Source organism: Emydura macquarii, unplaced genomic scaffold (assembly GCF_026122565.2).
Source record: "Emydura macquarii macquarii isolate MOO-44397 ecotype Brisbane River unplaced genomic scaffold, CSIRO-AGI_Emac_v2 contig_1253, whole genome shotgun sequence".
In the NCBI taxonomy this organism is placed as follows: Eukaryota; Metazoa; Chordata; order Testudines; family Chelidae; genus Emydura; species Emydura macquarii.
The window spans coordinates 94,724,296-94,995,000 of record NW_027131390.1 but is presented as its reverse complement, the minus strand read 5'-3'; the positions used below and the strand labels follow the sequence as shown (position 1 = coordinate 94,995,000).

The window sequence follows — 270,705 nt, the reverse complement described above, 5'->3', positions numbered from 1 at the left end:
TAAATACAGTCCCATTTCCCATACTTCCCAGTTTTGCTTGTAAATATTAATTATGAAAAATCCCCATGGATTTGATGACAAAACAATCATGATTTTTCAAATATAAACAAAGCATTTTTAATGTTAATTTGTGACTGGCTTAAGAATTTTGAAAAGTAGCGTCATTTAATTTCACTGACTTTTTTTTCCACAGTAGTTTCTAACTGACCAGTAATACATAGTCGGAGAACTCCAAAAAAGCAAGTTTTATAAATTAGATACCTCTTTAAAGTGTGTGTGTGGGGGGGACCTAGTCTTCTTTTGACATGGACCAAGTGGGAACTTTGATGCCTTTTTTCATATCAGAATGTGTATTAATATTAATGTAAATAGTGTATAGAGTTTAATTAAGGCCTTGTGGGAAGTGTCTTAAATGCACTGTAGCTATTTTATCCTTAATTTGAAATACACTAATTCATGTTTTCTAAATCATGCTACCTCCAACAAAGCAGTATTATAAGCCCGAGGGCATTCCAAGCAGTTCTGTAGGGAGAAGTGATGACTCTCCTGCTGTCATTCCCTTGTTCCCTCTCAAGTCTCCTATGAATACTGAAGCTGACTAGATCAATCAGCTGTAACTGGTTCTCCGACACTTTAAATGTGTAACAAATACAAGACACACTTAGACTACTTACCTTTCCCCATATCCCTACAATTGTAGCTGGTCAGTTGTCCTTGCTCACAAAAGTGCCTTCCTGCAGATGTCCTATGGAGTCACTGGTTATCGGCAGGTCTGCTCAGAACCCTTCCTTATTGGGGGCAGTTCATATTTGATCATTTTGTTTCCCATTTCCCTTTGATCTTCATCTGGATTACTTCCCCTCACATTCTTAAAGAATTGTCTGACCACTAAGTCATTTTAATTGCTTTTTATATGGGTGTGGCATCCCAGTATAATGCTCCAATGGCAGCTTTATAAAATTAGAATAATTACACTAAATCCTTCTGGGCCTTGCACAATTTAGTGTTGCTTTTGAAATATCAGAACAAGCTCAAAGGATTCTGGATGCATGTGAGAAGCACAGTGGAAAATGGTTGATAATCTTGTTCTAAGATAATCATGAAAATTCTGGGTCTGAATATGCAACTGTATTTATTATTAAATCTTTAACCTGCAATTTGAAAAGTAATGCAAAATAGTTGAGCTGGCATTTTTAAGAAATGGTCAGTGACTAATGAGATTAGAATGAACATGCATAATGTTGCTTTTACTCAAGGTAGCTCAAAGTTTAAAAAGCCGTAGCCTAAATGAAAAATTAACCATCCTTAAATAATGGAGGGACTGGTGAGTTTTGAATTAAAATTAAATCCTAGAAACTTGATTTAAAAGCTGCAATTTTTTTAATGAATCATGTAGCTATATTACTACTACTTTAAGGATATCTGTTGCATTATATCAAGCCAATCCAGGTGCCCTTGGGTAACTTGTATGCTTCTTCCACTTCCCCCCTGACCTTTTGGCATTGTCTATACGCAGCTTTTGTACCAGTATAACTGTCAAGTAAGGGTAGGTTTTTCAGCAGTATGTTATACTGGTACAACCCCTAGTGTGGATGCAGTTATACTGGTGTAAAGTTGCCTTATACTAGTATATCTTATTCCCTTTTCCATAAGCTATAGGTGTAGTTAAAGCACTACAACTTGTGTGTGTAAACAAGGCCTCTGAATTTCCAGTGCTTTCCTTTGTAAGACTGTGCTGTATATTTAATTCCATGAATGAAATTTGACTTTAAAAATCTTATCTACTCAATAGGAAGTAGAACAAATAAACTAACATATGAACACTTACACAACAAAAATGCTAAAACTCTAAATTTTTCTTTGAATAACAGAAGGCTTAAACAGATGCTAAAACATATTTCAGATGTCACCAAAGCATCAGGGATTTTAACAGGTTTATATCAGCATGTTAATACTCTCCTTGGTTGAGGCTATTCTTAGTCCTTAGTTGTATAAATATTAAAACACTTGGGGTTACTAGAATATTCTAATCCACTAATTAAAAATAAATTATCCAGTGCAGTAGCTTTTATTGCAAGACTTCCAGTGGGAAGGGTGTTTTTGTTGAAAAATGTAAAATTTCTACTGTTATACATACTGCTTGCTCCTGGGCACCCCTGTCATTATTTAGTATGAGTGGTATCTAGCTATCATTTCATGCTAAATTTAAGCTCATTCTTACTTTCCAGCCTTTTTGGAGACTTGACCTAATGCGAAGAGGCAATTAATATATATCAGGGAACTATGTGCATCCCACTTCAAGTCATAGGACAGAGAGGGCTCCTGCAGTTGTTCTGCAAGATAATGTAATGAGAAGATGCTCTAGTTCCCATGGACTTTAGCTTAACGACCAAGCAATGTTCTGTAAAAAGGGACTGAAATATTTGGACTTTAGAAATGACTGTGAAGTTAGGATTATTACACTGGCATAATATTCTCCCCCTGATATGATACCTAATGGAAAATACTAATTAAAAAATGTGGTAGGAGGAACCAGCTTTATGTTGTTGGCTTTTTGCTGTTTTCTTTATACTGCCCCTAAATTTTTATTGTGCTGCAGACTTTTATATTAACCAGGGCGTTTACGGTTCTGATCACCAGGAAGCAGATCAGTTTTCTTAAATGCATCCCTTCCCCAATATATTTCCCTATCAAATTGTGCTAGCAGCTAGTTGTGCCACTACAAAACCCACTATCCACTACACTATCAACAATGCAAATAAGTATTTTACTGCCTAAGTACTCCACAGTGAAATAGCTCACAGTGCTGCTATCTAAAGAACTGCCGTCATATATCCGTGTTAACACCTCACAGAGTTTTCTACAAACTGGCAAATCCCACTCCATCTAGTTAACATTTTCAATTTTCAACATACAATAAGGACTAAGATGTTTAAAAAATTAAAACTTACATTATGGAACACAATTCTGCAACAAATCCAGAAAGGGGAAGGTGGTTATGGTGCAATTTGGGGTAATTTAACTATTAGACAAGGGCCTAGCCTGTCTTCCAGTTAGAAAAGACAAGCAATGTGGTGTATAGCCGCATTCACTTTGTGCTTAGATACATTGTAACACATATCACAGGATTCTCACTGTGCAGCAGAATGGTTCTAGCGTTTTCTGTGCTTACACAACTGGGAATCTTTAATCAAATGTCTGGGCTGGTGAGAGGAGGAAGGGAGACAGCGAAACAGCTAGTCACTGAGAGCTCTAATTCCTGCCTTCACCAGATTGTATTTATATGGAATACCTAGAGAGATGTAGGTAGGATTCTGCAAGACCTTCCCAAGATTGGTTCATGTGAAAACTTTGCTAGCAATACGTAGCTAATGCATGCCACCAAAAACAACTTTAATTTAATTGGCAGTAATTTTGTGACACTTTCAAAGGAGAAAAAAATCTTTACATTTTCTAATATTTCAGATTATTAAAACTGAAAACTTGCATAACTTCTGCAACTATGGTACAGTAGCAGGGAACTGCTAGATTGATAAGTAACAAGTAATGTCATGATCCCTCAAAGGTTTGCCATAGCCTTCTAAATCCTGTTTTGCTTTTTGCCTTCCCTGCCATGTTCTGAAGCAAGCTCCTGCTCTTCGAGTAAAAAGTTGAACAAAGTCTGCTTTCTAAATCAAAATTACTCTTCCTTTTACAGATATTTACAGTTTGCATTTTACGTCAGGTGGATGGCGTAACTAAATCTAGAGTCAAATTACTTATGAAATTGTTCTGCATTGACTCAGCAGTGCCAGCTCTTGAGATACTTGGTGTTTAAGTTCTAAGAGTTAAGTAATTACATGAGAATTTTGGCTTCCACTTTAAGGAAGACAAAATGCTTAGAAACCAGATGGCAAAATATTAACTTAATGATTAAGTAAGTCATGGTTTGTGGGGGCCTACCTCATGCTTTTTAAATACTGGTTATTGACAATAGTGCATGTTCCTGGAGGAGATGGGGACAGAAATACTTGGGTCATAAGACTAGTTTACTAAAGGCAAAATTTTCAAAAGTGCCTAAATGACTTAAGAGCATAAGTCCTATTTTCAAAAGAGACGTATGCATTTAGGAGCTCAAGTCTCCTAGGGCTTATTGAAAGTCAGTGGGACTTTTGCTCTTATGTGTTTGTTGCTTCTGAAACTGAGACTTTGGCTCCTAAGTCACTTAAGGTAAAATTTTCAAAAGTGCTCAAGTGACTTAACACTGAAAATGTAATGTTTAGAAATAGATACTCACCAGAGAATAAATATAAACCTGTATTAAAGAAGTGAGACAATTGCAATGATTGGATTTCTGTAAACTTCAGTTGGTACAAGAGACAAATTTTACCTCTCATAGCTCAGAATAGCTTGACTCAGGCACCATCTCTAATGCAGTTTTGTTCCTGTGTATATCTGATCATGCTTTACTTTTCTGCTTTATGCTCACAATATCACATCTTATACAATCAGAAATTCTGTAATCTTGCTTTTCAAATGACCCATACATGCAAACCAGGATATTGAAAACAGTAGACCAATTGTAATATTCAAATAGCATTTTATAGCTCTTGTAATCAGCAGTCAAGCATTTGTTAGCCATGTGGCCTATGTTTTTTACTGCTATGTATCAGTGAAGTATACAATGTATCTGTCCAAAGAGCATGATGCATCAACCTTGGAAAAAAGAAAAGTCTTCCTTTACAGCATGAAGGGATTTCTCTTTAATATTGTACTTTTAGTCACAGTTTAAATGGCCCCCTTCCAAATTTTAACCATCAAACACACAGATACAGTGGGCTATAGACAAGTGACCACTTCACTATGGCAAAGTCAATTTAAAACCAGTCCCAGGAGAAAGGAAGAAACTTCTCAAATTATCATAGTATTCATATTCTCAGAGCGAATAGGAAACTATAATTACAGAAGTTTACAGACCAGAATGTATATACAGTAGCTGTCTCCTGCCAACCTAACTTTTGATAAACCAGCAGCAGCAAAAGAAGGATCCCAGAGGATGTCTGTGTGCTGGAACTTGCTGTTCTGTATCCAAGTAAAATTAAAGGGATCCCTCTTCGGAAAATTTACTTGGTACTTGTAACCACGTTCTGTGCTGACTGGCATATAAAGTAAGTTCTGATTCTCCAAATTATTTTCACAATCATATTTAATTAATCAACTGGCAAATTATGTTTGGGAAACACTGCCCCAGGCCACCTGAGTAGCATTCTCAAGACTGTCCTGGATGCTTTCTGATGATAGTAGATAACAGTTTGGTATTTACAGAAAAAAGTGGGATTCCCAAAGTCTGTCAACTTTTTTTTTTTTTTTTCTTCAAGTACTATAAAATAACTTTAAAAGCCTTTTCAAGTTGAAAACAAAACCACATGGCTTTTGCTTTTCTTCAAAATGCAAACTCCTAAACACAATCTTTGCAGGAAAAAAAATTACTTACTGGATAAATAGGAATTAAATCCCCTTACCCTGCTAAGTATTTCACATTACAAGTCAAACTCTAGTTTAATGATATTGTAGTCTCACGGCAGATTTCCAATGTTTGGCTGATTGCTGACTTCTGGTAAGTTACTAAACTCCCATTTTCAAATCAAATGCAAATTAAACTTTTGTACAGGTACAAACAGATGAGTGGAAAATATACATTAGTTTGGCAGAAGTTTTGAAACGTTCATGGTCTTCCCTTCATGAAGGGATGTTGCAGCAATTGTGGAGCAGATGGACGCTCATGTTGATCTCTGCATTGTGGGGGGAGGGAAATTAGTACATAAAATAAATAGTTGTTACAAAACATGCATGTTGCTTAACTATTAAATTATAAAATCTAGATACAATCTTAACTCATCACGTCTCCAATCATTCCTTTTTTGGATTTTCTTGGAGGGACAGGGCTTGGTGAAAAGTAGAGGTTAGCATTAATTTGATAGTATTCCGAACTCATAAATCATTTCCTCCAGCCCTCTGATCTCATTGTCACTCTCTCTGAATTCCTTCCAATTAGTCACTAGCTTTCTCATGATGTGGCCATTCCAGGAGCAGTTGCACCAAAGCTATTTAAAGAATGATTTATTTCCCTGCCTGTTGACTGTAAGTATATGCAGTGACCAAATCTTCATTGGCTACTTTTTTTTTCTCCTCCCTCTTTCTGGTTTTTGAGCTATTGGGATAGACTCTGGTCATATTTTCATCTCATCTCCATAACCATGTAGGCTAGAAACTTACTTCTTTTTTCTTATTAAATGAAAGCTGAGATTCTCAAGTAATTACTTGACTTCCGGAGCTGAGGCTTTAAAAAAAACATTCCAAGTGGTAAGAGTCATGATAAAGTCACAAGAATTGGCAACATGTTTTTTTCTTCCCTCTGTGTCTGGGCTTCTGTATGGGTGTTTTTTTGTTTGTTTGTTTATTTATGAATTTGTATCTTTTCAAAGTGAATATAATGTTTTCTGATCATCTATATTTAATTTTTCTAGATCTTTTGTGTTTTGTTTGAAGCTTCTCCTAACTTAGTATTTTATGCAAATTTTAAAATTCTGGTTAATTCCTCTTTCCTATTAATGAAGACTAAGTAAACCCAGATTTAATAACAAGACATGTGGTACCAAATTTCCTGTCCATGATTTTTCAAAGATAGTAGTACAGTAAGGCACTTCCCCTCCCCTCCAATTCTCAATGTCATTGGATGTATATCAAGGGGGAAAGGCTGGCCTTGAGGTTGAGGCCTGGGACAGAGTGTCATAAGTCTTGGATTTGGATTTGGTTTCTTCTTTGTGACATTGGACAAGTTAATTAATCTTGTGTGCTGCTTCCTTCATTTTTGTAAAACTCGTGCAATACCTGCTTCACATTAATTTAGCATTAATATTCCTGTAAGTGCTTTAAAAGTCTTTGATGGAAGTATCATCATAAATACAAAATCACCCAGTCTGAATTAATACTCAAATTTTCCTTTACATTCTCCCTATCAATAGCTATTTTATAGGATTTTCATCCCTTGCTAATTGTACAAACTTGTTTTTATACTTTTCTTGTAAAATGTATTTACTTATTTTAGTGTTTCATCCTCACTTATTAATGGACCTATTTTCTCTCCAATACTTTAAAAATCCCATTTTATTTTTCTTATAGGTTTAAAGTTATGTGCTACAATTTTTTTCACTGTTACTTTTGTTGTTTATATTGGAACTATGCCATGTTGTGTTATCACTATACAAACGTACAGTAAGAAAGTCCTTGCCCCCAAAGAAGTTAGAGCCCCACTGAAATTTCAGGATTAGACTGAGGCCGGTGCAGCAGTCTGTATTGTATATTGCAGAGTTGTGGCCTAGGTGGACAAGACTCTATTGTGCCAGGGGAAGCAGGCATAAAGAAGCCGTGACTCACCCTAAGTCACACAGCGGGTCCGTAACAAAGGTGGGAGTAGAACCCAGCTCTCCTGACTCTCTAGCCACTGCCTTATCCACTAAATGATGTGCCTCTCTATGGTGCACAAATGTCGTCCTGAGATGCCCATAAAAGGCTCCCATTAATTTCCACTGGAATGCCTGCAGATAGCAGGAAACTATCTGTTGTGCTATTCCTACCCTTCCAAATGCAACTTTTCTGTTGTGTTGGGAGTAAACGGTTACTTTAAAAAAAAGTTTGCACGTTTTGAAATTTTGAAGTAAACATTGCAAAACTTAACATCCGGGGCTGATGAATGACTGAAATGGAGTGTACTTTCTGCTTCAGAAAGAGAACATATTTTCTAGAGTGACAATTGTTAAAGATTTTTCTAATAGAAAAGTAAATAGTTATGTGAGAGCTCCCTTATTTATGACCCAGTGGTATAAGTTGTTTCCCTTTGCTAGCCCTAAGTCAGATCCTGGCATTGAGGGTATTTTAAGGTGTTTCCACTGAACTCAATCAGGAAATTTGCTAAAAATCCATGGCATGCTATAGGTCCCTGTAAATAGTGACGCCAGTATTTGATAGGGAACAAAGTCCAAAAAACCAAGAAATTCACAACTTTTGTTAAATGGCACTGTGGAGTATGAAACCTTCATATTTAGTACTACTTCAAGCCTTCTTGAATGCTAAGTAAATGAAATATTACATCTTTCCTTATAGGGATAACCCCTTCCACTGATCAACATACAACAATTTGAGAAACTGCATCAAAGATAAAAAATGGTAATTTCAAGCTAGTCTATATTAAACTAAAAAACTACTTACCGGGTTAAACATACATGGACAAAGTCTGCTGCTTTTCCTGAGAAGTGGTCAGGTAAAGAAGGCATCAGTCCTCGATGAGCTACAATGTAAAACATAGCTGCTAGCCGATCCATGGAAGCCAGAGGTGGTTTACCTGTTGCCATCTCAAATACAGTGCAGCCAATGCTCCAGATATCTGATTTTCTTCCATATCCAGATTCATTTATTACTTCTGGTGCCATCCAATATGGAGTCCCATGCACAGACTTGAGCATTTCACTGTGTGTACCACTCAGGCTTACCCATGCTAAACGCTTTGCACATCCAAAGTCAATCAGCTTTATTACACCATTTGGTATAAGCATAACATTATTGCCTTTGATGTCTCTGTGTACCACACAGTTTTTATGTAAATATGCAACCCCTTGTAGAATTTGTTTTGTATATTTACAAAAGACCACTTCTGGCAATGGCCCAAAACGATTAATAATACTGGAAATTGAGCCACCCAGAACAAACTCCATGAAAATGCTTACAATGTTATCTTCTAAACATGTTCCTAAATAGGTTACAATGTTGATATGCTGTAGTGTTTTCAACAGGTCAACTTCTTCTTGCAACTTCTGGTACTCCTTTTCTGTAGTGACTTGATCTGAGGTATCCAAAGCAACTTGTTTCACTGCTATTAATTGTCCCTGGCTTGTCAGACCACAGTACACCTGCAATCCAAACCAGCATTTGAAAAAATTAAATCTGAACTAAAGACATAGGCTTTTTAAAAAAATTGTGTATTGTATCACTTTATATGTCTCATGGAGTTGATCTAGAACTCATCTGTCATCCAACATATTTTGACACATACAGTAAATGGGATAATAGGGGAAATAGTTATCAAGAAATTGTTACTTGAGGCAAATAATGCATATTTTTTAAAGTATTCAGACTTTAACTTACAGTGCCATAGGCTCCCTTGCCAAGGATTTCACCTCTAGTCCATGTGATAGGATCCTTATTAGCTAGACTGCTTTCTGGAAACACAGTGGATTCCTTGAAGTTTAACAGGTCGCTTTCCCTCTTTGGTACCAGGAAGGCTTTACTGTAACTCTGCTAGAGAGGTGGTAGTCAAGGAGTGGGTGGGGTAGAGGAGAAAGGAAGATAAAGACTTAATTTTAATGTTGTTCACATGTTTAAAAAATTGATACTCTAAAATGATTCTTCTTTATAACATCTTTTTAGAATAGTCAAATTACAAGGCTCCTGATCAGTCCATAGGCCCAATGACTAGACTACGTATAAAGTACTTTTAAGTATTGTGTAAATATGGTACCTAGGCACCATAGCTTGCTTGCTTTCCGGCATTCAAGGGAATCTATCTGGGAAGAAAGCTTGATAGCAGGGTATCTCCCTGTCCATCACCCTGGTTCTCAAGTACCTATATTTTACTAATCTGAAGAGTCAACCTAACTCTAGCCTTGGACTAGATAATATATTTAAATACATCCCAACCCTGGAAATGTTTTCCTTCAGAACAGATGCTCTAAAATAAGTTGGAGCTAATTTGGGGAGGGAGGGTGACTTCAGAATGAAGGTAAATAGTTTCTTCATCTATCCATGGATGCTTATGAGGAGGGAGAGTGAAATGTGTAAATATTACTATTTTGTGTTACAGGAGCACCAACAAATTGGTTCCACATTGTGCTTGGCAGTGCATCGACCGACACTGAAAAATAGTCACTGCCCTGAAGTTACAAAGGTGGGAGGGTTGAGAAATAGGGAGGTGAAATGACTTGCCCAAGGTCAAACATCAGGTTAATGGCTAAGCTAGGAATTGAAGCTAGGTCTCTTGAGTCCCAGTCCAGTGTTTTATCAGCCAAGCTCTGCTGCCTCCCCAATGGAGCTCGCATTTTATTTTTCCCATTTAAACTAACTTCAATCTTTATGAAATCATTTATGTTCATTTATGTCCATTTCTAGGGCAGTAATCGGGTGGCTAATGTAGATCCAAAGAGAGGAGGTTTTTCCTCTGTGGAAGACAGGCACCACTTATAGTGATTAGAGTTAGGATTAAGGGTCCAGTGCTTTTTGCCTTGGCCCGAAAAAATCTCTAGGTCTCTTCCTGTGGCAGAAATATCTCTTGTCCCTTTCCTTGACCCCGTTTCCCCAGTTTCACTGCTCATTATTTTAGCCTTGTCTATCTTAGTTTCCCCTGGAGTATGGTCACTGCCAGTCAGGTTTATTTGTCCCTTCTGGTGGCCTCCAAGATGGATACTCTACCTGAATCCAATTGCTTATTGAGGTTCTGAGACGTGACTAGGTAGTCAAAGGAGTATAGGCTAACCATACATTTTTCTAGTTTTGGAAAATCTCAAATGGGCAAGCCTGTCTGCACACCAGGATGAGGATGAATTGGGCACACAAATTCGGCATGTAAACAGGCTACCATATACTTGACTGATATGAGGACTCCCCCGTTTTTCCATACTGGTGTTGCTACGTCATGGAAAACAACTAGCAAGATATGGGAAATTTGTTTTTACCTGCTCCTCTGCACTTGCTACTATGCCATCTTCATTCACAATGCCTCTTTCTTCTTTAGCAAATATGTTTTGCATTTTAGAACCTGTATTTTTTATAGATATTCTGGAAGAGGTGGTATCTTTTTCGTCGAGTGCTAGCAATTCTGCTGCCAGGCAACAAAGCAATTCATCAGTCAATTCATTATCTGCACAGTCCAGAATGTTTAGATATGTCTGGAAAACTGGGTTTGCAGAACTTAAAGTCTGATTAGTTGGATGCTGAGTTGATGCATTTTCTGAATTACTATTTTCAGACATGTGTGTCCAACTCTGATCTAGTTTTCTTTGAGACAATACACGGTCTGGTCTGTCAGGAAAAGATAATGCAATCAGTGCTTCATATTTATCTATAGGCTTGCAGAAGGTCTGGTTTGCTTCCATATTCATGGAGCCATCCATATCTACTCTTCCTTGGACTACACACTTGTTCTTCTGATCTGTCTTTAGTAAACTGGTCACTACAGAAACACATTCTGCATGATCTCTATCAACTTGACTAAAATCGTTGTCAATGTTTGCAAATATCTGATTGTTAGACACATCTCTATTATCTGAAGACTGCTCCAAAGGGACTTCTTTAATAGTTGACAAGTTTGAATTTGGAATGATTTCATTTTGTTTAGTGAATTGTGAAAACTCCAACTGCTGACCTTCATCTTCATTAAATAATGGCATGCTCCTTGAAGTCTTTATGTGCCAATCTGGACCAGAAATGATTACATCATCCAGCTCTGTGGTGCTATCTCCTAACTCAGACTGTCTGTCTTTTGGTATTAAGACTTTGTGCTTTTGTTTAATCCCAATCAATTTCTTCTTGGGTTTAGAATGTGTTCTTTTCTGGGTGCTTTTTCTGCTGCTGTCTCTCATATTAGTGCAGGCAGATTTACATGTATTAGCAGAGTATCTCCCAGATGGAACAGAACAAACTTCCCTGTAAAGTCTGCTCTCACATTGACCAAGTCCACGCATTTGGGCATACACAGGAGTTCCAAACATTTCATAAATCCCCGGGCCTTTGTCATTTGAATTTATTTCTTTGAACATGTCACTATATTTCAGATTCAAGACATCTGAGGCAGACTGTGTTCGTGGAACAGAAAGTGGAGTGACATGTTTCTTTAAGCTGCTTGAACTTTTGCAGGTATAAGGAAATACTTGCCTTTTAGAATTCTGAGTACTCTGAAGAACATGGTATTTCTTCATCGGAGACCTTTCTTTCTGAAGCTTTGAGGAAGCCTCAGATTTCACATGAGAGTCTCCGACAGAAGGGAAAATCTGGTTCTTGATATTGCTGTTGTGTGTGTTACGTTTTGTGGAACTCTCCTCAGAAACAGCTAAATCTTGAGTTACTTTGCTACTCACTTTAGTCTTTGAAGCAGATTTCTCTCTATTAGTTTTTATTTTATTGTCATTGTCTTTCTGTGCAAGTAGGTTGAAGCTGTGATTCACATTAGGAGGCATGCTACAGAGGGCACCCTTTTTTCTGGAGGAACATTTGGCAATCTGTGGTGCCCTAGATGACTCATGTTCAGACAGTGTAATATGGACGAGAGGCACCAGTTGGTTGATTTTTGCTTCAGTTGCTTCTGAAATGGCTATTTTTTCAGTTGTTCCAAAGACTACTGGACAAACACTGTTTTCTGATTTTCCAACAGAAAGACGAGGAATTATTTTAGCTGCAGATTCATCTTCTAGCGTATGATATGATTCTACTACTCCATTTTTACAGCTTGAGTCTAAATCATGATTTTCAAGCACAGAGTTCACAGTGTCAATATCTGTACGCAAAGTATAACCTGGTATCATCCCTGAGACATCTATGTCCTCTAGATAAGTTCTAATGGCATTCCTTGCTGCTAAATCTCTCTCTGCATTGCTCGATGCAGGACGCTGAACTGCAAATATTTCACAGTTCTCCTTGGTTTTTGTCACTTCACTTGAACCGAAGAAAGCCGGACTGTCCTCAAAAACACTAGCTGTGTTCACAATGTCTGAACTTCTGTAAGTTATTGAAAGCTGATATTTTTCAAAGTCGACCTGTTCAGCTTTAATACCGACATCAACTTCACTGCATTTTAATTGTATTTCACTTTCTTGTTCTTTCAGGTCTCTAGAGCATTTGTAATAGTTATCCATTCTGAATGAATACAGGTTTCCTGCTGAAGTGGAGCTATCAAAATCACTAGTAGAAGCCTGGTCTGATGACATCATAGCCCGCCTTTGCTGAGGGTTGTCTGATTGAGACTGGCAAAGTTTGGTACGTGGTTTTATGGGAATAGGTACAGAATTCATAATACTCAAAATATTGTTGCTATCAGTGTTTGTGTTGACTTCATTGTCCTCTAGAGGCATATGCTCAACTGTACTTACAGGTTGAAATGTCACTGGTGCCAGGCAACACTGCAAGTTTCAGAACAAACTATTAGTAACTTGCTTTGTATTTGAGAGATCAAATACACAATTTTGAGACAATAACCAATAAGCAGGAAAATATGCCCAACTGTATTCTTTGGCAGACTTCCAGTATTTAAATCATCTTCAGGTCAATAACACAGAAAATGCAAAGGTGTTTGATAGCTATAATGACCTATTTGATCTATGTATCTCACCTTCAGTTATTTCTATGCATTTAACAATAGGGAAGAAGGAATTATTTGATATGAGGCACATGTCACTGCATAGCATGGAAAAAATAGTAAGCCTTTGTACACATGCATATAAAAATAATCAAACGGTGTTACCTGTTAACTGTCTTTGATCTATGATTTCTGCATATTTGCAGTTCAAAGGGTAATCAGTATTCTGATAGCCCAGAACTTGTCACTTGCTGTCTACTTTCTCAATGAGAGAACAAGCCTTACACTTAAATTTGTATCTTCATTCTAGCTTCAAGAATGTATTGAAACTGGTGAATTTTCAAGTAATGCTAATAGTCATGATGCCCCAGAATATAAAGCTAAATTAAGCAGTAAAAAAGCTTTAAACCACACAACTATAAAAGTCTTATCTTCATGTTAGCTGTTTTGTCCATGCAGAAAGTACTTTAATCCTTTCCAGATCTTGAACAGATGTTACTATAACCTTAAACAGCTGAAACAATGCAGCTCATGCAGGTGTTCAGTCTAGCTTCCCCAATTTCCATAAACCATACTATATTGACAGATGGTTTCACAGACACAGTGGTAAATATGCTGGAAGTTGCCAGAACTTTGTCTACGCTAACACTTACACCAGTGCAGCAGAATGGTAGTAGCACCAGAGGGACTTTTTTTTTTTTTAAATGTCCCTGTGTAGACCTGGCCTGCTTAGACTAAAGCAATTTTTATTTCCACCTATCACACTATAGTTTGGCCTCACTTACAATGAGTGGTCAAACTGTTGTTACCCAGTTTGCCCTCACTGTGTGTAAATAAATAAATCAATGAATAAATAAATTGTTTAATGTTTTTTCCCCATAGCTGGAACTACCCATTATCTTTTATTCTAAACAGCTTGGAGAACTATGGGAGTGTATTCTATTTGGACTATTCACATGAATACAGTGAAGAGGATTTGGCCCAAAGTATATTTCAAAATGTAAGTAGGGTAAGATATGGGGAGGAAAAATTAGCTCAAAGAACCTGCTGTGTTGATATGCAAATTAATGCACGGACTATCCCAATTCCACAGAAATAATTAGTAGTTGTTTGCATGCTCTATATGCTCATTTGTATGGCCATATGCAACCAAGTCTAGAAATTTACAGTAATTTCAAAGTAGTACTGGTGTCTGTCTGCTGGGAGCAAACAAAGGTTTGAGAATGCTGGTGTGGGAAATGAGTTCTATAAGTTAATATTCAGAATTTTGGCAGGCTGTCTTCTTTCAGCCTGCACACCTTTTATCAGGATTGTTTGATTTATCCCAAATGTTCTGCCTCTAGAGGTCAGTATAACCTAAGGGATGAAATGGTTAAACCACATTGAGACTGAACAAATTATCTCCTTAAATATCTTCCCTAATTTGAATTGCTCCTTTTCAAAGGACTTTTTACTTCAGTTCTTTCATACCTTGTGAAATGATTCAGTATACAACTTGTTTCTAGATTCCTTACTGTTTCCCAACATTAATCTATAAACACCCCTGATATGATTAGTGCTATGAAAAGCCTGGAACTGCTTGGTTTACAGAGCAGACTAATAGAGATAGTATACATATATAAAAGAATGAGTGGTATGAAAGGTAAGTCATGCTCCTCCTTACCCTTTCTCATAAACCAGAACAAGCAGAGAGTGAAGGAAATTGAAAGATAAGTTTAAAACTGATAAACAGAAATACTTTTTACACAATGTGTAGTTAATCTGTGAAACTCATTGTCACTAAATTTAATTAAGGCAAAGAGCTTTGCAGGTTTAAAAAAGGATTGGATATTTATAAGAAAAATGGAGAATAGCCATAATAACATTCAATAGGTCTGAAACAATATTTAGAAGGGATATAAACCCTCAAGTGTCAAGGCATAAAACAGCCACTAATTGATAAGGGTTAGGAAGAAACTTTTCCCCTATGGACAGCTTATTCCATAATTCTCCATTACAGGATCTCTTGCACCTTCCTCTGAAGGATCTGGTACTGAATTAGATGAAGCACAGGTCTGAATCAGTCTGACAATTCCTATGTGGTGATTGCTATTAATGCATACACATAAACAGCAGATTCTCCTTTTCTTGGATATAGTGTATTTTACCCGTCAACCATTTGAAAGCTGCATGGAACTTAAATGGTATGATTCCTGTCTAATAAGTAAAGTGCGGCTATGATTAGAAAAGCAAGTAAAACAAATATATATAGTATTCCCTGCTCACAATTTATCATGGATTTCCACAGCAAATCTGCTTAGTAGTTTGCAAGACTTTTCTAGTTGCTAGCACTGCAGTTCAATCAGTTATCTGAAAATCAAGATGGGTTCTCCCTGGTTTGCTTGCTTGCTTTCAATTTTAATTCGCTGTACAGAATAGAAAAATAAGTGCTGATTCTAGAAAAAGCACCAGGAAAATTGGATGTTTAATATGCAGTGTGTATATTTTTAAATGCTTACATACAGAACTTAACAGCTCTACACCTTTGTATGTCTCAAAAAAAATTTGAAATAACTTAGCTGGCAGTTTTGTTGCTATATAAACCATTGTGTCATATAGTTGGCAATTCTCATTGTACTGGGAAAGCTGAGCAGAGAGCGGATAACTATAGTTTTTCTGACAGTAGTTGCACTTTACAGTTTTGTTACTGCACACTGTACTGCAGTTAGGTATGAGCTATTTCTAAATGTCACATTATTTCTAAATTTGGAGACAGTATTCAATTTAATATTAAATATTACATATTACCTCAGCTCTCTTGTTGCTGTGCTTTAGATTAGATCTATCTAACCCTTAAAAATCAAAACAAATGAAATGTTAGTTTAGTATTCCTTTGGGCTGAATACAGTTTACATACTTTTTAAAAATTAAATTAAGGGTCAAAGAGCACAATTCTGTAACCCTTATTGATACAAGTAATCCTCCTAAAGTCAAATTACCTACATAGGTAATGATTGCAGGACTGGGCAATAAATTTGCTATGCAGATGGAAAGCTACAATAATAGGTGATAGATAATTTTATAACTGTTTACTAGAAATGGTAGGAGAAAAATGGTGGACACCTTGAAAGCATTTTTGTTCCTTTTGTTTCTGGATTGTTTTTTTAACTCAGATGTTTCCTAAACCAAAATTTTTAGTTTGGAAAAAAACGTTCTGCAAGGCAGTTCTCCAGGTGGAGGAGGAATGACTATGTGACACTTGGGGTGAGTGTGTTGTTTGTGTACTTGCTGCTTAACTGAAGTATATAGTGTGGTCTGTTTGTTTGGGGGGCCAAGTGCTCAGCCTCGCCACCTGCTAGGCAAGGTTGAGAGCTTCTTAACGAGGATTTAATCCCTAATTCCTTTAGCAGCCATCAACCTTAACCAGGGGGCTAATCAGGGAGAACAGGTTTAAAAAGCCAGCTTCTAAGCAACCAGAGGAGCTAGCGACAAGGAGCAGCTAGCTAATGGGAGTTTTACAAGGGAGTTGAGAGAGGGAGTGTGGTAGGAGGCATCTATGAGCATTTAGTGCAAGGAGCTCATGGCCCTCCGCAATTAAGTATGGACTCTGGAGACCAGGGTAGCTGAACTAAGGAAGACAGAGAGGTACATAGATGACTTTCCAGGACACAGTAGAGCAGTCCCACCCCCAGTCTGACAGCTTCTGTGCTGTTGAGGAAGATACAAATATCAGGGAAGAAGAACATCAAAGTGGAGAGGAGGGAAACGATCCAGTAGTTGGGACCCTACTTCCAGATGATGTCATAGTATCTTCTCGCACTGAGGATATCTCTCTGGGGGAGGGAATCTCTGTTATTAGGAAGAGACAGGAAATAGTAATGGAGAATTTTATCATTAGAACTATAGATAGTTGGGTTTCTGATGAGGAGGAGAACCACATAGTGAATTACCTGTTGGGTGTGAAGGTTGTTAGACATTTAGACAGACTTATGTGCAGTGCTGGTGAGGACGGTGATCATGTTACATGAAAGTGTCAATGACATAAGGAAAGGTAGGAGAGAGGTCCTGGACGCCAAATTTAGGCTGCTAGTTAAGAGACTGAAGTCCAGGACCTCCACGGTAGCGTTCTCTGAAATGCTTCCAGTTCCATGCACAGGGCTATTTAGACAGGCTGAACTGTAGGGTCTCAATGTGTGAATGAGACAATGGTGTAAGGAGAAGGGGTTTAGATTTATTAGGAATTGGGGAAGCTTTTGGAAAAGGAAGAGTCTATAAAGGAAGGATAGGCTCCACCTAAACCAAAACAGAACCAGATTGTTGGCATGTAAAATTATTAAGATTGTAGAGGAGTTTTTAAACTAAGGACTGGGGGAAAGCTGACAGGTGCAGAGGAGCACATGGCTTGGACAGAGACATCCCTTAGAGGAGGACCTATTAATGGGGATTCTCTTTACCCTAGTAGGGAAGAGAGGATGGAAGTTGATAAAGTACAGACAGGGACAGAAGAAAAAGAGAACAGAAGAGAAACAATCAAATGAAAAGGAGTCCCATTCAATTGCATCACATAATGGCACACAGCGAAAAAGTGACAAATTTTATAAGTATTTGTACACAAATGCTAGAAGTCTAAATACTAAGATGGATGAATTTGAGTGCCTGTCATCAATCAAGAATATTGATATAATAAGCATTACAGAAAATCAATGGAACGATGATAATCAATGGGACACAGTAATACCAGAGCACAAAATATATAGGAATGACAGAGTAGGTTGTGCTGGTGGGGAGGTGGCACTATATACAAAAGAAAGCAGAGAGTCAAATAGAGTAAACATCTTAAATGTATCAAACTGTACTACAGAATCTCTATGTATGGAAAATTCATGCTTGAATAATAAGTATATAGAAGCAGGAATATACTACTGACCACCTGTCCAGGATGGTGATGGTGATTGTGAAATGATCAGGGAAATGGGAGAGGCAATAAATATAGAAAAATCAATAATAATGGGGGATTTCAACTATCCTCAGATTGACTGGGTACATGTCACCTCAGCACGGGATGCAGAGATAAAGTTTCTAGACACTATAAATGACTGCTTCTTGGAGAAGCTAGTCCTGGAACCCACAAGTGGAGACGCAATTCTCGATTTAGTCCTAAACGGAGCACAGATCTGGTACAAGAGGTGGGTACAGCTGAACCAATCAGTAATAGCGACCACAATATAATTAAATTTAACATCCTTGTGGGGGGAAAATATCAAAGAAGCCCACTATAGTAGCATTTAACTTCAGAAAGGGGAATGACACAAAAATGAGGAACTTCCTTAAATAGAAATTAAAAGGTACATTACAAAAGAAATGCCTGCAAGCTGTATGGAAACTTTTTTAAAGCACCACAATAGAGACACAAATTAAATGTATACCCCAAATTTAAAAAAAAACATAGTAAGAGGACCAAAAAAGTGCCACTATGGCTAAACATACTAAAAGAAGAGGTTGGAGGCAAAAAGGCATGCTTTAAAAATTAGAAGTTAACTCCTACTGAGGAAAAGAGGGGAAAGAAGCATAAACTCTGACAAGTCAAACATAAAAGTATAATTAGGCAGGCCAAAAAAGAATTTAAAGAGTAATTAGCCAAAGACTCGAAAACTAACAGCAATTTTTTTTTAAATACATCAGAAGTAAGAAGCCTTCAAAACAATCGGTGGGGCCACTGGATGATCAAGGTGCTAAAGGAACACTCAAAGATAAGGCCATTGCAATGACACTAAAGCAGGGGTTCTCAACTGGTGGTACGCGGAGGACGGTTTGGTGGTATGCGAGGCGTTCCCTGCCGCGCGCTGCCGAATTCCCCCCCGCTGCCGCCGACACCACACACACACACACACACACACCCCCCGTTGAAGACGCGTATCATACCCATGGCTGCACCCCTGCTGCCGCCGAATTCCCCCCCTGCCGCCGAATATTCGTTTTCTACTGCCGCGGATCCGCCCCACCCCCCCCCCTGCTGCTGCCGAAATTCCTTCCCTCTGCAGGGTTTAGGCGGCGGGTGCCGGTTCGCACAGGCAACCCGGCCGGCTCCACGTGTCCCTGTGGTATAAATCCTGCCGCCGAAATTTGTGCAATGGCGAGCAAGATTCGGCGGAGAGTACAGCTCTCTCCTTTTTTTTTGAGTACCACTCGGATTATGACTAGTGGTACTTGACCTAACCCGACTGGTACTGGGGAAAAAAAGGTTGAGAGCCGCTGCACTAAAGGAATTATTTGCTTTGGTCTTCACTGTAGAGAATGTGAGAGAGATTCCCACACCTGAGCCATTTGTTTTAGGTGACAAATCTGAGGAACTGTCCCAGATTGAGGTGTCAATAGAAGAGGTTTTGGAAAAAATTGATGAATTAAGCAGTAATTAATCACCAGAACCAGTTGGTATTCACCCAAGAGTTCTGAAGGAACTCAAATATGAAACTGCAGAAATACAAACTTTGATATGTAAACTATCACTTAAATCAGCCTCTGTACGATATGACTAGAAGGATAGCTAATATGACCCCAATTTTTAAAAAAGGCTTCTGAGGCGATTCTGGAAATTACACTCTGGGAAACCTAATTTCAGTACCAGGCAAACTGGCTAAAATTAAAGAACAAAATGATAAGACACACAGATAAACATAATTTGCTGAGGAAGAATCAACAAGGCTTTTGTAAAGGGAAATCATGCCTCACCAATCTATTGGAATTCTTTGAGTGGATCAACGGACATGGAGAAAAGTGATCCAATTGATATAGTGTAATTGGACTTACAGAAAGCCTTTGACAAGGTCCCTCACCCAAAGGCTCTTAAGCAAAGTAAGCAGTCATGGCATAACAGGGAACGTCCTCTCATGGATCAATAACTGTTTAAAAGACAGGAAACAAAGAATAGGAATACATGGTCAGTTTTCAGAATGCAGAGAGGTAAATAGTGGTGTCCCCCATAGATCTGTACTGGGACCAATGCTATTCAACATATTCTTAAAAGATCTGGGAAAAGAAGTAAGCAGTGAGGTGACAAAATCTGCAGATGGTACAAAATTACTCAAGATAGTTAAATCCAAAGCCGACGGAAGATTTATAAAGAGATCTCACAAAACTGGATGACTGGGTAACAAAATGGCAGATGAAATTCAATGTTGACAAACACAAATTAATGCACACTAGAAAACATCATCCCAACTTTACATACAAAATGATGGGATCTAAATTAGCTGTTACCATTCAAGAAAGAGATAGTGGAGTCATTAAGCGGATGTTTTTAGAGAGCTATCCACAATGTGCAGTGGCAATCAAATATGCTAACAGAATGTTGGAACCCATTAGCAGAAGGATAAATACTAAGACAGAAAATGTCATAATGCCACTATTATATATCCATACCACACCTTGAATACTGCATGCAGTTCTGGTTGCCCTATTCAAAAATGTGTTAGAATTGGAACAAGAACAGAGAAAGGAAACAAAAATGATTAGGGTTACTCTTTCACATAACAAGAACCAGGGGTCACTCCATGAAATTAATAGGCAGGAGATTGAAAACAAACATAAGGAAGTACTTCTTCACACAGTGCAAGGTCAGCCTGTGGCCTTCATTGCCAGCGGATGTTATGAAGGCCAAAAGTATAACTGAGTTTAAAAAAGAATTAGGTAAGTTCATGGAGGATAGGTCCATCAATGGCTATTAGCCAAGATGGTCAGTGATGCAACCCCATGCTCTGGATGTCCCTAACCTCTGACTGCCAAAGGCTGGGAGTGGACAACGGGGTGGATCACTCGATGATTGTTTCATTCATTCCTTTTAAAGTGCTTGGCCGCTGTCGGAAGACAGGATCCTTGGCTAGATGGACCTTTGGTCTGACCCAGTATGGTCATTGTTATGTTCTGATGTTATGTTGTTGTTTGTACTATGTGACTAAACTAGCCAATTAGAATTGACAATGAAAGGGGAAATAAAACAAATGGTTGAAATCCTAACCCCACTGAAGTCTTATAGGAGTTTTATTCTTGACTTCAGTGGGGCCAAGATTTCACCCAGTGATTGACCACACTGACTAAACATGAAAGGCAAGATTGTCAGTGTCTAATGGGGGCATTTCAGACAACGCCTACAGAGCTAAGAATTCCTGCAGGGAGCATTGGTGCTGGAATGAGGAGTGCAGGGGTGCTGCACCTTCCACTATAAAAATTTGTTCCAGCATCACTGGCAGTGAGAGACAAAAAGGAGGTTCCACACAGTGCTCTGATTCCTTTGGAGAGAACTAGATTCCATGGCAACTGAAGCTTGTTTGCCCCGTACAAAATGAGGATTCCATTGTAAATTATGGCCCAGGCTTTAGGAAAGGATAAGGTTGTAAGATTAAGAACCTTCAGAAACTTTATGTAGGGCAGTGGCCGCAGGCAAGGACTTTTGCAGCAGTTCGGTCATAGACACTGTTGATATCAAAGGTACCCACCATTGCATTCCCATTATTCAGGAAATAGAAAAAGTCAAGGAATTGACATACGGCTGCATTTCTGTAGGGCTATAATGGGATATCCAGGTTGCATATCATCTGGGCCAGAGAGGGTAAGCAGATGTTCTGACACACCTCTGCCATGAGCTTCAGGATATACTATACATGAAGCAGTTGCTCAGAGAGATGACTGCACCTTGAGCTGAAAGTCCTAGGAAGAGGAGTTTTACTTACTTCGTTTATTTTTTGTATTGCAATAGTGTCTTGAGACCCCAGCCCCATTGTGCTAAGCACTGGACATATACATAACAAAAAGACAGTTCCTACCTTGAAGAGCATCACTCTCTTATCATAACAGGGAAGTTTTACAGGGTAAAGATAGGTGGTAAGATCCTGTTCTGGCCAAACAATCAAGTGGTTTGTGGCTAGCGTGAACAAGCAGTTTGCAAAATTCAAGAAAGCAAAAAAAAAAAGTGTCATCTTTGTATTACATGGATCTGATAAATATTAGGCCATCTATGCCCTATGGTAATGGTTGGCAGTGGTGCCAGTGGGTTGGCTATTAGTAGAAGTTCATGAGGCTATGGACAAGCAACACTGGGAGTGAGAGACCATATTGCCCAGGATGCACAACTGATGCATTGCTCCTTTGAATTCAGCCAGTTGTCTGTGTTCCCCATCTCAGCTTCCATTTGCTGTCTCTAACACATTTTTTCCATGAATCATTGTGTAAAAGCATGGAAAGGTCTGAAAAAAGCCAAATGTAAATCTGTGCCTTACAGAGTGCACCACGGTCTAAAGAATTGCCAGAGAGAATAACTACTGTATGCACCAGAAAGATGCTGCTGTCATCTCACCCCTGAAGAGTGAGAAATACAAAATTATAAAAAGATGATGAAAGCAACTGAATCTGAGTCTAGAAAAATATAGTCTACATTAATCCCAAAGTCATATGCTGATCAATGGCACAATAGTTGTCTGTTTTCAATTGTACAGGATGCTGGAATAAAAAGTTAACACAGATTTTGTCATATAAGATCAAATCATTTGTCCACTTAATGCAGTATCCTGCCTCCAGCAATGACCAGTATATGATGATTCAGAAGGAGGCAGAAACCCCACACAACACACACACTTGCACAACAATGCATCTGTTAGTGAATGAAAAGAATCCTTTTCTTCCTCACTATTAGCAAGTTCTTGCTTTACTCTCATTTTTGGTTACTTGACTATAACTTAAATATTAATACTGCAAAGAAGATTACTTACTTGTTTGTTTCTAAAATTTTGTATGACTGATTAATTTTTTCAGCTGCATTTTGAAAAACTACAAGAACTCCACAACTAGCAACAATACATATGTATTTTAATAATACAAAGCAGAGAATGCAAAACTCACATATTTATTTCTCTTTAAATGTGACATACAGTTGTACACACATTATGACTTTATCTTTAATAAATCACTATGAATTTATCTTTAATAGCATTATTTTCTTTTGTGTACATATCTTCTAAAGATTTAAAGTGGGGAAAAAAATTCAAATATATTCTGAAAATAATATTCCTAATTACAAATTCTAACAGTGAGACAAAACAAAATTAAAACCACTTTTCTGCTTGAATTGCCTAAATAAAACTTTCATAACTTAACTATATTAAATTCAGAATTTTAATGAGCTATCACAAAAGAAAGACTTACAAAACTCAATATATTTCTCTCCTTTTAGCCAACAAATCTTAATATTTTGTACAGCAGTTAAATATAATAAAATCTATACTTCATAAAATATCAAATATGTAGGCAGCCTGAAAAAAACTATGGCAGACTACAATGATCAGCAATTACAGTACTGACATAAAGCAATACATAAAATAATTTGGTGCACAATCGTAGATTTTAGATATAGAAGTCAATATTTTATATTTTGTCATTTCAGGATCAGAAACTAGACAACTGCATATCTGTTAACCGTATTTTAACAAAACATAAGATCTAATTCTAGATCACTTAATATCTCATGGCCTGACTTTGCAAAATATGTTGGAATTCTGCAGAAGGTCCTGGGAACAGAACATCCCCTCCCAAGCCCCAGAACCAATCTTCCTTGTACTGTGGAAGCCGCAATGTATGACTTGTTAAAAAGGCAGTATTGTTTTGTTGGTATACTTCTTACCGCTGGTCCAGAAATCATAGATTTAAATCTGTTTTAAAAATGTAGTTCATAACTCTTGCTGACAATTCAGTACAGATCTAGGAGAAATGCTGTTATCCTTCTGATGAAACATTCAAGTCTCTGTCTAACACTGTCTTTCCAGGTGCATGGGATAATCCATGTGCCTGGGCCAATGCTGTCTCTCAGTAAAATAAGTTGTAAGCCCAAAACTTTGTGTGAGCTGTTGCTGAACATCCAATAGCTAATACACTTACTATATCGTTTACAGCCTGATCCAAAGCCTATTGAAGTCAATGGGTGTCTTTCCTTTGGATCAGGCCTTTAATTCATTGATTTTTTGTAAAGCACATTGGGTACCTGGAGTGGGAAGGGATCTACAACAAGACCAATTAATTTTTAAACATAGGTTCAAAGCTTTGTTGAGCACATTTCACAACAGATATTAAATTAATAAACACTCCAGATGAAATCCTGGCTTCACAGAAAACAATGGTAAAACTCCCATTGACTTCAATAGATACAGGATTTCACTCTGTCTCCTTTAGCATACATTCATGATTTAATTACATTTTCATAGGCAGTGCTAGCTTGCAAGCTTCCATAATTAATGGATGTAGTCTGTTTATTGTGCTATTTCTTTACAAAATTGTAACTGTTCAAAAAGTAACTAGTTGTTATATCACTTGCTATGGGAGCTCTGACTTTAGTGTTCTGTGCCAGCCATCTGTCTGAACACAATATGCCTGATAATTATTAACCAAGACACAGATGCTGCACTCTGCCAGTCTGTTCACATACTAACAGTAAACTTTTGTTTTCCAATGAAGGTTTGGATGGTTCAATCTATTAATTCACATATTACATATTTATAAGAGTGCTCATTTTCTGCCTGCAACTTTTTCATTTAGCAGCTCTTGTAATCCCGTGCTTGGGAGCTTGATCTTGAAATTTTGCAGGGGTATGCTTTGTGTCAGGGCTGTGCCTTTTGCTATCCCTATGAAAATCCATCCATATTTGGTTAAATTATAACATGTTGGAAAATCTCAATTTGCACATGCTCAGGAGAGACTTGCTAGAGATTAACAGACAAAATTTTCAAAAATTCTCTGTACTATTAATTTGCTGCACGTGTCATCTCTACAGATTAAACTGAGCATGCTACTTCCAGACCAGGGCTACAGGGGCAAAGCTGGACGTTTCCTGGATGGATGCTCCACGTGGAGCAGCTGAGCAGTGGAACCAAAAGCAGGGAGCTTCTTTCCCTTGTGCTCTTAATGATGCCCCTTCTGGCATCCAGGCAACATGAAGAAAGAAGTTGTTTGATTCAAATGCAGAGAAGGACAAAAGCTGGACCAGAGGAGGGAAGAAGTAGATTGGGACAAGGAGTCTGGTGAGACTAGGACTGGAGAGGGGTGGAAAGAAACTTGGACTTGTTGGGCAAAGAGACTGGGTCTGGGAAGGAGGAAAGACTAGGAGTAGGAGGGGAGATTAGACTCAGACAGAGAACGTTGAAGGGGATTCTAGGACAGGCTGAGTAAGGAGACTGGGACTGGGGTCAGAAGCCAGAGGAGTGGAGACTGGGAATGGATAGATGAGGAAAATGGGATTTGCACAAGGAACCATGGATGGAAGAGAGACAATGCTGGTACAAGACAGATTGGAAGTGATGAAGCAGAAGGAGTCAAGCAAGTGGGGAATAGACAGAAGAGTCTGTTTCAACGTTTCTGTGCCTCAGTTCCCCATTTGTAAAATGGGATAATACCACCTGCTCACTTCACAGGGGTGTTGTGAAGACAAATTGTTTGTGAAGCACTTTGATTTTACAGTGATGAACAGAGAAAACCCCGTGAGGAAATTAATAATTCTGTCTTCACAGCAGAGTTAGAATAGTGCACATTAAAGAAGACCTGGAGCCACATGTTGTCAAGTGAAGGAGGAAAAAAAAATGGTGTGTACTGAATGAGGAAGATGTCTTATGGCAAAAATAATATTTAATTGCATAATTAAACTATCATACTGCATACACACAAAGGGGCAAGGGGCAGAAGTAAGGTTGCACAGGCTGAAGTTGAATTATATCACATAGGTCATAATATAACCTAGTTATTGCTGAGATAACTGTACAGCGTTTTACATGCTGTAACTTCAGCACAATGCAGCAGAGCACCTGACTAAAAAACAAAACAAAAAAAATACACTTTTCATGGCGAGGCAGTAGGATCTATAGGAATGAGCACAGGACTGGAAGTCAGGTTGTTCTAAATTCTTAACCTAGCTTTTCTACTGATTCACTGTGTTGCCTTGTCTAAGTCACTTCACCTTTCTTAGTTTCCCTGTTTGTGCAATGGGGCTAATAATACTTACTCACCAACCTTATTGCTACATTGTAAGGATTAATTAGTTAATGGCTGCGTCATGCTTTTCACTTATAAAGTGCTATAAAACTAAGCATTATTGTCCAAGGAAACAACTGCAATATCAGCAATGGAAAGTGTGAGAAGAATACAGAGATCTTTGGTGAAAGGATAATAGTTCTGTTTTTGCAGCTTGTGGAAGCTTGTTAACAGCATCAGTCAGACCTGAAGAAAAATGAGACATAGCAGTAGTTTAAGGAACTGAAAAATTGACCTATGTGCCAGCTATAGTCTGACTCTGTAGACCCTGGACATGGATACTGCTACTAGCAGTAGCACAACCTGGGAGGGCACTAAAGAGATTCCCCTCAGGAATCCCAAATAATAGTTTTGGGTATAATTTGATATTTTATAGAGATCAGTGTCAACCATGAGTCTTTCCATCATAAAGAGATTAAGCTACACCTTAGCAGCTGTTTACATATTTTAATTTATGCTGTTACAGTATTTCCAAATGTCATTATTATGAAAATATTTCTTAGATTATATTTGTGAGTACTCATGCATGATTCTTTAACAGTTTTTACTTCTACTGGTCTATAGTTTGTTCACATGTCAAGATTTTCAAATACATACACGTTTCTCATATTACAAAAGTTAGTCCATGTTGATTTGAAAAATGTATGTCCAGACTTTTCAGATGCCTTCAAAACAAAAAATATTGTTTCCTCGTGCTTTGTAAATTCATTTTCTGTACCTTATTTTAACATTATATAAAATTAGGAACAAAGGGCTACAAGCTTGTGTAACTGTTAGCAAAGCTTTAAGATACAGGGAACCAATGTAATGTAACTATCTTACAATGGAACTTACTACTGTAGATTCTGCTTTGTCATAGTGTATAACAATTGCGTATTTACAAATTTCTACTCCTGGAATTACCATATAACTACTCTTTGGGCTTGTCTATACGGTGGGGTGATGCACTCTACTGCGGTGTGATTTCTAAAGCATGCAGGCGAGTTGCACATGAATTGGTACATGCAGATCTGCAGGTGCACACTAAAGATTCCTTTGTGTTTCAACCTAGTACTGTTTCAAACAGCATTACCTTAAATCTCACCATCTGTGTCTCTTTGCATCAAACATATTTGTGTGCTTTAGAAATCACACCCTCGTAGAGCATTACCACACCATGTAGACAAGCCTTAGTAGATCCAAAAGAAATTACCGCAAGTGCAGTTTTAGGAGACAAACAAAATTCTAGATTCACAGTTCACAGCCTAAGATTCATAGTTCACAGCCTAAATTCTGTCTTCATACCTGTGTATGTCATTCCCAATGTAGTCAATGCAAGCTGCATGTATGTGCATCTATCTGTGTTCTTATATCATAGCTGTGAATATGAGCACAATGGGCTCAATCCTCCAAAGTGCTAATCACACTGGCCACAATTTGGCAAAGCATATATGTGCAGGGTTGACTTTAAGCACATGAGTAGTCTCACTAATTTGTTGAAGTCAGAAGAACAACTGCCGTACACGTGCTTAAATATTTTGCTGGATCAGGGCCAGCATGTTCAGCATCTTGTAGGAGTGAACTTTAAGATAAGAATTTGGCTTTAGCTACTCCCTAACAGTAACAGAGGCAATATGGACTGAAATCCTGACCTCAGTTAAGTCAATGGGAGTTTTACCTTGGATAAACTCATAAATTTTTTAGTGAATTATTCTGCACATTTTAAACACCACATCCGTTGTCCCTATATTGGGATTTTCTTTCTGCAGAATATTTTGACTTTTCAGTCAAAAATCAAAAGCTGAAAAATTTAATCCAAACACTGAAATTTCAGCCAAAAACTTTTGGTTTAAAATTGAAAATTTTGATTGGGAAATGCTGCTACTATACCTCAGAGGAGTTGCAGCTCCTGCCTCTGTTATTTATGGGTGGGCTAGTCTCCTCTCCCATGATCCATTGACAGCATACTTTCCAGGGGCACAAAACAGTTTTAACAAGTGGAGAATCAGAGCCTGTATTTCCCCGAATAGATATTTTGACTAGGCACATGCACAGGTAGAAAAATACAATAAAACCTCTACTTAACTAACCAGCAAGTGCTGAAGGAGCTGTAGGTCATCTTTCCATGCTGATTACAATAATGGCATATGGGAAATATGGACTGTTTATAGCTGGCAGATGTTTCTCGTGCACATGTTTCAGCATAGGGCCAGCTGTCTCATTACTATATTACAAAGAATATCTGCTCCCTTTTGCAGGGGAAATCCAAGACCTTACAATGCCATAATAGGGATATGATTACACAAAGAGTACAAAAGAAGTTGATTTACAAACTGTTAGAGGTGGTAGAAGGATTAATTAAAGCATAATGAAGATGTAAAACCTTATACAAGTAACTGATTATTAAATAAAAATAATCTTAACCATAACAGCACTAGATGGATTTGAGTGCAGTAGGTTTGATGGATTCTCCCCCTTTCATTCTCTGAATAATAAATAATGAATGGTATTTCTGTTTACTTTTCCCCAAACCTGAAGACTATGGAATTAAATTAAAAGGTTACAAGTTAAAATGAATAAAAGGAGATATTACTGGTAGTATTAGTAAATATTGTAGGAATGCATCTAAAGGCCCCAATTTAAGCATTATATAATTAGACTGTGGAACTCACTGCAGCAAGATACTGAGTCAAATGTACTAAGAAGTTTCAAATAAGTATTAGTCATAATAAAAATAGAATCTCAATTTTTTTTTAAAGCACCAACTGTGAGCTAGGTAAAGTATAGAATGAAAAGTATTTCTTACTGGAAGAATTTGTAATCTACCTAGACGATGTACAAAGGAAGGGAGATAAGATGCAATAAAGAACAGAGTGGTTGAACAATTAATTTGAACACACAGTTTGTTCAATTTTTTTGTAAGATTTCTTTGTTTAAAAAAAATGCTACACTTTATAGCTAAGAAATTCAGTTGAGTGGTTACATAATACTTGCTGAAGTGAAGACTAGAATCTACAGGCCTGTAGGAAGAGTTGAGTTTTGAGTATGCTATTGAAGGAGTTAGAGGAGGCAGGTCATGGTGAGGTACGCTTAAATGGTTGTAGTAAATCTATATGGTCCATGACAGTCAGCAAGGAATTTTCCCCCTAAGATAGCAATGCACCTGTAGATACATTAACAAGTGTTATAACTTCCTTTGAAGCATCTAGAATTAGTCAGTATGGAAGACAAAATACTGAACCAGATTAAACCATTAATCTGTTCCAGTAGAGTAACTCCTGTGTTCCCTACCTAATTGCATAACTTTCCTCATATAGTGTGATGGAGAACATATCCCCAGACTGTCTCTACCATAGAAATAAAGATAAAGACATTCCCATTTTAATTACTCAGCAGGATGAGCCCTGAACATAGAGGGGCATAGGTTCATTTATTTTATTAATTGTTATGAGCGCTGACCACATGCTCCATGCTGTATAAAACATAAAGCCCCTGCCATGAGGAGCTTACAGTCTAAAAGACAGACAGAGATAATACAAGACACCCTGAGAGACCAACATAGAGATGACAACTTTGATATGTTTGTTTTTTACTCATTTATTTTGATCTCTCTTCTCTTATATAACACTGGGGAGTAAAAGGCATTGTAACAAACCAGAGGAAAAAGGGATCTGAATATGTGCCTTGATGCACTCAATATATATTTGCAGTACTAGGAAATAAATACTTTACTTTGAGATTCTCTTCAGCTGCAGTGTTCAGAGCTATACTTCCAGTTTGAGGGTGCTGAAAATCTAGGTCTCTGAGAAATGAGTAAACCTTAGAAATATTGCTGATGATGATTTCCACATCAGTCTCTGAAGTTACCTCCAGGAAACCCTGGAATAATTTATTCTCAGCTATTTTTCTTGTTCCATAAAATTTGTTTAAAGATTAAATGATTCCACTATATGGGATTTCAAAACTGCTGCACAATATCAACACTAAAATATTATTTATTATTGCACTTGCACTGGTTTTGTGGAGCCCTATGTAAAGTAACATATAGAATCCCATTAAGATTCCTCCCCACCTATAACTGGGTCCACCCATCTCCCTGCCCTACCAAAAACATCCAGAAACCAATGAAAATTAAAATCTTTGTTCAGATTTATTTTGTGATCCTGTCATTTTCAGAAAGTTATTCTGTATCTCTTACATTTACACAAAAGTTTTGTAAAAGAAGAGAAGAATTTCCATTTTATTGCAAGAATTGTATTATGATGAGTTCATCTCTCTAGCATCCAGTGAATCAATTAATTTAATCACTTTAATCTCCCAGGGCACACTGTCACTGACCTGAAAGTCGCCGTACTTCTCCAAAAAAACCCTCCAAAAACAGACTTCAAAGAGAAACTGCTGAGTTAGAAATTATCTGCAAACTTGACACATTCAAACTGGGTTTAAACAGAGATTTGGAATGGCTCTCTCATTACAAGAGGTAAATTGCTTTGCTCACCCCTTCTCACCTCCTACTCAATGACTGTCATTAGCCCTCAAGTACCCGGCTTCCATCCACCTCCCCCATTGTTCTCTATGCACTTGTATATCTATGTTCCCTATTTACTGTATCATTCTACCTCTGCATCTAATGAAGTGAGCTGAGTCTCATGAAAGCTTATGCCTACAAAAATTAAATTTGTTAGTCTTTAAACTGCCACAGAACTCTCATTTTTATTAAAGTTTATATTACTTACACATTTATCCTAGCTAGTATTACTGTACTTGCAGATGGTATAAATGTCTAATCCTTTTTTGGATTCTACTGAGTTATCTGCCTCAATAGTATCAGGTGGCAGTGAATGTCACAGGTTAATTGTGTATGAAGTATTTTTAAATCAGTTTAAAAAGTATTGCTTTTTACAGTGGCTATTCCCTTTTCTTGTATTCATTTCCTCAAATTAGCTTTCCATAATAAAGTCTTCATTCACCCACAAACACACTACATAACTACTTATACATGCAAACATAAATTAAACAATTTTAAAACTATTTCTCCTAAAAGCTTTCCTACCAGAAATATATAATCTTTAGGAACCATATAAATACTTAGGGTAAATTGGAGAATCCAACACATCCTTTTTTGGGTTTGATTCAAGCCATTGAAGTCAATGGAAACACACCCTTTGACTTCAGTGGGCTTTGGATCAGGCCATGTGCCATCAATTACTATACATATACCAGTTGTGTCACTTTATTCATCTCTTTAAACTGAGCAATTCTAATGTTTTTTCTCTCTCTTCTTTTAATAGAACCATAGGCTGAAAGGGACCTTGAGAAATCATCAAGTCCCACCCCCTGCACTGAGGCAGGACTAAATAAATACAGACCATTCTACCCATTTTGGGAGTAATTTCATATAATTTCAAGCTTCTAATCCAACAGTTCCGAAACTTTTTTAGGCTGGAGACCTCCTTGCAATGACTTGTTGGATGGCCATTCTGTCCCATCCCATTAGTATATATGTCCTCTGAAGCATGCTCTAGACCTGTTGTTGGGATTCATTTTCTTTATTTATTTATTCTGTTTCTTGTCCTTTTTCCCCTCTGTTCTCTCTTCTCTTTTTTTCTTTCACATACTTTTTTTTTTAGTGGGTCATACTTCCTGTTTCTCACTCAGCAAAAGACTGCATGCTGTTTCTGGCAGAGGCATTCTTTGGTGGGTGCATTGAACCACATAACTCTGTGCCTTTTACAGCACCAAGCACTGTTGATGTTAATAAATTATAATAATAATATTTGTAGTGTTCCTTATAAAGATTTTACCATACTAATGAGCCCTAATAATAATCTTAAATAAAATACATTGCTATAGTTTGTTTTAACGTTTGAGCCTAGCAATGAGTGCAAGGGGGGGACAGGGATTAACCACTAATGAATTGTAACATTGTTTGATTTTGTTTTGTTTTACATTATAGATTCCATCATACAAAGTAACATGCTTTTAGGTTAATAAATGTCTAAGTAGCAAAGTAAGAGTTCATTTTCTGGTTCTTGCATCTAAGATCTTGTATACCTCTCATTATTTTATCTCCTTTTGTTTTCTTTTCAACCGAGCTCAGAGCACAACTGATTGGAATGGAAAAATGTAGGGCTCAATCCAACTCCTATTGAATTCAATAAGAATTTTCCTACTGTGTACTGTTAAACGTGTGCAGGATCAGGTCCTTATTTCTTCTTACATTAACTAATAGGAAATCCTACTTCCTTGAACAAGTGCCACAGTTCCCTCTACAGACTTGTTGATAGTTATCCCCAGAGATTTATCCTAGATTAAATTCAAGTTATTTTCAAAATTGTACTTTTATATGGCACTTTTCATCCTTGATCTCATATTGTTTAACACAGAATAATATTAAGCATCATAACTATGGGCTAGGGATGTATTATCCCCATTTACACATGGCTAAATAGTTACAGAGTGGCTGAGTGACTTGCCCAAGGTCCCACAGTGAATCAGTGGCAAAGATTGGGATATAAGTCAGTACTCTTGACTCCCAGTCCTCTAATCTCTGGACAACACTTTCTCCTGCTGTATATTAGAACATGCATTCCATTAAACTGAGTTGTAAGATTGTAATTAGATGGTAATCTCTTTAAGATTTTGTCTCTTTTACTTTATTATAAATTACCATGCATACCTATGGAGCTTCATAAATAATAACTGAAAATAACAGGTTCTGTAAAATATGCTGAAACACTGAGGTTACTTCTTACCTAGAGCTTGTTTCAAAGCGCACGTTTTGAAAGAGAGACACCAATCCGAAGAGCAGCTAAATATCATTTTCAGGTCATAGCTGTCCCTCTTCACTGGATAGCAGCTAATTCACAGAGTGATTCTGTGTATTTTGATTTTATTTTCTGAGTGCTCTGGAGATTGCATAGCCCACTGTGTTCCTGTTATTAAAGCAAATTCTTCTGGCATAAAATCCTTCCAGTCACTGCTACAACCAGACTGTTTAGTTTACAGTCTGTTGCTAAGGCAACTGTCCACTGAGCATTTTGTTTGGAGAATTTTAAATTGGCATCTCAGCCATCTATGAAGACAAACCGAGTTAAACTATATGGTAGGATTTTAGGTCCCAAATTACAAAAGAGTTGTGCTAGCACACAAGGCAGCCTACTTTTCTCTCCCTTGTCTGCCTGGCTACACTTTTGCTGCATGACCTATTTTTATGGCACTTTTCTCTCTGTGTGTCAATTCCCCATACTTTCCTGAAAATTTATTACTTCACTCCCAGTAAAGTTCCATGAACTCCTTGCTCTTTTTAAAAACAACCTCAGACTAATACATAAAGTATATCCTTCAAAATACATTGTTTTTATTCTTATATTTCTATTTAGAACAATACCCTGTTTAATTTAAAATCTTTTCAAACTGTTTTAGAATAGATCAGGGGTGGCCAAACTTACTGACCCCTGAAACACCGTCCCGGCTACGCAGAATCCTCTAGCCCCACCACCCTGCCACAGGGCAGAAACTCCAAGTTCCCCACTCCAGTCTGGAAGGCAGAGAATGAAGGATGGGCATAGGGGGAGCTCCATAAGTCACACTTTAACTGTAAAAGAGCCGCATGTGGCTCACGAGCCATAGTTTGGCCACCCCTGGAACAGCTTGTTCATCCGGTGAGGTGTTCTAATTAATCAGATTCTACTATATTTGATTTCCTTTCCCCTTCTTAGAGAACTCAATAAATAGAAATGTTATCTTAATGGACATATTGTAACAAAGCCTATCTACCTACAACTTCGTAGCTGTCACTAAACTGTGTACTGTAATGCACCTGCAGGCTCATTCCTGGTGTTTGGCTCTTTTAATCTCCAGTAGGACATCCAGCCAAGAGAGGACTCCATGGTCTCTCCAGCACTGGAAAAGTAAGTAATATACCAAGGTCAGAGGGGAAGGCTGTAGCTCAGAAGTCCCAGAGAACCTGTGTGCGTGAGCAGAAGCAGGAGAATGGAAGCAGCAGTTCGGGAACTGGGTTCAGGAAGAAGGCTGGGCAGCTTTGGGAGAAGGAACTAGAAGTTGAGACGGGCCGGAAAGCAGCCTGGCAAAGGGGCTAGAGGTGGCTGCAGCAAGTGAATAATTAGCCAAGGCCTGTCAACAAGAGGGCCATGTGGACAAGTCTGAATGAGATGGACAGAACAACTGAATTCTGGCTGGGGAAATCTGCAAACCATTGTGTGTGTGACTGCCTGCTTCCTGTAGGGTATAGTCCTGGCACTAGGCCTGAGGCGCCCCTGTACTGGACTAGGAGCTGAGTGAGGAACTGTTTGTCACAGAAAATAATTGTGCCTATGGTACTTGCAAAAGTTTATTTCTGGCAGCCTTACTAAAGAAATCCTCTTTCTTATTTGAAGTGTAAATGTACTTGGGAACCCACAGAGGGCTAGAGCCAGAAGAGCCTAGTGTGTGGAGAACTCTGTTTGCCTCCAAGACAGGGGCCACATCCAGCATGGTGCCAGGCTCTTTCTTCGTTGCTCAAAAGATGTGTTTTGTTTTTTTACAGTGAGATAACTAACATGCACTATCTTGCTGTAAGATAGCTAAGGGAAGTCAACTCTGTGTCCCCTTCTGTGGCTGACCTCACCTAGTTTACCTTGTGGTCAAACTACAGTGCCTTGTCTTCAGTAGGACTTACAGTGGAACAGTTGATACACGTTAGTGATCCAAAAGTCAAAGCACACCTTTTTTAGAAGTGAAGACAAAGCCTGGGCAGACTCCTAGGAACTGGTTTACCACAAAGGAACATAAGAATGGCCAGACTGGGTCAGACCTCTGGTCCAGCTCACCCAGTCTCCTGTCTTCCCACAGTGGCCAGAGGCAGAAGCTTCAGAGGAAATGAACAGATCAGGGCAATGATCATGTGATCCGTTCCCTACTGCCCAGGACCAGCATATGGGCAGTGGAAGGTTTAGGGACACCCAGAGCCGGGGTTACATCCCTGACCGTCTCGTTTCATAGTCATTGCTGGATCTATCCGCCGCGAACTCATCTAATTCCTTTGTGAACCCCATTATAGTTCTGGCCTTCACAACATCCCCTGGCAGCGAGCTCCACAGGTGGCCCGGGCCTTGCGTGACAAACGACGTCTCGGGTCTATGGAACCCGTCGTGGGGTGAACACGGGCTCTTGTGTGGTGGGACGAAGCAAACAGCACCTCCTGGTTCATCTGCTCCACACCCCGCTCATCGTTTTCTAGACCCCCAGCACATCCCCCCGGATCATTGCCTTGCTGCACCGAGCAGCCCCGTCCTTTTCATCGCTGCTGGGAGGGAAGCTGTGCCGGGCCCCGCACCGCCGGGTCCCGTCTCTGGGCCGTGCCCAACGCTCATCCGGCTCGGCGGGCTGCACCGCAGGCGGCGTTCAAAGCACGGACCTAGCGTGGGCTTTCCCGGGGGTTAGGATATGCTCTGTCTCCTCTCTCCCGAGCAGACCGTTGCTGAGGGAGAGCAGGGGGCGGGGCAGGGCAGGGCTCTGCGCGCGAGCCCCCCCCCCGAGGCTGGCCTGCGGGCCTCGCCACTCACGGCTCGTCTTCCCCGCCTCCCCTGCGCCCGCCCGCCCGCCGCGAATCTCCCGTCATCCTATGCGCGCTGCTGCTACCGCTGCGGCCTACTGGCTGCGCAAGATGGCGGCGGACAGCGAGGTGAGCCCCCCCTGGCCCCGGCCCCATGCCGGTTCCTCCTAGCCCGCCCGCACTCACCGTCTCTCCCGTTCTTTCTCCCCGCAGCCCGAGTCCGACGTGTTTGAGATCACGGACTTCACCACCGCCTCCGAGTGGGAAAGGTACGAGACCACCCCCGCCCCCCTCCCCGGCCCTGCTGCATCGCCTCCGTCCCCAGTTCAGTCCCTTCCTTGGGTTATTAGCTCCCCTCACCCCCCCGGCCCCCAACCCCTGGGGCCGGGGCAGGGCAGCGTTGCAAGTGACGGGGAAGGGGCCATCAGAGAGGCGCCCAGTGTCATGGGTGACTGCACAGCGCGCGGCTTCCTAGACAAGCTCCTGCTTGCGCTCAGGGCAGGAGCCGACCCGCTATGGTCACCAGCTCCTTCCCCCAGCCCCAGGCTCCAGCGTCGTCTGGTCCCTCGGCCCCACACACGCCTTGGCGATTTTGTGACGCTTTCCCCACTCCTGGTAACCCCGGAGGAGGTAGCTGCTTGTGGGTGTGCTGGCGTAGGGAGCTGGCAGCATTTTTACTGTCCTGCTCTAATTCGGTCTAGATGATCCTGTGGCAAAATAGCCAGTGACTTCCTGGAGCCTTGTCCATCTGTGTTTCTCTTTCCAATTCTCTTTGTCATCACTGAAGGAGAACTAATGTTAACAGCAGTAGGGTGTCTTTCAGAAAAACTAGCGCAGCCACAGTTCTTCAGAGTGGGAACTGCATGTCATGTTATCACACCACTCTAAACACAATGTCAGTGCTTAAATACACAATACAATATTTCCTGTTGCATTCAGTTCAGTGCAGAGAGGTGCTTGTGTGGCTAAATGCAGTTATCCGTTTTGCCTGGCCATATCTTTGACGGAAAAAATTATCTTGTTTTGTAGTGTCAGAAAGTTAGTCATTTTTTTTCTTGTTTGCTTATTTAAAGTAGTAATGTGGACAGTGCACAGAATGTATTTCTGTGTGTGACACACATTCAGAAATAGTTGCTTGAAGTACTAGTTTGTCTGTATGCAGATAGAATGAGCACAGAAGAAAATTGACCCCTTCTAATTCGGTAGGCAGGAGGTGCTATCCCCATCATGAGAAATATTCCAATTTGGAGTATTGAAATGCCAATAAAACGTAGATGAGGCCCAGTCCAACTCCCAGTGAAATCAAAAGAAGTAGGATCAGACCCATCATCAGTTTGAGTATGTGTGAGAGTGAACTCCCTTAAAGTGAACATATTGTTAATGTAAAGTACCAGAAAACAGATGGTAAAGAATAATCCTGCATTATCTACCTTTTATAGGCCTTTCCATCTCTAGTTTATACGATTGAAAGGGGACTAAGCGACTATATAAAGTTTTATAGTCTGTTTGTGTTAAAATCTAAATTTTGTTTGCTATTTACGTAGTCCATGGTTCAGAATTTTGTTGCTTGTTTGTTTAAAATGAATATTTCTGATTGAATCCCAAGATTCTGAGGGTTTCTGGTGGTTACACTGAAGTTTCAAAGAATGAAGTCTCTCAGGGAGAAAAGTACATACCAAAATCTGTCTTCTCATTATTTGTAATAACTAGTTTAAGTACGCATTTTCAGCTGTTGGAAATTCAGAACAACACTCTTTGGCTAGTGCTGATTTATTGACTTTTACAAATGTTGGCTTGGTCATTTGGATTTCTGGTATTTTTGAACATAATAAAATCAACCAAGGAAAGTGTTCAAAACCATGTATTGTGAAAAATGTTGCCTTGCTCTGAATTACAAAGCATGAATTTGGATTCTGCTAAAACTCATCCAGAAAGTTCAGGCAACTTTCTAAACTAAGAGCAAATTTTGAGGGGTTTATCACTGTAACCAGAACCATAAACTAAATTTACAGCTTTATATCTGTAGGGTGCACTGTTTATTTTGTTAGTTATAATAAAATACTTGAGAGAGAGAGAGAGAGAGTTGCAGCTCAGCCTCTGGTCATCCTTCTCTGTTCCATATTACCCTTTATTTGTTCAGATACTGGATGACTTAAGCAGCACTGTATTATACAGTACATATTTTATTTTAAAATTAACTTTCCATGTGTATAATTTCTGAGTTGTTCAGTGAGGCAGATAAAATCATACCGTTTATAAATTACTTAATTTCTGCAGTTCTGTTTGGGTATACGTAGGTGTCCCCTCCCTCCCGCTGGATGGAATGCTTCTGCTTGCATCCTATGGATCAGATTGTGAGCACTTTATTTACACTGGTGATCAGTGAAATGAAAACCTGAATGAAGTGTAGCATCCCTTGAAATGGAACTACTGAGTGGAACTACTTATGTGAGTAAATGCTCACCAGTGTAAATAAGAGGCTCACAATCTGGCACAATCTGTAAGTAAGGTTTAGTATGAATGAAATAGAGAGAAAAAAATTGTATAAAATCCTAAAATAAGTTAACCGTTTTTTTCTCTAGGGTTGTTTGTAATGAGGTGTACTGTGCTCATTTTTCAGGAATTTCAATATATTGTACTGTCATTTTTAGGGAGATGAGTTCTAATGTAGATACCGTTCAGGAAATACTAATAATTTTTCTGCCCACTAGATTTATTTCAAAAGTTGAAGAAGTTTTGAATGACTGGAAACTTATTGGGATTTCTTCAGGCAAACCTCTAGAAAAGGTCAGTTTAATTACTTCTGAAATTCTCTGTATAGTGTATATTAATATTTACACTTCAAATTATGTTGTATTTGGCAGGCTAAAGTTTAAGGTTGCTTACAGTGAGAACAGTTTTCAGTGGGAATTTTACTTGCCAAAATGAATCTGTGGTTAAAATTACCTGTAAAGAGATGACTGGGAGATATTTTTTTCCAAAGGAAATGTTATATTGGTAATGAGTAGATCTTTGTGTGCTCCAGAGTTTTTTCCTGGATTCAGAGTGGGAAAGGCATTGTCTATGTTCCCATATGAGTTCTCAAGGATCTCTGTTTTATCTTCACTTCATGTCACTCAACCTTCATGATGCATGTGATACAGGTCTCCCAGGACTCCTTCAGAGCTACTCAGTGCTTGTCAGTATTTCATTATAGGCGATGCAGTTGTGGCTGAGGCACTCCCTTCCCTCAAACTCTAAAACAAAACAAAACAAAAAAACCCTTCATCCTTCTCTGAGCCCAGAACAGCAGATAGGAAACTATCCAGATATCCTGCATAGCAATGCAGAGAAATTCTGTACTGGGTGGGCTGGCCGGTACATTTTCAAAGGAGTATTATGAAACTAAATTTGGTGGTGAGAGGACAGTTTTTACGGTTAAAACTTGGTTATGTAATCAAATACTTTCAACCTTAATTATTAATATATTCCTACACCTTAAGGCTGAAACTTGTCTCTTGAGTTGTCTAGTCCAATAGTCTATTGACAGGAGCCATGTAACAAATATGAGGATGATGCAAATTAAGGAATTACTGTAGAAAAGTAGAATTGTTGTTAATCATACATATACAGTGATACTTAGTGTTATGCGGATACATTATATTTTAAACAATGGTCTGACCACTGTTTCTTCATCTGAAGCTTGATTGATATTTGTCTTTCATACATAGAACTATTTACTGTTCTCTGAAGGATAGAATTGTGTAATTACTTAGAAACAAGGTGAAATTCAAGATGAGTATTAGAAACAGAAAAGTATTTCATACCAAATACTGGAGGCAAGCAGTATACAATAGATGTAATCTCCTAAAGGAGCTGTTTGGTCTTTCAGTAAAGCACTGGTGAATACTCTTAAATCAGTGATTTTGTAGGAGAGATGAACAAATGCCTTTGGATTGCCAGATAATTCCAAAGGTGATTTATTTAGAATAATCAGACCTTTGAAATGAACAGACTTGATCATAGCAAGATTTGTTTTAGTATTTTGTTAACTTTGTAAAATGTTTTGGGACACCTTTTTTTGTTAATCTATATAAAATATGATACTAATAATAAATATATATTTATTATCTGTACCAGAAAGATTAATTCTGTAGGTAATTCTTGCAATATACTTTATATAATATAAAGGCTGATAAACCTTGATAAAAGTTAACCTAAAACTCCATGACCAACTAATATCTTGCCTCTTTTTCAATATGCAGGGTATATTTACCACTGGAACATGGGAGGAGAAGTCAGATAAAATTTCATTTGCTGACTTCAGGTTTTCCATTACTCATCATTATCTTGTGCAAGAAGCCAGTGACAAAGATGGAAAAGAGGAGTTGGTAGAAGGTGAATGATTGTTCTTTTACATATGGTAAATATGTGTAGAGTAGATGACATTCAGAAATTACTCTTCATTGTATCATGATAGTAGTGTAAAATTTCCAGCACATTAATTTGACTTGCCTAGAAACTTCAAAGATCTGCAGATTATGCGCTCAAACCATACACTGCGTGTCTGTTTAAAATATTTTGAAAACAGTAGCTTCCATGTAGTACTGTTAGTTGGTTCTCCCCACTTAATACCCTGTTTTAAAATTGATATTTAAGAATTTGAGACATTATGCTAGGTTACAAATCTAAAGGTCCTAAAATTCAACTGTCTGGCTGTTATCATGGTATAAATGGCAAAAATAGCAAGTGTTTAATCTGTATGAACTTCTTTGTTTGATATTGTGTACAGAAATGATAATTTTTAAGATCTTTAATTAATATCCAGTAATCTGTAGATACTCATTCTTGTGTATCTGGTTATATTACAGCTAAACACAACAGATCAATTTTAAACGCACATTGTCAGGCATGGCAAGGTTCTTTTTTATTGTACCCGAATTAATATGTCTCTTTAAATGTCCTCCTAATTCTGGGGAGAAAACCTACCCCCTCTAAATTATGCACAGTTTAAAAAGTGAGATGCAAAAAATCAAATAGCTTTTCTGAATAGCTCACATCCAGTAAATTGATGGCTCTTTATTTGTTACATTTGCTTCTTGGGAGGTAAATGCTGCATCTTTTCACAACTAACAGGAGTCTTATTAACCTAATATCTTGAATGTTTAAAAAAAAAAAAAAAGTCAGAAAAAAACATACATCTCAACATGTATGCATATGTGCATGAACTAAAAGAAATCTGGGAAAGCATTAACTTTAACTGGCTACTGACCATGACACTATATAAATAGTCTTATTCAAAATGAAACATCTCTGTATAACAATACTTTGCACTTACATTCCTTTTATCAGAGGATCTCAAAATACTTTACAAACTTTAAATATTCCATAATGAAGGTTTTACCCTCATATTACAAAAGGATAAACTTTGGCACAGGGAAGTTAATGGCCTGAACTCCCATTGATTTCTGCTGAAGTTGGGGTTGCTTATACCTGGGAAAATCAATTCCTAAACTACTTTCTGAGAGTGTACAGTGGGAGAGTTGAGGGTTAGAGTTTGGAAAACCTAACTTCCCAATCTTCTATTCAAACCTCTAGTTAACATAAGTAAAAAATCATATTTTGTGGTCTTCAGTATATCCCATATATTGAAAACTTCTTTCAAGAACAGTTTTACTAAAACTTATTGGTGTTTGGAACAATGTCGATCACTCTCTCTTGCTAATATGTCTGGGAGGAAACCCGAATCTTATGTCTGGTTGGCTCTTTTTAAATCTAATGTAAATATTGCTGTTAGCATTTCACATTAGTCAAACATTATATCAGCGATGAAAGAACATTGTAGCTTAGCAAACATACAAGAGCTTTATAATGGTATGTTTTGTTCACTATAACATTTACTTTCTTTGGGACATTAACAAATACTGCAGCAGAATCTAAAGTTGAAAAATCTGCATTATTTAATTATTTTATCATGAAAAGGATGTGAATGTATGTAATTGCAGTGTTTCCAACTGCACTGTCATCTAAAGGTTTCTTGTGTCTATGCAAAGCTTAATCAGAAAACAGTAAACCTAACTCCTCCCCATTCACCCACCAGCTCTAAAACATGCATCAGAATTTGAAACTATCAAGAATAAGTAAACTTCCAGTCTCATTATATTAAGCAACGTCTCAAAGCCCCTGAGGAGTTTTCATCTTTTTCAGAAATGCAGATGATAGCCAGTACATGCTTGCATTATTTGATTGGTAAAGTCCTTACAATGACAGTCCCTGTCCCAGCACTCTTTCTGGTATCTTTTGATAAATCTTGAATGATGTTTAGGAATTACCATAGCAGGAGCATCTTCTACTATTGTGATTTCCTTAACGATGTGCTTCAACACTTTTACAGATTAAGGCAACAAATACATTTTCCAAACTATTTGATAGCTATCCCTTCCCAGTGGAAGAAAGAATGGATTTGTTTTTTAAGGAAATCACTTTAAATTAAAAGTTATATCAGTGCTAGTGAAATGTGCTAGACTGACAACTGTGAAGGTTGACATGAGGTATGATGTGGAGTTGTCAAGTGTTGCAGTTACCACAGAAATAGGGATAAACAGTGACAGCACAATCACAGTAAAATGATCACTTTGAAATATTTGGATTAGTTTCTGCTAGTTTAATGACCCTCTTTCTATTTCAAGACATAAAATTGGATTTCTCTGTGACCTCAGAGCATCACAATGACAATCTAAAGGGTAATAATCCAATAATAATTTTGTACAGATATCGAAATGTGACAGCAGTGGTGACATTTCTAGTTATTATCACCATCTTGTTCATCATCATCATTCATCTTCTTTGTTGAGGGTGCGTGGGTTACCAGAGTCTTCATTGTCTTGGTATGTATGCAGTTCTGTGCAAGGAAGATTGTTCTGACTACAAAAACGATTGTGCAGTGACCACTACCGGTACAGGCACAAATAAGGTTAGATGCTGTTGAGTCCTTGAAGAATACAGGAAGTAGTTCATCATCTCCATTTTTCTATCCATGTTGCAATAGTAATTCAATATCTGTTTTACCTCTCCGTGAAGACATCTAAATCCTTGTTTGCCAAGATATTCTTTTGACATGCTCCTCAAAACTGTCTTCACATGGTAGGAGTTTGGTCAGTGACTTGTGATGACTAGATTGAGGTGCAAGCAATTCAGGTCTCTGTGGATCTCCTTTTCTGTCTCGCTGTGGTCATGCAGCACTGATACTATCTTCCTTGCTTCAGAAATTGTGGCTTGTCCATCACACTCTGCAAATTTGTCAAGGTCTTGGAAGTGTTAAGCTCCCTTTGTTTTGACAACTCTAAATACAGATCCTCCCTCACCCCCCTCTCGCAAATACCATGTTGGGGTGACAGTGTCATATCCTGTTAATGTGTGTCCTGCAAAAGTCAGGAGTGAGTGTGTCACAAAATTGCATGCAACACTTGTCAGTTGTGCTGGTAATGGGGCCTATTTTCAGCTCTCATGTTATCTATGTTACATTTTTAGAAAGTAGTAAACAGCAAGGACCAAAACATCTATTGGGTGACCTTTTAACACCAAGAAACCCAAAAACCATGTTTGCACATACAGCATGCAGAAGCATCCTTGTACCTGCTTCGTCTTGAGTACTCTACAAGTCCTTGGGCTTCCTCAGCCCTTTGATTGGTGATGGCTTTGCACTCCACCACTGGAAAAACCACCAGCAAGGAGTGTTTGTGTTGGCTGTGCCTCTACACTCTCAGGTTCATTTTGGACCATATATTTGGAGGAATTGTACGAGTGACTGCTTGCTGGATGCTGCATTTAGAAACTGTTCCATTGAGGCACAGGACATCCACTGGTCATTTGGTATTTCTTGCATCCAACTTTAGATGCTGTCCAGTGCTGTCTTTCTGCAGTTTTCACAAAGTTACTGTTGTCATATCTGTCAAATACTTTGATTACAGAATTAGGTTTGTCAGATCCTTTTAGGACTTCCCTCGAGTACTCAGCAGCCAATTCATCAAATGTGTGGATTTTGTCTCCAGCCATCATTTGTATGACAGCCATTGTATATCTGATTATTTATATATAATATGGAGGTTTCTTTATTGCATGCTCTTAGCTCATGAATTCTTTCAGATAGAACTTCCAGTTGATGTCCTAATTCAGCTTTGTCTGTTCTACTCCTTATTCCATCTGCATGGAAGAGAGACATAGGCACAGGTCCTGTTGGGTCACTAAGAACAGATGCCACTGAAACCTCATCTCTGGATCTTATTAAGGACAGGGCTCTGCAGAAGACAGTTTCTGGACTGATAGCTGCTGCGATTGTCCCTTCCTTGCCAGATATTTGCGAACATGGCCAAAACAACCAAATGTTTTGATGCCAGATTTCTTGATGCTGTTGAAGAAGCTACATGTCCCATCAGAATCAAGTGCACCTCTCACAAATCTCTCCATTTGTTGTTCTTCACCAACACCTGCTATTTTCAGTGGAGACTCTTGTATATCTGATGTTACATGCAGTCAAGTGGATATGTTGATAAGCACCTGTAGATGTGATTCAGGGTCAGATGGGACTGTCTTATTGCTGATGACCTGGTTGGTAAGAGCAGTAACTGCACTGAAGAGGGATGAAGAGCATGAGGCAAGGACTTGTTTATGGACTTTGTCTTCACCATTTCTTGTTAGGCCACTTCTTTCTCTTACAGCTTTTTAATATTCATAATATGAAGCTATGTATTGTCACCTCTAACACTAATACTAACCTATGTATAACTGCAGAATTGAAAAACAAGTTTCTAGAATATTTCAAAGGCTGGTACTGCATGAATCAATAACTATAAATGCAAGCCCGCCTACCAGAGAGGTAAGGTGGGTAAAGTAATATATTTCTTGGTCCAACTTCTGTTGGTGAATGAGACAAGATTTTTGATATCACCAAGCCATTCTTCTGGTCTGGGAAAGATAATCAGAATGTCATAGCTAAATGCAAGGTGGAACAGATTGTTAAGCATCAGGAGTTAACACATGCTGCAAGAAACTTTTCAAAATGAAGTGGGCAGTCATAGGACAAAGAAGAGTTAGTAGCGTTACAGATAGTTGTAATGAGACCAAAAAACAGTGTCTCTTTTGAGTCTCTGATCTTTAGTGTCTAGCAGAGTCATGAATTTAAGCTCCCAGGCTTGTCTTTTGAAGGTGTTGTGCATGTTTCCTTTGAGGACTGAAAGATCATATATGGAGTGATCATTTTGTGAAAAGTTTTCGCCCACAGATAAGGTGTTTTGTTTTGTTTTTTGTCTTCTTATTTTTCTGTGCGGGTTCATTAAAGAGCATAATGATTGTCTAGTTTAACCCACATAGTTTTTGGGGCATTTGATGCACTGGATGAGAGACACCACATATTGTGATAGGACTGTGTAGGGCCCATGGATCATGAAAGGTATGCTGTGGGGTGGGGGTATTGATTATTTTAGCAATGGAGATATGGCTGCAAGTTTTGCATCTGTTGTTCTGGCAGGGTCTGGTGCTGCTCTGAGTTGGTGTGTCCTGGTCTGCAGAGAGCTTGCTTCTGATGATGAGCTTGGTGAAGTAGGGTGGGTGGTTGAAGGTCAGAAGAGGGGATTTGGGAAAGATTTATTTTGTCGTATTTTTATGGAAGTTCTTCCTCAAGGTGGTGCATGAAGAGGTTGGCATACAGGGGAGCCATCCTAGCTCCCATGGCTGTTCCGACGGTTTGGAAAAATGTTTGTTATTGAATGTAAAGTTTTTATGGGTGAGGATAAAATGGATGAGTTTAATGATGTGTTTAGGATGGATATCTGAGTGTTGTTCATTGTCTTGTACATATTTGAGGCAGGCAGAGTTGCCTTCATGGTGAAGGATGATGGTATGTAAGGAGGTGGTATCCATGGGGCCAAGGTTCTGAAGAAGATGGTTGATGACGTGGAAGTTGGTTATGTCTTGGAGGAAACTTGCCCTTTGTGTGGTGAATGGATTGAAGATGTTTCTGAGAGTCCTGATATTCCTTTGGTGAGAATTCCATGGCCAGGTGTGATGAGTCTGCTTGGGGTCTCTTGTTTGTGTATTTTGGGAAACATGTAGAAGGTCCCTTGGGTGATTTGTGGGCTATGAGGTTTGGAGTTGTTTGGGGAAGGCTTTGAGGATTCCTCTGGAATTTGGTTCGGGGTTGTCTTTGAGTTCTTTATAGTAGGTAGTGTCACAGAGTTGTTGGTTGGCCTTGTTAATGTAGTTATCATGGTTGAGGACGGATGGCAACCACTGTCTGCTGGTTTGATCACTATTGGATGATTGGATTTCAGAGACTGTACAGCTGACCTTTTGGCAGTGGAGGGATTGTGGATGCAAAAGAATTTCAGAGTCTACCTCCTCTTCCCTCCACCCGCCCACAGCAATCAGTGTAATGATCAAGAATGTGGTTTCATCCACTGGTGGGTAACTAGTCAGATGATTTTTTTCTTATGATTGTTGGTGGGACATGGAAGCTGTGGTTGGTGTCATCTTTGTTGTAAAATAATGCACTGAGGGGCAGAATCGGAAGAATTCTTCTAGTTCTTCACATGTTAGTATGATATCAGGTTCTGTGGTGAGGCAGAAGTGCAGTCCATTGTAGAGTATTCTTGATAGGTTGATGATATTGGGGTGTCATGTATTTTCAGGTCCTAGTGTCATGGTTTCTACCAGAGATGGTGTATTGTGGAGTAGTTGTAGTTGATTCCACTTGTTTTTGGATTAGGCTTTGTCTGTACTAGTTCTTATGTTGGCAAAACTTTTGTCGTGAAACTTTTTGTATGAAAAAGTACCTCCTGAGCAACGTAAGTGCTAATGTAGACAAGGACTTAGTTGTTTTGGGTTTCTTGCGTAATTGCTAAGTAGGTTTCCTGATTTCCTCCCTCCGCCTTCCAGAGTGGGAGCATGTGGTGATTTCTTGTTTGAGTTGGTCCCTTCTGGAGCGTATGAATTGCAGGAGATAGTTCCTCATTTTTTCCTGAAGTCCTTCTGCAGCATGTTGTCTCATTACAACAATCTGTAACGTACTAACTCTTCTTTGTCCTATGACTGCAGAGATATTAATTGCCCACTTTGTTTTTAAGTTCAACATGTGGTAACTTCTCATGCTTAACAATTTGTTCCACCTTGTATTTAGCGATGACAGTCTGATTACCTTTCTCAGACCTGAAGATGAGCCATATGGATTTCAAAAGCTTATTTCTTTTGCCAATAGGAATTGGTCCAATAAAAGATATCTCACTCTTCTTGTCTTTCTCGTATCCTGGGACCAACACATCTACAACATTGCATACAGTCTTCTACCAGGCAGACTAGATGCTACATTGTATGTACAAGAGCTTACAAATGGAGAAGCCTTACTTTTAGGAATTCACCTACATTGATATCTAGTCATTATGCAGCACAAACTATGGGCATGCCATCTGCTGCTGCTGGTGCACAAACTTCAGTGTGAAACCGATCTGGTCAGAAAATTTCAATTGAAAATATAGAAAACTATAATCATTTGTGAGATACTTTGGCAATTAAAAATATATGATGTGAAACTATTTCATATCAGTATATTGTAAAATGTTGATATTTGCCATATGCCAAATAGCTTCACCATTTCTGGAAAAAAAATACTTGCCCATGCAAATCTAATATAGAATGATCTTTTAATACATTGTTTATTTGGTAGTTTTGACCAATAAACACCATATTAAAGTGTTGAAATTAACATAAATAGTAAATCCCGTCATCATAGTAATGTTAGTGTTTTTGGAACTGCAAAAAATTACACTTTCACACTTTGGGTACCATTGTTTCACCTTGCATACAGGGTTTATGGCACCACTTGACAGTTGTACGTCATACCTCATCTAAATGTCAAATGATAAATCAAATGATTATATGATGTGGGTGTTTTCAGGGTGGGTATATAAAATCCAAAAATATCGCTCCTTTTGGAGAACTGCCTCACACCTACAAGGAATGCATACCATTGAGTAGTAATGGTGTAGAGTTGAATGCAATGAGTTGAATATTTTTTTTAGTTGAAAATTATTTGATTGATCATTTTCAAGGGCAATAGCACCTAAATTCTGTGGTGATTAGTGCTGTTTTATTTAAAATAGATTGATTAATGGCGCCCAAATTATTGCCTACCTTCAGAAACTTAAGGTTCTGCTGTTCTGATTCCTTTTATGTCTTTCCTTTGGTTTTTAAAGGAACAAATTGTATTAAATAAACCTTAAAAACCTAACATTCCTCAGGCCTTGGACACCCAAAAGGCAATAAATAGACTTTGTGCAAGTATCTCTCTTTTTACCTGAAGGTAGCATTGTAGCATGGACAACTGTCCTCAGGAGGTCCTGTGGCTGTGAATGATGGATCCCAGAAAGATGGTGGTTATAATATAGTGCCTTGAGGAGGGAGGAAAAATATGAAAGCAGTAAAAACAGGAAGGCAAGCTCCAGGGCCTTAATAGGGTCATGAAGTTTTTGGGGTGGATGGTGAACATTGAGTTCTGTTTATTACTGTACTAGGAACAAAATCTACAGTGTGAATAAACCTGGATGTAAAATTGAGTTTAATAGGAAAGTTTTCTGTTCCAAAGATTCTGTTCTAATATAATGAACCTCACCAAAGACTTATTAAAAGAAGCCAGTTAGAGGACATTTTCTCTTTACCTTTCATACTTAACAGTTTTCTGTTTGACACAGTGAAAATATGCTGACACTTATCTTGATCAAATTGTTTCACAGATGCTCTTCCATTATCTATGCAAGACCTGCTGTGCATGAACAATGATTTTCCTCCTAGAGCCCATTGTCTAGTGAGATGGTATGTATACATTCTTCATTCTATTTTCTTCTGTATTACAAGTAATATTTGAATATATATTATAATTTGATTTTCAGTGGTCAAAATGGGTATTTGTTTGGCATTCTTTGTGTCAAGATTTGAGCCTTACAAAAATAAGCATCACTAAGTATTTGGAACATTTAGCTAATTTTAAACTAACTTATTATTTCAATTAAAACTAAAGTAAAAAGTTTTCAGAGTTTAGAATCTTCAAATAACACTTAGTGGAATGTGTCCTAAAATTTGAGAGAGTTAAATACATTTCAGACTGAATATTAGTATAAAAGAAACTAATATTTGATATCAGAACAAGACTTTTTTATGTTCAATAAAATTTTTAAGATGTATTTGTCGTTCATAATTTTGATATGTTTTTATTAAAGTTAAATAAACACTGTGTTCCTTTCAGTTTCTTCATTCCTTTCTGCAGTGAAGCAGAATTAGTGCTGTCACCGGTCTTTCTGATCAGAGTATGATGTTACAAACTCAGGATTATGTTTTGGCTGCAGACTTGGGTAGAAGGAGAATGCCATTATTTAATTCGAGATTACTTAAAGAATAGAAATGGAAATACAGAAAGTTATTGTCAAATTAAATTGCTCTTTGCATAAATGTTGGGCTTATTTACCTTTTCTTCTTGTATTTCTTCTCCATAACAATTATAGTTAAGAAACGAAGAAGAAAATAATATATTTTGTCCTATGCAAGCTTTTATGCTTCAGCCGAGAAATAAATGATCTCAATGATTTCTGCCTGAGTGAATAATACATGCTGTCTTCCTCCCCCCCTGCTGGCTGTATTTCAGATTGAGTACATCACTGTACACGTTGCAGGGACTGTACCTATCAGTTGTCTCTATTGTACCTTTTATTTATAATGTAATAACAATATATAATATCCTAGGGTACACTAATGGTAAAAGTGGTTATAAAAAGAATAGTAAGTTTTAGTATGGGTCTTTTTAAAATATTTGAAAAATGAATTGAAAATCCAAAATGCAATTTAGTTTGGCTTTTTTTTTTTCAGGCTTCTTAAATACTGCGAATAGTCCATCCAAAACTTTTTATTTTAATTGCAAGCACAAAAGAGGAAAAGAGAACATTTCTAAAGACACAGGGTCAGATTGAAATTGCATAGTCCATCGGGCTTGGTTGATTATTGATTAAGCATATCTTATGGCCTCTATTTTGTAATCTTTGATAATACGTAGGACACTTATACATGCCATTTTATTTACGTGCTAAAGTATACAAGCCATCTTCAGGACTTGTAGTTGCACCAAATGGTTTTAATTAAGGTATAGCCCCACAGAGTGCATTGTACTTGTCAAATCTTGGTCTGACAAAGGTATAGATGAAAATTGTAGTAAAATCTGCATCTAGAATAAAGGACACAACTTCCCAATCACTTGGAAGTAAAAACAATAGTCCTGACCACAGTTGCTACCTGTTCATCTAAAAGCAGTAGAGTATTTTAAGATTCCATATTGCAAAGGCTTCATATCCTTGCTAAGCCTTCTAATTGCTTTCCCTCAATCTGGCATGAACCTCAGACAACTAGTTGTCATCCATGCCCCAGTCCCAACCAGGCACTGATTAACACCCTAGCTATGTCATCTGAACGGATGATATGAAGACAAACATAGGTATCATTGGCATACTGAGGACACTGTATCACATGGCTCCTCATTCACTGATGCATCACGGGTTTTGGGACCTCAGCAGAGTAATGGCAAAAGCTGCCTACAGTCTCTGTTGTGTTGGAGTCTGGAGGTAGCCAGTACAAAATCAGATGATTGTGGCTAGTCCTGGAGTGGGTGTACATTCTGCCTGAGAGAGGCATTGATTTAGTGCCTCTTTCTGGAAATCTCAACTGGCATGGCTGCAGGCAAAACATGGTTACTTTTAATTTTTTTTTCCCCCCCAAAAACTGCCCTAATAGGAAGAAATTATCATTTGTTTGCATGTATTTCTACGTTTAAATATGAGAAGAACAAAAATTTGTAGGGGTTTTTAATCAAATACTACTACTTGTATTCTGGCTGCTACAGTAGGTCTCTTGTTCACTTATGTCTGTTAAATAAATAGTTATTCTTATTGCAGGATCTTAAATTCAGCATTTCTTTTGAGTCTGTGTGTTCTGCCAGTGTATACTGGGTTCCTCAGCTGTGTCCAGTGTTTGGAACCCTCTGCTTGAAAATGCAGTAGGGTTACTTGCTCCAGCTGCTTCAAAAAACCTAATTATTCTGACAACTCAAACCTTGATTTAAGTCTCTGGAATCTCCAGGGTTTTTTTGTATATTATTGTTTATGTGGAGCTTATTAGTACAGTACTCTCAAGTAACTTCTTTAGGAACATTTTCTCATTTTGCCACTCCATTACCAAAACAGCTTTCCCAAATTTGTCAGTCTTGAGACTATTTTCAAATTTGGATCTGTAATTGCAGTGTGGACTCTGTTGAAATTTATGTTGACTTGTAGACAGACAGTAGACTGTGCCCTGGCATTCCCACTGCAGTGCTTGTTTGATGTTGGGGCTCTTGCTAGGCATCAGAGGGTATGTCTACATTGCAGTTAAACACCCACAGCTGGCCAGGGTCGGCTGACTAGGCTCGTAGGGCGTGGGCTATGGGGCTGTTTAATTGTGATGTAGATGTTTGGACTCGGGCTGGAGCTATGAGCTTTTTGTGTATAAATACCAATCTCTCTTTCTCTCAAAGGTAGTGTGGTATTCATATGTGAATCCTCACATTACCCCACATGCCTGAACCCAATCGACTATTTCTGTTTGGTAATTAGAAGGTTGACAAATTTCATTTTTTTTACCTTTAGGAAACTGTCAGTGGGGTGGGGTGGATACCGATTGTTGTGGTGGCTTCCCTTTCCACTAGAAATTGGACCGAGATCACAAACCCATTTCCTGTTTGATGTTTAATGGTTGTAAAATGGTTACAACCAGAATTGAAGCACTGACACATAGATGAAAGGCCCATTATTCCACTACCAGGTTCCCTGAGACCTCAGTACCTAGGCTATTGTATTTGTAAAATTTTTTATATTCTTTCTTATACTTATAAGCTTACTATGAACAATAGTTTTTACAGAAACCTTATGCAAAGGTCCAACATTGTATCAAACTTCTGTGCTGTATGATAAACTGCACTGTCAGGAAACTTTCCGTATTTATGACAATTAACTATAAAAAAGATAAGTTTGCCTCATGCTTTTATAGAAAACTCTTTAGCGTGAATACTAATTACTTTGACTACATTTGTACAGGGGCTTCCTGCCACAGCTATGATTTTGCATCATCTTATAAATTGTCATGAGAATTGTTTTCATCTTATATTAAATATGGTTAGACACATCATATGAAGTCTTATATACACTGATTGTCACAATTTTATATTAAGTCTTTGCAGTGACAGCATATCAGCTTTTCAGTGTTTCTACTCCAAATATGTCTCTGCAATATTCAGTGTGGTTAAAAAAAAATCTTGTGTTTTAGCCTTGTGGTCTCTCCTAATAAACCATGTGGCAAGTGGAAAAAATTCTTCTGAGATAGATGATAAATCATTGTAGAAGTTCTGATGTAACTTTAGATTGTAAATTTTGAAATAGTCTTTGCCTGGGAATTCTTGTGTTTTGACAATAAAAGAGACAATTGCCTCTACTCTCTATGAACTAACCTAGAAAGTGATCAACCCAAATGGAAATGTTTAAAGAAGGAAACTCTCTATTAATTTTAAATTGCTTGTCAGTACTAGTCCATGCTAAATAATTGCCATTATATTACCGCCACAATGAGCACTAGTTAAGTAAATTGGTGACAGCTGTACTCCAGCCTACTTAGGACTGACTTAAGAATATGCAGTTATTTGTCACATGTCATTTACTACAAATGTTACCTTTTTTAAGGTATGGTTTACGGGAATTTGTGATTATTGCTCCAGCAGCAAATCATGATGCAGTTCTTAGTGAATCCAAATGTAACCTTCTTCTGAGTTCAATTTCAATTGCATTGGGGAACACTGGCTGGTAAGTGAAGTGCTAAAAAGATTACATGTCCAGATACTACTTTTATTATAACTTGGAAGATGATTTTTGGTAAGGAAAAATATGAAATTGATAGCAACAGCATATACTGTAGACTTAGTTTGATACTGCCATAGAAAGAAATATAAAAAATTATCTCTCCCAATGGAAACTTGGTCTAACCTTAATAGCACAGGACTCTTTCAAAGATAATTAACATTTTAATGCACTGAATCCATATGTATGACTTATGTTCAGTAGGCTTTTTCAAACTGGGAAAAACTTCTTGTTTTAAAATATCAAAAACCATAAGAGTTACTAATTGATCTGCAAGACATGATTTTCATAGAATCCTAGAAATGTAGGCTTGAAGAAAATTTGAAAGGTCATCTAGTCCAGTCCACCTGTGCTGATGGATAACCGAGTATACCTACACCATCCGTGACAGGCATTTGTCCAACCTCTTCTTAAAAACTTTCAATGATAGGGATTCCAGAACCTCTCTGGATAATCTATTCCAGTTCCTTATAGTTAAAAAAAACTTTTTCCTAACATCTCCCTTGCTGCGGATTAAGTGCTTGTCCTTTATTCAGTACACACAGAGAACAATTGATCACTGTCCTCTTTATAACAGCCCTTAACATATTTGAAGACTGTTATCAAGTCCTCCTTTTGTTGTCTGTCTTCAAGACTAAACATACCACATTTTTTATAACCTTTTCTCATAGGTCAGGTTTTCTAAACCTCTTATTTTTCTGGCTGTCCTCTGCACTCTCTCCAGTTTATCCACATCTTTCTTAATATGTGGCACCCAAAACTGGACACTGTATTTCAGCTGTGAGCTTACCAGTACTGAGTTCAATGGGACAGTTACGTCCCATGTCCTCAGTACGGCACTCCTGTTAATACACCCCAGATTGATATTGGCCATTTTTGTAACTACATCACATTGTTCATATTCAATTTATGATTTACTATTGCCCTCAGATCCTCTTCAGTAGTACTACTGTCTAGCCAATTATTTCCCTTTTTATATTTGTGCATTTTATTTTTCCTTCCGAAGTGTAATACTTTATTGAATTTTATCTTGTTTATTTTCAGACCAATTCTCCAATTTGTCAAGGTCATTTTGAATTCTAATCCTGTCCTCCAAATTACTTGCAACCCATAGCAGCTTCATGTCATCTGCAGATTTTATAAGTATACTCTCCACTCTATTATCCAAGTCATTAATGAAATTGTTGAGGAAAATTTATAAAATTTTCTCAGTATTTAATATAAACTTCATAAAAATTTAGTTTATAAAATTATAAATTAGTTTGTTCATAAATCTAATGGCATAAAGCTATAAAGTTCCTGAAAATATTCTTACTCTTTATTAAATCTCTCAAAACCAGAACTTAAGACAAAATGTTCGGTAAAATATTACTTATGACATTGCAGATCTGATGACATTACTACAATTTGATGTACATTCCACTTAACTCTGTTAGTGAAAGTTATATTTTAAGACTTCTATTATTTAACTTAACTATTTTTCATTAAAACCCAAGTACCAGTGTATGGTGGTGGTTTTCTTTATATCTCTGTGTAGAAGTGTCTGAAATTGCTTTGAAATACATACTATTAAATAGTTCTGAGGATGTTAGAACAATGAACTTTTTGTAATCTACTGCTTCAATATTTTGCAGTCAGGTACCATTGTTTGTGCAAATACATCATAAATGGCGAAGAATGTATGTTGGAGAATGTCAGGGCCCTGGAGTTCGAACTGACTTTGAAATGGTTCATCTTCGTAAAGTGCCAAATCAGTATACTCATTTATCAGGTCTATTGGACATTTTCAAATCCAAGATAGTAAGTATGTGTATACACTAGAAATCATGCTTTTTAACCAAGTGAAACGTAGGCTATTTCCTTTCAAATCAGCAATTTAAAAAAATCTCTAGGTAATGTAATCATTAAAGGGGAGGAAAAAGGGTCTCTGCTTTACATCAACATTGTCTGCCTGTTTTTTCTTTTAGTTTAATTACTAACCTTTTTAAAAATAAACAACAGTGATACTAAATTGCTGATGCGAGTACTGTTTTGAATAATTTTTCATACTTTACTTTCTAATACTGTGTCAATTCTGTAACCCCCTGAGTAACACACAACAACTCTATGTGGTGTTTAAATGAAGTATGTGGGGGGGAGGAGGGCAAAGAAAAAAGAAGTTTGACTCTTTATTGTGATAGTCTAATCTTTCTGCTCTCATGTATCTTGCAATGGAGAGTAGAATAATTACAATTGAAATTCAGCCAGTCCTGAGAAGATTTTGCTCTTGCAGAATGATACAGCTGCTGAAGTTGACAATGCTGGTTGTAATGAAAATCAGGAATCTTATCAAAATGTTTAAAGCTTTTTTCCATAATGGAAACTGTCAGTTTTTGGAAAAAAGTCACTTGGGCTCCAGTTCAGGGAAGTGCTTAAGTATATGCCTAACTTTCAGCATGTGAATAATCTTGTTAACGTCAATTGGACAGTTTAGATATGTACTTAAACATCTTGCTGAATGGGACCTTAATGTTTATTATATGATAGTTATTGTAAAAATGCTGTAGTTATTACTGTGAAGGCTTTCATTATAACGAGTTATTTTAAGGCACTTGCAACATTATGAACAAAGAACTATGGACTGATATTTCCTATGCTTATTCTCAGCTCAGAGAAATTTATTTGTAATTTTTTTTACATTGCTCAAAATTTACTAAGCATCTCTCAGATATGTGGTCCCTGCCTTTAAGAAATTACACTCTACATTCGACACTTATTAATGGGAATGAAGGGCACCATGACCAGAATAAGGTCACATGATTACCATAGTAACTGAGATACACATCTTGATGGGATATTTTTGTACCTTTCCTTCCCCCATTACTCCTCACAGTGAGATACTGACAGCAAGTTTCTATTAGAAATGTTCCTTGAATTTATTTGGAAAGTTTTTGATAGAAATCACTTTGATTTTTTTGACTTTGGTAGAAATGGGGGCATATCTATTCTTTTTAACTTTTTAACAAACTTCAGACTTTCTTTGCACTTGGATACACCAGTTCACCAGGAACTGGACTGAGACCAGTTCATTTCACATAGGCCATCAAGCACCAGTAAGACACTAATGATTTTCATCATTATCTTTCTGTGTTGGATTTGATCTCATGCCAAAAGATGAAGGGTAATGTATCCCATTACCATCCTTCTTCTAGTTTAGTCTCCAGTGTTGTGTGGATTTGAAATAATTTTCTACTTATTTGTGCACCCACATCATTGATGTCAGCTGTCCTAGAACCAAATTCTTCTGGCATTATTCAGGCAGTGAATCTCACTGAAGTCAATACGATTGCTGATCTGAGTATGACAAACATGATTTGGCCCATGTTCTAAAAGTAATCTAACTTGATTCATTTTAATTTGTGAATTTATACCATCTGCCCTATTTTTATATTGTATAGTATTTTTTATATATTGTAGGGGAAACTTGTGTTAAAATTAGGCCAGTTATTTTTTTTAAAGCCAGGTGACTGAAGTAGACAGTGATAAATAACCTGCTTAGGGTTGAAACTTTACAAGAGATTGTACTGAAACAACAAAATCTCTCATAACAATTAAGGCCCATTCTTCACTCTTTTTTTTTTTTTTTTTAAACTCAGTATTTTAGTTTCAAATAAATGAAGGATTAAGAGTATTATTGCAACTCTAGTTCATTTACTTTAATTCATTTGTAGTGTTTCTTTGCATTTATTTTTTTTAGGGATGTCCTTTAACTCCATTGCCTCCAGTAAGCATAGCTATTCGACTGACATATGTTCTTCAAGACTGGCAACAATATTTCTGGCCTCAACAACCACCAGGTAGGAGATTAATGTGAATAGTGTCTGCAGGGCAATTTTAAATTATTTTATGGAAAACAACTAATGTAAAGAAAATTTGTTTTATGTGTATGTTGCTAGAGGAATTAATACTTGTATGTGGCTTAGTAGAATTTGCAAAACCATAGTAGTTGTTTACTTAGAAATATATGAATATCTGTGGGTTTAAGAACAATTTTCTGACAATGTTTAAATAATCTAGTCAGTTCAGCTGTTGTCCTCCCACCCCAACTCAGCGGAGACCTGTACACCAGTGGGGGGGGGGGGGGGCGCTCCCCAACATCAGCCCCTGCCTCCCTCCCTTGCTCTGCACAGCACATCAGGAGTCTCTCCTGCCTCCCCCCAGCAGTAGCCCACCTTGCCTCCCTGTTGTTGCGATCCTAGTGTCGGGGAGAGCAGGATTTTCCCTCCGAGTTCTCCCACAGCTTCTTCTCCCCACAGACCCAGGAGAATGATCCACCCACTCCCCTGTATTCCCCTGTAATCCCCACGCAAGTTTGCTGCCAGGAGCCCGCATGCTCAGCTGGGCAGTAGCTGTGTGAGCTCTCAACGCTGAGCAATTTCAAAACTTTCTGGGGCTTTGAAAGGGGAGGGGCTCATGCCTGTGTAGCTGGAATGCAGGGCAGTGCAGTGCAGCAGATTTCAAACCAGTGAGCAGAGCTGTCAGGGTGGGCATTGTGGAATAGTTCCTGGAGCCCAGTTACTGCATATAGTGTCTACACTGATGCTTTGTTGCTCTTACTTTGCTGCAAAAAGTTCTATGCCTCTCATTGAGGTGGTTTTATCTTATTATCAAAGCAGGGGAGTTTCGTTAGCGGGGGGAGCTTGCAGTGTGTATACCACCGCTGTTTTGTTAACAAAATTCTGTAGTGTAGACCAGCCCTAAGGGATCACTTTTGTCCCACTTGCTCTCCTGATGGCTTTATTTGCCTGGTATGCATGTGTTCTTGTCATTGTCTCTGGTTACACTTCAGTTTACACCAGAGACACATTCAAGCAGGCGGAACTGCATTCCTTTGTCTGGAAAAAATCGTTTTTATCAATTCACCCTGACATGCCTGTTTTAAACATATTTTAGACATAATTCCAGCACAGCTTTATAATCCTTTGTAGGTTCACCGTACATACATCATGCAAGAATATTAATATATTAGTTTAGTTTTCCAAAGACATATTACACAACACTTTTTAGTTACAGATTATAACAATAATGAGTTGGCGTACACCGAGCTGGTCAGGTCAGCTGAAACTCACTGCTAGATGCCAGGGAAGCCCCTTGCCTTCTGGCATAAGGATGCTCTTAGAGTCCCACTTGCCTATTTGACCTTGCTCAAACATTGTCAGATAATCCAGCAAGAATGCCCAGATGTAGGCAACGGCCTACCTTTTTGATTAAATCATGGTGCCATTCTATTTTTCAGAACTTCATTTCATTGTTCTGCATTTTTGAGTTAAAATACTCCAGTCAAGTAACTTGTTTTTTGTAATTAGGCGTAAATATCTATCTAAGGCTAAGACTATTGGAGACTATAAAGTCTTACTCTTTCTTTGAAACTGTTGTTACTGTTCTAATAAATTAGTGCTTTAAAATATTTTACCTTTCTTGATAATATTTGACCAGTCAGTTATTTTTGGACTGGTCAAAATGCCCAACACTTTTTCCTGGCTACTTCAGGAGACCTTTCTAGTTCAGTAGGGGTCATAGGGATCATATATTTGACATGTTTTGCATTTATAGTGTGTATGGCAGGGAGTGGTCTGAGTGACCTAAGATGTCAGTCAGTAAATAAAAACTCTTTGCTGATAATATTTATCTTTTAATTTGGTTTGCATCTGTATTTAGATTTGTTATTCTAATGAAGAAAAAATCACTTAAAATGTAAATAATGAAAGTAACTTTTCCTCCTCTTTAATGACCTTAAAACAGTGGCTCTCAACCTTTCCAGACTACAGTACCTCTATCAGGAGTCTGATTTGTCTTGTGTACCCCCAAGTTTCACCTCACTTAAAAACTTGCTTACAAAATCAGACCTAAAAATACAAAAGTGTCAGAACACACTATTACTGAGAAATTGCTTACTTTCTCATTTTTACCATATAATTATAAAATAAATCAATTGGAATATAAATATTATACTTAATAGTATATAGAGTAGTATAAACAAGTCATTGTATTAAATTTTAGTTTGTACTGACTTCACTAGTGACTTTTATGTAAAACTAGGCAAATATCTAGATGAGTTGATGTACCCCCGGAAGATTTCTGCATACCTCCACAGGTACGTGTACCCCTGGTTCAGAACCACTGCCTTAAAATAACTTCAAGCACTTGGAGTATATTGTTTGCCAAGACAAGGTGTTGGTTGTTAGTAATGTATATCTTATGATATTGTCTAAATTGTAACCACTTGTTCCAACAGAAAGATCATATCCTTGTGAGCTTAGTTTAGTTGGCAGTGTGCTATTTATTGCTCTAGCAAACTCTCATCGTATTTATATTATGGAAAATGTTTTGTTCTGTCTTCAGATATAGATGCACTAGTTGGAGGAGAAGTTGGAGGCCTGGAATTTGGGAAGTTACCATTTGGTGCTTGTGAAGATCCTATTAGGTGAGATGAGGAGTGCAGAAAATTACGTATATTATAAAATATAGTGTAAGTGGTTTTGAAAAAAAATCAAAACTACTATAAATCTTAATTTAATGTAGAATTTTGTTTTCCACTGATATATCTGTGTACCACTGTATACTGCTAACAGAAAGCTTCACAGTTTTAAGTATTGCATAGGAGCTTAAGAGCAGTGTGTATTGAGAGACTGTTTTATGAAGATTGAAAAACATTAGAATAGTTATAGTAGTGCAAAAAACCTATATTTTTGTTTCCAAATTCATGACAGATACTTTTTGATACATAGGTAATTGATGTACTTGATGCAACTATATAATAGATTATAATTTTTTTCAGCTTTGTATTTATCACTCAAACCATAATGCTAAAACATACCATAGATAAAGATGTTGTGCCCATATGCAAAGTGTCAGACTTAGAACGCTTAATTTAAAAAAAAAAAAAAAAAATTTGAGCAAACTGTCTTCAAAAGTAACCTGACTTTATGTCAAAGAACAAAGGCATTTGTAGAAAGAGTTTCCTTGATCCATAAATAAATTATATAAATGGCTTGGTATATATGGTTACATTAAATGCCTGTAGGATATTTTTGAGATCCAAGTTATTGGGTTTTTTTTAAATTCACCCAGTCTAAATAGAATTTGTCTTGTAGCATGTTTAATGTTCTAGGTATGCCAAAGCAGTTTGCAAACCAGTTATACCAAAGGGTGTAGCAATTTTGCAGACTATTAGGGTAGCCATTGTGTGTTCTGTAATTACCAGGATTAGTTTAAACAGTGCTGTCAAACTTGTTCCCATAGTGGCCCTGTATCATGAGTGCCCTCACTTTGCCAGGGTCTAGTTGAAATTATGCTTGTTTTCCAGTGCCAGGAGATGTGGAGTATGAGCCTGTTGACTAGGAGTTCTGTGGTGGTAATTTGTGTTCTCCTGTGGAATCTCCACGTTTCTTCCTTAACTGCAGCCCTGCTTAGGGCATGTTGTAGGTTCTCCCCTCCTTCTGTTGAAGAGGAAATATCCATCCACTGTTCTAATTTTCTCCACCAACCTGTACCTGTTCTGAACCTGTTCCCTGTTGCCCTTCCTTGTGAAGTTGGACATTTAACATACATACATAAAACTAGAAAACAAAACAACTTCCCCCCTTCCCTGTAAGGAGAGGAAGTGGAGAAAGAACCATGTATAATGGATGTTAGCTACATTGTTTAGTGAACTGTTAGAAGCCATTCAGATACTATGGGGATGGGCACAGTACACAAATTAATAAAATAAAAATAGAAAAGGTACAGTCAGTGGAAGCATATCAACTTGTCTGAGTTAAAAATATATTTTAATATGTTTTGCTTCTTTGAGATATCAACTAATTATAAATTTTATATGATCATATCCCTCATGTGTCCCCCCCAAGTTAAAAAATTAAGCCCAAAAAGACTATAAATCAAATTTTAAAAAAATGCAGTAATAAAGGCCTGAAATCAGATTACCTAGATACAGTATGTATCACAAAATTGTAATCTCATGGATCTGATTCAATGGCTTATTGTGCTAAGGCACAAAGGGGGAGATTTTTGAACGGCATAAATGGCAGTTAGATTCCTAACTTCCATTGAATTTCTTGGGGAGATGGGGGATTAGCTGGTTTTTGTTTTTTTTTTTGGTCTTTTTAAAATCTCTTCCAAAGCTTTTTAGAATTCAGTCTTGCATCATTTCTACCAAATTTTTGCTGTTTCAGTGAGCTCCATTTAGCAACTACGTGGCCTCATCTAACAGAAGGTATCCTTGTGGACAATGATGTTTATTCGTAAGTATGTGTATTTGTAAGTACATGAATTAATAAATGTTTAGATCTTTTTTCTTCATCCATTAGCAGCTTGTATCATTCTAGTGTCACCTAGCGTTTAAAGGTCTAACATTTTTATTTTTAATCCCTCGATGAATGTGTAACTCAGCTGTTAAGAATGTATTTCAGAACTAATAGTTTTCTTAGCAGTTTTTCTCTGTGTGTGGGGAAAGGGCCATTACATACTGATCTCAATATACATAGTACATGTGCTCCTATCTATCAATTAATTCTCTTTCTAGTTTCAATTTGGCTGTCTTTTATAAAGTGATTTGAGTATGGTGCTAGTCTAGTCTTGAGATGAAAGAAGATGCCTAAAAAAGTGAACCTGGGAAGCAAAAGGAGTTACTTTAGCCTACAGCTTTCTTTGCTGAAGAATGTAATATTATCTCTGTTTTCTACTCCACCTAGCATGCATGGTCAGCAATGTGCATTGATCTGTTTTAGAAAAGAATACTAAACTTTTAAGTAATTATATTAACACATTTGTGGCGATTGGTTCTAAGTTACAGAAACTTGAGGAGGAAAATATACATAGAAAATTGAATTTTCTTTGAAGACATATGTTAAACACTGAAATACATTGTTTAGCTTTAAATAGTACTTATTTTTTTGTATTTCTCTTCACTGACTTTTTTTAGACATAATCATGAAAACAGTATCCTCGTTTTTCAAATTTCCATCTGTTATTAATTTTTCCCCACTTAACTCATATTGTTCTGTTTGATGTTTTGTCCTTCCCTGTAGCAACAGTTATGATGTGCAAAATGGAACCTATATTATGACTTCCATAACCTTGCTTGGCTGACTTCTTTGTTTATAGACTTATATCTTACTTTGTAATCACTAAGAACATTTAATTACTTGTGGTGCAAGAAATTGCCCACCTAATATCGGTGTTGACAAAATGAAGCACTTTTTCTTTTCTTTTTTTTTTTTTTAAAGAGACTTGGATCCCATTCAAGCACCACAGTGGTCTGTGAGAGTCAGAAAAGCAGATAACCCTCAATGTTTATTAGGTAAGACATCTTAACTTTTCCATTTTAGCCATGAAGAAGATGAAGTTTGGGCTAAATAGATGACCAGTCTCCTAATCCCCTGTGATTTTGCATTTTCTTTATGATTTTCCTTAGTTCTGAGCAAAATTGCTTCTGATTTCTCTCAAGGTCTGAATGGACTTTAAGTTAGGTTGTTTTTCAAGCCTTTAATCCTTGAAAAAAGACAGATTTTCTTATGCGGAGTTTTATTAGACCTGTGCTCCAAAGACTTCACTGGTTTCTGGCTAATGTTCATGTGCAACTTTTGTTCTGTAAAGCACATTGCTTAGAATCTTTATCTAAGAGATGGTTTCTTCCTGTGTCCATCACTAAATATGAGATCAGGTGAGGCCCACTAGGTGACAGTCCCTAGATTTGTAAATCATGGAGGCATGATATTCTCAGTATGGGGCACTTAACTTTGGAACTCACTTTCCCTGTTGGGCCACAACCTCCGAGTTTATTGAACTTCAGAGTATGCTACAAAGCTTGAGGTGGTGGATTAACTGGATATGGAATTTCTTCTTGGAGTGGTGATTGTTAGCTGTCTAGCTGGCCTTGATTCACTCTTGTTAAGCTTTAGTTTGTAGTTTTGATCCACAAATGTGTAAAAGATATGCCTAGAGATAGTAGTAGATATATTTCTCAAATTTAAAGTAAAAATAATTACCACTTCTTTCCTTTTCTCCCAAGGACTCCTGCTATGGTGGGAAAGGACTCATGCTATGGCTTATTTATTGTTAGAAGATCTTCACTGAGTAAATATTCAGAAAATTATTTTCTTTGTAGGTGACTTTCTTACTGAATTCTTCAAGCTTTGTCGTCGAAAGGAATCAACTGATGAGATTCTTGGAAGATCTACATTTGAAGAAGATGGAAAAGGTAGAAATCTTTGTTTTTAATTTTTCAGTATCATAATTTGTAAGTGTTGTTTTTTTAATTGAATCACTTTCCCATCTCTGCTCTCTTGTGTGTTCATGACATCAGCTAGATTTATTATTTTACAGCATTAGGTGAAACCTATGACTTCTCTTGCGGGGAGTATTACAGGCAAATGCTAACGTTTCTTCCCACATCCCAGACCTAGCTTGTGTATTAGGATATGTCTACACTGCAGTATAAACCCAGGGTTAGTAAAATACTGGGTTTGTTAACCTAGGGCTTGAGTGTCTACACTTATTTGTAACCCCAGGTTAGGAATTGCATCTACACTGCATTATGCAGACCCGAGTCCAACCACCCATATCCCAGGCTTCCGAGTGCTCTCCCAAAATGTGGCCACTCTAGCCCTTTGTTTGTGATGCAGTGTGGGAAAAGTTGATTGTTTACCGGACTTGACTATCCAGAGGACAAAGAAAGACTGCTTGTGGGATACTTTTGGTGGACTCTCAGAGCACAAGTCCACTGGGGACTACAATGCAAAGCAATAGGGTTTGAATTGTGAGTTGTGGCTTGACCCAATGGGGTCCTGGGACTCTGGGTCCAATCCCTGGGTTAGCATAACTTGTGTGCAGACGAAAGGGGGGTTGGCTTGAGCCTGAGTTTGAACCCTGGGCTTACATAGCAGTGTAGACATATGCTTACAGGGTTGTCTTCTGGCAACCTGTGCTTTGGGAACCAAAGTTCGTTCTTGTATTTTGGTTTCCATCAGAAAGTGGTGTTTTTATTACTCTCTCTTTACCTTTCCTTTGTCTATCAACCAAATGTTGTACCCACTTGATTTTGCATAATAATCAGTGGGTTTTCACTTAATAATTTTCCTGGGTTTTTTTAATTTATTTTTCACTTCCTTTGTTCTCACTTCTGTTTTAACATCTTATCTGAGAGTAGGACAGTCTAATTTCTTTGTTGACTTGGGCATTGTAATCATTGGTCTGAATTAGGCAATAGGTGACAGCCATCAGCAATATGGTCAACCCATTCTCATCTTCAGTCTCTAAAAGAATCAAGGGAGTCTGGTGGCTGCTGTCTTGGAAAAGAATCACACTGCTACATTTTAGAGTTGGATCGGGTGCAGCTTTAATTGTGACACACACACAATCACATAACCATAGCTATGGGGAATACTATAGCCATAGGGAAAACCCAGGTGGCTATAGGGAAGTCAAGCAGCATGTCTGCATGCTTGGCAAATGTACTTCCCCTGGCTACCAGATACAAAAGACTTATATAGGGGTTGCTTAGGTTCATTTACATGTTGATCGTTATAGTGGAATTTGATTAACAGTTTATACTTAACAGAAAAGACAATCACAATGCACAGTGGGGCACAGCAGACGCCCTCACAGGAACGCCCAATGAGTCACTTGAGTATACAATGTAGTTTTCAGGGACCCTGGCGAACACCCGAAGATGGGTGGTTACACAATACCTGTTCAAATGCTAATTTGTATGGAGTAAGTTTCTATGGGGCCAGTAAAACAAAGGGGGGCAGGTACCGGTACTTATTGAAACAGGTGAAGTCTGTTCACAGACTTCAAAAAGGCTTAAGGCTCATAACAGAGAACTTGCATCTGGGGTGTGGTTCAGAGACCTCTTGTGCGGTTTTAGCATCTCTGTCATAATTTCAGTTGAGGCATTCTGTTAGTGGTTTAGCCTGGGGCTTCTATTTCAGATTCAGGCTACAACCTCAGGCCAGGCCTTCTATGACCAGTTTCAGACCAGGAATTCTATTAATCAATTCTATGATTAATTCTTTGATTCCACACTGCTTTGTAATCTGACTCTGCCATGCAGCTGCATGGCAAAGAACAGTTAATTTCCGATATGGGACATGGCAGCAGAATTATAAAGCATAGGTTAACTGGTTGGTTAGAAATTTAAGTCCTAAATAAATTGAGATGATGGATTAGAACTCTGAACTTATTTTGTAACAATTTCTTATTTTATAGAGGCTGCTGATATAACCCATGCCTTGTCAAAGCTCACAGAGCCAGCACCAGTCCCAATCCATAAATTGTCTGTCACAAATATGGTTCACAGTGCAAAGAAAAAAATTCGCAAACACAGAGGTGTAGAAGAATCACCATTAAATAATGAAGTCCTCAGTACTATTCTGTTGGTAAGCACACCATCCATCTTATTGCATGCATGTGCATGTTGTATGTAGGTCTTTTTGTTTCATGTTTGTCTTATAACATTTTAAAAATGTATTGGCTTACTGTGAGAGAGATTAGTTATGACATAGTGCCATTAGGTTGGAAGCATCTGTCATATCCATAACTAGAGTAATCAAACAGTGTTCCCATTATCAAATATAGTTGCTTTTTCTGGAGGCTACCTTTTCTATTGACCGACAGCTATAACTATTTCTCTGAGACTTGACAAGCCATTGTAACTCTAGGGGAACATTCTCATCCATTTCAAGATAATATCCATTACATATATATCAAGGCTGAATAAACTAGCCTCCACTGTTTGAAATAACACTGTTCCAACTCAAAAAGTTGTTCACCGCATATCAGCATAACTATACCAAGAAAAAATAGGTGTGGGGAGAAAAAGTGGGGAAGGCACTAAAAACCAACGTGGTATTAAATTTTTGCCCCCTTTCCTCTGCCCTTCCCCCCTAGTTCTTATTCCCTGATGCTGCTGACAAACTAACAGATGGATCTGAAGCCAGGCCTACTACTTCAAGAAATAATCCTCCTCCAGAGAATGAAGAATATGTAAGTTCAATTGAAATTAAATTCATAAGCGAAATATATCAAATCTGAGTGATTTCTTAATACCCGATAAAAGTCTGTCACAGGATACTTGCAGAATATTAGTTCATCTTTATGCAGAGGTAAATCCATGGAGCTTGACTATATAGTCTTTCTTTCTGTTGCATATTTCTTTAAAAAAAAAAAATGTTTTCCAGATGGAACACCTTTTGTCCACATTAGTTCGTTTAAAATATGTTGTTTAAAATAAACAACGTTAAAAATAAACTACATTCTTGTTTGACCAGCAGGGTTGCTATTCATTCTTTACTCTGTCTGCTGCAACTCTGTCTCTCCTATTACCACTGGAGAATGATTGGAAGAATAATTTTTAGTGGAGGTTCTACAGAAACTGTCTTCATTACCCTAAGTACCTTATCATTGATGGTTAATACTTTTGCAGATTTGAGTTTTAACCTCATGTTGACACACACACAGATGTTGATTGTGTTTTAGTGAAATCAAAAGTCTGAAAAATATAGTTATTTTCTGGATCTTTTTTTTTTTCCTCATGTAGAATCTTTACAGTCAGTTCAAATCAGCTCCTTCAGATAGTCTGACCTACAAACTGGCTTTATGTCTTTGTATGATCAACTTCTACCACGGAGGGGTGAAAGGAGTGGCACACCTCTGGCAAGAATTTGTAGTGGAAATGCGCTGCAGATGGGAGAAAAATCACCTAATTCCAGGGTAAGAGTTCCATTGGGGTTTGACTGAAAATGTCCATAGTTTGTGACAGGATAACTAGTTATGACTTTAAAATCTACTTTGATTTTCAGACTTGCAAAAATGATTTTAGATGTATACTATTTGAGTTAGTACTTCCTGATTCTCTTCCTCCCATGAGGGAAGAAACCAGAAGGGGTCAGAAGGAGCATCTGCTGCTTTCCCTAGCTCCACAGACCTGGAGAACTTAGAGAGAGGAGGTGAAAGACACACCTTTATCTGAATGAGGAGAGATAATCTGGAAAGAAATATTTATGCTGACACTTCCGTCCCTCCTGAATCTCCACATTAAAATCGAGGCAGCTGGGAAAGTAAGGGTGAAACACCCCTTACTTCTCTCTCATCAGAAAAATGGCAGAATGCGGGGCAGCTGCTCCAGGTTCCTTGGTTGTTGGCACAGGTGTTCATGCCCGTTTCCCTTTTTGGGCACTTAGTTGCTTTTTCAAGCAGCTGCTGCAGCCCTTGCCCTGTAATGAGTCTACCTTGGCAGGACTTTGGCCTGCAAACAGAAAGAGAGATAATGAGTCTGGAGGGTCCTTACACATTAACAAACAGCAAAAATAAAATAAATTTTCAAAAGGCCTGGTCTAGTCGTTTATTCACCCTAGTCATCCTTTTGTGTGAAAGGTGGCATCAATGGGACTTTAAAAGTTTTTATTTATCATTCCATTATAATTTTGCCTTTTAAAAATTATTATTGAAGTCCAGCTACCACTTGTAAAAGGTGCTGGATTGGTAGCCATGAAATAGATATCCTTTTAATCCCAGAATGGATACAGCATGGGCATAGACAGTCCAAGCATTCTGGGACCATCTCCCAATTTGTCTCATCCCTGATCCGGAGGAACAACATGCAGAAGTGAAAGGAGTAGTTCATTTTCCATGCCCTTTTCAGTCCTTGGCCTGTATGCTGAAACCATAGCAAACAGGGTAGTTGTGGTGGTGGTTTTTATGGTGTAGATGTTTGTTTTTTAGGAACTGTACCCAGAGTACCAACTCATAATATGTACTAGTGTCAGAAACATAAATATTTTGTGGTAAAAGTAAATTTAACCTTTTGCAGGTTAGCTAGTGGGTCTCCAGATCTGAGATGCTGTCTACTGCATCAGAAACTTCAGGTAAATATCACAAATTAAGAATGATTTGTTTCATAATTTTTCTTTCCTCATAGGAATAATCAAGAACAATAAAACATTTAGTCAATATTTTCTGGAGTCACTATTTGGATAGTGTTAACTCTGATGATGATTACCATGTGGTTTCCCAAATACTGTTAATTTTCCAGTTTCAGTATATCTTGTGATAGTTGTCACCTCTCCTAACAGCTAATAAAATCTCAGTCTTGGTGCAAATTCTTCCGTATTAATTATACTGCCATCTTTTAGAACTGAGTGCCTTTCGATGTTTTTAATAAGTTTCACTGTATGATATAATGGCATTGCTGCCATTACATAACTATATTAGTGAACAGTTGTTAGTGCATTAGAAATGAGTTGTTAATGTTTTTAACTTTCTAGATGTTAAACTGTTGCATTGAAAGAAAGAAAGCAAGAGATGAGGGGAAAAAAGCATATACATCTGATCGTTCCCCAAGTGGTTCTTCTGGTGATACTGGGAAAGCAGTAGACCGTTCAGGTGGAAATTATCTAAAGGAGACTGAAAAGGAAAGAGGAGAGGTTGGGAAGTCTTGGGAATCATGGAGTGACAGTGAAGAAGAATTTTTTGAATGCCTTAGTGACACAGAAGAACTGAAAGGAAATGGACAAGAAAATGGAAAGAAAGGAGGAACAAAAGAAGGAAGTAAAGAATCTGCAAATTTAAAACCAGAAGGTCGTCTACATCCACATGGAAAATTGACTTTGCTGCATCCTGGGGAGCCTCTCTACATTCCAATAACACAGGTTTGAAAGTAGTAGCTTGGTATTTATAGTATTTTTAGCAACTTGTTTTTATAACCGCTTATGTGGATCTGGTAGCACTTCCCATATAAGACCCTGTTTTCAGTTGGTTTAAACTTTTGCAAATTTTAACCATTAGAGCTAAAATTTTACATGCTGGGTGTCTACTCCATGCTGAATTTATTGGAAAACTTCTGCCAAGATGGTTCAGCTGTTTCCAAGAATGAGGCTAGGAAAAATACATTGTTTTGGCCATGTTAAAAAATTCTGGCAAAATTTCTCTTTGAACAGCTCGAGTACTGCCATGCTTTGGAGCAGAAATTGGGCAGGAGGTAGACTTTGTTTCAGGAACGTGCCTCGTGCTGTCCCAATGACAATCTGACCAAATTTGGCCAATATACAAGCCTTATAAAGAATCAAAATTTTCAGAGGCTCAGTGGAGACATAATTAGATTTCAGCAGCTAAATTCCCTAAAGATTCTGTCCAGACTGGGCATCCTCTAGCCTGGGACTGACCAGGATTTTCCTTGCGAATTGCAGCTGTGAGCTCCTGTGGGATGTGCTAGACCCAGGTCCAAGAATCTGAACTGAGGGGAGCAGGAGCCTGTCTTCCCTGTGCTCCCAATGTTGTTCTGCCCCAACCCCTGTTGGACTCAGGCAGTGTGGAGGAGGAAACTGACTGGTTTCAATGCAGAAGGTACAAGAAGCAGACCTGTAGGGGAAGTAGATTGGAACAAGGTGAGAGCGGGAGTGACTGAGACTGGAATCTGGCAGTGATGAGGAGAGGGAAATTGGGACTGTGAAATGGGATAGAGGCGAGATTAGCATTGGATGGCCAAGGAGACTAGGAGCCAGTAGGAGGGTGGGGAGACTAAGATCAGATGGTGAGCTGGGATGGTGGTGGGAGATTGGAATTGAGAACCATTGGGGAGAAAGGAGAAGAAAAAGATCTAGCAAGGATGTTGGGGAAGATCTGGACAAAGAGAGGAGTGGCTGTTGGGAGTAATGGGGACATAGAGATTGGATGAGAAATCCATGGATTGGGAGGAACTTGTGATGATGGGGAATATGGATGGGTGGGGGCAACTGGAGGCCAAGGGTGAGGCAAGGAGGCAGGGGATTGGGACTCTGGAGGATTGAGACTAAGACTGTTGGACAAGGAGACTGGGATGAGAAGCCTGAGGAGTGGAGACGGGACTGGGAAGACATAGGACAGGGCAAAAGGGGTCATCATTGGTTGCGGGAGGGGTAATGAACAGAATAGTTTGTGATCACTAGACACACTCCGCTCAAAGCCTGGAATGTAACCCAAGATTCCTACATTTCACCATTCCTCTGCCATCAGCAAAAATCCATGAAACCCGCTAGCAAAGTGTGCATCTCGTTTCCCTCTAATGTTGGTCCACATAGAGGATGAAATTGTACTACAGCTATCTATAACCTCATTAAAATAGTCCCTATACGGATTTCTTCAATGTAACTGGTAATCTTTTCCTGTTTAAATTGTCCCATTTTTCCACAATATAATGAGTTTTCATTATAATGGCATTTTCCACAATTCCCTGAATTCCAGGACTTGCTAGACCTTGTGTACTTATTTTGATATGGATTTTTTGATATATGTGCCATACATATTTAAACAGGTAGTGTTTATGTTCTTCCGCCCTTAGTCAATAATTCCAGTTAACTTTGAAGTACTGTCTGTGCTGAAGTTACCCCTCTTGAGTTAGCCTCGTTCAGTTGCGTTAGCCTGATTCCCAAACATTTTTCCTGCATGATCCCATTTTCAGCTGTGTTGTTTCCCGCTACCCCAGACAGCATGGAAGTTGCAGTTTAAAAATGGTGTCCTCCCTGCAGTGTGACCTCACGCGCTGTACATGCAAGGTCACTCTGCAAGAAGGATGCCATTTTGTTTTACAAAATGGCGTCCTCTGGACTGCATAATCTCACACACACACGGTGTGTGCGAGGTCATGCTGCATGGAGGGCGCCATTTTGTAGAGCAAAGTAGCTTCCCCTGTGCAATGTCACCTTGTGCATATGGTGCGTGTGAAGTCACGTTGTGCGGAGGAGGCCATTTTGTAAAATGGCATCCTCTGCATGCTCAGGATTGATGATGCAACCCCACAATTTGGGAACTGCTGGCCTAGTTTGTGTGAGGGTGGCCACACTGCAAAATAACACTTGAGGTGCTGTGTACACAATAATTGCTGCACTCACCTGTGAATGGTATTAATACAGCTGGGGGCATATCCGATGGTATCTTGTGCTGCAGTAAGCTGAAATGCTCTATAAATTATTTCCTGGTGAATTGTGGGTGAACTTGTCTGTCCTTCCTGGGCACAAGGGGAGAACTGTGGAAAGGCATTTGAGGACTAGCAGCACTCAAATGGAGCTAACCTACATCCATGTGATACAGTGGTTACGCTAATAGCTGATGAGTGATGAGTTATATTAACTCATGTTTTAGCCTGTATCCCAGTACGAGCCAGTGAACTTGAGTTAAATGCACTACTATGATTGAGTCAAGGGTTTCTCTTTGTGTGGGTGGGACTTGAGTTGGGGCAAAAGCTCATCATAATTCGTGTTAACTTTGAAGAGAAGACAAGCTTTCAAATCCTAAACCTTCACCCCCCCACTTCTGCAATTCAGTCATATTACCTCTTCTCAATATCACAATGTGAGCAGACTTTAAGAGGTTAAGTATAAAACAACTAATATATTTTTTGTGTAAGCTTGCCTATAGGAGCTCAATCTGGCAGGCAAGGTCTAAGCACCCTTATCAGATTGGGCCCCATGGGTGAGTTAGGCAGAAGAAGAATGCCTGTATTTCCCTGGTTTGTGAATCGCTCTGTGGCATTGGTGGCTGGATGCCTGGTGTGGAGCTGCAGTGCGCATGCATCAGAGGCAGAAACAGACACCTGTGGAACTTTTAATGCAAAAATGTAGGCACTGAGCACGTTTAGGAGCCTACAGTGTTCAGGAGCAGCTAAGCAAGGCTTCTTCTTTGAATAGTGTCCCTATGGGTGCTCCACTCTTTGTGCGCATGTGCCCCATGCGACCTCGATCAGAGATTTTCATTAGCAGCCCTCACATGTGCCCTTGCTATCCTCATGCCCCATTCCAAGGCTATATCAGGCTGTGTGGGCAAACTGCATCTTCAGTTCTTTCTCAGCTGCCTCAGCCCAGGACAGTAGTAGTATGTCCACTTCTTGCTTACCTCAGTAGTTTCGGAGCTTTTTGTTAGTGAGTTAGTTGTAGTAAGTTTAGTATGTTTAAAAACAAAAACCTTTTCGGTTATAAACTTGTTCTCCCTCAGGGGAAAATGTCCCTATTACAGGCATACCTGGCTCTCTAGGGTTCAAATGCTGCCTCTTGTGTAAAGAGGCTAAATTCCAAGTGTATTTGCTGCCTGGGTTGAATTGCATGTGCTGTAGAAGTACAACTTCAGTCTACACCTGAAATCTAGGGCTTGGAAGAACCAAGAAGTCAAACTTCAACTCCATATCATGGAGTATTTCCTCTTCTCCACTTCGGAATCAGGTCAGGACACTCCTAGACAGTCTCTGGGAGTTTCTAGCGCCCTCTACCTCAGCCCAACATTTTCTAGGAAGTAGAAACCCTCAAAACTCTCCTCCAAAGCCTCTCAGAAGAGGAAATCTTGTTCCCCTTTCAGGGATTCCCCCTCAAAAAGACCTTTATCTACAGCCAGATCTACAGCCTCTGAGAAGTATTTCTTGAGGCTTAGTACCATAGGCATGAAAGGCTCCTCTGGTACAGGGGACACAGAAAAACAGCATGGTTCTTAAATTAAACAGGACTCCAGAAAGATCCTGGTACCATTGGCTGAGGACATAGAGGATCAGTACTGTCACCTTGGACTCCACTTTTGGCATCCTTACCAAGTGGTGTTGTACTGTGTAAGCCTATAGCCTTATTGATGCCAACCTCAAAGCACCTTAAGGCTCTGATACCGTCAGATAAGGACAAATACTTGGTACTGCAACCATCTGGTATTGCAGGACTTCAGATACCAGAGAGACTTAGTGGTGACTACTGAACCGGAGTCTCCATTGTTAGCAGGTACTGATCATCTCTTGGTACCAAGAATCTCTTGATCTCTGAATCCCTTTACATCCCTGATACCATCGCCCCCATGTTCTCTGGAAGCTCCTCCATTAGAAGATGACCTTCCCTCTGCTTCTTCCATTTCAGTGCAGGGTTTTGAAGGGGCAGGGAAGATACTCCAGGACCTCATCACTTCTAGTGGGAGCAACCTTGGATGCCAATCCCTCCCCGTATGGATCTCAGCAGCCATATTGGGATCCCTGGCAAGGCTGTCATTGGCAGTTTTCTAGGGCCCCAACCCTATGCCATCAGGACAGTAGGGAGACTCAAGCTTCTCCTCCCAGCACCAGGAGTCCAGGGTGGACAAAGAAGCCACACTTCAAACCACCATCTCGTCCTCTTCGCCAGATGAGGCTCTCATGCCTCCCCCTCCATCTATTGCCGATGATTTTCGCCAGTTTCAGGATCTTGTTAAGTGGGTGGCAGACTCTCTGCAGATACCCCTTGAGGAAGTCAGAGAACCCCAGCGCAAGCTGTTGGACATTCTGCATTCTGTGACACCATCTAGAATTGCCCTCCCTATTAATGAGGCTCTACTGGAACTCCCTAGAACCATCTGGCAAACCTTGGCTACAGTGACACTTACTTGTAAGAGGTCCAATGAAAAATATATCCCCTCCAAAGAATCCCAATTTCTCTTTTCCAACCCAGTTCTCTGGTCATTGATGTAGTGAACAAGCAGGGGCAAACAACACTGTTCAATCCACCCCATATGACAGACCAAAAGTGCCTGTACCTCCTGGGAAGGAAGGCCTAGGCATTGGCTTTGCTGCAATTCCATTTTGCAAATTACTAGGCATTGAGAGCCAGGTACAATTTTACCAACTACACAAAATTTGCATTGTTTATTGAGCACCTTCCTCCAGATCAAAGAGAACAATTCCAGCTCACAGTTGCCAAGGGCCAGTTGCTGGCAAGAACATCTTTGCAGGTGGTGCTCAGTGCTGCAGATACCACGGCCCATTCCATTTCTGCGGCAATGGTGATGTGTAGGGCTTCCTGGCTTCAACAGTCTGGCTTTCCCAGGGAAGTTCAAAATACAGTTTAGGATCTTCTGTTTGACAGACAGAAGTTGTTTGGAGAGAACACTGTTAAGTCGTTATGTACCCTTAAATATTCCAGGGCCACGTTCTGCTCATTAAGCATCTATAGTCCTACAAACAAATGGAAGTTCAGCAGATCAGTAATGGCTTAGAGATCCCACCCTATACAATTCTCTGGATTTCAGAGACTCATGGGAACCCCCCAGAAAGGTGGCACAGTTTCCAGAGAAAGAGATCCTCACCCATCTGATGTGGCTCTGTGACAGGCATCATCATTGAAGTACCAGTTTTGATGGGATAGTCAAGGGTTCAAATACCCCCCTCATTAGCCTGCTAGCTTCATTGTTTTGTCCACCTTCCCCCATTTGAAAACCGACTGTCCCATTTGCAGCATGCATGGGTACGTATCACCTTAGACGAATGGGTGCTGGAAGTAATATCATTGGGCTTACACAATCCCACTTTACCTCGCTCTCTTCTTCTCATTCCCGTTCCCTATCCTTCCTCGGGGACCCCTCTTAGCAGCTCCTGCTAAGGCAGGAAATAAATACCCTTCTTCATTTAGGAGCAATAAGATTTTCTTGTACCAGAGAAGAATAGAGAGCAGAGACTGATTTCTAGATATAAGACTTCTGAACGGATTCATGAGGCCCCAGAAATTCAGGATGGTGACCTTGGCAGCTGTAATTCCTCTTCTAGATTCAGAGAATTGGTTTTCAGCCATCGACCTCCAGGACGTGTCCTTCTATATAGCAATACACTCATCTCACAAGAGATTCCTTTGATTTGTGGTAGGCCAGGATCATTTCCAGTATTTTTGGCCTCTCCTTGGCTCAGAGTATTCTTGAAGATTCTGTCAGTAGTGGCTGCTTACCGGTGTCTTTAGGGTATTTCTGTATCTCAGTGATCGGCTACTCAAGGCTCGATACTGTCAAGAAGTGTTGTCTGCATGAGGATGGCATTTTCTTTGTTTTTTTGGACGTGGACTTCCAGCTGAACATAGAAAATACACACTAACACCCATTCAGAACATACAGTTTATAGGGGCGTTGACATCTAGTGCATCTCCTTGCATGGATGGGTTCTGGATATTATCGAGCCTCATCAAAACAATTCAAGACAGCCTCCAACCCTCAGTCAGAAACTTTCTTCATCTTCTAGGTCACATGGCTGCTTGTACTTTTTTGACAGAGCATGCAAAATTATGCCTCTGCTGTTTGCAGGGATGGCTCAGAACAGTTTACTTGCCAAATAGACACAATCTAGACAAGCAAGTTTTGACTCCCAAGCAGGTAAAGCATTCACTAGACTGGTGGAAGATTGCATCACAATGTAGGGGGCAAGGATCCCCTTTCTCCAACCGCCACAGACACTGATATATGTCTGTTGGGTTGCGAGGGGTGGGAGGTGCACGTCTCCTCCTTGGCTGCACTGGGCTGATGGTCACCTCAAGACATAACCCTCTGTATCAACCTTCTGGAGCTCAGAGCAGTCAGAAATGCCTGTCTTCATTTTCTTCCTCTCATCAGACCAGATCCATCAAAGTCATGACACACATGACAGTGTGGCTTGCATATTTTACATCAGTTGGCAAGGATGAGCAAGATCCCATTCCCTCTGTGCTGAATCCATGAAGTTTTGGAATTGGTGCATAAAGCATCACATAAGTATTTCAGCAGTGTATCTGCCTGGCACACAGACTGTCATGGCTGACACACTCTGCAGGTGCTTCTCGCAAGGATATAAGTGGGAACTGGATACTCGGGTGTGACCGTTCTTCCCGCCCCCACTGCAATCTGGACTGGTGTGTAGCTGTTTCACTCCAATTCTTCACTCCTGGGCCCCGACTTACCATGCTTTGCTCTGTGAACCACCCACTCCTGGGTCAGCCCACGCCCAGCCTCTTGCGAGTAATCAGTCCCTGACCTAGTGAAAGAGTGCTTGTGGCCAGCCATTCATGGGATAGAGCCCCAGCAAACACTCCCAATCCCAGAGGCAACCCCGGGAACTGCCGTCTTGCATAACACTGCAACCTGCAAGCTCATTTACACTTGTCCGTCAATTTATCAAAGACGTTGATATGCACCAGCTCTGTCCCTCCAAGTGAAGTCTCTACACACACTCAATCCACATGCACTGTGTTAGATAAACAAACAAATTTAATGATTGTAATAGGATTTAAATGAATCCAAGTCAGTTTAACATAAGTCAAGGAGTTAGTCACAATCAACTAAAAGATAACTCGCCTCCTAGACTGATTAATATTTCAGTCTCTTTCAATCTATGACGATGGCTTACCACACAGGCTGGTTGCGATGCATCTTGCAACCAGGCCCCCCCACTCCCTGTGGGTAGGTGCCAGTCTTTAATGTTGCTTGGGAGATGGATTCCAGGGTAGACCCTGAGACAAAGATGCCTCTTTCTTTTTAACAAGTGTCCTCGACACCCCCTGGGATCAGGTGATTGTCCATGTCCAGCACTGGGCATGATTTTTCCCTCTTGAGCTAAAGTGCTCAAAGGTGCTTAGGCCAGTCCGTTGTTCCTGTATGCATGCCTCTGCTGGGCGTGGAACCACAGCTTTATGTTTGTCTGCATCTATCCAAGCCATGTGAGACACACGTTTGGGGATATGACATAGCAGAGATTCATATCTACACATATGTATGATATTGCAGGACACATACTACCATAACAGTGATGTTCAGTATGTCATGAGCATTCCAAAAACACCTTACATGACATACTTTGCATTAGACAATACAGTTACACTACAAGGGTGAACATGAATGATACAGAAATCACACTATAAGGGTGTACATGGGGTACAGCGTGTCACACCGGGTTCTACTCAGAATCTTTCAGACTTGGGGTTTGCCAGAACAAACAAAAAATGCAACCTGTTTTGCTCAAGGGAATGGGTTGGAGATTATGTCACACTTCACTAGGGAATGCCTTCCTCCTGCCGTGGATGTTTTATGCCTTCCCGCTAACAGCTGTCATTCTCAGGGTGATAAGCAAGATGAAACAGGACAAGGCCAGAGTCACTGATAGCCCTGATGTGATCAAGGCAAGTGTGATTCCTTTATCTGTTTCACCTCGCTCTCTATCCTCCGACAGATGTCCCAATCATCCCTCAACTCCTCTCCCAGGATGATGGATGACTGATACATCCCAACTTGGACATTCTTCATCTCAAAGCCTGGTTCCTAGGTGATTTGCAGAACTAGAGTCATCCTGTTCTGCGGAGGTACAGCATGTACTATTAAATTGCAGAAAAGTTTCCACAGAACTGCTTACCTCCAAAAGTGGAAAAGATTTGGCCACTGGTGTGAACTTCACAAAGCTACTCCTGAATCTGCCTTGCTTCATCTTGTTCTGGAGTACGTGTTACAGTTTAAGAAATCGGGACTGTCCCTTAATTCCCTCAAAGTTCACCTGGCAGCCCTAACAGCCTTCCATGCTACTATCGAGGGGTTCTCTCTGTTTGCTCACCCCACAACTGCAAGATTTATGAAAGGCTTGGGGAAATTCTTGGCACAGGTAAAGGGACCTGCTTGGAACCCGAACTTGGTTCACAAGAGCCTCCCAAAACTCACATTTGAAATAATGGCCACCTGCTCCCTATTGAATTTATCAAGGAAAACAGCTTTCTTAGTGGTGGTCATCTCAACTAGGAGAGTTGGGGAGACTAGGGGCTTAACGGCAGACCCTCTCTTTGACAACATTTCTCAAGGATATGATGTTTTTATGGATGCATCTGAGGTTTCTCCCTAAAGTAAACTTCCGAATTACACGATTCAGACCATATACCTGCCAGTTTTCTTTCCAAAACTGTACTTCCAACCAAGATGTCAGGAAGGCGTTATTCTTCTATCTGGCTAGAACTAAACCATTTAATAAATCTAACAGACCATTTCTTTAGATTGAAGACAGATCAAAGGGTTCCGCCATTTCTACCCAGAGACTCTTTAAATGGATTTCCAAGTGTATTATAACTTGCTACCAGGTGTTGACATTCCAGCCTCAGCAGTGTTTCGGAACACTCAGCTATATCACAGCCTACATCTGTGGCTCTTCTTTAAAATATTCCTATCCCCCAAATCTGTGCTATGCCCTGGTCAATGCCTCCAGATCTGATGCTGCAGTTGGCAGTGCGGTTCTCTCTTCTTTGATGGACTCCTTTCAGAAGCCTTCTTTTCCTACTGGGGATACTGCTTGGGAGTCACCAGGAATAGTGCACCCATAGAGACACTGCTCATGGAAGAGGTTATTCACCCTGTGTGGTAACTGTGGTTCTTTGAGATATGTTCCCCTATGGGTGTTCCAGTACCTGCCCTCCTTCCCCTCTGCTTCAGAGTTTCTCCTTAGATGTGGCGGTGCTAAGGGGGCATTTCATGAGCATAGCCTGATATACCTTTGGTGTGAGATATGAGAATATCAGTGGCACGTGTGCAGGCCGAAAGAATGCTGCTAATGAAAATCTCTGATCAAGGTGTATGTGCACTATGAGTGGAACACGCATCTCGAGGAACCACAGTTACTGCACAGGGTGACTAACCTCTTCTTTTGTGATTCCCAGTGGGGCCTAATTCTGGGATTTAGGTTCCTAAAGTTCCAGTTAGGTGCCTAAGGGCTGGTATACATTGAACAGTTACATCAGCGTAGCTACATCTTTAAGGAGTATGAAAAATCCACACCCCTGAGAGAGACAGTTAAGCTGACCTAACTCCTGGTGTACACAGTGCTAAGGTCAATGGAAGAATACTTCCGGTGACCAAGCTACTGCCCCTCAGGGAAGTGGATTACCTGCAGTGACAGGAGAACCCCTTCCGTCACTGTATCAAGTGTCTGCACTGAAGGACTGCATTGGTGCAGCTGTGGCGGCATTTTAATTGTAGACTTAGTTGAAGTCCTTTTGTGAATGTAGCCCTCTGTCTTTTTCAACATTACAGGAACCAGCACCCATGACAGAAGATCTTCTGGAAGAACAGTCTGAAGTATTGGCTAAACTGGGAACTTCGGCCGAAGGAGCTCATCTTCGAGCACGTATGCAGAGTGCTTGCTTACTGTCAGATATGGAGTCTTTTAAGGTATATGCCTTATAAAAAAGCACTGAACATTCTGGGAGTTCTCTGGGATTATTTTGACATGAGCAAGCTGGGATAATTGATCAAGATGATCAATTTTAAGGATCTGCTGACAGTTGTTTTCTTTCTCTGCTGTCTGTTTTTAACTTCGCTATTCTTTTCCTAAATGACGATTTCAGGGTACATTTCAGCTTGTTGAAAAGATGCACGCTTTGGCAGACTTTAGGGAGAGGAATAATTTTAATGTGTAGATGAGAAGCAACACTGTTCAGTAGGTAAAGTACTGGGAGTCAAGTGGCCTAGATTCTGTTCACCACACTGCCACTGATTTTTCTAACATCTTGAGTAAATCACTTACATTCTCTGCCTTGGTCTCACCATCTATAAAAGGGAAATTACTTATTTACTTACCCAGCTCAGTAAAGTACTTTGAGATCCTCTGATGCAAGCACAATATGAATTTTAAATATTACTGTGCAAGAATGTATTACCTGAATGATGGAAGACTACAATTGTACCATTATATCTTTGAGTGTTGATAAGTAGCTCATGGTAGGTAGATGTATCAAACTACTTGGGAATGCAACACTTCATAGTAACTTCTGTAGCACAAGCTGTTTGAAAATCTAAAGTAGGAATGTAAAATATGACTTAAAGGAAGATGGGGCACATTTGATATGGCCAGGTTTACTGTGTGGACAACCATTATGCTATTGTTAAATGAGGCTTTATAAATTATTGGGAGAGTTTGACTTGTAAAACAAAAGTTAATGGGCTGCTCTCATTTAATGAGTTGGTATGAAAAAATGAAGTTAGTTGGCAACTAGACATCAGCGCTTTTATTGGCATTAAGACAAGTGTTATATGCCACCTGCTTCTGTAATCAAAACAAAGCTTTGTTTAGAAAGTATTTGAATGCAGCCTATGACTTTTTCATCTCCAGTTTAAGGGGTCTATTTTTCTTACCAAATCACAAAAAATTTGTTTCTCATGCTTATGTGAATCACATGTATTAAATCTCTTTTGGATCATTGACGAGCCAACTGCCTAATTTTGAGCTTGCTTGAAATAACTGGTAAACCTGTACTGATTTCTAAAAATAAAAGGCTGAATTTTTTCATTGTTTTCTTTCCATTGCTGTGTACCATTTAATATATGAATGTTCAGTGCTTTTCTAGTGACCCTTTTCTGGTGTTGACACAGTGAGTTGGTGGTTTGTGATTAGAACTCATGAATTCTTAGCTCCTAGCCCATAGCTCAGTCCACTAAATTACACTACCCTGCCAACCAGATTGTATATGGAGAAATTCTCTAAAAAATTAATTTTAATATATTTTTCTTCTTTTTTTCTTCCATTCTAGGCAGCTAACCCTGGTTGTTGTTTGGAGGATTTTGTGAGGTGGTATTCTCCTCGAGATTACATTGAAGAGGAAGTGCTTGATGAAAAGGGGAATAGAGTACTTAAGGGTGAACTGAGTGCCCGAATGAAAATTCCTAGTAACATGTGGGTAGAGGCATGGGAGACAGCAAAGCCAGTTCCAGCACGGAGGCAGAGGCGACTGTTTGATGACACCAGAGAGGCCGAGAAGGTAAAAAGCTCTGTTACGGTACTCTGGTCTGTGATCCCTACTAAACATATAATGGTCTACTGTGAAAGATTTAATCAGTACCTGTAATTGCATTATATTTTAAGTTTGTTCTAATGATTAAACTGTTCTACTCAAATGCCCTAGCATTACTCAGAGTGCTAACTTGAACAATACTGACTGCTTCTTTGCTACAGTATAACTGTTCTTAGAATAGTTTCTGAAATGTGTATAAATGATGCAGTTGCCTTTTGAAAAGAGAGTCTGACTGTAACTTGGTATGTTGTAATACTTAAGGACTTATTTGCATTTCTAATAAATGAAAAAAAGTTTTGATTAAGTTCAGTGCTTTATTTTCTTGAAATATTCATTATTTGTAGTTTCTTTGCTTACTTTTGTACTGGGGTTAGAATCACAAATTACAGATGACAGAGACTTAAGTCCCATCTCCCTGTGGAATATTTTTTAGAGCTTTGTTATAGAGCTTTTGTCATCAGGACTAACATCATATCATACTTTTGAGACTAATGATTCTTGTATCTATCTCATTAATGTTGTAGTGGGGTGGAGTGCAGCTTAATGTTCTGTTTTTGTAATTTAAGCTTTGGTGCTCATCAGTCATGCTTAATCTGATTTTTGTGAAATGAATTTTGTCGTAATGTATTAATTTTTTGACATACCGTAGGTGCTTCACTATCTTGCAGTTCAGAAACCAGCTGACCTTGCCAGGCATCTTTTGCCTTGTGTCATCCATGCAGCTGTACTCAAGGTAAAGGAAGAAGGTAAATAACATATAATAATTAATTAACACGTTTTTAAGAGCAATGATGATTCTATGACTAAAATTTTGTTATTGTTTTTTAGAATCACTGGAAGATATCCCTTCAGTTAAGAAAATTATTAAGCAGATAATATCTCATTCCAGTAAAGTTCTAAGATTTCCAAACCCAGAGGACAAAAAATTGGAAGTAAGCCTCTCATGTTAGCCAGAGCTAAAAACTTTGCAGATCTCAGAATTGTCCATAGGAGTGTTTTTTTAAATGCTGTTTTTCTCTCCCTCCCACTCCCCCCAAATCACTCTCATACAGGAAATCATTGCTCATGTTATGAGTGCAGAAGCTACCATTGCCAGGGCAAGGTCACTGAAAGCAAAATTTGGGATAGAGAAATGTGACCAGGAGGAGGAAAAAGAAGATCTGGAAAGGTGACTGATACTTTATTAGTTTACTCTCTTTGGTGCTCATCTCCATATTTGCCTACGTTCCATAGCTTAGACAGATGCTGATGGGAAGTAGTCATGATAATACAGATCCCCAAGAAACCCCAATATACCACATCATCTGAGACACAGATTTCAAAGAGTAATGACTTTTATAAGTCTTGTAAGTGGAAACATTTCTAGAGACTTTCTGTCCTAGGCATTTGGGGATGCCTAATATAGTGTAATTCATCCAGCTCTTTGGAAATATTGTGTGATGTGGACTTATTTTATATAAATGTGTTTAAGAGTATCTAGTGTCTCTGTAGCCTGTTTTGTGCGTGTGAAAGTGCACAAGTTAAACTCCCTATGTTGTTTGAGATCTAATGATGAGACATGTTATATAAGAGCCAGGTATTATTATGTAGAATGAAATATCCAAAAGAACTGCTTTCTCCCATTATTATCTTTACTAATATGAAGCTCTCTACTGAGGCACTATAAGAAAACTAGTGAATAGGAACCAGTTAGCCAATGATTTTTTTTCTGTTCACCACCTCTCACTATGATTGTTTATCTCTTAGTCTGGTTAAATATATAATATTAAAAAGTTAAATATTGGAAAAGGCTAAATTCTTAGGGTTAAGGTGGTTGTTATGCTAGGATGAGATGTGGTTCCTTCACTCTTGGTGTTGGGACTTTTTGGAGGAGTCATTCTTGAATAGCTCCCTGTCTCCTTGTTATAAATTCTCCTAATTTCCATCCTGTGTTTTTAATGTACGTACTTCTCCCCAACTGTGGATTCTTGATACCTCCTTAAAATTGGGAGCTAACAGGGAGGGAGATTCTAATATGAGGCAACTAGGAGTCAGCAGCATAGGAGGGGATGCCTTTTCCAGCCTGGGGGAGAGACTAGGAATGGGGATAGAATTGCAGTCCCTGTTGGGATGGAGTGAAAGAAGTAGAGGGACAGATGTGTATACCACAGATGAGAGATCCAAGGCTTAAGACTGAAAAAAAACCCTGGTAATATAACGTCATGTATAATACTGGAAAAATAGTGAGTTCCTAAACTGGACATTCAGATTTAATTCTGAATGTGTGTCTGCCTAATACCGCTCTTAGTGCTAGAACTGTTTTTACACTCAAGCTAGATGGGGAGCATTTGTAGTTCTTACAGGAAACAATCTTGAAGTTTTAATGACAAAATAATCACAAACTGATACAGTTAAGAACTTGGATGCTCACTTTTCCCTTCCTTTCATTATTTTGTACTGCCAGGTTTGTAAATTGTCTTGTGGAGCAGCCAGAAGTATCAGTCATCGGTGCAGGAAGAGGACCTGCTGGTAGTATCATTCACAAGTTATTTGTGAATGCCCAGATGGTAAACTGGAATTATCAATCGATTCTCTGATACCTTTAATTTAGACAACATGAGGCAACAACTTTCCATGGGATGTTGATTTCTTCTATCTATAAATAGGCATGCATTTTTTATAAATATGCATGAAGGCTTTTTCAGTGAAAAAAACATTGGCAATAGCAGAACTTTAACTGCATAAAGAAAGGAGAAAGAAAGCCATGGGATATTATAAGACCGTAGATACAGTGGGGTAGACAGACATCTGAACGATCTTAAAGTGATGCTCACTTTGAAATGTGACTAACAATGCCATTATGTGATTCTACATTTGTATCTAGCTTTCCATTTCAGATGTGCTCAGTTTATAAATCAAGATTTTTTACTTCAAGCCCTGCAAACTCTTCTGGGTTCGGAGTTAAAAACAATTTTTTTTTTTTTTTTTAACCTGATCACTGGTAATAAAAGTTTTGCAGGCCAGAATCTGCTCTTTGTAACATTTCTGCACTTCTGTTGTCTCAGTGGATTGGCACAAGTATTTCTGATTGAGACTGCTTAGTAAACAATTCTGTTGATGATGCACAAGAATGAAGAGCCCCGCTCTCTCTCTTGTAGCTGTGTTGGCTTTGTAGGACTCAATAGGGGAAAAAGTAAAAATGTGTTTTTGTCACTAAAAGTGAATATGACTCAGAACCTGCAGGGAGCAGATCTGATAGGTAAGCTGCCACGATTTTTAATTAGTAACTTTCACAGTAGAATGGCCCTTTGAGCCTATAATAATATGCTCTGCAATATGTGGGCACAAAAATAAAAGCTAAAAAAATCTAGCCCAGTATCTTAAGTGACTGATCTTGCCCTTGTGATTTGCAAGAAGATAAAATACTCAGTAGTTTGGCCCATTTTCTTTCCTACCTCTGCAGTCTCTTCTTGGGAAACCATTCAGTTCTGATACTATAATTCATTGCAGGTTGCTCCCCTTCTTTTGCTAACATGGTAATGGTTTTTAAAATATGATGACCTAAACTTGATCTTATTCTGAGGACAGTTATGGCTGTTGCATTGTTACAACTGTGCCTTACTGCGTTTTCTTGGCAGAACAGTTTGACAAAATTTAAGTGTGTACAGAATTTTGCAATTTCATGAATGTGGAAATTGTGCATCATTACAATCAAAGGTGTAGCTTCTTTTTAGATTATAAAGCAATATTAAATGTGTATCAAGACGAATGAACCAGCTTCTTACCTTTGACCAGTTATATTGGCGGTGTGCTAAAAGGTGCAATTTGCACATTGATATCCATAGCCTGTTCCTGCACTATATTTTTTCATTGTCAGGATTTTATGGCTCGGACAGGTGATGAAACTGCACCTGGACAGCCCTACTGGCCTCTTTGTATATAAATTTATTAGATCTTCTCCAGTGTCTGCCAATTGTTTTCTTGTTGGGCATAAACTAACTTCATATCGAACAGATACTAAACTTCCTACTAATCTTCTGATACTAAAGTTCCTTCTAAACTTCTCCCAATTTTTTTAAATGCAGTGGAACACATTTGAAAATAGTATTCATATTCAGTAGGAGTAACTCAGTGTAGAAGCAGATTGTATTCTCCAATGCAATCCTGGAGTTCTCAAATGTAAAGCTGTCTCTTCCTGTTAATCAGTCTTCTTAAAAATAAGGGTTCATTTTGATTCTTCTTTAGTGATACTGCCAAGCATTCTTATGTTGCCGGCCACAAACTGATATTGTAAGCTGTGGCAATGTTAACTTTTTTCCCCATCTCAGAGTAGTGTAACAGATGTTCTGTTTTTGTTCTAAAAAACATTATTGTAATAATTAGCTAATAATTGAAAGATTTCTTACCTAGTGAACTGGGATTATAGAAATGGGCTCTTATTAATTCATAAAAATAAATCTCTGCTTTAACATGCTGAGATTTGCTTAAAGGACTTTAACTTTGTTGTATCTGATTTTCCCTATGCAAATGAATTCTGCTGAAGATATAACAAATATAATAGTACTCCCTCCTGTATTTTTTTCATTTTTATATGAGGCTTCTTGTTTTTATTTACAATGTTTTCTTTGAAAAAGGCCCACCTATATATATAATATTGCAAAATGTAATCTGGCTACAAAGCATGCCTGTATGCTGTAATATTGTACACTTTGCCCGCCTGACAGACATCTGATTAAGTGCATCATTCAGTAGTTCCAAAACTCCAGTGGAAATTTCTAATGTTTGTTCAAGTTTAGTATTGAAGATCTACATAAATTTCAGGCTTTGACTACTTTCAGGCAGAAATAATCAGAGGATACATCCCAGCTCCTGCTAACGGGGAGGCATTACTAATTGAAACTTTATCATTATTTATTGTTGTTATTATTATTGTTGGGAACAAAAATATAGCTTGTTATTAAATAGCAAGTTTCATCTCAAAAAATTATTTCAGCAGCTACTTCTTGGGTAAATAGAACCTGATTGACAGACTAAGTTCTGACCCTGGACTCCTGTGTATAAATTGTGTAACAGTGTGTGTTTACATGTGTTTTGTTCTCAAGCTATGTGTTTGTCATAATAGTTATGACAGAAACACTCTTGAATTCAATATATGCTGTCTTTAAAACAATCCTAAAATCTCTGTCTAAACTTGGTAAGTTATCTGACTTGCCTTTGTTTCTATCTTTCATCACTGGTTCTCTTCTCATCCCTTCTCAAGATGACTGAATCTTCTGATGAGGTAACTAGCCTTTGTCCTTTGTTTCCTGCTCATCTTCCTAGCTTCATGTAGGGGCATAGAGCATAACCTTTGAGTAGATATAGTACAGCAGGTTATGATTTGCACTGCGGTTCACATATCTTAAGCATAAAAATTATTTTCTCCCCTCACTTTCAAACTGGCTTCTGCTCATCCACAGACTTTTGAAACTTAATAGATGTGAAAAAACAGTTTGTAAAAACACTAAACATCTCATCCAATGAAGTTTAAATACGAGAAGTTAATTCTTTAATGTATGAAGCAGAAGCTTTTCACTTGCATCCCATTGTCATGTTACAAATATAATGGATGTTGCCATTGTAGTAAACGTAAACATTCTGTTCACTGGTTGGGATCAACAAGCATAAAATAGTGCTAGCTATGCTGTATTTCATTTGCCCTCCTATGGGACCACGTAATCCCACTTCCTGGCCAGTAAAAATCTGATACTTTGCAGAGAGTTCTCTATGGGCATGTCTACACAGTGAACTTGGGCTCAGGCTGCAGGGCTGTTTCATTGCTGTGTAGACTTCCTGGCTTGGGCTGGAGCCTGAGCTCTGGGATCCTTGCACCCCACAGGGTCCCAGAGCTTGGGCTGGAGCCTGAGCCCGAAAGTCTGCACAGCAATGAAACAGCCCTGCAGCCTGAGCCCCGCAAACCCAAGTCAGCTAGCATGAGCCAGCTGCGAGTTTGTCTTTGCTGTGCAGACGTACCTGTTGAGTCTGGGAGGGCAGGGTTTCAGTGCACTCTAGCATGTGACCTGTGTAGTGGTACTAATACTTCAATAGGAGACCTTTTGTAGCCCTGTGCAGACATGCCTGAATAGTAAGGGAAGTACAGTGAGCCTTAACTGAAGAGAGTTAAGCATTTTTCCTCTTCAGATTTCTTGACCCACATGGTGTCAAAATTTAGTGTATAACACGTGAAAGATGGATTGGCTTTACCAGCTGCATGTATAGGGTTCACAATCTGAGCGTGAGCAGTGCTATTCCTTAACCATTCCATGAGTCTACATGTAGCCTTTTGGTGTTTAAAATGTGGTAATTTGTTTTTCTCTTTGAAAATAATTTCTGATGTTAGTGTTAAGAATAACCTGCCCTTCAGTGAAGCTTCTGGTTCTGTTTAAGGTTGCCGCAATGACTCCACTTGATGAAGAACTGAAGAGGTCAGGCTCATCAGATGAACGGAGACTGAATTTAGGAGCAGTTGCAGATTTCCCAGCACCTGCAGGCCGTGAGCTCATACTACGTATATCTGTACCCAGACCTGCACCTTACTCTAAACCACTGCCTCAGCGTATGTACAGTGTAATCACAAAAGAGGATTTTCGACTTGCTGGTGCCTTTTCAGCTGATACAACATTCTTCTGATGTCGCTAGCTTTTAGTTATCTTGTGTGTCTTACAAGTGGAACACTATTCCTCTCTTTCCATGGAAATAAACACTATGGACCATGCTAGTCTGTGGACAAAGAGAAGAGGTAATACTGTTGTAATTAGTGATCAAGAGTAACTTTTCCCCCCAAGGAGTCGAACCAGCATCTGAGAGTGATGCCTGCACCAACCCCTATTTCTGATATTTGGGACAGCTCTACAAGTTATTTTAATCAGACATTTCTCCAAACGTCTAGAAATCTCCCCTCTGGCCAAAGAGATGTATATTTTTGTGTTAGCTAGTTTAACAATGGACACTGGGCTTTGTACAAGTACTTTGTGTTGAAATTGTAATGCAGTATGTGCTGCTTTTCGGTTCCTAATCTAGTCCTCCTAAAGTGGTGCTGGGCAGTCTATTTAAAGTGAAAATATTAAATAGTTGTATTTACTATCATCACATGAAAAATACAATATTAAATTCTGGATATTTTGGTGACTTTTTCCCTGAATTCCAATGGCTGGTTTTAAAATGCTGTTCTATTTTGCTCAGACTTGTGGTAAACTCTTAACATTCAGTATTTGCCTGAAAAAAGCCCTGTATGACATGCATTGGATAGATTTTTCTTCGAAGAGCTGAAATTGATATTTTGGGCTATAATGGGATATTAAGCTTAAAATGCAAGTAGCCTTACATTTACCATTTTCAGTTTTTGAGCCTTTATGTCACCCTGCCTCGGAAGCACCTTTCAACTGCCGTGTAGTCAGACATGCATTAGCTCTGCTTGAGCTCGTGCACTAAAAATAGCAGTGTGGCCATGATGCTTCAGGCTCACTGCCAAAGTACAATCAATCCTGACTCCCTGGGTACGTACGTATTTGGGCAGGTAGCCCAAGCCATTGTGGCCACATGGCTTTTTTTAAGCGCACTATCTCAAGTAGAGCTAATGTGTCTGTCTGCTCATGCAGGGAACATGCTCACAGCTAGTACAGAAATACCTTAACTGTGAGAGAGCTGGGCCAAAACTATATGTAAATGATGTTTTACTTAAACAAATTATTGATGCTTATAGATACATTTTCATGACACACATACTGTACAGCATGCATCTGTGTTCCCGTTGATCTGGTAATAAAAGTATTGTGAAACAAATATGAATCACAGGCTGTAAACTGTGACCCTGTCAAATATCATGCAAACAGTATGATTTTAATGTGTGTGATGATGTAATAAGGAAAGGATTATTTTAAAGCAAGAGCTTGCTTTGGTCTGGATCAGCAAAGTATCAGCTGTGCTGTAAACTGAGATGTCAGAATGGTTGCAAAACACATTATAGTCTTGTTGCTTGCACTTATTTGTCTTCGGACATTATACAATAAATCTTAAATTATAATTGGTTATTCAGATTGTTCAGCTTACTTGTTCAGTTAAAAGTGGCATTACTGGCTTAGACACTGCACGTGCATCCACCAACTTGACCTCGTCCATGACTTCGTCAGGGTTGACTCCGGTTTCCGCTGCCTCCAGGCCCATGGAGGTATCCATGGGTCTCTTGGCGGTGGAGGTGGGGTCGCCACTGCGGATGGCTTCCAGCTCCTTACAGAAGCAGCAGGTCTTTGGGTCTGTATCAGAGTGACAGTTTGACTCCCTAGCCTTTTGATACCCTTGTCTAAGCTCCTTGATTTTTGCATGGCACTGCAGCGTGTCCTGTTCATAGCCCTTCTCTGCTATTAAATGAGAAATCAGACCGTAGGTATCATAGTTCCTTTGGCTGGAGCAGAGCTGGGACTGCACAGGCTCCTCTCCCCAAATGTTGATCAGATCCAGAAGCTCCGGTGTGCTCCAAGTGGGAAAGCGTTTGGGGCATGGAGCTGCTATGGTCAACTGGAAGATGAGATGAGCTCTCCACGCTGATCAAGCAGGAAGTGCAATTTCAAAAATTCCCAGGACTTTAAAGGGAGTGGGGCAGATGGCTGACAGGAAGTGGAGTTCAAACTGATCACCAGAGTGGTCAGGAGGGGCACTGTGGGACACTTCCTGGAGGCCATTTACCACAACAGAACCAAGCGCAGTGTCTATAGTGACGCTTTGTCAATAAAAGTTTGGCACAAAAAGTTCTCCACCTCTCATAAAGATGGATTTATTTTGTGGCAAAATCAGGTAAGGTGGGTGGGGTGGAGGGAGGGTGAGTGTGATTGTACTCCATTGTTTTGGTGCAAAAAGCTGACTTTGGTTGACAAAAGTCTCCAGCGTAGTCCAGGCCTAAGTGACAGACTCGTATGTGACTCGCGTACCACCAAGCCTTCCTCCGCGTACCACTAGTGGTACGCGTACCACCAGTTGAGAACCCCTGCTTTAAGCAGTGGTATGACTGACTTGTTACAATCTCACCAGAGCTGTGATATGTAGTCGGACAGGCAGACTCAATGCTGCTGCCTCTGCAGGTGGGGTTCTTTTGTGTCAAAAGTAGTCTTTTCAAAACTAGTAGTTATTAGTACTGTCTATTGACTTTCACAAGAAAGATCTACCATAGAAGAAGCTAAAAGAGCAGTAGCTCAGAAGAGGCAGCAGTCCTTCCTGCAGTGGGACAGCTGTTTGAAGACGATCCTTTATCCCCCTTTTCTGTTGGAGATGTAGGGATGGGTCCATTAAATGTCTAATCCACTATATTCTACAAAACAGACCATCAGTTTCAAAGTGCTTACAAGGTCAGATGCTTTGCTAGGAAATGGCATAATTAGACTTTTTTAGGGCCAGGGAGGAGATCTGCAATCTTTTCTGGTGGCTGCTGATGCCCTTTCTGCCTGTAATGCTAGTGAGGAACTACTTAATGGGACTCTGATCCCTTCTGGAATTAGTTTATCCACAGCAATGTACTGGTATTTAGGATAAGATTGTGATGGCCAAAAGTTATAACTAGATTAAAAAAAGTTCAAGGATGACCAGGGATATAATTGCACAGTCAGTGCTATTAAACCTCTGACTACTAGAAGCCAGGAGGGGGCTCTAGGTACTGGCCCCTGGAGACAAAAAGGAGTTAGTTAGATGTTTGTGTCTAACTCATAGGTGCCCTGCTACCTAACTCTCCCTCCAAAATGCATGAGAAACCTAGGCACCTAAGGGATTTGCAGTAGTCAGCAAGCTGAGCTGTCCTAAACTATTCTGGAGTAAAATGCAGAAAGAAAGGAGTGGAGAGGCAGGCACTGCACACTCATCAGACTTCTCATACATAAACCCTCTTCTGGATTTGGACACCTATGCCAGTTCAGCCCTTTCTGTGAAAAATGAGAGGCTAGCTCCCTTCACCTTATTACAGTGAGGAGCCCATGCTTGTCTTATGTACAGCAGGGACTTGAACCCAGGCCTCCCACCACCCAGCCTATGGTGTATTCTCAGGTGGGTCTCAGTATCTGCTGCAGAGACTCTATAGCCCAGTGGTGAGGGCACTGGGACAGTTAGGTTCAAGACCCTACGACAAGGTGTGGGGATTGGGTCTTCTGCATTACAGGTGAGTGCCCTAAGCACTGGACAATGGGGTATAATGGCATATGTATATATCATCCAGCCCACCACACAAATGATAATGCCCAGTTGTCTTTTGTGCAGGCCAGGTGCGCTCAGGTATGCCTATTGGATCAGGTCCTGCAGCCAAGATAGGTGGGAGAATATGGTCTGATAATCCCACTGCGCTATAAGCATGAGTTAGAGCGCCAAGCAGCTAGGGTGTGGGCACAGTGTAATTTCCAAATGGCTGCATAAAGAGTGATGTTTTTAATGCTTACTAGAGCCTATACCCATGGTTGTCAGTCTGCTGGACCTACACAACTGCAGCCCCATCTCCTTCAGTCCAGCAACCTTACTCTCCCCTTCCCCACCTCTACTCCTTTTCTGCTAAGGGAAAGGAAGAACTAGTTCTGTTTTCTCAGTAACTCACAACAAAGCAGCAGAGGTAAGGATGACAGACTGGCTTTCTCAGAGTACAGTTTGAAACACCTTGTTATTCCAAAATTCAATATAATGTCAAGTTACATTGAACTGAGGAGATGTTTTATGGCTCTCACATCAATTATAAGAAATAGGCTTTAAATTATCCTTTTTGTAGCCAGCTTCACTGATAAGTCACAGGCAAACAAGGGCACCAGTTTCTCCTGAGTGCCCTCCCTTGTTGGACTATGATACTAACCAGAGCTGCTTATTTTCTATTCTATCAGAATTACTAGACTGAAAGCTGTTTGCCCCACCTTTTTTATTTAATAAATATCTTGTAACAGGAGATACTATTGTATACCCTCCCCAAGACTGACGGGCTAAACCTTTACAGATTAGGGAACATTCATTCATTTTTTTGATAAGTAGTCATATATTAAAAAGAAGTACAAGTGGCTGAACAGCGAGGTGGGATTTCATTCTATAGCTTTCAGTCTCTCACACTTGCCTGTGGCTCACAGACTGGATATTAAATAACTGAATTCTGTGATCGGGAACAACATTTTTGTGTCCAAATTTTATACCAGCAGAAACTGATGTAATCTGTTACAGCTTATGCTATAGGTCTGAAAGGTGACTAAGAATTTTAGCTTGCAAGAAATCCCCTTCTCATAAATAAAATAAAGGTCTAACTAGGAGCTGGTCCCTGGTTTGGTTTTTTCCAGGAATGAAGGGTGAGTTTGTTACAACAGCCTAAATCCAAAGCAGGTTCTAGCCGATAAGCTGGCAGTTATGTTTGTAATAGATTCACGTGACATTCCCCAGGGTGAAACCTGGATTGCTGAACTGTTGTAGCCAAGAGCCTGGGTTGCCTTTTACACTACTGTGTTGTGAACAGCCATCATTCCTGGTCCTACTCACACATAGGCAGTAGCATATAAAGTCACTCCCAGTTGAATATATGAATACTCTCTCAGTCACTCATGAATTACATACAGGGCAACACCCACAAATTCTTAAACCCAGCCTCATTCCCCAGAAATGTGCATCTTGCACAGTTCAATAGTCTCCTGGACATTGCAAGCTCATAAATAGTCCAATACTGGGAAATGATTATGCACAAGGCCCTACTTAATTCATGGTATTGTGGAAATTGCAGATCCCACAATCGTAGGCTTCCACCACTATTTTGACAGTGGGAGACCTGGGGGTGCGAGTAAGAGCCCCTGCTCTTCATCTTGAATGGCCCATCATGGAAAAGTAATAATGGACTTTAATAAGGTCCATTATTACTTTTCTGTGATTTTCCATGGCTTGTCCACAACTCAGCCAGAAGTTTTGGACAATCATCCCGTGAATCTAGTAGAGCCTTCATTATGCACCATCGTTGTATTCTCAAGTAGAGGTTCCCTAACACTTCAATACAGATATACTTGACTGGCTAAAACAATAACATCTCTTACCCTAAACTGCAAGCTTTCACAGATTGGATTTCCTTTCCAGACAGGACCCCTCCCCCTGTTCAGTGTTCATCAAGGCTTCATCAATACCTTGAGAAGAGAGGGATGATGTGATGGTTACAGTCTTTTATTTTCATACCCTCTGCCTTTGAGGCTTAACAACTGTTGGGGAGCAGACTAACAGTTCCCTGTGTACATGAGCTTTGAACTGTGTCAGGGATGAAATGTAAATTTTTTGTTTACACTTTCCTCCCTACTGGTGAATGGACAATTAAGCAGGGAAGGGACCCTTAACACCTTACTGACATACTAGTGTGTCTATGAGAAATTGGTTTTTGGGTATTAGTACAACATATTTCATGAACAATCATAGAGCAAAAGCTCATAATTTTAGATGCAGTGGTGGTATGCACACATCAGCAGGATGATATTCAGCAGATTATGAGTTTTCAAGTGATACCTCACAAGGCATAGTTTGTACAAAATATAAAAGTGGTGAACACAGGGTACAGGGTATCACAACATGTCACCATTTTACGCCATTATCCCAGCCCAATGGCTCATTTTAAGCAGTAGATTTTCTAACTCACGCTGCATTTAGCACACACCCTCTCCTTCCCCACTTCATCCCCTATTTAAAATAGTTTAGCAGCCTCAGAAAATTGTTCCTATTGCCAAGATGCTTAGTTATCTGTTAGTCACAATCCAATGTGTTTTTCAAAATTAGTATAGGGAGCAAAAAACTCACCAGCATGTGCTTGCTGGCAGTGTCATCAATTATAATTATTTACTAAGTACCAACAATGCTGGTTTCAGAAGAAAATACAACTACAGATAGTAACAATAAAATGACGTGTCTTCAGCAACCTGAACCTGTCACTAGGAAAGAGGAAGTGTTTTCCCCTTGAGTTGCTGGGAGTAGCATTAAATCTTCACAAGAAGATTTTTAATCAGTTGCTGCCTCCCAATCAGTTAAAAAAACAAACAAACCACTGCACTTCCTACTAGCGAACTGGCTAAGACACACACGGGATATTTAAAAATCACTTCCACTGATTGGTTTAAGCTTTGCCTTGTTTAGGAAAGGTGTTTTTTTGAATTTAGGTCAAGTTTATTACCTACAGGCAATCACTTTTCCTATTCCAGATAAAGCACTGGCACTTATGTCAGTTTCTGCACCTGATTATTGAATACAGCTGTATTAATGAGCTGGCACACAAGTACAGATACGTACCTTGTAAACACCTACCAGGGATATGGAAACCATATCCAGAGTCTCTGTAATGCACCGAACGAGGTCTTCCAACACCTAGTTCAGGGGGAGGGGCTAGTAATTTTTCCCTTTGCAGGTGGTATCATTCCTCAGTTTCCTCTTATTGCTTTCCCAGTATTTGAAGCAGCCCTGCTTGGCCTAGCTGACGTTCTAGAGTGTGGCTGCACACTGCAGGGCATCCAGTAGGGTCAAGGCTGATCTGGATATCAATACTGAGGTGGTAGACAAAGGGGTTACCCTAGAATTGAGGGGATTGTTACCCTAGAACTTGACCATGCTAACAACAGTCAGATTGTGTACACTCAGCCACCAATAATTAATAAACTAGAACACCACAGAGTTAATTTGGACAAGCAGGGGTTTTGGAGGCAAAGTTAAACACTAGCCGCAGGCTTGCTAATCAGCATGGACGGGGAAGAAGGGCAAAACGAGCCAACAAATTATGAACTCAGAAACCAGTGGCTTGAATATCATTACCCTCAGTCTTTGAAGGAGAACAACTCTGGAATCAGGCCCACAGATAAGTCACTTGGTACCATTGGGTAACAAGGTAGCTGGTAACAAGGAACATGGGACTGGTAGAGAAGTGATAGGGACCAAGGTTCTGTGCACCCGATGCTGAGATCGGGACCAAGAAATGTGTGACTCACAGACTTAGTGGGTACCACCGACGCTGTCTTGGACATCAGTACTGGAGTAGCCAGAGGTTTTGCCATGTTAGAAGTTTAGTGACTTAAATATCTCAGCTTGCTAGGGCCCAGAGATGGTGACCCACACCTTGTCTCCTCTTTGGAGCTTTACCGTTTTCTGAGTCTGTCAGAGACTGTTGGCACTGGAATAAATGATTGGGGTCTCTTACTATATGTGATCCAGGAGCTCAAGGTAGAACCTTGGCTAGACCAAGGCACTAATGGACAGAGATGACTGGGAGGACTGCAATCTAGGTAAAATCTTCCTTTGAGTCCAGAGAGGCTTGCATTGAGTTCTCAAGGAGAAAAAAATTCAGGTGGGGTTCTTTAGCTTTGAGTATGCTTAGAGAAAGAACTACATATAGAGCATTGCTCTGAAGTATATCCCTCTCCTAGACAGAGCAGGCACCAGGCATGCCCGTCATTAACAGGCATTGAAGCTTCACCTAAGACACAGGGTTTGAATTCTGGAGATTTAGATTCTGCCATGTTGCTAGCACCCTTGTACAAAGAAGAAGGGGGATCAGATCTAGCCTAAATGAAACGTACCTAAGCAAAACTTTGTTTTGGGCTTTTATTAGGCAATGGGTAATAACTACTTAACTATAACTAAATACTAATTAGCTAACACTAGCCAGTGTGCAGAGAAGGTGGACATTGCAGGGGTTCTGTTTTGCTGCCATTAGCGGTAAGCAAGAACTGAGAAATGGTTGGGTCTGCTCTTCTCTTTATGCCCTTGAAACGGGGCTCTGTGAGGACATCTAGGGCACAAGTATGCTCGCAATGAACACTGCTGGCCAAAAGGATCCAATCTCATGTGCATGGGGTACATGCTCATCAAGAGTGGAACCCATGTAGACAGTCACTCGAAGAAGCACATTCTGTTACATCATGATAAAAATACGATGGAGGAAGGGAACAGAAGTAAGAGCAACTGGAATTGCAAAAAACAGATCCTGTTTTCATGCAGATATCTTAGTTCAGTCTTTTTCAAATGTGGCCCCCACGATGGCCTCCGATGTACCCCAACAATCGCTGAGATATTAAGCATTAAAGTTGCTTTGTAAGTGCCACAAATAGTGCACTCATTCCCTTCTAAATATTATGGCACAGTGCAGGCAGACCTGAACTACATTGATGTGGTTTTCTTTCAAGTCACAAAGCATATTCCTTGGCTAATTATTATGTTTATATTTCACGCTACTATAACACCATAAGCCATGGTGGGTTGATTTAAATCACCAAGAAAATCATTGATTTAAATCAAGTTTCCCACTGATATTACTTCACATATTTCCTAAACAATCGTGCAAATCACAAAAACATGTTAATTTACCATTCAATACAGCATTTTACAACATCTAGGAGGGTATATTTGTGTAATTTTTTAGATAACTTGATTTTTATTAATTTAGGAAATAGTATATAATAGTACATAATGCTGATTGCCTGTGTCAAGCTGCAGATGCAGCAGCAGTACATTAGGAATGGTAAGAACTAAATCTCACACACACACAATAGCACTTATATTTTATTAAACTAAATCTTAAATGTTACATAAATGTTTCACATTTGCAATTGCAGCAGTCTCCTGAGTTGCCAGCTGACGGCTGTCAAACTTTTTTTTTTAAATTTTCAAATTTTATTAACTCTAACAGACAAGTCATCACAACACTAAACATACACTGTCCTTAAAATTTCTACAACTAGCTCTAATCTTCCCCACTCCCAGTCATTTTTATTCATCGATCAAAACAGAAATATGAGTTTTCTCGCTTTTTCAACTCCTAGTTTATTTCTTAGCTTTGAGTAAATAATACCAAATGAAGAAAATATTCTCTGTGCCTGCAGAGGAAGCTATTGCTGTGAAAAGTTGGCTTAGCAACTGAAGGAACTCTGTTTCAAGGTGCCTGGCTAATGATTTCCACCAATTCAGGGGAGTGACTTTGTTCAAGACATCATCCGTAAACATGTACTGTTTAAAATGTTCCGCTCCAGCCTTGAAATTTATTATGACTGGCATAATTAAGGAGTGATTTTGAGATGCCCATGCCATGGCAGCAGCATCTTCTTCAGAAGTTTGGCATCTACTTCTATATCTGGGGTCAAGAATGTTTGCAAGAAAATGAGGTGGAGTTAGTACTTGATCCATTCGCTTCTTTATTACCTGCAGTTTAACTTTCTGGTGAGGTATTTCTTTCTTCAATGTCTCTTGAAGTGCCTTCCAAATTTCGACAGCATCAGCAATGCAGCAACAATTTCTCTGAAGTTTGTTTAAGGCTATGGATATAGGCTTCAGTACACTGAGCATATCCTCTACATTCCTCTTTAATCCAATATTAGATACATTGGATGAGATACTTCCGTCTATTTTATCATGGTTTTCTTCACAAAGTTTTATGAGACTAGGCCAGTTCTTAATAAATTGTTCAAATCAACCAACCACAAAATTCCATCGAACATCTTGGAGGGAGAATTAGTTTGGGTCCTCCTGCTCTCTTCCATGAAGCTGAAGCAAAATGGTTGTTATGGAAGTATTTTACGACTTCAACATCATTTTCTTTTATTTCTGCAGAAGATGTACTTAAGTCTTTGGCTAAAAGATGCATTAAATGGGCACTGCAGCCATGTTATTAAGGAGCATCCTTCCGTTTCTTCTTCTAAGTATCTTCTCATCTTTGCCACATTTGCAGCATTGAATGAGTAATACCAAACGATGAAAATATTCTCTGTGCCTGTAAGATAGTGTCTTAACTAACTCCTCTGCCTTGCTTAGCTCAGCTCCACTACCACATAAGCACAGAACAACAACAATTCTATCCAGCCTGTGTCTTTCTTTGCACATGTGACTTTAGTCTGCTGAGAAACAGAAACTGAAAACCCAGAACTTTCAAGAAGCAAGAGCTGGTAGTTAGGCTGGACAGACTACAGCCATTAATTCATTTTTATGAGACTGTAAGTGTAGGTTTAGCATGTTTGTGATGAAATTTCATTGTAACTTGTTATTTTTTAAAGGAGAGAAATTTAGTATTTTATTGATTAAAAAAAATCCGATTTAAATAAAAAAATCTGATTTAAATAAAAAATCTGCATTTTATTTTAAAAAAATAATTGATTTTTATCCACCCTGCCATAAGCAGGTATTGGCCAACATCATCATCGGCAAGATCATTGTGTGGTGTTGAGTAGGCTGAGATTGTTCATGGCAGAAGACCAAAGAGTTAAAAGTGCGAATGGACATTAGAAAGTTTTTCAAAAAATCAGTGTCAGAAAATAACCATGAATGTGATACATACGGTCCTAAAGGAACCACCTACTAAGAAAAGCAGAACATGGAAGGAAGAAAAACGAACACTTCAGGACCAGTAGAAATATAGCTTCTTGGGTCTCTGAAGCCATCTGATTCCGTATCCAAGCAAGTTGCAGTGTGTGCTCTTTGTAAGAAAGAAATTCATCAAATTAAAATATACAATGCAATGTCACTATAGCACTCATTCAGGGGAAGTTGAACAGAATTACCATGGTGAATTTCAGAGGCGCAAGCTGTTAAATGATGCAAAAATTGAGCTTGAAATACAACAGCAGCGGCTCAGATTTTTTTTTTGAATAAAGCAAATCAAATAAGGGTAACTTTTAAAGTTGCACTACTTTGCAGGAAAGCAAGGAAACCATTCAGCCATGGAGAACTCATCAAGAAAATTGTTCTGGCTGTACAACCCGAAGAAAATAAGTTTGTCAGAGATATACCACTGAGCAACAACATGTCACAGAGGAGCGCAAGAGATCTGGAGAATTTTCTACAAAATGAAATAGCTGAAAAAGTCACAGCAAGCCCTTTCTACAGCCTGTGCTTGGATGAGAGCCTTGATGTCACAATGAATCCCAAGGTAATCATATGCATTTGCTTTTTTTTGACTGTGATTGCCATTGTTTTTCAGAAGGTGTTTTATGGCAGCTGAGCCTCAGTGATAGGCCAACTATATGCATATAGTATATGTCTGTGGATTAACAGAGGGCTTTTTGTCATCTCATATTGCACTTACCTTAAAAAATATTCTTACATAGCTTGCCAACTCAATTACACAATTTCCGAATGTGTTCAGGTGAGAATGGAGGAGTGCTGTCTTAGCTTTGACAATCTGTGCGGCTTGACAGCTGATCGTCCAGCGGCTAAGCAAAGTGCATGAGGATGGGTGCTGAACCGCTTCCAAGAAAGCTGCACTCAAACTATTTTTGTTTCACTGTTTTGCTCACCAAGAAGTACTTGCCAGCAAGTCTTCAATGAAAAGTATGGATGAGGTTGAATCCGTAGTGAAAAAGTGCATCAATGTGGTCAATGCCAGTGGTATCAATAAAGGGAGATTTGTAGCTCTGTGCGAAATGGGCTGGGAGACGCATACGGTGCTGCTGAGTTACAACTTACTTTTAATGACGGTGTACAGAGGCTGTTTCAGCTCCGGGAAGTGCTCGTTGAAGTTTTGAACAGTTTCACCAGGATTGTCCCAAAAGCTACATGATCCAGAAGTGCATTGTTGTTTGATCTTTTTGAATGCGTTTTTATCAAATCTTGCTTCCTTGAACTTGGAGCTTCAGTAACCTTAGATAATGATATTTGACAGTATTGAAGTAATTAATACATTCAGAATGACCATCACTGACAAAAGGAACAGGACTTTTCAGTTTTTTATGAGCTTTGTCAGTTTTATACAGGGGTATTTTAGCAACCAGCCAGGTGTCAAAGCCACTGCCAATTATTGGGATGGACTATCAATTATTCTGCTTGCTGCTTTTAGCTATTTTCAGGGCTTTGCAGGAACTTAGCAAGACTAGGCAAACCAGGAGAGGCGGGTTTGACAGTGAACACATGAAGTGAGCCTAGCTCTATGCATTGTCTCTCTCTGAATATGCTCGGGAGAATATCTGTGAAAAACAAAGTCTGGATATATTTTAGAATAGTAGGTATGGGGAAATTTATCTATTAGACTAAGAACTTAAGACTGCTTGCTTAACAATATTTTTGTGTGTGACATGTCTTTGTAACTCCTGCTTCTGCCTAGTGATTGATTTGTTTGGTCAGCTAGGTAACATTCTTTTGACATGTCTCTAACTTTTGGGATATAAGTGGGAAGTAGCAAGTCTGAGTCAGGTGAATTACTTTGTGGACACATTGAAAGGTCTCCAACCACAGACAGAAGGACCTGCCCTCTGGAAACCTATGACTGAATTACTCGAAGACTGCCTCAGATTTGTGAGGTAACTACTAAATTTTGGGCTACTCTAATTACCTATTGCGTGTATGTGCTTAAGACTAATAAGTGGAGACTTTGGCAAAGGAATTCCAATGGGAATTGCTGGAGGCCAAATAAAGTAAAGCTTTAAGGTTAAGACACTTGGTTTTGATTTGTGTGTCAGCCATATTGCAGGTGGTGGTACTGTGTTTTCTTTGGTTTATTTCCTTATATTGATTTGGAAAGACTAAAAATTACTGGATTGAGGAACCCTGGGTAACAGTTTCTCACCTGTCAGCTGTAACCTTAGCTGCAAAAGCTTAGCTGTAACCGAATATCCGAGTATCCTCTCGGAGGATCTTAAACATTGTTTCAGTGAGGGAAACTTTTTCCATCAGTACACCTTCGTGACCAATGCATTCAGCAATTCTGGTTTAGTTTTTTTGGCTGAAAACAAACTAACTGCCTTGCAAGACAGATTAGCTTTCTTTGACTCTTTGGATTTAAACAATCTCAAGTACCTCATGCTGCAAATATGCAATGATGCAAGAATGAAAACAAACTTCAGTAATTTGTACCTGTTTGAGGATACCTACAAGCCCCTAGCTAAAGTTGTTTTGCTTTTCTTATCCCTGTTTTCTACTACTGTACTGTGTGAGAGGGCATTCAGTGCACTACACTTTCTGAAGAACAAGTACTGAAACCACCTCGGTGATGCTAACCTGGAAGCTTTCCTTCTAGACCCTGTCTACACTTACCTCCAGGATTCAGCGGCAGTCGATGGGAGTTACGCAAGCTAAGCAAAAAACTTGCGTAACTCCCGTAAACTTCTGGGCTCCTCTTCTTCGCGCCATCTTCACTGCACTGTGCCAACGGGAACCGCATTCCTGTCGATGCAGCGCTACGCCACTTACAAAGGTGGTCTTAGTAAGTTGATTTCTGGATCGACTGAGCGGGTGTTCACTGACTGCTCAGTTGATCCAGAGAAATTGATCTGACGGTGGTGACTTTGCCGCCGTCAGTGTAGCCGTAGCCCTAGTTTCACAAGAAGCCTGTGATCTTGCAGACTTTCCATTCAAAGAGCTCCTGAACTTTTGCAAGTAGTCTGATCCACACAATGGATGTGTTAAAACTGAGAACTTTAATTTCATTATCACACTGTATTAGTAAAGTGCAATATAACAGGATTATGTTTGTTGTTACTATTATCATTATTATTACCAGATTGGATTGATTTTTTTGTCTTTGTTTATGAAAGAGAAATTTTTGGACATATTGCAGATGTTTTTCTTTATTATTTGGACTTTAATTATATAAAAGCATTTTTAAATTTAGTTCAGAACTGTTGTATAGACATCCACCTTTTACTAAAAAAGCAAAAGAAACAACAACAAAAGACAAGAATGTGTAAAGCACCTAATTTTTGTTTCTATTGTGTTTAAGTCCAGTAAAGAATAGACAACTGTACATTATTTTTATTAAGTCTGGGAAAAAACCCTACATAAATAAATTATAATGATTTGGAGGTATATATGTGCCTATTTATTTGTTTCTCCTACAGTTAATTAAGTATTTTAGGAAAAATTGTCAGAGTTGCCACCGGCAAGAGTTGGTGGCCACACTCTGAGGCAACCAAAATTTTTATTGTGAGAACTCCTGCAGTTAATAAATGCCACAGAAATATATTTTTATATTCTAAAAGTAATTTAAGAAATGTTTTCTGAGAAGCGTCAAGGATACTTTACCAGCTGATTTTACCTGTTTAAAGAAAACAACTAGTAAGAGGTGATTGACCAGTATGTGAAATCCCATTGTCACAGTGAGCTAACTTTGGATGTTACTCTTCCAAGTTCAAGTAACAAGACTGTGATCACATTCTGAGACAGAGATATGTGTCTGCCAGAATGAGCTATGCAAATAAGATTATGTTCTGGAAGTACTGAGAAAGCAAATTTTATTTTATTTACAAAAACCCCAAACTCCTATAGGCAATACAGTGTTCTCTGTCACATGAACAAATTTAAAGATGCCTCTGTGTCATGTGTATTCCATTCAGGTTCAGTTGGACTCAGTCATATTTTGAAACATTAATCTCTAATCTACTATGTAGCCCATGAATAACAGCAGTCAGTACAGTTGTTATGGAAAATGAGGTAGAAATGCAGTTAGTATAGGAAATAACCTGCAAGTAATTTGGACAATTAAGCTATAGACACTTCCCTTTTATTCCAACTGAAGTGTAGCCAAAATTATTGCTGAAAATAAATGCAATCAACTGTGAATGTCGTTGGGGAATTCAGTTTTATCAGTCTAGATATTCATATGTCTGCTATCACTTTAGTGTCAGAACATCTCCCAAGTATTGAAAAATAGAAATAAAAGTAAAACCCTTCCTTCCTTACTTCATTTAGGGAACATCTGTCTATTTCTGTATGTTAAAAATAATTCTAATGTCTGAACCAAAGATACCAAAGAATGATGATTTAAGCAAAGACATCTTTATCGTAAGATGTTTGCCCCTAGTATGCCAGAACAATTCAAGGCCAATAAAAATTCCAACAGAGCCTCATCAGTTTCTGAAAAGTACAGTTACAAATAATTTAATTTGGACACAGTAGAAAAAAATAGCTCCTATAACATACACTGAAACAGCATTAAGTTTCTGACTTATGACAACAAAACCCAGGATATTTAGCCTTAAAGCTATTGATCCATCTATTGAAGAAACTGTCATGGTATATAATGACAATATGATGATGTGGTGTTCTGACACCCCTGAAATACTGAAGTAATTATGAATATAATGATCATTTATTTCCCTAACTTTGGTTTTGACTGTGAGAGGCAAATTTTTCTGAAGTTACTCTATTAAAAGAATTAGACTAAAGATTTAGAATTTTGCATCAATACCCAAGCAAAACCTACGCACATACATGATGGTTCTGAAATATTACAGCTAAACACATTTGCATTTCACATCAGTAGTAACTGATGTCATATACTTCTCACATCTTAACAAAAAATTTTGTAATATCAGATCCATACTTTGAAGCTAAAGATTGTCTCTTCATCTGGCTTCTTTCCTTGGCTTGTTTAGCAGTTCTCTGAAAAGAAAGTTAGATATGTCTATACAGTATATATTAAAAATTACTCCACAACAACATTCCACATTTGAGTTTGTCTTAGTTGTTAAAGAATTGGGAGAGGGTGGGAGAGGGGGATTTGAAACAAACTTATTTTGAATTTGCTATTTCTAAGTCACCAAAATGTCAGTCTATCCACTTGTAAAAGAGTTGCATTAATTTCTTCTACACGGCACTCGTGATAGAATGAGGAAACCAATATGGAGAAATTATGATAATCTGAATTCATGAATTCTATTTAAGCGATTTTAGCCAGCTAACTGTTGACGGTGACAATTGAAGTATGTTGCACTCTTTGATGTGCATAACCCTGTCCACCTGAAGGATGCACTGCTGTCAACTAGCACTTAACATTTACCAGCCAGGTAGCACTGTACATCAATGTGGTGCAAATAAATGTTCTTTTAGAGGGTTTTGTGATGACTAATGCATGTAATATTTCTTTCTCAATATGGATAAAAGGACAAAGGATAAATGGCTTGCACTAAGTCACACAGCCAGTGAGTGGGAGAGCGAGGATTAGAACTCCATAGTATATAGCTCCAAGGGGATTACAGAATCTCTTATACATACGTATATCTTGTATTTTTAAAGATGATCTGTGTCCGCATCTTACTGTGTATTCATAGTATGCTTGTATTAGTGAAAGAGCTCATTTACCTTAAAAGGCAGCATCTTTTGAAGTTTTTCTAAAATTATTATCATTTGATGGCTGTTTACTTACCTGTGCAAAATAAATTTGGTCGTCCTAGTACAATTCTTAGAAGATAAATGTCCACATTTTAAAAAAATCCAAACTACTGCAACTGGCAATAACAAACATCCTTATTGTCTTTCTCAGCAGTGGTGCCAAAAATCAAACAAACAGTCTGTTTTGAAGTTTACTAACATTAGTACAATGACCCTTTCATCCCCATTGATACTCTCCTCCCTCCAGGTTAGATAGAACTGAGACACATTGACAAGACAGCATGGAGAAGAGTCCAACTGTACTACTTGTTCTGTACACAAACAATGAGAAATTTCCTATCTGGTAATTTTCTGCTAGCAGCTTTTCTCCTTGTTCATAACAAATGGGTAATGCCTTCCATCTGTGGACTTTGGAGGCAACCACTGTTGTTGCTGGAGGCTCCAGGACTAAGCCTCACTCTTCAGTTCAAGCCACCAGCAGAGTTCTTCCAAAATTGTAGCAACACTTCAGCAACTGATTATTAGCACTTGGGCAACAACTTGCCCAACTAACTTTAAGGAAATTATATGCTTAAGTCTCGTTTTAGAGAAAATTTTCAATTTGTTACAAATTGTATTCCGGTAATTTACCAGACAATCGAAGTGGGCTGAATGAGGAGAGAAGCTTGTATCAGAAAGAAAATTATCAGGTAAAAAATTTCTCATTCTGTTGCAGAGCTTCTCTCCTTGTTCATAATAACTGGGAATTAGTAAGCAGTGAATCACAGCCTTAGGGAGAAGGATAAGCAGAATTTTTATTATTATTATTACTGGAGAACAAGAGACAGAAATAGACACACCCCATAGAAAGCAAAAAGCTTTGTAACTTAAAGAATTATTTGGAACCCAACCCCATAGCACCTTCCTACCAAAGGAAGCCTCTGTAGAGGACTGGAAACTCCTCTGCAATCTTCTCCAGATGAGGCTCACACTTTCCTCCTATGCCGCCACAAAGGACCTTGTAGTGGAAACCTTGATTCCCTCAGTCAGTGGTTTCTCAATGCCTAACATGCTAACGGGTGCAGGATTTTAATATCTTGCCTGCAGCAACTTGGAGGTTCTAAGACCCTGGCATTTTGGCTAGGATGAGATGAACAGGAAACAACTGATATGTATATGTCACATATTGGAGATATACTTTTAGAGTTCTATGAATACCCATTTATGTCACAACTTTCCAAAGGGGCACTGAGGATTGGAGCAAAATGACAGGAGAACTATCTCCCATTAACAGCAGAAAGATGAATTTACCTTGGAACGAAAGGTTTCTGGAGATAAGAATAACCCTTACCTCGCAGCTGCGTGATTCTTTTATAGATAGAGGAACTAATTCCAAAACCGGTGTTTTAGAGGTAATGGCAACTAGAAATGCCAGCTACAGCTTATCTAATCTTGCCTTTCTGATTATTCTTGACACCCAACGATACTCAATTGGAGAGTCCAGTGTAGGTGGATAAAGAACACTGAAGGCAGTTAACCACTTTTCTATAGTGCTTGGTTATAGGATTTCAACCAACCATCCTGTTGAAACTCTAGTGTAGCAGAAACAACCAGAACTTTGTGGTGATTATTATATATTAATTAAAGTAGCACTACTGTGCTAAAGGCCAAGGTCCCATGGTGCTGGGCACTGTATAAAATAAGAGACAGTCCCTGCCCATTGAGCTTTCTGTTTTCTCTTACATCAGAAAATGAATAAAATTTCCTGTCTGAGTTCTGCCTGGATAGCAAAATATACCAATGAAGCTAATGGAGAATTCTTGCTGAACTATGCTTCTTTCAGTGAGTAGGGTGTTAAACGTAAGTGGTGCAGGTCTGAATGGGGAATGAGTTCTTATTTCAAGAGGTCTGATCTCTTCTACAGATTCAATAGAGACTTCTTGATAGAGTCCAAACAAGGGGGGCCTTCTGTGCTAGCAGAGGACTACATGTTGATCTCAGTTCTGACTTTTCCTCTTTTCTATATCCTGTATGTGAGCTGTCTTGAAAGGCAGCACATTCTTCTCTTCTCCGGCCAGTATCTCTATTGCCTCAGAAAAGCTCTGACCTCTGGTTACTACCTAATTTTAGAAACATCCATGTTTCAGAGCATAAGCAAATCCTTAATGGGATATAGGAGGAAGGTTCCCATGTGGGCAAATTATTCTATAACTACCCACTCCAGGATTTCTTGCACTTTCTTCTGAAGCAGCGAGTATTGGCCACTGTCAGATATAGACTACTGGACTTGATGGACTACCGGTCCGATCCCATATGGCCATTCCTATGGTTTTGTTTAGACACACAGTTGATAGAGCTATTGAAGTGAAAGGGATGTTGACACTGAGATTTTGGAAAACTGTACAGAATAAGGTGTGTTCATGAGAGAATAGGCTGCTTTCCTTTTTCTGAATGAGGGACGACAACCACGTACGAGTTAATCTCATCTTTCAAGTACTCTCCACGTGTGAAGCTTGCTTCGGTAGTACACATGCAAAGGTCTAGTGAAAATTGTGTTGGCTGTTAGCAAGATTTTTGTACTTATCTGTCCACAATGGGATATTCAGATGTGATCCAGGAATGATGTATAATTTTGCATTGTAACTGATGAGTGGTTCCTTATCCTTAGAAACAATTTAAATCCCACTCAGAGGATGATACTGATGGTTGGCATCAGCCATCCTAGTTACTGGAGAAAATTGGTTATGGATGACCACTCGCAGGAAATGAATGATGCAATGATGTTTTGGGTCTTTGAAAATCATTACCATGGTGGTAAAATTCTGGCCAGAGCCATGAGTATTTTCAGCCCCTAGATAAACAATTCTTGTGTTGAGTTAAAAAAGTTCTTGATATTGAACAACTGATGAGGTTGAATCCTTTTCAGCAGCTGGCATGTTAACAGTGGGATATTTCTTTGGATAGAAAATTGGGATGCTGCCCATGAATGGGTATAGATGTCCAACTTGTACCTGAGCCTTTCTGTGACTACTAGCTGTTAAGACTCAATTGCACTGGGTAGATCAAAAGAAAGAGTCTTGTATAGGAATTGTGAGTGCTCATTGTCTTTTTTTGAGATTTTATTCTCTGCTAGTGTATAGTCCCTTCCTGAATATCCTTTGTGTTGGTAGCAACCAGTGGAATACTACGCGTACTTGATAATGAGTGTCAAGTCCTTTCTACAATCTCAGATAGTAAATTTCTCAATTGTTTCCCAAACAGCATTGCACTGTAAATTCAGATATGGAGGGTTTCTCTTTAGAATGACTGATTGCTATTCATGGGAATAAAATGGCTCCCTCATTGTCTCTGAATTATGAGTCATTACTTTGGTCACAAATCACATCAAGGACTCAAGAAAAATTGCTAAGAAATAATATTTTACACTGCTGTGAGGATTTGTCCAGAATGTGAACTCGAGACCTCTCACACTGAAAGACTAATACCTCTGAATAATCAAGCTTGCCATCCACTAGATGGTCTTTATTAAAAATAGGATACTTTTGGTCTGAAGGCTACAGTTGACTTTGAAATCGGTGTGGTATCCTCACTCGTATGGCCTATGGGGGATCCATTGGAAGGAAGTCCCCTTCTGAGAAGGTGACTGTGTTTTCCCCTGGGGGTTAAAGGGGAAGTTAAGTTTCGAGAACTTAAGGTAGAGAGCTGTTGGTGCAGTTGTGTGAGAAATTGAGACTTTCTGTGCCTCTGTTATGGACACAGACTGCCTGAAGTGCACCTTATGCTTTAATGTGAAAACCTGTGAAAAGGTAGAGGGACAAAAATAAACCACTTGTTGCCTTTCAGACTCTAGGAAGACTGAGGGTCAGTGACTGAAAGCCAGACAGTTACAATTCCCGGTATGCTGCTGCCTGAGAAAGGGCTTCACAGAAATCACAGGCATCTCATCCCAGATATGCTGCATACATGTACCTTATACAGTGAGCATAATATTGAGCACTGTGAGAGCCCCTGTACAAGTGGAGAGCCCCAGCAAACACACACATTGGTGGGAAGGCAAAAGAGAAATAATTTAAACCTGTATTTTTACATCACTTGCTCACTAACAATAAAGATTAATGCCTCATGAATGAATGCTTGCTTTTGTCCTTTTTGGACCTGGAGCCTCTGGAGTTTGCAAGACTTGGTCCTGAGCAGGCTGTGAGGGGTTCTTGTCTCCTTGGAAATCTTCATGCTCCTGGTCATGCTTTCCCCTGGTGGAGTTATGACTTTGGGTAGGGAGTGCAGCCCTGGCATGCCAGTCTGACTCATAGCCCCCTGTCCTGCCAGAGCAAGGGCTGATGTCTTGTGGCAGCAGAGCACAGCTTGCTTTCTCAAGCATGTAACCCTGGCAAAGCAAGGGTCAGTGGCTTGCAACAGCAGGGCACAGATCACCCTCTGAGGCGCCTGAAAAGCTGCCTCTAGCTTTCAGACTTGGCTTGATGCTTGTAGGGCTTCTTTGCTGTTATGAGGATAGCAGGAGGGCAAAGGGACCTCACTAGAGGTACTGTACCAGTGAAACCAGGGGGTTAGAGCTTCAACAGTCAATTGATTCCACAAGCTCAGGTGAATGCAAGAAGCGTTAGAAGCTCAAATGAAGTCGCTACTCCATGAAAATGAATAAAAATTCAAGTTTTAAAACAATGTGGTCAGGAGAAACTGACCTACCAGCTGGTTCCGCTGCTGGAGGCAGAAATTTTGGTGACCTGAGCTGATGGGTAGGGCTTAATCTTGGAACCTCCAGCACTGGATCACCTCTGAATTCAACAGATGTGAGGTATTATCCATTAATAATAAATGGAGAGAGAAGCTGTGCAGCAGAAAGGACTTCAGTCTCCATTCATAAAAACCTAGCAACCACTTTCACATGCACTAAATTCACCTGAATATTTTAAAATGTACCGTTCTACCACATATATGGTGCTGATGTACAACCCAGCATTGCACAACTTGGAGCATGTATGCTGACTACAGTGGCACAGTAAGTCTGTTCCCAAACCCACACTGAGAATTTCTGTAAGGCTTTCCTTTTACTATTTATTTTACACTTAGTACTAGGGAAAGGTTGTTACCTCTCTAGGAAGTCTGCTTACTCCAACCTGTTCAACTGTGGTTGCAAGATCACTTGCAGGGTACTTGCTGGTGTGATACTCTAAGTATACACCAGCAACTTCTAGGAAGCTACTAGAGTGAAAAAGAGAACTGTAAATTAACATTATAACTATATTGAAATGCTCACTCACCCTTTTATTTGGGGAATTCAGCCTCTAGCACTGAGAATATAATATTTCTGGTGTAATATTTTTATTTTTGCAGATTATTGTTTGTTGTACCAGGAATGCTAATAATGGACTATGACCCCACTATGCTAGTCACTGTACAAACACATTTTACTTTATAAAAAATAGGATAACCAATTATTTATTATTTTGACTATTCACAGCACAAAACTCTTTAGAACATAGTATTTTTTGTCCAACTTTTACAATCTTATACTATTATTTGCTAAGAAAACAAAAAGAAAACTGCTCCGAATCTTTGGATGAAAAATTGGTGGTTTTATTGTGTTCCTGAAAACTTAATTTACTATCCTCAACAGAGAGTGTGTTTAATATAAAACAAAGTAAGGGTTACTAATTATGATTACTACTGTTGATTATTATTTCCTTTGACAGTTTATTTTACTTATATTTCTAAAGAACAATGACGTTCATTTCATTCAGTCTATTTTCCAATGTATTATGTTCACTGGTTGCAAGGTCAGCTGAGTTACAGTTACCCAGAAACAGAAAATGTGGTTGATGCTTTAGGGGGAGGTGATGAGAGGGCAAGGAACATCTCAATCCATCTCATATGACATCATCTGACTTCAGTGGGGCTGCACACACAAAACAATGCACCCACCCAGATACAACTGTAGGCTCAAGGCCTTAGATGGAAGCCCACTGATACTTTTCCTATATTTTTAACTAATTTAAAATAAAAAGCTAAGTGTACATCACTGTAATTAGCTGCATTACCTGACACTTAAATCAGCTCTGCCCTGTATACTTCCCATATTTAGACTCTGCAATATTCCAGAAAGCATGACTCTGCACTTTAGAAATCAAAAATCTTTCATTTTAATGTTCATAAGTGTAAAGTGATCAGGGTGCTGTAAAATCCTAGTGCCTAAAATTGCAAATACTACTTTCTAACCTATTTGTGCTGTTTGGCCCTTCTCTGTTTAGAAATATTTATTAGCACCAAGAGAGCTTAAAATACTGATCCTACATGAAAGGGTACAATTTTACATTGAAAATAGGTCTTTGGTCTGACAACACTGTATTTACTAGGTATCTAAAGGCTAAATCTACACTATGAGCTAGGGAAGTGATTCCCCTGCTCGCATACACATGTATGCACTAGCTCTCATCGAGCTAGCATGAACATAAAAAGCAGCATAGCCATGTTAGCACGGACAGTGGCAGTGGAGGCATGGCTTAGCTGTGCCAAGTACAAACTCTCTTGAAACTGGTGGGTATGTATTTCGCATGGTTAAGCCATGCCTCCATTGCCACTACCTGTGCTACTTGACTACACAGCTATTTATACGTACACTAGCTTGATGAGAGCTAGCACAAGCATGTATAGGCAAGCATGGGAGTCACACACCTAGCTTGTAGTGTAGACGTCACCTAAACTATCACTTACAGGAAAAGCATCCTATTATTTCCTCCTCAAGAGGTGGAGAAAGAAGCAGCTTCTACTGTACCCATTAAGGAGAACTTATATAAAGTAATGCTTTGAACAGTTTTATATCAAGAAGTTTCAACAAACTCTGTAACACGATTTGAACGCATTGCAGGTCATATCAGGGGACCAGGTGGGAATAGTTTATAGCATATATGTAATGCTACCAGAGTACTAACCTTACACTTAAGCCAATATTTTCAAAAGCAACTAGCAATTTTGGGAGCATATCTAAAGACATTTTTTGAAAAGGACTGGTTTTCAGAAAGTGCTGAGCATCCACCCTCAGGAAATCAAACCCCTTTAAAGTGCATTAAGTTTGGTGACCAAGAAATCATCTAGTTACTTTTGAAAATTTTCGTTGTAAAATTTTTCATTAACACTTGCATAAGTTATCTACTTAGCTTCATATTTGAGGTTATGGGTTCTGATTTATACTGACCTCCTTATGACAAACGGTACATAGAGTTTGAAGATTTTCCAGAGAGCATTGTCCTCCTCCACTATAAACTGGTTTGATATGATCCACCTGCCAAAACTGGCCTTCTGTTGGGTTTGTTATAATTTCATTTAACTGCAGTAAACAAAGGAAATAGCATCAGAAGTTTTAAACAGCCAACTCTGAACTGACGAAATTCTGTCATACTGTATAAACATGATTGTAGAATGTAAGAACAACAGAGAAAACAATACATGATGATGGCTTTTTATAGCTTTCATTGAGAGAGGGAAAAACTTGGGTCTTAGCAATTTTTTTTTTTTTAAACTTCTAACAGGCAACAGAAGTTGTATTTTTAGAAGGGTTATTTTCACCCAGTCCACAGGAGTTTGATATATTATAGCAAGTGCTAAAATACAGGTCCCCAAAGGTAATTTTTTTTTTTTTAATTCTTTAAGAGAAAAGATGCACAACAGAAATTAAGGATTTTTGTTTCTGACTGACACAAGCACTATGTCCTTCACTATGTTCTTAATGTCTGTTACTAATGGCAGGTGTAAATACTAAAAACAAATGTCAGAGTAAGAAAAAATGATGCACTTTTAATCCTGTCACTTACAAAATAAAGTCAGAATACCATCATAAACTTGGCAATTCACAAATAAGTAGGTATCAACTGTGACTGTTTAATATTTCTACTACATTTAGTTGCAAAGTTTGTTTTGTTGATGAGTCTTCTAGTGAAGAGCACAGTGAAACACTATAACCCTAAGAAAGCTTTCAAAAAGTCTAAGGACTACTGTAATTTAAACATAATGTGGAGGTGAACAGTAAACAACATAGTAATATTTGTATAAAGGATGTAAGGAAAAGAGACTAATTGGGTCTTTGTGGTTTGAACTCGCTTATTTTTACTCTTTATATCTTCAAATGTTTTAAGTCACACAGTGCTGTTTTTGAACCAAATGCCATCAAAAGCAATCATGTAAGACCAGGAATGTGTTGTAAACGTTGATGGCTAATGCCAAATTTTACTGTTTGTTTCTGAGTTTTTCATAAGTCTGAAGGGCATTGGTAGAGTTTATCCCATTTAAACATTGATCTCTGAAGTGGTGTTTATTCAGCAGGTGCAAATAGCACCATTTCCTCTGAATCAATCCTGAAGCAATGCCCTGAAGGGTGTTACTGTAAGTGTATTTCTGCATCTCCTCAAAATGACGTCCTGTTGTCATTAAGACTTTAATGAACATTTTGAAATAATAGGAGGCATCTGACCTAGAGTCCCGGCCAACTTCCAGTAGGATTCAACTATACCTACATCTCTAGTAGCTTTAATTGGATATGGCAATCCTCCCTTCTTGTCATAAACTAACTGTGTGTTGCTGGTATTGCCATGTTGTATGCCAAAAACAGCTGCATTTCAGTGGTGGATGAAGTTATGCTTATTATATAATTTATAATTAGATGAAGCATGTAATGCAATGCTCTGCTTTTTTTTTTAAACTTGTTTTTCTTTATTGTTAGGCAGTTCCAATAGGACAGATACATTACTTTCATCTAAGAATGGTGATTTATTTTCAATTTGTAAATATATTTTTCTTATAAGAGTTATGTGTTAAGTGGCAGCCAATCAAAATGCAGAAAGATTTATTTATTTTCAATAAAGTAATGTGTTATGCTTCTAAAGCTAGATGGAAGAATAATAATTATTTCAGCAGGTTCATGGTAAGACAGTTGTTTTAAATGCTACAATTCCCATTTTAGTCTGAGAATTAATACAAGTTACAAAATTATTTTAAAGAGATAAAAATAATATTTCTGTTGTATTTAAAACCTACAATTTGTAGGGAAATCCGATGCCCAACACTTTGTCAGTTGGTGCTCTAAGCTTCTCAGGATACAGGACTTTTGGAACTTGACATACAAAGCTTTGAATCATAACCTAAGGAAGCTGGAGTGTAGGTTAGAAAGATGTGATTATCTGACTGACTCTGCTGCTATACTACCCAACTAATCCCTCTCTCTAGCTCCTTTATTTCTAGCCCATGAGTTCTCATCCTGTGCAATCATGTAAATTATATTTTGAAAAAAGAGGAAAATCCCACACAAAACAACTTAACTTAGCGTTAAGACTGCTCATGTGTACTTCCTCACAAGGCAAACCCTCAAAAGGAAAATATAAGTCAAAGCAACACTCATATGTAATAGCAGCAGTCTCTAAACAATGATACCCTACCACAGAGCTTGACAAACCCCAGGCGCCAGGTCACCATGGAGCCTAGCATTTCTCCCATTGAAAGACTAGGTCCCCGGAGGAGCGGCTGCCATGCTCTGGCCAGGGCGCCACAGCGTCCATGTGGCGGTGGGGACAGGAGGAGAGAGCGCTGAGGCTGCCCTGCCACAGGGCCCACATTGTGGGAGAGGGGTAGGGAAAAGGGGAGATGGTCAGGAGGGGAGAGCGGCTGCTGCACTCTGGCCAGGGCGCCCCGCTGCTGGGCCCACGCTGTCGGAGAAGGGTTGGGGGAAGGGATGGGGCTGAGGGGGGAGCGCTGCGGCTGCTGGACCCACATTGTCTGGCTCCTTAGTTTTTGGGCTGGCTCCTAGCTACGAAGCATATTTGTCGAGTTCTGCCCTACCAACACACTCCACTTTGAATTCAACAATACTCTGCCCCTTAATACATGTATTAAAGAATTGAAACACTACGTTAAAGAAGTTTTTTGTATGGTAGAAGTAATAATCAGTAAACTCTTACATCGTACTGCATTAGTTATTAAATGGAATTTTAAAGTATCTACCTATCTTAGGGTTTTATAATATCACTCATCACTGTACTACAGCAACTTCCATGTAAAATTCAATAGCAACAGTCAAGTCCTAGTGGACTTAATGGAATCTTCTAGCACGTCTCCCTTTTCGAGATCAAAATTCTGCTTGAGGTAGGTTTTTTTTATTTTGAAAAAAGTAATTACCTCTTTTTTGTTGCTGTTAGGGGCCATGGGGTAGATGTGTACACCCAAGGTAGTTCACTTGTGCATTTTTCTACTCTTTTGATTGTTAAAGATTTGCTTTCAGCCACTTACCTTTTAAAATGACTAGAGGAGCATAACCACACCTACCACAGAAATACATTGATTTTGTGTTACTGCTTAAATACCATTGACATTACCTGTCCTAATGGAAGCTGAGACATCCAAGAACTCTCCAAAAGATTCTTACGTTGACTGTTAGGGGCATCTTTGATGCTAAGGTAGAGTTCCTGGGCATTCAGATTACAAAGCTGACAAATACCACGTTCCACTTCAAATACTTTGCTCCTCAGGTAACTCTGACTAGAGCAAATTAAGAAGTCCTCTTGGCATTTAAGAGAACAAAATCGTGTTTCCCAAGCAATAGATTTGCAATGTTGGTCAAGATGAACTGTTGGTTGTTGGCAACGAAGACAAAGTGGATTTCCTTTATTATCTACAGCCTGTATATATCCTTTATATATGGCAGGATCTTCAACAACTTCATCCTGAACCAATCCTGCATTAAGAACAGGGGAAACTTTTCCATCTTTTAAAAGTAACCTATTAGAAGGAAGAGAAACAGTTATTAAATAAGAGTGGACTTCATCAGGGTCAGTATACAATAATTCATAATCCTTAAATACTCAATATCTACTATTAGGTTTCTTTTATCAAGAAAAGTAGCAATTTCAGTGACAACTTATTCTGCTTTGGTTGATCACTGAACAGAGCAATTGGCCCACTTGAATTATATTTTCAGTTAAATTTTATGACCTGATATTTAAAAGGCCTCATTTTTTTTTTTTTGGCATATGCAAACTTTGTGCATACCCATTTGCACATCATATTACTATGTACATAAATTTAATTATTAGCTGCAGTTTCCCAGTCTTCCAGTGGAAATACTAGTTTACACATGCATAAAAAGATGCACTCTTGATATGTGCATATACAAAAGAAACAACACTATAAAATTTTACCCTTGAAGTCTATAATAGAATGTTGTAAAGGGGATTAAATTCTTTTGAGGAAAAATCGTAAGAACTTCATGTTTGTTTAGATATCTTTCATGGCTATCTAGTAAATATCTTGACTTAGACAAGGGTTCTATATCCTTTACTCCCTCCTGAGGTAAAAAACTATCTGACAAAGAATGTTTAAAAAAAGCAGGCTTAGGGGTCCTTTCCAGTTAGACACACCCTCCCCCAACACGTATTACATTTTAAACAAGTTAGGAATTTGGGTATGTCTATACTTCAAGGTAGGGTCTGATTCTCAGCTCAAGGAGACATACCTGTGCTAGATCTGATTAGCATGCTAAAAAGAGTGTCGCTGAGGCAGCACAAGCAGCAGGAAGGATTAGCTGCCCTGAGTATGTGCCTAGCACCTCAGATGGGTATCTACTTGGGGCAGCTAACTCCTCCTGCTGTCACAGCTACACTATTTTTAGCATGCTAGCTCAATTAGATCTAGTTCAAGTATCTCTCTTCAAGATGGGCATCACACCCCCCAGCTCAAAGTGCAGACATACTCTTTGTGTCTCAAATGTTTGCCGTCAACCTCACAGGGTTGTTTGTGTGTAAGCTCTCCATCTCCCATTTCCATACAACTTTTTTCTTCTTTCGTACTAAGGAACTCAGCTGTCCACTGACAAACTAGGTATCATATATAAACTAAATCATTATAGGAAATAAGATTCAGTTCATCAGCACAAGGTAAAATGCCTCCAATCTTAAACAATGCTTCACATTAACATAAGCCCTTGTAGCCTATAATTGAATTAGATAAAATAAAAATAATTATGGGAAAAATAGTTTAATCACTGCATTGTAGCTATTTTGTCTTTTTATTAACATTAATGAACTTACTTTGTGGACTGGCCATCTGTTTCTCCAGCAGAAGCACCTTCATTTTTCAAGTAAAACGCAGATTCTTTTGTCACCAAACACACGCTGCCTCCACTGCTTTTAGCTTTGCTGAGTGAGGCTACAGCAATATCTTCTTTTGTCACGTATCTGGAATTATCACAAGTTGTTTCAGTATTCTTCTTTCCCTGAATTGTACTGCAGACAACTGAACACTTCATGTCATGTCATGTCACTGTCTGCAGCAATGCTGATGTAGAAAATCCCTTCAAAATATTTCCTACTTCCTAAACCTGGCATGAGTACAGTTTGGAAAACGTATTTTACTCCTTCAGCTTTTCCACATAAGACAAAATTTTCTTAAAAAAACAAAACAAAAAAACCCAGCTTCCTATCTGTTCTGTAGCCAATAGATTACGAGTTATTTTCCATGACATATAATTATAAAGTGACAAGAAAACATTGTAAAGCCTGTTTCAGTTGAGTGATATCCCAGGGTTTTTTGTTTATTTTGGAAAAGGTACTATTGGGAGAGAATATGGGAAGCTTTGGAAGCCATGGAAAAGCTCTGGCAAAATTAATTTATCTTTGAAACTGCTCAATTTTCTTTGTATTTTTATGTAAGATCATCCCTAGTCTTCTAAATTAAGCTCTGTTAAAATTCAGTAGCACCTCCTGCTTTGGTCACTCTTAAAATATAATCATTAATCAGCCTAACTAACGTATGGTCAGGGCACGATTATCCCATCACTGGGCCCTAGGCAAACATACACTTCTGTGCCCTTCTAATGGCCAGCCAAACTAGATGCTTCTGCAGTACGGATGCATTTATATTAACCTTGTCCTGGCCACCATAGCTGCTGTAGTAATCTATTGACCCAAGCAAGTCCAGCTCTCGCAACATGGATATTGCTTAGTTAAGCCTCTTCTATTCAGCAGGCTCCTGCTGCATGGACACTGCCCTATTAACCCTCTCATGTCTGTCCCCACAGAGCTTTCTGCTACCCCACTCAGGGCTGGCTCCCTGTAGTTGTAGAAGGTCTCAAGACTCGTGCTGAATGAGGCCTTGTCGACACTAGCACTTATGTCAGCAAACTTTTCTTGCTCAAGGCTGTGAAAAAAACACTCCCTTGAGTGACGTAAGTTTCGCTGGCATAACCACTGGTGAAGCTGTGTTATGCTAAAGGAAGAGTACTCTTCCATAGCCATAATAAAACCAGCTCAACAAGCAGCAGTAGCTATGTTGGCAGGAGAGCATCTACTGTCAACACAGCGCTGTGCACACAAGTGCTTATGCCAGCAAAATTTATGTCACTCTCAGGTATGTTTTTTCATACCCCATGAGTGCCAAAAGTTTTGCCAACATAAGTGTTAGTGTAGACAAGGCCTGAGTCTTGTGGACATAATAGGGAGAACATGGGCTGCTGAAAGGAGGGTGAGGCCAGGCAGGTGCATGTAGGTCGGGGAAACCCTAATGCAGGAGCAGCACTGCTGTCCAGCTACCCATTCAGGTTTGGTTTGGCTGCCCCTCTGTCATGAAGGCTGGGGTAAGGGTGCAGAAGTCAGCTGGGCCAAATATGAATGAGTGGTACTGCAACCTGGTGCATGGGGTTGCAATGTTGTTCAGTTTGGGCTTTAGGCATGTGCTTAGTTTTCCTATTCTTTAATATGGCTCTGTTTATGCTACCACCCAATCACATTAATCCCCAATTCACCATCTTTATATAGCAATAAATGCCATCCTGGTTATTCAAAAACAGTGAAGAATTCCTTTTAGATTCCTCTTTTGCATGTTATATGATGAAACAATCTTGTGCCTTATTAGTACTATTTGCTGATTTATACTTGTTTTGGAAACCTGAAATTACAAACTGCTCTATATATTTACAGGAATTCCTGTTGGCCATCACAATACAGCCAACCCTGGGGGGTTAAGCAGTAGATTAAGAGGAGACAACAGGTTTTAGATATATGTTGTAGAACAACCTTGGTGATAGAGCCCGAATGTATGTATGAGAAGTTTTGAGAAGAGTCTAATTACAACACTGAGGTCATGAGCCCCATGTCAGGGAGGACAACAACATTATCAGAGACTGAGACTATGTCCACACTGCAACCAGATGTGTAATTTGCTAATTGTGTGGACATACTGGCACTAGCTTTAATCTAGCTAGCTCACTAAAAACAGAAATGTGGATGTGGCAGCACATGCTTCAGCATAGGCTAGCAACATGAGTACATACTATGAGAGGTCGGGCAGGCATGTTCAACCTGTGTTGCTGCATCCTCACTGCTATTTTTAGTGAGATGAAAAAGCTAGTACTGGTACATTTATACGAGCTGAAAATTACACCTCTGGGTAAAGTGTAAATGTAGCCCAAGAAAGGAGGCAGGGGGGAAATACATTTAGATTTTACCACTAACTGGGCACCTACCACAGTGACACATAGAAAGGAAAGCAATAATAATATTGAAAAAAACCTGGCATTCGAGGAGGATAGGAAATCAGCTCAGGAAGAGGTGAGGTTGAGAAAGTGTAGGAGGAGACGATGGATTATGAAATAAAAAAAGCAGAATTTTATTCCTGCTTCTAAGCCTGGAGAAACAAGATGATGAATTTTGGTTAGACCGAAATTTGGACTACTGGGACAATAAAGGAGGGATTTACAATAGGGAAGACAAGAGATTAAGGCACAAATATGATTTTGTTGAAATGTTAAATGAGGACAGAAGGAGACGAAAAAAAATGAAGGATGGGAATAGTTCCTGTGGGGAGACAGATATTCCCTTCCTACAGAACAGAAGAAACTTTTAAAGGCCAGGACTATAGTTTTACAGGGAATTCCTTAATTTGACCTACTGCCGAACAGAAAAATAGAAGTTAATATATGAAGAGTTTGCAGCTGATTTGGTTACTGTTGGCCACATTTCCATATGGCCCTTCAAGAAACAATGCTATGCCTATACACAACAAGAACAAGTCTAAGAGCAAGAAAGTCATAAAACCAACTCTTTCCACAAAGCCTTAGCTCATGTCAACAAAATAAAAACCAACCAATCAACCAAAATAAATAAATAAATAAATAATACTATTATCCACACATTGACAAAACACTAATATAAGTAAATAAATGCTTGAGGTCAGAATCTTTTCTCCCACCATATTTTGTATTATCTAAACAGACTGAAATGTCTTCAGAACAGCTGTGCCTTCCTATGTGCCTTTTAAAGCTCTAAGCACACAACTGGAGCTTAAATTAACAATAAATAATACAAATGAGATGTGGAAGACAATAGATGGTATTTTGAGAATATGAAAAAAAGGTTTTTCTCAGGAATCTCTAGCAGGCTCTGGATGTTTAAAGCCACAGAAACCTTCAGAGACAGAATATCTGCTGAACTGTACTCAGAGTGACAGAGTGTCTGGCAATATGTTCTAACAGATTTACACAAATGCACACAAAATGCATAATTTTTTCACTACAAGACAAGTTGTCACTTAATATTCAGCTTATTATTTGAACTTAATTCCACTGAATGTTATATACAAAACCTTGGGCCTCCTGCAGCAATGAAAACAAAAGAGGAAGGAATGAAAAATAAAAATGCATACCTTTTGGTGCTGCTCAGCCTGGCCTGTTGCTTAGAAATTTCTTCTGCAGCAAGAATAGGGCTACAAAAAGTGTTACCACTTTTTCTAATAATTTTCTGCTTCATGGCTGTTAGACTATTCCATTCTCTCACAAACCTCAGAATCTGGCACAGAGAAGGTCAAGCAGTCAACAGAACAAATATTAAACAAAAATCTTTAATTACGCTGAAATAATGTTTTAGATTAGTGTATTAAAATGTTTTTGTCAACTGGAAAAAGTTTGTTTGCTGTAAGATGTTCTTTTCTGGGCTGTAATCATTTTTGATGTGAGCTTCAGAGATTCTGCTGAAACTTTAAGACTTGGACCTGATATAAACGTAAAAGATTTGCCTCTATTGCTGTCAGTTAGGACTGGAGGGAGGGAGAGGGGGAAAAAAAATCACACACTTAATCAATGTAGCTATGCTGGCAAAGTCCAATTATAGACACAGATGTGCTGGCAAAAATTATTTTGCTGATATAGCTTATTTTGTTCAGGGAACAGGTTTTAACAGTACTGGCAAAAAGAACTCTTTTGCGAATATAAACAGGAGCTTTTTTCATGGAGATAGGAGCAAAGGGGCCAGAGGTAGGTGCTGTGGGGGGTTGGGAAATAGGAGCAGAAGAGGACGGGGAAGAAGGGTCTATAAGCACTAGAAGCACACTCCGTCCACTCCAGACCCTGAAATTGAATCCAGGATTCTTGAGTCTCAACACTCCTCTGCTGTCTAGTGAATAGCTGTAAAAAGCACTGACAAAATGTGTCTCCCTTTCCAGTAGCTGATTCACATAGAGATAATAGCATTCTACTGCTATCAGTTACTCAGATAGATTAATTGGTTGAGGTCTGTGTTGTGGATCAAAAAGTCCCAGCCTTGTTGATAAGCCATGGGGAATCAATAGGATTCCACATGACGGAATTTGTTATTTAATAATTTGCTATTTTAAGAAGAAAGAAAATTGCAATAAAAAACCTAACTTAAAAAATTAAGTTTCCAATGTTGCAAGGCAACCTTAATAACGGCATTTCCTAAATTCTGAGTGCTTTGAATCTAAAAGTTCTAATGTTGTGTTTGGAATGTAATCTTCATTATAGAGATAGAAAGAATGGAGACTATAAATCTGAGCATTTCATGGTCTACATTGGTTTTGAACACTTTTGCTAAGAGAGGGGGGGTGACCATAGAGCACACTGAGAACTCTGCGGCCTACGCACATCACAACTGTGACGCAATCAAGCATATTTTCCTCTACTCACAATATGTCACTCTTAAAGCATAACCTTTAAGATACGTGATTTTGATAAATTTATGAACATCACTTACTAATCCTGTAAATAGAATCACATCAATTAGTTTCTCATCTACAGAAATGGTAACAGGAGGTGTGATAATTTGCCAAAGTAACAGAATGCACATTTATTATTCATATCAACATTTATAAAATCTGGCTGCACTGATGAAAATGTAATCAGCAACTAAAACTTGAAGCAGGGTAACAAAATATTCTCCATTTATAAAAATTAAAGAGGTCCAAGTTACACATTACATTATTTTCATAAAAAAATTTGAAAGACTGTTCTTACCAGTGAACGATTTTGTTTTTGCTGAAAAATCTCTGGTAAATCCTCCCAATTATCCAATTTTATATCCAATGGAATAAAATTACAGTTCAGCGATTCTCCATCCTGGAAGATGCAATACAGACAATTTCATTAAATCCATTAAATCCTGAAGGAATCCAAGTCCTTTATTTTTGTTTATAGTTGTAATGTAGTACAATATAGAAGTTACTAATATTTTTGAATGGCTACCCAAACAATCTGGTCTCCTAATATTGCAAGAAATTCAAAAAGTATTGCACAGTGGATATAAAACCACAGTAAGACTACCAATTCAAGAAATCCGATTCATAGTACTATACTGCAACTAAAGAGGATGGCAAGTTTACTTCTAAAGATATTTGCATCATCTTCACCTATATATATCACCTTTGTACAGATCTGAAGCATCAACTGAATGAAATTAAATAACACACAGCGTTATTAATTCAACTCTATTGCATAGTACAGGGGATGACTATAGAATTATTCCTTCAAAGTGGAGAAAATGACTATTTCACTTTAAATCAGGTGATGGGATATGCTGTGGTGAAGCATACTCAGTGCTTCCTCTGTGTTCTGAACAAGTTCTCTCTCAGCTGATTGTCAACAAGTGAACTGCCATATAGAGTCCATGTGGGCCAAAGCCTTATTCATGATTGACAGATCAGAAAAAGAGCTCTGCTGGTGAAAAATGAAGGCTGACCTCTAAAGTATGTCACAGTACACAAGAGAGAGACTCACTCTCCAGATCTGTGGTTCTCAACCTATTTATGTTGTGGGCCGCATGTGCTGCTCTGTGTTATGTGGGCCGCATCCACATAATATATATACTACCTGTATAGCCCTGAGGATGGCACATGGGCTGCAGCTGTCAGCTGATTGGGCCTCAAGCAGCCCACAGGTTGAGAAAGAACAGTTACTTACCTCATAACTGTTGTTCTTTGAGATGTGTTGCTCATGTCCATTCCCAATTAGATGTGTGCACGCCACATGCACCAGTGCCGGAAATTTTTCCCCTAGTGGTACCTGTAGGGCCAGATCTAGCGCCCCCTGCAGCGGCACACATGTATGCCTGCATATAGGCGCTGCTGGCCCCCCTTCTTCTCAGGTCCTTCTTGCTGGAACTCTGATTGAAGGGAAGGAGGGTGGGTATGGAATGGACATGAGCAACACATCTCAAAGAACAACAGTTACGAGGTAAGTAACCGTTCCTTTTTCTTCGAGTGCTTGCTCATGTCCATTCCCAATTAGGTGACTTACCAACAGTATCCCTGGAGGCGGGCAGGAGTTCATGGATGTGATGCTTGTAGCACCATTCTGAGCTTGCTGCATTATGGCACAGTGGGACATGAAGGTATGTACTGATGACCAGGTAGCAGCTCTGCAGATGTCCTGTATTGGGACATTTGCCTGGAAGGCCACTGAGGATGCCTGGGCTCTTGCTGAGTGGGCCGTTAAGGATGCTGGAGGCACAACCCCTGCCTGCTCATAATAAGCTCAAATACAGGCTGTGATCAACTTTGAGATTTGCTGTGATGACACTGGGAGTCCTTTCATCCAGTGGCAAAAGCAATGAAGAGCTGCGTGGAATGATGGAAGGGTTTGGTTCTCTTGATGTAGAAAGCTAGGGCTCTCCTAATGTCGAGGGTGTGCAGATGTCTCTCTGAACTTTGAGGCTTTGGACAGAAGACTGGCAGGAAGATATCCTGGTTGAGATGAAACTGGTTGAGATCACCTTCGGTAAAAAGGCTGGATGTGGGCACAGCTGAACCTTGTCCTTATAGAAGATAGTATAGGGAGGCTCCGAGGTCAATGCCCTAAATCTCTGAGACTTGCCTCGTTGATGTAATGGCCATTAGGAATGTGATCTTCCAGGATAGGTGCATGAGGGAACAGGAGCCGGAAATTTTTCCCCTAGTGGTACCTGTAGGGCTGGTTCTAGTGCCCCCTGCAGTAGCGCACATATATGAGCCTGGAGAGAACCAGATTCAGATCCCATTGTGGAGCTGGGACTTGTATCGGTGGGAAGAGCCTTTCTAGGCCTTTGAGGAATCTGGCAGTCATCTTGTGCGAGATTGTTTTGCCATCAACAGAAGGGTGAAAAGCTGATATGGTTGCTATGTGCATCTGAATATATAAGAAGGCCAATCCTTCCTGTTTCAAATGGAGCAGGTAGATCATTTGAACCCAGGTCTCCATCGGGGAGGCACCATGATCAGTTGCCCAGTAGGTAAAGCGTCTCCACTTGGCCTGGTAAGAGGTTCTGGTGGACAGATTTCTAGTCTCTAGTAGAATCCGTTGGACTTGGGCTGAGCAGGCACGCTCCTCCCAGCTCAGCCATGGAGCATCCATGCTGTCAGATGCAGGGAGGCCAGGTCTGAGTGAAGCAGGTGACCCTGAACCTGGGACAGGAGATCCAGCCATGACGGGAGTGTCCCTGGGTAGGTCACCGATAGGTCGAGCAGTATCCCAGGGCCAAGCTGGGACCACCAGAATGACCTGTGCTCTGTCCTTCTTCACCTTTCCGAGGACCTTGTAGATCATTGGTATTGACGGGAAGACGTAAATGAGACTCTGATCAAGGTAGGAAAAAAGGCATCAGTCAGTGAGCTGTCACCATCGCCTAGCCCTTGTCAAGAGCAGAATTGATTGCATTTCCTGTTCTCTCTGGTGGCGAAGAGATCCACCCAGGGATTGCCCCACTTCTGGAAGATGTGCTTTCTCATGGTGAGAGCAAAAGGATCTGCTGAGGCTGTCCGCTAAAGTGTTGCTGATCCCTGGGACATGCACTGCCTCCAGGTGGATGTTGTGACTCACACAGAAGTCCCACAGACATATGACCTCCCGACACAGGGCTGGGGACCAGGCCCCACTCTGCCTGTTGATATAGTACACCAAGGCCTTGTTGTCCATGAGTACCTGCACTACCTTCTTTAAGAGTTGCGGTAGGAATACCATGCAGACCAGATGAATCGCCCTGAGTTCCCTGACGTTGATGTGTAATGCCAGTTCCTTTGCAGTCCAGACACCCTGGACTCCCCATCTTAGGTCCGAGGCATCCAAGACTAGTGATAGTGTCACAGTTGTGGGGCCTCAGTCCTGTGAGCACTTGTTGCAGTCTTGTCCACTACACCAGGGATGTAAGCATCCATAGAGGGATCATGAGTACTCTGTCCAGGTGATGCTTGGCCAGGGACTACATTGATGCCAGCCACATTTGCAGGGGCCTGAGGTGTATTCTGGAATGTTGCACCACATAAGTGCAGGCTGCCATGTGGCCCAGAAGCATACCATTGCTATGATGAGAGGGTGGGCTGAAATTCGAGCTATAATTTCTAACATTGCCAGAAACCTTCCCTCTGGTAGGAGTGCCCTGTTCCTGGTAGAGTCCAGGGATGAGCGTTGATTTCTGCTTGTTTATCAGTAGGCCTAGAGATTGGCAGGTGGTTTGGAAGATTGCATTGCTGTCCTGGACTTGAGTCTTCGACCTGCCCTTGATGAGCCAATCGTCTATGTAAGGAAAGATCTGCACTCCTCTCCACTGGAGGTGGACCACAACTACCGCCATGCACTTGGTAAACACTCATGGTTCAGTGGAAAGGCCAAAGGGGAGCACCATGAACTAATAGTGGTGTGATCCTACCGTGAACTGTAGGAACCTCCTGTGTCCTGGGAAGATTGAGATGTGAAAATAGGCATCTTTTAAGTCAAGGGTGGTATACCAATTGCTTGCATCTAGCAAAGGAATAATGGTAACTAAGGAGACCATGCGGAACTTCAACCTCTTGAGGTATTGTTGAGGTTTCTTAAGTCTAAGATAGGCCTCAGCCCTCCCTTTGCTTTCAGAATTAGAAAGTAGTGGGAGTAAAATCCTCTTCCCCTTAGTTCTTGGGGGACCTCTTCCACTGTACCCACTTTTAAGAGTGCTTGCACCTCCTGCATGAGAAGATGCTCATGAGAGAAGTCCCTGAAGAGCGATAGAGAAGGAGGTAGGAAGGTGGGAGCGAGGAGAATTAGAGGATGTATCCAGCAGTTACTGTGCTGAGCACCAGTGGTCTGACGTTATGGCAGCCCAGTCCGGGAGGAAAAGGGCTAAAGCGAGAAGAAAAACAACAGGGAGGCTGGATCTCGGGTTAAAACTGGTAGGTCACCTTCCGGCGCGCCGTCAAAAGTTTTGTTTTCCACCTTGATGGCGGTGGCTTGAGCATGGCTGGGAGGCAGCAGCTAACAAGTGGCCCTGGTGCCTCTTAAAACCCCTATTCCTTTTCCTGTAGGGCTCACCATGGGATTGACCTCCAATCACTGCAGCTACTGGGGCCTAAAATGCCTCCTGGCTGATGACAGTGTGTACAGGTCAAGGGAATGCAGAGTCACCCTCGAGTCCTTCATGCCATGCAGTCTAGAGTCCGTCTATTCAGCAAAGAGGGCTGTACTGTCAAAGGTAAGGTCCTGGATAGATTGCTGGACCTCTGACAAAAGGCCTGAAGACTGCAACCACGAAGCCCTTCTCATTGACGCTGCAGACACCATGGTCCTGGCTGCAGCATCTGCTGCATCAGAAACTGTTTGCAGTGATGCCTGGACTACTGTCCTCCCCTCTTCCAGGATGGCCTCCAATTCCTGCCTGGAGGCTGCGTTAGGGAGTCCACGAACTTTCCAGGGACTGCCAGATATTAAAATGGTGCCTGCGAGACAGCGTTTGTTGGTTAGATACATGCAGTTGTAGGCTTGTAGTAGAATAAATTTGTGCCCAAACAAGTCCAACTTTTTTGCCTGTTTATTTTTCGGCATGGAGCTCACTTGGTCCTGCCTGTCCCTCTTGTTGGCAGCTGTGACTACCAGTGATCCTGGGGAAGGGTGGATGTACAGGTATTCAAACTCTTTAGCTGCAACGTAATACTTTCTGCCCTTTTTGATGTGGGGGTTGGGGGGGTCAAGGGGTCTGGAGTCTGCCACAGCTCCTTGGTGAGTTTTACCACGCCTTTGTGCACACGAAGGGCCACTCTGGAAGGAGTTGCTGACGCCAGGATCCGAAAGAGCTCATCTGCAGGCTCATTCAGTTCCTCTATTCTGAGGTGTAGGTTAGTCTTTTTAACAGATCCCAAATCATCCAGTGGGACCGCTGTGGAGAGTCCTGCTACTACCTTGTTTGGTTACGATGAGGAAGAGGATGGTAGCTGTTGTGGATTAGGATCCTCTTCCCTGGCTGGGGTAGCAACTCCTGGGCTTGAGGAGAGTGACCTCTCCTGGTCTGACTCCACATCTAAATGCAGTGTCGTGCTCTGGAAGACTGAAGATCTTGGTACCAAAGTTCCTGCTACTGAATAGGCTTGTGGGACTCCCGGGGGAAACCTCCATGGATTCCAGTATTGCCACGGTCCGGGCTACTGTCCTTGAGGCCATGCCCCCATAGTTGGAACTGTAGGGAAGCCAGGTGCTGAGGCTGAGGACTCCCATCTGTCAGACCACGTCCTCTCCCTCTGAATCAAGGAGCTGCTGTCCGAAGACCAGGGTGGTGCTGACTCCGAATATCTCTCAGCACCATAATAAGTGTGCCAGTGTCTTGGCATCAGGGATCAGCGCAGAGAGCCTGAGCGTTGGGCGTCCTGGGACTGGCTCTTGTCCTTACATTTTTTATAAGGACTGGGAGAGCGGGGTTGAGGTTCGTGGGACCCATACTGGGAGTCTGGAGACTAGTGGAACTCTGAGGGCTGGTACTTTTGCTCTGCTGACCGGTGCCAGAGATCCAGAGACCGATGGTGGGAGCCTGACCTTTCACTGCACTGCTCCAGAGAGCAGGACCTTGGGTCCGGGATTGTCTACACACTGGTGAATGGCGTCTGGGAGATGGGGACTGCCATGCAGATCTCAGTGCTGCTTTGCCCGTCAATAGACTGCCTCCTGACTTTGGTGCTGAGCCCCGGTGAGGAGATCTGCCCTCCCTAGGCGTCGGCGGTACAGGCATCACCAGGAGGGCTTTCGTTGCCTAAAAGGCCTCCAGAGTCGATGGCATTGCCAGGTGATGTGGCCCTTTACCGCTACCTGGAGTCTGTGGCGGGCCTAGTACAGGGCTCAAAGCTTGCAATAGCAAGGGGCCCTTCAGGGGTTGTGGGGATTGGCAGCCCAATGAGGGTCTTGCCTGGTCTCCTGCACTATTCTTTCTTTCAGCTTGCGAGCGCCCTTGCTTGGTGCGTCTTTTTCAGCCTCTTCTTCGGCACCAGAGATAGCGATCGGTGATGAGAAGAAGGTGCCAGAGGAGTGCTGCGTGCTGACAGTGCAGTGCTCAGTGCTGAGTCCAAGCAGCCAGGCTCCGACACTGGTCTGAGTGCCGAATCCATTAGAATGGCCTTCAGCCGAATGTCATGGTCCCTTTTAGTCCGTGGGCGAAAGCTTTTGCAAATTTTACACCTCTCATGGATGTGAATCTGTCTCCCTGAGGAACTTCAGGCAGCTCTGATGTGGTTGTTCTTTGGCACAGGCTTCCTACACAAAGCACAGGGTTTAAAACCCAGGGAATGGGGCATGCCCCGTACCTGAGCTGCTATCTACAATAAGTTCTACTACTAACTAAAATTAACAATCAACTATGTACACTTATAAACAGAGAAAATCGCTAGGATTGAAAAGACTTGCGAGAGCAAGAGACTTTCCAGAAATGTCACGGTCGGTAAGAAGGAACTGAGGGGGCTGGGGCGGCAGTACCTATATGTGGGCACATATGCATGCCACTGCATGGGGCGCTACAGCTGGCCCTACAGTTACCACTAAGGGAAAAATTACCGGCACCGGTGCATGTGGCACACACACAACTAATTGGGAATGGACATGAGCAAGCACTCGAAGAACCACCACCACTCCAAATACACTTAGGAGAGGTCCACTAATCTGGGAACCAGCAGACAATGATCTCTAATCTTACCTCTTTTATTGATTGCTGTTTATACTCTGTGTATTTCAAACTGAGTACGGCCTCATACCATTCACTCTAGGAGGGAGGCAAGTATTATCCCCATTTTACAAATAAAACAACTGAGAGGTTCACTTGCAGAAGGTCACTTCTGGCAGAACTCATACTAGAACCCAGATTTTGAATATGAATGACCCAGGGGCCAAGTGTGTGTTGCTTTTAGTGGCAGCTCCAAACAGAGGATAACACTCATTTCTTTAGCTCAAGTAGTAGAGGTTTGTGGTGAGGATGTAAAAGTTTTTGGTTCAAACCCTGCTGTAGACCCATGTGGGTCATATCAAGGAATTTGTTTTTCCAGTTCATTTAAGCAAGTAATTTATTTAATTCGTAGAATAGAAAACTTTCAGTTATGGTGGGACATGAGACAGAATCCAGGTGGTTCCACATTTCAGTTGCTTCTGAAACACAACAGCTAGTTTGAAGATTGATAGGTTTGTATGAAACAATCCATTAGACTGAAGATGTCTCCCTCCCAAAAGCAGCAGAGAAATGGAATGAAACAGTGACAGCAAATCCCCAAATGACAATTGAAAAGGGGGCTCCCCCTGCCTGCTGCCGCACAGCTGTTTGGGTGGGGCTCCCCCTGCCTGCCGCTGATCAGCTGTTTGGCATTTGCCTGGAGGGGCTGGCCCCCAAACAACTGATCTGCAGTGGCGGCTGCAGCAGAGCTGGCCTCCAAACAGCTGATTGGGAGGTCCAATGCTACAGGTGCTTGAGGGTGCAGAAGACCTAGAAGACAAAGACTGCGGATGGCTGGTCGGATGTCAATTGCGTCTGGAGGATGCAGATCCAAATTTTTGTATCCTTACAGGGCTCTACTTGTCTGACTCTTTCCCAGCCTGGGGCCACCTTCCCCCAGTTCAAACTCTTTGTCCTCCAGACCTTCCTCTAGGTGTTGAGTTTCGGGGGGGAGGGGGAGAGGCCAAGTGATGATGTCACTTCCCTTCTTCTGTAGTTTCTTTCAGCTTGCTGGAAAGATCCTTGCTGTGACGTGGGGGTTAGGCAGCCCCCATTGACAGGCAGTCTCCATTGCCTATGTGCCTTCTCTAAGAAGTCTCAGGGATGGACCTTGGGAGAGTGGATTCCTTTTAATGGGCCATCAGCACTGTCTGGCTGGTCCTTGTTGCAATTGAAAGATTGGCTGTGGGCGTCTCCCAACCTCACAATATATTTCAGTAATACCTATAGCAATACTTCATAACTTCACACCCAAGATAGCACATCCAATCCAACAGGATATTAATGTTCAACAGATCAACACTTTTAAAATGATACCTTACAAGGCATACCTTGCAGAAAACATATCATAATTATATGACAGTGGAAAACATCGGGATTCTAGGGTGCTACTTTTAGGTACGGAGTGCCACAGCAAGGTTTTTACAAACAAGAAAAGAAAAATTCTACCACCTTAATATCTCAGTGTTATGAAACTCCTATTTTAAAGCAAAGAAACCTCATAAACCAGTAACATTTGTACCTCAAAAGATAACCCAATTAATCGGACTCCTAATATATATCTATTGAGAAAACATTTTTATTTGTTTGTAAGTTAGGAGAAAAATTAGCTGTCTAGTGAACTATTATTAATTCCATGGCAGAAAAGAACTAGAAAATAAATTGCCTAATTTTTGTAAATCTCAGTTACTAAAAAAGAAAGCTTTGGTACTAAGATAGAAATTAAAATATAAATACATGTGTTGTAAACCTTTCATTATTACGAAGTAGAATGTTGTCCTATAATAAGCATACTGATATGTGAAACCTGTATAAATTGAGTGCATTGTAATGCTTACCTTTGTATAAAGGTGAATTCTATCAGTATTCCTACTTGCACAGAACTTCAGCCCATCATACACTGGAAAAGAATCTGAATTATCTATGTGTCCTATAAAAAAAAAAATACCAAGATTTTTCCAGAAAACATCTACTCTTCATTTCCTGGAGCAAAAATGGAAAATGAGCAAACCAGCCACAGAAACAGGTTAACTAGATCTAAAAGTCGTAAGATTACATTGCTCTTTCAATGCATATTAGGGTTCGCTTCGCTTCTAAAATGGAGTTCTTGGGAGAAGCTACAAAAATTTTTGATATTTAATTTGGAACTTGGAATTAAAACTTAGATAGGGTTTTAACAACTTAAGCAATATCCTTTCATAATATCATAAACCTTTCTCAAATGATGTTTCTAATGGTATAATATACACAAGCTATTACATCTGTTTTGTACCAGTTCTGTCTGTTCTAGCATGTGACATCCTTCTAATATTGTATTTTTTATCCTTACATTATAAGGATCTTGGGTGCAGGGACAGTGTTTTTGTATATGTTTATATCAGACATATCCCAAGAGGGCCTTGATTCTGATTGGAGCATCTGAATGCTATTCTTATCTAAATAATATTTCATTACAAATCTGTATTTAAAGTATCACAGCAACACACCATACTGCCATCCTTACTTAATTCAAACCACTGTACACTTGAAGTAATCCAGAAAAGACAGCAGTAGGGTTGGTGAAGATCCAGACCTTACTTGCTTGGTATAGGGCACTGGACTGGGGCGCAGAGTAGAGGGCAGGCCTGGGCTCCCCTGCCATCTACTGCAGAGTGGCATTGCTGGGAGCAGTGAACAAGACGACTGCCTGATTCACTGTGGGAGTGACACAGGGCAGTGGGTGTGAGGACTGCCTGATGCCGCTTGTGCAGATAGACCTGGAAAGACTCCCCCAGAAGGGGAAATGACAGCATGACCTGGCTGGAGGGCCAAATCAGGAAGCAGCCATACTATGACTCCGTAAGCAGGAGTAGAGGTTGCACAGTGGAAGTCCAGAAAGGAGGCGCTGAACCAGGGGGAGCTAATCCCCAGAGTCGCCAGAAGGCCAAGCCACCCAGTAATCAGTAGAGCGCCCTTTAACAATATGCTTACAAGAAGGTGTTATAGTTGTTACATGAATACTCTGAAGCATCTTTTTTTTAAGTTTTCCAAAGTGAGCTGTATTCTAGGTGTTGCTGAACAAACTGGATGAGAATGAATAAGGATATGGTTCTGTCATGGTGGTCACTTTCCTGGAACCTGTGAATTTTGTCATTTATTTCAACTCGAACTATGAAAGGTCATTACTGCCATGGAGCTGTGAACTTTACCATTTATTTGGACCCTGCTGCTGCGCGTTAACAGTTTGTTTTGATCAGTTTACTTTGATCTAATCCCGTTTCAAAGAGGACTAGATCAAAGTGAACTAACAAACTATTACTACATGGCAGCAGGAGGGTTGCTGTGACCATAGTGTGAAATCTATTTTTTACCATGGCTCTGCCATGGATCATGCATAATTTTACAGTAACAAAATCATATCCATAAGAATGAACGTGAATACCAGGCATTCTGCATATCTCAGAGATTCTGTATCTAATCTCTGCCCTGGATAATAGCTTGATATGACCACAAAAACCTGTACTAGCAGGCCAATGAATGAGACACACTGAAAATTCACTGCATCCTACCACCCACAAATAAAGAAACAAAGTAGAAGAAACTTGTAGGAAAGACAGGAGGAGAAAATTAAAGAAAAAAGGAAGGAAATTAAAAGAACCTTTGTATAGTTTCCCCCCATACTTGTTTCTCATGAAACATTACATTTTATCTATATTATGTACAATATTGCCTCAGACTAGTATCTACAGCCACGAAGTTCAATAAAATGACACACTGTACATGGATTAACAATCTGCTAATTGGCAGCTGTTCATAGGCTAGACTTGTCGCATGACCCAAAAGCAAACTGTGAACAATACTATGTGTATCTGTGGTTCTGTCACAGATGGATGAAAGTGTTGGGTTCAGACCACCTGACAATTCATCTGGCTGTCCTATGGTGAAAAACAGAAGCCCAGTGGTCATTGTACATATGTCATCTTATCTGTGTCTCAAGTATGTGGTTTCCAACATTTTGCTAAAAATGATTCTGCATCCCAGTTTACCTTCTTGATGCTTTTGCTCACAGTCTTCAGATTCATTTTCAGTAGCATTAGCTACCTCTCCCCCAATCTCATCAGATGGTTCAGTCACTGTTAGTACTAAGTCTTCTTTCATATTGTCTGTGTTACATACTGCTGTATCGTTGATTTTTCTAGAGTCCTGTGATGCATTTTCTCCTTCATTTGGGGTAGAGAGATCGTTGATTTGATTTTTATTCTTTTTAACTATAGTTAAAGAAATAGGAAAGTGATCATTTTTACTTTGCTTCGATAAAAATAGTTAAGTAAATAAGATAAATATTAGGCAATAATATTATTTTATATTTGAAACAGAAAATATCCTAAAATGTATTTTGGTTATAATAATCCAGTAGTTAGTTCTGAAAGAAAGGCTGTTCCATAACACTACCCTGGCTGAAATATTAACAGATAATTTTAAACAATTAAAAACCTGAAAACTGTAACGTTTAAGTTTAAACATCAATATTAAAAATATTTAAATTACATGATGGTTGAAAATCACATATTATTCAGCATATTATTCCCATTGTTAAATATGAATGTTAATACATTTCAATAAACTTTTAAAGTTCAACTCATACAAAATGTCATCTTCTCTTTCCTCCTCACACCAAATATATTTTATTTTAGAAACTAGAGATTAATATCTGTGAAATCAATGAGAACCAATATTAAAAAAAATGGTTACTAACCTTCTGAAAGTTTTATTCTTCGAGATGTGCTTCTCATGTCCATTCCAAGTAGTTGTAAATGCGCTTTGTGCACAGTCATCAGAAGGTTTTTCCCCAGTGGTATCTGTAGGGTCAGCACAGGTGCCCCCTAGAGTCATGCCCTCATGGCACCATACACAGGGCCCTGCCGATCCCCCCACCTCTTCAGGTCCTTCTTGCCGGCTGACTGACAGAGGTGTGTGTCTTGGAATGGACATGAGCAACACACCTCGAAGAACAATTACGGAAGGTTAGTAACCATTTTTTCTTCTTCGAAGGCTTGCTCATGTCAATTCCAAGTAGGTGACTCCCAAGCAGATCCATAGGATAGCAGGTCAGAGTTCAATGACCTGTGGACTGCAACACTGCTCTGCCAAATGCAGCATCATCTCTGGCTTGCAATGTATTCGTATAGTGTGCAGCGTAAGAGTGGGCAGACGACCACATCTTGGCTCTACAAATGTCTTGAATCAGGATCTGAGCTAGGAATGCTGCCAAGGATGCCTGTGCCCTTGTGGACATGAGTTGTCAGTGCTAGGGCAGATATCTTTGCCAAGTGATAACATGTCCAGATACAGGATATGATCCATGAAGAGATTCTTTGGGATGATATCAGAAGGCCTTTCATCCTGTCTGCTATTGCTACAAAGAGCTGAGCTGTTTTCCTAAATGGTTTAGTTCTTTCAATATAAAAAGCCAAAGCCCACCTGATGTCCAGAGAACGTAGTTTCTGCTCTCAGCTGTTTGCGTGTGGCTTTGGGTAGAAAACCAGGAGGAATATGTCCTGGCTTGTATGGAATTGTGAAATTACCTTTGGAAGGAAAGTTGGGTGAGGGCACAGCTAGACCTTGTCCTTGTAGAAAATTGTGTAAGGAGGATCAGACGTGAGGGCCTTGAGTTCAGAAATTCCCCTGGCCGAATTTATGGTCACTAGAAAGGCTACCTTCCAGGATAGATAGAAGTGAGCATGTAGGTAGGGGTTTAAATGGAGATCCTGGTAGCTTTGATAACACAAGGTTGAGGTCCCATTGAGGAACTGACTGACACGTTTGACAGTATAGACCTTTGTGGAAATGCCCAAACATGGGGTTAGCGAAGATCAAATGGCCTGCAACCCAGATATGAGAAGCCGAGATTGCAGCCAGGTAGACCTTGATTGTCAACACCGACAGCCTTTGCTGTTTTAGATGTACTAGATAGTCCACGATGACAGGTATTGATGACAGCGCAGGCACAGCTGCCTTTTGGATTGATCAGATCAAAAAAATCTCTTCCACTGAACTAGGTAAGTGGCCCTGGTGGAAGGTTTTCTGCAGCCAAGCACTTGTCTAATTGGTTCCGAGGATGCTAGCTCCAGGTGCTATGGAGCTTCCACACTGTGAGGTGGAGAGACTCGAGGTTGGGGCATCAAGGGCAGCCGTGGTCCTGGGAATCAGATCCGGAACCAGAGGCAGACTGACTGGAAAGTCCACTGATAGGTTGAGGAGTGTAATGTACCAGTGTTGGTGCAGGCAGGCTGGAGCTACCAGAATCACAGAGGAACCTTCTTTAGTGACCTTCAGCAGTACCTTGTGAATGACTGGGATAGGCAGGAATGCATAGAACAGATGACCAGCCCATGGGATGAGAAAAATGTCCACAATTGATCCCAGGCTGTAATTCTAGAAGGAGCAGAATTGTAGGCACTTCCTGTTGAGCTTTGTCGTAAACAAGTCTATGTGGGGAATTCCCAAACATTGGAAGATGCTGTTCACCACATCCGAGTGAATAGACCACTTGTGGCTAAAGAAAGACCTGCTGAGGTGGTCCACCAACTTGTTCCGAGACCCCTGAAGGTGTATTGAGTGGGCTATGCAAAAGTTCTACAGTCTGAAGCTTTCTGGCACAGGAAGAGAAGCGTGCTCCACCCTGTCTGTTTATATAGGATATCGCTGTAGTATTGTCTGTCATGACCAATATACATTTGCCTTCCAGATGGGCTTGGAAGGTCTCACAAGCCAACTGTGCCACTCTCAGCTCTCTTACACTGATGTGAACTGAAAGCTCTGCTTAGGACCAGAGACTTTGGGTCTTGAGTCCTCCTAGATGAACTCTTTAGCCCATCGTTGAGGCATCCGTGACTAGGGACAGCAAGGGATAAGGTGTGGAAAAAGGGACTGCTGCGCAAACTGACCAGGGATTGAGCAACCAATGGAGGGTCTCAGTAACAGAAGGGGGAAGTGAGACTACTCTCACTTTCTCAAGTTGGATGATACACTGAGGCCAGCCACACTTGGAGTGATTTGAGATGTAGTCTTGCATGCTGAATAACATAAATGTATGCTGCCAAGTGTCCCAGCAACTTTAGGTAATTTCAGGCCATAGAGGTGGGGTAATGTTTATGTCCTCTATGATGGAGCATATAGTCCAGAAATGGGATTCTGGAAGGAATGCCCTGGCCTGGCCCAAGTCTAGCACTACCCCTATAAAATCTATCCTCTGAGTGGGAGTGAGGATTGACTTCTGCACGTTGATCAAGAGGCCCAACTTGTCGAAGGTTGATCTTATCAAGTTTACATCTGTTTCCACCTGTGCCTTCATGCGTCCTTTGACCAACCAGTTGTCAAAGTATGGATAGATTTATATCTTTCACTTCCTCAGGAATGTAGTGACAACTGCCATGCACTTGGTAAACAAGCGAGGGACTGGAGAGAGGCCGAATGGTAGAACCGTGAACTCGTAGTGGATCTGGTTGACTCTGAAACAGAGAAACCTTCTGTGACTCGGGATGATAGACATGTGAAAGTACGTGTCCTTCAAGTCGAGGGCGGTATACCAATCCCCCAGATCCAGGGAGGGAATAATGGAGACCAAAGAGACCATGTAGAATCTCATCTTCTTCACAAATCTGTTGATGTTTCATAGGTCCAAGATGGGTCTGAGACAACCTTTGGCTTTCAGGATTAGGAAGTAGCAGAAGTAAAACACCTTGCCCCTTAGCTCCTGAGGAACCTCTTCCACCACTCCTAATTTTAGGGGCATCTGTACCTCTTCGATTAGAAATTGATCGTGAGAAGGGACCCTGAAGAAGAACAGGGAGGTAAGGAAGGAGGGAACTGAATTAAAGGGAGTATCCCAGTTCTACCAGGCATAGGACTCAGCAATCTGACATGATCTGGGCCCATGCATGGTAGAAGTGGGATAGCCAGTCAGAAAAATATGGGGGTGATGGATCTGAGTTTCAAATTGGTATGCCATCGTCGGGCACACCCTCAAAAGTTCTTTTTGGAACCAGAGGACTGCCTTGCAGATCCGGGTCCTTGGCTGGAAGAAGGTCGAGGAGGCCTTCTCCTGTAGTTCCTGTCCCGCTTTTGGTTGTAACCCTGCCTGGATTGGGATTGGTAAAACTGAGGCAGGGCTGTGGTTGAAATGCCTTCTTTGTGGTTCTGGAGTATGAAGGCCCAAGGACTTCTAGGTAGCTTGAGAGTCCTTGAGGGTGTGCAATTTTGAGTATCCTGAGAACAGCGCTGTTTCCTCAAAGCGGAGATCCTGAATCGTCTGCTGGACCTCATGTGGAAGGCCCAAGGCTTGTAACCAAGAACTCCATTGCATGGGTACAATTGATGACATGGTACTGGTTGTGGCATCTGCCATCTGCTGCTTGAAGGGAGTCCTTTGCCACTAGCTTGCCCTCTTCTACTAGGGCTGCAAACTCTGCCCTGGAGTCTGATGGTATAAACTCCAAGAATTTGGACAAGGACTCCCAAGAGTTAAAATTGTAACTACTCAAGATCGTTTTTTGGTTTATGATACAGAGTTGGAGCCCCCCAGTAGAATACACATTTCTACTGAAAAGGTCCAACTTTTTTGCATCTTTAACTTTTGGCATGGAGCCTTTCTGTCCTTGCCTCTCTCACTCATTCGCGGCATCAACTACAAGCAACCCCGGTGGGATGTGTGTATATACATAGGTACTAATATTCCTTGGAGGGTACAAAGTACTTTCTCTCCACCCTTTTTGCTGTGGGAGGCAAAGAGGCTGGAGTTTGCCATAGTGACTTCATTGTGTCATGGATAGTCTTTATCAATGGCAAAGCAACCATGGATGGTCCCGCAGAGTTAAAATGTCCACTATGGGATCTGCACTCCCAGAGACCACCTCTATCTGGAATCCCAAATTCTATGCCATCCTTCTCAAAAGCTCCTGATGAGCCCTGCTGTCGTCCACAATTGGCGCTGCTGAGGAACCCGCTACGGCTTTGTGTAGAGACAAAGAAGATCAACTCTGGCAGGCACAAGGCATTGCTCTTGACCTGCTGCCTCCAAAGGATCTCACGGTGCCGTCTCCTTGAGTTTGGTGCTATGCTCCATGTCGGGTTCAGTGCCATGCAGCAGTTCATGGCCTAATTGAGGTGGGTGGGTTCTGTTCTCGGAAGCAAGTGAGAGCGACCATCCAGAGAACGTCCTGAGTCTGATAGAATGACCATGGAGTCCAAAACAGCCATTGAGCTGGCATTTGCCATTGTGGTGGCCAAGGCCTGGAGAAGGGCTGTCCAGAATCGACCCTCTGGCACCGACTCTCCGATCGGTGCTGGCTTCTCCTTAAAGGATAAGAATCCACTTCAGAGGTGGATGCAGACAAGTTGCTCTGTGGGGACCAGGGCGGTGTGGTGCCCCACGGTGCTAGGGAGCAGTGCCGGGGACAGCGTGACTGCGGCATCATAACTGGTTTGCTACTGGATGGCACCAGGTGCTTTTTTGTTACCAATGGTCTGAAAACCGATTATGCCTGCAAGGGGATAGCAGTGCCATGCTCTCTATCAACTCCCTAGCCACTTAGAAAGTTTCCGGCGCGGAAGGGAGTTGTAACTCCTCCTTGCGTCTTCCCCTGGATGGGGAGTCCAAGGATACCAGATTCAACGGACCCCTCCCTGATACCAAAGTCGGCGGTACTGCACTCGAGGGCATGGAACTTGAGAGACCCGACGTGGGTTGCACTCCGCTCAAGCCTTTACACCCAGTTTTCTGCATTGGTGAGTGCTCCTCTCAGTTTTCTTCTGTTCCTTGCACAGTACAGGAGATTGCAAGTGATGCCATGCCTCTCTGCATGAGACATCCCTCGGTACCAGCAATCAGTGATGGTGCCAAGTGTCTCTAGACATAGAGTCCTTTCTCTGTGCAGTTGTTTCCTCTTACAGATGCCGGTGCACTACTCACCAAAGCCAATGTGCTGAGTGTCGGCTTGAGTGTGGTAGGAAAGCTGCCTCCATCAGGAAGAACCTTAGTCGCTGATATTTCTTCTTTTTTATTCTGGGGCAGAATCCCCTGCAGATTTTACAGTGATCCCTCTGATGGGTCTCTCCCAGGCACTTCAGACAGGTTGTATGGGGATTGCTCCTGGGCATAGGCTTTTTGCAGGCCCCACATTGTTCAAAGCCAAGGGAAAGGGCGGGGGGGTGCGGGGAGAGAGGGGAGGGAAAGCAGGAACTCTGATAAGCAGGCTCCTAACTACTTTACCTATACCAATCTATGAACCAACACTAACTTTCTTAACTATTTACAGGCAACAGTTCGAAAGATCACGGGAAGCGCTTGATAAAGCAAGAGAAGACCAATGTTCCAATGACTGTCATGGGCAGTAAGAAGGAACTGAAGAGGTGAGGGGTCAGCAGGGCCCTATATATGGTGCTATGAAGGTATGACTCCAGGTGGCATCAGAGCTGACCCTACAGATACCACTAGGGGAAAAACCTTCTGGTGACTGCGCATGCAGTATGCACACATCTACTTGGAATCGACATGAGCAAGCACTTGAAGAAGAATATTTTTGTTTCTGTTCTTTTTCTTAAGTGAATTTTAGTGCTTAGGAGATGTGCCAGGTTGATGACATTGGAAACAAAAGTCCTCTATGGAATAGGTATTGCACTGGCACTGTTTACCGATGTGTGTCAGGCAGTGAGGTGAACAGAAAGTTCAGAGTCCATGACGCAATCCTTGGTCTCCATTGCTGAAACTGTCAACAATCCTACCAACTGTGGGGGTGGCTTTTGTTTGATGGCTATTTGTCACTCAAAAACTGGACCCGGTCCACTAATTCAGGTCCCTGTAGCAAATTAGTATGATCTCACATACTAATAGTTATTTTAAAGAGGTACAAGCAGTATGTTATACATGAAACAATTTCAAAATACAGAACAGTATTAATACAGTGAATAAAGTATGTTACATTGTACAATAAGCACAACAGGATCAGGAATTTCCTAAGGGTAATTATCTGTTTTGCTTATAAGATATGAAGTTTAAAAATTGTCCATTAGTTGATTATGATATTTCAAAGAGTAAATATACAGAGCTAATAGTTCTTATTATTTGTGTTTAAACAGCTTTTTTAAAAATGTCAACTCATCTTTTTTCCACAAACAATTTAGATGAGTGACACCAAAATGCATATACCATGGAGATAGAGAGAGTTAGGACTTTATAAAAATCTTTAGGCTATTTTAAAACACGAAACTTACTGTGGACATGCCAAGTTTTACTCTTTGAGGGGAGAAATTTAAATCTTTTCAAATTTAAACTTTTGATGTCTTAAATGTTAGCTCTTGTGACAATTACATATTTGCTTAACTAAGTAAAGCATCTATACTGCATCATCTGGCTGTGAAAAGGTAGAAGAAAATCTATAATTTCACTGGCTTGTTGATAAAGATAAATCCTCTGAAGGGAAAGAAAGCAGCAGGGTTCTCTGACTCTAGGACTTGCTTGCTGCCATGGAAACTGAATAGCTGATGCTGCTCATTGAATTTACATCCTACTGATTTTAATCAAGTATCCATTCATGCTAAATTAATGTCATGTCACTGGAACTTTCAGAAATAAGTTCCGGACCAAAATCAGGAGGCAATTTCAAAGTTTCCTCTTCATGTGACAATTTTGTTCTTCATATTTTGTCTGAATTTGTAAATAGTCATGTATTCTATTACAAAAACATTATATTATTTGAAATAAAGCAAGACTGTAACTGAATAGCTATATTCCCTATGTGCACCATGGGTTACTCACCATCAATGCCACGAGGACATTCGCAGATTTCACAGTAAGGTAATAACAAATTATTAGTGTAAGAGCAAAGACTACAACACCAGGCTTTGGCTGCAGGTGATTTTTTCCTTGAATCAGACAGTGAGCCACCAGAAAGCTCATGATCAGTTTCTTCTGTAAACAAAGAGTTTGTTTTTCCAGCCAAAGTTTTTCTCTTTTTCTTACTGGAGCTGCTTTGGGTAGGTGCACTTATAGCCCTTGGTCTTTTAGCTTCAGGCTCACAGCCATTTTCATAACAGATTGCATCCACATCAATTATTTCTCTTGAGTTCAAATGCCTGCTGCTTTCCTCCATGTCCTTTCCCTGTGTGACTTTAGAATCTCCTAAAGTGAAGTTCAGTGATTCATCCCCACAGACAACTTTGCGTTTTTTATCAGTAGATGGTTTTGGTGAAAAGAAAGAACGAATGTCATGTTGTTTTTCTTTTTCAAACTAGGAAAGAGAAACAAACATTACCAAACAAACAGATATCAATCCGTTAGTATATAGAGTCCACCTGTTTAAAGTTGCAACAATTTTTCTCAATTATGGATCTTTTGTACTTTCTAATTTGAGGTATTTTAAAAAATTTTAATTAGAAGATAGAAAAAGACAGACACTCTCTTTTAATACGGAAACTCAATTTAAAAGCAATTCAACATTGTTTCTCAACAACTATGATGATTTTTAATATTCCAGTCAAAATTTTAAATCAGCATAAGCAGAGAACAAACGTACAGAATTGTGAGTGTGGTATATAACTTTTAAAAAATGATAAACAACAGAATGAGAGAGATTTAATATCACTTTAGAATAATTCTAATAATTCTATATAATAAGTATATACTTACTGCATGTTTAGAAATGTACTAAGCTAATGCCACTGCAAAACCAGCCAAACTCCCAGTTTCCTTGAGGTTTTGTACTATAGGTCTATCTTTTAGGCCATGTCTAGCACTAGGAAAAAATGCATATTTTTAACACACATCAAAATGCTAGTGTAGACAAGGCAACTGTAGTTTTAACAAATATTAGCTGGTTCCCTGGGGGAAGAGAAGATTACTCCCCCTATGCAGTAACTGAGGTTCCTCAAGATGTGTCCCCCTATTGGTGCTGCACTTATAGGCGACTAGAAAGCAGTGCCCCTAATTAGAAGGCTGGGCATCATGTGTAATAGTGTGCTGATGGGCAAAGGTGTCTGTCGATGCCCATGTAGCTGCTTTGCAATTTCAGCAACAGGAACATTATTGAGAAAGGCTATTGAGGTGAATAATGGGCATGTGGAATGTGCTCTGATTGTGTTAGGAGGTTGTCTATTGTGGAGTTTGTAAGATAAATGCATGCACTGCGAAATTCACTTCGAAAGGCGCTGTTTAGATATGGCTGTGCCTCTGGATCTTTCAGTGGTGGAGAAGAATAATTGTGATTTGCAGAAAGGTTTAGTCCCGTCCAAGTAAAAAGCTAATGCTTGATCCATGTCTCGGGTGTGTAGAATTGCCTCCTGTTGGTTACTGTGAGGCTTTAGGAAGAAGCAAAGAAGGTGTATTCGTTGGTTGAGATGGAAAGACGCCGGAACCTTAGATAGAAATCTTGGATGTGGGTGTAGTGTAACTTTTTCCTTATAAAATAATGTGTATGATGGATATGCCATAAAGGCTGCGATTTCACCAACTCGTCAGGGAGAAGTGATTGCGACAAAGAAGGCTGTTTTCATTGTCTGGTTACTATTGGTTTAAACGGCGGTCTAGTCAGAGAAGGTAAGATGAGGATGAGGTCCCAGGCAGAGTTTGGGTTTCGTATGTAAGGATAAAGGTGTTGAAGACCCTTCAGAAACCATTTTGTGAGCGGATGTGAAAAACGATCCATGGGGCAGTGAAAAGTAGCGATTGCCACCAAAGTGTACACGAATAGAGCTGATGGATAATCCCGATTGTTTATGTATGTAGTTCAGGATAAGTAGCATCGGAGCGCGTGCTGTGTTGACTTGGTGAGAGGAGCACCAGCATTGAAATCAAGTTCATTTGTGCACGTAAGTATGTCTGGTTGTATCACACCTGCTGTTCAAAAGTATCTGGTTGACTGCGTCCAAATAGGTTATTTCTGAATCCTGAAACCCGGACGAGCCAGGCTTTGAGATGCAGCATCTGTGGATTGGGATAGAGGATGCGTCTTGTGCCCTGTGAAAGGAGCTGTGGTATTGGATGGAGAGAGATCAGTTGGCATACCATCATGTGGAGAAGATAGGTATACCAGAGCTGTTGTGGTCATATTGGAGCTATTAGTATGACATGAGCTCAATCCTCCTGTATCTTGTAAAGTACTCGAAATAGGAAGGGAAAGGGAGGGAAGGCAAAGGAGTGGTTCATCCCATGTTATGAGGAACGTGTCTCTCAGAGAGCTGCATCCCAGTCCCGCTCTAGAACAGAATTGAGCGCAGTGAGCAATGTGTTGTGTGGCAAAAAGATCTGTGGTGGGATATACCATCAGTTGGGGATGGGCTGAAGTGCTCACATGCCTAATTCCCACTCAATTGTGAGAGAACTTCCTGCTCAATGTATCCGTGGTGATGTTCTGGAGCCCCGGGAGGTATGATGCTGAAATGGTAATGTTCTGTTGGATATACCAGTTCCACAACTTGAGTGCCCCTGAGCATAAAGAGTGGAACCTCGCACTGCCCTGCATGTTGATGTAATACATGCAGGTGAGATTGTCCGTCATGACTCTGACAATACAATGCTGTAACAGAGTTTTGTTTTAGATAGAAGAAAGAGAGAAAAAGAAAAATACTAACTACACTACACTAACAGGTAAGGCACTATCTAGTGAGGGTATAGGAGAAGTAGGCTCTGCTGTGGATTCCATCCCAGACCAAAGGCGGTAGAGAAGGAACTGGTGGTGGTCAGACCGACCAGTGCTATATGTATGTCCAGCTCACAGCATGGGGGGAGGGGGGAAGTGCTTATGTGCAGTGCAACAGGCATTGCTGATAAAGATCTCTAATCTTAGGTGCAGGGGGTGCTGCCGCACCTACAAGTGAAGCACCCATAGGAACAACACTCAAAGAAGAATCCTAATATTTTTACATTGTATTTCAACATATTAGTTAACACGTTAAAACTTTTTTTCCCCGTAGTGATGACAAGGCCTTATAGGTAACAATGTGACTTGTCATAAAGCAGAATAATGTTCTGTGTTTACTAGGTATTTTGACTTTCATGTCTCTATTTGTAAATTTCAAGTAACTAATTACTACAGGTTAAGTGTTATACATGTACTAGTAAGGGAGTTTTTGTACCATAATACATTGGCTGGAATATCTTATTGTAATTTTTTCTTTTAACATAGTAATACTTTAAACACTCAATCATGAAAGTGTAATTACTGTGACATTATAACATATATCCTTCCACAGTGAAAAGCAGTATGAAAAATGTCAGAGAATAATCAGATGCTTTTCCTCATCCATTTTAACTGTACAAGACAAGCTGTAGCTCTCTGAAACAAGAGAGGCAGTGTCTATAAAGTCAGAACTGAGTGCCAGGAGATTTACATTCTAACCCCAACTCTCACAGTGATTCCCTGTGTGACTTTGGGTAAATAACGTCTGTTCTCTGTACCTCAGCTTCTCCATCATGGAGATAACTCTTATCTATATTTTGAAACTGTCATGCTTTAAGTAAAATCCATTATTTATTAAATTAATTTGTACAGTCAAGCTGTAAAGAGTTAACATTTGGAAAGAATTAAAAAGACGTTCTCTTCTTAAGTACTAGCTTCTTGCTAAGCAATGCCATTTTCAAAAGCCTGCTGACTCAGTCACTCAGTTTGGGTTAAGATGTGTACATACTAAAAACTACTGCAATTTTTATAATCCAAGTGAACACTAATGCCTATACTGTATTCAAATTCATATGAAATTAAATTAATACGCCATCCAGTGAATTATTATGTACTGACAAGACAAAGGATGTAAAATGATGAGCCACCATTTAAATCAGTGCTGTAATAGCAGCAGCTGGAAAGCTGATCTTTTGTTTTACAGAATTATGGAGAATTAAATATTGTATTTTATTTATATTACTTCCTGTCCTAAAATTTTGTTTACTTTATATGAATACCTGATTTGTACATTCCATTGCAGAGGAGGCTGAACTTCAGTGTTAGTTGAAGTAACTTCAGTATATTCAAAGAGCAAGATTTGCAAAGGTAACTATTAATTTTGGGTGCCCCACTTGAGACACCTTCAAGAAACCTGATTGTCAGGAAGTGCTGTGCATCCTTCCTCTAAGGAACAGCCCCCTTGAAGGTGTTCCAAATTAGGTACAGAAAAAAATGGAGTCTCCCAATATTACTAGTCAAGTTTGAAAATCTTCACCCAAAGGCTCTGTGAATAGTTTGGAATGTGAAAACAGTGAAAAAATATAAAGAAGCACAAAGTGGTGTATATTCATCATAATGTGAAGGTCCCAATTTTATTTCCCACCAAGGGGTCAACTGTTTGCAGCAAGTGACTTGTACATTTTGTGAGAAAATCTCTCAACCAATCACTCACTGAAAGAAAGATCAACAGGAAAATTATGTAGTTATGTAGAAACTCAGCACATAAATCTTAAATACTTCAGAAAATTAGTATTTGTAGTAACCTCATGAGCTACATGGATTTCTTGTAATATCAAATGATAGCAGATAAAAAGCTTAACAGGACAGTAAAGCTACCTGCATACTTTAGTAATATAATTTTCAATGGAGAGCTATGATAAAATTGTGAAATCTTAGAAAAAGCTCAAACTATTGAGGTTTCTGTACATACAAGCTTTTTCTATCATCTTCTATTGTTTGAGAAACTCTAAAAGTTTTCTTCTTAAATACAAACCTCTCATTAAATCAACTAGTCTTTGAGAAAATTTACTTTTCCCTTATCTCCCTTCAACTAGCACATAGAAAGTTCAGATCTACTGTTTTATGATACATCAGAAACGTATTGTTTTAGAAGCCAATTGGGTTATTTGCATTCATTATTTCTACTACTTCCCTCAAGAGGTCATTATACTGTCTAATAATTTCACTGGTTCACTAAAACAGCCTAATAAGGCTGGACAAGAAAATAGATACCCATACAGCCCCACATCAATCCATTCAAAAAAAGAGAAATGGCAACAAAATGAGCAAGAAAAGATCAATACCAAAAGAAGAAGATGGGGGAGAGAGAGAAGGGCAAATACTAATCTAAAAGGCTGTTTCCCAGACATCATTCTTGTCAAATAGGGGCAGTTTAACATTTAATTTGAAGCACATTTAATGGCTAGCTATTAGAATTATTTTAGAAAAGAAGAGTATAGAAGAAGATATATTCTTGTCTTACATGAGTGAATAAAACTTCATTCCTGATCTCTTCAAGACTTTCATTGGGAGTCCAGGCTTCAGCAAAACTCAAGAAATCCCACTTCTCCTTATCACCTTCTTCAGCCTGCAATTTCTCCTTCTTACCATTCAATGTGCTGCCTGTAACTTTGGCCTGCAGACAGATGGATTTCATCATTTTACATTTGGGAGTAAATTTAGTTGCCCAAGTGTTATTTCCCTTTCAAGCATAAATCAACAACTATAAAAGTGAAGAATACAATTTAATATTTCGAAGTAAAAAATATTTTAAATAGCTGACTAAAGATCTATAAAGCTACCATCTGATTCTCCTTCAAATCCTCTATCAAGATTCACGAGTGCCACAATGCCAAGATGAAATCTACTACAGTATGATGACTTGTCAGAGAGATAGTTGGAAGAAGTCAATATTTATCAATTTATGTTACAACAAAACTTAAACAACATAAGTATATGTTCCTTTCCCAAAGCCTTTGTATGTTTGTGATGCTTCTCAGGATAGCCAGGGTTGTAAGGCATCTAGCTAATACCTGCCCTTAGTGTGAGGAAGCCTTGTCTGTATCTGAAAGGGTCAGCTCTCTTACTCTCCCAGCCACAGGCAACACCTAGTGTCTTTTATAGTCTCCCTCACCCATTCCAAAGTCCACAGGACACTGTGTAATAAAATAAAAACAAATAATGAAGGAGAGATGGGAGCAAATTCTATACCCTAACAACCACAAAAGTAAAAGCACAGTTAACTGCTGACTTCAGATGCTGTGCTGTCAATGCTAGAGTATCAAATGTGGATGCATTCTGCCGACAGAAGCAGCGTTGTGTGAACATACACAAGTGCTGTACTTATAACAGTTTATGGTTGTTGGCATAACTTGTGTCGACAAAACTCTGTAGTGTAGACAAAGCCTTAGTGGGAGCTAGTATCTGCAAATCTATTGTGAGCATCTCATTTTGATGACTCACATAGGTGGAGTTTATTCTGTGGGTACAGCTAGTGCATATCAACAGTGGCACTACAGTTAATCCCTTTACCCTGAATTAGAAAACCCAGAAGAACATTGACATCACAAACAAAGTATGTATCAAACACAACCAATGGATAATAATATTCCTTTAAGGGACTACATTTTTAGTTTCATACATTAGAATTTTGGTGTGTAATCTTCCAAAAGCAAATGTCTACCTTACAGATCAAGACCACCAACCAATGCAATCCTAGTCATTTTAGTATTTTCCCTTAATTAAGTCAGGTTTAGAGGACAGTGATTACTTACAGCATCCTTCCTATACCTCTTCCTTCGAGTCCTTTGGTACCGTCATTTGCAAGGAGATTTTTAAACTATCACAACTAGCTGTTAACTCTTTTTCCAAACTCTGATGTGAATATTTCTAAAACTATCATCTTACCAAATTTCAATTTCTATAGTTTTCTAATACAGGATTTTCCAGGAAGAAAAACAGTTGCCTCAAAAACAATTTCATCCAAGCCATTCCAATTTCACAACTGATAGTGGAAAGAGAGAAAGAAATGTAGTAGTATCCAAGATAAACATCACAAAACATTAGACGGCTGCAGCTTACTGAATCCTTTCATGGTCTTTTCTTTCCTATAGGTATCTTAAAAAACAAAGCACCTTTATTTTTGCCTCTTAGGAAAGGACAGCAGAAAGGAGAAAAGTTAGTTCTGAATAAGAGTGGTCATTCTGGTCCCCTTCAATTGCACATATATTGGTTGGCTTAATATCCAAATATTAGGACATTCCCCGTCTACAGAATCCTTTATAGTAAACACTTTGAGTACTGCCTTGTATACTGTGGATTCCTGACACACATGAAATACTTTGTTGATTACTTAATTTTATTCCAATATATACCTTGCGATTCAACATTGCCCACATAAGAGGATCCAATGTTCCTTTTGCAATAAGATAGTGGATATTTACACAACTGCACTGTCCAATTCGATGTGCTCGGTCTTCTGCTTGCTTCACATGTCCAGGGTCCCAGTATAACTCAGCAAACACAATGTGAGTGGCAGCAGTAAAAGTTAAACCCTAAACAAAATCAATAAGAACAGTGTTGATTCACTGATTTCTAAAATGCAAGCCAGAGAAGATGTAACTCTACAAATACAAAAGGAAATTTCAATGAATGACTGATCATCAGAAGGAACTACTACAAATTATGTAAAATATTTTTTAAATAGCAATACGATACTGGAGAGAACAAGGTAGTGAGACATTATCTTGTCTCTCTCACCAACAGAAGTTGGTCCAATAAAAACTTTTGACACAGATGGTTCATACATAAAGGTTGGGTTTTTTTCTAAGACGAGTCAAGGAACTCTGCTTTTCGTTGCAAGTAAAATGGGATTATTAATTTTCTGATTGCTCCATTGAACAGTAAGCCACACCAACTATACCTTAGTATTAATTCAAGCATTGAAAATGTATATAAAACAAGTAACACTTCTCAAGCATTTATGCCCAAACAACATAAAACAGTGACAGTGGGAAATGTTAATAAGATACATATAAACTGCAGTTTTGTGTAACTGCCACACACTGCTTCCCCAGCAAACAATGGTAGAAAGTTATGTTTGCTTCTAATTACACTGATGCTTTTAGAAACGACTGAACTAGCACTAAAATCCTATTCAAGTACTGGCTGACTCTTTTCTTGCTTTGGTTCTGTAGAAATAATTTCAATTTAAATTCAATACAGATTATATGGTTGGTGATAAACTGGTTGCTGAGTGCAAAACCTCATGATACATGGTCACCTATAGTAAGAAATCTTCACTATCATATGTGTGTGCTTTGTCTTTTTAAATTTTACACTTCAAATTGCATTGTCCAATATCTACTATTTTTCTCTTTTTACCTTACCTGACCAGCGGCCTGAATGCTCAGGATGGCCACACGAGTATCAGGATCCTTCTGAAACTGATGGACAAGATGGATTCTTTCTACTGAAGGAACACTTCCATCTATCCGAATGTAACGAGCCTACAACATACCAGAACAATGGCAAAATAACATGATGATTCCCATAATTTAAAGTTTACATATATACATTACATATATACATATATATTATGTATATATTAATATATATATATATAGTATAATATTTATATATATTTTATATTACATATATACATTATATACACACACAATTTAAAAAAGGAATATTTTTTTGGACAGTATTAAAAAAGTGGGAAACAGAATATCTTTGTACTACTCCTAGCTCAGGACCACAGGCAAATCACTTAATACTTCTGCGTTTCAGTCATTTCCATCTGTAAAATAGGGACAAAAAATTATTACTAACCTTCTGTAACTGTTGTTCTTCGAGATGTGTTGCTTATGTCCATTCCAAGTAGGTGCATGCATGCTGCATGCACAGTCATCAGAAGATTTTTCCCCTAGTGTTATCTCTAGGGTCGGCTCTAGTGCCCTCTGGAGTCCCGCCCTCATGGCACCGTAGCTAGAGCCCTGTCAACCCCCCAACTCTTCAGTTCCTTCTTGCCGGCTGACTCTAACAGAGAGGTAGGTGGATGGGTCTTGGAATGGACATGAGCAACACATATCAAAGAGCAACAGTTACAGAATATTAGTAATAATTTTTTTTTCTGCGAGTGCTTGCTTATGTTGATTCCAAGTAGGTGACTCCCAAGCTGGTCCTTGGAGGAGGGGGTCAGAGTTCAAAGACCTGTAGATTATAGTACTGTACTGCAGCATCACCTCTGGTGTGCTGTGTAATAGCATAGTGTGCAGCGAAGGCGTGAACAGATGACCACCTTGCTGGTCTGTAAATGTCTTGGAAAGGGACTTGGGCCAGAAATGCCACCAAAGATGCTTGTGCCCTTGTGGAATGAACTGTCAGTGCAGGGGTAGGCACTCCCGCCAAGCTGTAACACATCCAGATACATGATGTGATTCAAGAAGAAGTTCTTTGAGAAGAAACAGGGAGACCCTCCATCCTATCTGCTACTGCTATGGAGAGCTGTGTTGTTTTCCTGAATGGCTTTGTCCTCTCTATATAGAAGGCCAAGGCCTGCCTTACAGCCAGAGAATGCAGATTGCGCTCCCAACTGCTGGCATGTGGTTTCAGGTAGAAGACCGGGAGAAATATGTTCTGATTTGTATGGAATTGGGAAACGACCCAGCCTTTCTTCCAAAGGTGAGGGCGAAGTTGAACCTTGTTTTTGAAGAAAGTTGTGTAAGGAGTCTCCAACATGAGAGCCTTGAGTTCAGACACCCTCCTGGCTAAAGTTATGGCCACCAGAAAAGCTACCTTCTAGGATAGATAGAGGAGCAAGAATGTTGCTGGGGCTCAAATGGCGGTCCCATCAGCCTTGACAGCACAAGGTTAAGGTCGCACTGGGGAATCGGCTGACGTACATGAGGATATAGCCTGTCTAGGCTCTTAAGGAAATACCCAACCATGGGGTTAGCGAAGATTGAACGGCCTGCAACCTCGGGTGAAAAGCTGAGATGGTGGCCAGGTGGACTTTAATTGATGATACCGACAGACCCTTTTGCTTCAGATGTAACAAGAAGTCCAAGATAGAGGGTACTGAAGATAGCATAGGTGGGATGCCCTCCTGAGCTGGGCAAATCGATATCTCTTCCACTTAGCTAGTTAAGTGGCTCTTTTGGAAGGTTTTTTGTTGCCAAGGAGAACCTCCCTAACTGGTTCTGATCACGCTTGTTCCAGAGGTTTCAGCCCTGGAGCTTCCATTCTGGAAGCCCCTGCAGATCTTTCAGCAATCCCTCTGATGGGTTTCCCCTAAGCACTTCAGACAGGTTGAATGCAGATCGTTTCTTGGCATCTCCTTCTTAAAGGCCCCGCACGGCTTAAAGCCAGGGGATTGATGCATGTCCTGGGCCCGAGGAAAGAGGGGGGAAAAACCCCCAATAAGCAGGATCCTAACTACCCTAACTTGTCTATGAACTATTACTACTAACGCTAAATCTTAACTATTTACAAGTACGTAAGAAAAAACCTACTGGGGAAGAGCTTGCAGAGCAAGAGAAGAGCAACGTTCCAGCGACTGTCACAGGCGGTAAGAAGGAGGTGAAGAGGTCAGGGGTTGGCTGAGCCATATGACTCCAGGGAGCACCAGAGCCAACCCTACGGATATCCTAGGGGAAAAACCTTCTAGCAACTGTGCAGGCAGCACTCACACACCTACTAGGAATTGACATGAGCAAACAGTCGAAGAATCATTGTTACCTACCACATGGGATTTCCATGAGGCTTAATTGATTCATTAATGTTTGTAAAACAACGTGAAATCTTAAAATGGAAGGTATTACAGAAGAATAGCACATTATTTCACTATGAGGATTATTTATTAATATTCTCTTTAATTCCAACCACCATTTTGTGAGCTATAATAGTACACTGAAACAGTACACTATTTTAAAAAATGACCTAAAGGAATTACTCTATAATACTATAATGGCAAGGAATCTGTCATTTACTGTTCCAGATACAAGAATTTACATTATTTCCCAAAACTATTCTACAGCCAGGCGAGATCCTTTCAATACTGACTGTCGCCCTGATCCCACAAACATTCACATGAGTAACTGTAAACTCAATGGGCTATGCAAGTGCCTATGTGTTTGCAGGATGGGGCCAAATAATATAATCTTTGGAAGAGGTCATTTTTAAAAACTATAAAGAACATTTAAAATTACCTTGTTTTCTATGGCTGCCTCTGTACAAGCTTGGAGCATGCTTAAGTGGTGAGCAAAAACCAGAAACTTAAGTTTGTCGTTCTCAAGCATCATTTTGATATAGTCCTTTACCGCTCCTGCCTAGAGCACAAGAAATGGTGCAATTTTATTAGCAATACAGATTATACAAAATATGCAGACAGTGATGGTTTCTGCTTTAGTACCTTCTGTGATGTAGACTTTATTAGGCGGACAGTAATTTAGCTATTTTTTTTAAACCATATGAGTCATATTCTAACAGGAAAAACCTTTCCAGATACTGTCTTTATGATCTTAATGAACTTCTGTTTCTTTACAAGTTTCTCTTATCTTCAAAGGGTTTGATAGTTTTGTGGTGCCTATTAAGGATTAAAATGCAATTTTTAAACTACATTCTGTTAAGAAGATGACAGCTAAGAATGATTTCTTAATATGCTGACAATCTAATGAACATCAATTGATTTCTGTCCTAGAGATATTTCAAGGGACACAAACAAAATAAAATGCATTAAAAAAATCTGTACTTGTGTTCCTAACACCATAGATTAAAATCAAAAGAATAATCAAATTCACTTTTCCCCATTTCTACTCATGTTAGTCTTGCAAAATATTTTAAAACGTTAGTAACTAGTGTCCTTTTAAAATTATTAATATGATATTAGTATTGATATGGTATCAATGAAAAATTATTCTAGTTAAATATTTAATTAAGAAGGCTATACTCTTTTACCTTAATATAAAGATTAATTACTTAAATAAGTGGCTCTTTTAGTAATGAAAAATACTATAACAGAAAAGTGCCAAAATTTTCTCCATCAAAGTTTAGTCAGTCACACTTGTACAAAGCATTAGTTAGTTATGAATTATATGTATTACAGTAATAACTAGAAGCCCCACCCAGTGTGGGGTCCCATTGTATTAGGCACTATACCGACATATATTAAGACCCTTCCTGTCCCCCAAAATTTTACAATCTTAAGATGCAGCTCTTGGCAAATGGCAGGAGAGAGGGAAGATTAAGAGGGGCATTTGGGGAAACAGTAGTACGAGCATGTTACGGAAAAACAAGACTAGCTGTGTGTTGTAGCTGTAGACAGTTTGTTTTGGTTCTTAAGGAGGGATTTGAAGGATGAAGTAGTGGCTTTGCAGATTGTTTGGAGGGAACGCATTTGATGCAATTGAGAATAAGGAGTCAGTTGAGGGACTAAAAGGGCCAGGAAGATGATTTTGAGGGGGGTAAGCTTGTAGTTGTAAAAGTGCAAATCTCAACTCTCACTGAACTCAGCAGCCTGCAGATTCAGGCACTAAAGTTAGGCAACAATAAAGTTACCTGTGAACAGACGAAAGAGTGGCTCAGTAAACGGTTATTTGATTTGTAATAGTAATTTCCAATAGATTTTTTTTAACTTCTTAAGACCCAAGGAAACATGTGGCTTTATATAAAAATGTTATAATTGGGCTTTTGTTCAGATCTCAGATGAGTCCCCTGACCCCAAGGTATTTAAAGGAAGTAAATGGATTTAATTTGTTAAAAAAAGCAATTCTGAAAGCTTCTTTCAGTTATTTAGTCTACATGAATAACAGCAGTCCATATGTTTTTACGATAAACAATATTCAATTAGGAAGTGTTTTTGGATTTTCAACAACAGAAAATACCCATGAGTCAGTATAATTTGTATAAATATCCGAAGTGATGTAAAAGCATAAGAGTGTTATGAAAGTTGTCAAATATTTTGCAACTGGATCTCAAGTTTCTCTAAAGATAAAATGAAGAGCACTCAGTTAAGCTTCAGCAATTAGGCTAAGTCATAGAACTTTGAATATGGTTCCTTTTGGCCTAAGTAGCATATCTATTATGGTATACCTTTTCAATAAATGCCAACACTGTTTTTTAAGAGCTTCACATATAAACTTAACTTACAATTATTATAATACTTATTTGCATTCTTTCTACATTTGGCAAAGGTAACTGTATACTGCTTTTGATAGTAATTTAGCAAGTCTGTAGATATCCTGACTGTAGTTTTGCTAATCACTTTTCTCACAAAGGAAATGTGGTTTTTAAAAGGGCCTACCAGTATGCAAATTGACCTAGAAAACCTCTTTTGTGAAAGGTAACTCTTGTTTTTTAATTTTTTAAAAAGCCAGGAGAGAAAGAGAGAGAGAGATAAAGGAATGTGAAATATAGTAAGTAACCGTACATTGGTGCAATAGGAAGGCAAATTATTTTCCCCTTGCTAATTTATTTTGTGTCTCAGTTGAAACAGCTTAGTCAGTGTAGAGTTCCTCCTCCTCATTTCCTTTGAGAGTCTGGATGACTCCCAATCAACATCCAGGGTTTTCCCACTATACCTGCCTCATCACGTTAGATTCCTTCTTATCTAAAAAAATTCTGTTAGTCCATTCTAGCTCCTTACCTAAGAAAATGAGTCTGGAGGCAAAATCTGCTCTATTCCGACATTCACAAAAAGCACGTTAGCCAGAAAGTGATTAAGGTTAGATGTAATGGAAGTTTGTTTTTGGAAAGGGAAGAAAAGAAAGCCTTGTCTTGCTTCAGATTTCACAGTCCACAAATAACAACCTGGACATAAGATGATCAGATAGCTGCTGAAAAAAACCGGATTACTGTACAATGATTGGGATGATATAGCTGAGGTTAGTTCTGCTTTGAGCAGGGGGTTGGACTAGATGACCTCCTGAGGTCCCTTCCAACTCTAATATTCTATGATTCTATGATTCACCCACTAGATACCACATGTTCTTGGCTTCTGAGTCTGAGCAGAATCTAAGCATTGTCTTGGGCTTTGGGCTTCTAGGTACATTCTCATGGGACAGATCTAACTAGCACCCAACCCAGAGAGAGAAAATTTTGACCACCCAACTGCCCAGGCCCTGTAACTAGTGACAGTTCTCCCAAGCGGCTCTTGCACATTCCCCAAAGTTTCATTGAGACTGTTGACCCTGTCACTTACTACTACCCCCTTTGGGAACTATGCAAGATTGAATACAAGAGTCATAGAGACATTGCAAAGGAATTTCTAAACTAATCACCCTTTACTCATAGAAAACACACAAAAGTTATACAGATCTATGGAAAAATAGCAAAAACCTGCCTGCAAAACCCTTCCTCAGTTTCCTCACCACTCAGTCTGTTTGGTTTTGGTTAGTCCTTTTAGGATTCCAAGATCTTCCTCTGCTACTGGGCCTGGTCTCCTCCTTCTCGACTTCTGGGCCTGGTCTCTCTCTCTCTAAAATAGCCTGTGAGAAAGTCCTCTTTTTATAAAGGTTCCCACTTAAAGTGACTTTTCTCAGCGTCTTCAAGTCCTTCATTAGATGATCCATTGCTTGGATACAAGTCCCCATGAAAAGAAGTTAACTACCGTCCAGTAATTGTGGCTGTTCAAGACATTTAGTCAATGTTGATCTCACTATGGGTATGCATGCACCTCATGGGCATGATATATATTTTTAATAGCAGTGTGAACTGGGGACACGTATAAGCCCTGTGCCTTCTTGTACTCCCAAACAAGGGCATTAGGGGCAGGGGAGCTAAGACCCTCCCTCATTTCCCTTGCAATTTGAAACCCAAAAAACAGGAATAGTGGGCAGGTCATGGGACCATGACTACATCTTGAAGAATCACAATTATAGGGTAACTGTTCTTTTTTCTTGAGTATGCATCAATGTAAATACCATTGTAGATGACTGGCAAGCAGACAGATGGGTGGGAATGAAGAGTTTCAGCTATGTCAGTCAAACAGTGATGAATCTGGCATCAGCTCTGGCAGAGGAGTCCAATGCATAAGGCTTGACAAAGGTCAGTGGATTACTCCATGTTGCTTTTTTGCAGATCTTGGAAATTATTACATTGATAGGACTGCTTCAGAAATGTGCCAAAGCAAGATTCTTGGATATATCTGGTGTGTTTAACTTATTTTCTTTAGGTGTCAAGCATAGCGTTGGGAAGAAAACAGGCAGGTTGATCAACTGGTTCAGATGAAATTCTAAGACCACCTTAGGAATGAACTTTGGGTGAGGTCTTAGCACCACCGTGTCCCTTTTGAATTTTGTATAGGGAGGTGTGATGGGGTACTGGCCCCACACAGGCCAGTAAGGGGTTAATAGAGCACTAGGGAGACTGCACGAAAAGAAGCCAATAGGAGAGAGGCTGTGAGGAACAGCCAATCTTGGCCCAGCAGGCCCATGTAAGAAGATCCACAAGGCAGAGCAGAGTCAGTAGCTGCCTGAAGCTTGAGGAGGAAGGACTGTGTCTGGAATAAGCTACAACCCTGTAGCACTGTGGACAGAGCAGTGCAGGCAGAGACTGGGGAGCGAGAAGAGCTCCTGGATAGCTGCAGGATCTGAGGAAGGGCAAATAAGGTGCTGGGGCCTGGGGAAGTGGCCCAGGGAGACATAGGAGCGGTGAAAGGAATTGGAGGTGCAGCAGGAGACTGCTAGCTACAGGGTCCTTGGGCTGGGATCCGGAGTAGTGGCTGCATCCATGTCGTGTCCCCCCCCTCACTCCTGGGGAAGTGGCTAGACTAGAAGCTAAACTCCCCTGGAGGGGAGGGGGGGGAATGACACACAACATCACAGCTGGAGTGCTGAGCCACGAAGAGGATGCTGTGGTTCCTGAGGCTGCAAGCAGGGTTGCAGGCAGTCTGCAGAGATGCAGCAATGGTGTGCAAGCGGTGGACAGGGGGTGCTGGCCTTGAGCTAATCCCCAAGACAACCAGCAGGAGGCGCCAGTCCGGTGATGAGTGATATGCACTGTGACAGGAGATTTGGCCATAACTGCCTAACACTTACTCTCATGGCTGAAGTATTAGCCACTAGGAAGACCTTCAGAGTGATGTATTGCAGGGAGTAGTCTGATAAAGGTTTGAATGGAGACTTCATGAGTTTCAGAAGACTAGATTGAGGTCCCAGGTAGGAGTAGGTTCTCTGAACAGTGGGTGACAGCTCTTTAAGAAAAACTTTGATACTGTGGAGTGAGAGAAGACTGAGCATGACGATACAGGTGAATGCTAAACTGAGATTGCTATGAGGTAGACCTTAATAGAGGAGAACAAGAGGAGGTCCTTTTTAAGTGTAATAGATAATTAAGAATCTGTGATACTGAGATCTGGATTTGATCAAGACCATGATTGGCTGCCCATATCATGAACCTCTTCTATTTAAATGGATATGTTATTCTGGTGGAAACTTTCCTGCTCTGTACCAGGATTTCTTGGACCTATAGGAAGCAATCTGGGTCTATGGTATTTAATCAGTCAACAGCTATGCTCTGAGGTCCAGTGACTTTGGGTCTGGATGGATTATCTGGCCATGGCGTTACGAGATCAGGTCCAGGCAGTCGAGGAGCTAGATCAGACAGATGGACACGTGTAGTAAGTCTGTCAGCCAAAACTGTCTCAGCGAAAAAGATCGTAGTTTTCTCTCCTTTGATTTTGGAAATCACCCTGAAGATTGATGGAAAGGCATACACGAGGACTTAGAGCCACTGTAGAAGGAAGGCATTCAGTAATAACTTCAGACTCATATCCCTCTGGAATATAAATTCTAGCACTTGGTGTTGATGATGATGGCAAACAGGTCTGTCACCAGGGTCCCTCAATGACTTCTTTTGAGTGGTGACCATCTATCTACTCAGGAAGTTTACAGGTTGTTGTTGATATCCGGGAGGTGAAGAGCCATCTGTGTTATCCTATGCTAGTGGCACTATGTCCAGAGCTTGATGATTTTCAGACACAGTGATGATGAGCCTGTGCCTCCTTGCCCATTTATGTAGTGCACTGTGGGAGTGCTGTCCATCAAGATCTGTAGAGTTTTGAAGAACAGTTAGGAAGGCCATGCAAGTTAGCTTGAGGGCTCTGAGCTCCAGGAGAAACAAATAAAGAAAATAAATTATTTAAATTCTCAAAAGATGTTAGGACAAGAAGCAAATTGGCAATTAGTAGTGAGAGCAAATTGGCAGTGACACTGACTCCCAAGCGAGGTCAAGGGACATGCATTATTGTTCGCATCTAAGAAGATAGATTAGATATTCAATACAGAACATCAGACTGGAAGTTCAAGTACTGTAGTCTCTTCTTGCTAAACATCTGATAATGCTGTTCAGAATTCTGAGACTGATGAAGTCAGGCAAAAGTGTTTTGGCAATTTATTAGTGTGCTGGACAGTTTTAGTTTGTGCTTATACCGGAGATACCACAGATCATCAAAAAGATTTCATACAATTAGCTAGTCACCTCTAATAAAATTGTGGGAAGTTAGGGGACTGAAAATCACCCAAATGCCCAACTGTCCCAATTCTGCGAAGAAGCCTGAAGAACCAGAGCCCCCCTAGTTAAGTGATTATGTACTAGAAGCATAAAATATAAAAATAGTAGAAAAACAGATAATTAAAACATATGATTAAATACATGTTTAAGATGAAATCTTTTTGTAGTTTTATTACCTTGGCAATAGCCGTTTGTTTATACATGCGTGTAATCAGACCCATGACTTGAACAAAGTGGCTTTCAGTGACATCTGAATTTGGAGTCCTCATTAATTTCTCCCACTCTTTAAAGCTGGTATTCAGTTCCTGAATGGGAGGGAAGAACATTGTTTAGAGGCACAATATAAATGGCAGAACAATTAATGCTTCTGTGAATAATGTGCTACTTCTACTACCAAAAGGAAAGGTAAGGAAGCAGATTTCTATAGATGCCAGCTTTTTCCATAGAAAAACATCAGTGCAGAGATAGGTCAGTCACATGCACCTACCAATAATAGAAACTTGTGACAAGCTGTGAGTGAAAATAAAGCTCACTCCATTAACATCATAAATCAAAGACTTAGCACATTCTCTTAAGGAGAAATATTGAACATGAAAAAAATTAATTACATATGAAAGCGGGGCATCATGAAAATATAATAATGTAACAAAGAACATTAATGGCAAGATTTAGTTTTAGTCAGTCAGACAGGATGACCTGAGGAAATTTATTTAAATAAAAATACAATGTATTCAGCTATCAATACTTCACAATATTTTCCTTTGTTACAAAAACCTAAAAAAACCCATTAATTGTACTTAATTTATCTAATGCCATTCATGCTGATTTTCATGTGCTGTTAAATACTTAACAGATATAACTGATTATTTGGTACTCTGGCCACAAGATCTGGGCACCTGAAAACACAAGATAGACTCTTGGCCCAGATCACCTCCCCCCAATCTACATGTTAGATTTTTGTAGGATAGAATTCAATCTCACCCTTTTTAGCACCCAGGTGTGAGTGCAGGATAGGCAGAGACTTGCAAGAGTTGATTAGAGGTACGTGTTTGAGGCCTTCAGACATCCATGCTTGGTCTACACTTACCTCAGCGATTCGGCGGCAGTCGATGGGAGTTACGCAAAGTATGCAAAGAACTTGTGTAACTCCCATCGACTTCTGTGCTTCTCTTCTGCGTGCCGTCTTCACTGCGTCAACGGGAACCATGTTCCCATTGACACAGCTCTACGCCACTTGAAGAGGTGGTTTTAGTATGTCGATTTCTGGATCGACTGAGCAGGTCTTCACTGACCAAATAAATCGATCTGACGGTGGTGACTTTGCCACCGTCAGTGTAGACATAGCCTCATTCCCCAGAACTCTTCCTCCCACTCCTATGACATGAACCAACTGCAACCTGACTCATGGGAGGGAATGACTCGAGGAAGGATTGGGGATGGACTTGTGGCACGACAATAAGGGGGTGGGAATTTAACTTTTAATTGAGTGGAAGAAAATTAAATAAACCCAACTAAGTGAATTAAATGTATAAAATGGAATATAGTTATAAAGCAATGGTGAATAGACTGGGGTTGGGGATGAGTAGTAATTTTAATAATTTGATGGGAAAGAAATGGAGACAACTTTTAAAAGGGGGGGAAATAGTTGCTACCTTTTTTATTATGATAAAACCAAAATCTAGACACTATTAGAAATAGTGAAGAAATTCACACACATGAGATAATACCATTTATTCTCTTCTAATACCAGGTCTTTATAATTTTTGTTCTGATACTTTGAGAAACTGACAATTTTAATGTCGTTTATTACATGTCCTCCAACTCACTTGAATGACTGGGAAACAGTCAAACTGTTTTCACCTAAATGTGTGGCATTAAAAAAAAAAAATATTCTAGAGTATACATAATCTTCCATTGGGAACTTGATCGAGGTGGTACAGGAAACAGTTTGCATGAGACAAGGTGCTGAATGCAGACTAGCTCTGCCACAACCCAAATGAGTTTGAGATAACTTTAGTTTAACTCCTGGTAACCTGGCTCTCCTCACTGAAAGATGATAGTCCTGTCTCTTACCCCTAGCTCTGGACAACATAAGTACCCTTCCTGGATATGCAGCCCTCAACCTACAATTCATTTCTGGTAACAAATGAGGAAAAATATGCATCAGCTGGCTGGAATGAAAGTATTTAATTAAAATTTATGTAACAATTACACGCAAACAAATATTAACATAATTTAAATTGTATTCTATATACAAAAAGGTCCCTTTCTGACAACACTGGCTTCAGCATCGCAGTCAGACCTGCATGTCCCTAAGGCACTATTCCCAGAATCTGTAGGTATGTCTACATAGAAAGAAAAACCCACCGCTGGCCCATACCAACCGACTTGGGCTTGTGGGGCTCAGGCTGCGAGACTGTTTCACTGCTGCGTGGACTTTTGAGCTCGGGCTGGAGTAGGAACTCTGGGACCCTACCACCCCAGAGGGTCCTAGAGCCCAGGCTCCAGCATGAGTCCAGAAATCTACACAGCAATGGACCAGCCCCACAACCAGAACTGCGCAAGCCCAAGTCAGCTGGTATGAGCCAGCGGTGGGTTATTCTTTGCTGTGTAGATACCGTGAGGCCCTTTCCCTCATTTTATCAGCTCTTTTAACTCAGTCCATCTCCCAGAACCCATTAAACTGGCTGTTCTATCCCAGTCTCTTCTAGCCCCACCCTAACCTTGGGCTAGACATGGTCCACAAAGTTAAAAGAGAACCCAGTTGACGGATCATCCTGAAAAATCCAATCCTTTCAAAGGTTATAAGATTAATGCTGGAGGAAAGTTACCAGAAAGGATAGCAGAGATTATACTGACATCTCTAGTTGTATGATTAAATCTGGATGTGCAGCTAGATGCTTATGTAACAGCTACATAGCCAAGAACACTTTATTTTATACACGTGGCAAGAAAAGTCTCTCATTTTAGGTGCACATTTTGCTACAGTTTATTCATGCCTATGTCAAATCAATATTTTATTGTAACACGCTATACTGTTTGAGAATACTCTGAAGCTGACATTGAATGTGACTGTCCACTTACTTAGTAGTGCATCACCCAGAGAACACAGACACAAGAGCACTGCTTGTGCAGAAGAGAGCATGGGAGGAGGTGCAGGCTAGGCATTTTCTGTGAAGGGCTGTCAGGTTTGGAACTTTCTCACCTGTTGGTCTGCTAGAACCCAGATTTGTTAGCTTTCGGGGAACATCGCAAAGCACATTTATTCTTGGGAATTAGAGGAAGAGGCTTGTTGTTGGGATGGGTATGTTAGATCTTTGGATGGGCTGTTTTTAAGGGGACTTGTTATAATTATTGGTTGTCCCATAGACGTATTAAAGAACTTATTATTGGTTTAACTGTAATAAAGTTCCTGACAGATTAGAATGTACATTAAAAAGAGACAGCAGCAAAAAATATTAAAGCCAGGCAAGTTACTGACGCTTATCATTTTAGATCAGTGTATTTGATTGTGTAAAATGTGAGATTTTGAAAGACTGCAACTCTTGCTGGTGAATGTAAAAACACAAGTAATGAACAAACTGTATGAAATTTCTTTTAATGAGCTACCCAATAAACACTGCAATTAAATGTTTCACTGTACTTTTACGTGTTAGTCATTGCAAATATGCAGATTAAATTTCTTGTACTGAGTTATTCAATTTGTGTAATGTAACTTAATTTGGCAAAATAGAGGAGAGACAGCATTAAAAACAACCAATGTGCTAATAAATGTAATTAGGTGATTTTGTTTAGTGTATAAGAGACATTTCAAATTAATACAAATAGACCTTAACTACAGTTATGTCACTATATGCTCCTATATACACTCCTCTTATAGTGAAGCTTAATTTTTTTATTATGAACATTTAGAGTTCACGTATTCTTTTGGAATGCAGTACTTGTTACCTACTAGTACCAGATATTATCACCTCTCCCTTTGTGGAAAAGTATGAATAAAAATCCCTAGTTCAGGGTCTTGCTGCAAGTATTCCCAATAGTTCTCTGTTCTTCAGGGAGCAAAGATATAGCCTTCTAAGTGTCCCCACCCTCCACGCCTACCAGACATTCTGAGGGTGAAAAGCATGGGATCATTTGTGTATCTCTAATATTGGTAAAATTCTGCTTATAAAGGGGAGAGTTTTTATGGAAGGAAAACCCTTCACTATGAGTTTGGTCCTGCACCATTTCTAGTAATGGAAACTTTGCCATTTACTTCAGTGGGGCTGAATCAGGTCCTATAAGAGAAAGGTGTGTATGAACACGTATTTTATTATAAGGTATTAACAATGTATTTAAAATATTAATACATTCTAATGTGGTTACTACATGTGGCAGACTATATAGTAGTGTATTATGTATGGCTCTTCTGGGGCAAGCTCCTTAGCTCACTTGTAGCTTCACAGCCCATTGGTAATGTGGCCACTTCAAACTCCTGTTGATGAAACCTATTCTTGATTGTGTGTGTGTGTGTGTGTGTGTGTGTGTGTGTGTGTGTAAGTAAAACAATCATACACTATATACATAAATTCATATTCTTTATACCCAAAAATATTTAAAATTCAGATGAACAAGGATAGTAAACAGTTATCAGATGGTATTACTGTTAACAAGAAGTTTTCTAGACATTTAAAAATATTGAATAAGAGTAATTTCACCTTAGCAGCAGCTGTTGGGAGATCAAATGGAATGCGTTGTCTAATTTTGGGAGGCAACTGGGGTAGAACTTCATTTTTCAGGCGTCTGATCATTATGTTACTTAACAGCTGATGTAATTCATCCAAGTTTGAAGCCCCTCTGCAGTCCCACTGTGCTCTTTTACCAAAAAACCTGAGAATAAGGTGAGAGAGGTGATGAAACTTGTTCTGCTAACTTGAATCAACAAGTTAATGAACTTCTTTAATGCATATTTGATTTTATATCACGGGGCCAGATACCCATGTGTGCCAGAACACTACTCTGTGTACCTGGGTATGAGGCACAGGTAGCTTTCCATTTAATTTCTGCCTCTCCATAATCCTAGAGATCAGCAGGGACCAAAGTAGCCTCAAGCACAGGTTAGAGCAGTCTTGGGGCTGCTTTAATTTGCACCAGCAGATAAGGGGACCCAAGGAGCCTCTCCAGCAGTCAGGAGTATGTTAAACTCTGCCCCTGCCCCAGACCGGAGGTCCAGACTGAGTAGCCATTGAGCAGCATGTCTTATCAGGCTAGCGCATCTCAACTTTGTGCATGTCATTAGTGGCATTAGAGGCACCAAGTTAGGGGTAAAGGTTTTTGGCACCTCTGGAGGTGGGGGAAGGGATTGGTTTTTGTTTTAATTGTTTCACTCTTACTGTTCAATTGCCTTATACCTCCCTTCCCCTTCCCACCCATTGGTTTGTACGTATTCCCTTGCCTAATTGTTTTATATAAATGTTCTCAGAATTCCTCTATATGCAATTGGGGTTTTTTTTATCAGGGGCTCTGGATCTGCATAAGCAAAAGGATGAAGGGGTCTATGCCTGACCCAAAAAGAAATAGGTGCAGGTATGCTACCAGCACACATGCCCAGTGCAGAGAAGGAGAGAAGGCAGTTTGGTACACTACTTTCCTGATTGCCAATTCAGCACAGCCAATATAGAGGATGATCACTATTTTGGCTCTGTTGCTATAATTGTCCTAAGAAATGCTGAAGGCAGATAGAAGATTTTTTTAATCTTACTCTTGTTGCAATAGCTTTAATAACCCGCTTTCCTCTTTAAGAGATTCTGCTCGCTCAGTGAATGTTTGTATCACCCCAATTGCCAGGTAACCTTTTAGCCCCCAACATTCCATCTGAAAACTCTCCAAGCATCATCTTTTCTGAATACTTCTTGGTGCTATTTAATCAGCAGGCAAGATGGAAAGGAGTCTGCCACACTGCCCCCTTTCTGTTTTTTCCTTTATTCTCCCTCCTTTTCTATCATGCTGGATAGGAGATGAGTGGGAAAAGCAGCATGACAAATGCTATCAGGTTTTCATCAACTCTGGAGAGCTGCCCACAAACACCTTCCCAGGATAGGAGTATGTTGGAAACATCTGAAAGAATTTACATTTCAGCAGCATTTTACTCTGTCTAGAATCAGCATAGCAAGAGACAGGGACTCATTTCTGGGTTGGTGAAATATGATTGTACTGTGAAAATGATGTATTCAGGAGGAAGATGCTAGCTACATCACTATTTGTGCACATCCCCATCCCCCCAGATGTATTTATTGAGTGCTATACATGCAATCCCTAGAAGGCACCTTTTCTTTCCTATCTAGAATCAAGGTGCTGCCATTTTACTCATGTAAGCAAGAGAGGGGGAAGTTAAGTCAAGAAAAAGTGGACAAAAACACAGACTACCTCTGGACCTCTTGCCTTCAGAAAGAGATGACCATGAACACCCAAGTCAAAGGATATGCAGGGAAAGTACAGTACAAAATAATTAAAATCAAGCTTAAACATCACAGGAAGTTTTTATTTCAGTCCAATCATAAAGACAAAGTTATTTATTGAAAGCATACCAGACATCACTCAGTTTGATTTTTTTGTACATTTATGGTATTTCAAAAATAAAATCATTATCTAGAATTGAATCGCTAACCACGATGTACATCCCACACACATTTGTGGTGTGAAAATTTCACATTCATGCAGTCAAAACACCTTCAAAAAAACAGTTTCTCTGTCTGGAAATCAGACAGTGGTTTCATTTCATCTCAAGTCAAATGCTCAGAAAATTATGACAGGGGTAAAAAAAGTTATGGGAAAATGGAACCTTAGAATATGAATATCATTCAAGTGAAAGTCAAGTTATCTGGCAAAATGGATCCTCTTAAGTAACAGAAATGTGTATTCCGAAGTCTGAGCGTCCAGAAAATGTATATAAAATTGAGAGCTAACATAAGCACACCAGTGAAAAATATCTATTAATGACAAAGTGAATTTGTGGTGGGTCAAGGTTTTATAGATTAAGTTCTGCATAAAACAATTATTTAACCACAGTTTCCTAGCAAATCTGTTTTTGAATAACTTTTTTCTACTTTTATAATACATCTAGAGAAACACATTCTTAAACCGGGGGGTGGGTGAGTGAGTGAGAGAGATGCACCTAATGATCTAGGAGGTAGGGCACTGGACTGGAACTCAGGATACCTAGGTTCAATTCCCAGCTGAGCTACAAATACACTGTGTGACCCTGGGCAAGACACTTAGGTGCTTTTGAAAATTTACCATTTGTGTCTCAGTTCCTCATCTGTAAATTAGGACAATACTTCATTATCTCACACAGATGCTGTGAGAATACAATACCTTAGTGGTTATGAGGCGATCAGATAGTACAGTGATGAGGGACATAAATAGCTAGATAGGTAGTCTAGCACAGGACTAGAGGCCAGGAGCACCCAAGGTTTAAACACAGCTTTAAAACTATCTACTGTCTTCACTCACTTGAGTGGATAATTTGTTTATAAAGCACTTTTTGAAGTAATAGCTATAAGGAAGGTGACTTTTTGGCATAAGTGAGGCAAAGAGCATGTAGCTATGGGCTCAAACCGCAGGTCCATAATTGCTGCTAAGACAGTGTTGAGATTCCAAGGGGTATCCTCTTCTTAATAGATGTGAAGAGATAGGCCACTCCCTTAAGTATCTAGCAATCACAGCATTGAAGAATAACGAGCATCCCTAGACTGGATGGTGAATAGAGATCTCTGCAAGATGCACCCTCTGAGAACTCACAAGGAGGTCTGAGGATTTCAAATGTATGTGATAGTCTAAAATGTTTTGGAGTCTTGTTGCTCAAGGTTGTATCCCACAATTAGCAGACCAATCAGAAGACTGTTTTCACTTAGTCTGGTAAGTGGGGCCTGTTGATTACTTCCTACTATTGAGCAGGATCTCTTGACCCACTAAGGTCTTTCCGCTTGGTCTAGCCACTCACCATCCAAGTGTTGAGGTAGACTATTCAGGTCTAGATGCAGTATTCAAACATGCTGCTGGGACAATACGTCCTGAAAGAGAGGCCAAGGGCAGACCAAGAAGGTCCAATAACCAGCACTGTCTCAGCCAGACCAGGGCTGTGAAGATTCACGTGGCCTGGTCTTGCTTCAGTTTGTGAATGACTTGTGGGAATAGAGGCACTAGGGGAAACACATATTAGACAGTCTCCATTCCAATATAAAGGTGTCAGTGAGTGAGCCCAGACTGTGGCCCACCTAAGAACAAAACTAGTGACATTTTGGTATCTTTCACAGGGGACAAGTTGACCGAAGGGATGTTCCACATCTGAAAGATGGACTTCAGCACATTGCTTGAGAGGCTGCTTGTGGGAGAATCTCCTGTTGAGTAAGTTGGCTAACTGATTCTGGGCACCAAGATAAGTGTGCAGCTACAGATGTGAAGTGCCTGTGATACAAAACTCCCAAAAGTTCATTGCTTCTTGACACAATTGACTTGAGTGAGTTCTGCTCTATCCATATATACAGTACACTGCAATTATCTTGTTTGTGAACTTTGGGAAAAAAACTGATATGAGGAAGGAAGGCTCAGCAAGCTCTGGACATTTATATGGAGATCTGACTCCTATTCTGACCAGAGTGTTTGAACTTATAACCCTTCAAGATCAGTGCCCCAGCCTATTATTGAGGCATCTGTTATAACTGTCTCCACTGGTAGGGTGAGAGAAGGCAACACTATCCAAATTCATCCACCACTCTAGAGAGCATAACACTGAAGGTGAGAATCAGACCAATTGGTGCTTGCTTGGCCGATAGACCAATTTCAGCCATGCTTGAAGAGCGCATAGACACAGTTTTGCATATTGGTTACATCATCATGTCCTCACCATGGAAACTATGGAAGATACTTCTCAAGATCCAGCAGGTCCAAGAGAATAGAGATGTATGGGACACACTTGTGGATGACAATTCAGCCCCACCTGTAAGAAAATCAAGCTTACCTGCAAAGAGTTCAACTGTCCACAGATGATCCTTGTTGGATATTCAATACCCAAAGATTCGAAAGAACATTCTACAAAGGATAGGCAGACAACAAGACAATGTGCTGCTTTCATGGAGCCAAGACACAAGATGTCACTTTACGATTGCATAGGCTTCTGAAATGTATGGGCAGGGATCCACTGGTGATGGTTCATATTAGCACTACTAATACTGAGTCATGGGATATCTCACAGATAGTACAGGACGTCAGGGAATTCGCTGAAGACGACGACGAAGGTCCACATAATCTTCTCTGAGATCCTTCCTGCCCCACAAGCAAAGGAAGACAGAAAGGAGAAGATTCTGGAAGTGAATCATTGGCTAGGTAAGTGGTTTAGAGTGGAGGGCTTTAGTTTTGATTCACGTTCTATCAGGAGAGGGGGATATATAGTTTGCATGACTTCCATTTCAGAAGTATGAAGGACCAACCTTCTTGGGGACAGGCTGGATAGAGTAGTCAGGAGAAGGTTATACTAATAGCAAAATGTGACAGTAAAAAGAGGGACACTATGAAAACTCAGTACAAAATAGAGATCTTCAGAACAAAATTAGCAAAGGAATCAAAGGACATAAAAAGAAATTCTTTGATTACCTATACATTAATACTAAGAGCCTAGGTAACAAACAACAGGAATTAGAATTGCTCATTTATGAGTATAAATTTGATCTACTTGGTATTACTGAAACCCAGTGGGATGATTTGCATGACTGGAATGTTAAAATCAGTTGTTATAACCTATTTAGGAAGGATTGAGATAGCAAAAGGAAAGAGGAAGTGGCACTCTATGCCAAAAATGGCATTACCTTTTTCCAAGTCACTGATAACTCAAAAGAAAATGATCTTGAATGCTTATGGATCAATGTCCTAACAGACAAAACACAAGATGGGTTATAAGTTTGTGTCTGCAACAGATCACCAAGTCACACTAAGGAACAGGATGACAACCTCCTTATGCACTTATCTACAACGTGTAGGAAAAAATCCTGTGCAATCATGGGTGGATTTCAATTTGAGTGACATATGCTGAAGGTCTCATGTTGTAAGTACAAAAACATCCTTGAATTTCTAAACGTTATAGATGAAAGTTTAACTCAAAAAGTACTGCAACCAACATGAAGGAATTCTATATTAGACTGTATCCCAACATGTAAAGAGGAACTGATCACAGAACTAACAGTTAATGATAGCTAAGGTATGGTTGATCATGACTTGATCACATTTATAATGTGCAAGCAGAATGAAATCCAGATCAATAATACCCATACTTGATGCTTTAAGAGGGTCATTTTCACTAAGATGAAAAAAATTATGAACCAATTAACTGAGATGAAGAATTTAACCAGAAAAATGTGGATAATTAGGAATCATTTAAGAATACTTTACTAAATGCCCAAAAAGCCACAATCCCACTATTGAAGAAGAAGGCACTGCTGGTTACAAACAAACCTGGTTTAGAGGGGAAGTGAAGGTCAGCTGTAAAAAATTATACATACATAACAAATGGAAGAAAGGGGAAGTTGATAGCAATTAATATAAATCAGAAGGAGTTAGGAATTGTAGAAAATAAGGGAAGCCAAGGGATACAAGGCAAAATCTGTGGCCAGCAGAGTTAAGGACAATAAAGATGTTTTTAAAAATATATTAGGAACAAAAAGGATCCTGAGAATGGGGAGGACTTGATTCAGTCTATAAATACTTCCACGAGGAACAAATATTTAACAACGGGTTGTTCAGTCAAGCAGAGAAAGGTATACATGATCCAATGGCTGCAACTTGAAGCTAGACAAATTTAGACTGGAAATAAGCTACAAATTTTTGACAGTGAGGGTAATTAACCACTGGAACAATTTACCAAGGATTGAGGTCAATCTCCACCACAGACAATTTTTAAGTCAAGATAGGATGTTTTCTAAAAGATATGTGACAAACTATTTTGGGTGCTATACAGGAGGTTGGACTAGATGATCACAATAGATTCTAAGGCTAGAAGAGACCATTAATTCACAGATTAAATTGCCAAAGGACACAAAAAAAGACTTAAGGGCCTTCTTAACAGATCATCAGCTGGCTGAGGCTCACTCCAATCCACCTTCGACATCGCAGATGTTTCCTCCACTGTGAAGGCCTCTGCAATCATAATGAGAAGGCTTCATGCTTGAATATCTTACACTATACTGGAGTTCTATAACTGTCTATGGAGAGCTTACCCTTTGATGGACAATTTTTGTTTTCAGATAAGACTAATGAGGTCTTGTACCCTTTTAAAGATTTCACATGCTACTCTCTGCTCCCTGGGAGCATGCACTCCAGCCACCTGGAAGCACCAATATAATCCTCCACGGCAAATATACTCAGCATATCAGAGACAGCTCTTATACCCACTGATACAACCTGACACCTTCAGGAAGAAATAGAAACCATGGAAGAGGATGTCATTTAACTCCAGCTCTAACCATTTGTCTCACCCTCAACCTACTGACTATTTCACTTCCTCAGCACTTGGGAGGCTATAACCTTGGACAGAATCCACCACAATCATTGTTAAATTGTTCCCAGAGTTAATTATAAATTAAAAATTTATACCTTATATCCAATCTGAGTTTATCTAGATTCAACTTCCAGACACTGGATCTTGTTACATCTTTCTCTGCTAGCGTGGATAACCCATTATTTTTTTTTCCCATGTAGGTATTTATAGACTAATCGAGTTATCCCTTAATCTCCTCATTTTTAAAATAAACAGATTGAGCTCCTTGCCACTATCACTATAAGGCACATTTTCTATCCTTTAATCATTCTCATGGTTCTTCTCTGAACCGTCTCCAAATTATCAATATCGTGAGCACCAGAACTGGACACAGTATTCCAGCAACAGTTGCACCAATGCCAAATTCAGACGTAAAATAACCTTTCTATTCCTACTCAAGATTCCTGTTTATACAGCCCAGGATCTCATTGGCTCTTTTGGCCACAGTGTCACACTGAGAGCTGATGTTCAGCTATGATCCACCCATACCAATCTTTTTCAGAGTCACTGCTTCCCAGGATAGAGACCCCCATCATCCATGTATGGCCTATATTCTTTGTTCTCAGATGTATATATGTACATTAGCCATATTAAAACACATACTGTTTGCTTATATCCAGTTTACCAAGTGATTTCGATCACTCTGAATCAGTGACCTGTCCTCTTCATTATTTACCACTCTCCCAATTTCTGGGTCATCTGCAAACTTTATCCGTGATAATTTCATGTTTTCTTCCAGGTCATTAATAAAAATTTTGAACAGCACAGGGTCAAGAACCGATCCCTGCAGGACCCCCCTGGAAACAGACCTACTGGATGATTCCCTGTTTACAATCACATTTTGAGCTGAATCAGTTAGCCAATTTTTAATCCATTGAATGTGTATCATCTTAATTTTATATCATCCTAGTTTTTTTAATCAAAATATCATGTGGTACCAACTCAAACACCTTACAGAAGTCTAGGTATATTACATCAATCCTATTACCTTTATCAACCATACTTTTAATCTCTTCAAAAAAAGATATCAAGTTAGTTGGACAGGATCTATTTTCCATAAATTCATGTTGATTTGCATTAATTATATTACCCTTCTTTAGTTCTTTATTAAGTGAGTCTTGTATCAGCGGCTACATTATCTTGTCTGGGACTGATGTCATCCCGGTTACCCTTTTTAAATTTGGCACACCATTAGCTTTCGTCTAGAATCCTGGACGTCTCCCAGTGCTTGAAGACTAATTGAAAATCAACATTAACAGTCCAGTGACCTCTTCAGCCAGTTCTTTTAAAACCCTTGGATGCAAGTTATCAGACATGCTGATTTTAAAATGACTGACTTTAGTAGCTTCTATTTAACATCCTCCAGAGATACTAGTGCAATGAAAAGAATGTTATCACCATATGATGAGACCATCATCTGGTTTTTCCCCAAATACAGAAAAGAAATACTTATTGAACAGTTCTGCCTTTTCTGCATTATTATTAATAATTGTCCCATTTTCATCTAATAATTTAGACATTTCCTCCCAGATGAGGATATTATACTTTGCTAGGAGAGCTTGCTGGTTTGTTGTTGTCACCAGGAGCAAAGCAATAGAATCAATCTTAATGAGTCCAGTCTTTGAGGTTTTTTCCTTTGGGGTTGACTTAAGTCTCTTCTGCTGCAATCTCTTGTTAGTGGCTGTGATGACTAGGGAGGTGGGTGAGAAAAAAAACATTCAAAGCTTTTAATGGTATGGTTTGTACATGTTTGGCTGTTGTGGCTAACAACACTGGTGTAAGACACAAGGCTTCTGCTGGCCGTAAGAGGGTGTCATTAATCAGAAGGGCTACCTTTCCTGGAGTTGTTGCCTGAAAGAGAACTGGTGAGTATTTTCCTGTACCGGTTCAGCTTGTCTACCCAGAGTAGCAGCCATTCTCCTAAGTAGATCCTCGGCCGGGGGGGGGGAGGGGGGGGGAGGAGGAGGAGAAGAAGGAGGCGGCGGTGGCGGGGCGGGTGCGGCAGCAGCGGAAAGGAGAGAGGAGAGGAGAGAAGGTGGAGAAGATGAATCCCAGACCACTAAGTTGTCCGGAGAAGATGAGGACAAAAATTGCTGGACCTGAGGGTAATTTCTTGAGGCTAAGGTTGATCCTTTGGCAAAGGCTCTTCTAACAGAGATGGTTTGAGAGGACAGCACTGTCCAGTACCTATATATCACAGGCCATTCTCGGAGCTGGTCCACCTCACGATAAGAGAATCAACTGGGGCAGAGATTTAGATTTGTGTGTGCAAGGGGCACCCACAGGGCCCAGGGAAGCCGCTGCAAGATAGGATAAGGCACAGGAGACCAATACATACTTTTCCAAGATAGTGTGTCCTTGCTATAAGAGCGACTGTGCTCTTGATGTTGACCTTTTCCCTTAACTTGCTGGTTACAATTGTTGGTACAGAAAGCAGCAGAGCCACTGCAATATCCATAAATACAAGAGTCAGCAGCTGTACCACTGGCGGTTCTGGAATCAATGGTATGTTACTGGGATCCTTTCCGCCTCAGTACTAGGGAAACAGGTTGATTGGCCCAGCTCTATGCAGGTACCAGAGTCTTGTGGACATTATGAGTCTGTTTTTGACAAAGAGGGGGAAATGATCATCTTCAATTTTGTATGGCTCTGATCCATTTTATGGGTCCTTTTATGAGGGATTTTGGGAGATGACAATCATGCCCTCCCCTTCTCAAGGAAGATTCAGAGTTCAGGTCTGTTCGCAACTACCATAGAGATACAGGATGTCTGAGGAAGGGCTGGCTCCACTATCCAAAGAGGGTCCTGGTGCCAAGACACCACATAGCCTGTTCCATCAGATGCCGTTTCAGGCAAAGATCCCTAGAAACCTGTGTTCTCTTTTTAAAAGGATGGCAGATGTTACAGAAAAATGTGTGTGTTGGGAGGGTGAGGGGGAATCAGTGCTGGGGACAGATACCCACATGATAGGCAGTGTTTGAAACCCTGGGAATGCTGCATAACCTATGGTGCTAAGAACCACAAAACTATAAAAAACTAACTATACTAACAACTACACTGAACGACAGGCATTAACTGCTACTAACTATAGAGTAGTGAAATCTCAGCACTGTTACACAGAGAGAAAACCGTGAGTAGAAAACCCCACACTGGGAGCTCGGACTAAGGTCACTGACGGTAAGAATGAAACGAGGGGGGATCAAGGTGGCCTCGTCCTAATATAGACTCAAAATGGGCCATGAGGTGGTATAGGACATGTGCCACCCCAACAGGTACTGCTGTGGGAAGAGAGTCTCCAGTGCAGTAGCCATGAACATGTCAAGCAGAATACACATCTGCAACCATTCGAAGAAGAATATCGTTGACTTTTCTCCTGCCTATTTGCATTTTTCATTCTTCTAACACACTGGCTAACAGTTTGACCAAATTGGCATCATCAGGACTTACATTTTATATTTTAAAAAAAAAAAATCCAGTAATTGCTAAGACATCTAATGAAAAAAATTCTAGGTTAGCCCAACGGAATAATTTACAAACATAGCAGCAGCAGCCAGCATGACTGCAAAGCTGGTCCCTATAGGCACAAAAAAACAACAGTGCAATCCTTCCTCTGCCTTTCCCAGACAATGTCTCTCCTCTCCACTGCTCCTTAGCATCCCTTGCCTATAGGTTCTAGGCTGTCTCTGAACCTAGGTCTCCAGCATGGCAACGAAACTATTACAGTAGGTTTTACTTTTCATGATTTTCTTATTAGGATTTCTCATTTACCACAAGATAAAAACCAAGACATTAACAGAGAAATAAAAAGGCAAGTACCTGACATGAGCATTGCAGTATTTTTTTGCATATTCACTCCAGGTTCCAAATCTTCTTGGAAAAAGTGCCTCAATCTGCATGAAAAGCTGTAAACAAAGACACTAACATAAATAATAAAATGCAAGGAATCCATACCATACAAATGATCTTTAAACAGGTTTTTCTCCATACCCTTAGCTCAACCAAAATTTAAAAAATAATCTTCGTTTAATAAATCAATAGTTTGTCTTCTATTTTCTACAGGCCACATTACATAAATACAAAACTTGAAACATATAAATAACATTACATAGGAGACTTCATATCCTCCTCGGAGAAGACATCTGTGGAAAGACTTTGAAGGAGAGTTTATGGGTAGCATATCAGAGTAACCTGAAAAGTTTAACTAAGGACCTCAAAGGTGAGTGGAGGGGATAGGATAATCCAAAACACTCAATATCGGAGGGTGGGCTCAAGAAACCTTTCCAACCTTTGCCAGGGAAATAAGAACAAAGCTAGAAAAGAAAATGTACTTTCAACACTTGGAACATTTTCTTATTCAATGTAATTAGCCTATTATCCAGACTAGCTTTGTGGCATTTCAGATTGGATAAATTATGCATACTGTTTCTTTTCCAGAGCAGGAATTTATTTATATATATTTAAGTTTTACTTCAATTCAGGTGAATTGTATTTAGACTGGGAATTTCATGCACATTATCCCAAAGAAGTGGAACAATAAAATTTTCAATCTCTAAGAAGAGATCATAAAGAAAGGGGGTGTGGAGGGATAGTCAGAAGTATCCCTTTATAAACTGTGTTACTTTCAGGACCCTCCAGGTAAATGTGAAGTGATAAGATCTGAGACACTGAGGGTATGACTACATTTCCAGCTGAGCATGCAATTGCCAGCTCGAGGAAACATAGCTCATTCAGACACATTGAGAGTAGCTCTCTAAAAACAGAGTGTGGCTTCTGACCAGTACAAGACCGTATAGTTCTGGGGTGCAAGGCTGGTGAGCCGAGGGGAACTGGCGAGATCTGGGGAAAATTGGCCGGAACCAATCTAATGATGGCTCATGAGTGGCTGGGAGATCATTCATGTAAGACAATTGGGTGTATCCCTGCCTGTGGATGTCTGTGTAAGTGCAGTGCCTATCAGAGGTTTGTCGCTTGACATCAGCACCACAGTGTGAGAGGCAGCATCGGTTGGTGCGTTGGAAGGGATCAGCGGTCCCACAGCCCAGGTTGCACTGGTTACAGTGCATAAAGTAAAACAACATCCCAGTAGATGTAATTGTATATATCTACAGGTATAACAAAATTATATAGTTCATAAATGAACCATCATCCCTTTAAAAAAGAACAATACTTTTAATACCTCTTCGGGTCTTCCTAGGGCAGGAGTTCCAGTAAGAAGAATGGCTCGATCAGCATTCTGCACAATTGGTAACAAAATCTTGCTGCGGATCGCATTTCTGGATTTCATATAATGAGACTCGTCAACCACAACTACCTTGAAGTTTTGTTTGTACAGAGTATCTACTAAAAGCTGCGCATCTGTAGCTAACAGGCCATAACCCAGAACTGTCACTTTGCTGGTTGATATTCTCCTAGAAAAGAAAATCCAGGTGTTTGGTAATTTACCATAATAGAACTAACCCAGAAAGGCAGAAAGAAAACTAAATATACTGAAGGAGTGTTACGGAAACAATCTCCAGTGAGGAAGAGTGCATGAGGCCCAATACAACTGAATCTATAAAATCAACCACTGTATCTACTGGTTTAAATGCCAAAATTCTCCAATATCAACTGTTCAAGCATCTGCAACATTGGCAAACTACACACAGAAGTTCTGTAAACACTTCACGTTCTCAGTACAGATATACTACACAACATTATGCACTGATGCATGATCATGATAATGATCATGCATCAGTCACTGAATCACAAGCTCCCAATGTACTACTGATGAAATCAGTACACCCAACATATGGGTAGCTATATACAAGCTTGATGCTATGACAACTATTTGACTGGCAAGAGGTGCTACATATCTCTGTGATGCAACTAAGGTGATGTGTTGTAACGAGCACATTATATCAATAGATCGTCAGGTACTGTGTCTGAGATCAATCTAGTCTGCAAAGTGCACCTGTCACAAAAAATAGGTCTTTATGCAGGCAGCTACTTAGAGTAATTATGATGAGATTGGTGAAGCACAAACAAACTTTATGGCTTTCAGTTAATACAACAAGTATAATAGAAAAATCAATACATTTAAGATAAATATAATAAAGTAGTTTCATTCACTGTTCATACTTATAATCTTACATTGTGTATACTTACAACCTTACAGAGACCATTAGAAACAAAGACCATTAGAAGCAAGTCAGTGGAGCACACCAAAAGAAGAGATGACAATTTTGGGAGTCACCTACTCTGTCATTCCCTATTTCCCAACTAGGCATAGGTTTCTCAGTCTTTTATACAATTTTTTCATTCCACTCATATACATCAAGTCTCAGCCCCCTATTCATTTTTGGTATTCCGTGAGACATGGCCTTTCCCAATAGTGTTAATATGTCAGTGTGGTTAGCGCTTATTCCAAAAAGTCCCTAAGATGTATCCTAAAAACTAGGCCTTCAAATTTACCCTAATTGTGAGCTCAACTGTAAAAAGTAAGTGAAAGTTCGTAAGATGTCACAATAACCTATGTCACAAATGCTGAGGTGAAAAGGTACAAAAGGGAGACAGAAAGATTGAATTAGTCCAAACAAAAAGGCCTACTAATACAGCTCAAGGACTGTGTTAAGATCATGGTTGGCAAAACAAGAAAAACAAGGAACCAGAAATCAATGAACCAAAATTGGTGCGTCAGAAACTAGGCCTAATTGGTGGACAAAAAAAATGTGGGGCTAGGCTATTCTGCCTACCACTCCCTCTGTTGGTCCTTAAAGAGACTTTGGGGAGAAAAACTGGCTACTGGATGTTGCAGGACAATTCCTGCAGATGACCACCCCTCGCCCCCCACATCCATTCGGTGCTAACAGTCAACCCACGACCTGACCTTATGAGGGCATAACCATGGAATCTGCTGCACCTTTGGCTCCCATGTCATATATGAGGAATGTAACTGACCATGGGAGACGAAACTCCCCAGCAACCAGGAAAACAGCAAGTGTCCCCTGGCCAATCCAGTGCTGGCACGAAGCCCATATCCCATCCCTTGGCCAATCAGTTAACCCTTCATGTCCCATTTAGTCCATAAAGAGGTGTCTTTCCCAAGCCCCCGCTGAGAGCCTCATCGCAACCAGCCTGATCAACTGGTCCCGACTCTCCCGCTCCCGTGTCCCCCCCCCCTCCCCCAAGCGCGAAACGTCTTTTTGCCGGCCGCATCGAGTAACGCTGTGTGTTTTCCTAAATCTGTATGGTGAGGAGTTAACTATCAGTCTGTATTCTACAGCTGCGTTGTCTGTTTAGCATTCCTTTGTATTAGTCTGTGCCTTAGAGTTAACTGCCCTCTGTGCCTTGCAGTTAACTGTCTGTGTAACCCCTTTCTGTGTCCTGCAATTAACTAATTGTCTGTGTAGCATAGTGGTAAGTGTCCCTGTCTGCTACGTGGGAGACCAGGGTTTGATTCCCAGGCAGGGAACCACTGTCTGTTTAATATTTGTTTAGGTTTTTATAGTTAGTTGTCTGTCTAATACTTTCTTATATCAATTTATGTTTTGTGCTTAATTGTTTTTATATCCTTTTATATTAGTCTATATTTTATAGTTAATTGTTTGTTTAGATGAGTATAACTAGTTAAAAATCTATATTACTCCTGTTTTTATAATAAAACTCATTTATTCCCTAACTGACTCATTGACTCTGGGGGATCACTAACCTGTTGGAACACTGGAGTGAGCGTTGCCATCATGGGTGCCACCCCTACCATCTCCCGGGACCCCCCTGTGACTGTGTCATCCTGATCCTCAGGGATATCCTGACCAGACTGGACCAAACAGGGACCCAGATGATGTTGCCACCTCTACCGGCTCCAGTTGAATCCCAACCCCCACCTGAAATAAAACAGGGTCAGACTAACAACAGCGACAACACCAGCTCCAACCCATGTCAATTAAATTCTTCTCTTTCCCCTCAAAAGGACAGTTATTACCATCTTTGATACAATCTAAGAGACTGTCAAACAGTAGACTAGCTTACGTATCCCCCATCGACTTTCTAAATTCTAATTAGTGTGGTGTCCCCAGTATGCTGAACCAACGGGAAATGCCTTCCCATCGACGCGGCGTTAATCTTTTTGCGGGGGTGGATTTATTCAGTTGACTTCCTGATTGAATGAGCAGGCCTCCACTTTCGCTCAATAGATTTGGAAGAATCTATCTGGTGGCACCGACTCTGCTGCCGTCAGTGAAGACATACCCATAGGTTGATGTAAAGCAGCTGATGTCTACCTAATTACGTCAGTGTCTATACTACAGCCTTGTCCTGCCGATGTAAGTGCCCTACTACACAAATATAACAACTCCACCTTCACAAGAGGTGAAGGGCTTATGTCGGTGTAGTTAGGGCTATACAGACACTGTGTTACTTACATAGGCAGTTAGATCTCTTGTTAATTTCAGGGCTCCAGTGAAGCTGAGAGATTGACAGGGAAGCCAGGTAGCTAGAGTCCAGCTGTCCCCCATTCTCCTGCAGAGCTGGGTGGCTGGACCCTACTCCCAGCTGAGAGCTGCGGCGAGAAGCCCAGGCAGCTGGACCCCACTCCCCGGGGGCTTTTCCCTGCTCCAGCGGGGAATGGGGAGCTGGGGGGTGAGAGGCAGTCCACTGGGAGCCCGGGAGCCTATGGGGAAGCCAGGCTCCCAGCAGGGAGCTGCTAGCGGAGTTGAGAGACTGGGCTCTCAGCTTCCCACACTGCCCCTCTGAGGTCGATGGAACACTCCTGGTGAGGACGCACACCACAGATCCAAGGAGAGCAATGTGGACATGCACCATGCAATAATTATTCCGGTGGCTATAAGTCGACATAATATAGGTCAAGCACGTATAATTTCATAACCTTTGGTCAAGGACATGTTAACTTCCACTGCACCTCACTCTAAGCCCTTAATACTTAAAACCTATAGCTAATCCTATTTTTAATATATTTTGGTTCTTCTACTTGCTGTTACAGCTTCAATAATGTCCATTATTATTTCTATAAACATACGTAAATAGATTATATTTTACTCAAACCAATATACTATCCAACTTCAGGTCTAGGGTCAACTGTCAACAGTACCCTGAACTTTGAGATGTGACTTAGTGCAAATCTGAAGCTGTTTTTTACCTATTTTGGTCAAGAATTGAGAAACAGATGAGGCATAGTTTGAGCTGAACATGGTATCTTCATTCTGAACTTCATGGTAGGTTTAGGTTGAACCTCACCCTCAGGATTGATGCTGTGAGTCATCCCTGAACTAGAGCTTGATTAAGCCACATGTAGTGATTAGTCATTCCTGTGCTAGGCTCTAGCCAATCCAAAAGCCAGGAGCTGGTCTAGTTGCCCACTCTCAGGGCAGATATACAAGCCTCACAGGAGAAACAGCAGCTCAGGCTGCCCAGTGCCACTTCATGGCTTGGTACTCTCCCCTGCCTGATAGCAGCAACAGACTCCACAGTGTTTGGCTTGCTCCAGCCCTGCTCTGACTCTGGGTTTGTTCCCAGCACTACTCATGCTTTGTTCTGAATCTGCTCTTGAATCCTGACTCTGGTTCCAATCTTTGGCTCCAATTCTTGGCCCAGCTGCCACGACACTGACCATTAGGTAAGACTACCACTGCTACAGACACTAGGCCTGATCCTCCACATCTTGGTTTCTGACAGATACCAAGCACCATGAAGCACAGAGGACTTCAATGCCTCAACAAATGACTAGCTGACCTCAGAGTTCAGCACAGCTTTTGAGACTATTCTTGCTGATCTCAGTTGATTGTCGGTGCAAACTGTCCCTTAACATTCAATGGTAATACTCTATTACGGCACTTTCAAATATATCCAGGCTATTTTTATATTGTACCCTTCCCTGTGATGACCAAATAAGTCCAAGTGTTTTGAATCATTCCAAGTGGAACCTGGCTGTCCCATCTGCATTAGAGGTTTCCATGAATAGTCAAATCTTTTGCTGACATTCCCCAGACATCAGAAATCTTCCTTCTCCACGAAAGACATTTTATAACTGCATCTAGATATTACTGTAAGCACTGTGTTGCTTTTGAGATTAAAAACTGGCTTAAACTGAAAATCTTGGCCTACATTTTAAAAACACTCCTTTGAGATAAGGAAGCATTATAGTTTGCACTTAATGAGGAAACTAAAGCACAGAAGTTTTTCTCTTTAAGTCACACAAGAATTCTGGTAGAGCCTGAAATAGAACCTATATTGACTTACTCCCAGTCTCGTGCACAAGACATCATTCGCTTTTCTAGATGGTGGGCTGTGTGAATTTCATATAATTTACAGGAGTTCACTGAACAAATCTGACTTTTGTGGAAAAGAAGAAGCTTCACTTACCCAGTATCCGTTTTGTTCTGAATAATGCTGATATCATCTGGACAGAGTTCTGGAATCCATTTCTCCATTTCATCAATCCAAGGGTACCTCAGAGATGACGGGACTACTATTAAGAGAGGCCATTGCTTTTTATAGTAGTAAGAAATGGCAATTGCTTGGATTGTCTTCCCCAGTCCCATCTAAGAAGTACACACCGAAAAAGTGAAATCATTATCTGCATTTGAAAGATGAGCACAAACTGTACTCCCTTTAAAATAGCCCAGAGTAGATGGGTTTTTAAATAAAAAAATGGAGAGAAGATCAGTGAAAGGGAGAAATGAGTAGTGGGAACAAGCTAATGTGCAGTTGATAATGTGTTGTGGAAAGAAGCTGCAAAGTGTGGTTTTCAATTAAATTCAAAGTAAACTCACCAAAACTTCTTAGGGCCTGATCCAAAGACCATTAAAACTTATGGAAATGCTCCAATTGACTTCAATAAGCATTGGAGCAGGCCCGTAATGAATTTAGTAGGGGAGGGAGAAGCCAAAATCTTCACCTCCTTGAGTTACCAAAAGACTCTCAGAAAATCTATTCAACCATTGTACAATACTTTCAGATGTTTAACTTCTACTTATAGCTATCAGTTTCCTACTAAATTATACTCAGATTGTATCTGATTGTTTTACATGGAGTAGTATCCAATTTGTATGCAGATAAAGAGTCAATTTAAAAAAAAAACCCTAAAAATTATAAGATGTAATGTATAGGAAAAAAATTTTATGATCAAACTATATTTAGGAGAAATAGATTTAAAATAGCTTACAAAATACATTTTCAAATTTGAAATTTTTTTTTGCAAACAAGTAGAAATATTTATCTCTTGAATAATTTTTAGATGAACAGTATAATGGTCTGGGCTTTTATTTAGATTTGTCTCATCAATACTCTAAAACATTTTTGTAAAGTCCTAAAGTGACCATTAAAAAAATATCCTTCAAAGAGCTGGCTATGAAAATGTACTCCCATTCTGTAGACCTCTCTAGATGATGACTGATTGATGGCTCACAAGAAACTTCTTATTAATTTTGGAGTAATGTCAGAAAAGGGAGAATTATATGGCTTTTATTCAGTGGCTGACCCACTTTGAAAGCAGGCCCACCCAAATCAGATTTTAAGCAATTCATCCCACATTTTTATCAGCCTCTGTTTCACTTGTGACAAGGCTTATGTCCACCCATGTCAACCATTGGCCCTGCCAAAAAAATCAGTTCTGGCTATGCCTCTGCTTTAATTCAGTTTGTTGTAGTCCTTCCTCTTCTTTCATCCCACAAAGGAATAGTCCATAACAGCAAGCATTTTAGCTCCACCTACTGGAAGCAAGAAGGCAAAGAGCAGACTGCAAATTCCCAGAGGGTATATAAACCCAGCCTCCATACCTCATAGCTCAGTCAAGGAAGTAGAAACTATTCAAAATTAAGCAACTGTAAGAAAAAGGGAGGAAGACAGCATTGAAGAACAGAAAGTCAACACTAAGTAATTTTGCATTCTCAAATGTCCTCTCTTCTCCCACAATAAAAACAGTTCAAAAACCACCGCCTGAAGTACTGTAGTGAAATAGGCTTACTTGATGAGCCTAGCACAACATTCTTCGGCCTAAAGCCATTTAGAGAAAGTGGGGTAAGTCACAGAGGGATGGGTCCATTGGATAAAGTTTGATGAAGGAGTTAAGAGAGGATCAAGTGCTATATGCCTGATGATATTGTCTCAGCCCTATCTGCCCAGAAGGGGACCCATATCTCTTGTATAGTAACCCCAGTCATCTAAATAAGGTTTTCTTGCTTGCTAGCATGCCTTACAAATGTAGCCCTTAATCCAATGGAAGAAGGTGGTCTTAGTGGCCCATCGTCCTCTTTTAGGATCCTAGAAATAAATTCGAAGACCTTCAGAATATTTGAGTGTAAGTCATAAATAATGTGAAACCTCTTCTGGAGGAGGAACACTGACTGGTAAAGATAAGCAGACTAAACATTCTATTAACATGAAATTACTGGCTTTCTGACAAAAGTTACAAAGGTAAATGTAATGCCAGATAAACTTAAACACAAGGAGAACCACTAAAAGTTCAGTCCTCACATAGCAAGCCAACAAAATAGCACGTGTTACTTTCATGAACAGAGCTTGAGAGGTACCATCCCTATACCACAGATTCAATAAGAGGCCCTTATAACTCAAGATAGGTAACCTTTGGTGGAGTGGAAAGGTAAGGCTCAATGCTTGGACCTTTAATGAAGCATAAAAAGCACTGCAATGTAAGGGTAAGAATCCCCAGTCAAATGGGCCACCAACATTAGAGATAATAATAATAATAGTAATAATATCACCTATTTGTCATATAATACTTTACATCAGTAGATCTCAAAGTACTTTACAAAGGAGTTAAGAGATGGAAGATATGAATTCTTAAGGTCTTGAGTTTAAGGGTCCTGTTAAAAATACCAACATTTCTAAATACTCCTAGAAGGAACAACTTGGATAAATTACTATAATGACCTGGGAACCTACCCTTCAGATTCCTGATAAGATCTTTTGAACTACCAAAGAAGAGTCTGGCCCCAAAGAATTCTACTTGGGTTTCCCATGGACTCTAGTGCATTCTGGAATAAAATTTTGGAAGCTTAATCAGTGCTGTGTAAAAATTCACAGTAAAGACATGATCAGCTCAGATATCTCAATATCATATCTTAGTGCCTTGATGTAAATACATCTCAATAACTAGTCAAACACAGTTAAGGCTCCTCTCCAAGCACCACAGGAAGATTTCATAGCTACGGCACTAAGCTGTGGACAATTCGACTGATACCAGGAAGAAAAAAAAAAATTGCGGTGGTAGGCACTTTAGGAAGAGGAGTTTAAATTTTTACAGAGAGGTATACGCAAATACATCCACCTCCCCCAACCCACCCGCTGCCCCCACAAGGCTATTGAGAAGCCTAAGGGAACAATAGATCATATACTGGCTGTTAATTTGGAACGCAATATGGTAGCAAAAATGGAATGAAATTTGGAGTTACACATACAGATACATTACATCACAGAAAAGGGAGATGATAATCTCCCATTTCCAATTCTTGTGATGCTACAAATAGAATAACCCCGTGACTTCTGAGCACTCAAGACTAGAAAGATACGAACAAAGAGGAGAGAAATCATAGAGGAGCAACAAAAGTGATCATTTGATGGACTGACTAATGAGGAAAGTTGAAGAGAATTAAATATTCATACTAGGGCTTGGCCAAATGACAATAAAGAGGATGGAAGAATGCTAAAATCCTCTACTGGTATTTGAAGGATGAAGATACTAATACCTAACACTTAAATACTATTTTTCATCTTAAACACTGGACAAAGGTTTAAAATCAATCCTCAGTACTTAAGTTTTATAACCCTTATTTTATGTATTGTAAAATGAAAGGGAGGGTAGGCCATGGAATATAACAACTAGGAAAACCAGGATGAGATATGCAATAAACAAAACAAAATAAGACTGAACATCAGGAAACATTTTCTATTGGTAAGGATTCTTATGCTGCGGAATAGTCTCCATAAGTATGTTGTAGGAGTACCATTTCTTGAGTTACTTAAAATTTGATTAAACAAATCACTTAAGTGTATCATGTTGGGAACATTCCCACGTTAGCAGATAGACATGGTTCTATGGAATGGATGTTTGACATGAAAAACAGTTATTGGATAAAATATGCATTTATGCCATTTATTGCAATGAAAATATTTCTGAAATAAGCTACAGACAAGAATGGTTTAAGAGGTTTGACAAAAATCCACAACAAATGTGTAATGCAGACACATGATCAGTGTAAAATCCTATAAAATGCTAAGAATAGGTTTTCTTGGACTACAGTCCATTTGGGAGCTTGTGGAAATGAAAAAGCTATAAGGAAAGCACTTCCTTCTGTTATCAATGTACATTTTCCAGCACTAGCAGTCAAAGCAGAACAATAGCAGATATGCTAACCACAGTGCTTTCAGATTGCAAATCTTTCTTGGTAGGAATATTTTTGGTATCTAGCTTTCTATACTATTGCAATTTATGGTACAATATAAATGGATAATAATGCTATTAAATAAAATACTGAATGGACAATTTACGAAGTGTGTACCCAAGTTTAAAAGAAAAAAAAAATCAATGGTAGCATTAATTACCACAAAGGGCCTTAAAACAATATATTTTTAACCAACTGAAGTAGATGGAAATTAAAATTAAATTAATAAGGAATATTATAAATCTTTTATCCATATGAATTACAGTACTACAGCTGAAATATAGAGCTATTATTTAGTTCATTATAACTACAGGATAATTAAGACAAATCACATATAATCCCCTCATCACAATTTTGAGTTAATAATTTAATTTACAGTAGATGGTGCACATAATCTTTCAATAGTCTGGATACCACAAAGGAAGGCAATAAAAAAGTACAGAAGAGGTGGTGAGTGAGTCAGCTGGTTCAGTCGAAAGAAGAAAACCAGCACTGAACTCTAAAATACGGAGCTACAGGTAAAGGAGGAACTGACATGTTTAAAATAAATATAGCAACTTTAACAAATATGTTTTTGAAGTGGTTTCTTCTTTAATTTTTATGTTCTCTACCAATAGTAATAAATTCAACATAGTAAAAAACAAACCAAAACTAAAACAAAAACCCACACAAGCCTCAAACCACTTTTTAACCTGGAATAGTGGTTTCTTTAGATTCTGATTCATTCACCTTGACTTCTAAGTGGTTTTGGATCTGGTTATCAGAGAGATTGCCTCTTCCCAGAACACAATGTTGCAGATGAGATTAATAAAAATGCTTGAGCTGGAGCTCCCTCAGTATAAAGGAGGAGGAGCTGCTGGGAAGAAACTCACTCTGTGAAGTACATTTTGGATCCAAAAGGCTAATCCTAGGCCACAGAGCCCTACGGGCCTCACCACTCACTCTAGGCAGGAAAGCACTAGTCAGAGTTATGACCCTAGCTCAACAAATGAATTAGCAAACTTAGCTCTAGATGTTCCTCTGAAGAAATAGGATGTAAGTGACATGGTTTATATAACACAGACAAGGGCATCATGCTGTGTCATACAAAGAATTCACATTTCCCTAAGAAGCCAAAGAATCATTGTTTCATTCTCTGAGAGTCATGCATTACATTATTAAGTACATGTACTGCTGTATTGGATAGATTCACATTTGCGATGACTGTCTGTTTAAAACAAGGGTCACTTCATTTTAAGATTGTTTATTTATGGTTTAAAAATAGCCATCCACAGAGCAACAGAATTGCTTAAAACTACTGCATAAGTAAAGTTAATATTTTAAGGATTTTTCAGGAGAGGAACTTTAACATCCACAATAAGCTATTAAAACTGATCTTTTTAAAAAAAATTGTTCAAATCTGCTTTTAAACCAGTCACAATCTCAACTTTCACTTCCTTATTTAGACAGCTTTATTTAATCTAATGAGCGCTATGATGATGCCTATCTCGTTCCTAGCCCTCCCTTTGCCCCTCCAAAGAAGACACATTCTTAACAAGGCATGTTAAAAGGTAAAAAAGTATTATTAGAGAGGAAGATGGATAATCACTTACCTCATCAGCTATCATACACCTAGATGCAAAAAAGGGAAAAGTAACAGTAAATACAACAGAAAAATAATTATATTTGCATTTATCTACAGATCCAATTTAAGAATTAAAAAACAGACTAATACCTTGATAGATTAAGAACAAAACCTAGCTTTTTTGTCACCTACACTATTATTGAAATCCCCCAGAAAGAGATTGAATACACTGTAATAAATACTATCAGAAATGTTAACACTTCTAAAAACATATTTATCAAATGTATTTATGCTAGAGTTAAGAACAATTTATCAAATCAGGTGCATTTACTGTACAGCATTACATTAAATGTGATGGCCATCTATATGTTCAATGGCAGCCTTGTATCTTCCTTTTAGTGTCTTTCACGCAGCATTCTCCACCTCGACAGCTACATATTATTAATCTAGTTGTCAGAAAAATCAAATAGCTGTGAATAGGAGTAATTACTTGTTCTGAACTTTCCTCCAGCACTGAGGAAATAGTTGACTTCCACTTTCATAAAACAAATCTTATTTTTATACATGTTCTAATGTATATAAACTCGAATTTTTCCATTTCAGAGTTCCTCTGTCTAATTTTATTCTCAGTAAGGCCCATTCTAGCTTCAAGTCCGTTGTGAGAAATAGTATATCCTGCAATATTTGTTCAGAATATTTGCATTTTGTTGCAATCCCTAGTTGTGTGCAATAGTAAACAGTAATTTCAGATTGAGACATACAGTGCAAAATTATGTAGGATAAAACTACAGTTATCTCATATTGCTCTCCATTTACACATTGGCCAATGCACTTAACTGCCCCACCCATCATGTTAGACAGATGGGTCTGACGTTAGTTACTTCACTATATGGATTGTTTGCTTAGAATATTAAATGATATACTATTAGGATTGTGTCCTTCATATATTATTTATGCACCTGTCTTGAAATGTCCACTCCCTACGTGCCTGCCAAGCATGGGGGACTAAGACTCCTAAATTCTACAAAATTAAATTTCATTTAAAAAGAAAAAATAAGTTTTCTGCCTCCATAGCTTTCCAAATATGATCAAATATAGTTGCATCTTTCCAAGACTGTAGACAGATTGCCCTAGCATCTCTGTGGATTCTCAGGGTTTTTTCAAGAAGCAGAATGAAATTAACACTGGTCAGGTACACACTTCACTGTTGTGAACCCTGTTTGAAACTAAACAAGAATTTTATCAGTTTCCCAGAGTTGTTGTGAAACGCTATGAGTAGTTGCAAAGGAAGGCACTGGAGCTGAAATAGAGGCTAGGAGGCCTCTTTACTTTCTTATTTTATTTAGGGCTTGCCTACACTTAAAATGCTACAAAGTAAACACTACCTGCATTAATGGCAGGGATTCTCCCATCCGCATAGATAATCCACCTCCCCAAGAGGCGGTAGCTAGGTCAATGGAAGAATTCTTCCGTAGACCTAGCAGTATCTATACAGGGACTTAGATCAGTTTAACAATGCTGCCCAGGGATATGGATTTTTCAACCCTGACTAATGCAGTTAAACCAATCTAATTTTTTACTATAGACCAGGCCTTAGCCTCATTCACAACAGCTAACAGGAGGGGGAGAAAGTAGTGGAAACTATCCTCTCCTTCCATCTTCATAACTTTGAAGCCTAAACTGTCTGCTGAGACAGTGTGAAGCAATGAAAACAGTTACAAGCATGGTTGAAAGTTCTTATTATTTAGAATAATCGCCAGGTTCAATCTTCACTGGAATTTGTGATCTGTTACTATCCAATGTTTAAATTCTCAGCCATTTGTAGCTCTTTTACACTTTACAAATTACACCTGTGTGACAGTACAGGCTCAGTTTGTACATGTGTAACAATCAGGAAACTCTACACAAGAGAGAAGAAACAAAGCTCATTTTCTCCTGCAGCAGCACTGGAGGTGGAGCTTTAGATTTATCAAAAACACCTCCTGGCCACAGATCAGTCTGGAAGATGGATCCCCCAAGCAGGCTCTGCAGTAGCATCCTGGTATAAATCCCAGAACTCTCTTACTTCCTAGCAGTTATTAGCATTGATAAATAGCTGCACCTGGACTTCAATGCTGGGGTCTCTGACCCTTGGGCTTTTGTTATCTAACTGACTGACAACTTAAATTTAGTCATCCAGCTAATACATATTTGTAGAGTGCTGCAAATCCGCAGATATCTGCTTTACATCCGCACCCCCCCAAATTCCATCAAGTAGCATCCTAATGATACCCACATGCGTCATTGGCAGAGTTGGAACCTTGTGTCGAGCTGCTCCCTGGGCCCCACTGTTCTCCCCTCTGCATTTTAACCATGCAGCTCCCTCCTCCATGCTGTCTGGTAGAACACTGAGGGCACAGGAGAGACAGGCTCCCTGCTCTCAGGTCGTGTCCCTGATTCCAGTCTGGCTCAAAGCAGAAATTGCAGGAAAAGTTTTGTACAGCCGCCTGCAGCCCCAGGCTTAGGATGCCTAGTGAGGACGGACTCTTTAGGGAATTTAACTGTCAATCTCTAGCGAGTCTATACTGAGCATGTGCAAACTGCAATTTTTTCAAATGCTTGTAATTGGGCCAAATTGCAATTGGGCCAGATTTTCATGGTGATGGCAAACGGCATATTATCCCTGATGCAAAGATTACTCTTCTGCAAAATTTAAGTCCCTGTTCAAACTCATGGGGGTGCTAAAGATTTCCAAAGAAAAAATTGCATTTTTTTTTTTTTAAACCACAAGGAAAACATTTTTCTCTACCCTTGCTCTCAGAAATGGCCAAATTGTGTTGGCTGAAAATCTTCTCCCCTACCCAGACCCTCAAAATAAAATAGAAGTCAGCCTGAAGAAAGAACCCTATCTGGAAAATTTCACACATATCAAACAATCCTGAGGCTCAGAATGAATGTTGAATGCACTAGTGAGAAATATGCACATTCTATACTATGTGGTATTGAAACCTTTTTAAAAGGCAAAACCTAATCTTCAGTGCCAGGTAAAAATAGGCAAGGTATTTCTTTCAGGCATTGGCATCTTTCCTCCATAGAAGCAGATTCTTTCTGCACATGAAACAGTCACCATTCTCTCTTTAAATGATTAATGTTCATGGCAGTCCCGCAGATTTACAGTTGTCCATAATGCACAAAAAGATGCACCCTGCCAGTGTAGAATTTAACTCTACTACTTTCTTTAGAAACATTAACAGAAACAAAGTAGCTCATACATGTACTGTGTAATCAGAGCGTAAAGGTTTTTCATGTTGAGCAAACAATATACCAGTCATAGCTTTGGAAAAAACTGGATTTTAACTACTATGCATGTCTACAGGCCTTTAAGATTTTTCACTTTATATATTAAATATAGATTAACAAAAACAAACTAGATGAGAATCTTCTTTTAGTAGAGTTCAGTGTCTGGCCATTAGTGTGTTTACCACTTAGGAAGCTTGCTTATTTGCTAGTCAGCTAATACACAGTTTTATCTTAATGTTACAATCAGTTCAGTTTTCACTCACTTAAAAATTAGCAACTAATGTTTTCCAGGTGATATTGATTGTAATGCTTGGACTGAAATTTATGTAACTTGACTATAGGATTTATAAAGTAAAACTTCTTTCCAAAAGAAGATTGCTTCCATACATTAATCATGCATTTATGAGACCAGTACACACATTCTAATTAATTCTCAGGCTGCAGCAGTCTGTTGTACAACTCTGATTTTTCTTTTCTAAACTGACTACATGGATACAGAAAATGAGCAAAACAATAGCAATTAGTTGCAGAACAAAAATGCATTCTGAAAGAACTAGCCATTTCAAATCTCAGTTAATACATCTTGCCCCTATATAGCATATTTCATTGTAAAATATATCAATACTTGATAACCCATAGACACCAGTATAGCACTAACCCACCAAATAACAATGGCATCTAAGGATCTGTTAATGAATACACACTATTGCTACACAATAGTACAATAGAATTTAGCTAATAATCTGCATTAATGACTTGCTGCAGTTTATCAACTCTTATGAATTAGTAACCAAATGTAAAAAAGAAAATTAGTGATGCTGCATCACAAAAGTGTTTGTAGCCCATTTATGGTGACAAGTTTAGTATATTAATTTACAATACTCCACAGTATAGTAAATACAGTACTGTATTTGTAAAGGTAATGACATTTTAGTAATGCATTAATAATGTGGCATACTATGCTATTAAATATGAGACACTGATAAGGACCACATGTTTCCGGAGCAAATAATCAGGTTTTGGGATCAGCGAAGGGTGAATTAGCAAGGTTCTGTTCTATTCTCTTTGGTGAGCATGTATGATGGGTCAATCCTTCAGAGTTCCTGAGACAAGCTTTTGGTTAGATTTAATGAACAGAAAAGTAAATTATATGGCAATTTTGTACTGTGACTGTTCTGTTAGTTTATCAGAGCAGTATTTAGAGCAGCAAATCAAAAACTAAAACAGAAGAAGAAATTTTAAGAATGTTGTAGCTTCTTTTTTAACCATTACAAGCTGAATAGTAATTACAAATAAATAATCCATTAAAAATACTTCAACCACAACAGATGGCTCTGTATGAAACATCGAGGTAAATCATAGCTACACTTTTTATGACGAAGTTGGTATCTGCATAGGGTGACCAGATAGCAAGTGTGAAAAATCGGGACAGGGGATGGAGAATAAAAGGTGATAGGGATAGTAAGAAAAAGCCCTGAATATCAGTTGTCCCTATAAAATCAGGACACCTCGTCACCCTATATTTGCAGAGCAATTAAGTTTGATTGTTACATTCTATCTGAAAATGAGTGGAAAAAGTATATGCCTCTGCTACATTATCATACTTGGTATTCTATTTTTCCACTGCCCACTAACTTTTACCCCAAAAAGTTGGAAATGAAATTTCTCATGTGGCAGGGAGAAAATCATCCCTGATGAATTTTAAATAAAATTTTTAAAATTCTTCATTTTATTGCTGGTAAAGAAAAATGCAACACCAGAGTCTTATCCAAAAAGCTAGTATTTTGACATGGAAATTTTTAATTAATTTCACAGCAGAGGTGTGGGAAAAACCAAAAAGTCACTGTTCCATACTGTTCTTACAGTGTGCTTTGCTTTTATGTTGATTAGCCATATGCTTCTCACTTCAGCGTGTTCCACAGAAGAAAAGGTATTTCCTGTGCTTGGTTCTCCATGGCACAAACAAAAAGTCTACGGAATCTTGGAAATAGCCTGGGGGAGGGGAGGGTTGGAGAGCAAGGCCACCCTGTTCTTATCCCACAGTGACACCTCTTGTCCCAGGGACATGGGCCCGGTTCCCCACTCCAGGCATTGCTACATGCTTCTACTCAGGTATAGCATGTCTGCCCATTTGTAGACAGAGGGACCAAACCTGAGTGGCCCCAGGTTGTAATGGCTGGAGCAGGGAGTCAGGCCTGGACAGGAACAGGGACAGGAACCACCATTGTGGGGTGAGTGTGGGATACATTTGCTTTCCAAACCTTGCCCCTCTGCCATTTCCAAGATTTCACAGATTATAGTGGGTGTATAACTAGTTGGAAAACCATTCCCAGACAATAGTTATCAGTGGTTCACAGACAAGCTGGAAGGGCATATCGAGTGGGGTCCCGCAGGGATCAGTTCTCTTTAATATTTCATTAATTATTTAGATAATGTCATAGGCAGCACACTTACGAAGTTTGTGGATGATACCAAGCTGGGAGGGGTTGTAAGTGCTTTGGAAGATAGGATTAAAATTCAAAATCTGGACAAACTGGAGAAATGGCCTAAAGTATGTAGGATCAAATTCAATAAGGACAAATGCAAAGTACTCCACTTAGGAAGGAACAATCAGTTGCACACATACAAAACGGGAATTGACTTCCTGCGAATGAGTACTGCAGAAATGGATCTGGAGGTCATAGTGGATCACAAGCTAATAGGAGTCAACAGTGTAATATTGTTGCAAAAAAGCAAAAACTTCATTCTGGGATGTAGTAGCAGAAGTGTTCTGAGCAAGACAAGTAGTCATTCTTCCACTCTACTCCCTGCTGATTAGGGCTTGGCCTATGCTTACCCAGCGATTCGGCGGCAGCCGACGGGAGTTACGCAAGCTACAGAGAGTAACTCCCGTCAACTGCCATGCTTCTCTTCTGTGTGCCGTCTTCACTGCACTGCACCACTTGAGGGGGTGGATTAACAGCGTTGACTTCTGGATCGATTGAGCGGGTCTTCACTGGACTGCTCAATCGATCCAGATAAGTCGATCTGATGGCAGCGACTTTGCCGCTGTCAGTGTAGATGTACCCATAGTCTCAAGTGGAGTACTGCATGCAGTTCTGCATGCCACATTTCAGGAAAGATGTGGACAAATTGGAGAAAGTCCAGAGAACAACAAAAATGATTAAAGATCTAGAAAACACGACCTATGAGGGAAGACTGAAAAAATTGATTTTGTTTAGTCTGGTTTGGTTTAGATCGTAAGAATGGCCATACAGGGTCAGACTAATGGTCCATCTAGTCCAGTATCCTGGTCTTTTGACCGTGGCCAATGCCAGTGCTTCAGAGGGAATTAACAGAACAGTGTCCCATTCCCAACTTCTGGCAGACAGAGGCTTGGGACACTTCAGAGCATGGAGAAGAGTCTAGAGGAGAGACAACTGACGAGGGAAATAACAGTTTTCAAGTATATAAAAGGTTGTTATAAGGAGGAGGGAGAAAAATTCTTCTTTAATCTCCGAGGATAGAACAAGAAGAAATGGGCTTAAATTGCAGCAAGGGCGGTTTAGGTTGGACATTAGGAAAAACTTCTTAACTCTTAGGATAGCTAAACACTAGAATAAATTGCCTAGGGAGGTTGTGGAATCTCCATCACTGGAGATTTTTAAGATCAAGTTAGACAAAACATCTGTCAAGGATGGTCTAGATCAGCGGTTCTCAACCTTTTTTTTCCCCGAGTACCACTCGGGCCAGGTACAGTCAGGTCAAGTACCACTTGACCCGACTGTACCCGACCCGAGTACCACTCGGGAAGAAAAAGGAGGGGACTTGCAGCGGGGTTTCACCGCGGCGGTGGGAGGGATTTGCGGCGGGGTTTCGCGGTGGCGGGGAGAGACGGGCAGCGGGGTTTCGCGGCGGAAACAATACCCGCCGCCGAAACCCTTCCGCCGTTTCCCCATTTTCGGCGGCACGGTTTGGCACGGGCGGGTGGGAGGCCCCTTCCGGCGGCTGCGGATTCAGCGGCGCGCGTACCACCCAGCCTTCCGGTAAGTACCCACCGGTTGAGAACCGCTGGTCTAGATAATGCCTGATCCCGCCATAAGTGCAGGGAACTGAATTGGATGATCTCACAAGGTCCGTTCCAATCCTATGTTTCTATATATACTGTGACTACCTTGCATAGTGTATGTAACCCACAACATTTCCTGTTTCCTTGGTTGGCTGTAGGGATGCTAAAAACCAACCAAAAATGTTGACATACAAATAAGCAAAGAAAAATCCTGGAAAAATCCTATAAAGAGAAAAAAGTCAGTGGAACTATGTAGGTGCTTATAGTTAAGCACATGAGTAAGTGTTTACCTAATGTGGTCTGTGATATAGTAGAGTTTTGGAGAATACTATTTGAAATCTACCATAGTCAGGGCCTAAAAGCTACTTCAGATAGTTTACAAACAAATTACACTCTAACTAGATACGTTTTTAGTTGTGTATCTACACATATACATTAAAAACAATTCTGCACAGTGCCTTCCAAAAATGATCATAATTTACCAGCATTCTGGACATGATATTTAGTTAAAAGAAATGTTTTTTTAACCAACTATAACTTGCAAATGTATGGCTGGTGTGACCTGTTGTTGCCTCGGGTAGCCCACCTGAAAATGCTAAGGTCAGGACAAGCTGCAAGAAGAAGAGCAGATTCTCCCAAACTGGTGGCTAACACTGAAGTTAGATTCCTCAACCAGCCACAAACAGTGTTTCGGATTCCCCACACTGGTTGTCAGGAAACCCCTAAAAAGTAATACACAGCACCCTTTATTGTATTTCAATCTCTGGCTCCCAACCACCAACTAGGTCTTCAGTTGCATTTTCTAGTCTCTGGTCTGCCATATGGCTTATCCCAAACCCAGCTGATAGCACACGGGCAGAGAAAAGCACTTACACTCCCCCCATGACCACAGGCATGTCTCTACATGTCCTGATGACTCATAGGCATAGCCCCTGGCTTCTCTCGCTAGGCTCATTGTATAACCTATGCTGACAGTAATCTGACTGCAGGGTGTAACCCAATAGCACAGCACAAATTTTTTGGATACAGATATCACATATCCATAACTCACAGTGCAAAGACAATACCTACACAAACAGTATCATCATACTTAGCAAATTAGAACTTTTCCAATGGTACCTGACATGGCATATCTTGTAAGATTCATTGTAATTTTGCAATATTTAAATCAATATTATAAATTATCACATATTCCAGACAGCATCAAAGGTGGGTTACCAAAAAATTATGTATTCATGTCAAAATATTCTTCTCTAGGACTATAAAATGGTGAGTTAATCCAATCCAAAGGCAACTTAGAACGAATGTTTTTTAGGTGAAGAAGGCATAAATTTCAAAAAGGAAAAGGAATCTTTAAACTTCCAGCAAGATTTTGGGGTGGGGCAGAGCAGGGAGCAGTCTTTAACCCAAAGTCTGCTGGCTAGGGCAGACAGCAAATACAGTCAGGTGCTCTGGCTTTCTGGGCGGGGCAGAGCAAGGAGCAGTCTTTAGCTGCGGCCTTCAGGCAGACACAACTAGACACAGACCATCTGGCCTAAGGTGAGCGGGCCACTTCCCCAAGAATGGGGTTGGTGGCAGGGAATAGGGGGACCCAGGCCCACCTTACTTCACTGGGTCTATGGGGATCCCACCAAAACACACTGACATCTTCTGGCAACACCAGACTGAAGTCTGGTTTTCCTGGGTCACCTCCCATCGCCCCTTCCTGGTTCAGGTCCATAGTCTGCAAGTCCTCAGTCTCCTTGGAGCATGCAGCAGCTGGCAGTCCCGGTAGTGTCTTTCCACCATTGGTCCCCACTGGGTAAACAGCAGATGGCAGTCCCAGAAAATCTTTCCCGCAGTCAGTCTCTTGTGGAGGCAGTGCACAGCTCAGCGTCTGGTCCAAAGTCTCACAGTTGGCTAGACACATCTGTCTCCTTCCCTGGCTCTGGCCCAACTGAGCTGAAGGCCCTGTCTCTTATCATTCCAATGCTGTCCCTCTTCTTCCAGGGTGGTAGGCAGAGTCACTCTGCCTCACTTCATGGTGGTTGCTTGTTCTTCACCTGGGGAGAGTTTGGCTCCTGGAGCCAACCCTATTCTTCAGCTTTCTATTCCAGGTTGAGCCAGGGCCCTGTGCCTTTGCGATGCCATCTAACTGTCAGTAACATCAGAGCCACAGTTCCAGTCAGTCCAGCCTCTTCATCTAGCTCGTGCCTCAGGGCCCAGTACAGCTATTTCCCGGCACCTCAGAAGGGAGTCAGCCACCATGCAATTGTCCATTAAATGTACAGGTTCTGCCAAGGTCTTGGGTTGAAGCCCCACCACCCAGTCTCTTCCCCCAGCCAGGAGAATCTTCATAAACTGTTCTATTACCATTCTCTCAGCCATCTGCAATCTGGTCCTTGTCTCTGGTCGGAGCCCACTGTGGAAGAACCCAAACTCAGGGGTCCTTACTTACAAGTTCTTTTGCTTAGCGGATAGTCCTGAATTAGCCAAACAACAGATTTAGCAAAGTTAAAGTTTATTCTTTACGTAAAGAAGGTGGTCCTTTTAAATGTAAGGAACGACCCTTAAGTTTGGGTTCTTCCACACCACCAGCAGGCCCATGGGGAAGGCCCCTCCCTTCAGACCAGGGGCCCTCCCTCTAGCTCATGAGTTTCTGGGCCACCTGCATAAAGATTCTCCCCGGGCCTCTCTCTCCACAGAAACTATGACACATTTCAGCTGCGATGTCTAAACCCATAATGGTGACCTTGACACAAGTGTAATCTTGGGTGTGGACTGGGTCAAGTCCCTTGTATGCAGCCTGGGACAGCCTCATCCCACACGAAGCAAGCAGAATAGCCCAATGTTTGTATCATGCTGTTGTTGCTACCTGTTTGAGCATAATCAAAAATGCCTCAGGCTCATCCTTCAGTCCCATCTTCGTAAGCTTCACCAGTACCATGGTAACTGGGAATGGATTAGGTGCATCTGTGGAATGGTTTGCCATCACCCACTGTGGATGTACAAGGTTGAACACCTGTTGAACAAGAAGTTTTTCTTGTTGCTATGCCACTACCTCCGGAACAAGCTGCTGCTGAGTGGCCAGCTGCTGTAAGAGCTGGTGGTGTTGCTGTTGGTTATCAGTCACCTACTTTAACAACGTCTCCAAGTCCATCTTCCTGTTAACTCTGGCTGGTTGGTGAAGTAAGGTTTTGTTTGTTTAAATATAATCCCTTTTAGGGCTGGGACGATCATGCCTGCATTCTCTACCAGTTATGAAGGGGAACTCACGGGTAGTGCTGCGTATCGGTCAGGCCAGGGTGTCTTCCTCCCAGGTATTCTCTTTTCTCATTAAATGCTGCATAGGGGCCTGTCCTTTAGTTGCTATGTAGATATACCCTTAGACACACACAGCTGGCCCCTGCCAGCTGATTCAAGCTTGCATGACTTGGTCTCCGTTTTTGTGTAGAATTCCGGCTCTGGGACCCTCCCATCTCAGAGAGTCAGCCCTTGACTCAGCCCTTCAGCTATGTCACACCATTGAATCCACCCTTTTTGGGGTATACAGCAAGAGTTCCTCAGGTATTCCGTCCCAAGAATTCAGAGCACGTGTCTTCTCCTTTCCACTGTCTGCCTCCTCCTGAGCTGCTCCGCTTCTCTTTTTAAGCTCTGCCTACAGCTCTCTTTTTAAGCTCTGCACTGCCACCTGGGTCCACAGCAGCTTCTTAATACTTTCTTCTCCAGTGTGGGATCTGTATAACCTATCACACAGATTTCACACAGTCCTGCTGCAAACGTCTGCAGTTTTACAATGATATTTTACTATTTTATTAAATCTCTCTCTCGTTATCTGCAGTTCCCACTGGCCAGATCTCTTCATGTCACATGTAATTTGGTTTCGTCCTCCTGCATTTGCACTAGCAATTCAGTTTTGGAGTCATCTATACATTTGACCAAAGAATGGCATGAACCTGGTGCACAGGAGTGTTTGTTGTCTTTCTTTAATCCTTGGTTAATGGCTCAGAAAAAGTCTCTTAAACCGTAAATGCTGCATTAGACTACAATTAACAGTATGCATGACTGCTCGAGTATGGACAGATGCAGATCCACATATCACCAATAGATTGCTGATTTTGAAAACTGCTGATTTAGACTCTTAAATTGAAATTTAAAATGACAACTCAGATGAAATTCCAAAGAGATGAAAATAGATAACCATGTATTATGAGAAATCTAATTTTTAGCATAGAACTAATAAAACATTGGGAACAAAATATATTTTGATTGGATTACAGCTAAAAATAACTTTAAAAGGATTCAACCCCAAAACACTTATTATTCAACAATAAGAATTTTAAATTTGTTCACAGCTAACATAGCAACAACAGATTGAGGTCCCTAGGTCTGAGAAATGATTTTGTCCACTAGAGTCTGGGACAAGGAAAGTTAAGCCATACTGTAGAAGTCATGTAGTCCATTGCTATGAAAGTATTGAATGCTTTGTGCTGCAACTCCTCCAATTTATGATCACTTGGAGCGATATTGGAAAGTATAGCCACGCTCCTGTCATTATAGTCTGACTGTATAGAATTCATGAGACACACAAATCATTGCTTTGACTGAAAGAGCTGTTTAGTATTACATAATCTTTTAAAAAGGAAATCTCTCTTTAAGCTAAAAGCTTTCACTTCACTATCTCCTACATTAATGTATTCAGACTAGCTGCCAACACCAGTATTGAAATTGCATGCTAATTAGTAGATACATTTGAAGGTACAAATCTGTACTTCAAGTTCACATATTTTGACTGCAAGACGACAGACTTCTTGTTATCTGAAGTTCAAGTAGTCATTTCCTTTCCACTGGTAGTTACTCAATTCAGGCTTCATCTTTCATATCCCATCTGTTCAAATGACATCTTAATAATAACTATATCCAAGAATGCAAATCCAAGCTATGAGACACTCAGTTTCATATCCTGTTATATGATCAGCCCACAGGGACACAAGTTTCAGGAAGGCAGGAAGAACAATATTAGATGTCTTGGTTTTGGACACACATCCTCTTTAGTAATACAGTCCAACTATTTTGAGAACATTATGGTTTCTTTTAAGTAAGGTTTTATTATTTTGAAGGCTATATCTGCTTTCACAGAGATTCAATGAATAATGCTGGAATCTCTGTGCATGTGTCTGAGAAGTCACCCGCTATTCCATCAACAAGCATTAGAATCTCACTCCAATGTACTGCACATGTTGGTGTGATCCATTGTAATGGTAGGATAAGCAATGGTTCTATACACAGGGATGTCACTCAGGAGTCCAGTTCATAAAAGAAGGTATGCAGAATGGTCTCTTCTTAGGGATAACAATGTTATTTCTGTTTAATGTGTTTACTTTAAATAAAGCAAAGTCTGAAGTTACCATTAAAATATAGACATCAAAAGTTAAAAAGCTTTGCCTGATCAGCTATTATGGCAACTGTATATGGAGAAAAGAGCATGGTGCACAAGGACACTGATGTTTCAAGTACATGCATAGGTACTGTAACTAATGTTAATCTCTCTCCTCACAAACTCATTTATGTTTCCTCCTCTCAAGTTTTCACTCAGCTTCATCACTGTGTGTTTGAAACCCTGCTCTAAATATATAGGACAATATAGTTTAAGGGATCATGCTAAGCCACATGGACCAGCACCCTTATTGGGTCATGAAACCAGATAATCCTGGAACAGCTTGCAATACTAAAAAGCTCTCAAGAACTTTGAAAGCATCATGCTTTCTTGCCAACTAGATAGAGATTACTCTCCCAACATAGGCATCTGGTATCCCTTTTCATATCATTCTTAGATTCCAAGATCCTAAAGCAGGGACTTTGTCTACTTCCATGCTCTGTATGATGCTCTAGTACATTGCAACTGCTTAAATATTTCTGATTACATGGTTTCCTAGAAGGCAGACACTATCTAAAAATAATGGTGGTCCAGTAAATGGCTCATCAACCTACAAGGGCCTGGAACAGAGGACTTTACATTGAGCATGGAATCAAGTTTTTCCCTACCCAAGTGGAAGAATGCCACACAATTTACAAAATATACCTTTCATCAAGTTTTCTTCACTGCATTGTTAGCTGGAGGTAGAATTCAAGTTTTGCCCCTAATCCAACTCTCATCCACACACAAAAATCTCTAGCATGAGTTAAATGGTGCTTAAAGCTTGAGACAGCTAACCAATCAGGGGATGTGGTTGAAGCTCTAGTACTGCTGATACTCAAGCTAGCAATATAGTAAGGATGCTGTAACTCTCCATCTGCTAACCCAATCACTCTGTGCTGCTTGAATGTTGTTTCAGAGTGTGGTTGGTGTCTCGCAAGTTAGGCTTGCTTCAGTGTACTAACTGTTGAAACACTAACCAGAGTTGCCCCCCCGCCTTTTTGTTGTTGCTGTGTTGACCTGTGTACGGAGACTACATTTCAAAAGACAGATTGTGGAAAGTTGGACTGAGTACACCACAGTATTTGTAAAGTTTAGGGCTCTGGGAGTTCCCTTCAAAAGAAAGCACATGGGAAATGGGAAGACAAAGTACCAAAAAAAAAAAAAGGGGGGGGGGGGAGGGGAGGAGTTTACATTAAAATATTAAAGCCCTAAAATGAAGTTTCATTTACAGTGGAAATGAGTACATAAATTAAAATTAAGACGTCCATATTTTAGAATGAATCCTTACATACAAGCATGCTATAGTGATCCAGTAGGTTAACAGTAAGTGCCTACAGCCCTAATGCATCATAATATGGCTCAGTGGGAAAGGAAATGAGAATGTTCTGCTCATATTTTCTTTGTATATGTAACAGAGCAGTCTATCCCTTTTAGAAACAGTTGTAGTCCCATGTGAGCCAGTCCTGTTCCAAGACTCTGACAATGAAAGATCAGGCATTTGGGGCCTTGAATTCCTCCAGAAGGATCACATGACCGAGCTGAAGCAAGTTCTGATGGGAAATGAGGAGACAGGTCAGTTAACAGTCATGTGACAAGGCTCTAGGATAAAAAGCAAGCCTGTAGATCTGGGTGAAGAGAGGCTTACAGGGAGCAGTAGATCCAAGAAGGTGGGAGGCATACCAGGATTTAGGCAATTCCCTGTGAGGAGTGACCTGCACAGAGCAGAAAGTGCTGGCAGGCTCTCCCGACATGGAAACCTGGAGAGAACTGAACCGGGCTTGGGACCAACCAAGTAGCTGGCAGGAACAGGGAAGGAATCCACAACCTAGCTCTGTGACTCCAGGGGCAGAAAAGGCCTAAATATGAAAAGGTAGAGGGAATTATTTCTGAAGTCTTACTAATCAGGGAAGCAACTATTGGTACTCAAGAAGGACAAGCCAATTGTTTATCTATTAAAGAACTAGAATGGCTTACTACAGCAGACACCAACAACAGAATGATACTTTGAAACTCCTGGGCATGAGAGAGTTAACAGGAGAGCTAGGGGGGAAACTGAGACCAGGGTCACCACATTGTCACACTGTACTATACCCTACAAGAGTATACATGAAATGTAGTCTCATAAATGTGACCATGAAAAATGAGTGGGTGGCAAAGATACCAAGTGCATAGGTATCGTCACATCTGCAGAGATTGGTGGGTAGTTATAAAACTCTGAGAAATTTCTGTAAGAGCAAGACACACAGAATAACGTTAACAGTAGCTATCTTGATTTAAGGCACTCTGGGCTGTTAACATTATGCCTCAAATGCACCTGAGTCTTTTCCTTTTCTTTTACTTCTTAAATGGAGCAGTTTCTGTTTTTGGCACCATGCAATGTCTGTCCCTGCAGATTTACAATCCAAGTTAGACAATACACTACAACCTGTATCAAGTTAATTGTCCACACTTTATCATATTATAAGCATACAAATTATCGTACTGGTGTAAACATGTGATCTACCTAGTCCAGTATGTGTCAGAGAACATTGCGAGAATCCCCATAAATGTACAACTGTAGAGTAACGTACTTATACATGAAGTTTTTCTCAACCTGGACAGTTAGCTTTTATGCCTTCTTCACACACAAATGTTTATATAGGTTAAAAGTGGATAAGGGCTATAATGTAGCTATTTATTGCTTATTTATATAGATAAATTAAGCTTCTGTTTCATTTTAGTAAGTTTAGAGAATTGAGAGAATAATCAAGAGCTACATGTAACTTATGGAGAACAGAAGCCCTATACTTGTATGTATATTTCTGAAAGAAAGGCTGTTAAATCACTTTACTACTAGAACTTTTTAAAGTGCCTTTGCTTTTTCACAAAGATTATGAAAAAAATGCAGTTTTCTTTAACAAATACAAGCTTCATGCAGTCTGTTGGAAACATACTGTACAGAGGAAGCTCACTTGTTGCCTTCGCTAGTGTGGGTGTCCTGATATTCTCGGGATTCTCACCCATTCATGTGAGTCACTTTTATATAACACTACAATATATAATTTGCCTCCTACTCACAAGTCAACACTTTAGCACTAACATCTTACCCATGGGTTATTTAAAGAATGTGAACTAAGTATATTTTAATAGAGAAGTGTGCAAGCAGCCATTACATTTGAGTATGATTATTGATTCAGTCATAAAACTATAACAAAGTGAGATGACTTCTTTGCATAAATAATCAGGAATATTTCACCAAAAATAGAGTCCCAAATGATTTAAATTAGGCATTGTTTGCTCTTGATTTATATTAAGTATTTTAAAGGTGAATTTAGCACATATCAGATGTTCCAGATTGACAGCACTAGAGACATGCCATTTATTCACAGAAGAGGTACAGCACAGACAGACAGTGATTGTGCAAGATCCTACACTGACTCTCCAATGTTCCTCAACTTCAGTCTGGAGACCCCACCTCCATAGCCTCATGTATTCATTAGCATACAAACATCTTCTAACATCCTAAAAGCCTGGTGTAGACAAGGTAGTGTACATTAACATGCTAAATTGATCAAGCTGAAGCCCATGCTCAGCATATGACTAAGTCTACAATAGGCTTTTAGAATGTGTTAGCCAACACCACACAATTAAATCCTAGTCAAGACAAGGTTTAATAGCAAGAGGATAGTTCATTCTCTTACAGCCATTCAATTCTTGGCTACTGAGACTATGTAGTTTACCAACTAGGGTAATTTTTATGAAGTCTATTTGGATAAGAACTGGACCAACATCCACTTATTTCACATGGATTACCCAACAGTCATCATAACTAATATTTTGATGTGGAAACTAGTGGATTCAGTCCAGTGACCTAGAAACTAAAGCTAGAAATTTAGCAGTAATGATCACCACGTCTATGAGCTCTTCATAAATATGTAGCCTAATGACTTGCAACAAACAAGCCAAGCTTCAGTTACTCGTAAGCTATTGGTTATTTTCCTTGCCAAACAGATCTTCACCCTTCCCCCCATCTGACTGCTACAAACGCCGCTGGCTCTTCTCTAACCATTCTTCCCTCTATGCAAGATTTAGCCTAGCCAACTTTAAAGAAAAAGCTACCTGGAAAAAGTTCCCCATTCAATACCTTCTTTTTCAGTCTGAGACCACCTTCAGAAGATTTTCCCATCCGACATTCCAAGTTCTCAACCCCACATTCCCTCATCTTTAGTCTCCTCCTACCTGTGGCTCCTTTCCCGTAGCCTTCAAATGTACCAGGGTCTCTTCATTTTTTTTTTTTTTAAATAAAGTTTCCTCCATCCAAACTGCCTAAATACTGGCCCATCTCCTCCCAGCCACTCACCTCCAAACTTGAGCAGTGCTGCTGACATCTGCTGTCTTGACTTCCTCTCCTCCAATTATCTCCTTTATTGCCTGCACTCCAACTTCTACCCCCTGAAATCTTACTAAAGTCACCAATGACCTCTCCCTGGACAAGTCAAAGGATTTCTCTATTTTTCATATTCCTTAACATGTCTGCCAATTGACATGGTTTAGCATCTTTCCCTTCTCCTGGACTTCTTTCCCCTTGTGCTTCTGAACTGCCCTGGTTGTCTTCCTATCCCTCCAACTTCTCTTCACCATTTCCTCCTTCACTGCTCTTGGAGAATTCATTGCTCTGATTTTTATTTTGGACCACTCTTTTTCCTACCAAGTGTCAATTCTCAGTCACCTCATCTGCTTAAAGGCTTTAACGCTATACTGATGAGTCACAAACTCAATTCTTGTCTCCTCCCCGCAGTTCAGTCATATATGCTGACATATCACCCTGGATTGTCCTGCAGCCAACTCACAGGTATTGGGTCTAGGTAGAGAAGACAACGATGGCTACTGAGATAGCACTAGAAGAGACTTTAATGGAGAGAGGAGAGAAAAAAGATAGTCGGATGCAGAAGCTGTGTACACCATCCTTGAGGGGGTATCTGATGGAAGCTATTTATGCATGAAATACTGCTTCATAGAGCTCCTGGCAGAGAACATTCAAGGATTTGAGATACAGCTGGAGACTATGATAGGAGTCAGATGGGGATTTGAAGATATGGATGGAGAGGAGAGAGGAGGTAGTACAGACAAACCAAGATTTGTGGACACCTGCCGAACAAAAAGGACCTAGGAGGGTGGACTGCCATAACAGAAGGGTTATCCATGGAAGAATGCGACCACAAGACCAAGGAAGAGACTAGCTAGTGATGGTGAAATCAAATTGAGTAGCAGGTTTGCTGCAGTGGGGATGAGGAGGAGAAATAGGCAGAAGATGAGGTGGTGAGGAAGACAAGGAGGAAAGAATCCCTGCAGAAAGAGGAAGAGATGATAGAGATAGCCAGGGATTGAAGCCTAAGAAAAAAATGAGGATGATGAGAGAGAGAGAGAGACAGACAGACAGACAGACAGACAGACAGACAGAAAGAGATTCATACCAACACCAGGAAGAGACAGGTCTATGTGATCGGGGACTCCATAGTCAGAAGAATTGACAGGCCTGTCACCACATCAGATCCAGAAGAGTGTGCTGTCTGCCAGGAGCAATGATATGAGATGTGGACATGAGGCTGAAGAGGATCCTGTTAGGAGCAGCACAATTAGTGTATTCTTCCCTGCATGTCGGGATAAACGACACTACTGGATTCCCTCTGGAATGGATCAGGAATGACTATGCTCAGCTGGATAAGAGGCTTAAGGAAATGGGTGGTCAGGGGATTTTCAGCAGGATACTTCCAGTCCCTGGAGAAGGCAGGTGCAGATGTGAAAAGACAAATGTCAACAGATGGCTCAAGGATTGGTGCTATGAGGAAGATTTCAGGATGACTGACCATCGGGAGGCAGTCTCAGAAAAAAGAATCTTCTTGACTGAGACTCCACTTGGGGATCTAGGGTATTAATCTCCCAGGATCAAGTCTGGCATGATTGATAAAAAGGACTTTAAAGTAGGAGATGAAGGGGAAAGGTTGGAAGGGATATGTGAAATCTCCACACATGGCCTTAATATACAGGAGCAGGTAAAACAGCTAAAGGAAGATATAGTAAGGGATAATGGAACACTGCAAGCTAGAAAATTGAGTGAGGTCTGAGGGAAACAACAGAAATGCTTGTACACAAACACAAGGAGTCTGGTAACATAATGGAGAAATGGGAACTACTGCAGGAGGTTAAACTAGATGTCACAGGGATTACAGAAACATGGTAGAATAGCACCCATGACTAGAATACAGGTATTGAAATGGATGTTTAGGAGAGAGAGGAATAAAGGTGGTGGGATAGTACAATCAATGAAGCAGTAAACTGTAAAGAAATACGGAGTGTGGACAAAACTATCTGGTTGGGTCAAAATCACTTTGAAGAATTGTAGAAGAGGTTCTGATGTTGTTAGGGGTCTGTTATAGACCTCCAGGGTCAGACTCAAATATGGACAGTAACTTCTAATATTATTAGAAAGATAAGTACTTTTGGGAATTTGTGTTACAATGGAAGACTAATTTCCCAGATATAGATTGGAGAATAAATGCTACTAACACTTGTAGGGTCCAGTGATAGTCGACAGTTTTCATCAGATTGTCACTAAATCAACAAGAGCGGATGTAATTTTACACTTTTGTAAGCATGAGGACATCATAGAAGAGCTCGTCCTAGGAAATACCTTGGATCAAGTGATCACAATCTAGTTCAGTTTAAATTAAATGGAAGAATAAGCAAAACCAGGTCATTAACTATGATTTTTTATTTCAAAAGGGAAGACTTTTTCTCCTTCAGATTTAGTAGATAAGGCCAAGCCCCATTAGCTCCTCATCACCAGTCACCACAAAGTTTTGAAGTCTTAAAAACCTGCCTTTCTTGAACGAAGTTTATTATTTGTTGTTTTTGTTCTGAAACTAAGAACTCATTCAATAAAATTCATCATGCAAGGCAAAAGAATTCTTACAGCACTGCAGGAATTTAACTAGAGGGCTTTTAACATGTCTAAACATTTCTAGGCCAGAAAAAAAAAACCAAAAATGGTGTTAGAGGAGTGTTGGCCACAACTGTGTTGTAACCAGTTGTAAATATTGGTGTAGGCAGGAGTTTATTTGTGTAGAGAAAGCTTAATCTCAGCCCTGTTCTGGTTCATTTTATCAGGTGCATTTGGAAGTATCTTTAGACCAACAGGTAATCAAACAACTTTATTTTTGTGTGGACTTCATACATAAATGGAAGCCTCCCAAATCCTCATTTTGAAAAAAATAGAATAGGTATAGAAACACAAAGGCTATGTCTTCACTGATGGCGGCAAACTTGCTGCCCTCATATCGACTTATCTGGATCAACTGAGCAGTCAGTGAAGACCCGCTCAGTCGATCCAGAAATCGACATATTAAGACCACCTTCTCAAGTGGCGTAGCGCTGCGTCGACAAGAATGTGGTTCCCGTCAGCGCAGTGCAGTGAAGACGGCGTGCAGAACAGAAGCAGAGAAGTTGATGGGAGTTATGCAAGTTTTTTGCGTAACTTGCATAACTCTGGTCGACTGCCGCTGAATCTCCGAGGTAAGTGAAGAAAAGCCCCTAGGCTGTGGCTGCCTTACTTGCATATATTTAATTTAAATTGGCTACAAGTGTGTTGTATTGATTTATAGCTAAGTTTAATTCTGTATTTAACCTGTAAAAGCCTGTCAAAATTCTGCTTCAGACTTCCTGGTAAATATTCAAACAAAAAAGACAAAACATTCCAAAGTTTCTAGTCTTGATCATCAGATTCATGCAGTTACAGGGTTTTTTAAAAATATTTTTTAAGACTGAATTGATCAAAGTGAGGAGTAAGGAGGCACCTTTGAGGGAGCTACAAGCAGAATCTCTTCAGTCAATGCTGAATAGAAAAAGGAAAGTGAGAGCTTAGTTTGGTAACAGAAGCAGGGTATAAGCCATGAGTAGTAAGACTTCCAAAAGAGAAGGATGTTACAGAAAGATGTTACAAAGATAATTCTTGTTTGAGTGCTTCATGCCTGCCAATTATAACAGTATTCTGGGGTCCAGTAAGCATGATGACCCAACCTCAGCATCTGAAATACCTTCACAATAAACAGAAATATATAGTGTTCATAGTCTCTGTTCACGTATTCCCAGAGTTTCCTGTGAAGCCTTCAAGAGTGAGCAACCCCATAGTGCATTGTATGCCTCTGTTTCCTACCTTAAAAACATCCTTCCATCTTTACCTTAATATAGATAACTTGCTTTTGGCATCACTATCAAAACTTCTCTCAGATTAGAGACACATTCATGTGTTTGTTTCAGGCCCCTTTTTCCCCCTCTCCCTCCCAATACCCCGTCATGAAGGAAAAACGTGCATTTTCCTTTATTGCAGCAATCCTGGATTGAAATTAACTTCATAAAGCTGAGTAGCTCACCCATTTTTTGTGCAGCATTTGCAAAGTTAAAAGAAATTTTTTTTTTTTTTTTAAGAGTTGGGTATATTTTGATTTAATAAAGAGAGAAAAATACTCAGTTTAAGAAGCTGGTAGCTTACACTTGAAGGTGTTCGAGTGACCAAAAAGGGCTTTTTAAAATCAAATAGATTTGATTACATTAATTTACAGAAAACAGATTTAAGGATTTGGTCTGAGGATCTGTAAAATATAGATCCACCCACACATTTATTACTAATAATGCAAAGTTAGTTGTAAAGGATGAATCACTCAATATTATTTTATAATATACACTGTATGGTGGTTTGTAAATGTTTGTTTTTCTTCCCATTCTTCCTTATCTCATTTTGGCTATTCAAAAAAACACTTTTTTTCTATTACGGTGATTAACAGCAACCCTAACTGATTTGACAAAACATTAGTACTCCAGACTGTTTGACCTTTACACAGCACACAAGCCATCACGGCTATTCTGGATGGTGTTAATTGGTCTTCATTCTTAGCTCCAAAGTGCTTTTTTATTACATATTTTGAAATTAAAAGTTGCAGTGGGAATAAATTAAGAACAAGACCCAGTAGATTTGTGCCACCCATTATGATCTCTTTTCAGTTGAAGGGAAGAAAACTAGTTGTAGATAGTCTTCCTGCCTGACTGGATGTCAGTCTCTCTCAGCAATCTCTGATTTTAGGTCATCTCAGATTGCGCTACACTAAGAGTTTAGTTCATTTTCACTACATCTCAGAGCATATCTTCTCTCTCACACACTCACTGACCCACCCACACCAAAAAACGTAGTATGAACAATGTCAGCATACTGACTTCCACTGATTAAAGTTAGATTGTAGAATTTATATAGGTGTTTTTTCTCATTCTATCATCTACAATATTATATTCCTGTTGAAAAGAAATGTATTCTAATAATTTAGAAGAACATTAGATATTTGATCTAGGCAAATACTGCATTTAAAAGAAAAAAATAGGGGGAGACAGTTAGCTGATTATTTAAAATTCTTCTCACCCTATTTTTATTCGTTTCCTTGAGGAAGCTATGCATCATACTGGAGTCTGCTATACTGCAAGGACTTCTTCCTTCAAATATATGCAAACAACTCTAATTAACATTAAAGGGAATTGCATACATGCACTGAGGGGAAAACACAAACAAGTATGATTAATCAGACAGTGTTTTGTAATTTGGAACAATTTTACTTCAAAATTATTATTAGAAATCCATTTAACTGAAATTGCCTTAATAGGGCTGTGCTGCCACTAGCTAACATGAAGAAATACAACTGCAGATCTAAAATGCAGTCTACACTGCCTGTGGAAGGCATAGGATCCAACTACTATAGCCTGGGAGCCTCATGATTTTTTGATACGACTATCCTTACAATACCACTGTGAAGTAGGGAAGTACTACTAATTATCCTCATTTTACAGTTGAGGAACTGAGGAACAGAGAGATCAAGGTATATTTACACTGCCATGTAAGCCCGGGTCCAGGCTCAGGCACAAGGCCAAACCCCCTTTCCATCTACACACAAATCTGCCTGACTCAGGATGGTAAGGCCTCAGAACACAGATCCTATGATCCAACAAGGAAGGTGGGTCCAAGACGAAGTCCCATTTGCACTTGGATCTAAACTGCATCATATTGCATTGTGAATGCAGCTTGGGCCTGGGGACCAAGACTTGAATTCTGAGAGTCCACCAATGCTATCCCCAAAGTGTTTCTTGGCCTGTCTATCACAGGGCTAGACAACTGACTCCCAGGAAAGCAACCCAGTTGGGCTCAGGTACAGCTGCTCAGCATTTAACCCTTCCATTTTATTCTGACCACTGCACTGCAAAACAGAGTGAACTTTCTCCTGCATTATCTATGGCCACCAATAAGAAGCCCTTTGCCAAGCATGCTGCTGTCCATAGGCAGCATGTGTCACTTGCTTGTGGGGAGGCTGGCTCCACCCCAAGGCTCCGCAGCCGCTTAGCCTTCTCCGCCTTCAGTCCTGTCCACGCTCCACCCCGTGTGGTTCCCTTTCCCAAGGCCTTCCCCCCCACACGCCACTCGTGCCTCTCCACTCCCTCCCCCCTCCGTCCCTGGCCCTAGCTGAGTTGCTCCAGCATCAAACAGCATGCACAGCAGCTTGAGGGGGGCAGAGGAGTAAGCAGCAGGCAAGGGGGGCCTTGGGGAAAGAAGCAGAGCACGGGTGGGGCTGCAGAGGCCGAGCACAAGCTTCTGGTGGCAGCTGTTTGGGGAAGCTTAGCCTCCCCAAGCCTTTTATACCTGCCGCCCATGCCACTGTCTGGTCATGGGACCAGTCACAGTCTTATAAATCTCTGGTGCAAGGCAAGCAAGACATTCAACTTCAGTAAGAGTATCAGAAATGACTGTGTACCCCAAGAAATATCCAACAAACTGGCACGTGTTGCAGATTAAGCCAACCCATGACCAGCGCAAGGAGCAAATTAAGCAGATCAACAGCAACTAACAAAGCCAAGGATGAGAACTCCCCATCATCCTGCTTCTTTTACAAGGACTTTTACTTGGTGCTGGGCGTCGCCTTGAACCCCCAGGGCTTCATGGTAGTCTGATCAGTGGGGATAGTGACCTTCTGACCCTTGATTTTAACACATCATTGGAAGGCAGACAACAACAGCCAGTTCAGGCTAGTGAAGTGAGTCTGGTGCTCATGTTGGTCCCTGAGGAGGCTTTGACACGGAAGCAGCTATAGTACAGTCTGGATCCATACTTGGAGGAACTGTTTAACCCCTGGAGGAGCAGCCCACCAAAGAAAGGGCAACAGAAACGGAAGAGGCAAAAAGTAGCCCCAGAGGCTGGTAAATGTCTGACTCCATGTTTGTTATTGATATACAAATGAGAGGGATTTCCACTTCATGACCCAATGCACTTATTACTACAAGTTGTGGGTAACAACTCTAGCTGCACACATGTAACTACATAAATGCAGAGAGAGTTTTCAGCATTTTACAGGGAGTCTATAATCCATGAGAATGCCTGTTCATTCCCTGATGAATTGTGACTCAATCCCAGGTGCTGATAGCTGCAAATTTTTCCCATAGTAGGAACTCCCATGAAATGTGACTACCCCTCTGCAGTGCATATTTTCCAGCCCATACCCCACTTCGTAGGTCACCAGCCCACCACACTTATAGATGTGCTGCTCAGTTGCCATTAGCTTGAAAGCCCCATTGGCACACAGGGCCAACTTGATGGTGGTAGCTTGGAATAATAGTGTCCCTTTACCATCCAGGAACCTCCAGGATCGTTACATCCTCCAGAACGTGAAATGCCTAAAGGATTGAGAAACCATCAGTAGTCAGCTGTGGCAACTGTCCCCCATCACTGGCTAAAATGGTCTGCAATTTTTAAACATCTATCATTTGTAAATTTCACCTTTCCATTGTGTGTGCTGGCTTTACACTCTGCTTACCTTTCAGTTGTGCGCTTGGAGCATCGGGGAAGTTAACCATTGCTCTGAGAATATACCAAAGCTAAGTGTCACAAGCTATCTTCTTTTAACTTTGAGATTCCAAGGGCACTTTTTCTGATGTTGAACTGAACCTTTTTTGAAGCATGGATACAGTGATGTACTGGCTGTTGTCAGGCCCTTTCACCACAGCAGCCCAGCCACAGTCCAGCAGGAGCCTGGGTTTCATGCTGTCATGGAGCGGTCAAAGCAGCAGCATGTCCGTGACCACCTTATTGTGGGCATCCTGATCAAGCCCAACAAGCAGCTACAAAATGGAGAAGGATTCAGGGCAAATAGGCACACAGACAGCAGAATACAATCAAAGACTTGCTGTGCAGTTTCTGGAGCAGGCCCATTGCTGTACTCTAGCTTCCTCCCACAAGCAGAAAGACCTCTTTGAGAGGCTGCTCACACTAGTGGCAACAAGTCTGTCTCCATATCAACTACAGCCTGGGTCACCTCCATAGTACCATGTCCTGCAAACCAGGACTGCATTGAACAATATCATCGTTGGGTGACCTATGCAACCGGGACTGAATTCTAGTTAGAGAGTGCAAGTGTACCCCCTGCAGTTCTCGGCCCTATGGCATGAGTGTGAAGTACATGCAAAATATGGTAGAAAGAGAAAGAATGGGGGGGACAGGGGTATGCAAGAGTAGAGGAATTATTTGTTTTCACTGGTTTAACTTGTGTACTGCTCAATGTTTGTGTTATGCATTTTATTTTATGATTGCTTTTGGAGTTTTTCATGGCAGCTGGCCTGTCAATTCTTTAATAGTTTTTTGTAATACAGAAATATTAACAAATAAAGGATTTTGTTTTATTGAGAAAAGGTATTACTATCACTACTCCACATCATATAATGTGGGTATCACACAGAATAATGATAAACATGAGAGGCATAATTGGGCAGTTATAGCCAAACAATTTTTCAATACTTCTTTTCAGATCAATCCATAATAAAAATCCACAGGTCACATCACCCATACCCATTTCCCTCGAGTGCATAAGCAGTCATTTAATTCATAATTAAAAATCCATGACAATCACCTCCCCACCTCATTCATAATGTGCAGCAATAGTACATTTACTATTGACAGTGCCGTCCAAATACTTCTCCCTGTTCCATTGGTCCATGCTAGTCCATACTGTGAGCACACAAAGAATCTCTAACTTCTGTTGCACATGATGCATCCTGCTCCATTTGTGAAAAGTACACTTTCTGTCTGAGTGTACCAATTCAGCAATCCCTTACTGTCATGGGTCCACTCATATGCAAATGGCTCTTTAGCATCAAAGATTGTGAAGAGCGTAGCAAGCCACAATAACATGGGCAGCACGGATAACATGGAAATCCAAATCGTTCTGTAAACAGCACCAGAGGGATTTCAATCTGCTAAATGTACAGCCACCATGCTATACCTACTAAGAGCATAATTAAACTGTCTTTTGCCAGGGCCTCTGAGATCAGAATATGGTTTCATAAGCCAAGGTCCTGCTCCGGAAGTGCTGGTATACATAGGGGGCATTAGCAGCTATTCAGAGAGTTAGAACAGCATTATCCAGTTGGATCGGTTATCCTCCTCCTTCTCCAGGTGCTTTTAGTAAGTCAGAAAATGCAACCAAAACATTCACCGGCAACTCATGGATGTTCTACCCATTTCCAGGCATAAGAATGAAGCCTAAACAGGACAAGTTCTTCAAAGATGACTCCTCCATGTTGCTAGCTGTGGCTGCCAGGGGCATGAAAACCCAAAATTCCATTTGGAAGGATGTGTAGTCAGGCTGAGACAACTTCCAATAAAGCACCAAAGGATGCATAGTTTTCCCACAGTGCACCACAAACAAAGCTAGAGAGACTGCCGCTGGGGAGAGCAGCAGGAAGCCTAATATAGGCTGGTTTGACTCGGGTCTGTGTAGTGCAGTGTGGACAGACGAGACGGGTGTGAGACCCAAGTCCAGAAATTCTAAATCTAGGGTCAACATTCAGTATGAACACTCAAGCCTGGTCATAGAAACACTGAGCTTGAGCACTTGAGTCCCACAGACGCAGGCTTACACTGTAGTGTACACTTACCACAAGTGCTCTGTCTAAGGAAGAATACAGGAAGTCTGTGGCAGAACAGAGAACTGTACCCGGGTCTCTCAAGTACCAGGTTAGCACTCTAACTACTGGGCTACCCTTCCTCTCTGCTGCCTGGCCTGGCAGCATTACATGGACAGCTTACAGGGCTCTGGAAGGAGGCTGTGGCTTGAGTCATTCCTTGCTTGAATCTATATGGCCAGATGCACGGTATTAAGATGAAGAATTTCAGAGGGAGCTTGACCCAACCAAAGGTTCCATGTCATGGTAAACTGAGGACGAAGACTAAAAATGGAAAACCGGAGAGAAATTAGAAGAGGAAACACATTTTCCCCTTCACAAAAAACCTAAATGGTTTATAAGAACACCTTACAAATTAAGGCACTATTGTTTGCTCTGTATTGTTTTAGGTTTAAAACGAGTGCTACCTGTAAAAGAACAAAACCCACAAGTAAGAATTTTCATCAAAACATACTGCAATGCTAAGTTCAGAATGTTACTTTGTTTCACTGAAAAAAAGTTATGCAGCTTCTTTGAGCAATGAAATTTTTGGTATCCCTGGGTCTGCCATGTTAATTTGGGGTAGATGGGACAGAACATCGCACAGAAACATCCAGTGATCTTCCAAGCTGTCAACTTTCATTTTTCTTCTGTACAATAATGTCACCACTGCAAATTACAATGATGTATTTTTCTACTAATTCTTTCCACAAACGTACTTGTTACCCTGACACATTATATACATAGCATATGGAGCTCTGCAGCAATAAGAGGAAATAAGGGGGAGCAATTCAAACTGCTCAGAGCCATTGGTGGAGCCCATCTGCAAATTCAGCCAGACATTCCTTCATTAGTTTACAATATTTTAAAAGTTAATTTAACAAAAATATAGGCAAACTCTTAATTCCTCACTTCCTCCGCACATACAAGAATTTAGATTGTAGCACAGGACAGGAGATGTAACAGGAAAGTACCAGTTCACAAGTCACCATAAACTACCTTAATCCAACCCCAAATGAAAACAGCTGAAATGCTTTGGCATTTGTTAGTAGCCCTTATTCAGCAAAGCATAGCTCTACCTTTCAACTGCCCAGTCTCTATTTTTCCTTTGAACACTCTCAACTGTGTCCTTAAAAAACAAACAAACCAACCCAAGTTTTAAGAATGCACTAGAAGAGTAAAACAAAACACTTTATCCTTACTGATTTTTACCTACATGTGGTATGGTATTGCTGGGTTGCTCAAGAATACAGTATTTTTAGTATCTGCTTACTCTTAGAAAATTTAAGCCATACAGAATTACTAACATATGAAATAAAGCAAGTTGTTTTAGACATTTAATTTTCACTTATTTTTGTAAGCTTTTTGTACTTGATCCAGAAACAGATTTCTAAAACAGAATGACTACTTTCAGCACACGACAAAATAAACACTTTACCTGCCATTTCTCTGAAGTGCAAACAAGATGCCTTTCTTTTGAAAAGGAAGCAGCCTTTCCCTTAGTTTTTCAGGTAGAAAGGATAGCTTAATATCAACATTTTCGGAACAAGAAGTTCCAACTGTAGACGTTTCTTGGATTGTGTTTGACATGTTGCGCCTGCAAGAAACAAATAAGAGGCTAGGAATAGGGTACTAAATACTCCAATACATCAGCTATATGTAACAAGTAATAGTCCTGTCTTGAAATATTTAACTGTTGAATGATATAAATATTGATTTGTACTATTTTCTCAGCAGATGTTAGTTTAGACAATTAACTCTTGGTTTGCAGTTGAAGCTTTCTGGTCTTTTAACTAAGGAGCCTGGTTTATAAACATGTTAAATAAAAATATAAATGTGTTCATTCATCAGATGCATTTAGTTACTCTTTGCAAGTGACTTAAACATGATAAGACTAAACACAAAATCAAGAATTTAAAAAAATTTAAATTGAAACAAAGGGCACAGATGTCCCAGCTGGTTTGAAACTTTTTAGGAGTATCAGGTAAATTAGAACTGATCTGATCTAACACATGCAGTTTCCTATCCAAACTTCATAAAACTCACATGATAACTCAAGGGGGAAAAAAAAACAATGAACCCTAAGAATGAAAAAACTTTAGGCTTTATAACACAGATTAACAATTTAAGACTTTTCACAGGTTTACAAAAAATGCATTTACAAGAGTGCACAATTTTAAGAAATAAAAATCATAACCATGTATAACAGAGCACAGAAAGAATGGTTATTTACCCTACAGTAAACATGGTTCTCTGAAACGTTATAGTCACCATGGATCTCACTGTCAGTGCACCTGAAATCATATACTGCTATTCAGAAGACTGTCATGAACGCACATGCACCTTGTGCCTTCTTGTGCTCCCATGAGGGCATGAAGGAGAGTTACAGCTGTCTGGACCTTTACTTCCCTCACAATTCTAAGCCCATGATAGCAGAGGACTCTGAATAGCCGCGATAGAGAACAGGACGTGGGATTCACAGACATCTCAAAGAACCAAAGTTAACCTAGGGCAGAGGTTCTCAAAAGGTGTTTTTTTTTTTTTTTTTTTTTTTGCTGAGACCCCTTTGAAAATATTTCAGGTTGTGACAAACCCACCAAAAAGCAATGACCCCCCCATGCCATACCATCTTTTACTGACATGTATTGGGGCTGACAGCTCACAACCTCCCCATAACAACTTCATAACCCTCTGAGAGGTCATGACCCCTCAGTCTGAGAACCCCTAACCTAGGGTAAGTATCCACTCTTCCAGTAGGTGTCAGTGTTGATACCACTGTGGTGGCTGACAAGTAGGGTCCCCTCCAAATGGTATGAGCAGCAGTCAGCTACATCAGTCAAACGGATATTGCAATACACCTCTCCCAAACTTGGGATCTAACATGGTGGATGAGTCAAAGGCATCATATTTGACAAAGGTCCGTGGTTTACTCCATGTTGCCACCCTGCAGATTTTGGAAACTGGAACATTTCTGAAGCAGAGAGAAGATGTTGTTTGTGTTCTGGAGTGCAGTGATGTACAGTGGGAGAGGCACACCTGCCCAACTGTAATAAAGTGAGACATTGTGTTATCCATTTCAATAGCTTCCAAGACAAGATGGTCTGACCTTAGGACTGGTCAACCACATCAAGAATGAACCAGGAAACAGTCTGAAAGGTTTGGTTCTGTCATGGTAATAAAGCAAGGCCTCCCAAAACATCTGGAGTGTGAAATTGCTTCTTTCCTGGTATTGTGTGTGGTTCAGGAAAGGAGACAGGTAGCTTGATTCAGAAGTCACATGAACATCAACCCTGATCAAGCTTGGAATGCCAAATGGTGTTCTCAAGAAGTCAAACACTTCAGGAAAGACCTGACATAGAAGCCAGGGATCTTCTATCTCCCACAAAGCTCATGGGCAACCCTAAACCGCATTTGTGCAAACCATGGCAAATGTGGATACTTGCCACACAAATGGAAAATTAAAGACTCTCCAGTATGCGTCTGTGGTCACTCACAGCAGACCATGGAACATGTAACAACTCACTGCCTGATTCACAAATACAAAGGAAACATCACAGCAACACACTCTGCAACTCCAGATGCTGTTTTCTGGCTTAACCATCTGAATGTAAAATTATAGTGGACTGTTGCTCTACATTTACATCAGCCATATGAAGAAGCAGTGAGTCAGCAGAGTCAGAACATGGTCTGAAAAGACTCCCTGTGCAGCCACAGGGCAGGTGACAGAGGATCTCTGCACATGTAAGGTGAGGAGGAGTCCCCGTTTGCTGACTGTTATTGATGGACTTTTTATTTTTTATTATAGTGTGTCATGTGAAATTGATGTTTACCTATGACCAATCATCTAGATCAAATCCTGTCAAGTCCAGCCATTGGAATACATGGCCTGGTTAAGGCTGGCCAGCCCAGTACCACTCACATGCCATTTGAGATGGAGCTCTAAGTGACAGCATATTTGCTGGGGTTGCCCTCCAAAGGTAGAAGAGAAGGACCCTAGTCAATGCTGGTAAAAAGAAATAGATCAGCAGTGACAAGTAGAAGTAACATCTCTTCTTCCAATTGCAGCACCTTGTGCGATACCAGTACTGCCTTCAGCGCCAGTTGTCACTTTGGTGCAGAGAATGTGTCTGGAGGGGACATTGATTCCTCTGCATTGTATCTCAGATCCTTAGACTCAGTCATGGGTACTGGGTTGGTGTTGATCTCTTGCACCATGTTTTTGTGGAGGACATGCAGTCTCCATCCTTGGAGGCAACAGGCCATAGAACACCACACCTGAACTTTCCCTCATGCTTTCCATTTATGCTTGAACTTTATTCATGCTCTGTTTTGGCATCCCCCTTCCACAGGGACATAGAGGCTGGCTTTTTTTCATCTGGGATGCCAGCTCTGGGCTATCAATGCCAAGGATTCCACTGCTGCCAAAGTCAATTCATCAATTTCACTGATGCCAAAGTCATCAATGGCAAAGTCACAGTGCTAGCTTTGTTGGTGTCCTCACTTTCTTTCCACTGCCCAATCCTGGGATATGGTGTCTGCTTGGGGGAGGACTGTCCAATGCTGGCTTTTGCGACCTCGCTCTGATAATTACCATCACTCACCTGAGGGTCCAAAGTAACCTGCACAGGCTGCTCTAGCAGATGTAACTTGAGCCAAACATCCCTGGATTTGCAGTTCTTCCAGCAGAACAACTTGCACACAGAGTACCTATCAGGCACATGGCTCTTCCACAGGCAGAACAGGCATAAAGTATGTCTGTCTTTGATGGAGCAGTCCATCATAAGAATGGCAGCTTTGAGTCTATCATATTTTGTAAGTGTTTTGAGTCTATCATGAAAGGTGGCAGCTGGTGCGAAGCACTTCATGCTGCTGTATAGGGGGGAAAAAGGGCAGAAGGGATCCCTAGTAGTTTTCTTCTCTTTTTGGAACGTCCAATTTGAGGAAAATGGGAGTATGAAGATGAAGTGTTCTTCATAGACTGTAGCTGAAAAACCAGGTCAAAGCCTCTAAGAATTGAACACTCAAGAGCTCTGTCTAATTGCCCTGAGCAGTAAGAGTGAATTGAGGGAGTGTTGTTGCCACTTCAGTCTTTATACCTCGAATGGGAGGTATAGAACATGAGGAGATAAAGGGTACATGTGCAGCCCTGATGGACACTGATAATCAAAAGAATCCAATCTTGTGCATAAGGTGCATAAATACTAACAGTATCCACACAGATCCATACTCAAAGAATTTACACATCTGGAAAATAATGAGAACTAGAAATAAAAAAATTAAACTATTTCCAATGAAGTCTAAACTAGGAACAATTAGTATCTAATAAAACAACTTTAAACTGACAATTTAACATTTATTTTTGCCAAATACATTTCAATCCCTACAATGACCCAGTTGCAACCTACAGTTCTACAATATGTTGCACAGCTGCACTCTTTTTTAATATGAATCGGAAGCCCGCAGGCACTACAGATTTTAGTGTGCAATGTTCCATATTGATCTACGCCAAAGCAATAAAATCAACTAGACAATGAAACAGATTCCCATTGAGGATGGAGATGGAAATCAGAGTTATTCAATTTGGAAAACACTTGAAGATTCTGCAGCACCACTCTTGAACTGGCAAGCGGAATAACTAGTTGATCTAATAAGCCTTCATCTCTCAGTTCTGCAATTCACTCTACTGAAAATTACTTTGAGAAAAGTTTTTTAAATTGGTTTTAGTCCTCCCGCCCCCATTTTTCAACATCTAGATGGAATATTATCATAAAGAGACAAAATTCTGATCAACTTGCGGCATAATTTCTGCTGTAACTGACAGCAACTTGACAACAATGATGAACAAAATTGTATTTAGTTACATTAGCGTCTGACAAGATTAAATTTTTGCAGTCACATTTTAGTCTTTTGACTGAAACGGATTAGTCTGCTTGAATCTTTCAATAGTGAAATTTGATTTAGAGGAAGCGGGTGATGCTCCCTCAAGAACAATAATATTGCCAAAATTGTTTCAGTACTGCATAAGTTAAAATTAATTTTGCACTTTTTGTCTAAAAATATAGCAATTACAGTGCTTGGAAAGCATTAAGTCTATCAGCTATGTATACTTGTTTACCAGGAAGTCAAGACATTGGTTGTGTTTTGCTGCATAAATACATATTGGAGAACAGAAGCAGCATGTTTACTAGTTAGATCACAGGACAGGGAAGGGACCTAGGGTGTATTCCCAACTCTGTCATTGACCTGCTGTGTCAACAAGCAAGTCACTTCAGCTCTCTATGCACCCTGTAAAATTCATGTGTACATATTCACCTTCATCAAGCACTTTGAGATCCTCTGATAAGAGCACTGTATGATGATTGAGAATATTTCAATAGATTATGGAGTAATTTCTGAAGTATTCCTATTAATAAACATTTATTGTCTGAAAACATGACAACTGTTGTGTCCAATAGAACTTAAGGGTCATTTATAGGGAGAGAATTTCAAATTTGTGAATATTTCTCTAATTTCTCATTTGCTGAATAAGATCAAGGGAGAACTCAGAGGTCTTCCGACTCACAGAGCTCTGACAAATGAACAATGGAGAAACCCCATAATTGCTAGGGAAGGTGCAAGTGGGGATTACTGATAAATAGATATTAAATTACATTATCTGGAAGCATGAGATTGTGCTCTTTACTAGCCTATTAACAAAGCAGTCCAATTATATTTATCCTCATCCTTCTTTTCCACCAAACATTTTATTCTCTTGTTACATCTTATCTTAAATTAGATTGCAAGCAGGGAGCTTGGTTTACTACGTGTTTGTAGAATACCTACCACCATGAGATCCTGATCCCAATGGTGGCCTTTTGGTGTTACCCCAAGCACAAACAAGAAAATGCTTTGGCTAAAGTTCTCTTTGTCACCTATGGTAAAATTTATATATTATTTTCTTAAAGAAACAACTTGAAATGTTGTTGTAAGAAGTTAGTTAAAAGTAGTTTCAGCAACAGCTTTTTAATAAAACTATTTCTAATCCAGTTCTTCTCTTAGCCTGTATATACTTATTGCAAGTTTCATTGATTATATAAACATTTTATAGGCATTTTAAAAAATATATATAATTCCTATAATTTAGATACCTTTGACACTATTTCTGAATTAAGCAATGATGAAAAACCCAGATTCCGCAAATGTGAGTTTATACTGCATTATTTCACAGTATTCAAAATGTTGCCAAACACTTCACAGGAGAGAGAGTCTCTTTTTCCCTTAAAGTTTATGTAAGGCAATAACTTGGATAGCTACCTAGCAGGTAATATTCCTGCCTACTAGCAAAATTACTTTTTCCTAATTTTTCCCCCCCATTAGGGCTTTTTCCTTATCATGGGAGGGAGTGTAGACAGAGCACTAGAGTGGGAGATAAGAAACCTGGGTTCCATTCCCAGCAGTGCTCGTGTCTGGTTAAGTCACTTCACCACACTGTGCTTCATTCCCCCGCCCCCGTATATTTGTAAAGCGGTTTAAGATGTACTAGTGAAGAATCCTATATTAATATTATTGTCTCCTAACCTAGACCGTTCAACTGTGTCCTGTACAGTTGTAAAAATTAACTTTTCTCTACATTTTGCAAGGGTTCTCATTTGGAGTAGTGTTCTATAGTCAGATGCTTGCCATCTCAAATCATTTTGGAGACAGAACAGATAAATACATTTCAAGCACTTCATTAAAATTCTGTTTTCACATATCTGAACATCATTAGTCTTGTAGTCAAAAAAAAGTGAACCCTTGTTAAATTTGCAAAGCAATAATCCCAGAACATGGAGTGGTCATTTCCAATGCAGATATTAGTCACTTTGAGTTACTGGATTCCTAGACCACTAGGTTTCTGTGACATAACAGAGTTTCAATGTTCTCTCAAGGGTCACTGCCCATAGTCACGAATCTCCATCCCTCAGATGAACACCATGCAAGGAAGAGAGCCATCTCAGAGGTGGTTCTGAGACAGAAATCTTCCTCAGGTCAAGAAGAAGTCGATCCAGCTTCAAGTCCCCCTCCCCGGAGGAACTCCAACAGCCCAATCACAGCCACCACACTAAGTCTCAGTAAGCAGACGCCTTAATATGGATGCAGCTTCCCCCCCAAGACACAACCTGGGGACCAACGGAGAGCATTAAGGAACACAGGCGGCACTGAGGCGGGAAGGGAGCCCAGACAGCGGTGCATGGAGTGAGAGAACTAACGACCAGCCTAAGCCCCACTGAACTAGGCTACGGCCTGCCACCCGTCACCCACCGCAGCCCTGACCCTGGGGCGCGCTACTCCACAGCGCGACCGCCCGGGATCGGCGAGAAGGGAATAATCGCCGCTCCCCCGGACAGGCGGCTCCCAACCGCCCAAGGCGCAACCAACCCCCGGAGACTAGTCGGAGACTACCCCCGAAGAACCAGACCCTCTGACCGCGTAGGCCGGACTACCCTTTATCCGGCATAAAGGCCGAGAGCAGCCTTCCCGCCAACGGCGAGCCTCACTCACACCTACCTACCGGACCCGCTCCGCTACCCAACTGCCCCAAAACGACACCAGCCGCCAGTTTGTCAGCTCGTATTAGCGCGCGCTCAAAACGTCCCGGCACCGGAAATGACCTTTGGCGGGGGGGCGGAACTTCCGGTGCGTCAAAAGCTCCACCCCCTCACGGGGAAAAAAAAAGCCGCCAGTAAGTGGCCGAAGGTGCGCGTGTGCTCAAGGCGGGGGACAATGCTGCTGTACTGCCCTTGAATTTATTCTGCTCCCCGCCCTGCCTCCGTCCGTCCCAGACCAACTGCCTCATTCTTTTCCGCTAGTGAGGGGTGGGGTTCTGTGAGGGAGCGCCCCGCCCCCTCCTCGAGTGCCGCCGTCTCCCCTGTCTCCAGAGTGCGCGGGGTTATGACGGGGGAGAGGCTGTCTGGGGACAGGGAGTTGAAATTAGGGCAGGGGTGGGGGGGTGACTACGCGAATGGTTAGGCTGTAGGAGCTACGCAGGGGTGCGCTATACGGTAGGCGGGGGTGGGAGGCCGTGGGTATTATGCAGGGGCGCGCTACGCGGCGGTGGGGCTGGGAGCTATGCAGGGGCGCGCTACGCGGCGGTGCGGCTGGGAGCCATGCAGGGGCGCGCTATACGGGGTTGTGGGAACGATGCAGCGGTGCACCCCTGCATAATACCCACGGGAGTGGGAACTATGCAAGGGTGCGCTATACTACGGGGGTATGAGGCTGCAGGAACTGTGCAGGGCTGCACTAGGCAGGGGCGTGGGAAGTATGCGAGGGGCGCCACACGGGGCTGTGGGAACTAGTGCGATATATGGGGGCTGCGGGAGCTATGCGGGGATGCGCTGTACGGAGATGAGGGGCAAGGGCTGTCTGAATGGGAAGGCTCTGTGCGGGGTGTAGGTGACTGGGACGAGCTGCGTGGGAAGGACTCGAGCGTTGTTGGATTGAGAGCAGCATTGCAGTTACTGTGAGAGGTGGGGGGCCTGCATTGAAGGGGTGCATGGAGCTGGCTGACAAATGCGATGATCCCAGAGAGCAATGGGTGGGGCTGTGAGGCGCCCAGCCGGGCAGTGCTGGGGATTGTATGGAAGACGGCGCGGCAGGACTCCGAGTTCTTTCCGCCTGTAACTCAGCGAGATGGCGTGGGAGGGTGGGAACATGACTGAGACCGCTGCTCTCGGGCCAGTTGCTAATAAATAGGCTCCTAGGGGGCAAGCAGCGAGCATGCTAATACAAGAAACTACAATTCCCACGATGCCTTGCGGTGGCCACCCCATTCCCTATATTGGCCATGAAGTCTTCGGGGGGGGGCTTGGCCGGGAGGGAGACGCTCGCTGCTGGTGGTAAGGGAAGGGGCGCCTAGCTTGCTGGGCCTTCTGGTCGGGCGCAGTGCCAGAGGCTAGCTCACGAGGGGATTACCATCACTTCGGGGGACAAGTATCCACTGGATTGTCATTAGCGATGAAAACCGTCCATCAGCGCAACGCCGCGGTGCCACTGGTTTTTAATACCTACCTAGGTGGGTCTCTGTGTGCCGGTCTCTCAGCACAGCGGCTTCCTATTGGTAGGTAGGGCCGTCATTCAGCGAAACCACCCCTGCGATTGGCCAGCGACCCCCGAGTGGGCGAGTTCATGCGCAAGTGGTATGTGCTCCACTCAGCGGCAACTCTGGGGGCCGGTGCTGGACTGTAAGTGGCTCAGGCCGACGTCGCTCAGCGAGATTGTGCGCTGCCATTCGCCGGCGCTGGCCCTGGGGGCGGGTCTCTGTCCCTGCCGCGGCAGTAGGAGGAACCGGAGCCGCTGTGGGGGCTGGTGATGGGGTCAATTCTTCCTCGTGTGTGAATCCCCGTCACCGAGTCGGCCCGGTCGCCGCCCTTTATCCGGCCGGCCGTGTTAGCGCTGTCGCGGTAAGGAGCGCACCTCCCTTTATAGCCATCGCCCGCCGCTCTGTGAAGGGGAGGGGAGCTTGTGCCGGGGCCCCCGCACCGCCTGAGGGGCCCGTGGCCGTGTTGTCTGGCCCCCAGGGGCTGCTGGTGTACTGCGCTCCTGGGAGGAGTGGCTGGCCCTGGGCGCAGCGACACCCTGGGGTTGGGGGCAGCTGCACCCTGGGAGCTGGGGGAGAGCCTGTGCTGGGGTGGTGGGGCCAGAAAGCCTGCACGGGGGCGGCGGGGGTAGCTGCACCCTGGGGGAGAGAGCGGGGCGGGAGAGCCTGCACGGGGGTGGGGGGAGCTGGGGGAGGAGGAGCCTGCAGGGGGGTGGGGGGAGCTGGGGGGGAGCCTGCACGGGGGTGGGGGGAGCTGGGGGGGGAGCCTGCAGGGGGGTGGAGGCAGTTGTGCACTGGGGTAGGGGCAGCTGGGGGGGGGGGAGCTTGCACAGGGGTGGGGGCAGTTGCGCACTGGGGTAAGGGCAGCTTGGGGGGGGGGGGGGGAGCCTGCACTGGGGTGGGGGCAGTTGCACCCAGGGGAGGGAAAGCCTGCCCTGTTCAAATTGCTCTGAGGTCTTCAAATGAAAGGTGCTATAAAACTGCAATGTATTACTTAATTGCTCACACTTAACATATATTTAAAAGTCCTGCTAAGAAATTGTGCAAATTTAGGCTAATGTGGGATCCATTTTTAAAATCTCTCTTCACTCTGGTTGGAGGAAGTATTAACCATCTTGGCTCTGACATAAATGGTTGTACATAATGTATTCTGTTCAATTGTCTTGAATAAGTTATATCTAGCACAGTATAATCCAAAGTATAGGTAGAGTAGTACCTAAACTACATCACTTTCTGCTTTTGGTGGCCTCTTAGAATGACACTTAATAAAATGACTCTAAGTTTAAATGGTTGGCACTGAAGAATAGTTTTTCTTTTTTAACCAAAAGATAAAAAAAAGTGAGAGGAACTTAATTCTCTTAAGATACCTGTTATATTGAAGACTTTGATTTTGTTGTTAGCAGGTTTTATAAGATGTATTCCCATGATAAGCACATCCTGTGAAATTCCTTTACATATAGTTCTAATTATGGATGGTGTGATTAGGCAGATAGATTGCTATGATGTGTTTTTTCCACTTTGTGCATTTTGTGATCTATATATAAAATTGGAAGGGTGGAGTCAAAAGGTCTGTTAGCAATGGTTGTTCCTGGATACATAGAATCATAGGAATATTGATTTGGAAGGGACCTCAATAGGTCATCTAGTCCAATCCCTTGCACTGATGCGGGACTAAGCATTATGTAGACCATCCCTGACAGGTGTTTGTATAACCTTTTAAAAAATCTCCAATGACCGAGGTTCCACAACCCTCCTAGATAATTTGTTCCAGTGCTTAACTACCCTGACAGTTAGAAAGTTTTTCCTAATGTCTGAGGCCATGTAGATGGATTCCACCCCCCCCCATTTGATTCAGTGATAGTGAAGACACTCAATCGATCCAGAAGTCAATCTAATGAAACCATCTCCCCAAAAAGCGTAGTGCTGCGTCGAAGGGAATGCTTTTCCCATTGGCGCAGTGCAGTGGAGATGGTGCTCTGAAGGGAAGTTATGAAGTCAACAGGAGTTATGCAAGCTATGCAAAATAGCTTGCATAGCTCCCGTTGTCTGCCACCGAATTTTGTGGGCAGTGTAGACCTGCCATAACCTAAATTTCCTTTAGTGCAGTTTAAGCCCACTACTTTTTGTCCTGTCCTCAGTGGTTAAGGACAATAATTTATCACCCTCCTTTTTAAAAAAATCGTTTATGTACTCAAAGACTGTTATCCTGTCTCTCTTCTCCCCCTCCCTCCAGTCGTCTCTTCTACAGACTAAACAAACCCAATGTTTTGAATCTTTCCTCTTAGGTCATGTTTTCTAAATATTTAATCATTTTTGTTGCTCTTCTCTGGACTTTCTCCAATTTGTCTATATCTTTCCTAAAGTGTAGTGCCCAGAGCTGGACATGATACTCCAACTGAGGCCTTATCAATGCCAACTAAATTACTTCTCATGTTTTGCTTACAATGCTCCTGCTAGTATGTCTCAAAATTATGTTCATTCTTAGAAAGTGAACATGTTTAGAAAACAACATTTGCAAAAGCTTTATGCACCTAAATGGTTAGGTCATCATGGAACCTTGAACTTAGAAAGGATCTTGTATTTTAAATACACACAGTTATTTTCAACCTGTTGTTTAACAAAAGTGTCCAAAACTAAGGCCTTAGCATCAAGTTCACAATAAATAATCAATTTGTAATTCTTTTAATATAGAATAAAGTTTAAAGAAAAAGTAGTTGAAAATACCTGTGGCCTAGAGAGAGCACTTTGTTTATTTGCAAGGTTCTTGATTGAATGCTAAAGCAAATACTAAGTGCTAGCACTTCTATGATCCAGAGTTATTGTTAAACTTCAGAAATAAGACTTTGCACTTACTGGTGTAATCGAAAGGGTAAAAACATCTGAAATAAGTTACCTTTCCAGAGCCTTTATTTAAACATTCAGTCATTCTAGGAGATGAATTGTTCTGGTATTGGCACACTTCATATGACATATATAGTCCACCACTTTTGTCGCATGTAACGTTCTTCAGAAACACTGGCAATAAGAATTGAAAATAGAAATTGTCTCTCATGGTAGGTTCTGTAATTGTGAATGTATAGGGATTGAAGGTTATATAATAAGAATGTGCTATAGATTGCAGTGATGTTTAAAGTTTCTATGCTAAACTCCTATTGTGGTAGGTCTTCAGTGGTAGATTCGTCAGCTATTTGAGTGACTTCTAGTAAAATGTTCACATTTTTTACTATTTAAACCACTTTCTCTTTTTCTGTAAAAACACAATAACAAATTCATGTCAAATCTGACTATAATGTTCTGTCCAGTTATATGACGAATAACAATGGATATAACTAAATGCCAGCTGTTGGTGAAAGGAGTATGATATATTGGAATGGGATTCCTTATCAGTTTTCCAGAAATTATTAAGTTCACAATCCTCTAGAAAGGCTAAGCCACTTAATTCTGTCCAGACTCAGGCCTAGGTATCCCTTTACCTCTTCCTCCCCTCCCACTCCCCCAGGATCTTTCCTTCTTTCTTTTTTGCTGCTTCCCAAACTTACTTTTCCTTTCATTCTGCCTATAGCTTTTTCCCCCTCCATTACATTTTTTACGGCCTAATCTTTTACCCTTCTTTCCCATTATTTTCTAATCTTTAGCCTCATTTTCCACTCCCACTCATCTTTCAGTCTCATTGGTGTTGGCTTTCCCAGTCTCATTAGTCTTAAACTCTACTTACTTTTAAGCCCCTCTTCTCTGTATATTTCAGATCCACTAGGGCGTTTTGGGATTTTTAAGGGGAAAAAATGCTTAATTGTATCACAAGCAGCTCTGTTGAACATATCTTTTATTTTGTATCTATCTTTGCTCTGTATTAAGGTAAAAGGCGCTAATGCCTGACCTTATAACAAGGAGAATGGGGCAAATTTCCATATTTTTTTCTTTTCATCTCTTTGACCTAATTTACTACCCCTTCTCTCCCACCCGCATGCTCACACAGTTATCCCTGTCAAAGAACTTATGGTGTAACATGTTTTAAATAACATGAGATATTTTAGTTCTAATGTAATTGATGACACAGAACCTATTGGCTCCAGAGTAGTTTGTGCCATTACATTTATTGATCTTCTTTTACTTGGGGTTGTATGTGGAGAGTATATAAATGAGTTTTTATATTATAGTGTACTGTTCCAGAATGGTATATGTGAAATAACTTTTGATGGAGAAATAAGGCTTAGGTTGTTGCAGTATGGTATAGATTTAATTTTTTTAAAAGCAGTAAAGTACATTTAAAATGTTCCATAAAATTCAGAGAACTAGATAGTGTAATTGCGCAGAAGCACAATCACTCCTAGAAATAAGGATAACTTATAGTATCTAGGATTTGATGTAAGTAATTTATTGACTAATCAGTCTGGAGGCTTCTGATAAGATTTATTAAATCCTGAAGTCCCCAATGTACTTTAAAGCTGATGTATTTATGTAATTCATGGATTTCCAATGTAATTAACTGATAGGCAATACGAACAAACTTGTAATTTGTGTGTATGACTTCTTGGAAGCTTTCATAGGGGTGTCTTATCAAATTGTTTTCCCTTTAGAAAACTTGGTTTCATGTCCTTGTCTTGTAATCCTGATGCCATTGGGGCTGGGAGTTATTGAAGCATGTATCTTAGATTGGGGCAACCAGACTGGAATTTTTCCCAGTTATACCCCAGTGGGTGGAGAGGGGAGAACAATTCATGTAATTTAGCAAAAGTACTTGAGTGCACTAAATATTTCCAAAATTGAGCCTTTTAATTAAAATGTTAAGTTGAGTGATTCAGCCATGTAGGTGGTTAAATACATAGCCATACACACAATTCATTTTTTTTTTTTTTTTGTGGGGGGAAATAAGTTGTTTTGAAGGAAGAAGCCTGACAAAGAAGGAAGATGGAGAAGAAAAAAGGTTGTTGAAAATGATGGAAAGTAAGTTCAAAGGAATAAAAAAGAGAAATGGAAGAAGAAATTACTTATTTTCCTACCCCATTTTATAGAAAGAATCTATAAACTAACTATAAAGGAAAAACTGACAACTGAGAGGCAATAAATATATCAAGGTGACATCATAAAACTCAAGCAGAAATAATGCTGCCTTGATTTATTTTAGCTCTATAATTCATGTACCTACCACACTGACAATGCAGAGAGATTCTTATACACCTGGTCACAGTACATACTCCCATATCCCCAACCTTCTTAGAAAAGTAAAATATTCATGTTTCTTTAGGTATGTGGCACTTGAAAAATTCAAGCTCCTTAATGGAGCCTTCCACTAATAGTGTATCCATCATGTTTTGTTTTTTCTTGGCAGCCCCCTTAATGATCATTGGCAACATGTCTTCAATGCTGTATCCTCATACTCCCTTCTCTCCTCCTCATTCTGCCGTTCTCCTCCCCACCCCACCAGAAACCAAATGGTTTGGTTGGGGGAACAAAATAAAAACAAAAAACAGATGTACCTCTCTTGGAGTGTTGCAGACTCACTACAGCTTCCTGTGGTTTAGGTTGTTGAATACCACATTGGAGAACTGAATTTTGTCCATGCATCTGCCACAGAGTTCCTGCATGATTCTCATCTCACTTAGATCACTTAAACCAAAACTTTTCACACATGAACATTAATTCTGTGTTCTTCGGTTTTTGGGTGTCAAGTTTGAGACACCAGGGGTCATATTTGCTGAAGTACTGAGCACTTGCAACTGAAGTCAGTTGTGAAGTGTGTGATAATACCAGTCAATAGAAGAATGAGAACTGTTCTCCTTATTCCAATTTATTTGTATTACAGCATATCTTTCAGGGGCCCACAGTCCTTGCCTTGGGAAATGGTGGAGTTTCTGCCAGAGAGGCGGCTGGTCAGCTGGGTCTAGGAGGTGTGTGGGCAGGAACTCCAGCTGAGTGCTTTGTCTCACCCTGTCACCTCAGCTACAGCAGGTGGGCTGAGTCTTGTCCTGGGCTTCTTATCATGTCCCCTGAAGGAGGAGGGGCAACTGATCCTAGGGGTGCCCTCAAAGAAGAAGATGGCCCAGGAGATAGTCTTTCACTGCTACCTGTCCTGGCTCTCTTTCCTCCCATTGCTGCAACTATTCCAGCAAAAGTCAGGCTAACTCTGTGGTCTGTGGTGTTTCTAGTACAATGTTGAAGTGAGGCAGCACGGGAGGGCTCAGGTGTAAGTATTGTGGGGTTCTGGCATGCTGCCCAAATTAAGATGTATAATGCAAGCCACAAATGGGAAAAGGTAATGTTCAGCAGTACATAACTCAGCAAAATCTGAATAGAGTTTCATAGGACCAGCGAAAGGCACCTGGCCTGGCCCCAGGCTACTTCCTGGTGAATTTCAAAACCCTGCTACAAACAATGGAGATGTCAGGTTCTCAAAAAAAGAGTCTTTTATAATGGACAGTGCTTCAACAATCTAAATTTGGGGGTTGCTGCCAGCTCTCCCTCTAATGGACCTCAGTGCTGCAGAATAAATGCTTTTGATTCACAAAGGATCTTAGCAAGGCTTAAGATGATCTCGGGCTGTTACAGTGGTTTTGTGATGGTAGTGAATATTGTGACTCTCAAGTTATTTGCAAGGCTGCGTGCGTGCGTGAACCTATAATATAGCCCCTTGACTACTTGCACTATTTAAATGCACATACAGCATCTACTTGTCAGTGCACATTCTGATAATAAGGGGATAGAGTTCACCAGTGCTGATGTTTCTTGGTGGTTACTAAACAAAATTCTAATAACTCTTGAAATCAGACTTGAATCTGCTAAATTTTGTCCACTGGCATGAGCAGATTAATGCAACCTGGGTCCTAGGCACACCACAACTTGTGTCCTGTGACTGCTCCCCTCATGCCCCAGCTCTTTCCCTAGCGTTCTTTCTCTCACTCATTCTCACACACCCCCAGAGTGATAGTGCGGAGGAGGGGAAGCTTCCTTTCCCTTTCAGAGATGTAAGCTCCATACAAGAGTGACAGCATAGGTCCCCCAAAACCATGGAATAGGCAGATGTGGCAGCTACCAGATGCTCCTAGCTATTTTCCCTCTTACTGCTTAAGTGCACTGGATGGGTCTGCTTCTCTTTTTTTCTTGCTATACACACAATCCTCTGCAAAGGTGGGGGCTCCCAGTGAAGTGAGTCTTTGAGTTAACACCCCATTGAAATGCATGGGTCAGTTCATAGCCTGAAAAAATAACTCGGAGGTATCTTCAGACTTAGGGCTTCTCTGCACGTGAAATGCTACAGGAGAATAGCTGCAGCGCTTCAGTCTAGACACTGTCTACACTGATGAGAGGAGTTTTCCTGTCAGTATAATTAATTCACCTCCCCCAGAGACAATAGCTAGGATGGTAGAAGAATTCCATTGACCCCTAGTGCTGTCTGTGCTGGGGCTTAACTTCTACATGCAGGAGTGTAGATTTTTCATACCCCTAAGTGATGTAGCTGGATCAATCTAATTTTTTACTGTAAATCAGGCCTGAGGTAGATGTCTTTTGCATTGGTTACGTTCAGGTCACATATTCAAGCTTTTTCTTACAACTGTGGTTTGGAAATGTACATCTGTTTGTTAATGAAAAGTGAGACCATGCACTCGTTAAGTGGCTTGAGGGCCTGTGGATAGGTCTGTAGTACCTGTGCCTTAATAAGTCCCCAGTCTTGGACACTCCTCTGTGGGAGTCCAAGAAAGTAGGCTTTATCTCTTTCTGGTGGTTTTGTTAGACAAAGTTAGATTTTTGGAACGGTATTGAACACCTCTATTTTTTAGAGGATCATAAATCAGGAACAGGTTCACTTAAAATATTGTGAAGAAAATTTTACCTTGGGCCAGATCTAATCTAATTTTGAGACTGATATTTTTTGGAGTGTATTGTATAAAACTGGGCTTACAGTGGAAACTCCAGTGGCAATTTTAATTATGAAGCAGCTACTACTGCTCCCTTTACATGCAGTTTAGACTCTTATATACTGCATGCATTCACCCAGTGAAGACTATACATTTAACTGTTCATTTGTGACCTTTCTTTGACAGGGTTACTGGGTGGGGGGCCGGGGGAAGCAATAGACATTGTTATATCTTGATTTTAGTAAATTTTATGACAAGGACCACATAACATTCTTATAAGCAAATGGGAAAAGTGGTTTAGGTGAAATTACTGTAAGGAGGATGTTCAACTAGTTGAAAGAGACTACTCAAAGACTAGCTACCTATGGCTTGCTGTCAAATTGGGAGTGTGTATCTGGTGGGGTCCTGCAGGGGTCAGCCCTGGATCTGGCATTATTCAATAATGGAATAGAGAGTGTGCTTATAAAATTTGAGGTTGAGCCAAGTTAGGAGGTGTTGCGAGCACTATGGAGGACAGGATTAGAATTCAAAAGGACCTTGACAAATTGGAGATCTGGCCTGAAATCAACAGGATGAAATTCAATAAAGTGTGAAGTACTACACTTAGGAAGGAAAAATCAAATTGGTCTTTCTGCAGGGTTATGAAGATGGCACTGTATTGGTTTCCATTTAAAGATTACCTTTGCAAGTCAAAGTGGTAGAAATGTAATTCCTTTTTCAAATGCATGCATAATTTCTGCGGAAACTGATGGGTTAGCCCTCTCTTCCATTCGTTCAGATTCTTAGCCCAAACCTCATTGTGATAGCTGTGCCTTTTAATTTTTTTCTGGACAAGAGAAGTTTCCTCTTTTCTACCATAGAGACGGAGGGAGTGGATTTTTTTCCCCAAGCCCTTCTGCAAACTTCTTTTAGTGCAGTCCATTTTGTTTCACAGATCAACTTAGCGATATGCCAAGATTCAGTACAACAGAAGAGCAGTGCATTGAAGCAATTTTTGCTTTTAACTCTACTTTACAATAGTCTTATTTCAGAGTTTACAATAAACAGGATTGTGAGAGTCTATGAATGTGAAAGGGACAACTTTGTCAAATGAAGTCCCACTACAATATATTAATTCTACTTCGAGTGATTGCTCATATCCATTCCAATATAGGTGAGTACACGCCACGTGCACTGGTTCCCGGAACTTTTTTCCCCTTAGCAAGCCGCGGTATATGAGGCGCCGCCGACCCTGCGGGCCCTCAGTTCCTTCTTTCTGCCCATTGACGGTTGCTGGAACGTCTGCCTCTTGCTAACAGCAAGTAGCTTCCCCGTTGTTCATTGTTGATTAGTAAATAGTTGTTAAGTATAGCAGTTTAGTTTGAATAATTAAGTGTAGATAGTTAGACAATAGATAGATAGCCCTCAGGGGCTTGAGGTTGGGCCATGCCTGGCTCAACTGGTTTCAAGTACTGTGCCACTTGCGACAAGGCTTTTCCAGTGAGCGACCCTCAGGACCGCTGCCTCTGTTGTCTCGGGGAGCAGCACCATAAAGACAAATGTAGGATCTGCCAGGCCTTCAAGCTGCGTACGCAGAAGGAGAGAGACGCGCGCTTGAAGGCCATCCTGATGGAGTCCATGCTCCAGCCGGACTGCGAACCAGCGCGATCCCCTACAGCACTGAGCGTCTCCTTGGTGCGGAGCGCCCCACTGGCACCAGAGTCGTCCCATCAGCAACCTTCGGTGCTGAGAAAGAAGAAGTGGCAGGAAGCTGCCCACAAGGACTCCCCCACACCGCCTGTCGGGCCGGGGCCCAGTCAGGAGATGCCCCAGCCACGTGCCGTGCAGAGTACTCGGGCACTGGCATCTCCCCCCAGGGAGCCTCCCCCGACTCCTGGGGGTGGGGGAGTGTCCCTGCAAGGGCCGTCAACGCCGGAGGCATTCGTTGCGGCACACTCTAATGGGCATGCCCACGCCTCCGTCCCCCCCTCGGCCGAGGGCACAGGGACCGGTGTCTCGGGGTAAACCCACGCTGGGTGGCCCTGGTGTGTGGTTGAGACAGTAGTCCAGGTCTCCCCCTCTCCCCCCCCCCAGACGGTTGCAGAGGGTAGAGATTGTGGGCTCCCCTCCCAGCTCCGACTCTGAGTCTTCGAGCTCCTCGACACTGCGGCAGTGAGGACGGTCTAGAGGCTCACGCGCGAGGCGATGTCGCTACAGTTCCGCATCACGCAGGGATCACACTTCGGGATCTTGCACCCAGGCACCGAGTCCAGTACAGCACCGGTCTCGATCCCCGGCACGCAGCCTGGCGTGGGTCCCGGTACCAGATGAAACTCGACACGCTTGCACTGGTCCCGATCCCTGGCACGCAGCCCGGTGCGGATCCTGATGCCTGTGGAGACCAAATATGCTTGGCACCGGTCCAGATCCCCGGCTCGCAGCCCAGTGCGGATCCCAGTGCCCAATGACATGAACAAGCAACGCCGGTCCAGATCCCCGGCGCAACCCCCGGCACCAGCGGAGACTTGAGCCGTAGCCAGGCGAGGATCCAGTGAAGTGCTGTATTTGCAAAAACTTCAGACCTAGGACTAAAAAAAGACAGGGACAGCAGGCTGAAGTTCCTTTTGATGGAGGCTGTGTTCCGCCCAGCGTCGGAGTGCCAACTGGAACCGGAACCGAGCACCTCCTCAGTCAGGAGTGCACCAGCCTCGAGGCACTGAGGCTCATTCTGCCAGGGCTCATGAGCCTCGACACCGCAACAGCACTCTGGCAGGGCGTAGATCATGGTCCCCCTACTGACTGTAATTATGGCATCGATTTGCAATCACCACAGCACAAGCCACGGTATCGCTGGAGATCTCGACGCCACTTGGGGTCGAGATACTGCTCCCTTCCCTCCCAGGCATGGTTCGACCTCTTGGCACCAGCACATAGTACCAAGGGGCATGGCACCGCCGTGGTCACTGAGGAATGATTCCTCAGGTTCAGCATCCCAGGCGGAGTCTCAGGAATCGAGATGGAGTGAATACCAGTCAGGCCAGAGGCCCCACATCTATGTCCACTAGACAAACATTGGGACCTAGACAACTTTTGACGGTGCAGTCAAGGACGATGTACCAATCTGAACCTTGGATCCTTCCCTGTACTTTGGGGATCATTTATCCCACTTTTACTGAGCATGGGTCAACATCATATCAGGCCGCTGGGTACTCTGCACGGTGAAAGTGGGATATACCCTCCAATTTACCTCTCCTCCACATCCCTCTTCAGGGACCCTTCTCACAAAAGACTTCTAGTGCAGGAGATTGAGTCCCTCTGAAGGGTAGGAGCAGTGGAGGATATTCTGATGGAACAAAGAGACATGCGGAGTTTTACTCTCATTACTTCCTGATCCTGAAATCCAACGGGGATCTCAGACCCATGTTGGACCTGCAAAACCTCAACAAGTTCATGAAGAAGCTGAAGTTTTGCATGATCTCCCTATCCTTAGTCATCCCTTCCCTGGATCCAGAGGACTGGTACACTGCCCTTGACTTAAAGGACGTGTACTTCCACCTAGTGGTTCTTCAGAGCCACAGGAAGTAACTCTCATTCACCGTAGGTCATGGACGCTAACAATTCATGGTTCTACACTTTGGCCTGTCGACAGCACTGAAAATATTTACAAAGTGCATGGCAGTGGTGGTGGCTTCCCTAAGGAAGGCAGGAATCCAAGTCTATCCATATCTGGACGATTTACTAATCAAGGGCCACTACAGAAAGATGGTAGAATAGCACATAGGGCTTCCTCAGGCCACTTTCTTGAACCTTGGACTTCTTATAAATCATCAGAAGTCAACGTTCTCCTCAGTGCAGAAAATAGAATTTATAGGGGCTGTCCTCGACTCTACCTGCATGAGAGCCTATCTTCCGGAGAGTCGTTTCACAGACATCTAAGACCTTATAACAGGTCTAAGAGCCTTTCCGGGCACCACAGCATGGGATTGCCTGAAGTTTCTGAGCCACATGGCATCCTGTATATATGTAGTGCAGCATGCCCATCTCAGGCAATTTCGGTGGCAATTTCAGCCTTCTACCCACCAGGGTTCCTAATAGCAGCAGTGAAAACTGATATTCTTCTCAGTTTTGGAAAGCTAAGAGGAACAGCACAGGCACTGAAGCTGTGAGAATAGACTCAGGAAGATGATACTGCACAGGAAACAATTTATCACCTAGGTTAGTGGATTTAAAAAAAAAATAAACAAACTACTTAGGACAATGTGGAAAGTGCCACTGCCAAACAGAGGAAATAGAATAGCAAATCTAGAACAAGAAAATGGAGGTTGAAAGTTGGCAATAGCAGACTAGAGAGAATAGGGAAATAAAAGGAACATTAATTTTAGGCACTTAATGTAATATTAAATTTTAAAAAAATCTGTTAAAAGAACATTAGGATTGCAAAGAAGTCAAGCACTTAAAAGCTAGAAAATGCTAACTTTGTCCTAAACCCCACTTTGTGTATGCATTGTTGTAAGCCTTTAATTTCATGATCACATATTTTTCCATGGGACCTCTGCCTCATTCAGTGAATGGTTAACTTTTCATTATTTATTTTATCTTTATTCAGTATGAGGCTTAATGCTTTATTCAATACGAACCATGCAAAACCTTCTCTGAACACAAAATTATAAACTTTCAGATCAGTGTTTCTGTGGTACACTCACTGTAATATCAGTATTACAAACCTTAATTAATCTTTTCAACTTCCCTGTGTGATTAAGTGGTGACATTATTCACATTGTATAGCTGTGAAACTGTGACAGAGAGAGTGAGGCCAAAACTGTCAAGTGTATGCTGATTTTGGATGCCCAACTTAAGGCACCCAGGGCCAGAATTTTTTCAAATACTTAGCATTTTTATAGCATTTCATATGTTCAAAACACAGTTCCCATTGATTTCAGCTGCAGCTGTGAGTGCTTAGCATTTCTATAAATCTGTTCCTGAGAGTCTCATGTTAGTCCCTCAGAAAATGAGGAACACACAATTGGTGACAACCTGTGAGAAGTTAGGTTTAAGAGGCTTGCCCTGCATCACATAGGAACTTAGTGAGAGAGGCAAGTATAAAAGTTCTTTGGGGTGGTATACAGCTTCACCTGCGAGACCATCCTTTCTCTTCCTGCATTCACTCCTCTGCCTCATCAGCTACACACACTCCAACTTCTGCAAGAATGGGTCCTACTGTCAACAGCCTCCTTCAGTACATAACCTTCTTTACTGAATGAGGGGAAAAAATAGTCTGATCATGTAAAGACTATATCACAGTGCACACACGCAAGGGGAATGAATTAAGGTTGAGAGCCAGGAACTTTCTGAATTTACTGCTCCTCTTTCTGGCTATATCAGAGTGATGATAAGATGGAAGGGGGCAAGTCCAAAGCCTGTCTGTGCTTTTTCTGAGGTAAGTGGAGGGGTCTGAACATCAGCGAGGCCTCTTTCTCTTATGCCTCACTTAAGCCTTATGCTTCTCAGAGAGCGAGAGTGGAATTTCATATAGTCTCTTGGAGAGTGACTGACCTTGTGGTTACTCTTTTTGAGCAGCTTTCTTGCCTGAGGAAGGAGTGCCACTAATTGACAGGTCTGATCTGCCACCAAGGCCCTATATAACAGAGATCCTATGTCCTGGGTCTGTGGACCTCATTATGAATGAGAACTAACTACATTAAATGAACATTAAGACTGCGAAGTCAAGCACTCAAAAGTTAAGAAATGCCAGAATTAAGGCCTCCCTGGGACTCAGGGTCAGAAAGTATATGTCCCTTCTGACCCTGAATCAAACCACTGAGTTAATTGGGGCAGTGTTATGTTCCAAATAGATGAGAGCACACTTACCCCAAAAAACAATTTCAAACAGTGATTGCGCTCATCAGTTAGCTTTGGATGTAACCCAGAACACACATGATGACATGCCTGAAGCTCATGGGACACACGGCAGTGTGCACATGCAGCATGCCAGACTTACTTTCAGCTTCTGCAAGGCTGGTGGAGATCAATATATCTTCTCTACAGACACAGCATGGACCTGTTGGTTATGATCTTTTCAGAATCCTAGCCTCATTAAACAGGTGGACAGAGACACATCAGGTGTGCAAAAGAGTTTCTTTCTCAGTGGCTTTCTCTATGCAGTCCCTGCTAATGGATGCATCCACTCAAGGATTGGGCGCTCACTTTGACCATCTCAAGATTCAGGGATTATGGTCATTTCAGGAGGCTACATTGCATATAAACATCCTGGAACTCAGAGCCGTACAATTGGTGTGTGAGGCCTTACTTCCCCTTCTTCAAGGCCTCACCATTCAAGTATTGACAGATGACACCGATGCAATGTATGTTATCAAGAGAAAAAGGGGGAGGGAGATCCTCACCACTTTGTCAAGAAGCATCTGTGCTATTGGTGCACATTTAATCACTTAAACCAATAGCTCTCCACCTGCCTAATCTACAGAACTTCTGCAAATTCTCTCAGCAGGGACTTTTCAGGGAACCATGGAAGATCACTTAATGAACTCTCTCCTCCACACCATCTTTCTCAATTGGGAGTTCCCAGTAGTGTGCCTATTTGCAACATGCCACAGCAACAAACACTGAGCATTTGGCTCTGGTGTGAGTCCAGGCTCACTGCGGACATATTTCTCTTTCTGTGGGTGACTCATCTGTTCTATGCCTTCCCACCAATTCCCCTTATGCCCAGAGTACTCAGAAAGGTGACACAAGCTATGCCTCTACGATAGCCTGAGCATAGGAGAGAGAGTTTTGGTTCTCTGAGCACATGAAGCTGCCTGCTTGCTGATCACCTTATAACTGCTCCCATGCATAGTTTCCCTGAACCGAGGCTAGATATTGCACACAGACCCAGTATTGCTCCCTATTACAGCCTGGATGCTGGCTGAATGATTTCCTTAGGGAGGTGCTGAAGTCTAAAATGTTCCCCTGAACAGTAAAAAGCCTTCTAGCTGATTAACATACATAGCTAAATGGAAAAGGTACTCTATCTGGTGGCTCGGCAGCAGCTTCCATCTTTGACTACCACAATGCCAACCATCCCGGACTATATACTCACTCTAAAGGTTGATTTAAGGTGTTTGGCAAAATTTTTTGCAAATTATCCTCCAGTCTATGTTCACGTTATATTTTCATTCTCAGCAATGGCTCAGTTTTAACTTTATTTTTAAAAAAACAAAAGAAAAACCTGAAGTGAACACCCCAAGAATGGAAAACTTCAGCTTGAATGGTTTAAGTTTGGCAAAGTTTTATAAGCAAAAGAAATAGGGCCTTAAAATAGAAAGTGTTGGGCAACCTTGATACAGGAATCACTAACTATGTTACCTATAATGAAATTGTGGACAGGCTTTTAAATATGTTGGGGTGTGGGAGATACATTCTGGTGACATCAATGTTGTACTAAATTAATTCTCCTATTTTATTAGGGTATTGCCAACAACATGGGATTATCTTTTTTATTATTTAACACTTAGTCTCTGAACACTACTGCAGTATATGTGCTGGTTCCTGGCTGTGTGTTTTTTAGTTTTATTACATGTGATCCTTGGAGTCTACTAAAAGTAAATTTAAACAGAATTACCACTTCTTTTTCTCTTCCCATCTCCCTTGTCTTGTCTTGCTCTCCTTTTGGTCTGGCCTCTGCTTGAACTTTGGCACTTCAAAGGTAGTAATGCTGGTGTTAAAAAAGGAAAGTTATTAAGAATTCCAATAGAGCACAGTGTCTGAAGCACTGTTGAAAGCTGCCACTGCTGTTGGGGGAAGGGAGATTAATATTATTTCTAAAAAAATTTTGATTCTTAATTGTGATACTGCTTCTGTGAATTGAGGCTTTGTCCTTTTCAAAGACCAGTTTTTTTGTATTTCAATAGGTATTTATTTGTTAGAACCCTGTATTTCAATGACTGCACCCGTTGTATAACTTTTATATTGCTGTTCCTGGCATTAGTAATAAGTAAGCTATAGAATATTTAACATTTTATCTTTTAAGTGTCTACAGAATTTTTTTCCTCCTATTCTCTTCCCCTCTCAGCTGCCAGCTAAGGTTGACTTAACTTGCTGCTTTTGATCATAGTAGTAGGGTCATGTGATGTCAAGTAACCCAAGTAACTTGTGCAGATAATCAATGACTGGTTTTTATCGGTTCTTTGTTTTGGATTGGCTGGCTTTAGAGTTATTGTTATAGTTCTGATTGTTTCCTGCATCAGGAAGATGCCCTCAAATGAGTGTGTCAGAACTAATTATTTAGCAACATCCCTCCACCTCCAAAATCAAATACCTTTAAAATAAATAAAATGGAGTAAAATTGTAAATGTTCTTAGCCTATTGTATCATTTTGTCTTTTTAAAACAGTTAGTTTCCCCTTGGCATATGACTGTAAATTCTATTTTTATATTAATGAGTTCCGCGTGCACAATGGTGAAGAGATTATTGTAAAACATATTTAGATGGATCTAGTGAGGGTCATCCATGCTTAACTCCACTGGAAGTTGAGAGCTTTTGGCTTTTGCCTAACTAGACCGTTGGCTGGGTTAGAGACTAAACATGCAAAGAGACTCTCTTTTTTTTGGATTTTTCATTGTAAATAACCATTGTATACAAGATATTTATGCACATGCTTTCTTGCACACCAGACACATTGGAAAATAATAAGCACTCATGTTTAAAAATCATAGCTTGCACTGATGCAGTATCTTTCCATGCACAACCAGAAGCCAATTTCAGTATTCTTCTTTGGTATTTCCTTGTTTTAGATATTAGAAAAACTGAGGTTCAGAGTGGTAAAGTGACTTGATCAAGGCCAAAGCAGTGGTAGTGACTCTTTTATTTCCAGTTCTGTGATCTACCACTATATAACAGCCCTTCATCTTATAAACAGTTTATGGGACAATAACACAAGACAGAAAAATGCTGATATCTTTATTATAATGCCTTGTGTGGAGTAACTACACTTGCCCCATTTTTTCTGAATTCTGCATAGGATTAGAGGTCACAAAACTGTGTGTGTATAAAGATTATATATAGTAACATTTCTGAAATGGTTTCTTTGATATTTTAAGACCAACATAAAGGTAGGACAAGAAGTTAGGGTTTGCAGGCTTTAAGGACATGGGAGTTGGGGAGAGAAGCCTCTTTATTCAGTCAGGCTTTGTCTTGACTAGGATAAGTAGTTGAGTTTGCGTTGGGTTTAGCTAGAATGTGTGAGCAAAGATTGAGCTACATTCAACCTTTTTCCTAGTCAAGACATGGCATAACTTGAGAAATCAGCTAATTCATTTCTAGTGGTTAGGGCAATTTTCTGCTCAGCAAGACAGTTTTTCTACATATTCAGAGCAGGAATATAAATAAAATGAATGCAGTAATGTATGTAGGCCTTTCTCTTTAGTCCTTGAAACACTAACTTGTCTAAATATGATCTAGAATCATAGAATATTAGAGTTGGAAGGGACCTTGAACCCCCTGCTCAAAGCAGGACTAACCTCAGCTATATCATCCCAACCAGGGCTTTGTCAAGCCTCACCTTAAAAACCTCTAAGGATGGAGATTCCACCACCTCCCTAGGTAACCCATTCCAGGCTTCACCACCCTCCTAGTAAAAAACTTTTTCCTAATGTCCAACTTAGACCTCCCGCCCTGCAACTTGAGACCATTGCTCCTTGTTTTGTCATCTGCCACCACCGAGAACAGCCTAGCCCCATCCTCCCTGGAACCCCCTTTCAGGTAGTTATGATGCTGAAATTATTTGAATGTTCATAACCATTAACCTGATCTCCAGGTTATTCACTTCTCATTATTTACTATCAGACTTTGTGTTTCCCAGTATCTTTTAAAATTTGTTTTACAAAGGTACAAAGAAAAACCTGTCTTTCAGGACACTTATTTGTGACTTTCATGATCCAAACCAATAGGGAAAGCTGTTCCTCCTATCTGAATATGACCACTTTCTGTTCACGTAGCCTTCCCCATTCAGATGCTATGTAGTAATGGAACCTGGCTTTCCATTTATATGAAAAAATCCTATAATAGCAAGATTTAAGACTTTCATCTCTCACAAGGGTCAAGAAATTTAGAATTCAGAACTCTCAGCAACATCAGCTCTGTTGTTCCCTTCCTCCTCCACATGCAATTAAAAAAAAAAAGGTGTGTACATGTCAGATTATTGAAGAAGATGTAGTTTAAACACTACAAAATTCCACTTGTAAAACTAGGTTAATTAGGGAATAGTATTAAAATTTATTTTAGGAAGATTTGTCATCGGGAATCCTTCAAAGTCGAGGGTGATTGTTTGTTTTTCATGGATTGTCCATTTAAAATTATCTGTGGATCCACTGATGGCTAATAAGGCCTGTTCTAGAGCCACAGACTCTGCCACATTGCAGACATGTTTCTCAGCAGAATGGGTGAAGCTGGTATATTATTTCGGGCCATAGCATGCTCTTTCTGTTGCTTGTTTTTCTGTTACATGTAAATAATGTCAGTGTTGCATTTCTTCATGTTCGTTTTGAAGATGCCCCAGTAGCATTTTTTCTGCTCTTCTCTAGCACATTTGCCTTGGCTGAGTTGAGAGTAAAAGACTTGTTTTGGCAGTCTGGAATTAGGATCTGGACAAGATGGCCTGCCCAGCGAAGTTGATGATATATAATCATTGCCTTGATGCTCGTAATACTGGCTTGCGAGAGCACGTTGATGTTAGTGCATCCATCATCACATTTTATTTGGAGAATCTTACACAATACAGCATTGATGATACTTCTCCAGCACCTTAATATGTCTTCTGTATCTTGTCCACGTTTCAGCACCAAACAGTAAGGTGGGGATCACAACAGCTTTATAGACCATGAGTTCGTTTTTAGTTCTGATGTCGCAGTCTTCGAACACCCTCTTTCTCAGACAACCAAAATCTTGGCTTGCATATTTGAGCCAGTACCGGATTTCTTCATCTGTGAGAAATGTCTTCCAAGACATGGGAAGTACACAACTTTCTCTAGAGCAGCGTTTCCCAGCTAGTGTGCCGTCAGGCCTGAGCAGATGTGCCATGGAATCTTTTGAAAAACTACTTGAAGAGTTCTGGATTGGCTTATGAATATTCATGAGTTGATTTTGAGACTGTATGGTGGTGTGCCTCAAAATAATTAAAGGTATCAAGATGTGCAGTGGCAGGTTGGGAACCACTGCTCTAGAGGGTTACCGTGGCTCTCTGTTGTTGGTGCTGGGAATTGTGCATCATGAGTTTGCTGAGCGATGACCTTTGTTTATTGGATGTTAAGAGTCAGTCCCATTTTCTGATGTGCTTCAACAAAGACGTTGATGATCACCTGAAAATCTGTTTCTGAGTGAGCACACACTACAGCGTCATCAGCATGTTGTAGCTCAATGACTGAAATTGGTGATGTCTTGATTCTGGATCAGAAGTGACCAAGGTTGATCAGCTTGCCATCCATTTGGTAGATTAGCTGCACTTTTACCAGGATCTTCTCAGTGATCAAATAGAGCATCACAGCAAGGAAGATGGAGAAGCGCATCAGGACAATGACAGAGTCCTGCTTGTCGCTATTTTAACCTTAAAAAGAGCCATAGTAGATCCATTACAAAGGATCACTGCTTCCACAATGCTTTCCTCTTAATGGAGTCAAAGGCTTTTGTCAGGTCAATAAACACCAGGTACAGTGGTCTGCGGTGTTCTCTACGTTTTTTCCTGCAGCTGGCAAGCAGTGAGGATCATGTCATTAGTGCTTCTAGACAGTCTAAACCCAAATACAACACATCTGCTTAAAGTTTTATATAAAAAAGTGATAGAATCATAGAATATTAGAGTTGGAAGGGACCTCAGGAGGTCATCTAGTCCAACCCCCTGCTCAAAGCAGGACTAACCTCAGCTATATCATCCCAACCAGGGCTTTGTCAAGCCTCAGCTTAAAAACCTCTAAGGATGGAGATTCCACCACCTCCCTAGGTAACCCATTCCAGTGCTTCACCACCCTCCTAGTAAAAAACTTTTTCCTAATGTCCAACCTAGACCTCCCGCCCTGCAACTTGAGACCGTTGCTCCTTGTTTTGTCATCTGCCACCACCGAGAACAGCCTAGCCCAATCCTCCCTGGAACCCCCTTTCAGGTAGTTAAAGGCCGCTATCAAATCCCCCCTCACTCTTCTCTTTTGCAGACAAACAAACCCAGTTCCCTCAGCCTCTCCTCGTAAGTCCTGTGCTCCAGCCCCCTAATCATTTTTGTTGCCCTCCGCTGCACTCTCTCTAACTTGTCCACATCCTTTTTGTAGTGGGGGGCCCAAAACTGGACACAATATTCTAAATGCGGCCTCACCAATGCTGAATAGAGGGGAATAATCACTTCCCGTGACCTGCTGGCAATGCCCCTCCTAATGCAGCCCAATATGCAGCAGCTACGGTCCTGAATATGTGATCTGAATAGGATTCTTCTTGTCCGCTTCTCAAAGCTAAATGGGTTTGACCCTGTTAAATATTTGGACAGGTGTTGACCTGTTCCAAACTTGTTGCTTCATTATGAAGGCCTTTGTTTGGAAAACAGCAGACTGATTCTGACATATAAGACCAAGTTCTCAAGCATGTAGCTGCTACCCATTTACTTGCTGATTATGTGTGACTCAGTTTGTTCATCCCAGGATGAAGTTGTATTATTGTTTTCTGTACCATTAACTTTAATATTTTGTGAATATATGCATGGATGACAAGTTGAAAAGCCGAGAGTTATGATAATGGAGACAATTCTAGCTTTAGCCTTTCTCTTGCAGAATTCAAACCATTAAACTATACATCCATACTGGAACCTTGACAATTTAACTTGGAGCTATTTACATTTCTGAAATGATCTAATGTGATTACGCTAGAAGTACATAAGGATTTCATATTTTCACTAACAATAAGAATAGAAATATCATTTTAATAAGCTTAATATGAACTTCCATATATTAAACATTATGTAGTCTTGTATGTTTCAGATTGCTTGATCTATTTTTGTAGTGTTAATTGATCCTGTTTGTGTAACTACTTCATGCAGTGATGGGAGACTAAATTAGAGGGTTCCAAAGTACATATTTCCATTTTTTAAAGAACGCTTTCCCAAAATCAAGGAAATGTTTCATTTGATGATAACTCTCATGAACGTAAATTGGTTAGTATTGTATATTGCAATGTCTAATGTAAGGCAGCATCTTACTATACATTTACTGTAAAAATTGCCATTGGAAAGAAAGCAGTGTTAATTGTTAGCATCCTGGGTTTTGAAGCTAGACTGTCCCAAGAATTTGGCATTATGTTGTAATGGAAAGTAGAGATAAAGTAAAACTGATTTAGGCACTATTTGTAAAGAACTCTATAAATAGCTATATTTTGCAGGTAAGTAGGCTCTTAATTACTTATCCCCCAATTATTCAGGATTACCTTTTGGCAGCTGCTATGGTCTTCAAGAATTTTTTTTATTTATTGATTTTTATGATGGGGCAAAGAATTAGTAGTTCCCTTAACTGCCAATAATTCAATATCTATTAATTTCTACAAGCTACATAAGTGGCACATTCTTCATGTGATATACAAAGACTTTGGAATGAAAGAGTTAACTTCAAGAATCGTGACAAGTCTTCTAATGGTGGCACTGTGGAAAAATGCAATTATGGATAAGCTCCAGATCATGTAGCTAATTGTACATTTTTTCAGATCTCCAGCATCTTGTGTATGGCAAAAATGCCCGTTCTCTATAGGCATTGGAGGTACAATATATCTTGTGAAACAGTTAATACTGAATTCCCCTGGTTCTTAAATCCAAAGAAAACGTTTAAGTACTATAGAAACAGTCACCTGATCCTTCCTGGAGATTCTTATTGCAGAATCAATTCCCTATATTGCTCAGTAGTTTTTGCACAGATGTTTAGGTCTAGCTGTTTCAGAAAATTGTGTGTTTTTTAAGACTGTAACACATCCCATAATTATATACAGAGCATTTACTCATCTGACTTTATTGTGCTAGAACTATGTTTTTCTGTTTTGTTTGAGTTGCCTTTTACATCTCTTGTAATGAGATTTGAGAGGATTGAATAATTATGCAAGTCAGGGTTTATAATATGATGATGTTCTTTAATACATCACATAATTCAGCCAGGAACCTACACATACCATGTATTGCCACCTGATTATTATCCAGGAATTTCCTGTTACAGTCTGCTGTACTGCTACATTCAAGATGATTGTTGCATCCATGAAAAAGCTCTTGTGATCCAGTGAAGCTCACTATCCAATATGGATTCTTGTGAGAGTGATATTTCAAAGGGTAATTCTGAGTCTCAATCCTCAGGGCTTTCCTACATAGGGAAATAGACTAGAATATTCCACAGTAGATTCTCATGTAGATGCTCTTATTCCACAGTAAGAGGTGGTTGTGGATGTTCAGGAAGAAATGAATTAATGAATTCCATCAGCCTAGCAAATGCTGTGTGTGGAGATGCTGTTCCTACACTAACAGAAAAACTTCGTCAATCGGTGTAGGCTGCATCTACATTAGGGGACTATGCCAGCATAGCAGTGTTGATATAGTGTTTGTAGTGTAGATATATTCTTTCCAAGTTAATTTGCATTAATCCTCTTGAGTGTCCCCATGTAGACAACCCTTATGAGTGCCTCTGTGTGGTTTATTTTAATCCACTTCAAAAGTGGATTAAATGAAACTGCACAAAGATAATCAGTGTGAAATAAGAATGTCCATGTGGGGAATTAATAGCTATTCTACACTGAATTCACACTCTACCTTATTTTACAGTAATTTCCCCCATGTAGATAACCCCATAATTGTAAAATTCTAGTATGTCTCCCCTACCTGTAGCCTCAGGTTTAGATTACTCTTTCTTCACCCGTAAAGTTTGTCTATCCATGGAAATTTAATAGCATAATTATACCACAGTAGTTATACCAGTATGACTAAACAGTATAATGATACCAGTAAATCTCTTCATCTTGACCAGCTTGTACTATCTCCCATATGATCATGGCTATTTCTGAATAGGCAAAAATGTTCTTACAATGGTGGAAAGCTACCCTAATAATGTCTTACCTAGTTCTTTTAAGAGCAGTTGCTCTTTGAAAATCTTAAGGAATATAATTTGCCTTACATGCGATCAGTAGGGAAAAATGGGCTTGTTTCTCTTCTTGCTGCTTTATGATGTATAAACAAAAATCCCTACTTTTTCCTACTCTCCCCCTCCCCCCCCCTTTTTTTTTTACATTAGAAATTATTGTCATGTCTAGTCTTATACTGACTGGGTAATTTAGTAAATTGATAACCTTACAAGAGCCAAGAGAGTGAATGTTAAGCAGTTGAGAAGGGGAAGGGTTTTTTGTTCAGACTATTTTAAGTGGTGTTTAACACCTAGTAAACATTTTGGAGAAAAGGCAAAGGAATCTTTCCTTTTAAATCTTTTAACTCTCCCATCTCCTTAATTAAGGTGTGTGAGCTAACAATATTTATCATCTGAAATCTCCCTATATCTATTTTTCCAGCAAAACCAGAGAAGACCAGAATTGATATTTTTAAGGTTTAAAAAAAAAATTCAGAAGAACAACTTAAATCCCACAACTATCTTTCAGTTTATAATTGTCATCTTTGTACATCATACTATATCGTAAAGAAGCAAGAAAAAAGGCACAAGCCCAATTTTTAAAATACCCTTTTCAGGTCCTCTTTCAATAACTGAAAATACTATGCACCATCGCTGTCTACTTCTCTTCTCTGCCTTTCTGTACTGTATATGGGGCTCATATGTTTGTTTTGAACTTAGGCTAGTTATTTTCTTAGTTTTCCCAACTGATCTGTCACTTTTTCCAATTTCCATCTGATAGGTAAATGATATTTAGGACTTTTGCTCCAAAAATAGGCTAGGTAATATCAAAACTTGACTTTAGAACAAAAATCTCTCTCTAAAGTTCCTTGGATCAGCACTTTTTTCAGCCCCTGCCTGCACTTGTCTGCTTGCCTGTTTGTTGCAAGTGCTAGTGAATCAGAATTGTCAGAGGAGAAGTATTTGCTATTGCCTTTTTTCTTCTGTGACTAATTCATTTCTTGACTCTACTAGCCCATTGCTGTGAGCCTGGAACACAAAAATATGGATTTTAAGAATTGCCAGGTGTCCCTTCCAGCCCTTACAGGTTTCTTCAGGAGGAAAGCAAATATGGGAACTCTACTCAGGAGAGGTGTGCTTTTAGATTAATGAGCCTTACGACCCTTTCCTTGGAATCATTTTATGAAGAAAGTCTCTTCTCAGATGCATCGTGTTTCCTCTAGCTTAGCTCTCCTTTATCTATTTTAAACTATATAATCCCTTCTGCGGGGTTGGGAAAATTTGCCAAAGGTTTACTAGTCAGAGATAGGTATAAAATATAAGATTGAGGCAGGAACAGTGCAAAACAGGGCAAGGAGGTGAGAGATGGGATTTTTACTGTGTTGCTGTTTCTGGACTGTACTTGGAGAATCGATCTTTCACATCTGCCTTTGGCAGATAGGTATCAGAAATTTGAAGCAATATGCCTATTCTTTGTTGCTACGAAAAAGAAGTTTTCTGTCTCCATTGTCTGTCTCTGTTAAAAAGTTCAGCTTGTAAAAGAGACGATAAAGGGGGTAGATATGATAGGTCTATAAAATCATGAATGTTGTGGAGACAGTGAATAAAGAAGTGTTATTTACTTCTTCACATAACAGAAGAACCAGGGATCATCCAATGAAATTAATAGGCAGCAGGTTTTAAAACAAACAAAAACAAGTACTTCTTCACACAACACACAGTCAACTTGTGGAACTCATTGCCAGGGGTGTAGTGAAGGCCAAATGTATAAGAGGGTTAAAAAAATAATTAGATAAGTTCCTGGAGGATAGATCCATCAATGGTTGTTAGCCAAGATGGTCAGGGATGCAACCCCTGCTCTGGGAGTCCTTAAGCCTCTGGCTGCCAGATGCTGGGACTGGACTATAAGGGATGGATCAGAACATGGCAATTATCGAGTGTTCATTCTCTTTGAAGTATCTGACATTGGCCACTCTTGGAAGACAGGATACTAGGCTAGATGGACCATTAGTTTGATGCAGTATGGCCTTTCTTAAGTTCTTATGTCTCGTCTACCCCCTCCAAAGCTCTTCTGGCTGCTGTAAGGATGGGACAGTTGAGAAGAAGGTTTCTACTACTTTATCCCTCTTTCAGCCTCTCTTTTGTTTCACATTTCACATGAATGGCTCCATTGCTTGTCTTTGTTGATACTCCATAGCTTGGACAAGCGATAGCAGTATGAAATTAACAGTTCTTGACAATGTCACTGCTGCCTATGGAGGGTTCTGCATAGCTACAGTGAAACTGGTAATTTTGGTGTGTTAATGCTTGGCAAAGCTATGAGCAGCAAAAGAGCACTCCAATAGTTTGTCATCAGATATGGGGAAACGAGAATGCATCAGTTCAAACTCGGATCATGTTTGGAAAGTTCTTTGCCACTATAAGGACTTAAAACGTATTAAATAAAAGTTTAGATTTTTCAGAAGCTATATTGATCAGCTTGCTTGCTGTTGATGGACTGTTCTTTGTGTTGTTTCTCTGCCATTAAGACACTTATGCACTTAAACCTAATACTTGGAGCAAATTTACCCACGTTGAGCTAGGATGTCGTTTTGCCCTAAGTGGATTTCTTTATGTATCTTTTCTCTCATTTTAAATGTACTGCTGTCTTGTGAAGTCCTACTCACTGTGAATAAGTAAAATAGAATTAGCAGGTTTCTTCTCATTACCATAAAGATAAATGGCAGGTGCATAAATATTGTACTTGAAACAGTAAAAATAGGGCAGTTTTGCATAGCTGATCTACAGGTTACTGGAGAGCAGTGGTTCTCAACCTGTTAACCATTCTGTGATGCATATGCAACTCTCTATGTTTTATGTGGGCTGCATTTACACAACATATATACTACCAGTATGGCCCTTAGGATATCCCATGAGCTGCAGCTGTGTGCTCATTGGGCCGCAAGCAGCCCGTGGGTTGAGAACCACAGCTGTAGAGTATATGCACATATCAGTACATAACATTAAACAAGGCAGATGCTATCTTCTGACACCAGGGATTTGTTTTTCTCTGCTGGGAAAATCGTAGCAGGAGATTCCTGATGACTGCAGAGGAGGGAAATGGATGTTAAATCTTTTAAGTTATTTTTCTAATAGGTGTACACTGAAATGTCTGGAAATGGCAACAGAGCTTCTGAATATGCTTTATAGATAACTTTATTCCCTGTGCAATCCTTAGTTAAAATCATTGTGAAAACTGAAGTTTTCAAACCATTTTAAGAAAAATAACATATTTTGTGCTGTCCTGGTGGCTTGGCTGCTCTCTGGTGTGTGATAGAAAATAGAGCTGAAGACTTTTTTGGATTTGAGGCTGGCAGAGATTGCAGTAGTAACAATCTTAATATATTTTTAAAATACAGTTATGCAATTAAGCTTATGTACTGAGGCATGGGAATGAGGATTTTGACTGCAGCATAATTAAACCTCTAGAAACTAGTTGGAAGGACATTACTGTATATTTTAGGTGTTCAGAATAGAACTTGTGAAATGATACCATCTGGGCTGCCTTACAAAATCTAAACTATCAATGAGTGCCATCCGTCAGCCACAAATCAAACCAATCGCAGTCACTACCACGAACCCACTGACAAATCTCTTATAAGTACTGACTCAAAACAAAAGGGCGGATTAATCACAAGTCTAAGCTAAAGTCTTGCATCACAGCCTAGGTACAGTTAAATACAAGCTCTGTTAGACTACAAGGAGTGAGTGAATGTCTGATTCTAGGGCCTTCCAGAGGCTCTTTGATAAGACGGAAACCTGACTTATATATGAACAAACGTCTGTATATAAAACAGACATCTAATACCAAATTGCACAAGAGAAATGGACAGAGTTCATTCTAAGATACAAGTTTAGATCATGTGAAGGCTTTAGAGGCATGTATATAAAGTTATTAAAGTAGTCCTGCAGTATTCTGGTTTAATCTAAATACCTGAAGCATTTGAATGCCATGCATGGCCTTTAAGGAAAGATGATCCTAATATTTCTGTATGATGCATTGTGTGCTTGTCCAAATCCTTCGATAGATTCTTCTCATGGAAAATATTAGTTTACAGGAACATGTGACTGGGATTCCTGGATGCGGACAAAACCATCAAGTGCCCTTTGACGTGAAACTGTTTGGATAATGAGTTGAGAGAGTCCCTTTGGCCTATCTTGTGCTCCCCCAGTGTCCACAAAACTGCTGGCATCCTAGTTTCTTCACTGAGATAGGAGAACAATGCAAGCTTATCACTACCTTGATGACCTCTTCAGAAAAGCTTTCTCTAAAAGTGCTTTATGCATCCCAAATGACCCACATTTTCAAATATATGGCTTCAAAATTAACTCTCACAATATCGAATAATTCTTTTCCATATCTCGGAGCTCTCTTGGAAACCGACTTTTTTTCAGAAGAAGTACCTTACATTTTGAGAGCATTAAATTAGCTTTTACACTAGAAGAAATGGAAAATTCTGGTACTGTCTTCTGCGAGATGGTGGTGCCCTAGTAAAAGAACGTTCCCTTGGATTATGTTACATCCATGCTTTTTTCAAAGTTTCCTGATTCTGAAGCTGGAACTTCCCTGTGCCTTTGTCCCACACGTGTTCCTTGCCCAACCCCAGTCATTCAGTAACTGATGGAAACCTCTAGGTTCCATCTGACTTATGATTAAACACAAGCCTGAGTGAGTAGTCAAAGTGAACTGTGGTTCAGGAGATATCACAGGGAGTTGGGGATAGGATTCAGCCCAGGTGATGAACTTCTCTATCTTCACTTTGAGAGAATTAGACTAAAACATGAGAGGGACAAGTGTCATTTGTTGTGGTTGTATGGCTTAAGGCTGCTTAACCCTGAACCCTGGACCCAGTTAATGCCTGATTGTTGGGGCAGTGGGCAAGGGAGGCAGTCTATATGTCCCCCTTAGTGTGTTTCAAGTTAGTTGACTTGAGACCTACTATTTTAATTCCACTTTTGTGTCTGTCTTCATATATATATATTGATTAATATACTACATACAGTACCTTCACTAGGATAGCATGAAGTATCATAGTTAAAATTAAGCTACAACTGACAAAATATATAGATTATTCAGTGCCTATAAAATGTGCTAAGTAGCTTACAGAGCAAATAAGATATGTTCCAGGCTCTGAACAGCTTACAGTCACATTTTAGATGTAACTAATGGTATGTCTTCACTGACAGCAGCAAATTTGCCGCCGTCAGATCAATTTATCCAGATTGAGCGGAAGTAAAGACCCGCTCAATTGATTTGGAAGTCGATTTAGTAAAACCACCTCCACAAAAAGCATAGCACTGCATCGACAGGTATGTCCGTGCAGCATAGTGGAGATGGCACGCAGAACGAACTTTAGGAAGTCCACGTAAATTATGCAAGCTACTCTTATGTAGCTTGTGTAACTCCTGTTGACTGCTGCCGAATTTGTCGGTGAGCATAGACCAGGCCAGTGTGAGTCAGAATAGCTGACAGTAGGAGCAATTGGGTGTGAAGGGGTAAGATTTACAGTAACAAAATCAGTTCTGTGGTATGTGCATATTTTGTTAGTTTCTTTATAACTTTTTAATATGTGTCTTATAATCAATTATCCCTTGCTTTTTTCATTCTGTTTCCTTGCTAATTGGCATAATTCATTAACTATGATTCTCTCAATCATTTCTACAGATTAGGAAAGTTTTAGTATATTTGATTTTTGAGGTCCGTAAGAAGTGACTGCTCGGGGAGCCAGTCACACTGCAATTAGTTGCAGAACCAATCTGGTTGGTTGATCTTCCAGATCTTAGTAGTGCTGACCATTGTGGAGTTAGATTAAAATCTTGCTGTGCCAAGTCTTCCTTTTTTGTGTGTGTAACTATGTTAATAGGGTGACTGTGTCTCCCTGAATACCAGCAATGTGCCTGTGTATTAGCAAAATGCAGGTGTCCCCATTTCTGTGACCACTGCAGAATAGTCATTGGAAGGTTCTGAGCTAGTAAAGTGGCTAGCTGGCTACCCCCTCAAGGACCTTCTCCTACCAGGCCCGTAATGTGTTTTCCACTCTACCATTTAATAATTCTCCAGAGACGAATCCACATTGGATTGGGAAGGAGAGAGAGAAAAGGATAGGGTGGAGTGGGCATCATTGTCTTTCAGTTTTCTATGCACATCTCCCAGTACTCCCAGGAAATGTCTCTTTCATGTATTTACCTACTTTCTTGCTCCTACCTGCTTCAGTGGTGCCTTGGATTTTCCCTTTGAAAATCTGATCACCCTGTTACTCTACACTCTTTGCAGTCACTGGGAAAAATATGCCACAGATGGAGCTCTTGGGCTAAGTGTTTGTTTTGATATTCTGAGTTCTAAAATGTTTATTCATACACTTAAATATTTTTAAAACTGGTTGTGAGGTAAATTCTCTGCACTGGGGGAAAAAAATCCAATATATGGTAAACTTACAGTTTACTAAAAAATTTAACCTCTGGTAGATAAGTTTCCCACATCAGGCAGAAAACCACTGTACAGATATTTACTTAACTAGTATCCATTGGCCAGAAGACACTTAAAAGTCTCGATCACTCTAGTTCTTAAGAAAGTAGCTCCATTCAGTCAGGTTTTTTGTTAAGCTTTTACATAAATTTGTATTTAGACCTGGGGATAATTAGCATGGATAGATAATTAGTAGCAATATTTATATTCATACAAAACAACCTAGCTGAAAGCATAAAAAAAATTCACAGTAATTATCCACTGAAAGTAATAAATTGTACTATGCTTCATCATTGTCTATATTCACCAGCACACCCACTGCGGTTCCAAAACCTTGCAAATTGAAAGGACTGTTTTTACTCTTTTATAATCCTTTGAAATAATTAAGATAATTATTTCACTTCTTGGGGAAAAAAATGAGGGAAGCAGGGAGATATGCTTATTAGGAGTAGAATAGAGTGGCTTAGTGGGCAGGCAGATTTCAGAGTCATCTTGTGTATCTTGTACCAAGGCCATTTGAACCCAATCACACTGAGGATTTGTCTGCATAGGGTATTCATGGGGAACTTGGAGTGAAATAATGGGATTTTGAATTTAAAGTGCAGTAGCTATTGTGCACTAAAGTGCTGTGTGGACACTTACTCCTCACTGCGTGTCTTTTTTGTGCTTTAACTATTTCCACTTCCCAAGTATAGCTATCTACCCAGGCTGGGAGGCTTGTTCCTGATACAGTGTAGACATACCCGAAGTACCTCTGGAACTCTTGAGATGTAAAGGGATGTTGTGTTGATGGCCTTCTGCTGTTAACTTTTTAATCCTTCATCGGTTTTCAGTCTATGTGAGAGTGCCTATCCAAGCCAAGTTGAATTAATTTTTAAAGTAAGATTTTATTAGCTGTAATATCAAATGCCTAAGTAAAGTTCCAAATATTCATCTACTCTGTTCTCTTCATCAACTAACTTTTGTAATTCTCTCACAAAAACCTATTCCATTTGTCTGGCAAGATCTGTTCTTGTAAATGCCCGCCATGCATGGTCCCAGAGGCTGGGATCCAGCTTGAGTCAGAATGTCCGCACTGCAGTTAAACACATCCCTGTTGCCCGTCCCCACGAGCTCAAGTTCAGCTGACATGGGCCCTGCTGCGGATGTTTAGTTGAAGTGTAGACGTACCCTTTGAGTCGTATAGCATCTAGTGGGCATATATTACAGCAAAAGTCTTGAGAGAAATTTACTTTTCTGTAACTATTGTTCTCTGTAAGGTACATAGACGAAATGGGACTTCATTAGAGCTAATATTGAGAGCTTGGAAATCTATTTAAAAATATCATGCTAAATATTATAATTTCTCACTTTTTTTGCATAGAAAGGAATTGATTGCTCAAGACACTAAGGGTCACTATGGTGTTACTGCAGTGGCAGTGAACAATACCCCCTGCGGAATCCAGGGAGATTGAAACTAAGCTATGGGAGTTTGCTAGGAGGACAGAGTAGTGATTGTTTTCAGTTCTATATCTTTGGTGAACAACTGCATGTAAGTAATTTTCTTTCTCAATTTTTTTTTAGGTGTATAGGCCTAATTGTGTGGGGGGGTTTTTAAAACCTACTGGGTACATTATCATTCTGTATCAAATGTTATGGATTCCTCTGGGATGATAAATTATGTCTACTTAATGTATCTGAATTTACCTTTTTAAGATATGAAAACCTATTAAAATATCTCTTGAAAAACTGTTTTCCTGGTTTTACACTTTTTACTGTCTGACAATAGAATTATGTTAATATAGTTTTGTTGGCTACAGCTAACTAAGTCTTTTTATAGGATGTTTCATGGGATCACAGTAGCCATTAGCTGATTACTATAATAATTCTAATACCCTGTGCTGACTGCAGGAGTCAGAATTTGCTGCAGAGTTTAGAATAAGATAAATATTTTACCATAGTATAAAATTCTAACTGCCATATGTAGCTGAAGATGAAAGCTTCCCAATATAAAATTTTCCACTTTTGTTTTTACTCAAAAAGATATCTGATAGTGATGTCTAACGTTTGACAGACTTCTTAAATCTTCCTCCATCCTTTCATGATGTAGATCCATGGTTGTCTTGTTTTGTGGGTGATTTCATTGCATTGTTGGTTGGAATTTTTTTAATGATCCATTGTTCTCAATAGGACTCCTTAAAAAAGATGGCCACTTGCCTCTGTTCACCTACTCCTCATAGTGCTCTTTCTGCTTCCTCGCAGCATAGGTGACTACCATTTTCCCTGAGAGCAGCTTGGTTTCATTTCTAATAAAAACAATGAGAGTCATTGACTATTTTAAAAGAGGGCATCTTAACTGATGGCAACCTGTGGCCTGAGTGTCACTGAGAACCACAGGAAATGGTGGCCATTCTGAGATGGTAATTCTTCATGGAATTGTCTGAAAGAATATTTTTCTTCAGTCTTTGTTGAAGGAGAAACTTTTAATTATGAAGAATAAAAGCAGAAAATGACTATTTAATATTAAATATTTCTTGTCAGAAACTACCCGTTTTACCAAATCTACTCAACAGTGAGGGTAGGAGGAATGGGGCAGCTAGATTATGGGGGAGCTGGAGGTGCGCTCGCATTGGCTACTTTGCTGCTCTAATGAAGTTTTTTGGGGTGGAGGGAGAAGCAGCAGGGAAGTAACATGTAATGTTAAATAGACCTATTTTGAGGTTTGCTGTTTTCTTTTTTAAGTTTCTACCTTCAGCAGTCCCTTCTTTATCTTTTTATAGCCCCCCATGTTTGGAAAAAAAATGATTGGGAATAGAAGGAAGATTTCCTGTGCAATAGGGATCTGTTCCTGGCCTAACGCTATTAAAGATTCTTTTTTTAATGTTCTAGAAGAAAAAATAAAATCATTGCTGATAATGTTTGCAATGAGATAGTGAAGTTTCTACTGTACTACTGCATGTTTCCGTTACTGTACCCATCTCCCAGTATCCTGGCTGTTGTGATTGAATATGGTTGTTGTGATAGTTGGGAGTCTGTTACTCCATCCTTTCCCAAACCTCTGATTTGTTGTCATCCTATCCAGGGATCAGCTCCATTACCTGTTGCTCATACCTTTTCCAAGCAAGAGAATTAGATTGGCTTGGCTTTGGTGAGTTTTGCAGCTGCACATAAGGCTCTGATTTATAGCATCAGTGAAATATTAGCTGCTGAGAAAGTGGAGGTGTGCTTGAAGAGTGGGGAGGAGGAGGCATATAAAATAAAATACAGCCAACTTTACTCTGTGTTGCAAGATTGTAGCTGCCAGGGTATAAGATTTGAGTGTCCCGGAGCCACAGAGAAGCTGAAATATCCTTAGTTTCAATGACTGATATTTTAACATTTCTAAGGACTGTCAACCTGAATCTTTTGAAATAAACTTACTATTTAACAAGAGTTGTTTTTTTTAAATTATGTCCTGAATTTTTCACTAAAGAAATCCTTTTTGAAGCTGTTCATAAGTGTTTTCTTCCATCCCCTACTGTGTTTTTGGGTCTCTAGAGCAGTCCAGAGTTCAACAACACTAGACATTCTTACACCCATTCTTTCTCCCTTTTTTCTCTGTGCAGCTGGCTCTCTGCTGCCTGTTGACTTTGTTTCAGCTTTGCTGCTGCTCTTTCTGATAAATACCCTCTTTCAGGGCCTGGATAAGTGTGCGCTCCTGAACTCTCCACAGAGCTGTGCATGAATGCTGAAACTGACTATGCTGGAAGTGCTATCCAATGCACATAGTAAACTGAAAAAATGGAGGAAAATATTTTTCCAAATTTGTTACAGTAATCTTGTAAAAACAGTAGGCACAATAGAAATGTAACTTCTAGTTACTCCCATACTTTTAAATAAGTTATCTATCTATTTTAACGGATAAATCTTTCTTTTAACTATCCTGGTTCTAGTCTGCAACTGATGTAATGAATTTATAACTGCAGTACCTGTGAACAAAGTGCAAACTAGTTATCTGTTTTGTACTATTTGAGGGATCTAAGAGAGTCATGGCAGCTTCCCATACGCTGAACTTTCAGTGATCTTTGCTTGGGCTCAGGCGTCCGCCTACCTGGTACTCATTACAGTATAAGAGGACAAGGAACTACTTTTTCATTGTATAACAGACTCTCAGGGAGGTCTTTCAGCTTCAAGATTAAACCCTCTATTGTAGTTAATATGAGAGTAGGGCCTGGGAAGAGTGATCAGAGGCTTTTCATAGTGGGCATCAGCATTTGATTTCTTTGATCACTATGGGCTTGTCTATACCTGGAGTTATTCAGGAATAATTATTCTGGAGTAGGTATAGACAAGCCCTAACTTCAGTTTCTTCACAGATGCATTGTTCATGTTTTGTGCACAGATCTCTAGGAAAGTCTTTCGCATCATGAATTTATGCATCCACTGCTGGTCATCCCACTTTTGCCCCTTTCCTGTCCTACCACTCATTCTGTATTAGTTGACCAAGCTCAGAATCATAGAATATTAGGATTGGAAGGGATCATCTAGTCCAACCCCATGCTCAAAGCAGGACCAACCCCAAGTAAATCATCCCAGCCAGGAATTTGTCAAGCCGCAGCTTAAAAACCTCTAAAGATGAAGATTCCACCACCTCCCTAGGTAACCCATTCCAGTGCTTCACCACCCTCCTAGTGAAAAACTTTTTTCTAATATCCAACCTAGACCTCTCCCACTGCAACTTGAGACCATTGTCCCTAGTTCTGTCATCTGCTACCTCTGAAAACAGCCTAGTTCCATCCTCCCTGGAACCCCCTTTCAGATAGTTAAAGGCTGCTATCAAATCCCCTCATTCTTCTCTTCTGCAGACTAAACAAGCCTAGTTCCCTCAGTCTCTCCTCATAAGTCATGTGTTCCAATCCCCTAATCATTTTTGTTGCCCTCCTCTGAACTCTTTCCAATTTGTCCACATCCTCTGTAGTGGAGGGCCCAAAACTGGACACACTACTCCACCAGTGCCGAATAGACAGGAATAATCATTTCCCTCAATCTGCTGGGAATACTCCTATTAATGTAGCCCAATATGCTGTTAGTCTTCTTGGCTAGCACATAAGGGCACACTGTTTACTCATATCCTTCTTGTCCACTGTAAGTGGTGCTCCATAAAGTACAGATGCTCCATATAAATGCCCTGCAGAAGTAATTGTTTGATTTCAATTATATCTGTTCCTGTAACAATATTGGCAGGGCATCCATAGCCCTGCAAAGCTGCATTGCCAAATCCAGCCTCCTGAACCTGCCAATGTATGTGCATCATCCTGTTTGTATTAATGCCTTTCAAATTCATGACTCTGAGCAGAGTTTCCTCCATGCTACCTGACAGCAGTTCAAAAATGGCACTGTCAGCATTAATGGATGCCAGTCTAGGAATCATGGGAATATTAGTTTCTCTTATGTGTGTGCAGACACAGGGTGCCAGTAGGTGTCCCAAAATACACCAGGAGAAAAATCAGAGCACAGAGTTGAGCAACAGAATGTTGCACTATTGGATATCTGTCCAGAATGCTGAGCCGTTAATTTGAACAAGTGCAGAAGCATGTGAATGCAGTGATAAACAAGGAAAGTACCTTAACCCAGCATAACAGTGCAGTATGGCTACACTTCAGTTTGATTAGTTAAATTACTGCGATGAGATTGGACACACTAATTTGATGTACCATGCCTATGAAGACCAGCCCTATGTTGGACATGGCAACTTTATCTAGATGCTGCAATCCTGCTCCTCTGGCCTGCAGAAAATGCATAGTAACCAACCCTTTATTTCAAGAGTGCGGGGGGGAGTAATTGCTGCTTTTCTTGTTCATTTGGGTTCTGAAAGGTCTTCTTATACAGCTCAGACAATATCACTCATTTTGGTGGTAGAGGTAATTCTAGTCTGTTGTTTAGTAGTTCAGTTTGTTTAATTTTTTGCTTGGAAAGTTTCCAAGTGAGTTATTAGCCACCAAGCACCCATGTGAATGCAGTCATCAGAAATGTATTCTTTTCCTATGTCCATCTTCTAGTATAGTGAAGAAACTCACTTCTCTAGAGAAACCTAAGGGGATTTGAAGAAGTACATGTAAGATGTAAAACAATTGGCTGATTGTTTATTTTGCCCTTAAAGTTGAAAATATAGCTACAGATGAAACACTCAAAAATCTGACAAATAGCTTAGAAAATGTTCAGATACTACTGTGATGAGGGCCATATAAGTACTTAGTAAATGGATAGGAATTTTTTTTTTTGAGTTTTTTAATCCCATTGATTATAATATGAAATGGAAGAGGTAAAATAGCATTGTTTTTACCAGTTTTGCACAATACTTACTGTTGTGTCATAGTAATAAACTTCTTATGCTGGAAGGTGTGCTATAGAATCTTAATAGAGAGAATGATTAAAATCTCTACAGCCATTTTATAGCACATTCACGGTTTCACAAGGCTTTTGCATCACTTGATACTGAATTGCTAACGAAGAGCTCAATATAGCTTCTCATGCGTTTTAGTTTCTCTGTGTGGTGACTGGCTAGAGTGTTACTGACATCACAACATACAGCTGTTGATTTCTATTGTGTCTGAGGCTTCAGCAAGTGCCCTAACAGATTGCTTCAGCAGGTACCTACAAATGCCTGAATGATAAGTTAAGTGTATTTGTGCAATAAGCTCTTTAAAGGAGCAATATAGAGTCGAGATATGAAATCTATGGAAAGCATATCTTCAGTAACTCTGCAAAATGAAGCCAAATGCCAGTATGATGCAGGTATGTGAATTCTGAAATATTATGTTTAAAACCTAATCTGAAAGTAAAATCTCTACTGACAATCTGTAGCCATTAATTGTTCTCATTTGATTAATATTCCCTCAAAAGCGATGTTTGGGCGTAAGCAGTTAGCATGGAAAATGTTGTTAACCTTATTAAAAACATTGATATTAAAAGAGAAACTGTAATAACTTGTTTTAAGACAGATGCCCACAACAATACTCTTTTTTTTTATTAAATATATATATGGGCATGTGTGTATGAATATGTGTATAAACTAGTTTGAGAATGGCATTCTTGCTAGATTATTTTTATAGCTGAATACAGTATTAGTGCCGGAATCAGAAAAGCTATTGTAAATTTATCCTTTTGTTAAGGCAAGTCAATTTGCTTAGATAGCAAAAATGGAAAATGTTGTTCAATTACACTATTTAAAATGGAAAAAAGTGTTTATTTTACAGTATTGGTCTCTTGCCATTGTGCTGATGAAACGGTTTAACTATAATTAAGATAAAATGTTTTCTTTTATAAAGATGCTGATAGATGTTTGAATTGGAAACAGACTTCCTCTTGGTTCATTTTGAACAAGCTATATAAGACATGATAAATGTATTTAAACCTATGCAGGGTATAAATCTCATCTTTGTCATAGAACGAATCCAATTTAGATGAGAGAATGATCTTTTTCAGGAGATTAGAAAACAAGGATGCTAATTTCTTCATTTTTAAATATACAAATTATTGCACTAACAAAGCAAACCCCAGAACTGTCGTTGCTTTGATTATTATAGAAGAAAGCCATACAAAAAAACCACATAGTATTAATCAAAGGACTAATATTTTTTCAGTTTTGTTTTTAATTATGCAGTTTGAAAATTTGGACATTAATTATCTCTGGATTATATACAGGTTCGTTAATTATATTTCTTGTCGGTTCAAAATATTATGTACATACCCACTCTTTTTCTGTGCGCTGGCATTTTATAAGGCTTTTGAAAATACAGATTGGAAAAATTAGTTGGTATTTGCTTAACAAAACTTTGTGACTTTATGGCGAAAACTAACAGCATCATATATATAAAAAATATAGTAATTTACCAGATCACTAGATTATTTTGCTATAATAAATTGTCATTCATAATTCCTGTGTGGTATTTAAACTTTTCCTGGATAATTGTCTCATTTTTGTTTACTAATAGTTGTGATACAGGTTGGTTACCTGGAAGCCATGAACAGATTAAAGGCTTTTTGCTCTGTTAAAATTAGAAATCTATTCAAATCATCAACAGTAGGAACTTAAAACTCCTCTCTTAGACATTTTCAAGTCTAAGTCATCTTTCCTTCCTGTGGATGGTAAAACTGTAGAAATGAAAGCTCCGACACTATAAGTATAAAAATCTAATTGTATATTAAATATTTTCCGAGGAAGGGGGGGTGTAGTGATTGGTTTTGTTTCTTTGTTTTTGTAGTATTGCTATGGGCTTCTTGTGTTATTTCACGTTCATTTTTAACTGAAATGATTTGGGGGCCATTCAAGCAACCTGCTAAATATTAAAAAACTTATCCATTTAAAAAAGTCATAGGTGATTAAACAATATATGCCTTTAAAATATTGATGGCAAACCATCTTGGCAATATTTGGAGATTTTAATTGAAGTGTATTATGGTCTGAGTACAAAACAGTATTTTGCTGATGCAAACTTTTTTTAATTGCTGTTCTGTGCTTTCCCTTCTGTGTTTAGATCAGTTAAATGAAATATGTTTTTATTGCATTTGGTGAAAAAGTATACTTACATTTTTTCTGTGTTATTTTTTTGTAATGGTCTGTTTGTGAGTGGGTAATATAAATTGTTGCAGAGCTAAATAAATTATTGTTAAAGAACATGTGTTCAGGTATACATTTTGGTAAATACTAAATCTTATACATATATAGAGGAAAAACCTTTTAAAAGATTTATCTGCTGGAAAAAGATAATATGCATCATGATGAGTATTACTTAAGAAAACTGACCTGGCTCTACCTAGGTACAGTGCAGCACATACAGTACATAGCTTGTTTTAGTCTAAAAAAGCCAGGAAGTGGGTTTTAATATATAAAAGCCAGTCAATAAGACGATCTCCAAAGGAAATGGCCTGCAACGTATGGAAATTCCTGTGCACCTTAATTTAATATATATTTTAAGGAGTATTAGTAGTCTATCTCGATAAGTCTGTATGGTAATATATAATGGAAACTCTGCTATTTGGGGTTCTTGTGTTTAAGACTTCACAATCTGAAGTCGCTACAGTACATTGCAGAATAGGTACCCTGTGTTTGTTTTGTATTGTGATGTGTGTTCTGATAGCTGGTGTATTTCATATAACAAGTTGCTTTTCAAATGTTTTTTTGAAGGTGACTGGGAGGTTACGTGTATTGAGCAATTTGAAAAGTTGGGATTAGGCAAAGGAAACGAGGAGCAGTCATAGAAAGGAAGGGTAGTGTGTAGGTTGTAGGCTAGTATGTAGAAGATGAGAACAGAAATATGGGAGGGTGGAGTTATGGATTTATTGGAATATGCAAAGTCGTTTGAATATTTTAATAGAAAAATGAAAGCCACTGCAGAGATACATAGATACTGTGCGGTAGAGGCTGGACGGGAAAGATGATTTTGGCACCAGCATTTCTGATGGAAAAGAGGAGGTTGCAGTAAGGAATAACGAAGTGTTGTACCATTGTGGTATGGCAACAGGAGTAGAGAGAAATAGACAAATGCTCAAAATACTATGAAAGTATTTAATGACTTACCTTACATCACTACTACTTTTATGACTCTAGGATCATATGCATGCTTGTAACTTTTTTTTTTTAAATCACATCCTGAAACAGTTTAAGGTAAATTAGTGAAAAAAAAAATATAGGCTTTGCCATCCCACATAGATGTGTGAAATTCTTTTTTAAATAGTTCTAAAAATCTTTTGAGCCCAGTACGCTACTGAAGCTAAAATGATTTTCAGCTGCTGTCTTAACAGTTTTCCCTATCCACACGTGCATGAACCTGGTAGTTATCTGAAACCAACACGTCTTCAAAACTGTTTCAGGATCTGGCCCAAAAAAAGAGTGAGTGATGAAAAATTCTAATGGAACTGCAATTTTAAAGAAAAACTTGCCATTTAAGATTAGTCTTTATTTATGGTCTTCAAATTATGAAAATAAAATAAAGATAGGGAGAAAACTGTTCAGCTGTAAGACCAGTGTGCTGATGGAACACTACAAATATCTGCCTTCTTCAAACACTGGTGGTTTGGACTCAGAACTTCACGTCATCCTGTAAATCACCAGCTAGCTGCTTCTGTTGAAGTGCAAAGATGGAAAATTAGGACCATTTAGATTCTAATCTCTCTGGAGGAAGGAAGGATGTTACTGTTTTGGTGTTGTGGTTGCATGCTCCAGTCAAGATAAGGGCCCCATTTTGCTAGGCAATATACAAGTACACACAAAGAACAGGATCCCTGTCATGAAAAGATGAAAAATTGTCTTCATATTTGTCTGTAAAAAGTGCCTAGCAAACTGTTGGCATCACATCAAACAATAATAAAATACCATAGCATAAAACCTATTCAAGTGACTATGCACATGTGTTTTACTTCTGGTGCCTCCCAGGCAAGCTAGATAAGAATCCTCTAAACAGCAGTGTTGGTTAGGGTCATCCCTGCATGCCCTCTGTCACATGTAGCCAAGGACATAAAAGATGGGATGACTGCAGTTGCTCTCCATTTCCTTCTTACGGTTGCAAGACTGAACACCTGCAGCTTCCACCTGTTGGCACTCAATGCAAATAAATCCTTTTTGGTTAGATGTTTAGTTATTTAGTTAGTTTTATTTTTATATATATATATATATATATATATATATATATACACACACTGAGAGGGGAAGGGAAAGGGGGAGGGGGAGACAAGGTTCACAAGTCCACATGTGCTGCCTGGATGTGATGGAGTTCAAGTCCCCTGGATTCAAGAACGAGCTATGCCTATCAACAATGGACACTCCAAGTGCCTTTTCTGTCTGGAGGAAATGCACACGCTAGGCAAATGATCTATATGCTGCTGCTTTTCAAAAAGGACCCAAAAGTCCCTCTTCCTCCTCGAGAACTCCAGGAAAGTTTCATTAGTCCCTGAATGCTATAAAACTGTTAAAGTTGAACCCGTCTGTCTGCACAAACATTTAGTTCATAGGAAGCAGGTGTTTAAATCTACTGTGCACAAACCTGCTGTTCACTATGTGTCGGTGGACCCTGCTGACAGGCACTAAAAGCTCTCTAGTGTGCTTTGATTCCTGTTTTCAAAGCGGGGTAGATCAAAGTGCACTAGGAAACCTTTAATGTGTGTCAGCAGGGTCCACACAGACACTTAGTGTACTGCAGGCTAGTTTGGGGTAGATGTATACCCTAACTTGCCACAAATTAAATGTTAACATAGACAAGTCCTCAGAGTGCTCTGGTAAACCAATGGCCCAATCTGGATTCCAGAGCACTTTCCACATGGAGAAAGTCCCACTCTTCTGCTACAGAGTTGGCCAGAACCTCTCTTGCATCCTCTTCTGTATGTTCCGAAGACATCATAAAGAGCACCACTCCCATAGTGATCAGACACACAGAACTCTTTCTGCAGCCCCAAGCATATCCAGTATTGGAGGCAGCTCAAGGTCCAGAATTGGTCCCTCTGACTTCTTGGCGTGAAGCAGTCACCATAAGAACCCCACTCAGCCTCCATATGCTATCAATGCACTTGGTACTGGTGACTAAGAATAGAAGCATCTGGCACTGAAGACATCAGCATAGATGCCCCCAATGCATGAGCATTTTCCAGACCTTCCCATACAAATTCTGAAAACCCTGGTAACTAGGAATTGCAGTCACAAGGAGACATCTTCACTTGGCAGAGGCTACAACCACTCAGTGCTCTCCAGTACTGACTATGCTTCCAAAGTAGGAGACCCCACCCCAAGCCTCTGTAACCACTCGATTTATAGTACAAAGAGTCTTAATGGTATTGGATCAACCCAAGAACATCAGTGCTTTGTCCAGAGAGGAAAATCTGACTCCTGAAAGATGCAGTAGTCCAATGAAAAATTCCAGAGGGGTAGCCGTATTAGTCTGTATACAGCAAAAACGACAAGAGTCCTGTAGCACCGTAAAGACTAACAAATTTCTGCAGGCATAAGGTTTCGTGAGCTGCAACCCACTTCGTCAGATGGGTTCTTAAAAACCCATCCATACAATGCCAACAATACTGCCATCTGTCACCCTGTACCCAACCATTTCATTTCTGGATAAAATAGTTGAGGTGGTGGTGGTGGTAAACAAACTCTGACAACAGATTTCTGCCAGTTATTCATTGGTGCTACCCTCCAATTTCATACTAGTGTCTGGTACAAAAAAAAAAGTGTTCTACCTGCACTGATGCAGGAGTTTTTTGTTCTTATGGACAAACATCTGTGTTTTTATACTGTTGGCTTTATTATAGGCTTTTGATGCCATAAGCACACAAAGTGTTTCTGTCTTTCATTTGAGACCTTAGCAGAAGTGGATGATGCAGCACTAAGCTGGCTTGGCTAATTCTTCTGAGCATTATGATTGGTAATTGCTCCTCTTCCCTAATAGCTCTCACGTAAATATTGAGACAAAAGATTTCCTTCTGGCAAACCTCAGCTCTTCTGTGAACAATGGTGCTATTCCAACCTGCAGCCTTTTTAATCTCAAGCGCGCACTTAAATTCTGCGTAAAGATATACACGTGCTTGAAAGAGTAGGATGTGGAAAACCCCACATTAGAAATTGGGGATTTTTAAAAATATACTGAATTATTACCTCCTGATGTGTAGAGAAAGTACGGCTTCTTACTAGTACCGTTCATAAGTACATACAGGCCTAAGACTAATCAGAATCATCATCCTGGGACTCTAATTTCTAACCAACAAAAAAGGAAAATTTACATATCACTCCAAAAAGAGGTTGGAGGCTCTCCCCTATCAAGATCTTTTGATAAACTCTAAGCCATTTCTATCCAGCTGGATTAGTTAAAATTATCTCTAGATGTTTTAGGCAATAAGGCCTAATATACATAGTGTAACACATCCTAGTCCTAATTCATTTTAGAAGAGGAATATTAATAATGCAATATTTTCATGATTCACCATTATCTTTGAAATTTATATTAATAAATATCTTACTAAACTGTAGTTTTCAAATAAAAATAGCTTCTAGTAATAATGCAGCAAATAGTGATTTAACTTATCCTTGGTTATGCAGAACTTTTGAAAAAAATGTATTTGTGTAATTAGAAGAGGTAAAAAGAGCAAAATTCATCTTTCATATAAATCTTTTGAAGTCACTGGGATACAGCATGGATAAATTTGCACAAAGCTTTCTAGTTCATAAATGTAAAACGCTTACAAATTTATAACTGTTTTTTGCATCCACACTCCCATAGCTAAAGGATTTCTTTAGTCTTAGATAAGAAATCCTCTAAGCTAACTGTATTAATATTAATTTATGTGTGTTCTTAAAACCTTATAGTTTTTATAGGCCCAGACCAAATCTCTCTGGTGTCAATTGCTAGTCTCATTCTTGCCTCAAAAAATCTGAGATATAAGCAAATCTGTTGAGTCCATGTCCACAACATTTTGGAAAAGGAAGGAGATGAACTTGCCTAATGCTGGGGTACTATATTAACTTTTTCTAACTGCACAGAGCAGTGCGCATACTCTTTCAAATGAAGCCGTATTGGTGAGATCTAACAATCACGTCAAAGTATTTTATATACGCAAACTGGATGATGGTTCAAAGAAACTTGGAACATGTGGCCTGCTAATATTGAACTAACCAGAACTGGCTGCATTCTACATCTTGGGGTTCATTTCAGAATGATTGCAGACTAACCCACATACTAGGAGAAAATGAGGAAGTAAATCAAAAGAGAGAAAGCAAAAAATGTTAGTGTCCTAAAAGACACTGATTCGTAATACGTGATCTGTCCTTGATCTCCAAATTAGCAGGCAAAAGCTAGTCATGATGCAGAAGAGTTTTGGTGCCCTCTGCTGGACTACTCCTCATGGTGCAGCTCTAGTTTCTTCTGTGCTTCTCCACGTGGGGCAGTTTCAGCATCTTATAGCTCTTACACTGTTCCTCCTTTTTCTTAGAAAAGCGGGTCAGAAGGGATTCCAGGCATCCCAAATACAGGGTCCTTGTGCTTCCTCTCATAGCAACACCTATCTATTTTGCCTGCCTTAGGATCCCTCCATAGGCTAAAAATACAACCAGCTTTGCTTCAAAAGTGATAGCATGCATCTCAACAGGCTTTTTCAATCATGTTATATTAACTCAATTGAGCTAATACTGTTGAAGAATACACCCTTTGACTATCAAAACAGGGCCTTAGAGTCTTATCTTCATAAACTGGCCATGCTCTCCTTTTGAGCCTCTATCTATAATGGACAGAATCCAAAATGTTTTTTTGCAGCTATCAAGTCTGTCTGTCTGTCTGTCTGTGTAGGTTGAGTGAAATGCTTCTCTACTTTCATTAGTACAAGGAGTGTCTCAGGAATTTCCTTTCTAAACCAATCTTTTTTCCCTTTCCTTTCCTTTCACATTAAGAAATGTACCTACTAGTTCCCAAGAACCCTAAGGAAAGATACTCACTTTAGATGTATATATGATCTTTAAATTTTGTCTGGAAGGAATGGCAGAGAGAAAACTTAGAATGCCTTTTGTGGCAAGTCCTAAAACAGAAAAGCCCCAAAGTTCCTTTCTGTCTGAGAGGTTTGTCTTTACTTAGAAAATAGATGTAGTTTAACACACGCAAACAGGTTGAGGTAAACTTAGGTGAGGGAGCCTAAAAATGCAACTGCCTTGTCTACTCAAGGATTTTAATGTGTTTGCTTAATGATAAAAATACAACTTTTTCGTAGCATAGGCATGGCCTTCCTAGATTAGTGTTTCCGTGTTTGTCTTGCTCCAGGATCCCTAATCCAGAGATCACTAGAGACCATTTCCTTAAACCATGGCTGTATCTTTGACTAAAAGGGAGTGACCTCATGTATGCTGAAACAGCGAATCCGCTTAGTCCTCCTGGCAAGTCTGCTCAAAGCATTGAGGCCTTGATTAATTTTCCTTTTGGGGGCCTTTGGCAGACTCATCCAGGGCAAGGTCATTCATAAATAGCTTCTCTTGTTCATACTTGCCTGGTACCTGAGTTGGTTATATATTTTTGTCTGCTTGTTTATGCCACATAGGGATTGCTAGACAGTTCCATGTGTTTAAAAACTGGTGTCTGGGAATGCAGAAATAACTCTTTTTACCTGCTAATGTAGGTTCTGTGTTTCCAGACACAAATTCTTAATGACCTAACAGGCAGATGACAAAGTACCAGATTCCCTCCAGCTGTGCTCAGATTAATGCATTAGCTCCTCGCTGATCTTGCTGTGCATTCCTAGTGATTCTTTTGTCATAATTCTCCTCAGAGACAGGAAAGATAAGGACTTGTCTCCCCTGTAAATGAAACCAAAATAACTAAATCAGTTGTAATTCACATCTTTAGTTATTTTGGTTCAAATCTCTGTCTGTGGACACTAACACTGAAATAAGTGTGCCCACTTTGCTATAATTTACTTTGAAATAAGAGTAGCCACACACACCGATTTAAATCAGAATTAACTTCCAGGTGTGAATAACCATCAATTTTAGTGGTTTCCCTTTATCATGTACTCAAACCCTAAGTTATAGTATTGTTCATCGATATCTCCTCCTTGCTCAAAAGGCTACTTCATTCCTTTAGCCAACCGATGACACATGGGTTTTGAAGACCTGTGTAAACTAAATTACTGTACTCCACTTTTAACCTTAGTATCTCAAAGCAATTTAGAAATGGTTTCTCAAAAATCCAGTATGGCAAGTAAAAAACATTTTTCAACTCGCTAGCATCCACAGATCCATTCCATGATACTTCACACTGCTTACAGTTAGGGACAGAACCAGACGTGTTAGTCACTGGCAGGAAGGGAATGTCCTGCCCCCAAATTTTCCTGCACTTTTTTTCTGCCTTGTTGGCAGCAGATGGCTCAGCCAGACTTCCCTGCTGCACAGCTTTTCTGAAGAGAATTCCAAACTTACATATAAAATTTCTGACTAACAGTTTGGCTTAATAATGCTTCTAGCTCGTGGCTGTGTCCCAGGGCTGTGTTTGCCTTTAGGGGAGACCAGTCCCTTCAGCTCTGCTTTCCCTTCTGGGGTGTGCGCGGTGACTGGTATTCTGCAGGTTCAGGGAGTGAGCTAGGTCAAGGAGAAGCAAGAGGCAAAATGGGAAGGGGTCTCTCTCTATCTCTTTACTCCCTTTAAGTGTCTTATTGGGGAGCTTGGCTAGCTCTGTGGGATGAGTGCAGTATTCCTTCTGTAGCTATATATCTCTCCTTATGCCCCCTTGAAAGGTGTAGCAGGCAGATGGCAATTTCCTGCCAGGCCTAAAACAAAGTTCCCAGCCACTAGTGATAATTAAAGATCTTTTAGCACTTGTTGCAAGAGAAAAGATATTAATTCCAGTGCTTTGGAGATTTATTTCTATCTCCAGGGGGTTTCTGTCGGTACAGTGTTTTTCACTTCTTGTACTAAACAACCATGATGTGTTATGTACTGTTTAAGAGCTGTTGCCTTCTATCCCAAATCTTGGCTGCAGTTGTAATGGGTGAAGAAAGTCCAGTATATGTAAGTGTATATGATAAGCTTAAGAAGGTATTACTGATTTATTTATTCTGATGTGGAACTAGAAGGACACAAGGAGCTGTCTGACAGGAAAAATCTACTAGGCCCAGTAATCTTTTGCTTCCTTTTACTTTATTGTAGCCCCACTTAAAAGAAATTTACTGTTGCCTTAGGGTAGATTGTATTCTTTGTGATGGTGTCAGAGCTACACAGTTTTGTTTTTTAGACCATAGATGATGATGTACCATAACATGAGTTTTCATCATAGGTTAGGAAGCCACCCAGATTTGCTTTGTACATCTTGAGATATATTTCACTTTCTAATGGCCTGATGTTGAAAGGTGGTACTGGGCCACGAGCGCTCAGTGTTTCAATAAAGGTATTCAGCCTCTTGCAGGATTTGGCCCTAAAGTTTTCTTTGAAATAAAGTGATTTATAATGTTGTTCAATTCTTTTGAAAAAAAATGTATAACTATTGAACAAACTTCTCTACTCTTTTCTCATTATAGAGCCAAATTTACATCCATCTAACACAAACCTGATATCTTAATTTCCTTAACTAATTTTTAAACACTTTTCTGAAATCACTCTTATTATCACAGGCATATGACATCAGAAAGTGGAATAATTCAACTGTTAGAAAATGTTCTCTGTGTTGGGAAAAAAAAAAATTTCAGATTCCTGCACTGTTGTTGTTGTCTCTTTAGTAGGCTATTGTGTAGGTATTTCCTAGGAATGCAGTACAGGAGTGTTCTGTTGTATTTCAGGATACCTTTTGAAGGTTTAGAAGATGATTATCATTTCATTATTTGACTGCTTCCTGCTCTATCATGTTTGTGGATTATATTTTTATTTGGTGCTGGATGTCTCATTGTACTTAGAATTTCAAATTAAAAATGGCTGTTTTTCTTGATGAGAAAACTGCTAGAAAGAGAGATGATGGTAGAGTAACAATTGTCTAGGATCCTGGCCAGAGTGCAGTTGTTTTTTATTGAACAAAACGAGAAAGTCTTTTTTAGCAGAGGGACAAGGTGGGTGAGGTAATATCTTTTATTGAACCAGCTTCTGTTGGTAAAAGAGACAAGTGTTTGAGCTCCACAGAGCTTTTCTTTGGGTCTGGGAAAGGTGCTGGGAGTGTTGCAGCTAAATAAAGGAGGAACAGATTGTTAGATATAAGGAGTCAACATACCTTGCAAGAGACCCTTCAAGATGAAGTGGATAATTAACACCTATGCAGTCATAAGACAAAAAGGGGGAGGGGGTTAGTGGGTTACAGAGTGTTGAAAAGAGACATAAAACCAGTGTGTCTATTGAATCCATGATTTTTAGTGCCTAGTAGAGTTATGAATTTAATCTCCCAGGCTCATCTCTTAAAGGTGTTTACACAGGTTTCCTTTGAGGACAAGGACTGAGAGGTCAGGTATGGAGTAAATGTTTTGTGAAACTTGCTCTTTTATCATTTTCCTCTGTGAGTTCATTCGAGAGCATAGTGATTATCTAATTTCACTCACATGGTGGTTGTTGGGGCATTTGATAAACCCCATGTTGTGATCGGCATGATAGGACCCATGGATCTTAAATGATGTATGGTGTATGGATGTATAGTGGGGGGTGGTGATCATCGTAGCAGTGGAGATACGTCTTCAGGTTTCGTGTCTGTTCTGGCAGAGTCTGGTGCTGCTTTGAGTTGATGTAGTCTGCTCTTTGAAAAACTTGCTTCTGCAAATGGCCTTGGTGAGGTTGGGGGGATTGTTTTGAAGGTCAGAAGAGGGTGTTTGGGAGAGATTTTTGAGGGTATGGTCTCCATCACGTATGAGTTGTAATTGTGTGATACCCCGTTTGAATTCTAGTATGGGGTGGTAAGTGAGAACTGGGAATGTATGGCTGATGGTTTTGAGTTTTTTTCCCTGTATTGAAGCAGGTTCTCTGAGTATTTGGGTGGTCTATTCCATGATGTGATCTATTTTTCTGGTGGAGTGTCCTTGTTTGGTGAGGGCAGTTTTAAGTGTTTTAAGGTGTGTATCCCAGATTTTCTCCTTTGAGCATATTCTATGGTATCTGAATGCCTGGTTGTAAATAAGATTTCTTGGTGTTTGGGGCAATAGATTCATCAGTGGAGGAAACTGTGGTGATCTGTGGGTTTCTTATATATAGTTTCTGTAAGATTCTATAGTTGAAGCTGATTGTGGTGTCCAAGAATTGATGCCTGTGTGAGAGTGCTCTAGAGAGAATTTGATGGATGATGGTGGTTAAAGTTGTGATGGAAATCTATGATGGAGTTTATGCTGTCTGTCCAAAGGATCATTGATATATTTCAGGTGTATCATTAAGTTTGTGGCACATTTTTCCAAATGTGGCCTATGAAAAGACTGACATATTGGGGAGCCATTCTAATACCCATGGCTGTTCCCATAGTTTGGACAAAGTATTTGTTGTTGAATATAAAGTTATTATGGGCAAGGATGAAATGGATGAGTTTGGTGATATGTTAATGGTAGATATCCGAGTGTTGTCCACTGTCTTGTAGATATTTTGAGGCAGGCAATGTTACTGTCATTGTGAGGGGCATTGGTGTATAGGGAGATGACATCCATAGGGGCAAGAATAGTGTTCTGTGGGAGGAAGTGAGTTGTGTACTGGAGGAAACTGGTCCTTCATGTGTTGAGTGGTTAGAGCAGCGGTTCTCGAAGTGTGGGTCACGACTCCATTTTGATGGGGTCCCCAGGGCAGAAAGCCCCAGCCTGGAGACCTGGGGTTGTCGATGGGGCTGAAGCCCTAGCCCAGAGCTTCGCGCACGGTGGGGGAGTTGATTTGTGTTAATCCATACAAGCTCACCTCTCCCATTAGGTGCATATTTTTATTTTTTACTGCTGGATATAAAGATTGTTTTGTGATTGTATTGTGAATTAAAATATTTAGTGGCTACTTTTTGTCGATATGGCCTTGTACTGAATTTTTTATTTAAAATACTATTCTGAATAACACAGGGCACTGGGGTCATGAATGTTTGAACATTTATATTTTAACTGTATCATTAAACTGATGACCCTTAATCTGGGATATTGCAGATTATGTACTCTTTTTGTGTTCTATGACTTTCGAACCAAACCTTGTACCTTTTGGATAATCTATGTATCATTGCAGTGCAATGAAGTTTGAAAACCGCTGGGTTAGAGGATGGTTTCTGAGAGTCCTGGTATTTCTTCAGTAAGATTGTTATGGCCATACATGATGTCTTACTGCGTTCCTTTATGTATATTGGGAAGCATGTAGAACAGTGTTTCTCAACCTGGGGGTTTAGAGGGGTCGCAAGTGCAGAGCTGGTATTGAGGGTGGCAAGAAAGGCAATTGCCTGGAGCCACAGGGGCGCCATGAAACTAAGTTACATGCCTCAGCCCCGTGGGGGTGGGACTCAGGCTTCAGAGGTACAGTAGTTTGGAAAGGTTAAGAACCACTGATGTAGAAGGTTCTTAGGGGATGAGTTGGCCTTGTAATATGAATTACA

At 40.2% G+C, this 270,705-nt stretch overlaps 4 protein-coding genes and 1 long non-coding RNA gene across 13 annotated transcripts in view; 3 read left to right on the top strand and 2 right to left on the bottom strand.

Annotated features, from left to right (window-relative positions):
* CCNT2 (cyclin T2) overlaps positions 1 to 19 on the top strand; it is a 37,331-nt gene extending 37,312 nt beyond the window's left edge. For 2 of the 5 annotated variants that reach the window (XM_067549533.1, XM_067549532.1), the window contains one exon: positions 1 to 18. This exon is cut by the window's left edge. The gene's annotated coding sequence lies outside the window, so the exon portion shown is untranslated. The other 3 variants (XM_067549536.1, XM_067549534.1, XM_067549535.1) reach the window with 3 other exon arrangements.
* Positions 20 to 4,678: 4,659 nt separating this feature from the next.
* MAP3K19 (mitogen-activated protein kinase kinase kinase 19) lies at positions 4,679 to 12,938 on the bottom strand. The gene is made up of 4 exons (XM_067549911.1): positions 10,764 to 12,938; positions 9,181 to 9,333; positions 8,248 to 8,945; positions 4,679 to 5,771 (listed from the first exon to the last, which is right to left on the bottom strand). Exons 1-4 carry the CDS (start codon positions 12,936 to 12,938, stop codon positions 5,705 to 5,707), a joined length of 3,093 nt encoding a protein of 1,030 aa, XP_067406012.1. The 3' UTR covers positions 4,679 to 5,704.
* LOC137154226 (uncharacterized) lies at positions 8,182 to 14,362 on the top strand. Its single transcript, XR_010920166.1, has 3 exons — positions 8,182 to 8,205; positions 12,954 to 13,059; positions 14,261 to 14,362. It is a non-coding gene; the product is annotated as an uncharacterized lncRNA (long non-coding RNA).
* A 21,620-nt stretch (positions 14,363 to 35,982) lies between these two features.
* Positions 35,983 to 88,515, top strand: RAB3GAP1 (RAB3 GTPase activating protein catalytic subunit 1). 4 transcript variants are annotated; one of them, XM_067549529.1, is made up of 25 exons: positions 36,009 to 36,083; positions 36,168 to 36,223; positions 38,666 to 38,741; positions 40,199 to 40,331; positions 48,716 to 48,794; positions 52,733 to 52,852; positions 54,541 to 54,706; positions 56,643 to 56,742; positions 59,288 to 59,369; positions 61,117 to 61,185; positions 62,170 to 62,243; positions 63,051 to 63,143; positions 65,153 to 65,322; positions 65,834 to 65,929; positions 66,483 to 66,655; positions 67,755 to 67,809; positions 68,209 to 68,592; positions 78,713 to 78,850; positions 80,209 to 80,436; positions 81,119 to 81,215; positions 81,298 to 81,401; positions 81,522 to 81,637; positions 82,913 to 83,015; positions 85,709 to 85,729; positions 86,875 to 88,515. In XM_067549529.1, the coding sequence occupies exons 1-25, from the start codon at positions 36,024 to 36,026 to the stop codon at positions 87,115 to 87,117; spliced, it is 3,036 nt and encodes a 1,011-aa protein (XP_067405630.1). In that variant the 5' UTR covers positions 36,009 to 36,023; the 3' UTR covers positions 87,118 to 88,515. The 4 variants fall into 4 exon arrangements, 3 of the variants coding, with proteins under 3 accessions (XP_067405631.1, XP_067405630.1, XP_067405632.1); XM_067549530.1 differs by lacking the exon at positions 85,709 to 85,729 and having other exon boundaries at positions 36,008 to 36,083; XR_010919895.1 differs by lacking the exons at positions 82,913 to 83,015; positions 85,709 to 85,729; positions 86,875 to 88,515 and having other exon boundaries at positions 35,983 to 36,083; positions 81,119 to 81,202.
* Positions 88,516 to 102,267: 13,752 nt separating this feature from the next.
* ZRANB3 (zinc finger RANBP2-type containing 3) lies at positions 102,268 to 219,859 on the bottom strand. Of its 2 annotated transcripts, none has more exons than XM_067549527.1 (21): positions 219,735 to 219,859; positions 212,643 to 212,801; positions 184,507 to 184,525; positions 178,875 to 179,053; positions 173,695 to 173,926; positions 172,335 to 172,420; positions 161,650 to 161,821; positions 157,129 to 157,257; positions 150,652 to 150,771; positions 147,829 to 147,948; positions 146,815 to 146,994; positions 144,924 to 145,076; positions 139,543 to 140,014; positions 131,774 to 131,995; positions 129,587 to 129,678; positions 120,806 to 120,907; positions 119,203 to 119,345; positions 115,593 to 115,739; positions 113,883 to 114,285; positions 110,717 to 110,848; positions 102,268 to 102,798 (listed from the first exon to the last, which is right to left on the bottom strand). In XM_067549527.1, the coding sequence occupies exons 2-21, from the start codon at positions 212,792 to 212,794 to the stop codon at positions 102,700 to 102,702; spliced, it is 3,354 nt and encodes a 1,117-aa protein (XP_067405628.1). In that variant the 5' UTR covers positions 212,795 to 212,801; positions 219,735 to 219,859; the 3' UTR covers positions 102,268 to 102,699. The 2 variants fall into 2 exon arrangements, with proteins under 2 accessions (XP_067405628.1, XP_067405629.1); XM_067549528.1 differs by having other exon boundaries at positions 173,695 to 173,791.
* Between the last annotated feature and the right edge of the window lie 50,846 nt (positions 219,860 to 270,705).

Bases quoted from the DNA above. Each gene is read 5' to 3' on its own strand.
- MAP3K19 (XM_067549911.1), bottom strand. From the start codon at position 12,938: ATGGATAACTATTACAAATGCTCTAGAGACCTGAAAGAACAAGAAAGT. The intron at 9,334-10,763 runs GTAAAAACAAAT...CCACCTCTCTAG, and splicing joins TAGCAAGTGCAGAGGAGCAG to CAGAGTTACAGTAAAGCCTT. The intron at 5,772-8,247 runs GTAAGTAGTTTT...CCCACAATGCAG, and splicing joins GTCCATGTATGTTTAACCCG to AGATCAACATGAGCGTCCAT.
- RAB3GAP1 (XM_067549529.1), top strand. From the start codon at position 36,024: ATGCGCGCTGCTGCTACCGCTGCGGCCTACTGGCTGCGCAAGATGGCG. The intron at 68,593-78,712 runs GTTTGAAAGTAG...TCAACATTACAG, and splicing joins TCTACATTCCAATAACACAG to GAACCAGCACCCATGACAGA. The intron at 81,216-81,297 runs GTAAATAACATA...ATTGTTTTTTAG, and splicing joins ACTCAAGGTAAAGGAAGAAG to AATCACTGGAAGATATCCCT.
- ZRANB3 (XM_067549527.1), bottom strand. From the start codon at position 212,794: ATGTCAAACACAATCCAAGAAACGTCTACAGTTGGAACTTCTTGTTCC. The intron at 147,949-150,651 runs GTAATTTTAAAT...GGTATGTTGTAG, and splicing joins AGGCAGCCATAGAAAACAAG to GCTCGTTACATTCGGATAGA. The intron at 131,996-139,542 runs GTGAGTAACCCA...CTTTAACTATAG, and splicing joins ATGTCCTCGTGGCATTGATG to TTAAAAAGAATAAAAATCAA.